This window comes from Sarcophilus harrisii, chromosome 1, assembly GCF_902635505.1.
Source record: "Sarcophilus harrisii chromosome 1, mSarHar1.11, whole genome shotgun sequence".
In the NCBI taxonomy this organism is placed as follows: domain Eukaryota; kingdom Metazoa; phylum Chordata; class Mammalia; order Dasyuromorphia; family Dasyuridae; genus Sarcophilus; species Sarcophilus harrisii.
Genome location: NC_045426.1, coordinates 210,809,589 through 211,097,946, shown reverse-complemented (window position 1 = coordinate 211,097,946; position 288,358 = coordinate 210,809,589). Strand labels below are relative to the sequence as shown.

Below are 288,358 nucleotides of genomic sequence, written 5' to 3'. Positions count from 1 at the left end.
TTCTTAAAAGGTAAAAAAAAAAAATAGAGGTTTTACAATTAAGAATAATTTACTCTGAAAATTTATCATCTGACAAGAGACCAGAGAAATCAAGAAAAGTATTTTTATTTATTTTAAAATTTTAAATATATACACATACATATACACGTGTGTACATGTGCATATATATGTAAATATATGGATATACATACAGGTGTAATTTCTTTTTTTTTTTCTTTGCAAATTAGTCAGGTTTACATGACTTGCCCAGGGTCACACAGCTAATAAGTTATCAAACATTTGAGGGAAGATTGAACTGAAATACTCCTAACTCGAAAGCTGGTCCACTATTCACTGTGCCACATGAAGTCCCAATATATTTGTAATTTCAATTACAAATTTGCTAATTTCAATTAGCAAAATTCTGATTTTTCTTCTTCCAACAAAAGAAAAACAATCCCTGATCAAATTATGTATACTCAAACAAAATAAAATTTTGCATTAGCCATTTAAAAAAAAAAAATGTCTCATTCTGCACTCTGGGGCCTTTTCCTATTAGGGTGTAGCAAGTTTCATCCTTAGTCCTCCAAAATAGTGATTTGATGATTGCATTGACTGGAGTTACTAATGTGTTCAAAGTTGTTTCTTTTTACCATAATGTCATGACTATATTTATGAATTGTTCTCTTGGTTCTGTTCACTTCACTCCAAATGAGTTTATATAAATCTTTCCAACTTTCTCAGAAAGTATCAATAGAATATTCTATATAATATTATTCTATCACATTTATATATCATATCTTGTTCAGCCATTTCCCTTCTTCAGATTTCCACTTTTTGCCTCCTAAAAAGAACAATATTTTTGTGTATCTCCAAAAGTCTATTTTGTTTAGGATTAATCTTTCCCTTAATCTATCTTCCATATTTAAGAAACCTGGTGATTTATATGGCTTTAACTTATATACTGCAACTTTTCTTAAGTTATCATGTCAATTAATTTTAATATGATCCCCCAAGGTTCTCCAACACCATCATCATAATATTTGCAAAGAGAAATAATTTTGTTTGCTTATTCTCAATTTCTTTCTCTTGTCATATTGCTATAAGCTACTATAATCACTATTAAACAGTAATAGTGATAATATTCAAAGAAAAGAGGGCCTAATAAAAAGTTCTGCTATAAAGTACACAAAGAAGATGGGAAATTGATAAAAATGATTCTGCAAAGGATAGAGAGATGATCAGAGACATAAGAAACAGGGAAACTTACAGAATGAAAAAACAGAGAGGAAATAATCTTCAGGCAATGGGGAGATTCATTTTAAGTGAAGAGCAGGTGTCCAGAGTATCAAAGGTTTGTTGGATATCTATTAATTCATGGATGTATTGATGTCATCTGAAATTCCCTTTATTTTTCTGGCCCAAAGTTGTAATTTCATTGGTATAGGGCAGAAGTATTAAACTTATAGCCCCTACATAGTAGCAAAACTTTCAATTTAGGGCTTATCTCCATATGCATAAAGTCAACCCTCTTCTATATAATTTAGTCTGATTGCATTAGATTAAATGAAATTGGGGAAATTTTTTAAACAAAGATATAATATAACATAGATGTAAGTAAATGATATTAGATGATAGATGATGTTAATTTGTGGTTTTCTAAATCAACATGTAGCCAGAAGATTCATTTCTATGTAACTTTGACATCATTGGTGCAGACAACTCCCAGTGGATAGATTTCCTGTTTCAATGCAGGTCAGCAATGCTTTACAATTTATAGTCTTAGAAAATTAATAGAGATATTGTGAGATTAAAACATTTGATTATTAGCAGCAATACTTGAATTCAGGCCAGTTCTTAATCATGTCGTGCTGTCTCTCTCTATCCTGATAAAGCCACAGATCCTTTGCATAGCTATATAATCTGTCTGATATGTAGAGAAAATAGAACAAATTTAATCTTTCCTTAATAACTTACTCAGTGAGTTGTGCTCTGTGTGAATCCCTTGTATAACAGATGTTCTGAGTATCAATTCAGCACCAGAACCTATCTTGACCAACTGTTAAAAAATTCAGACAAAAACAGAAAAAATAATTTTTTGAGGATGATTTTGTTTCACAGACAAATATTTTTATAAAAGCCTGTTTTTAATAATGCTTATTTCTATTTTTACATTTCTATATCAGAATATCAAAATTAAAAGGTATTTAGAATAATCTGAACAGAAATACCTCTACATCTTTAAAAAGTGGCTTTTCAGCTTCTACTTAAAGACTCTCAAGAAAGAGGATACCATAATATTTTGAGGAAACACATTCCACTAATGAGATGCTTCAACAGGCAAGTATTTCCTTCCATCAAACTTAAATCTGCCTTTTTGTAACTTTTACCTCTCGTCTGTCAACTGGACAAGAGCTGGCCTCCAAACCAGAATGAGTGCAGAATAAAGCAGGCTAAAAACAGGAGAGTCAGGAAATCAAGCAGTTTACTTTCAAAGTGAAGAAGACACTTGCAAGCAGAAGTCCATCTTTTTGAAAAGGCAGGCTTATGGCTTACTGCATGGATAGGGTGTTTATTCCTGAAAACCACAAAAAGGAGGAACCCAATACATTAATTTTTAGAGCTTAAGTTAAACAGTTCTTATAGCGACAATTTTTGGCTTTGGTCCTGTGGTAACAGTCTCCAAGTTGATTATCTCAAATATTAAGAGTTGCTGAGCCTTGTGATCATTCAGCAGGATGCAGAACCAGAGTTTGTGTGTTCAGGACAGGAGTATAACCTCTAGTTTAGGTTTATTTAGTGGTTATACAACTATTGCTGTCAAGAATGAGGACTGGTGACTTTCGACTGCAGCAGGTTGGCTGCTTCTGGATCTCAGGTTACTTGAAAATAGGGGAGCTCCAACAAATCTAAATAGTTATTAATATAAAAATCACAAATCCCTTAGAGAACACCTGGTCTGGTTAAAGCAATACATTTTGCCAGAGGATGAGATCATCCAGAAAGTTGAATACTATGTGCCAAGTACTGTGTTAAGCAATAGGAATGCAAAAAGAAACAAAACAAAGTTCTTGCCATCAAGGAGTTCATATTGTAATGAAGGAGAAAACAAGCAAATGAATATGTACAAACAAGCTGTATATCAGATAAATAGAAAATAACTAAGAAAGAAAGGCACTAGAAAATGAAACAGTTGGGATTTTTAAAAAGTCAGAGAAGGTATAGTCCCCTCTTGGATAAGCTTCTTGACAATTTGCTGTGTATTTCCTAAAATGTGGTGCCCAGAACTGAACACAGTGGTCCAGATGGGATCTGATAGAAGTGGAATATAATTCAACAGCTCAGATAACATAATTATCACTTTTCTTGCTCAGGAAAATAATTCTCTAAATGTAGTCAAGGAGAGGATTGGTTTTTTTGAATGCCATATTACATTGTTAAATTACACACAGCTAACAGTCCACCAAAGAAATCTTTTTTTCAGATTAACTGCTCCCTTCTCTATCTTTGCTCTATCTCACGGCAGATAAGTTTATTTATTTTGAACTCAGTGTAGAACTTTTTCTTTGTCCCACTAAATTTTATCTTATTTGGCCCATAATTTTGTCCTGTCCAGATTCTTTTAGGTCTCAATTTTGTTATCTATGATGTTAGTTCTTCCATTCAAGTTAAAGTCAATTGCAGATTTAACAAGCATGCCATAAAAGCTTTTATGGCATGTCACTGGTTAAATATACCAAGTCTTTGGTTAAAATAACGAATGATATAGGGCCAAGAGCAGATTGTTCAACAATCCACTAGGGCCATCCTCACACCCCCTCTCCCCCAAGATGATATTGGCTTATGACTAGTCTTTGATTCCAGACATTGTCACTTCTAAATCTATCTGTGTTATCTATCAGCAATATGGAACTATGCTCAAAAAGTTATCAAACTGGCCATACCCTTTGATCCAGCAGTGTTTCTACTGGGCCTATATCCCAAAGAGATCTTAAAGGAAGGAGAGACCCACATATGCAAAAATGTTTGTGGCAGACCTCTTTGTAGTGGCAAGAAACTGGAAACTGAGTAGATGCCCAAGACTTGGGGGAATGGCTAAATAAATTGTGGTATATGAATGTTATAGAATATTATTGTTCTATAAGAAATGATCAGGAAGATGATTTTAGAGAAGCCTGGTGAGACTTACATGAACTGATGCTGAGTGAAGTGAGTAGAACCAGGAGATCATTGTACATGGCAACAGCAAGATTATATGATGAACAATTCTGATGGATGTGGCTCTCTTCAACAATAAGATGATTCAGGCCAATTCCAATGGTCTTGTGATGGAGAGAGCCATCTACACCCAGAGAGAGGCCTGTGCTACTGAATATGGATCATAACAGAATATTTTCACTTTTTGCTGTTTGCTTAGTTTTTGTTTTCTTTCTCACTTTTTTCCTTTTTGATCTGATTTTCTTGTGCAGAATGATAATTGTGGCATTCAGTTCTGATGGACCTGGCCATCCTCAGCAACAAGATCAACCAAATCATTTCCAATGGAGCAGTAATGAACTGAACCAGCTACGCCCAGAGAAAGAACTCTGGGTGATGACTAAAAACCATTACATTGAATTCCTAATCCCTATATTTATGCCCACATGCATTTTTGATTTCCTTCACAAGCTAATTGTACAGTATTTCAGAGTCTGATTCTTTTTGTACAGCAAAATAATGTTTTGGTCATGTATACTTATTGTGTATCTAATTTATATTTTAATGTACTTAACATCTACTGGTCATCCTGCCATCTGGGGGAGGGGGTGGGGGGGTAAGAGGTGAAAAATTGGACAAAAGGTTTGGCAATTGTTAATGCTGTAAAGTTACCCATGCATATATCCTGTAAATAAAAGGCTATTAAATTAAAAAAAAATTTTTAATTAAAAAAAAAAAGATAATTGTGGTATTATGTGGAAGAACTGCACGTGTTTAAAATGTACTGGATTACTTGCTTCTAGGGGAAAGGAGAAAGAAGGGAGGGAGAAAAAAATTTGGAACACAAGGTTTTGCAAGGGTGAATGTTGAAAACTATCTGTGCATATGTTTTGAAAATAAAAAGCTTTAATAAAAAAAAAAAAAAACACAACTCTTTTCTTACCCACAAAGATATGAGAAATTTTTATGACTTAGTAAAATCCAGATGTACTTAATTCATTTTACCTTCCTAATTTACTAATCTGATAACATTAGTTGGTTATTCTGATATGACCCATTCTTTTTTAATTGCTGCCTTTTGTTTTTATATCACATTCATTTCTGATAGTCCTTTCTTTTCCTTTCCCCATAAGCCTTCCATTGTGCCAAAGATTTTAAAAAGAAAAAAAAATCAACCGTAAATCAATATACCAACTATTTCTAACATTCTAGAATACTTCTCCTATAAAGGTAGAAATTGCATTTTTTAAAATCTCTTTTCTAGGATCAAGTTTGGCCATTTCGTTTAGTCTTACACTATTTTATTGTTTCCATTTGCATTGTTGCAGTTATGTATATCGTTTTTTTGCAGTTACTTCATTCAGTATTGGTTCATATAAATTATATGTAATATATATGAACTTTTTATATAGACACATGTATACATGTCATATACATGTGTGCATATATGTGTATATCATACTGTTAACTCATATAGAGCTAACAGTCAATCAAAACACCCAGAGATCTTTTCCATATTAACAGCTCTCTATCTATTCTTACCCTGAGTATGAGTATTTTAGTCACTTTTTTTAGCATAAATGCAAACTGCTTTTCAGAATGGCTGGAATAATATAAAGTTCTACCAACAGTGTAATAGTGTGCCTATCTTTCTGTTCTCCTATAACACTATTTTCTCTTTTGTTATCTTTGCTATTTTACTGGATAGGAAACAAAACCAGTTATTGTTTTGCATTTCTCTTAGAATTCAAATTTGTTAAAAGGATTATTTATTTTTTGAAATTTACATTTCTAAGTGCTTAGCACAGTGTGGCAATAGTAGATGTTTAATAATTATTTTTTTATTTGGAGTGATTCAGAGACATATGTTAACAGCATGAAATTTTTCTTTCAAGAAACTTGTTTATATCTTTTGAGCTCTTATCAAGGAATGGCTCTTGGTAATACACTCTTAGTTAATTCATTGATTATCTCCTTTGACAGACCCTTATCAAAGAGATTTGATGGCATGAGATTCATCTTCATCAGCTCTTAATTCATTGCTTCTAAATGTTCACAAACTATTCCAAATATTATGCAGTGTTCTGACCTGCATGCAAACTTAATTACATTAATGTAGATTAGAAACAATTGTTATTTTCCCCTCTTAAAGTTTGTGCTTCTAACTTTTTAAGAATCTTTTAAAATATGTCCTTCTTTTTATTTTTTTGGGGGGGCGCATTTTGGGCAAGTCAGTGGAAATAGCACTGGAGTAAGAAGCAGAGATTCAAAAAAGCTTTGTCATCGAAATAGTTGTGATATCTTAATCAAATAATTTTAATTTTTTATGCCTCAGTTTGATGACCTGGAAAATAACCAGGTACTACTAGATTCAGTGTCCACTTTTATTTTGAAAATTATGTTACTCTACACAATTCTGTACTGTCTCTTCAACTTGACACTGTGCCTAGTGAAAACATGAATATTGACTACTTATAGAAAGAAGAAACTGGCATGGAATCTTAAGAGTTGGAAGAGACCTTGGAGGCCATCTGGTTTAACAGGAATAAGAATCATTTTGCAAGCTCTGAGAAGTGGATCGCTTAGGCTTTGCTTATAACAAACCCACTAAAACTCCAGTCAGACCATTCCACTTCAGGACAACTCCAATAGTTAAAAATTTATTTTTTTACATTAAGCTTAAATTCTCAGTAACCAAAAATTTGTTTTTCACATTAAGCGTAAATTCTCAGTAATGTCTACCCAGTGTCTTGAGCTCTGCTTTCTGGGGCCAAACAGAAAAAATGAAACAAAATAAAAAACAAAACAAAACAAAAAACTTTATCTTTCTTCCATGTGACAGACCTTCACATACTGATGGTTGTAATAGTTCCTTCAAGTAATTCAACTATCTTTAGCTGATAGAAACTAGAGATGCCTCACCATTTTTATTACTCTTCTCTGGACACTCTCCAGCTTATTAATGTTCTTTCTAAAATGTGGTTCACTTAACTGAACACAATACTATAATAAATCAAGACAGGGCACAGCATTGCATAACCTCCTTAATTCTGGGTACTGGTTCTCTCAATTCTAAGAGATTAGCTTTTTAGGCTACCACTGTTAACTCTATTTAGCTCCACTGAAAGCTCTACTCATAATTAGTCCATTAAAAACATCAGACTTTTTCAAATGAATTGTGTCTAGCTATGCTTCCCCATCTTATATTTAATAAATGGCTAGCATTTAGATACATTTTAAGATTTGCAAGGCACTCTACAAATATTTCATTTTATTATGCTTGTAAAATCGATTTTTAACCCAAGTGTGAGGCTTTATTTAGCTCTAGTTCTATTAAATTTAGTTTTATTCTATTTGTCCCCATTTGCTAACTTGTCTAGATCTTTTTTGGATCTTGACCCTATCATCCATTATGTCAGTAAACATTGTCAAGCACTGTGCCTATTACATACAAATATGAATGTACATAGATAATGTGTGTGTGTTCTGGAAAGAAATTATAGTTAAACTCATGGAACCTGCTATTGTTGTTCATCCTTTGTTCTTGAAGAGGACCAACGACATCATGAAGGTGATATTTTGACTTGCAAGTCAACTGGATTTACAGGAAGCAGGGCTGTGCAAAGTTATCTGCTTTATTCTCTCCTCCAGAGTCACTGGCATCCAGTGGCAAGACACAGGTCAGGACAACTGGCAATGACCTCCAACCCATATGGATGATGAGTCAGCAAAAGAGATGAGGAAGGATCAATCAGATGAAAACTCAAGAGAATAGTGTCATGAAAACCCAGAAAGGGAAAATATTCAGGAGGGCAGTCCACAGTGTTAAATGTAACAAAGAATGATTAGGATGGGGGTAAGGGGAGAGATGGGAGGAGAATCAAACATCAAATTTTACAATTAAGAATACACTGATGACATTGGAAAAAGCAGTTTCAGTTAAATTATAAAGCTGACAGACTGAAAAGAATTAAGGAGTGATTGAGAGGTGAGGAAGTGGAAGCAACAAATGAACTAACACACTTTATATACAGAGTAGATGTTCATTAAATGTTTGTTAGAATGAACAAGTTTGCACATCCCTCCTATCCAACTGTTCAAGCTATCACTACTACAAATAACTTTCATTTTTTTCTGGAAGTTTTCTGTGTTCTTCTCTTTGATTAAATTTAGATGATAAACAACTTGGCAAAAGAAATTAAAAAGAGTGATAGTGGTAATATACTGGCATTAGAGGATACAAGTAATGCAATTGACAGTTGGAGTTAGTAACCGAAACTGAAGAGACATAAAGATTAATATTCAGAGTCCATTTGTTTGTCCATATTCCTAAAATTTAAATGATACTGCTCATCCCTGTCTATAGCCCTAATCTCTCTTCTCCACTCCTGACTATTCTCTTCTTTACTTAGTTACATGTCTTTCTGAAGACTGTCCTTTTGAGAAAGATTCTCTGATCTCTCCTTGGCCACTTAATCTATATCTTGGGTAAGCCAGTTCATTTCTAAGAACCGATGATCTCACTTATAGAATTAGGTACCTGGACTAGATGCTCTAAGGTTTCTTCCAGCTTTATGAACTTTATATTGCTGATCCTGTGTTTGAACATGGCAGCATCTATGCTCTTACTGTAACAGTCTTCTGGGGATAGATGCAACCTCACAGAAGTCGTCAAGTGGTTGCTTGGTAAGGTGTTAAATTTATTTTACTTTTCTCCTCTATTTGCAATATTTGCCTATTTCAAAGAAAAGTATGATATGAGTTTTTAATTGTATTTCAAAACTTCAATTGTAGTTACCTTTACCATTTTCCTGGTGAAGTCTCACTTTATTTTTTAATTCTTCACTTACCCATTACTCTTGCTACTGAAGAGAAGATATAGTTACTGTTTTTTTTCTCTCCTTACTACTGCTTGTTATTCCTGTTCTAATTTCTTTAAAAAAAAAAAAAAAAAAAAACTAGATCTGTTTTTGGTGAAGAGGATACAACTTTGTCCCATTTCAGTCAACACTTTTATAGCAAATGTTTTATTAAAGCATCAGAAATCGCCTGAGATGTTTTTAAAATGATTTATTCATGATTTATAATAGAAATGGATTTTTTTCCTGAATTTATTTTCTTCAAGTATGATTTTTTCTCTCTTAAAAATAATGGATTAAGTTATCAAGCCATTCTCCAGTTGATAAATAGTTAAAGGATATGAACAATTTTCAGATGAAGAAATTAAAACTATTTCTAGCCATATGAAAAGATGCTCCAAATCACTATTGATTAGAGAGATGCAAATTAAGACAACTCTGAGATACCACTACACACCTCTCAGATTGGCTAGGATGACAGGAAAAGATAATGATGAATGTTGGAGGAGATGTGGGAAAACTGGGACACTGATACATTGTTGATGGAATTGTGAATGCATTCAACCATTCTGAAGAGCAATTTGGAATTATGCTCAAAAAGTTATCAAACTATGCATACCTTTTGATCCAGCAGTGTTTCTACTGGGCTTATATCCCAAAGAGATATGGGACTCATATGTGCAAAAATGTTTGTGGCAGTCCTTTTTGCAGTGGCAAGAAATTGGAAATTGAATGGATGCCCATCAATTGGAGAATGGCTGAATAAATTGTGGTATATGAATATTATGGAATATTATTGTTTTGTAAGAAATGACCAGCAGGATGATTTCAGAAAGGCCTGGAGAGACTTACATGAACTGATGCTGAGTGAAATGAGCAGAATCAGGAGATCATTTTACACTTCAACAACAATATTATATGATGATCAATTCTGATGGATGTGGCTCTCTTTAACAATGAGATGAACCAAATCAGTTCTACTTGTTCAGTAATTAAGAGAACCAGCTACACCCAGCAAAAGAACTATGGGAAATGAATGTGTTCACAACAGAGCATTTTTACCCCTTCTGTTATTGTCCACTAGAATTTTTGTTTTCCTTCTTAGGTTATTTTTACCTTATTTCTAAAAACGATTTTTCTTGTGCAGCAAGGTAACTGTATAAATACATATACACATATTGCATTTAGCAATATATATATATATAAATATAACGTATTTAACATGTATTGGTCTACCTGCCATCTGGGGGGGGGGGAGGGGAGGAGGGGAAAAGTTGGAACAGAAGGTTTGCAAGGGTCAGTGCTGAAAAATTACCCATGCATGTGTCTTATAAATAAAAAGCTATAATAAAAAATAAATAATGGATTAAAAGTGACATGACATCCTGTGAACATAGGAATATTACTTGACTAACAATATCAGAAATTCTTTTGCATAGACAATGGAATATGAAAGGCAGGGAGCCTTCAAATATTTTGCATTGTAGAGGCTGAAACTAGAAGACAAATTCTTATCTAAAATACACCATCTTATAAAATTAAAATTAGAAAAATGATATGATGTCAATTACTTATACTTAAAACATCATCTTTGTGCCATAAAATCTAATGTAATTTGGGCTGTATCAAAAACAATAACTTCCAAGAATAAAGAGGTCAAAGTCCCTCTATATTCTGGTCAAGCAACAATTAGATTGTTGCATTCAATTCTGGTCACTAGAATAGTTTAGGATGGACATCGTTAAAGTGGAGAGCATCCAAAAGAGGACGGTGAATAGCCACAAGTCCAAATCAGATGATAATCAGTTGAAGGAACTGGGAACATTTAGCTTAAAGAAGATTGGGGTAAGGATGGGGGGGAGAGGGGTGATGACAACATAAAAATATTCAAATATGTAAAGGGCTTCATGTAAAAGAAGACTCAAGACTTGATATCTTTAATCTAAGGAACAGAATTAGGAATACTGAATAGAAGTTGCAGAGGCACATTGTGCCTCTAATGACATAGAGATCAATAGATTGATTGAAAGACTGATAGATATAAATATAGACACATATATACACTCACTAATAAGTTATCCAAAGTATAATGGGTTGCCTAAAGAAGAAGCAGGTTACTTCTCACTGGAGGACTTAAAAGACTGAATGGTTACTTTTTAGGTACTTTTCAGATAAGGAATGGGATAGATGATAGCATATTATTATTATATTTAGATTCTGTTACAGAATTAAAGATTGTCAGATTGTCAGATAGCTAAAACAGGTCACGTAGTTGGCTACAACTAGTGTTTCAGTACTACTAAGCATTTGGGTACCTACCCTTAGAGGGAAATTCTAAATGAAAGAATCAGAAGCATATTTCTAACTGCTATTCTGGTTGCTACTCTTTAATACTGAGTCACAAGGAACAACTTGGAAATATGTAGAAAGAGTAAGATGTGTCAAAAAAAAAAAGCGACTTAGAGTTGAGTAATAGTCAGCACATGTGTAACATTGTCTCTAAATCAAAAATTGTCTCTAAAACAAAAATACCTGGAGTTTATAAAGGAATGTTTTATATCCTGAAAACCATTGGCTTAATTGCAGCACCCAGATATAGTGATTCACTGAATATGGCAACTCTACATTATAAAATTCTGGATAAAATTATGATCTAGTAGGATAAAAAGTGATATGGTATATTAATACCATATTTGGAAACCACAGTTTGGATATCAACCTCTGAGGCATGTCATTTCATTTTATGGCAAGTTAGCAAAACAAATTCTTCTTCAGTCATTCCAGCCATGCCCAACTTCTTGTGCTTTGCCATTTCCTTTTGCAGCTCATTTCACAGATGAGGAAAATGATGCAAACAGGACTAAAGACTTGCCTAGGGTCACATAGCTAATAAATGTCTGAGGCCACATTTGAATTCAGAAAGATGAGTCCTGGCTCCACGGCTGATACTGCGCCAGCTAGGTGTTCCAATATACTACTATATGGAAATGACATTCATTCCATTAATTCTGGCTCTACTTCAAAACTGTTCAGCAATTTAAAAAAATACCTTAATGCTGACTCCAAGGTGTTTTCTATGGATTGGCATATTTTGGCTTAAAAAAATTCAAGGGCCAACATGCTTTCTTAGTTAAATCTCACCTAAAATCCTATCACCTATCCTATTTTTAAAGGAAGACAAATTATGACAAATTTGTGGAAAATGTTTATAAATCTTATGTACATGTGCCTGCTATTTCATCTATTACAAAAAAAATTGTTTTTATGGGGCATTTATTAGGTATTTATTATGTGCCAGCCTCTGTGCTAAGTACTTTACAAATATCATCTCTTGATCTTCAGAATCCTGGGAGGTATGTGCTATCATTGTCCTCATTTTACAGTTGAGAAAACCAAGGCACACAGATATAAAGTGACTTGCCAAGGGTTGTAAATATCAAGTATCAGAGCTTGGATTTTAACCCAAGTCTTTCTGACTTCAGGTTCTATGAGCCACTTAGTTGCCTAAATATGGCATTTGGATAACAGATATTATATTTAGGTTCCTTTTAAAGCCAAGTCTAAAAATGTTTGGAAGAAATGACATTTCATTCGAGTATCAACAATGTTTTGTAGCTATAAGCCTACCAAACAAAACAGAAATTGCGACTATTAGTTAATCAACTTTTTTTTTTTTTTTACATTGGATTTGTGATTTTGTCAGTACAGGGAGCTCCTGATGAGGAATTTTCTCAATTGATGCAGCCTGGCACCTGAAGAGCAAGTTAACTAATATTTATAAAGCACTATAATAACTAGAAAATCAGTTAAAGTTAGATTTAAATTCTAGATTTATTGCAGGGGAAAAAGGGTATCACAACACAGATATTCTAGGACATAATGTTGTGAAAATGATGGACTAAAGGTTCTTTGCCAACCAAGGATATCAAACAAGGCCCTACACCCCAAGGAGGTGAAAATAAGTTTATCTCTGAATGCATTGGTATCATTTTAAAAAATGTGCTGTGTGGTTTTGTTCAATGTATTGAAAAGCTGTAACACTTGTTAATAAAAGTTCAGAATTTTAGAAAAGCTATGTTAATTATTTTACAAAATTTTAAAAAATTATCATTTTCTCACATGATTTTTTAAAAATTCAATCATATGCATATGTAGACAATACACATGACCCTCCCCCACATACAATGGTGCTGACATTAGTGTCCCATTTAATGTGAGAATGAAATGAAGCACTGAAAAATTAACAAAATGTTTACATAGCCCTTATAGAGCAAGGATGTAATATTTAGCTTTAGTATACATACTCATCTCAGTTAATCTCCATATGGGAACAATGGTAGCTCCCATCGTCTTGGGTCATCCACAAGTCTAAGGTATTGAACTCTAGAACTGAATTGAAGATTGAACTCTAGATTGAACTGCCTGTTCATATCCTTTGTAGATTCAATACTTTAAAAGGAAAAAAAACAACCTAATCTGCATGAGGTGGGATAAAGAAGAGGCTAGAATAGCCATTTCATTTGTATAGGAAACATCCAAGTGAGGTAATTATTTTTTTTACCAATGTAGGTCTGTACCTTTTTTCCGTGCCAAGAAAACTGAAAGCATAACTTGTCCAGAGTCATATATGCAGTATATATCAGAAACTGGATTTGAACCAGGATTTCCTGCTGGCTCTTTAGTATAGCAAGATCTTAGAATAATGTTCCAAGACACCTGGGTTCAAACCTTGCCTTGGACACATTTTGTATCATTGACAAAGTCATACAACCTTCCTGAGTCTTAGTTTACTAATCAAGCAGCTTAACAATCTAAATGAAGGGCAAAACAGACAGGATGAAAAATATTTATCATTCAGACTATGATATGCAATTGGAACAGCAAGTCCTTAAGTCAGTGCATCAACACATATGTTCAGAATAGGGACTACAGATGGACAACTAGACGGATTCAAAATTGATCAAGAATGTGACAGTGGATTAGAATGCATATGGTAAAATGGCTTTTAACCATTCCAAAATGACACCTGACATAAAATCCCACAAAACAACAACTCTCTCCTCATAAAGTATAACTGTAAACTGTAGAATTTCAGTCTCCAAAGAATTAATGGTGTGAGGGCCCTAATGGACAATAGATATAGCCAGGTAGGTAGAAATGCACACACACAGAAATATACATATTTCTAGTCATGATCTATGCTGAAGAGCTTGTATATGGATGGTTATCCCCTAAAATTAGGTAGCTCAAGTATGTAGAAAGAATCAGGTATAAATATGAGCTATCTGAACATACAATGGTACTATAGACAAGAAGGCTTGTTTATAGAACCTTGGATAGATCATCTATTATTGAGGGTTTGAGAACACATAAAAAATCTCATAAGACAAGGAGGGATAGGTTGTGATTAGCAATAGCAGAAGTACTTATATCAAGATAATTGTGATCATAGTAATGTAATAAAGTAAACATTCACTGAATAATAAGGGATATAACTTCCACTGGAATTTATGAGCTAGTTCCTTTTCTAATAAAGAATATAACAAGTTGAGTAGCTGAATGGTAATATATATATATATATATCTTTTTACATACTAAATATTAATATAGACAAATAACAAAATAAATGACAAATAACAAAAGGCTCACAATTATGAACGTAGTTTTCATACCATATAAATAAAAAGAGGTATTTAGTAGATTTTTTTTTTAAATCCCATGCCAATCAAGATAATGTAGGAATTAACAAATATGTAAAGTTTCTACTAAATAATCACTTCAAGAAATAGTTTGAATAGAAGGAGGTTTTTCTATATTTTTAGTGTTTTTCTGAGTATTAATACTTTAAGGAAAGATCCGTTTCTCAACATTAGTTTTACTCCAAAAGTATGATAAAGAATTTGTCTTCTAAGGATACTGTTAAGTCATACAATCATCATCTTTTCATTATTTAAAAAATATAAATACATACCTTAGAAATAAAATTATCATGTCATAACAGTGATACTACAGTTTTAGAAAACAGAATCTAAAAAATTAAGGGATAGAAATCATTATTTCATTAGTATTAGGAACGCATAGATGATGACATTCCTTCTCCCAATACAAACTGACATCTTTCCTGTAATAGTTTTAGAGAGTTGCCTGTGGCAATGACAGATGAAAGGATTTGTCCGCAGTTAAACAGAACCGGCAAATGTGAAAGGCAGGTTTTCCAGGCTTGAGGTTAGCTCTCAAACAATCAACCAATAAACATTTATTAAACTGGTCCTGGAATAAAGAACAATGAATGAAACAATATCTATTTGGAATAAGCTTACATAATAATAGGGGAAAGAACAAATATAAACAGAAATATATATACATTGAATAATAGAAATATGTGCTAAATAATTCAATTATCAAGCAGTTTGAGAAAGAGGTCACTAGCATTTTGCCGAGAGGAAATTAGAAAAGGATTTATGCAGAAAATAGTATCTGACTCAAATTTCGGGTGGGAGTTGGGGGGGGGGGGGTTTGAAATGGTGGTGGAAGGGAGTAAGTATTTTATATTGTGCCAAGCACTGCTAAATGCTTTTTTTTTTTTGGTCAAGTAAGTCATTGGGAATCTTTATTTTGGACAGAAAATTTCTTTTCTTCATATTACCTAGCTAATCCAAATATCATGATATTTAAAACACTGGGGGAGGGAGGAGGTCTAGGAGAGAAATGAAGACTGGTTGTTCTTTTTGTTTTAGTAATGATGTGGCTGATGTAGAAATGATGTGGCGCCAGGTGATATGCTTTAGGAGAAACATTATTTAGAAGATGTTACATGTATCTAATTTACATTTTAATATATTTAACATCTACTGGTCCTCCTGCCATCTAAGGGAGGGGGTGGGGGGTAAGAGGTGAAAAATTGAAACAAGAGGTTTGGCAATTGTTAACGCTGTAAAGTTACCCATGCATATATCTTGTAAATAAAAGGCTATTAAATTAAAAAAAAAGATGTTACAGACAAAATGAAAGGATACAATAAACACTAGGAATGGCAAATATGAAATAAAGTGGAGAGCACATTGTGTTAAGGGCTTTAAAAAAAACAAACAAACAAAAAAAAAAAAAACAAATGCTGTCTCATTTTACCCTTATAATACAAAGCAAGTGATATTGGTTGAGGAGACAGAAGCAAACAGTTTTTTTAGTGACTTGCCCAGGATTACGGTGTCTGCCGCTGGATTTGAATGCCTTGCTTAATTTGTCTTTCTTAACTCTATCTACTGTCGCCTGATTTAAGAACAGAACTCTTTGAAGGGAGCTAAGCAGAGGCAAGTAGCTAAGAGGTGGAAGCCTCGTGTGTGAGGAACGAAAAAGCCAATGTCGCTGGATCACAAAGTACTGAAGGGCATATCCAGTAAGCCTGGGAAGATGGGCTAGGGCCGGGCTGCATCAGACAACAGCGAAGTCCACGTTGGACCTGGAAGGTGACGCACAGCCACTGCAGCTGTGTTCCACACAGCGGAGAAGTTCCACAGTCACGGGCACCTTAAGAAAGTTAGTGGATGGAAAGTGATGGAGCAGAGAATTGAGGCAGAGAGCCTAACCAAGAGGTAAAGTCCTGCAGGGAGCTGGAAGATATGGGACTAGAAGGAAGGCGTTGCATTTGAGAGGGGTTGGGAAGGAACAAAGGCAAGCTCTTTTACTCCAACGCCTTTCATTACCCGCGGTCCCCAGCGCGCACAGAACGCACTGATGCTAAGCCGACCATCACTCGAAGTAACGGTAGCCTGCATCCGGCTTCTCTCCAACACGACTCGCCCTACCTGTTTCTTCAGAGAGAAGTTCGCATAATTTTCTCACTTGTGATAGGGTCTAAACATTAAAAAAAAAAAAAAAAAAAAAAAAAGCTTTCGTAGCCTGATTCAAAACAGGACGGACTCCAACAGTCACGCGCAGTAGAGGTACTTTTGCTCCCGCAAAGAGAAGCACCGCCCTGCTCCTCCAATGCACCAATCACCTCCGCCGTCGCAACCATTTCCGCAATCGCACTCGTTTCCGGGGGTTATATATATATATATATATATATATATATATATATATCAGCTTCCGACTGGGGACCGGGGGTTATATATATATATATATCAGCTTCCGACTGGGGAGAGCCAATCAACACCTCGCTCGCGCCTGCCCTTAACTCCGCTTAGCCAAAAACCGAAGACTTGGTCGGGGCGTGCTTTTTCCCTGATCTCATATTTGCTCCGTCTCCTTCCTTAGACGACTAAAGAGAACAATAAAGAAAAGGAAGTAAACTGAAGAGGCGGGATATAAGAGAAGCGGCCCAATCGCGAGAAAGAAGAAGCGGAAATGACCTCATCGCTGCTCGGCTTTGGGGGGCGGGGTCTGCCGGTACCTGGAGGCGTTACCTGCTGAGGACGGCTAGCCGGGGGCTTTTCTCAGGGCTGCGTCTTGTTAGGGGGCGGCTAGTATTGGTAAGGAATTTAGTTCTGACTCTTGAAGTGTCAGTCTTCGCCTGTATTTCTTTAAAGTCATGTGGAAGCACTATCTTGGCGAGGAGATATTTAGATTCTCTTCCCGCGTTGGTGTGGGCGCTTAGAGAAGTAGGAGTAATTCTCTCTGGAAGGGACCGTGCTCCGTGGGATTGCAATTTATATGGTTCAGGCCTGGAAACGGGAAGGTTAAGTGTGACGCCTACCTTAGACAACTGAATAGCGATGGGCAAGTCATTTTAACTTGTGTCAGCCTCGGGTTTTTTATCTGTTAACATAAGGATAATATCACCTACCTATGCATAGGGTGGTTGTAAGTTCTGATGAAATAGTATATAAACGATTAGAAAACCTCAAAGCGCTACGGAAATGCCGCCTTTTATCTACCCCACCTTTTCATAATATATTTATCTCTATCTGTAGAAATATATCTATACTTAGAGCTCTTTTTCTCCCGACCTTAATGATATGCCCAGAAAAAAGAAGGGCTTGCTTAAATTCACTTGGCTACTAATAGCTAGATATTAATTTTCCTTGCTGTCTCCCAGATCGTGACTTGGTCGCTTCCTTAGAGATAAACCTGTTATCACGTGCTTTGTTGCCACTCGAGCTTTCAGAGACTGATACTGCTACTCTAAATGTCACTCCCTCTAGCTTGCCATTCATAGTAATAGGATTCGTAGTGAGAAACTTTGTACCACAAAAAGTGCAAGTTTTTGTAATGGTGGGGATGCCTGAGAAGTTGGGCTCCTGGAGGACAGTAATTTGGTTTTTGTTTTTTTTTTTGGGGGGGGGGTATCCCTTTACAGTAGATCGATGAGCTTTTTGGCTAGCTGATTGGTTGGTTGTTTTTTTTTTTTTTTTTTAAATTTAATAGCCTTTTATTTACAGGATATATGCATGGGTAACTTTACAGCATTAACAATTGCCAAACCTCTTGTTCCAATTTTTTACCTCTTACCCCCCCCCACCCCCTCCCCTAGATGGCAGGATGATCAGTAGATGTTAAATATATTAAAATATAAATTAGATACACAATAAGTATACATGACCAAAACGTGATTTTGCTGTACAAAAAGAATCAGACTCTGAAATATTGTACAATTAGCTTGTGAAGGAAATCAAAAATGCAGGTGGGCATAAATATAGGGACTGGGAATTCAATGTAATGGTTTTTTGTCATCTCCCAGAGTTCTTTTTCTGGGCATAGCTGGTTCAGTTCATTACTGCTCCATTAGAACTGATTTGGTTCATCTCATTGCAGAGGATGGCCAGGTCCATCAGAACCAGTCATCATATAGTATTGTTGTTGAAGTATATAATGATCTCCTGGTTCTGCTCATTTCACTCAGCATCAGTTCGTGTAAGTCTCTCCGGGCCTTTCTGAAATCATCCTGTTGGTCATTTCTTACAGAACAGTAATATTCCATAATATTCATATACCACAATTTATTCAGCCATTCTCCAACTGATGGACATCCATTCAGTTTCCAGTTTTTATCCACTACAAAAAGGGCTGCCACAAACATTCGTGCACATACAGGTCCCTTTCCCTTCTTTATAATTTCTTTGGGATATAATCCCAGTAGTAACACTGCTGGATCAAAGGGTATGCACAGTTTGATAACTTTTTGTAGCTGATTGGTTGTTAAGGGAAGCTCGAGTCCATCTATTCATTTATGCCTTAAAGACACAGTACCAGCCATAAAAGAGGTCACAATTTGGTGGGGAAGATGAACATGTCACACAATAAGCAGAAGATCTGTATTTTAATCTAGGACTTCTGTCACCAAATTTGGTCATTATTTTTCCCTCTTAACAATTTTAAGGGGGCGGCTAGGTGGCGCCGTGGAGAGAACACCAGCCCTGAAGTCAGGAGGATCTGGGAGTTCAAATTCGACACTTCCTAGCCGTGTGACCCAGGGCAAGTCACTTAACCCCAAAAGCCTCGGCAAAAAGCAAAAAAAAAAAAAAAAAAAAAAATTAAGAGGTAGATGATACAGATAGCATTTGAAAAATTAAAAAAAAAATTAAGTCAAATTACTTGTCCAAAATGTTAGTGCTTTTTCCACTTTACTGGACTGTCAGTCCTAGCTTGTTGGAAACAGCCATCTAAAACGTTTCTTAACAAATTTTGAAGCCATGTTAATATATTACTGAAGAGGCGCGATATAAGAGAAGCGGCCCAGTAGACAGATCTCCAGCTGCGTGACTAATTTTAGTAGCATTTAAAACTAAAATATCACCATTAATATCTTTGCTTCCTCTTGTGAATGAAAGATTCTATGCTAAGTATTTTATAGCAGCATCAAATTAAAAACTATGGAAGCAAGTTATCATTCGTTAAGTATCTAACATAAAAGAGGAGTTACAATTATTTTTTATAATTACATCCTTTCTACAGTCACTGGACATGGAAAGAGGAAAATTAAATTATGTTTAGCATAGTTTTATGTTTGGAATTGAAAGAAATTTGCTAGGGTGGAAAACACTGGGTTTGGCCTGGTTTAGCATCCCCACTACTTGCATTTACTCACCTCTGACTTTGGTCAGTCATTTATCCCCACCTCTAAAATGAGTTTTTATTTAGACTAGATGATGTCTGAAGTCTTAACTCTAAATCTGTGATCTTAGGTATTTATTGTTAAGTATTTTACTGTAGCCTATCTAATTCTCTTAAAATTGGTAATCCACATATATTCCTAAACTCTGAGAACTAGAAGCAGCCTCATTCAGTTCAACATACATGAACATGGATTCCCTCATAACATCAACAAATTGGTCATCTATTTTTTGCTTAAAGAAAAAGGAAACTTACTTTTTATCAAGACTTCTTTATAGCTCTCTAGAAAGTTTTTCTTTTTATTGGGCTAAAATTTGTCTCTGCAATTTCTAGCTATGATTTTTTCTTCTTAAAGAGCCAAGCAAAACAGGTCTAATCCTTAATCTAATAAGGGTAGAATTTGGAAGGACACAAGGCGACCATGTCCCACCTCAGAAGAGGAACAGGCAAGGTCCCAGATGTAGGCTCCAAAACCAGCACTTTTGACTGCTACCCAATACCTTCTTTGCAACACCATTCCTGGAGACTGAGCATTACACTTGATCTGTCACTGATTATTTAATAGCTTTGCTGCTGCTACTCTCTCACCTACTATATCTCTTGTATTCACATATTATTCAATAACCAGCTCTGGAATAGTAAACCAACTCCTATCCTCACCTTCAAATCTCATCTTTAATCTCTTTTTAATCTCAACATGTCCATGTCCCATTGACTGGAATTCCTGATCCTTAGTGAATAACTAAGTGAACTCCCTTAGTTTTGGATTTCTTACTTTCCTTTCTTCTACTTGTCCTCCTTGAGATCTGTTTTCCCCACATCACACCACTCTCCTGAGCATCTTTTCTAACAATAGCTTTACCTTCTCTCTTTTTCTGTTGCTAGAAGGAGTATCAGAAAATAAATGCCTTCCTCCCCCTCACTACTATCAGATTTTCCATTTTCCAGCATCACTGCTACTTCTCCTCTTTAAGGTCCAAGCAATTAAAATTTTTCACCCACTCTATATTAGAGTGCCCTGAGATCATTCTTTTTTTCTCTAGTTCAAACCTGGTTTATCTTGTTCTTTCCTACTCCTGTCTTTATACTAGAGGAACACAGTATTCACATGTGAATTCCTTTAAACTCTATAGACTTCCAATACCATAGCCTTAAATCTTAAAAGCCACATGCTTTTTCCATGTCAGTCATATATGGGTATGATCACACACTGGATCTCAGCATAAAACATAAGTGTTCTACTTTCATTATTAAGAAATCTGATACTTTGCAATATTATCATAAACTCTTATTTCTTGTTCAACATAAAACTAGTTTTTGCTTTCATTAAAAATACTAGTCCTTCCATCCTCAGACTATTAATTTTGTTCTAACTTTACTTTTGCTCCCTTTCCAAGAAACCATTGCACTTTTACTGTCTTTGCCTTCTTGGCTACTTGCCTTCATCCATTCCTTGTCAAACTTTAGTCTTGGGCTACTCCAAAACTTCTACTTTTTTGTTCTTCTCATGGGCTACTGAATAAAGCTGGAGAAAGTCACTGATTGGATACATTATAAATTAATATTATCCAATTTTGGTTTTGGCCCTCCTTGATTCACTTTCTTACTTCTCACAAAAACTATTCCAAATCATCTCTTGTCTCCTTAAATTTCTTATCTCCTTTTTACACTCTTTAGATGAGGACTTTTGTAAGAGTCGGAGGAGGAGTCACTTACAGTGCAAACAGAAAGTAAAACTCCTCCTCCAACCCTTACCGACTTTGCCTTTTATTTTCCTGAGACACAACCATTTAATATAAGCCGGATTTCCCCTCCCCCCCCCCCATTCTCTTCCATCTCATACACTCTCCTTTCTCCCAGTTTCTGACATTGAGATAGCCCTTCTTGCCAAGATGAACGCTTCTACACAGTCCTTGTGGTGGAGAGCTTATATTCAAATAGGGAGAAAACATGTAAACACTATGTACATAAAAGATATATACAGGATAAATTGGAAATAATCAAAAGGGGAAAGGCACTATCTTTGAGGAGGATCAGAAAAAAACTTGCAGAATGTGGTACCTTAATTTTTTTGAAGGTGGGCAGAGCAGCTAGAAGGTGATGAGGAGGAACTGTGTCCCATACATAGCAGTTGGCCAATGAAAATGCCTAGAGTCAGGACGTGAAGTTTCATGTGTAAGAAACAGGAAGGAGACCAGGGTCTCTAAAGGCTGTGTGGCAGGACAGAAGATAGAAGAAGACTGAAAAGATAGAGAGACTTTGTAGTTCAAACAAAGGATTTTATATTTGATCTCAGGGGTCTGTTGTCTCCTCCATTATAATCAAACTTCTTGACCATAAGGACTGTCATTTTATCTTTGTAATTGCAGGACCTAACAATGCTTAATGACTGCCTATTGATTAATTACCCTTTTTTCCTCACATGATGGCACTTCAAATTCCAAGACAGCTTATTCTGCATCCCTTTCATCTTCTCTGGGTTAGATATTCCATTTTCTTCAACCATTTTCTCACAACCATAAATTGTGACTTACAATTTAGTATAATTTGCCAAGCATTTAAAAAATTCCTTTTCTTTTTGAAGCAACTGTACATGTGCATTACAGATACAAAGAGAAGAATGAAACATCATTCTCACCATGCTTGTTATCCTCCAGCTTATCAAGGTCCTGGAAATTTAATATCCAGCATTAAATACATAATAGTACTTTCTTGGAATATGGGACTTAACAAATGTAATAGGAAATTGAACATTTTGGTAAGGGGAAAATAATGAAAGTGTTTATGAGTATGCAAAAAGTAGGGGGAATAGTATAAAGGCTGTAAAATCTATTGTGAAGTTGAAATTTTTTTAGGCTAGTGACCAAAGTTAGTTTGTGTTGCTGTTTTTAGGTTTGACTCAAGCAAAAATTTGAAATCTGCAAACAGATGAGATCTATAACTCCATGATACATAGAGAGTATTTATGACCAAAGTATTTATGATTCTTTTAGGATTTTTTCAATTTTAATTTGTTACTTCTCATGGCTGCCTTAGCATACCAGATAGAAAATCTCCAGACCCTGAATCCTCTACCCTGTATCACAAAGAATTCAGAATCCTCTCTCTGCCCTGACCTCGGCCCTTTCCAATGGTAGTGGGCTGTTCTTGTGGCATGGACCTCTTGATAAATTCCAAATATTCCTAGACTTCCTGAAGAACTAACCTGTAGCACAGTGCTTGATTAAAAATCATTTAAGAAACAATTTTCATTCATTCTATTTGATGTTACAATTTCAGTCTTCTGAAGTTTTTATGCATGAGTGTTAGGATGCTTGATCTACCTTTTAGTTTAAGAAGCTTAGATTTCTCATTTCCTAATTATTCGTAATGACTCTTTATTGAATTTTAAAATAAAGTGGAATTACTTTCAAATGTTAGTGCCCAGGAATACTTTGAGACTTTTTTTTTTTAAAAATCTGCTACCTGGGCAAGTGTGGGCCTTAAGCTTCTGCTTGTCTCTTCTGCTTCTTTCCCTGAATACATGTGACCAAAGATTGATTTTGGAATGTATCTTTCCAATTGTGGAGACTGTTTAAAATGTCTGAAGTTAATTGATCCTTTATTTAGAGCCAGCTGGTAGTAGAATTAGGTTTTTGCATCTACATCTTTCTCAGAGAAGACATCCATAAAGAGGTAATAAATCTGGTCTAACTTATCAGAAGATAGAAACTTTATGGGATTGTTTAAGACATTGTAGAGCTAATGAGGTGATGAATGTCTATTTAACAGTCCAAGTAAATGATTCATGTTTTAATGTCTTGACTCCTGGGAGAATATAGGAATTATTGATTATTGTGTTTTAAATATTTGTCCATGTTTATTTTTGTGTGTTTTTAAGCATTTTTGTGTGTGATGAAAATAAATAGCTGTTCTACACCTGACTTGCTTTGTATTAACCTTTTTATTCCTTTACAAGGAGAGATGAGCCAGACCAAAGCTTTTAAGTGATGTTTCTGTGGTGGAATCATAAAGAATTAGAAATAGTGAGAAAAGAGCCTGACTGCTTTATTCAGAAGATAGATTTCCCTAGATCTGAAATCAGTTTGCATTGATTCTTAAAGAGAGAGAACACTTCAGCCTCCTCTGGTGGGGAGCCTATTACATGTGGCAGGAGGTGGTGTAGTTGAGTCTTGAAGTAAACAAGGTATTCCAAGAAGCAGAAATGAGGAGGGATTGCATTCAAAGCAGAGGAGAAAGCCAGAATAAAGACACAGATCTTGTACAAGATGGGAGATGAAATATTGTGCATATGTAATAGTAAGAAGCATAGTTTGGCTAGCCTATAAGGAGTAAGTCCATAATATTTAACTACCTCTTAAGATAGATATTCAAATTGAATGTTTCAGAGATACCTTAAATTCAACATGTCTAAAGCACAATTCATCTTTCCCCCTAAATTAATCCCTCTATCTTTCCTGTTCATATCAAAGGTACCATTAGTGTGTGTAATTTCAGTAATAAAGATTTTGCAACAGTAATTGGTTTCAACAAACTAATTTCTCTACTTCCAAGCTTTCTATTCCAACACATTTTACACAGTGCTGCCAAAGTAATTTTTAAGGGCAGATTTAGCCTTGTAGTTCTCCTACTTAGACAACTTCAATAGTATTGCCTCTCTGATAAAAAGCAAACTTTTTTTTTTTTAGTTTTTAAAGCTATACATTATGATCTGACCATAACCTAACTTCTCAGTCCCAATCCCTATTATTCTCCTTTATAGCACTCTTGTGATCCAATCAAAATGGACTTTCTATTTCTTATCGTACATTTTCTATCTTCTGTCTCCAATGGACTCCCTTTTTATCTCTTCATGTTATCCTATTTTTTTAAACACAGTTTAGACACTATTTTCTGTACAAAGCTTTTCCTGATTTCCCCTCTTTCCCAAATAACCTTGTTTTTAACAACTTTGTATGTGTTTACACACACACAAGCTATATTTGTTCTGTATATAGTTTTATATGTATATGTAGTCTCCTTTAAATGGGACATAAACTCATTGTGAGTAGGATTGTTTCATCTTATTGTACTTGTATCTCTAGCATCCAGCACATAGCCTGGTGATAAATAAATACTTACTGATTGATTGAAAGGTAGATTGGGACCAGATTGTGAAAACATTTAAGTGTCAAAGAGAGAAGTTTATGTTTTATCCTAGAAGAAATAGTCACTGAAGTAACTCTTTAAATAGGATTCTAAGTGACATGATCAGACGGGTTTAAGGAATATTACTTTGGCAGCTAGGAAGAGGTTGGATTAGAGAAGGGAGCAATCTGGTTCAGGTGATACATGTCAGAAGTGAGAAGGGATGGGATGTAAGAGATGCGGAAGTAGAAAAAACAATTTGGTGACTGATTGTATCTATATGGGGAAGAAAATGAGGAGTCAAGAATGATGCTGAGATTGTGAACCTGGGAGAATAAGAAGTGAGAGTATTCTTGCCAGGACACAGCAAGTTCTATTTTAGACAGGTTGTTATTGCAAACATCTGCCACAGTTTGAAATGTCTGCTAGGTAGTTCAATGCATTACCAGAGCTCCAAATAGAGAGACCAGATCTTGGAATCATCTGTATAGAAATGATAATGAAACCCATGAGAACTGATTAGACTTTCTTGTGAGAGTATAGAAAGAAGAGGGCTCAGGTTAGAGTCTTGCTCTTTGTTTGGTCATATTACACCAACCAAGAAGATTGAGAAAGAGTAGTCAAGTAGAACCAAGAGTCATTAAACACCATGTATGTGCCAAGTACAGTGCTCAATAATTTGCAAGTATCTCAAGATCCTAAGGACAATCTTTTTTTTTTTTTTTTTTCATGACCAAACCGTTATTTTGCTGTATAAATAGAATCAGACACTGAAATATTGTACAATTAGCTTGTGAAGGAAATAAAAAATGCAGGTGGGCATAAATATAGGGATTGGGAATTCAATGTAATGGTTTTTAGTCATCTCCCAGAGTTCTTTCGCTGGGCGTAGCTGGTTCAGTTCATTACTGTTCCATTGGGAATGATTTGGTTGATCTCATTGCTGAGGATGGCCAGGTCCATCAGAACTGGTCATCATCTAGTATTATTGTTGAAGTATATAATGATCTCTTGGCCCTGCTCGTTTCACTCAGCATCAGTTCATGTAAGTCTCTCCAGGCCTTTCTGAAATCATCCTGTTGGTCATTTCTAACAGAACAATAATATTCCATAATATTCATATACCACAATTTATTCAGCCATTCTCCAACTGATGGGCATCCATTCAGTTTCCAGTTTCTAGCCACTACAAAAAGGGCTGCCACAAACATTCGTGCACATACAGGTCCCTTTCCCTTCTTTATGATCTCTTTGGGATATAAGCCCAGTAGTAACACTGCTGGATCAAAGGGTATGCACAGTTTGATAACTTTTTGAGCATAGTTACAAATTGCTCTCCAGAATGGTTGGATATATATTCACAATTCCACCAACAATGTATTAGTGTCCCTGTTTTCCCACATCCCCTCCAACATTCTGCATTATCTTTCTCTGTCATTCTAGCCAGTCTGACAGGTGTGTAGTGGTATTTCAGAGTTGCCTTAATTTGCATTTCTCTGATTAATAATGACTTGGAACATCTTTTCATATGGCTAGAAATAGTTTCAGTTTCTTCATCTGAGAATCGTCTGTTCATATCCTAAGGACAATCCTGATGACTGTTATTCCCTTTTTATGTTTGGGGAAAGGGAGGAACACAAATGACTTGTCTCCGGTTACAGAATATCTAACGTCAGATTTTAATTTCCTGACCCAGAATATTTCAGAGGAATGGCCTGTGGTGGAAATTACTGCAGAAAGGTTAAGAATGAAACATGTAGTCATGCTGGGGCAATGATTGCTCTAACTATGTTTTCAAGTAATAGACTCCAGGACAGTCACAACTCATTAGTTATGAAACCTAATAACTAGTTATGATAACTGTTAATAAGAAAATCAGCATGTTCTTGATTCTTTAGTGCTTATTCATGCTTCTATCATAAATGAAAACAATCCTTGCATTGCATATGTGCATTGCAAAATGGACTTTTTCCTTGAATATTGCTTCTTAAAAAATCTGACAGGTTGACACTTAAGGAAAAAAAAACAGCCTATCAAGAGAGAGGCAGCATTGGTGTAGAGTGGAATGCATAACTCGAGTCAGATCATTTTCATCCTGTATTTTCCACTAGCCCTTCTGAACTTGTTTGCTTTTCTATAAAATGGGGGGTGGGAGGGAGACTGATCTTTCCCGGTTATAACATCCTATGCCTAGGATCAACCCTGAGAGGCCATACTGTCATTGGGCTAAACAGGGCCAGCTCTCTTTCCCGCACTGTATCTTTGCACACAGTGCCTAGAGCTAGAGGTCAGTTATAGAGCATGCTCAATATTACAAGTTTCAATGTAAACAGCAAACGCGGATTTCTAGCCGGACCGAGGAGTAGATGGGCAAAGAGTGAACTGTGAGGCATAAATAGAATAATTTTTAGCCCTAATAGGTTTCCTCTAGTGCGGTTTTTCTTGGCCGTCACCTAATTTCCAGGTTTAGTGAGTTTTTACCCGCCTTTTGTTACGCTAACCTAACGAGAGCATCTGCAAGTTAAAACTCCCACGTGGCTCTAGCTCCCGAGAGTGGGCATGCTCAGTAGCCGGGGCGCGCTGCGCTCACAGGGAAGTGCTTTCTAGAAGCCGCCTGGGCGGAGTACCGTTGCGGCTGCGGGACTCTGCGGTGGCGGCGCGCCGGGGCTGGCAGAGGCGCCGCTATGGCAGATGAGATCAGCAAAGCTCAGACTGCCCAGCCCGGGGGAGACACCATCTTCGGGAAAATAATTCGCAAGGAAATCCCTGCCAAAATCATTTTTGAGGATGATCGGGTAGGAATGGGAAAGAAGAGGGTGAAGAAGCGGGGAGTGGGCGCGCGCCGAGAATTTGCTGAAGCATCTCGGCCAAGGCGGGCAGGACGATCCTCGGGGGCGCGGGAGCCCAAGGAGGGAGAGCGGTGGGGTCTGGTGAGGGACGAGGATTGGAAGAGGGGTAGTAGTGCCCGCATTTATTTCTAAATCATACTGGTTTTTAATCAGCTTCTCAAAGGAAAAGCTCCCTAGAAACCCCACCCATGCCGATCCAGAATTTCCTTCTGTGACCTTGTGAACGTGTCTTCACTTCGCGGGGCGACGTGTTTTTGTTCTAAATTAGGAAATGAAAGGGTTGGACTGGAAGGTTTATCAGGTTTCTTGAGTTCTCACTCAATGATCCTGGTTCCCGCAGCCGACTCTGTAGCCAATTATTTGACCTTGTTATAAGCTTTTCCCCGCTAAGCTGGGAATAAAAGGCCTTGATGCCTAGAGGTCCGTTTCTTCCCTTTGCCAGGTGGCAGTGACCTCTCGCCCCGTCTGCTCAGGAGAATTGCTACCTAGCCCGCCCCTAGGGCTCCCTCTGACCTCTCAAGGAAAAGGCTGCCTTCTAACATGGACGCCTCTGTTCAGAGACTTTTTGCCATCAGAAAGAAAGATCTGTTGGGAAAAGAGTAAGGAAGCCGTTGTATCGGAGAGATTGCGCGTTGTTGTTCCTCCGAAATTCTTGGAGCCTTTCTCCACTGTCGCCATACTGCTTACTCCAGGCAGGCTTTGCTAGGAATGTCGCAATCTTGCCAGCTCTCTTCCTGAGAGGTCAGAAATCTGATCAGTGTCATAGCAGTCCTCCTAGCTTTCTAGTGGTAGTCTGCCAGGGGGGAAGCCCATGGATTTCTGAAAGAGAAAGCTCATCTTCAAGATATGGAAAGAGAAAAAAGAAACCTCTTTAATCAGCGACGACTTAATATCTCTTGAAACCTGATGATTTGCCAAATCAGACACGCTGACCCCACAGGAATAAAAAAACTACCGTGAGGCCATGTGAAATTCTTAACTTTTTACCTTAGTCTTATAAACATTTTTACTTTGAAGTGAGATTCCGTTAAAGTTCTAATGTTAAAAATCCTTCCAGTAGAATAGCAACACATGTCTTTATCTGGGGTGAAATGGACCTTTGCGATCATCTAGCTCAGTGCTTCTTAAACTTTTTTCATACATTACACCGGGTATGTAGGTATTTAAATTGTTATACAAATCAAAATATTTACAGACAATAAATCATAAAGAAATCTAATTTAAAACAACTCTTTTACATATATATATATATATACACAAATGTATACATATAATTTTACCATTTATTAAAGAGGAAAGCAGATTTGCATACTGAGTTGGATGTGCTTGTTTATTACATAAGGAACTAAATCTTGCCGAATTTTTCAGGATTACACACACACACACTTTCAGTTACAGGACTCACAATTAAGAAGCTTAATCTAGCCCATTTTTCTTATTTGTAAATGGAGAAGTTGAGTCCTTGTGGTGAAGTGATTTGCATAGATCTCTAACTATATCCCATCTACCACATCTGTCTCCCAACCCTCACCAGTGCAATATAAATTGAAGTCAGAAATAATTTTATTTGTGTTCTTTCCAGTTTCTATCATTTCTCAAAGTAGGAATTTAAAAAATTGTAAGCGAACTATTTAAAAGAAGGATCAAGTGACCTGGACTTGCCCTCCTTTTTCTTAAGATTTTACTTAAGGTAGCTAGCTTTACTAGAGTTTGTAGTTAGTAAAAGAAAATGGTATTCCATTTCATTAAAAAAAAGTGTGTGGCATACTATCTGTTTGATCCTGGGGAAGTCATTTAACTCTTAATTGTCTCCCTTAAAAAGTACAAATTAAAAAGTGTGGTAAACACCCTTGGCATTATAGGCCTTAATGCATTTAATTTCACCTTATATAGGTTTTACTTTTAGAATTACTATATATTTTGAAGCAAAAAAATATGATACTCTGACCTCTGCTCTGTTTAAGCCCTTCTGTGAAATTACCTGGGAGGGAGTGTGGAAGAAAAGAAATACTGTGTCATAAAAATAATGTTAAGTAATATTTATCAGTTGCCCCCTGGTCATCTTACCAACTGTTGCATTTTTTTCCTGATCAATAGAATAACTTGATATAAAGTACATGCATTGTGGTGCTATTAAATAATCATAACATTTTGGTAAGGTTGACTGGAATTCCCTGTTTTAAATATGTATGTCTTTCTATAGCTATATACAGAATAAAGAAACAGCTGATATCAAAATGTCAGAATCTAACTCTTTAATTTTTTTGTTTTATTATTTTTTTTTTCTCTTTGCAGCCTATTATTCTAGTAAGTTTTATATGGATTATGTATAATATTTAGAATTTGAAGGGTTTTTTGACCACAGAAATTTTGATGTTTCTCTTTTTTACCTAGTGTCTTGCTTTTCACGACGTTTGCCCACAAGCCCCAACTCATTTCCTGGTGATACCCAAGAAACCAATTACCCAAATTTCTGTAGCAGAAGATGATGATGAAAATGTAAGTAAATTTAACCTTTTATTTTTGCCTACCTTGGCTTTTTATAGTTGAAAAAATAACTTATTTTTGCAAACTATATTTTAGAACAGAATTTATAAAACTTTCCTTCCCCCTCTCCCACCCCCCTCTTTCAAGGCTTGTATTTGTATTGAGGAGTACCTCTCAGTACTGGTCTTTTGTCTTCCTCTTATCTTTTCTTTTACTTTGGCTGCTTAAGTTTATTTTAGGAGAAGGCTTAAATTTTATTGTCATTTTCTCTTGGCATCAATCAATTTTTATTGAGGACTGAATGCAAGTTGATTTTAACACTGAGTAGGGTCTTGCAAGCCATCTGAAAGAATCAAAAAAAGTTGAAAAATCAGTTCTTTTTATTCTAAATTAAGTATCATCTGTCCCTTCAACTAATTCTTGTATGCCATTATTTTTAATCTCCTTAGTTTCTTTGTCATTCCCTGCCTGGTTGTAATAGAACTTGTGAGTTTCCTTCATAGAATGCAGCTGCAAGTACCCAGAAGTGGATTTAGTACTCCAAATATGTTCTGATCATGGCTCCCTACAGATATCTACCTCCCTCACAGTGGACACCTGCTGTTATGTTACTTAATTCACATTCTTCCTTTTTGGAATCATTTTGATTCGTGTAATGATATTTTTGTTCTTTAATCAGTTTTTCTTTTAGAATTTCAGACCTTGGGAATCCTGCCTTTTCTCTTAGTTCTTTGAAATTTTTCTCTTAAAGTCTTAGGGTATATATCAGATTATTTTATTAGACAGTTAAATTTTTCTCTGTGTTTGATTATTTGGAACAAACAAGGTATGGTTTTTTTTAAGTACTTTTCCTCAAGCTTTCAAAGGGGTTTGTTTTTTAAATAATGGCTATGTCAGCCCAGATAATGTTATCCGTAGAGAAAACTTTAAATAAAGTGTACTTGATTTGTGTTAACATTGACATATGTAATTAGAAATTTATTATTATTTTTTTAATTACAGCTTTTAATTGACAGAATATAGGCATGGGTAATTTTTCAACATTATCCCTTGGAATCACTTCTGTTGGAATTCTGTAGGAATTTTTAAAAAAGAGTCAGATAGCAAAATCTTTCAGATGTTCAGGTAGTGAAACATATTCAGAAATAAAATTCAGATCATGTAATCATTTCATAGTCATTGAATCAGCTTAAGATAGAGATGGTTAGAGCCAGAAGGACAGAGGGAAATAGAAAAATGTTTAGGTCTATGTTAATGTATAATAAAACACTAAAAGTTACATGACATTGATGTTGGATTTTTCAACCATTTGTTGTCTTATATGTTTAATGTCTTAATGTTCATTACATATAAGTTGTTGTTTTTTAATCTGGACTTGTGATTTTTATCTGTCTAAGGAATTTCACAATGTGTGAACCCTTTTCTATAGTTTTTCTAAAGTTTATAATCTGAGAGTTCCTCAGGAACTACTCTAAGATTAAGTGACTTAGTTAATAGCAGTACTTGAATTCAGTATTTTCTGACTCCAATTCCAGTCTTCTACCCAATGTACTTCTTTGGTCATTGGTATGTTTCCATTTTGTTGAAATATCTCATATTTCCTACTCAAAAATTAATTGGGTAGGTCATGGTAGTTATATTCTATTTCTAATCTCATGTTGTACAATTTAAAATACTGATTGTGCCTTTCCCAAAATTTAATGACAGTATTGATTTATTTTTAAATATAATAAAAATAGGTGTGTTTTATTTATTAATGATTTAGTTGAATGTCCTAGAGAAGCACAGCTAGTACCATTTCTCATCAGTAATATTTCCCCTTTACCCTGAAAATCTAAACAGATGTTATATGGGATAAAATTTTATAAGAAGTTGAAGGAAAATAGTGAGAAAATTGTTTTAAGAAGATCATCTATAAGTTGGTTTATGATCAGAAAATATAATTTATCAAAGTTCATTTTTGTATTTCTGCCTCTTGCCCAAAACTATAAGTTATTTTATTCATCACCTGTTATCATCTACACAATTTTTCTAATATGCTTTATTATGGCATAGAGAGTTCTCAAGTATTGTTTTAGAAAAATGGAAATTTAATCAGTTTCTACCATGCTGAAAAGAGTTTGACTTTAGTCCTGGTCAGGCCTAATCACAGGCTAAATTTATCCACAATTTGAAAATCAGTCTAGCTAAGCAAGGAGAAACTCATCACTAGTAGATTTGCCTATAAGTGATCCACAAGGATAAGTGTTGCAAGTTCTTTCTATGTGCCAAACAGAGTCTAGTGCTGAGGATACAAGACAACAATAGAATATCCCTTCTTTCAAAGAGCTTACAGTCTATTGGATGATGGATTTTTTTTGGTCATAGCAACCAAGCAAGAAAGAAAATTTAAAACTATAACATCCTTTGATTTTTTTTTTTTTTTTTTTTTTTTCTGGGCTGAGGCAAAATTGCCTCAGGGGAAAAAAAAGAAAGAAAAGTATCTCAGCATGAGGAGTGTTTCATCCATAAGTTAAAATGATGTTTACTGAAAAACCAGCACAGTAATTCTTTTTAGTCTCGCTGGTTGTCAAATAACCATGATTGATGTTTGTATATTTATGACTCAACATATAAAAATATGTTTCTTTCTATGTTGAAAAATGTACCTCAAAAGTTCCAAGTGGAAGAGGGATTTTCTTTGAATGTTGAAGTCTTCTAAATTTTGGGTGATTGCATTGAACCTCACAAAGTTACAGGCTTTCCTCATTGGGGAAAAAGAATCAACCTAACAATTGCATGGTATGGTGGAAAAGGGGATGGATTTGAAGTTAAATGACCCTGGATTCAGATCTCATTCCTGCTACTTAGTAATTGTTTAACATTGGACAAGTCATTTCATCTTTCTAGGCCTCAGCCTCCACTTATAAAAACAAGAAGGAATTGAGCTGTGCTTTCTAAGGTCCCTTCCAGCTGTAAATATAAAATGTCACTAAATTATTGGTATAGTTTTAAGCTAAATTTTTTTCTTAATTTGGATTCATGACTTCACCAAGATGGGAGCTTCAAGATGAAAAAATCTTCCACCAGTGTGGAAATGTTTGCAAGTTTGAAAACTTTTGTAAATTAAAAAAAAAAAAAATGATTGCTAACTTTCAAATAATACTTTCTACGGGAAAGCACTTCTAAATATTATACAGTTATTTCATTTGAACCTCAACATCTCTGGGAAATAGTTATTATTCCCTCATTTTACAGGTGAGGAAACAGCAGGGTAAAAAGACTTGCCCAGGTGGGTTCTCAATACCCAACTCCATCTAGTTTACCATTCAGCTCTCCTATGATGTATATATTACAATGCATTACATCTCATAGGAAATATATGAAATTAATGAAAAATGCTCATTGCTTAGACTGACATGAAGATGAATAACTAGTTTTTTGAGTTAGCAAATCTGTGTTTGACAGGCACTGCTTATGTATAGTATACTAGATTAAGAATTGAATTTGGAGGAAGACACTAAGCTGAAAAATACTTGAAAAATTGCAGAGTAGTTTTAATGATCTCCAGATTCTACCCATTAAAAAAAAAAAAAAACTAATGTTTTCCTTATGATAGGTAGTTAAACTTGGAGCAACAAAGCTTTGGAAAAAATATATTAAAAATCTACAGGGTTGGACACATATCTTGCAGCATGTTTTCATTGAAGATCTGCATGTAAGAAATAGCATCAAGAAAATGTATGATTGAAAAAAAGGTAGATCAGATTGGTTATGGTGTGAAGGATAGCAGAGCACTCAGTGGTGCTCAAAACTACACATAATTAGAGAAGGAGGTGTCTGACATATTCAGTGGATTCTTTATTCAGAGCATCTATGAAATTGTAATGGATTTAAAAGTATATTTGCCAAAAGACTTTCTAGGGATAAATTTAACTTGATAAATGACTTTTTTTTTTTTTTTTAAGCTTCTTGGACACTTAATGATTGTTGGCAAGAAATGTGCAGCTGACCTGGGGCTGAAAAAAGGATACCGAATGGTGATCAACGAAGGCGCAGATGGGGGGCAATCTGTCTATCATATCCATCTGCATGTCCTTGGAGGACGTCAGATGAAATGGCCCCCTGGATAAATTGTTGGAATGAATTATTTAGGGAGCAAGGCAAATTTACAACATATATGTTAAACTAAATATACTTAATGTTTTCTGTGAAACAAGAAATTGGGAAATCACTTCAAAATGTATGCAATAAAAGACAGTTACCTGTTTTCCATGTTTCTGCATTTGACTAAAATTTTATATTTTTCTAATATATGGACTTTCATTTTCCAGAGAACCTTAGAATTGGTGACAATTTTATAGAGTGGTTCAATAGTTTACTTTGTATTTAGTCATGCTTCTGTTTAGGGAGCAAGTATTGGAGTAAAAAATACAAATAATTTTTAAAATCTTGTGTTTGGCAGTGAGTATATTATCAGTGCTATTTAACAACAGCATATTGAAGATTTAATGACTACCTGCCATAGAAGCCAAGTGTCAGTTTTTACTGCAGGGACCTATTGCAGCTGGTCAATTTCAGAGATCATCATTGGAGCACAGATGAAGAAAACTGGAACATGATTTTGCTACTGTAAATAAAAGTAATTTCTTGTGCTCACTTCAGCAGCAGTACACCAAAATTGGAACAATATAGACAAGATTACCATGGTCCCTGTGCAAGGATGACAAACAAATTCATGAAAAGTAATCTTTTTAGAAGACTTTTCTGTAATCAATTAGATAATAGCATATATATATGCTATTACCTTATATGTACTATTATCTAATATGCTCATACAGATAAAATTAATTTGTAATCTCATCAATTTGGTTGTTTTTTTCCTTTAGCATTATCTGTCCATTTTTGCTCATCTGAAATATTTATCTTTGTCCTCCCATAAGTTGAGTACAATTTCTTTTGGCATTGTAGGACCATCAGTGTAATTATCAGGCTATCTAGTGTAATCCTTATCATCAGCCTTTTTTTCCTATTATAAACTTCATCCATGACATTTTTACTCATGTTTTTCACTTTTTATATGTTGCAGCCTGTTCTATTTGATACTCATTTCTTTTTTTTTTTTTTAATAGCCTTTTATTTATAGGTTATATATATGGGTAACTTTACAGCATTGACAATTGCCAAACCTCTTGTTCCAATTTTTCCCCTCTTACCCTCCACCCCCTCCCCCAGATGGCAGGATGACCAGTAGATGTTAAATATATTAAAATATAAATTAGATACACAATAAGTATACATGATCAAACCATTATTTTGCTGTACAAAAAGAATCAGACTGAAATATTGTACAATTAACTTGTGAAGGAAATCAAAAATGCAGGTGGGCATAAATATAGGGATTGGGAATTCAATGTAATGGTTTTTAGTCATCTCCCAGAGTTCTTTTTCTGGGCGTAGCTGGTTCAGTTCATTACTGCTCCATTGGAAATGATTTGGTTGATCTCATTGCTGAGGATGGCCAGGTCCATCAGAACTGGTCATCATATAGTACTGTTGTTGAAGTATATAATGATCTCTTGGCTCTGCTCATTTCACTCAGCATCAGTTCGTGTAAGTCTCTCTAGGCCTTTCTGAAATCATCCTGTTGGTCACTTCTTACAGAACAATAATATTTTATAATATTCCTATACCACAATTTATTCAGCCATTCTCCAACTGATGGGCATCCACTCAGTTTCCAGTTTCTAGCCACTACAAACAGGGCTGCCACAAACATTCGTGCACATACAGGTCCCTTTCCCTTCTTTAGTATATCTTTGGGGTATAAGCCCAGTAGTAACACTGCTGGATCAAAGGGTATGCACAGTTTGATAACTTTTTGAGCATAGTTCCAAATTGCTGTCCAGAATAGCTGGATGTATTCACAATTCCACCAACAATGTATCAGTGTCCCTGTTTTCCCACATTCCGCATTATCTTTCCCTGTCATTCTAGCCAATCTGACAGGTGTGTAGTGGTTGATACTCATTTCTTTATAGACACTTCTGTTTCCTGTTCCAGTTCACATAGCACAGGCAAAACATTACATTTCAATTTACTATTAATATAAATATCAATTTACAGTTGTATTACAGGTAATAAGTTACATTACAATATTGCACGTATATTAAAAAGATGTAACTTCTTCAGATGGAAGTTGGGGTCATTGAAGGATCTTTTTTAAAGGCAGTCCAGGCTGCACTCTTCTCTTATTAATTCTGGATGCATTTTGCCCATTTCCTATATACCTAGTGATTGACAAGCTGTTCGTTTTCTTTTTTTAATAAAAGGTATTAGTGTAAGCACTTTTTTTTTCTTTTTGTTTTGTATGTTGAGGCAATTGGGGTTAAGTGACTTGTCCAGGACCACACAGCTAGGAAGTGTTAAGTGTCTGAGGTCCTGTCTTCAGGACTGTTGCTCTAACCAATGTGCCAACTAGCTCCCCTAGCTTAAAGCACCTTTAATTGTAGGGTGGGATGATGTTGGCTCAAGTTTCCCTTCATTTCTCCCCTCTGACCATTAACTCCAAACCAAGAGCCCCCTACTCTAGCAAGTGCCCACAGCCTGCAGCATCCTGCCCCACTACTTCTACCCTTAAAGGCAGCTAGTTCCTTCTAGCCAAGGGGTCTCAGCAGCACAGCTGGGCCTGATGTTCCCAATCAGTCTAGGTTCATTTAGTCCTCTGGGACCCAAATCCACAAGTAGTGTGGGAAGTGAAAGTTTTGATGGTGCCTGCTGAGACTTCAGTCAAACCCAGCAGCTCCAAAGTTCTAGGGAGTTAGCCTGTAAGGGTTTGCGCTTTAGACAGGTTAATCCTCAGCTCTGGTCTGTCTTTAGATCTTTTAGGGTTGTCTGGAGGACTTCTGTTCTGCCCCAACTCTTGTTTGTTTTTCACCAGTATGTTTGCTCTGAGGTGCAAATTTGTTCTATTTGTAGGGGAAATCTGGAGGGCCTGAAATTTACCAACATACTTCACCATCTTCTCAAAACCCTGAGCCCCAACAAGTTGTATAGGCAAAATACTTTTTTTTTTTTTAAGAAAAAAAGCATCATTTCTAACATTTTCTATTTTTATGAGAAATTTTTATTTTTTCCCATATATAATTTTAAACATAAACCATAAAATGGTCCACATTTTCTTTCTCCTTCCCCACTCCCTTTGTTGAGAAAGCAATTTGATGTAAACATGCAGTCATAACATTGAAAAAAAATTGATTTACAGATTCTAACCTTTTCTCACCCCATTTCCCACCCACTAAGGAGGTAAACAATACATCATACATGTGAAACCATGCAAACATTTCTACATTAGCCATGTCGCAAGAAAAAATGAAAAAAACTGTGCTTCAATCTTACCCTCAAAATTTATTAGTTCTCTTGAGGTGGGTAGTATTTTTTATCATGAGTCCTTTGGAACTGTCTTAGGTCATTCATTAAAGTAGCTAACTCTTTCATAGTTGGTGGTCATTACAACACTGCTATTATCTACATTCTGCTCAACTCTGTATTAATATCAGGTTTTTTTGAAGTCATCTCCCACATCATTTTGATGGGCATATACCACAAACTTGTTCAGCCTTTTCCTCGTTGATGGGTATTCCCTCAATTTCCAGTTTTTTTTTGCCACCAAAAAAACAAAACAAAACAAAACAAAAAAAAAAACCCTGCTGTAAATATTTTTGTGAACGTGGGTGCTTTTCCTCTTTTTTTTTTTTAAATCTGGGGTATAGACTTGGTAGTAGTATTTCTGGGTAAAAGGTTTACAGGCAGTTTTATAGCCCTTTGGGGATAGTTCCAAATTGTTCTCCAGAATGTGTGGACCTATCAACAGTGCATTAGTGTACCTATTTTTCCATAGTCTCTCCAAGATTTATCATTTTCCTTTCCTGTTATGTTAGCCAATCTGATAGGTGTAAGGAGAGTTTAGTGCCTTTATTTGGAGTTTATCTAATCAGTAGTGATTAAGTGTTTTTTCATGTAACTTGATAGTTTGGGATTTCTTCTGAAAATTTCAGATCATTGAACTGTTGGTTGACAAAGGGCCCTTATTTTTATAAATTTGGCTATCTCCTTATATATTTAAGAAATTAGCCTATATAAGAAATGAGGACTTTATCAGAGAAATTTGCTTTAAACCCTGTCTCCCCTCACTTTTCTTCTTTGTTATTAGTTTTGGTAATAGACATTCTTTGTCCACTTTATTTTTTCTCTATGGGTAAAGAGTAAATGATTCAACACATATATTTGCCTATACATGTATGAATATGTTTCATAGCATACATGAAAAGTATATCCTGCCCTTGAATTTAGGTTCTACTCAAAGAGAGACATATATGGAAAAAAAAAAGTTTTCAGTAAATACAGGAGGTGTCATAGAAAGCAGTATACCAGAGTAATAGCACAAGTCCTTCCCAACTGGATTCCAACCTATCTTTAATTATATTCTACCTTCTTTATGGTAGCTCAGTGGTACCAAATGAATCAAATCCCTAACCGTTTTTCAAATTCAACATTCTGTTTCTGTATATGTATAAACTACTTATGTTTGAAATGTACTCCGTCCTCAGTTCTACTTCCTGACCTTTGTCTTCAAGGTTTTGTTTTGGTGCAACCTATAAAACCTGCTAATCTGCTTTCCTCACCCCTTTATTAATGTTATTCCTCAAATTACCTTGTTATTTATATTATGTAATTAGCCTGAAGGTATGGACATTTCTCCCTTCCCTAGCCTCTACTTTATACCTTAGTTGTGTGTGTGTGTGTGTGTGTGTGTGTGTGTGTGTGTGTGTGTAAGATTTGGTGTGTTTTTTTAAGATGTTCAAATTTTTTTTTTAACAGTACAGATGTTCTTAAGCATTGCAAATCAATTCATCGGTGGTTTATTTTTAGAGACTTGCTTGTGGCATTAAGAAGTTAAATGCTTATATACAAGTAACTAAGTCAGGCTTGCCTGCAACCCAAGTCTTTCCAGTTTCAAGTGTTTCATTTAATGTCTTACATTATGTTGACTCTAATGCTTCTGTAGTTAATTGGATATATGTAGGGACCATAAAATCATTTGGGAACACATAGATTGAAACAGGCAGAATAATTTTACTTATAAGCTATATAGTTCAGTCCATAAGAAATTAAAGAAATTTAATAAGAAATGATAATGATTTGCTAAAAATCACACAGTTAGCAAGTGATTTAGAATATACATTTCTTGTCTCCTATTTCCATACTGCCATTGTGTTCCCAGTGGGTTGAGAAGGTTGAATTTGAATTTGGCTTTTAAGGAAAACCCACTTCTATGCTTCAGGCTTATGCCTCCTAAAATTGTAGCATTAGTCAAATGTTTATAACAATGCAGAACTGAGATGCAGGAAGCCTAAATTGATAAGTGAACTGTTCTTGAGGTCAAGAAAACTTATTTAAGTGCCTCCAGTGGTATGCTATAAGTCATGTAACCTTTAGGCACCTCTCTAAGGCTATAAATGACAGAGACACTTCACTCTTGAATTAAGAGGGAATTTCTCACCTATTCTAATCTATCCTAACAGAACTAAATAATAGCCTTTGTAGGATTTCACCTAAGATCCTATCTGCTTGGAAACTACTTAACATTAGGCATGTTATACCTATAATAGGGGAGTATGGTTGAAAGGAAAGAGCATTTCAGATAGATTATAATTGAACAATGCTGTGTCAATAAGAAATGAGTACAGTGTGGAAGCAGGTAGGGAGTAAGTCTGGCTAGAGTAGATAGCATTATGGGGGATAAGATTACTGGTATTACCACATTCTGAATTATTTCACTGAAGAACCACATACTTGGAGATACTTTTAAGGAAATAGTTTTCAGTAGATAACCTTTAGATTGAATAATTATTTCAAAGAAGACTGCAAGCTATTTTAGTGACAGAAGCTATTCTCAATGAATACACATAGTCAGTCTTAATGTAGTTCTTGAATACTAACAAAAAAAAAATTTTAATGAACAATTCTCATTTATATCAGTTTTATTTTAAAATTTTTAAAAATTTTATTATAAAATGGCTACTTTATAATAAATCTGAAAGCTTTTTCTCATAGAACCAAAACCTGGTAGAGGAATGGCCAATACACTCATGTGTGATGAATTTGAGATGTTTTCTAAACTTTTGGCTTCATACTATATTAAAGTTTTCAGTAAAATAATTTTGTAGGTCATAGTTTAGAAGCTAATTATATGAGGAAAACTTTGGTCAAAATTTAGGGTAGCATAAAGAAACTAGAGGAGAATCAGTTCAGAGACCTTTCACAGCCAAAGCTTGGGGGAATATTCACAACCAAATGAGATAGGAAATTTCTTTCTTTTTTTTTTTTAATAGCTTTTTATTTACAAGATATATGCATGGGTAATTTTTCAGCATTGACCCTTGCAAAACCTTTTGTTAAAAATTTTCCCCTTCCTTCCCCCCATCCCCTCCCCCAGATGGCAGGTTGACCAATACATGTTATATATGTTAAAGTATATGTTAAATACAATATATGTATACATGTCCATACAGTTATTTTGCTGTATAAAAATAGTTGGACTTTGAAATAGTGTACAATTAACCTGTGAAGGAAATCAAAAATGCAGGCGGATAAAAATAATGGTATTGGGAATTCTATGTAGTGGTTCATACTCATTTCCCAGAAAAAACACGGAGAAGGAGCTCTAAGACAGGGCCCCCCTCCAGTGAAGTGGGCCTCAGATCTTCCTCACAATTTGAGATGCCTCCTATGCCAAAGGTTTTACTTCTTCAGGGCTTGATACCCAGACATGACAAATTAAAATGCAAATCCTAATGGATAGACTTTGATTTTGATCCCCCCCTTGCCTTCCCTTCCCCTCCTCACCCTCCCCCCCCTTACAAAGGCTGGGAATGATTAATCAGCATAATTGGTCATAGAATGAGTAAGGCAAGACTCATCTCTGCTGACAAAGTGGTTTTAATCATGTCAAAGCATCGCTAGGTTTAGTCCTCAGCATTCTAGTGGTTAGGAAAGTGAATGTTATAGGTGATAGCTTCCAACTCTTGAGATCTAATATACAGAACTTATAATTAGTATCCCTATGGAATCAAATTAATACTGAATAGAATAATATAGGGGTCTATTTAATCATCTGTCACTGAAGTGATTCCAGAGAGGTGAATTGATTTACATAAAGATACACAGGTCAAAGTGAGAGAATTGAAATTTGAACTCTCAATGGGCTCTTTCTAGTACCGAGTTGTTCTCCATCCAGACAATAAATGATATAGGATATGAAGAAGTAGTTTTCAGAAGAAATGAAAACTACCAAAAGGACAGTTCCAGATCACTAATAATAGAACTGAAACTCAAAAGAATGATGTTCAGCAAATAAGCAAAATGACAAAAGTTAGAATATTAATACATTTCTCAGAGCTTTGAATAGCAACCAGTAGATCTGAAAAGCTATGCAAGGATTAACATACTCTGTCTAGCTGTGGATTGATTTGCAGCAGGCTCACCACTCTTCAGCAAACAGGGTTGAGAATAGGACATGTTGACTTATTAGATTGAACAAGTGCTGCTAGGGCAAGGATATAATAAATCTGGAAGTTTCCTGTAGGAACATGTAAGCATCAGGAAAACAGGTTTGATAAAAATAACCTTGGTGATGAATGCATGAAACGAGAACAAGGCATCACAAACTAGACAATTTATGATTATGTTGCAGTAAAATTTTGTTATTTAGTTATTGTTTAATGTTAATATCCAGTTAAAATATAACAATGGAAAGTACGCTAAGAAACTTGAGACATCTGCTGTTATTGCAACACTAGCATAAAGACTATATAAACTGGGACTCTTAGATCAATAAATGAACTTCATAAATAGACATACCCATCTGTCCTGGTCATACCTCCTTCTCGTCAAGGCCCTTGAGCTGGTCTCAGTTCAACTGTTCTGTAAAACAATTTGACTTGGTTTTTTCTTTTTTTTAAGTGACTAAAATGTCCATACTCTTTGACCCAGAAATCACACTGGTAGGCATATCCCCTAAAGAAAGAGTGATCAATTTTTTTTTTTTTTTAAAGAAAAAGCCTACCATATAAGCCAATATTCCTAGCACTTTTGTGGTAGTGCAGAATTGGAATAAAATACTCAAGAACTTGGGAATGGAAAAAAAAATTGTGGTACATGAAGTATTAGGCACTGTAAGAAATAATGGATATGAAAAATTCAGAGAACCATGTTAAGATGTGAACTGATATAGAGTAAAAGAAGAACTAGGAAAATTATATAGAACAACAAATTTATAAAGAATTTTTAAAAATGAAGCTAAATGTTAAGATACATTCTTCATGGAATCATTGAGGCACCCATTCTGTGTTCTCCCTCCTTAAGTGCTTTCTTGCACTGTTTTATGAAGTTTGTTCACCTGACTCCATCCCCCTTTTTGATCATGCTTCACCCCTGCATGGAGGAGGACTGTCCTATGGCCAACATTTATCAGCGTCCCCCTTCCCCCCCATCTCTGATTATGCTGCCCATCACTCATCTGTGCCCTCTTCCTGGCTACTTTCTTTCCCCACTTCTTTCAATATGTCTTTCCTTTATCTCATTCTCTCAAGTGTCACTTGCCTATAGGAATTTCAGATTTAGATCATAATTCCACTGGCCACACCTCTTCACCTCAGCCTGAATTCTACCATCAGTCCTATCATTTAGAAAGAAATCCCTTACTGGTCTCTGCTCTCACTGTTGTCATTCACTGCTTCCTGACTTTAACTATTTTGTTTAGTCTACATGTTGAATACCCTACTCAACTCTATTCTTTTGAAGTGTTACGCCAGTTTCCTTTAATTGTTCTGCCTCAGTTTCCTTAAATTGTTCTACTTCAGTTCATTGAATTGTTCTGCCTCAGTCCCCCTAGTTGCAAACCCCTTTCCTGACCACTAGAACTAATATAAATTAGGGCTGAGACCCCTAACCACTAGGATTCCATAGAGCCATAAAACGCAGATGGTTTATTTAGAGATAGGTAGGCATATTTTAGACGTCCTGGCTCCTAGATCCTTCCAATTTATCAGAATTTATGATCCTTCCTTACCTATAACTGAATTTATGGTTCGTTCCTGAAAGTTCCTGCTCACCAGTGGTCTCCCCCACCCCTGTCTTTATGTCCCTTATCACTGAAACCCTATAAGATTCCCTGAAATTTCACATTCGAATATGAATACTTTGAGACATAAATCCTTTTCAGCCAATTAATCCAAAAGCTCTCCAATAAAATATTAAAAAAACCTCTCTAATGTCTATCTTGCCTTAATTTTTCCAGCATTAAAGAAGGAATGATCAGATCTTACCTTTTCCCTAAGTTCTCAAGTTTCTTTTGTCATTTAAATTTAGTTTAATTTGTTTATATTGGGGTGTCAGCTGATCTCATTTGCTCTCCAAAATGCTATTTTCCCATTTTTCCTCTAATTTCTTGTAATAATGGAGTTATCCTATACTATTCTGATTCATTTTTCTTGGTAACTAAAGATTGTGTTTGCTTGTTTTCTCATCTTACCTACCAAATTTGTTCTTTGATGTAGTACTAAAGTTTCGCTATCTTATTTCTTAGTTAATTCAACTTCAGATTTGTTTCTATTGGCATTGTATGAATTCTATAGATTCAGATCCAGGAATATTCTCCTAATATTGCAATTTTTTGCATTTTTCCTTGAAATGTTTTCACTTTTACTTTTTCATGACCCCTTCATGGAATATAATTCTTATTTAGTTGAATCATATCTTTGATTTCAACATTCTTGTTTAGTAGCACTCTCATATGTTCCTCCATTATTTTTGTACCTTTATTATACTTTTGCATCTGAATTTTTGCAATTTGGTTCTGTGATTATCATACTTAAAGAATCTACTATAATGGAGTTTCCATCATTTATTGTTAATCTCTAGTTTCCTGTGGATTTTTAAACTCCAATTGATTTTACTTAACTCTTTTTACTGCTTTTCCAAGTTAATCTTGAGATGCTTAGATTTGCCTTATTGTCATAATTGACATTGTCATTGGTTTTATTATGAATTTATCATGATATCTTCATCTTCCTCGGGAGGTTTTTTTTTTTTTTTTTTTTGCAATATATTTGTCCTCCCAATCATTTTGCATGAGTTTTTCCTTTTATGATGACTTTGTTGGAAATATTCTTATGGGGGCAACTAGATGGTACAGTGAATAGAACACTGGCCCTGGAGTCAGGATGAAATATTTTTATTACCAATCTTCTCCCTTCTGAAGCCCAGATTTCTATTCCCTTCCCCTACCCAGATTGGTGTGATCTTGGTAATGGTATGTGTATTTGTTGAGGGAGTGGAAGGACTGGGATAATCTAGAGAATTAAGTACCAGGGAGTAACAGAAATGAGTGTTTGGTGAATTCATTTAAATTACTTCTTTCCAAGATAATTACTTTGTAATGAGTTCTTTCTTTCTCCTTCCTGTCATTACCAAATGTTCTGCATTTTGGGGTTCTTTATTTTGTTTTTGTTTTAAGTAGGGAAGGGGGAATATATCTAGGTTACCTTTCACTTCACCAGCATTCCAGGGTTTCCCAGTGGTATTATTTTAATTGCTCTATCAATTGGGGATAGGGAAGAGTTTTTGAGATGATTACCCTTAAAAAAAGAATTATCTCTACTTTAGAAGATTCAGATGCTGCAATGTAATACAATGGAAAGAACACTAGTGAAAAGAAAAAGTCATTTTAGAGTGAAAGAAAATGGGAGAGGAAGAGAAGAAGGAAGAAGAGAAGGAAGAAGAAAATTGAAGAGAAAGTAATTTGTGTACTGGATAAAATTCTGAACCTGTTTGCCTTAGTTTTCTCAGCTGTAAAATGGGCATAATAACATCCTCTATCTCACAGACTCATTGTGAGTTTCAAATGATTTAATATTTGTAAAGCACTTAGCAAAGTGCTTAGCACATAATAGGCTTGATATAAATTCTTATTCCTTTCCCCTAATCAGAAGAGGACATTTTAATATTTTGGATGACAACTCTAAAGTGAAATAAACTATCCCATATGTTCAGGCATAGTAGAATGGAGACATAGATTATGGACCATGAGGAAGTTAATGAAACTGGAAGCCAGATGATTGAGGAGGCATGAAGATGAGTAAAATAGTTTACCTCAGAAAACATGAACAGATTGGATTTATTTTCAAGTATCAAGAATATGGAATGGGCATTATAGTGCTATGATATAAACCTCAAAATAGAAAAAGTTGCTGAGGAATGACAGCAGATGGAGAGTCTGGAAGTGGTATTGATAAGATCTAGATTTAGGGAACCAAAATGAGATTAGGGTTTCTGGTGTTCAGGGAGTTAAATGATAAGGTCTAGTGGCAGGTTCAAGGTTTGGGGAACCAAAGGGAGAGGGGTTTGGCTCCCCTGCAACCCCTTGGGATTCGATGCAAGGGTAGGGAGTCTTGGGGACTCCCTTCTGGCAGCATAGAGGTTCTCTGTAAAGGAATTTACAGACCTGAAAACCCTGATAAAAGAGGTTAATTATAGGGATTGGGAATTAAGGTTAGAAATCCTGACAGAGAGGCATAAAATCTGGTTAGGGAAATAGGTGAGGATAAAGAGAGGGTGGCACTAGAGGAGAATATTCCAGTGGACAGAGGCCCTTGGCATAGCAAGCATGGTATAGCTGTCATGTTCTTGTTTCCTACATAGAAATAACTCCTAAGAACTTTCTCATTATTAGAGCAGCTGGAATATATAGGAAAAGGGCACAGGTGTGAATTGAATGTTAGGATGGATGATACCTCAAAAATGAAATTAGTTGTGAGAAAAGAGGAATGCCCTGGGAGAAGGGGAAAGAGAAAGGTAAAATGAAAAGAGCATTTGCAATGGAGGAGGCTATTGGAATGTTAGAGGGAAAATATCTATCTTAATCTTAACAAAAATGGCTCAAAGAAGGAACAATAAATTCTGTTGGGTGTAGCACAGTCCGTTTCCTACAGGAAAATAGGAGAGAAAGGGGTTAAGAGAAGGAAAAGGACTGATAGAGGGGAGAGCAAATTTGGGGCAGTGGTAAGTCACAGCACTTTTGGGGATGGACAGGGTAAAAGGAAAGAGAGTAGGGTAAAAACAAAGGAAGAAAAGATGGAAACACACATAAGTGAAAAATTTTAATTCAAGTTTCTCTGATAAAGGCCATACTTCTCAAATACATAAAGAACGAAGTCAAATTTATTAAAATGAGTAATTCCCTAATATTATATATATATATATATATATATACACATGTGTGTGTGTATATACACACATATACATACATGCATCTGCATACATATAAACATACATATACACACACATTTATACATACATAGAAGTATATCTAAAACTAAAGATTTCTCTATTTATTTGTTTGACTTTGTCTGAGATCAATGATTAGCCCTACTTTTTTTTTTTCTAATTCTACTCCAGATCCTTATTATGTGTGTATACATCTCATTTTCTGTCCGTTAACTTTTCCACTTTGATTCTACTTCTTAACTTGCCTTGCTATTACTTAACCTCTCCCTGCCCTTCTCCTCCCACCTTTTCCCTCTCTCTCTCCTTCCTATTAATCTATATACTTTATCTACTACTGTTAATCTAAATATCCTTCTGTATCCCATTTTATCCCATTCCCTTCCCACTTCATTTCTTTATAAATTTTGAGGGTGCTATATCTTTACAACATATATATGTATGATGTGGTGTTCCCTATTTAATCCATTCCAAATGTGAGATTTTCAGAACTACCTCCTCCCCCATCTCATGTTTCTATGTTTCTGTACCTCACTAGTATAGCTTAATTACTATTTTTATCTTTTCTTGCACGTGTTGCTTTTTAGAATCGGATCATGCTCAACTCTGCTCCAATATTTCTTTTGGACTACCCAACTATTAATGTCAGTATAAGACATATGGATTACATTTCACGTTGAAAACATAAAAGAGTTTGTCCTTATTGCCTTGAAATAAGTCTTCGATGATGGTTTTATATGTTAAATTGTCTATTGAATATAGGTTTGATTGAGACAAAATCCTGAAAATCTGAGAATTCACTGAATGTTCATTTTTTTTTCTCCCATTCTATTGAATTTATGCTTAATTTTGCTGGATATAATATTTTTGGCCACAGGTCTAGTTTTCTTCATCATCAACAAATAATATTCTAGGACTTGCAGTCTTTTATTGTAGCTGCTGATACATTCTGTACAATTCTAATTGCAGATGCAGAATATTTGAATTGGTTTCTTTTGTTTGTTCCTTGTAAAATTTTTTCTTTGATCTGGGGGTTTCAAAATGTAGCAATAATGTTCCTATGCGTTCTCCTTACAGGATCTTTTTGAAGAGATGATTGGTGAATTTTTTCTATTTCTATTTTCCTTTTATTTTATCACTTTAAGACAATTTTCTTTGATTATTTCTTGTATTATTATGTCAAGGTTCTTTTTCTGATCACAGCTTTTTTCATTCCTTATATTTTATTTTGTTATTTCTTGGTCTCTTATAGCTTCACTGGCTTCCTCTGGCCCAGTTCTTATTTTCAAAAATTTATTTTAAGACTCTGGATCTCCTTTTTTAGTTGGTTGACTTTCTTTTCATAATCTTCTTGTTTGGTTCTTTTAAGTTTTTCCTCAATCTCTCTCATTTGATTTTTAAAGTCTTTTTTGAGTTCTATAAATTTTTTCTGGGAAGGTAAACTATTTAACATTACTCTTTGAGTAGAAGAGGTCTGTTTTTTTTTTTTCTTCCTTCAATATCCTCTGAAGATGAACCCTAATTTTCCCTATTTCCATAATAAGTTTCTATAGTTGGGTTCTTTCTCTTTTGCCCGCTCATTTTTTTTTTTTTAAAGAAAATTTATTAGTGTAAACTCTTCTAATCCTGGGGCAGGGGAATTGTGCCTCTGGCTTCACTGCCCATCTTTCCTGTAGCCAGAACCCCCACCAAATTTACTCTCTTGCAAGTCCTAGCAGCCAGCAGCAACCATGCTTCTGCACTCACTGGGTGGTCTGGTTCCTTTGCCAGGATCCGATCCCATCTCTGCTACACAGCTGGGCCTGGTAATCCTAATCAACTGATGTTCCCTCATTCTTCCCATACTCCTGACTCTCCAAGCTGTCTGCTAGGTGAAGATTCCTGTGGTACAACCCAGCTGGCCCCAGGGCTCCCAGCTTGCTGTTTCTGAAGAGCTAGCATGAAGGTATTTATACTTTACATAAGTTAAACCTCCATACTTGGGTCTATCTTTGGGTCTCTTCAAGATCCCAGTTCTTCCCAAGTTTTATTTGTTTTTCACCAACATATGTTTACCCTGAGGTGAAATTTTGTTTTTTTTGTAGGGGAAATATAGAGAGCTTGGAATTTTCTGACCTAATCTGCCATCTTCCCCAAGAATCCTCTTCCCATTTTACCTGTTTTGAATCTATCTAATCAAAGTATTTTTTAGCTCACATAGTTCCATATTTTCCATCCAAATATGAGATTTAAATGGTTTACTAAAATTTAGATAAACTGTGTTTACAACATTCTTCTGATCAAAGAATTTAGTAATACAGCCAAAAAAAAAGAAAAAAGGAAATCTAATATGACCTATTTTTATTTTTTATGATCAGAGATTTATAAACCTTCACTTTGTATACTTGTATATTCTATAATTTAACCAGTTAAGCCAACTGGTATATGAGTCTACACACATACTCTCTTCCTTTTTTTCAGAAATCAGGACATTTGACAATCTTCAATTCTTCATTCTCTTTTTAATTTTCCCTAGTCTTTTAAAAACTAATGACAATAGGTCCATTAGTGTACCTACCAGTTGTTTCTGTTCTTGATGATGGCATTAATTTGGACTAAATGACTTGAAGTTATTGATGTAAACTAGAAACAGCAAGGTGATTTCTTAACTATGGTATCCCAATTAGCATTCTTTTGTCTTGTTCTTTCAGTTCAAAAAAAATCATTCTTCTTGTCAGATAAAACAGAAACAAAATAAGACTTCCACTTTTCTCCTTGTTCTGTTATTTAATTCAAGCAGGAATTATTTAATCCTTTCTTGGATCTTCCTTTTGCTCCAATATAACTACAACAAAACAAAAACAAATTTTTTTGTTGTTAGCTTTCCTTGCCAGCCTCAATTCATTGTGAACTTTAGCAATCTTGATGCTTTCCTTAGATAATTGTGCTATACTTTTGTTACTTGTTCTTAGATCTCTCTTTGTCCATGTTTTTAAAATCTAAGTTAGATTAGCTCTGCATCCACATCACGCTTTCTAGTTAATTGCCTTCTTTCCCACTCTTCAGAATTGTTTTTCTTTGTGCCTTCAACATTTCCTTTTCAAGGTTATTATCCCTTTTGGTTGACTCTAAGGTGGTTCAAAAGAACTAGCACCCAATCCCCAAAGAATAAGGGAACAGCTTCTTAACTGAGCTAGCAACTAAGTGGTGCAGTGAATAGAACACTGGGCCTGAAGTCAGGAAGACTCATATTTATGAGTTCAAATCAATCTGGGTATGCTAGCTGTGTGACCCTAGGCAAGCCACAAGCCCTGTTTGCCTCAGTTTTCTCATCTGTAAATTGAACTGGAGATGGCAAATAACTGCAGCATCTTAACCAAGAAAATCCCAAGTGAAATCGCAAAAATCGGATACAACTGAAAAATAACTCAACCACCACCATTAGCAGACGCTACTTAGGGCAAGAAGTTTGATATCATCTTTTCCCTCTTTCCCACCTTGGATCCCCAGGAGAGGGATGCTGTAGTTGGTGGTCCGGGAACACTAAAGGGTGATATAGGGCAAGTTTGTAACAACCTGGCACTGATACACAAGAGCACAGTGACTGTTCAGCTACTTTAAAACAGACATATCCTGTGTACAGTTCTTCACACATACTGGGGACTCCAAAATCTTGATTGGACTTACTGAATTTAGTTATCGTGGAAATCACAAAGGGTACAATGCTTCTACAGAGTAAAGAGTATAATATTTAGTCAAGTGTTTTCTTTCGGAAAAATATCTTGTATTTTGCTTAAGTTTCTTACTAGAAATCTCAATCCATTATTGATTTATGACTTGTCTGATTTTTCAGTTCATCCCCATTTATTTCTCAAATCTTTGTGTTAGTGTTGCAGAAGTATGTTTGATAGTCCATGACTACAAAAACATGGCATTGTGTATGGCATGGAATCAGAAATTATGGATTTAAATTCCACTTTTTTCTAGTTACTACCTGTGTAAAGTTGGACAAATCCCTTATTTTGGGGGGCTCAGTATCCTCATCTGCAAAGTGAGAGGGTTTAGCTTCATAACTTCTAGTGTATTTTCCCCTTTCTATATCTGTGATATTATGATTGTGTACAGTATTATTTTCTGTTTGGAAGAAGGGAGGGAAAAGGAAATGACTAACAAGTCTGATATAAAATAGCCTTAAAATCAAACTAATTCTCAAATATAGAATCCTGTTAAAATATTTTTGAAATGTATTTTTATTTCTAAAAATATATTCAAGTGACTCTCTTATCAATGTGACTTTGAGCAAGTCAAAATCTTTCTGAGACTATCAGTTAAAGAACACTTGCTGATATATATTGGCAAGGAGAGGTTCCTTACTAGGAATTCCTTAACACAATAAAATCATATATGAGGACAAAAAAAGTCAGTATCAATTTTAAACATTTATTTCAAATTAATCAAGGGCAAACTTTTACCATTTTGGAAAAATTAAAAAGTCCAAATCAATATATTTTATTATATAATATTGGTAGCTCAAATTATCTGAAAATGTTCCTTTTAAAGAATATTTTTAGAGTAGAATCAAATTTTATTATTTTCTCATATTTCACAGTAATAAAAAAATCCATACAATTGTTAATTATCTGAATTTTTAAAGATTCATTTATATTTTCTAAAAGAATCAATGTCTAGTTAATACTTCTCTGGATACCTAAACATTAATAAGCATACAAATTACACAAAAATTATTATATTTGAATTTCTAAAGCTCATTATATATGACAGGCTGAATTTAATTATGAAAATTTATTTAACAAGTATAAAATTATACCAATTTGCATACAAGAACAAGTCATATACAACTTTGAAAGAAGCAAGATTCTCTACTTTGCAGTTTGTTCTGCGGTTAACTTGGTCCTAGTCAAGAAGATCCAAGCAAAAGGAAATGCTTGTTTTATATAATATCACCAAGTACAGACTCACTTCACCTTAGCCATGGCCTTGAATAGGCTATACATAAGGAACATTGTGTAGCAGTTCACCAGCAAAAAAAATTTTAAGTTTCCCTCATTAAATTATGATGGATCTTTTTTTAGGTTACATTCTATATGAATGATATTATTTCCAAAGAATGAAAAACTGGAGTGATCCTAAAATATGATTTTAATTTATGTACCCTATTGAATAAACTTTTATTATTTCTTTCATAAAAATGCTTTAAAAACTTTTTTTGGAGTAATAAGTTTTAAATTTAGGAGCCTTTTCACATTTGGAAAATAGACAGTCTTTGTCCACTGAAATATTTGATTTTACTCATGAAGTTTTAAGTTTGATGTGTTAATTTTTAAGAGAATGCCAAAAAATTTTGTAAATCAGGGATAGCAATGAGTTATTTTTAAAAAATACCTTTAAGTCAAAGTACTTAATTTTTTTCATATTCCATTTCATGACTGAAAGGATAAAAGCAAGTTAAAGTGAACCAACAACACACAGAAAGCTTCTGAAAGTAGGCCAGTCCAGAGCAAAAGGAGAAAAAATATGAAATTATATTCTGAAATTATTTTAATTGGAAATTGTATAAAAGGTTGCATTCCTTTGTTATTTCAAAGATAAACTTTTTGGGGGAGAAAATTTAATGTAAATTCTAAGGATATGCAATTGGACTATAGAACAGTTATTAAGTAAACAAATTTTACAAAAGGGAATAGTCTTTTTGATGGTACTTAAAATTTTTTGTAATCAGATCCCCTATTTAGCTCCTATAGTTTTCCTTTCCTTGCTCTGATAGGTTTATGATTCTCTTTTACTCACCATAATGTACATGTGTATGTTTATCTTTTAGAATTGCTCATAGTTTTGAGGGTAATTAATAGACACAAAATCTACTTTATTACATTTGAATTCAAAATAAAAATTACATACCTGAAATTGATAAATATATGAAATAAATTATACAAAAATAATAATGCAAATTTTTATTTAATATTCCAAAATTGCAGCTGTGTCATGCAACTATACCCATCAGTTCTGAAATGTTTTTGAAATGTTCTCTTCAGGTATTTTTTTTAAGCTCATGCTTTCAAGATTTATTCCTTGATCACCTCCTTGATTTGATTCACTTTTGTCTGGTGAAGGAGGTTTGTATAATAGTAGTGCAAAAACATTGAAGGAGATAGTGATTATTTTACAAATGATACCTGAATTTAAAAAACAAGAAGAAATGCAATGATCAGTTTAAGTTTCTAAGTATAGTAAAAAATATTCCTATAAATGGTTTTTATGATTTGATCCCATTTAAGTAATAAAATAAATAACAAAATAAGGTGTACATAGTTTAATAGTAAAGATTTATGTTCCTCTGTACCTACTGAATTTATCTTAAAGAAAATGATACACATTTATGTAAAAAATACACAGCTCCTACATTGCTTAGAGAGTTCAACACAAAATAAGAAGTGGTGCTATTTCCTAAAATATTAATTATAAATTCTGAGGAAAATTATTTACAATTTTAAAACATTAAACAAGATTTATTTAACTCAATTCACAAAGCTTTACTCTTTCAGAAATGGACTTAAGGTTTTGAAATAATATAGTTCTTCATATTCAAAAAAATTGGAAATAATAGTTTTTTTTCCTGTTTTTAATCTCTTTTTTTAAAATTTTATTTATTTTATTTTATTATAGTAACTTTTTATTGACAGAATCCATGCCAGGGTAATTTTTTTTTTTACAACATTATCCCTTGCACTCACTTCTGTTCCGATTTTTCCCTCCCACCCTCCACCCCCTCCCCTAGATGGCAAGCAGTCCTATATATGTTGAATATGTCCTAGTATATCCTATATACAATGTATGTGTGCAGATCCAAACAGTTTTCTTGTTGCACAGGGAGAATTGGATTCAGAAGGTAGAAATAACCCGGGAAGAAAAACAAAAATGCAAACAGTTTACATTCAGGAAATAAGAATAGTTGACATTTATTTTCTTCCTTTTTTTTCTCCTGAGGCAATTGTTCAGACAACACTTATACATTAGGATCATTACTTGACAAACCTTTGGTAAAATGATATGAATATCTTTCAGAAGAAATGTAAATGATCAACAACTATATAAATTCTAAATCATCCTGAAATATCATCACAATGGAGGGCAAACAAGTGAGGATTACAGCTCGAATTACTACCCAGCAAAACTTGATTCTTCGGGGGAAAAATGTACATTCAATAAAATAGAGTTCTTTCAAGCATTCCTAGATAATAATAATAAAAAAAAGACTTTCAAATGCAAGATTCAAAAAAAGTATAAAAAGGTAAATAGGAAGGAGAAATCCTTTGCATTCTGCCTGCAATATTTTCTTTTTGACCTGAGAATTTTCATTTTGGATTCTCTTTTCTGTTTTTTTTATTGGTTCTGTTGTTCTAAAATTTGTTTTAAGGCATGATTTAAAGGTACTTAGAGGAGTGTGGGGGAGAGCTCAGTTGAATCTCTGCCTTTTTTTCATCCATCTTGGCTCCATTCCCTCTCCATTAAAATCTTGCAATAATCCTAGAAATAGGTACTATTATCCTCACATTACAGATGATAAAACTAAAGTTGAAACTGGTTAAACCACTTGCCCCAAGGTCACACAACTAGTGAGTGGCAGAATCTGAGCTCTTGATTTCAAATCCAACATTCTATCCACTGTGCTACAAAAGTGCCGAATGATACACATTTGCTTATAATTATATTTACTGTTACTTAAATCTATGTCGGTAGAGAAGGTGATGAGTATGTGATTATCACATGATTCTTAAACGGGGAGGCATGAAGTAGAATTATAAATCTTGATATTTTGATTCTTTTAAATAAATTTTAAAACTTTAAAAAAATAATTTTCTCAAAACCAGTCATGGTATTTATTGAACTTACAAACTTCAAGATAGAGCTGCTTCCATTCACTAACACACATACACACACACACATACACACACACACACAAAACCCCATGAAGTTCAACTGGAATAAATATTTTGTCTTTCAGCAGGGAATATGATAATAATCCATAAATGTTGAAAGTTTTGAGGAGTTGTAATGCTTTTTTGTAGAATGTAGTTCTTGAAATTTCAGCAGAAAACTTTTTTTCTCCCCCTGAGGCAATTGGATTAAGTGACTTGCCCAGGGTCACACAGCTAGAAAGTGTCTGAGACCACATTTGAACTCAGGTTCTCCTGACTTTAGGGCTGGTACTCTATCTACTGCTCTACCTAGCTGCCCCAGTAGAATACTTCTTTTAAAAACTCCCATAGCACATATATTGTTATCTCCCCCGAAGTCATATTGAGAAATATAGTAGAAATAAAAAGCTTTCAAAGATCATGAAAAAGTGCATGAAATTAAATGGTAACCAAAAAAAGAGAGGACTCTGTCTTTTAAACTCTTTTGAGGCTGACTAAAAGTTTCTATGGTGTGTGTGTGTGTGTGTCTGATCACTCACACCTGTGCATGTGCATGTGATTAATGACTTTTTTCTCCACTTGTATTGTTTGATTGTATTTTCTTGAAATGTCAAAAAAGTCAAGTCTTTTTCATGTCAGCTGCTACCATCTGCTTTAGAAATACATTTTTAAAATATAAAAGTAATTTGTTGAATATTCAAACTTAATTAAGGCATTGTAATATGGCAATTTTATTGTAATTTTTACATTCTCGTTTATGACTGCTTGATGAAACTTAAGACACAGAGTCCTATCCAAACTTGGTACTAATTAAGTAATTTATTGGATAATACAATACAAAACAAAATGCTTTAAAATTATTCCTTTTTTAAAAATTGTCTATTTGAAAAGCCTATTCTATTCAATCTATTACTTACACAATAAAAGCTACCTATACTTATTTGACATAATTGGTTCCTTTCATATAACACAAATCTTTATTCCACAAACACATTATTAAATAGAAAATACCTAATATAACTATTTCTACTTTTTTCTAATACATTTCTAATATTTTCCATTTTTTCTAACAGTCTGCTGATAATATAGAAATTTTTTACACACAACCCTAACAGTCTAACTCTTAAGGGAGGAAACACCAAAAGCTCTTTCCCTCACAGGAGCTCATAACTATTTGTTTTACTATTTAAAATCTACATTTTTGATCAATTGTGAGCATTGAGACAAAATTCATTATTTCTAAAGAATCACAATGAATTCATAATGCAAATCATCTATTTAGCAGCAGCATTCAAAGACATCTCCAGGATTAAATATTAGATAATCTTGGCATCTTCTCCACTGTATTACTGAAAACTCTCAATGTTACAAAGAATGTTGTTGTCTTACTCACAAAGTTTGTTGTCACACTTTTCTTCCAAAAATGACTACTATTGCCAATTCTGTGAATATGATTTTTATGATCGATTATATTTTATAACCAAAGACATTTAATACAGATCAATCTCATAAGCCAACAAGTCTGTAGTAATCAGAATCCAGACTGACTCTTATCTCACAGTGTCTCACTCTAGATTGATATGTCACCACGTAGAGCAGAAACTGTAAAATCTCTGACAATTTATTTTTTCAATCTACATTTTAAACAAATGACTATGTGATAACCTATGTATGATACAAGTAATAAAGAATATCTAGCTTCCATTTTTCTCTTTCAACATTAATATAGAATTATTTGATTCCCTGGAATCCTATTCTTTGCCCACATTGTGACCTACAGTCCCCTTACCCCTCAACTCTCTCTCAGACCATCTCTCCTATACTAGCCATTTTTTTCTTTTTCTCCTCTTGCTTCTTTGCTGACATTTTCCTCTCTTGAATCCCTCATCATTTTGGTGATTATTTCCTGACAAGCCTTAGATTTGGATTGCTTCCGCCATTGTTTTTGTTTCCCAACTTGTGCTGTGAATAAAGATGGGAGAAACTCACATCAACTGGATATTCATTACTACTAGACAATCTTTCTATATCTGCCTTATCAGTTCATTATTCCACTCTCCTCAGAGGTTCTTCTGTACCTTTTTATCTTTCCTCAAACATTCATGGCTCCCTGTCCCTCCCCTTCCTCTTAGCTGAAAACTCTATCTCATATTTTACAGAAAAAATTGAGTTCTTTCACTGTGAATTCCTTTTCTCCCCACTGTTCCGTCTCCAGTCACTTAAATAAATACCTTCTGCCACTATTTTCTCTCTTCACCCATCTCACAGGATAAGGAGGCTTTTCTCCTTTTTGAGGCTAACCACTCTGCTTGCTCAAGTGACCCTATTTCATCCCTTTTTCCTCTAACAAATTACCCTTTACCACTATCACTGCCACTGTACTATGTATTTTCTTTTTTTTTAATTTAAGCTTTTTATTTTCAAACATATGCAAAGATATTTTGTCACCATTGACCTTGCAAGACTTTGTGTTCCAATTTCATCCCCTCCCCGAGATGGCAAGTAATCTAATATGTGTTAAACATGGTAAAAATATATATTAAATCCAATAACATGCATACATTTTTATACAATTATCATGCTGCACACACAAAAAAATAAGATCAAAAAGGAAAAAATGAGAAAGAAAATAAAATTCAAGGAAACAACAAAAGAAGTGAGAATGCTATGTTGTGATCCATATTCAGTTCCTACATTCTTATCTCTGGGTACAGATGGCTTTCTTCATCACAAGGTCATTGGAACTTGTTTGAATTATCTCACTGAAGAGAGTCACATCCATCAGAAATGATCATCATATAATCTTCTTGTTTAAGTGTACAATGATCTCTTGGTTCTGCTCATTTCACTTAAGCATCAGTTCACGTAAGTCTCTCCAGATCTCTCTGAAATCCTCCTCCTTATCGTTTCTTACAAAACAATGATATTCCATAACATTCATATACCATAACTTATTCAGCCATTCTTCCACTGATAACCATCTACTCAGTTTCCAGTTTCTTGCCATTACAAAAAGCTATTGCAAACATTTTTTTGTACATTTGGGTCCTTTCCCTCCTTTAAGATCTCTTTGGGATGCAAGCCCATCTGCTATATATTTTCATAGACAGTATTCATAGTCTCTCCCTCTCTACTGAATCATTCCCTAATGACTACAAACATGCCTATGTCCCCCACATCCTGAAAAACTACTTACACGAACCCTCCATTGTGCTATTAGATTCTACGTTTCTTGAGGGCAGGAACAGCCTTTAGCCTATACATAGTAGGCATTTAATAACTGCTTATTGACTAATTGATTCCATATCTCTTCTGCCCTTTGCAGCAAAATGCCTTGAAAGGCAATCTAGAATAGGCGCCTCTCCATTCTCCCCTCTTCTGTTCTTATACCACTGAAACTATTTCCTCTAAAGTTACCAGTGATTTCTTAGCTGCCAAATCCAGTAGCTTTTTCTCAGACCTCATTCTTGACTTTTCTATAGCCTTTGACACTGTTGATCACCTTCTCTAGGAACACCTTTCTATCTTAGTTTTCTTCCCATTTGAGCGGCTCTTTCTCCTTCTCCTTATCCCAATTATGTCCTCTAACCCTAAGTGTCCCTCAGGCTTCTGTCCTGGACACTCTTTTCCCTCTATATTGCCTCACTTGGTCAATTACCAGCTCCTATTGATTTAATTATCTTTATGCTGATAATTCAAATCTTCCTCTCTTGCCCCGATCTCTTTGCTTACCTTGAATCTTGCATCTCCAACTGTCAGACATCTCAAACTGAATGTCTGCTAGACAGCTTAAACTAATAGAACTCCAAACAGATTTTTATCTTTCCCCCAATCCCTCTTCATTCCTGTCTACCCTATTAAAGCATTATCCCAGATTCCCAGGCTTGCAATCAAGGATTCATTCTCAACTCTTCACCACCTCTTTCACTTCAATATATATAACTTGTTGTCAAGGTCTATCAATTTCCCCTTTGTATTATCTCCCCATATAACACTTCCATTCAGGACCTCAGCATCTCACACTTAATTCTATTGCAATAGCAAACTGATGGATCTTCCTATCTCAAGTTTCTCCCCTAATTCTAATTCATCCTTCATTCAGCCACCAAAGTGATTTTCCTAAATCACAAGTCTGACCATACAATCCTCACATTTCTCCCTTACCTCCTGACCTTCTCCCACCCAATAAAAATAGGTGGATCACAACTGCCTTTTAGACCATATGCAAATGTAAATGCAAATGCAAAGCTCTCTGTATGGTTAGCCTCCTCTTACATTTCTAGTTTTTCCTATACTACATTTGATCCTGTGACTCTAAATTTCTGGCTATTCCATCTAGCAGTCCCACATGCCTAAAACTGTCTTCAACTGTACTTACTGACTTCTCTGGCTTCCTTTAAGTATCAACTTATACAGGAAGTCTTTCCCAACTCCTTAATTCTAGTGTCTTTACTCTGTTAATTATTTCTTATATATGCAGTTTGTTTGAATAGTTTTATTTGCATGCTGTTTCTTCCATTTGAGCTCCTCAAGGGCAGCATCTCTCTTTTGCTTCTTTTTGTATCCCCAATGCTTAGCTCATAATAGTAACTTAATTTTTAATGATTGAAATTTTGTAGATCTTTATCATATTTTTTCTTGTTACCTTTAATAAATTGTTCCATTTTTTAAAAAATCCTGATTCTGTCATTTCTTTTTTATCTAGGCTTACTAGCTTCATGTCACCTGTAAATTCCACTTATGTTATCATCTAAGTAAAAATATATAAAAATTAAGGTAAAATAAAACAAAAAGCATTTGATGAAAAAAAAAAAAGCATTTGACCAATAAAGACCTGTAGCACTCCACTAGATATTTTATCAATAGTGATCCATTTATTAATCAATAGTTTCTAGATTTGATTATGGTATGAACTCATTTATCATTCAGCCTATCTTTTTCAGTCTTGCTAACAAAGGCTTGTGGGAGCCTTTATCAAAATATGTCCATGATATTCAATCGATAATATAAAAAAAAATGGAAATCAAACTAATCTGGATTTTTTCTTGTTCTTCATGGTTATAATTAATAATTGCAACTAATTTTACTCTCACTGAAAAAAAAAAAAAACACCCAGAGAAGATTACAGTCCCCTTTCATAAGTACTCTTATATGCTTAAACCATTCTTCATTCTATCTGGTCACCCACCTATGAACTCATTTGAATTTATCAAAAGGCTCCTTTGAAGCATGGAATACAGGACTGAACAAAATGCTTCAAAGATGTTATTATCTGCACAGATTACAGTATAATTATTATTCCTATTAAATTAAATACTAAGTGTCCATCAATGCAAGATATTATTTTTATTCAAAATTAAAGTCCACTATTATCTCATATTAACAACATTAAATCTTCACATGGACCGCTCTTAAACCATACCTTCTATAGTGCCTTGATTTCTATTCTATACTTGATTTAAACAAAATATCTATGTGTAAGGCTTTACATTTTAAAGTATTTAATGATATTGTGAAACTGAGCTCACTATTTTATTCCTGCAGAGATGTCTTTGGATCCTGATTCTGTCATCTATTATATCCATTATCTTTTTCAGCTTGAAAAATTTGACAAATATTTTCCTAAAGATCCATTCAAGCTACTAATAACCAGGTAGGTCAACGACAGAGCCCAGAGACCATCCCTGGAGACTATTCCCTTGTCAAAAATAACCTTATTAGGAAGCTTGTGTTGGTAGTACAATTGGATAGCAATAGCAATTATTAGAGTTCTTTGGTATGAAGGGAGGAAGTAAATCATTTTAATATGCATTATAATGATCACAAAGATGATAATGTGATAGGAAATGGTAATGAAATTATATTAACCTAAATTATTATTATTATTATTATGGGTATTGCTTAAGTACTGAAAGCTCTTTCCCATTCAGGCACACAAGACCTATATATATTCTTCTGAAGCTATGGTCACCAAAATTCCTGGGTCACAGAGGGAAACTTAGAAAGTTTAAAATAACTCTATATCATAGCATAGCATGTAGCACATATGCAGGATATTGTGCTAGCAATACCAACTAGGACATGAAATTTTGATAGTATATCTTTCTTGGATGACAGTGACTTAATATATGTAAAATAGAACGTAGACATTAGATTTCAAGAAATTACAAACTAAAACTATCCTGATATTTTAGAACCAGAATGAAAGTGAAAATTGAAAGAACCTACAAGTTATATCCTAAAAGACATTAAAAAATGAAAATACCCAACAATATTATATAGCTAAAATGCAGTGTTTTCAGGTCAAGGAGAAAACATTGCATCCAGTCAGAAAAAATAATAAAAATATCATGGAATCCCAAATAGGAACACAAAAGAATTAGCAGCTACCAGGATTTTAGCACTTGAAATATGATACATTAGATGGCAAAGGAACTAAGACAAAAACCTAGAATAACACACCAAGGAAAAGTGAGTATAATCATACAAGGAAAAAAATGGATATTTAATGAAAAAGAGGACTTTGAAGTATTCCTGATGAAAAAACCAGAGCTGAATAAAAATATGATTTCCAAACATAAGATACAAAAGAAATATAAAAAAGGTAAACATGAATGAGAAATCATAAAGGACTCAAATTAGTTTAAACTGTTTGCATTCCTATAGAGGAAGATGATACATATAATTCCAAGAACTTTATCATTATAGGAAAGTTAGGAGGAGTTTAACTTAAAGAGCATGGGCTTGAATCTATTATGCTGGGACATTGACAAAAGAAAAATAGAAAAATAGGGGAGAAAATGTGTACTTGGAGAAGGGCGAAGGGAAATGAATGGGGAAAATATCTCACAGAAAATAAGTACTTAAGGAACGTATGGGGAAGCTGGTAACAACTGAACTTCAGTCTCATCTAACCTGGGTCAAGGAGGGAAGAATACACACACACACACACACACACACACACACATACATATACATGTATATACACATATGCATAAGCACATACACCCACAGACAGTGTGAGGTACAAAAATTCATCTTATCCAACAAGGAAATTACAAGAGAAAGGGGCTAAGAGAAAATGGGGGAGAAGAGGAATAAGAGAGAGTAAGCAGAAGCAAAACAGACTCCTGAAGAGAGGGCAAGGATTAAAAAAAAAAAAAAAAAAAAAAAAAAAAAAAAAAAGACAAATGTAAGAGAATAGGATGGAGGGGAAACACAGAGTTTGCAATTATAACTCTTAATGTGAATGGGATGAATTCACCCATGGATGGAAGAGAATGGCAAAATGGATTAGTATATTATGTGGGGGGGAGAGAAAGAAGAGTGTCTTTCTGCAGTTCTGTATCTACATTTGTTGATTTTATGCCACAATCTGAAAATAAAAATGCCAATCTCAGAAATCTTCTTAACCAAATCTGTCTTTCTCTTTTGAAGCAGCAATGACAAAAGTAGTAGTTATGCTCATAAGAGCTTCTTCTTCCTTTTGACTCCATAAACCTTTCTAAAATTTGCTAATATCTTCTAAAAGTATCATTAGCTCCAGATGAATCCTCCAAAGTAGGCAGTGCTTCATCAGTTTTGATAGGTCTTAGGAATTTTTTCATCAAATTCCAGATATAGGCTATTAAAAGATAGTAGACCTTTCTATCATTAATATTAGGTTGATATGTGTGTCAATATTTCTTAAGAATTCTTTCCTCTTATATTCCTTTTAAGTTTTTTATTCATTTTGAACATAAACGCAAAAAAGAAAAAAAGCATTTCCATGTGCATAGCACAACATAAAAAGAAGATTCAATATGAAACCATGAATTTCCATTTCATAGTTTACTTTTTTTTGGAAAAATTATGTCATGAATACCATACATCATTTTCAAAATTACCCTGCTTTTCATGCTTTCTTCCGAGTTGTTTTTTCTGTCCTGTGAACTTTTAAGTTTTTTTGTCCTTTCTTCTTCACCTTGCACTAGAGAAAGCCATCAGTTGACAAAGATATATTTATATATGTAAAAGCATACTATATATACTTCCATCTATCAGCTATTTCTCTGAAAGTGGACAACATCACCCTTCATAGGTCCCTCATAGTTGATCTGAATATTTATAATATTCAAAATAACTTAGTCATTCACAGTTGTTCTTTGAACACTATTAGTGATACTGTACAAAATGTTCTGCTGGTTCTACTCATTTCACTCTTCATTATTTCATTCCAGTCTTTTCACATTCTTCCAAAATCAGCTAGCTTATAATTCTTATAGTTATAATCAATCACAACCACCATACTACAACTTATTCAGCCATTCCTCAACTGATGGACATCTTCTTAATTTGTGGTTCCCTGCCACTACAAAGGAAGTTGCTATAAATATTCTAGAGTATATATGTTCTCCTTCTTCCCTGATCACCTTGGGAAACATACTTAAGGACACATAATTTGACAACTCCTTGGGCACAATTTTGAAATTGTGGCTGGATCAGCCCATATTTCCATTGGCTTTATTAAAAAAAAACACAAAAAACAAAAAAACAAAAAACCCTTTTTAATTTGGTATAATTAAAACCATCCAATTCACACCTCACAATGCTATTTCTTGCCCATTCAAAAATCTTCTCCTATCCATAGCCCACTTGTTTTGCTGTCTTACCTTTCTATTTCTTAATAAGTAGCAGATAGTTTTTTATAATATTGTCTTATAATAAAGTTTAAGATCTAGTACTGCAAAACTTCCTTTCTTTACATTTTTTCATTAAACATTTTGATACTGAACTTTTGCTCTTCGAATTTTGCTATTGTTTTTCCTATTTCACTAAAACAACTTTTTTTTGATAATTTTTTTTACCTTTGTTGTATGATTTCTCAACTTTATACTACTACCAGTGGATCCACCTTAACATACCTTGGAACACAAATTGATACTTTCTTCTCCAATTTGCTGGAGAAGTAGACATTTCCTCTTTTGAAGCAATAACTTACTTGTAATGGGCTGAAAACTCTGAGCAGATGCACTGACGTCAGAGCACTTAAGGCCAATTACCAATTGGACAATACTCTATTAGTATATGCTTGGAGAAAAAATGGCCCTGCCCACAACGCTGTGCAAGCTTGATCTGTTGTATAGGAGATTGGGTAGAGTAAGACGAGCGAGGGGGTGGAGTGAGAAAGCCAGAGTCACTCCTGGCAGATTTGTGTCGAGATTCTACTCACTTCCTCAGCACCATTCCGTTCACATCCACAAAGAATAAAGATCAAGGACTTTTGCTGATCCTGATTCTAAAGTATCCAGGGTGCTAACACGGTCTTCCCACTTATTACCCAATATTTTTAGTATTCAGTGGTCTTATTATTTTGCTTCTCTTTCACATTCTTATATCCCCCAACTTCCTAGTGCTATTTTGTTTGTTGTTTATTTTTTTAACAACATAAGTCATTTGAGTGTATACTATCAAATCAAACATCATTACTTCTAAATTGCAACAAAGAAAAAAAGTTAGCAAAACTAAAATAGTGATTACATCTACCAATGTATGCAACATTTAATATTCACAGACCCCCTATCTTGCCACTGAAAAAAAAGTGAGAGGCATTTCATCATATGTTCTTCAGGAGCAAATATTTGGCACAAAATCTTGGTGTTTTAAGTTATCTGTGTTTATGATATTTGGATTTAATCAGAGTAGCTCTCTGTTTTCAATGATTTTGGAAATTTTTCTTATATTTTGCAGAATGATTTTATTTTATTTTTTATCATAAAATTTTTTTGAGTTCCAATTTACCTGAAGAGGACTGAAACTCTGAAAAGGTGTGCTTGAATCAGACAACCAAGCACTTGAGGCTAATTACCTATTCGATGTGAGATATTGGCTCTATGTACATATGTAGATGAGATGGTCATGTGATAACTCTCCTCACTGTTGGTGCTTGCTGAATGTTTGGGGATGAGATAATCGTAGGCAAGGATTGGAGGGCTGGGGGAGAGAAGTCAGAGTCACTTGACTGCAGGATGAGGAGGGAAGCTGGAGACTCTGGACTCCAGAATCCAGGATACATCTTTGGCAAGCCATGTGGTAGCTTGCCTGCCTCCTTCACTTCTCCCCATAAAGACCATGGACTTTGATTAATCCTGACTCTGACTGATCCTGAGGCCCTCCAGGGAGCTAGTGTGGACACTGCATTTACCTTCTTCCATCTAGTCCCTCCTCCATCCATTAGAAAGGTAAGCAAAATGATACCCTTTATACATGTGAAGTCATGCAAAATATATTTCCTTATTATCAATGTTGCCTCCCCCTCCCAAAAAGCAAGAAAAACAAATAGAAAAAAAATCCTTCAATCTGCACTAAGTTTGTCAGTTCTCTCTCTGGAGGTAAAGAGCATTTTAAATCATAAATACTTTGGGATTTTTATGGACCATTATATTAATCTGAGTCTTTCATAGTTAATTATCTTTACAATATTGCTATTTTACTGTGTAAATTGTTCTCTGGGTTTGATTCACTTCACATTGCTTCAGTTTATATAAATAAAACATATCCTGAGTTTTTCTGAAATCATTACCCTTATCATTTTTTATAGCACAATCATTTCCCATCACAATCTTATACCACAACTCTTAAGTCATTTCCTGATAGTCATTCCCTCAATTTCCAATTCTTTGCCAACCACAAAAAGAGCTACTATAAATAGTTCATAATATGTAAGTTCTTTTCCTTTTTCTTTGATCTTTTTGGGAAAGCAAAGTGGTACTGCTGAATCAAAGGGTATATACATTTTTATAGTTTTTTTGGCATGATTCCAAAATATTATCCAAAATAGTTCACAACTCTACCAACAAGGTAGCAGTATACCATTTTTTCACATTCTCTCCAATAACTGTCATTTTTCCTTTCTATTATGTTAAACAGCCTCCTTTTTCATGAGAAATGGTACACCAGAGTTGTTTTAATTTGCTTTTCTCTATTCAGTAATGATTTAGAGCATTTTTTATATATAACTCTGAGTTCTCCTGGAAACTGCTTTCACCTCCCTTTTACCCTTTATCAATTGTAGAATGGCTCTCTCTCTTTTTCCCCATCTCTCTGTGTCTCTGTTTCTCCTTCTCTCCCTCTCTCTCTTTCCCTTCTTCTTTCTCATCCTCTCCCTCTCTTCCCTCTTTCCTATATATTTGAGAAGTGAGACCTTTGTCAGAAAAAAAATTGTGTAAATTTCCCCCCAGTTTCCTGATTTCCTTCTAATTATAGTTACTTCAGTTTTGTTTGTGCAAACCCTTTTTAATTTCTTGTAATTAAATTAGCCATTTTATCCCCCATGATCTTCTTAACCTTTTGTTTGGTCATAATTTTTTTATAGCCTTTTATTTACAGATTATATGTATGGGTAACTTTACAGCATTGAGAATTGCCAAACCTCTTGTTCCGATTTTTCCCCTCCTTCCTCCCACCCCCTCCCCCAGATGGCAGGATGACCAGTAGATGTTAATATATTAAAATATAAATTAGATACACAATAGTATACATGGTCATAATTTTTTATGTCTGGTTTCTGTCAGATTATTTTGAAGTTTTTCTAGCACTTTTTGTAGAATAGTGAGTTGATGTCCCAAAGGCTTTAGGTTTATCGAAAACTAGATTACCATGGCCATTTACTTCTGAATATCATACACCTAAATCCATTCCACTAATCAACTAAACGTTCTATTTCTTATTCGGTGCCATGTTGTGTATTTGTGTTTTAATAATTACTGCTTTGTAGTATGGTTTGGAACTGCTAGGCCAAGTTTTCTTCACCTTTTCTCCCATTGATTCCCTTGATATTCTTGATTTTTTGTTCTCCCAGCTGAATTCTTCATTGTTTCTTTTTAGTTTTATAAAATAATTCTTTGGTAGTCTGATTGAAATGGCTCTGAATAATAAGTGGATGTAGGTATGATTGTCATTTTATTTTGAGTCAGCCTATATATCAGCAATGAACATTTCTCTGTTTTAATATTTATCTGTATGAAAAGTATTTTGTAATTGTGTTCATTTAGTTCCTGTGTGTCTTGGTTATAGTGTGATTTTAGGTTAATTTTAGATTGCTAGGGAATCTAAAATTATTAAATTATCTCTGGGCATCCTGGGTATCCATAGTCACTTTGGGTTGGTAGAATTCATATTTTTTACTTATTATCTTTAATTTGTCTTATTTTAAAATTATCTTTATTTTCTCATTTGAATGGAAATTTGGATGCATTTTCTTCCATTTATGTATACATTCAAGGTCTTTTACAGTATTTTTGTGATTTTGGAGAAATTTTGCAATGTCCTATGAATATGCAATGGCCTATTCAGTTTTATTTTATTAAATTATTTTTGAAGACTTTTTTGATTTATTGAATAATTTTTATCCTACTTTCTTCTTTTAGTAGTTATATTTCTTTTCTAAGATTAACTGTTGCAGAGCTTCTTGACAATCTTCTTTTACTTTTTAGGATCCTGAAGAATTTATTGTTCAAATTTTATTAGGAATTTGAGATTTCCTTCATTTGATGACACATAATTGTTTCATTTTGTTGTTGTATAATGTTATGAATTGCTTGAAATAACAATATATGAAATACAGGGTCTAGTGTAGCTAAATTCTATAAAACTTTTCTGCAAGTTCTACTGTGGGATACAGCAATTAGTGCAGACCATAACTAGATATCTGGCTTTCTTTTGGTCATTCTGCTAGGTCAGACAGACCTTGATTATCAAGACCTTTTTTTTTTTCTTTAGCAGAGTTTTGCTAAAACAGAGAGTGAAAGATCACAAATGAGTTCTGCTCTCTTAAATGTACCCAACAAATACCTAAAAAGAACACTAAACGTAATAATAGTTAAGATATTCAAAGAGAAACGAAAATAAGCACATTCACTAAGTACAGATTTCACAAAAAGATATCCAAAAGACTGAATGCACTGGAAAAGTTAATTCTGCCAGGAAAGATAATTTGGTAATAGGTAAACAAACTGTAAGCCTTTCAGTCTTTAGACCAGAGATGATGCAGTGGTACATAAACAAAGCCCATTGCACTGTGTATTTCCATGTCAGAAAGAGTAGAATTCACAAAGGAAGCTCAAAGAGGGATGGATGTGGTAGATGGATCGAGTACAATCCTGATTGAAATATATAAGGCACAGGGGGCAAAATAACCAGCACAAAAACGTGTGGTATTCTAGAGGGCCCTAAGAGTTGTAACACTTTGGACCCTGGGATCAAGAGAAGAAGCCCAAAATCATCATAAAGCACTAAAGGAAAAGTCGAGGCACTTTCACCCAAGAAATTTTAGAAGGCCCTGAAAATGTTGAAGATTACAGCATTCTGACCCACAATAATCCTGGAGTCCTAAAACCTGCCAGAGATATGAGTGCAAATATACTAGTGGAAGTGGACGTTAGATAAAGGAGCCTAGAAAACAGAGGTCAGGTAAAACAGGGCAATATTATCCACCCAAAAGTTGGGAAAGTGGCAGAGCCTGTCTGTTGCATATTTTTATTTGGAAATAGAGGTGACACATATGAGTAAAGAGATTATGTCATTGAACATTATGAGTTAAAAGATATCCGTGAAGTAAACATATAAAGAAAAAATAACTTCACAACAACCAAAGAAGTCTCTCTTTCTTTCTCTTTCTCATAATTGAAAATGGCTAAATGATGAGTGATTGCTTACTTTACAAGAGAAAAGAAACAATTATTCCTACACAATATTAAATGTCTTTAAGGTTCACAGTGGAGAGTTAAATAAGATAGAAAGTTAACAGCAAATTTTGATGGTACTAAGGAGGAAAAAAAAAACTAGGAAAAAAGAAAGCAATTCAACTTCAGAGAGTTGATTGTAAGGAAGGATTAAAAGGGAAAAAAGTTAAGGAAAAACTGATCAAAATCTGAACAAGAAACAGAAAGGGGAAGGACTAGTAACTGAATGCTCCAATTATAGATCACCATTGTAAATCAAATTTTCTTTCAGCACCTCTTTGTTCTGTGTAAATAGAAAAATGGGTTGGCAAGAAGGAAAATGTATAAGACAGAATACAAGAAAGAATGAGAAGGGAGGGAAGAAAATGACCAGACTGAATTATAAGTGAATTGTAATCAACATTCAAAGAACATTTAATTGTAACACAACAAAAAAACTTTGCAAAAATCTGAAAATAGGTCTTACCAAATTTCTTCTATGATACAAATATTGTCTTGTTATTAAAAGTAGGCTGAGACAAATCAGAGAAAGAAATGATCAATATTCCCATGAATATCAATATAAAAATATTAAATAAAATATTAACAAAGAGATTACAGTAATACTTAAAAATTATTATGTACTATGGCTATCTTGGATTTATGCCAAGAATATCGGGTTGGTTAAATATTACGAAAATTTCAAACTTAACAGATCATATTAAAAACGTCATATGATTATGTTAACAGATATAGAGAAAGCTTATGACAAAAACAATCTCCACCTTTTTCTATTAAACACATTAAAAAGCAAAGAAATAAGTGCATTTTTTCTTTTTATGGTATATCATATTTATCTAAAACCAAAAGACAGTATTATATAAGTGAGAAAGTCCAATAAGATGAGGAATAAAGCAAGGATGTTTCTGTCATACTCTCTTTGTTACAGCAACAGCATAAGTAAAAGAAATTATGGGAATAATCATGGTCAAGTAAAAAACAAAATCATTACTTTTCGAAGACAATATTATAGTTCATTTAAGAAGGCCAGAGAGGTAACTTAGAAATTAATTAATAGAATCAAAACTTTAATATGTTAGCAGGTTATAAAATAAATCCATGTAAATCTTTACTGTTTTTAATATTACCACCAATAGCCCAGAAGAAGAGATAGAAGAAATTCTATTAAAATAATAAAATAATTACAGAATGCACAAAATATTTTGGACACTTACCAAGATATATACAAGAACTATATAAGCAAAACTAAAAACATTCTTCATGGAAAAAAGACAGACCTAAGTAATTTGAGAGATACTAGCTGCTCAGGCTGTGCCAATATAATAAAAAAGACAATACTGTGTAAATTAACTGACTTATTCATTGCTATGCCAAATAATCTGTTTTACAGCTGTCAAAAAAGAAATAATAACAAAATTCATACTAGAGAAAAAAGGGTAAAGAATGTCAAGGGAAATAATGAAATTGAGTAATCAATCAATAAACATTTATTAAACATCTACAATGTGATAGGCATCCTCAAAAATGGAAAGAGAGGGAACCTATCACTACTAGATAACATACATATCACAAAGAAGTAATCATCAGAATTATTTGGTATTAATTAAAAATAGAAAAATTTATCAGGAAAACAAATGAGACATGCAAAATGTAAAAGTAAAATGGCAGTATAAGTATCTTAGTTATTAAAAAATATATTTCCATTGTACGTGATTGTATTGATGTTTTAATTTACAAATTTCTTGTTAACTTTTGTTGAACTGATAAAATAAGAGTTCCTGAGCCTATAGAATCAATGACAAAATCTAACTTAAATTGATTCTATCAGGATGCTACCAACACCAGGGACCCACTGCTCTAACAGATTTGCATGATTATTCTCCATACACTGCTCTCATGAATATGTTTTCTATTGCAGTTGTCCTAATGCAGCTGTTCTATGACACAGTCTCTTTCATTTAATATCTTTTCTTAGTTGAAAATCCTCTCTCTAGTCTGAAAATTATAACCTACTCAATCTGATTTCACAGATCTCTTTACTAACACTGAAGAAAAACTCTGATGCTTTAGCACAGTGTAGCGGGGATCCTCCTTAAAGTTCCAGGGCAGAAAAGAGTGCTTGTAGTCAGGTCCTAGAAGGATCTCAGAAAGCAGCTGCACAAAACCCCTGAAGCTTGGGACAGTGCGCCCTCCACTCTGGAAACAAGAGTCCAACTTTAACAAGAGTTAAAAGTCAAGTAATAGATTGGGAAAGTGAATAAACAATAGAAAAAGATTCTGACCATAGAAAGTCACTATGGTAACAAGGAAGATGAAAACACATACTCAGAAGAAGATAATGAAGTCAAAGCTCCTACATCCAAAGCCTCTAAGAGTAATAACAATTGGGCTCATGCTATTAAAGAGCTCAAAAAGGATTTTGGAAATAAGTAAGAGAGATAGAAAAAAATCGGGAAGAGAACTGAGAGTGGTGCAAAAGGAAATATGAAAAGCTAGTAAGAAGAAGAATGCCTTAAAAGGAAAAATTAGGGGGGTGGAGCCAAGATGGCGGAGAAGACACACGCGACTTTCTAAGCTCTTCTCTTACCCTCTTTATCAATATTATATCGAGCCTCAAAAATAGTCTTGACTGCTACAATTCGTAAAGATAAGAAGTAGAACAACTCACCGGCCGAAGAAAATCTGCAGTCTCGCCAAAAAAGGTTGGTTCCGGAGCCAGGGGGGAGATCGGCGCAGACTGGGAGAGAAATTAGGTTCTGAGGAGAGTTTCAAACCGAGGGTGAAGGCACAGATCTCAGCACAAGCTCGCAGCCCCAACCCGCAGTAAGGGCTTTTCCTTGGGGCAGTTGTGATCCTGCACAGCAGGAGGACGCAGCCCGGGTTAGCCTCCAATCTGCGCAGTGGGGAGCTCGGCTTGGGGCCATAGAGCTTTTCCAGGGCCTATTTGCATCAGGCAGAGACGCTGGGCAGAGTTTGTGGCTGTCTGCTTTCTGCGGTCAGCTGCTAATACTCACAGTCCCACAAGAGGCTCCGGCCTGGGGCTGTGCACACCTCACCACTTAGTCCTGGCCGAGGGCAATCGATAATCCACTCAGCCCTACTAAGCAGTTTGATAGCTCGCCAGTGCTGAATCCACTTCCTGTTGGGGAAGGAAAACTCTCACCCAGAGCACTCCCATACCTCGGAGCCGGAAATCGGGTTACATCTTTCCCTGCTCTGCAGAGGAAGCTGGTAACCCCCTTGCCTAGGAGACCTACCCTAAAGGCTTTAAAACATGAATAAAAAGATGAAAGAACAATCGACAGCTTCTATGCAGAAAAGAGCAGGTCAGAAAACCTGAAGAGACCTCAAACAGCAAAATGCATCAGACTGTCCTCCTTACATAATGTTCTCATAGAAGAGACCATTAAAAGTCTCAAAAGAGAGTTAGAAGATAAATGGGAAAGGAAAGAGAAGCCTTACAAGAGAGCAACAACTTCCTGAAATACGAATTGGAAAAGTTAAAAAATTCCCAGGAAGTGAGGAAACAAAATTGGTGAATTGGAAAAAATAAAAAATCTCAGAAAGTAAGAATTGTGAATTGGAAAAATAAAGAATTCACTAGAAAGTAGGATTTGTGAATTGGAAAAGACAAAGAATTCTAAGAAAGTAGGATCCGTGAATTGGAAAAGACAAAGAACACGCTAAGAAAGTAGGATCTGAATTGGAAAAGAAAATAATTCTACTAAAAAAAAAATTAGTGAAATGGAAAAAATTCCACAGACCAAAACAATACATTCAAAAACTCAATTGGACATATACAGAAAGAAGTAAAAAAGCTATTGAAGAAAATAATTCTTTAAAATTAGAACTGAACAAATTGAAACTAATGATTCATTGAGACAGCAAGAATCAGTCAAGCAAAAACAAAAATGACAAACTGGAAAAACCACGAATTTTCTACTTGCAAAACGACAGACTTGGAAAATAGATCTAGGAAGATAATCTGAGGATTATTGGACTTTCTGAAAACTATGATGAAAAAAAGAGCCTAGATACTATTTTACAAGAAATCATCAAAGAGAACTGCCCAGATGTAATAGAATCAGAAGGTAAACTAGGCATTGAAAGAATTCATCGAACACCTTCTGAAAGAAACCCTAAAATAAAAACCCCAAGGAATATTGTGGCAAAATTTCAGAACGATCAGATTAAGGAAAAAATTTTACAAGCAGCCAAAAAAAACATTTAAATACCGAGGTGCCACAATAAGGATCACCCAAGATCTGGCTGCCTCTACATTAAAGGAAAGAAGGGCCTGGAATATGATATTCTCGAAAGGCACAAGAACTTGAGATGCAGCCAAGAATAAACTACCCAGCTAAGCTGAGCATTTTCTTCCAGGGAAGAAGATGGACATTTAATGAAACAAATGAATTCCATTTGTTTCTGAAGAAAAACCAGAACTAAACAAAAATTTGATCTCCAAGAATAGAACTCAAGAGATGCAGAAAAGGTAAAAATAACTCTTGAGAATTGTATTTCTGTTGTGGATATACAAAAAGAATACATGTATAATTTGATTGTACTGATATAACATAAAAGGAAGTAGATATGGAAAAGGGATGATGGCAGAACAAGGTGGGAAGGAGGGATAAAAGAGGGAAACCACATCCCACAAAGAGGCTAAGGAAACTTATCATATCTGAGGGAATTTAGAGAGGGGAGGAACATTGTGTGAATCTTACTCTCATCAGAGTTGCTCAAAGAAAAATAATTGACATTTGTTTTAGAGAAAATTCTCTCTCGCCTCATTAAAACGGGGAGAGGAAAAGGGAAAAGAAAAAGAGTAATAAGGGAAGGAAGGGGAAAGACTCAAAGGGGAGGAGGGATTATAAAGAGGTAAGTATCGTGATACAAGAGGGGTACATAAGTTTAAAAGGGGAAAGAGGGTTGGGGAGGCAAGAATAAGTAAAGCACAATCTGGGGTTATTAGGATGGCAGGAAATACAGATTTAGTAATTCTAACCGTAAATGTAAATGGGATGAACTCCCCATAAAGAGGAGGCAGATAGCAGACTGGATCAAAAGTCAGAACCCTACAATATGTTGTTTACAAGAAACACATTTAAAGCAGGGGATACATATAGAGTAAAAAGTAAAAGGCTGGAGCAAAATCTATTATGCTTCAAGTGAAGTCAAAAAAGCAGGGGTAGCCATCCTTATCTCAGATCAAGCAAAAGTAAAAATTGATCTAATTAAAAGAGATAAGGAAGGTAACTACATCCTGCTAAAGGGTAGCATAAACAACGAAGCAATATCAATATTAAACATATATGCACCAAGTGGTATGGCACTCAACTTCCTAAAGGAGAAGTTAAGAGAGTTGCAAGAAGAAAGACAACAAAACTGTAATAGTAGGAGATCTCAACCTTGCACTCTCAGAATTAGACAAATCAAACCACAAAACAAATAAGAAAGAAATTAAAGAAGTAAATAGAATATTAGAAAAATTAGGTATGTTGGATCTTTGGAGAAAATTGAATGGAGATAGAAGGAATATACTTTCTTCTCAGCAGTTCATGGAACCTATTCAAAATTGACCATATATTAGGACATAAAGACCTCAAAATTAAATGCAAGAAAGCAGAAATAGTAAATGCTTTCTTTTCAGATCATGATGCAATAAAACTACATTCAACAAAAACTTAGGGGGAAATAGACCAAAAAGTAATTGGAAACTAAACAATCTCATCTTAAAAAATGATTGGGTGAAGCAGCAAATTATAGATACAATTAATAATTTCACTCAAGATAATGACAATGATGAGACATCATACCAAAATTTGTGGGATGCAGCCAAAGCGGTAATAAGGGGGAATTTATATCCTAGAGGCTTACTTGAATAAAACAGAGAAAGAAAAGATTAATGAATTGGGCTTGCAACTAAAAAACTAAAAAAGACCAAATTAAAACCCCAATCAAATACTAAATTGGAAATTCTAAAATTAAAAGGAGAAATTAAAAATATTGAAAGTAAAAAACTATTGAACTAATTAATAAAACTAAGAGTTGGTTCTATGAAAAGCCAATAAAATAGATAAGCCTTTGGTAAATCTGATTAGAAAAGGAGGGAGGAAAATGAAATTAGTAGTCTTAAAAATGAAAAGGGAGAACTTTCCACCAACGAAGAGGAAATTAGAGAAATAATAAGGAGTTATTTTGCTCAACTTTATGCCAATAAATTTGATAACCTAAGTGAAATGGATGACTACCTCCAAAAATACAGACTTCCCAGACTAACAGAGGAAGAAGTAAATTGCTTGAATAGTCCCATTTCAGAAAAGAAATAGAACAGGCAATTAAACAACTCCCTAAGAAAAAATCCCCAGGACCAGATGGATTTACATGTGAATTTTACCAAACATTTAAAGAACAATTGGCCCCAATGCTATATAAATTATTTGATAAAATAGGGAATGAAGGAGTCCTACCAAATTCCTTCTATGACACAGACATGGTACTGATACCTAAACCAGGTAGGCTGAAAACAGAAAGAAAATTATAGACCAATCTCCCTAATGAATATTGATGCTAAAATCTTAAATAAGATATTAGCAAAAAGACTACAGAAAATCATCTCCAAGATAATACACTATGATCAAGTAGGATTTATACCAGGAATGCAGGGCTGGTTCAATATTAGGAAAACTATCAATATAATTGGCCATGTTAATAACCAAATTAACAAAACCATATGATCATCTCAATAGATGCAGAAAAGCATTTGATAAAATCCAACATCCATTCCTATTAAAAACACTTGAAGTATAGGAATAAATGGACTTTTCCTTAAAATAATCAGCAGCATCTATTTAAAACCATCAGTAAGCATCATATGTAATGGAGACAAACTGCAACCATTCCCAATAAGATCTGGAGTGAAACAAGGTTGCCCACTATCCCCGTTACTATTTAATATTGTATTAGAAACGCTAGCTATAGCAATAAGAGCTGAGAAAGAGATTAAAGGAATAAGAATAGGCAATGAGGAAGCCAAATTATCACTCTTTGCCGATGACATGATGGTATACTTAGAGAATCCCAGAGATTCTGCTAAAAGTTATTAAAAATAATCCACAACTTTAGCAAAGTTGCTGGTTATAAAATAAACCCAATAAGTCATCAGCATTCTTATATATCACTAACAAAATCCAACAGTCAGAGTTACAAAGAGAAATTCCATTTAAAGTAACTACTGATAATATAAAATATTTAGGAATCTATCTGCCAAGGGAAAATCAGAAACTTTATGAGCAAAATTACAGACCACTTTTCACACAAATTAAGTCTGATCTAACCAATTGGAAAAATATTAAATGCTCTTGGATAGGGCGAGCAAATATAATAAAGATGACAATATTACCTAAACTAATCTATTTATTTAGGCTATACCAATCAGACTCCCAAAAACTATTTTAATGACCTAGAAAAATAACAACAAAGTTCATATGGAAAAACAAAAGGTCAAGAATTTCAAGGGAATTAATGAAAAAAAAATCAAATGATGGTGGCTTAGCTGTACCAGATCTAAAATTATATTATAGAGCAGCAGTTACCAAAACTATTTGGTATTGGCTAAGGAATAGATTAGTTGATCAGTGGAATAGATTGGGTTCAAGGGATAAAACAGTCAACAAATATAGCAACCTAGTCTTTGACAAACCCAAAGATCCCAGCTTTTGGGATAAGAACTTACTGTTTGATAAAATTGCTGGGAAAATTGGAAACTAATATGGCAGAAACTAGGCATTGATCCATACTTAACGCACGTACACCAAGATAAGGTCAAAATGGGTTCATGACCTAGGCATAAAGAATGAAATTATTAATAAATTAGAGGAACATAGGATAGTTTACCTCTCAGACCTGTGGAAGGGAAGGTCTTTATGACCAAAGCAGAACTAGAGATCATTACTGATCACAAAATAGAAAATTTCGATTATACCAAACTGAAAAGTTTTGTACAAACAAAACTAATGCAGACAAGATTAGAAGGGAAGCAATAAACTGGGAAAATATTTTACAGTCAAAGGTTCTGATAAAGGCCTCATTTCCAAAATATATAGAGAATTAACTCTAATTTATAAAAAATCAAGCCATTCTCCAATTGAAAAATGGTCAAAGGATATGAACAGACAATTCTCAGATGAAGAAATTGAAACTATTTCTAGTCATATGAAAAGATGCTCCAAGTCATTATTAATCAGAGAAATGCAAATTAAGACAACTCTAAGATACCACTACACACCTGTCAGATTGGCTAAGATGACAGGAAAAAATAATGATGATTGTTGGAGGGGATGTGGGAAAACTGGGACATTGATTCATTGTTGGTGGAGTTGTGAACGAATCCAACCATTTTGGAGAGTAGTTTGGAACTATGCTCAAAAAGTTATCAAACTGTGCATACCCTTTGATCCAGCAGTGTTACTCCTGGGATTATATCCCAAAGAGATTATAAAGAAGGAAAGGGACCTGTATGTGCACTGAATGTTTGTGGCAGCCCTTTTGTAGTGGCTTAGAAACTGGAAACTGAATGGATGTCCATCAGTTGGAGAATGGCTGAATAAATTGTGGTATATGAAAATTATGGAATATTACTGTTCTGTAAGAAATGACCAACAGGATGATTTCAGAAAGGCCTGGAGAGACTTACACGAACTTATGCTGAGTGAAATGAGCAGGACCAGGAGATCATTATATACTTCAACAACAATACTAGATGATGACCAGTTCTGATGGATCAGGCCATCCTCAGCAACGAGATCAACCAAATCATTTCTAATGGAGCAGTAATGAACTGAACTTGCTATACCCAGAAAAGAACTCTGGGAGATGACTAAAACCATTACATTGAATTCCCAATCCCTATATTTATGCACACCTGCATTTTTGATTTCCTTCACAAGCTAATTGTACAATAATTCAGAGTCTGATTCTTTTTATACAGCAAAATAATGTTTTGGTCATGTATACTTATTATGTATCTAAGTTATATTTTAATATATTTAACATCTACTGGTCATCCTGCCATTTAGGGGAGGGGGTGGGGGGGGGTAAGAGGTGAAAAATTGGAACAAGAGGTTTGGTAATTGTTAATGCTGTAAAGTTACCCATGTATATATCCTGTAAATAAAAGGCTATTAAATTAAAAAAAAAAAAAAGGAAAAATTAGCTAATTGGGAGGTACAAAAGCTCAGTGAAGAAAATAATTCCTTTAAAAATAGAATTGAACAAATGGAAGTTAATGACTTTATTTAAAATCTAAATACAAAAAAGCAAAACCAAAAAAAAAAGAAAAAAAGAAAAAGAAAAAGAAAAAATTATGAAATAGCTTATTAGAAAAATAACTGACCTGGAAGGTTGATCCAGGAGAGAGAATTTAAAAATTATTGGTCTACTTGAAAGTCATGATCAAAAGAAGTGCCTGGACATCAACTTTCAAGAAATTATCAAGAAAAACTATCCTGATATTCTAGAACCAGAGTATAAAATAGAAATTGAAAGAATCCACTGATCACCTCCTAAAAGAGATCTTAAAATGAAAACTCGCAGTAATATCACAGCTAAATTCTCGAACTCCTAAGTCAAGGAGAAAATATTGCTAGCAGCCAGAAACAAACAATTCCAGTACAGTCAGGATAACACAAGAAGTTACATTAAAGGTACCACATTAAAGGACCAGAAGTCTTGGAATACAATATTTTGGAGAGCAATGGAACTAGGATTACAACCAAGAATCACTTAATGAGTATAATTTTTCAAAGAAAAAGATGATCATTCAATGAAATAGAGGAATTTCAAGCATTCATGATGAAAAGAGCAGAGCTGAATAGAAGATCCGATTTTTAAACATAGGACTCAGGAGAAACACAAGGAAGTAAGCAGGAAAAGGATATCATAAGAAACTTTATTAGGTTTATCTGTTTACATTCCTACAAGGGAAGATGATACTTGTAATTCATGAGAACATTTTCATTATTATGGCAGTTGGAAAGAGTATATATAGACAGAGGGTACAGATGTGAGGTGAATATGAAGGGATAATATCCAAAAATATATAATTAAAGAATTAGAGAGTAATGTACCAGGATAATGGGAAAGACATGGACACAAATTATTTGCTATAAAAAGAGGCAATAAAACGTTTTTACAATGAAGGGGAAGAGAGGAGAAGAAAGGAAGTGAACTTTACTTTCATCAGAATGGGCTCAAAGGGTAAATTACATAAACACTCAATGTGGTTACAGAAATCTATCCTACCTTGAAGCAAAGTAGGAGAGGAATGAGATAAGAGAGTGATAGAAGAGAGGGCATGTTGGGGGAAAGGTGGTCAGTAGCAAAACACTTTTGAGGAGGGTCAGGATGAAAGAAAAAAAGAGAAAAAAATCATGTGCCTTCTTAATAGAGGTGGCAGTGGGTAGGAAGGGAGAGAATCTGGAACTCAGAGTTTTAAAAAACAAATGTAAAAAAGTATTTTACATGGGGAAAATAAAAATATTAAATAAAAATGCACTAAAAAATGTCAAATAGGATGAGTTCAGAAAAATCTGGAAAGACTTACATGAATTGATACAAAGGGAAGTAAACAGAACCAAGAGAACATTGTACAGAGTAACAGCAATATTGTACAATAAATTGTGAATGACTTATCTATTCTTGCCAATTCAATGATCTAAGACAATCCCAAAGGGTTTATGATGAAGTGTGTTACCTGCCTCCAGAGGAAGAACTGATACTGTCTGAATACAGATTAAAACATTCTATTTTCCTTTCTTTTCTTCCTTCCTTCCTTTCCTCCCTCCTTTCCCTTCTTCTCCTTCCTTTCTTCCTCCTTCCCTTTTCTTCTTTCCTCTCTCTCTCTCTCTTCCTTCTTCCCTTCGTTTCCTCCCTCCCTCTCTTCCTTCCTCCCCCTTCCTCTCTTCTTTCCTCCCACCCTCCTTTCCTTCCTTGCTTCCCTCCTTCCTTCCCTTCTTTCTTTCCTTCCTTCTTCTCCCTCCCTTTTTTCTTCTCATATAAAATGATCAAATGATCAATACAGAAATATTTTATATGATCTCACATGTATAAACTACATCAGATTGCTTAATGTCTCAGGGAGAATGAGAAAGGGAATTTTGAATTTTTTTAAATGTCTAAAAATTGTTTTAAAATATTATATTTTTAAAAAGGCAGGAATGGGAGGGGTACCTTGCTGTTCCTTATTCCATATCTCAAATCTGTATTTTTTCCATGGTTGTTGCCCATGATCAGAAATCTTTCCTTCCTCATCTCTTTCTCCTTACTTCCTTGGCTTCCTTCAAGTCTCAGCTAAAATGCTACCTATAGCAAGCAAGAATCTTTTTTGGTCCCCAACAATGCTAGTGCCAAGCATAAAGAATGAGATTATAAATAAATTAGAAGAACATAGGATAGTTTATCTCTCAGACCTGTGGAAGAATAAGGAATTTATGACCTAAGAAGAAATAGAGATTATTACTGGTCACAAAATAGAAAATTTTGATTATATCAAATTGAAAAGTTTTTGTACAAACAAAACTAATACAAACAAGATTAGAAGGGAAGCAATAAATTGGGGAAACATTTTTATAGTCAAAGGTTCTGATAAAGGCCTCATTTCCAAAATATAATTGGTTATAAATTAGAGCCAATTTATAAGAAATCAAGCCATTCTCCAATTGATAAATGATCAAAGGATATAAACAGACAATTCTCAGACAAAGAAATTGAAACTATTTCTAGCCATATGAAAAGATGCTCCCAGTCATTATTAATCAGAGAAATGCAAATTAAGACAACTTTGAGATACCTCTACACACCTCTCAGATTGACTAGAATGACAGAGAAAGATAATGCGGAATGTTGGAGGGATTTGAGAAAACTGGGACACTGATACATTGTTGGTGGAATTGTGAATACATCCAGCCATTCTGGAGAGCAATTTGGAACTATGCTCAAAAAGTTATCAAACTGTGCATATCCTTTGATCCAGCAGTGTTTCTACTGGGCTTATATCCCAAAGAGATCTTAAAGAAGGGAAAGGTACCTTTATGTGCAAAAATGTTTGTGGCAGCCCTGTTTGTAGTGGCCAGAAACTGGAAACTGAGTGGCTGCCCATCAACTGGAGAATGGCTGAATAAATTGTGGTATATGAATATTATGGAATATTATTGTTTGGTGAGAAATGACCAACAGGATGATTTCAAAAAGGCCTGGAGAGACTTACATGAACTGATGCTGAGTGAAATGAGCAGGACCAGGAGATCATTATATATTGCAACAACAATACTATATGATGATCAATTCTATGGACGTGGCTCTCTTCAACAATGAGATGAACCAAATCAGTTCCAATAGAGCAGTAATGAATTGAACCAGCTAGACCCAGCGAAAGAACTCTGGGAAATGAGTATGAACCACTACATAGAATTCCCAATCCTTCTATTTTTGTCCACCTGCATTTTTGATTTCCTTCACAGGTTAATTGTACACTATTTCTTTTTGTACAGCAAAATAACTGTATGGACATATATACATATACTGTATTTAATATATACTTTAATATATTTAACATGTATTGGTCAACCTGCCATTTGGGGGAAAGGGGGGAGGGGAAGGAGAGAAAAAATTGGAACAAAAGGTTTTGCAATTGTCAATGCTGAAAAATTACCCATGCATATATCTTGTAAATAAAAAGCTATTAAAAAAAACAAAAAACAATGCTAGTGCCTTTCCTGAGTTTCTTTCCAGTTTTCTCTCATATATATATATGGATTGATGCATGGATGGATTGTTTATGGTTGTATTTTGTCTTCCCTGTTACACTGTAGGCTCCTTGAAGGTAAGAGGTACTTCTGCCTTTTGTTTTAGACTAAGCATATAGCTTATCACCTGCTACTTAACAAATGCATTGTTGTTGTTGTTGACAGAAGTGAGGAACTATAATAATGTTTGTTGATATTTTTCTCAAAGATAAGTACAAGGACCCCATGTTTATGGAGATGAAGAAAGGGCTAGATAAAACTCTGGCATGAATTGGAATCTAAAAAATCCTGGGTGTTTTCCATATTTAGTTCTAAAAGTATATATTCTCCATTGATATTTGAGACCCAATTATAAATACAATTGCAGTAGTAGTTATGATGTAATGATTAGATAATGAGCACCTATGGAACTAAATATATCAGGAAAATGAAGATGATATACTTCCACAGAAAATGCAAGCCTTCAGAGAGGCTTTTCTGTCAGAGGGAGATAATAGACAGTTTAGAGGAGTCATATATGGTAAAACCCAAATTGAAAGTTGAACTTCAGGACATACATATAAGGAGTAAATTGTGTCAGCTTAGCCACTGGACCCTTAGAAATGCAGAGAAGATAAGCCACTAAGTAGTGCATTTGCCTCTTAATGGATCCTAAAAGTAATTTGAAAGTCTTACCTTCAATTCTAGAGGCCTTTGACCTTTGAAAGCTATTATTGGCTTCAATACCTATAAGGGCTAGCTTGATCCAGAATATGTTCTACACATGATTTAGTATATTTGAGCAACAAAGTCCACTTAAGCTATTATTCCTCTTGTAACCAGGATGCTATGAGTATGACAATAATGTGGTAGAAATCAAAGTTAATAGTTTTGACATAAGCTTGGAGTTAGAAGGGATCTCAGAAGTCTTATAATCCAATTCTTATCTCAACAAGATTGCCTTTATAATCATATACATAAATGGTCATCAAATTTCCTCTTGGAATACTCCAGTATGAGAAAAATCACTACTTTCTTAGTCCATTCTATTTGTTGGTGGCTCTAATTGTTATTAAGTTTGCTCATATATTCTATGAGTCCATGAAAATACTCATTAATTGGAGACATTAATTCTTTGGAGTATTATTTCTAAATGATGGTACTTTAAGATGAGTTTTCATATATTAATATGTATCAAAATGTCATCACTTACTTATTCCTACCAGCATGTAGGCCATTTTGAAGTTGTCATAAATCCGGCAAGCTCCTCTAACTCCACAATCGTTAAGGTCCCACAGTACACAAGAGCTGTCTATTGCAATTCCAAATATCATTGGTCCAGGAATGGTGCCTATGAGGAATGTGGTTATATACAAACAATCTATGAGAAAACACTACATATTAGGTTCATGTTCTATTTACCATATTTAAATATATACATATATTTCAAGCATCTAATAACCATTATTTTACATTTTCATGCTGAGTCAGGGTAGCAAGAAGTATTATACATTGAAATATATTAACTCTTTGAGGTAGAAATTATTAGATTTTTATCTTTGTCATCCAGCACCTAGCAGACTTCCTAGTTAATTAAAAGATTAATGAATTGAGTTTTAAAAGAAGCTGGAAAAATTCTCCTCTTTGTAGGCATTCTCATTTAATTAAAAAAAAAAAAAGCCTTTTCATTTCAAGATAGTTTAAATGTAGTCTTGAAAATGGTAGACATATTGGAAGATGAACTCTCAAAATCTATTTCATATTTATGAATCTATAAATTCAATTTGAGATTACTTTGAGCAGACTACAAATAAACATGAAATATTTAGACAATAAAAATTTCAAAGTTCTATGATACTACTAAGATGAGTCTACTAAATCTCAAATGATTATGTAGGTAAGTTAACAGTGACAGAGCATCAGTATCTATTGAACATTATGTCAGTTTTGGGACTGGTGTTATGATGTGACTATTTTATTAAGTCCATTTTATAACCTTTATTGGATTTTCTAATAAGAATAATGGTTATCATTTCCATGGTGCCTAAGACTTTTCAAAGTACTTTACACATATTATCTCACTTGGTCCTCATAACAAATTCATGAAGTGGATACTACATTGTACTTATTTTGCAGATAAGGAAATAGGTTGAGAGACAGATGAAATGTTTCGAGCAGAGTCACACAGCAAATAAGTATCTGGGAGTAATATCCAAACTCAGGTTTTCCTGGTTCCCCATCCAACATTCTGTTTATTGTACCACCTCCCTACTTCAGTAGTCTTTGAGAACAATCTCTAAGAAATATATAATTTAAGATAAAATTATTTGCTACATAGAAAATCATCAGTCACTGTGTGTGATTTGCTAGAGAAGAATTGTGACTACATTATATAATCTTCATTTGCTGTTTAAGGGCAGAAAAGCACATTGACTTCTTATTAGCTAATGCTATTTTTCTTTAAATGTTAATAAAATCCCAAATGTTATATATCTGATATTTAATTATAGAAAAAGTCTTAATTTTTGTATAAGACTTATTACCATAAAATGAGTCAGCTCTCCAAATGGGGCAACAACTTTAAAACTACCATACAAATTAATAATCTCATGTCATTTAGAAACCATGCTAATTAATAACATTTGGTATTCCTGGCCTAAATCTCTGTGATAGAGACTCCAGAATACTGGTTTGTCTCAGGGTTCATTTAAATCTAATCACACAAGTCAAGATATCAACCCATGATGTCAATGGTCCTTTTTGAATATGATGAACAATGGTAACAAGAAGAAACTCTCTAGTCTTAAGCTCATCCCCTATGATTCAGGGGACTTGCAAGAAGGTTTTATAATTTTGAATACTCTGAGAATTCCACTCAATTTAGTGAGAGGCTCTGGGCTGGGAGATCTTATCACAATACCAAACTCTTAGGTAATCTCAGAACTTATTAGCTATCATAAGAGTAGAAATGTAACTATAGGTTTTTACTCAGTACTATTGAAACATTTTTGATCCCCAGCTTCTCTGTTGACAGAGAATATATAGAAATAAGATTTTCTGTATCTGTGTGTGTGTGTGCATGCACACATACACACAAATGTAAATACACGTGAAGATCTAGGAAGAAAGCTCAATGGTTCTCTTCTTGTTTACCAGGACAGAGGTGGGAAAAGATAAGACAGATTCTATCCAATTATCCAATCAACCACCTGTTGAGCATGTATTGATATTGGGGACTTATTATATAATGAGTTCAAAACTATTTTGTTAAAAGATATTCCTGGGAGTACAGTTGCCTAACACTCTCTTGAGAGAGTTCTTTTAAAAATATTTTTATTTACTTCATTAAATATTTCTCAATTACATTAATTTTTTAACATTTAAAAAAAATTTTGAGTTTTAAATTTCCTCACTCTCTCCCACCTATCTCCTTAAGAAGGCAAACAATTTGACAGTAAGTTACCTGTGAAGTCACACAAAAATATTTCCATATTAGCAATGTTGCAAAAGAAAACACAAATAAAATAAAAATAAAGCAATAAAAAAGTATGCTTCAATTTCGATTCATAGTTAATCAGTTCTGAGAGATTTCTAAAATGAAAATTATTAGCTGTCTAGATAAAACATCATTTGCTGTGAGACTGTTATTTTACAAAGTTATGAATGCTACCTGAAAACCATTAGCTACAAAGTTAATTTGACAACATTAGCAGTAAATGGCATTAAATCTTTAGTCTCTGTCTTTAATGAGAAAGTTATGATTTCATAAAAAGAACCAGGAGAAATGTCTTGTTTTAATCATTTTCCAAATCTAGGAAGAATTAGACATAAAAGTTTACACATTTAAAATTGTGCTGTTTAAGTGTTCAACAAAGGGGTTAGGCTGCTTTCTTAAAGTCTGGAAATATTTTTTCTTAGAAATAACATGATGGTTAGATTCCTAAATAAGCACATGCACAAAACCCTTTTTATTTTGTTATATAACTGAAGTACTTTAATAATGGTATTAATAATGAATAATAACAATAGTAGCAACAGCAATATTAAATATAATGATCAAATGAGATAATATTTGTAAAGTTCTTAGCACAGTGTCTGGCACATAGTAAGTACCACATAAATGCTTCTTCCTTTCCTTTTCCTTTTCTCCTTCCCTCCTTCTCTCTCATGGCCCATGACGACTAATAATTACAAAATGTATAACATTGTTGTTGTTCTATCTACTACTGGAGATGTATGGAAGATGTTTTCTGTAAGTTACAGTGGATGAAATTTTACTTTTACTCAACTAAACAGTTACTTTATTCATCTGTAAAATAATTTATAGAACTTTAAATATAAAAGAATAATATTAAGAGAGTGGCTTGGCCCAAGACTGATTCTATTTGAATTCTATCAAAAAATATGAGAATAACATAATACTTTGAAACAATATATGTAAAGTGCTTTGCAAGTCTTGAAGCATTATGTGAATGTTATTATTATGGATGATTTAATTGTATCTTTCCTTTTCTGCCATTCTTTTTCTCCTATACTGATTCTTAGCCAAATCCTCCCTCTTATGTGACCTTTTTCTACTTCTCTCATCTTCTTCCTTGTTAAAATTATTTCCATTTTAATGAAAAATTCATTCGAGCTTTAAAACACATTCTCTTAATGCCCACAGAAGTGGCAATAGAGGTTCTGGCTTGAAGGTACATGAGTGTGTCCTCAATATTTATATTATAAAACATATCCTTTTATACATGTACACAAGGAAAAAAAATAACTTTCTGGGTAAATGTCAGGAATGCTGACTTTGAGTTAGAGATAAAATATTTTTATATTGTACTCTGTGTGTGTGATGGTGATAGATAAACAGACTCTAATCCCATTGATTCATATGTATAAATTCCTCATAAATAAGAAACTGTTAATTTTTTTCTTTTTCAAATATATAACAATATCATTAATATCCTTTGATAATTTTTGAAGACCTCTAATTTAGTGACAAAACCTTATTTATTTTCTTCTGTGACCGATTCCTATTTTGTCATTATTTTTATTTAATGTGAGACATATAAACTCAACAAAACCAAGTAAGTCAAAAAAATTAATAGTACACAATAGTACAAATTAATAGTACATAAAGAACTATGTATCTATGCCATACCCAATAATCGGATAAGCATGAATTGTACGCCCAGGGCAAGAGAATGCTGTCTGTCAAATACACACCTGTAAGCAAATAATAATTACCCAATCAATAATAGTTACGGTGAATACACATAGGTCCAAGGCTACATTATTAATTATTCACACTACTTTTGCTACTGAATAATCAATTTAGGTACCCTACGAACTATAGTAGAACAAAAATGCTTCCAATGCTTTTTTGGTTCACTTTAGCAAGTTTAGTAGCCTAGTTGGTCCTTATCCATCCCTAAATCTGCATCCCTTTCCCCTCCAGAATATCAATCCTCATGGACAAGAATGCATAATTTTTAGATGACTGAATTTGTCTCCAGGTTCTATGATTTACAATTATAGAAGAGTGGGAAAATATTCTATATTGCATTAAACTTGTTTGTTTGTTTGTTTTTGGCAGGGGAGATAAGTATACCTAAATCTATAATTGAATACCTCCATATCAAATCAGCTCAATTCTGCTGACTTGTACAACATTCTTAGTAACCAAGTCCCTGTCTTGTTCTTTTTATGATTAAAATTCTGCCTAAGTTCACTATCAAATAAACTAATTCCTTGAGTTGGTCTGAAGTCCTGTTCCCCTCTCTGGGTCTCTACTTTCTTCTGCCTGATTGCTTCCTTGGTAAGTGTGGTCAACATGCACACTGTTGCTGCCATGCCATTGGAGCTGAACATAAAAGCTACAGCAAAAACAATAGATCTAGTCTCTGTCACTGGAAAAAGAACAAAATACTTTTTTTTTTTTAAACCTATGGATGGAGAGGAGTAGGAGTGGGTAGCCGCTGAATAGCACTATATATTAAGATAAATGCAACAGGAAATCTAGTCATTAAATAATTTGGGCAAAAAAACTAAGTAAAAAACAAATGTTCTATAAATTAAATCTTATATAACATGTTCTCTAGCCTTTTCACCATCCTGGTCATTTTTTTTTTAACACATCGCCAATTTTGATTCTTAAATGTGAATCTAGACCCTGATACAGTATTATACTCAGAGACCAGGCAGGGTATAAAAGGATCATCAGCACCTAAATTCCCAAATTCTCTACATGCACCTTTCCCCTCTTTGTCTCTGTCTCTTTCTCACTCCCCACCTCTCTCATGAAATATCTACTGATATCTGTAAATAGATATCCAGCTCACCTACTATATTCACCTATATACACCCAGTTCAAAATCCACCCAGCTTACTATTGAACATTTCTACTTGAATGTCCCATAGATAGGTCAATTTTAACATTTCTTTAGTTTTGTCTCAAGATTTCTTTTTTTTTTTTTTTTGAAATTTTAAAACTTTCTTTTGAATTTTCTTTATATTTCTAAAGTTTAGTTAAAGGACTACCCCCTTTCCTGAACCCCACTGCTGCTAGTGCTTATTCCCCTATCCCCAAGTTCCCACAAATTATTTTATATTTACTTTCTACATATTTAAAAATATTTATTGTTAATACAAATGTTAGTTGTTTTCCCTAGAAAAATTTAAGCTCCTTAAAGTCAGAATTTATTCATTTTTGTCTTTTTGCTATGTGCTGCCAGTGACTGGCACATAACATAAAGGTATATTTATCAGGTAAGGTTCTTGAAGGTGGTTTTTCTTTTTTTTTTTCTCTTCCTGTTATTTAGCACACCTGGCACACAGTATGCACCAAATGTGTGTTGATTGAATGATTAACTTCCATATCACAATGCTGACTTATAGTAGACTAGAAGTATACTAAATCCTATAGCTTCTCCTCAGGGGAAAAAAAGTCTTTCTTGCCACATTTAACCCATCTTGCACCTGTGAACTTGTTTTTCTAAGTCCAGGTAAAATGTTTTACATATATAACTAAAGATTTAATTTTAGGCCAATTGTCAAGGTCTTTTTGGATTTTGATTCTGTTATTCTCCCATGTTATCTATCCTACCTAACTTTGTGGCATCTGAAAATCTGATAAATATGCCATCTCTGACTTTAACCAAATAACTGATATTTTTCACAGAAGAGAACAAAATACAAATCTGTGGTGAATACTTCTAAACTTATAACAAACTATTACTGAACTGAAATTCTTGGCAAGGACATTTTTTATTATATAAATACATTAGAAGGCTAAAGAGGTATAGATTTGAGATAGCTATTTGCTCATCTTCCTGCTTCTATTCTTTCAACACACTAGCAGACATCTTTCATATTCAGATACAGTTGAGAGGGCTATTTCAGAAGACTAAGATATCCTAAGAGTTTTTGGTTCCTCCATGATTCTTATTTAGAGTGAAAGTTATGGTATTTGTAAACATTGCAAATAGTTAGAACAATTCTTTTCTTCAGTCTGGTAAATCAACTGATATGTATAATAATCTAGTTCTTCTAGGCCATTGTTTTTTTGTTTCTACACAACAGGAACTATTCCAAATTTAAGTCTCTCCCCTCAATCCCAAGTATACATACAGAACAGATAACAAAAAGCATCAAAAGCAGTGTCATAAACAAAGTATTAGTAAATAACCACAAGGCAGTCTGCCAGATGAGACTATAGAGCTACTACTACTGTGAACCACTCCCTGGAAAGCTTCATGAGAAAGCTTCCAAAGTTCCTTGCCTTCTGCACCCACCAACTTACTGTCATGAAGCATACCCATTGTTAAAAATTTAAGATTGCACAGGTAAAAATTCCCTTTAGCCTGACTCTTCCAAAATTCCCTTTAGCCTGACTCTTCCCATGTCCCTATCCTGCTCTAGCATTTTTATTGATAACAAATTATCCTTCACATTAGATCTCTTCTTCTCATAATTCTTTGTTCCTCTTACAATTATGAAAACCTCACTCTCCTCTGAAGAAAGCACAGCTCCATACATCCAGTACTTAGATGTATTATTTTTCAAAGACAAACTGATTCAGGAGTAGAAATACTTTTTGCTCCTTGCTACAACTTTCAGACCTTCCCTCATCATTTACCAGTTAGCAGGTATTTTCCAGTCCCCAGGGCATTCATCTCCTCTTTCAAGGAGTTTGGTTAGATGGCTCACAGGCTCTTCCTCTTCACTCTAGATCCTGTTTTTGTACTTGGAGACTTCAATATGCATTTTGATGTTCCCTCAAAAATCAACTTTTGTATTCTGATAATCTATACTTAAAAAAAAAACATAACAAAACAATTCAGCTACTAAAAGGATAGTCAAAGCCTTGATCTCATCTTCAACATCCTCTTCACAATTGTTCCATCCATCTCCATAATCTAAAACAATGAAATTCATCTATCTTTCCCTAATCACAAATACTGATTTCTCTTACTCAGAATTTTAAGAGTTGGAAATACTTAAGAATTTTGAGGTGATCTCAAAGGTCATCCAAATCCCCATTTTAAAGATAATGAATCTGAGGCCAGATTTGCCTAAGGTTACAGATATAACAGGTAGAAGAGGCAGGAGTCAGTTCCTCTGACTCCAAATACAGCCTTTAAAAAAAAATGTATAACTATACCAGCTCTCACTCATTATTTCCATAAAGGCAGCTAGTTGGAACAGTGAATAGAACACAGGGCCTGCAATCAGGAAGATCTGATATCAAATATAAGCTCAGACCCTTACTATGTATGTGATCCAAAGCAATTCACTTAATATCTATTTACCTTTGTTTCCTTATTGGTGAAATGGAGATAATAATAGCATCTTAACTCCCAGAGTTGTTGTGCTATGTCCAAAGTTGGAAATATTTTCCTCAGTTCTGACCATTATGTGATCTCTGTCAATTTTAATTCTTCCCATTCTTTAAGATTCAGCTTGGGTGGCACTTTCTGCATGAAAACTTCAATGAATAGCCTCAAATAGAAATTCTCTTTCCCTTATCAGAGCCTTTCCCCCCTCCCCCCAATACTTCTCCAATGTCTTTATCATACTCTAATTTGCATTATTATTATTTATATCCCTATATTATTTTCTTTACAATGTTACATGGACATTTTTAGTATATAAATACATAAAAAGGCTAATGAGGTGTAGATTTGAGATAGCTATTTGTTCAATTTATTATTGCCTCTATTCTTCCAACACACTAGCAGAGATCTTTCATATTGAAATAGAGTTGAAAGGGCTATTTCAGATAGGGATTGCATTTTACTAATCTTGTACAAAGTAATGCTTAGTAAGTTTTTGGTAAATGTAATCATATGCATTGTTTTTGCAGTAATACTTCACTGACTCTGTTATGTAATGTGATCAAGTTGCCTTAAATTTGTTTTTCGTTTCAAATTAAATTGTTATCTCCATGAAAGAGAGAACTGTACTTTTTGTAGGCCATTTTAGCTCATTTCTGATCAATCTAAAATTCGGGTACAAATGTTACTCTTCAAATTTAACCTCCTTAAAGCAAGCAAAAAGAAAAAAATCATTTTAAAGCATATTTAATACTATAATTTAAAGTATTAGTAAAGAAATTTTTGCCAAAAAATGGATGAAAAATACAAACAAGGTATTAAAGTATTAAAATATTAAAAACATGTATCCTTTTGATCCTAGCTTCTTTCCAGTTGGACAACACTGCAGTGATTCTCGGGAAATGCCTATAAGAAAATCATTCCTCACCCAATCTGTGAAATAATTAGCTATGTTTATAGTGATGAAATCTCTATTATTCTAGTCATCTAGCATCAAAATATTAGAATCATCTTTTTTTTTCTCCCTTCCTCAACTCCATTTTCTCTTCTCTATTTCCCTCCCTCTTTTCTAGCTTCCTCCATTCAATCAATAAATCAAGCATTTCAACTCTTTATTGGAAATGGCTTTTCTATTTGTACTCATCTGCCCATGAAAAGGCAGCATTGTGAAGTGAATATGATGTGAATATTGGCTTTAACACATTCTACCTTTGTGATCAGGACAAATCATTTAATCTTTCTAAATGTTAAGTTTCCTCATATGTAAGACGGGCTATGATTGAGAAAGTGATTTAAAACCACAAATATCTACATAAATTTAGGTTGTTGTTGTTATTATTAATTGCTCACACTGTGACCAGTCTATTTCAAGCCATCAATACACGGTAGCTGGACTATATAATAAGCTTTCTAATTGGTCTGTTGGTAATAAAGGTATACAGCCTTTATTAACTTTCATTCATACATTGTGTAGCTGCCAAAATAATTTTCCTACACATAGGTCTCGCCAGGTCACTCTCCAATGCTTATGTAATAAAACACAAACTTCTATAGTAGAATTTAAGATATTCAACTATGGCTCCAACCTACCCTCTCAAATGCATTTCACTATACTCCCTTATACATACTATATTTCAGCTAAAATGTACTTCTAGTAATTGTCTTGTCTCAACTTGATCCCTTTGGCCTCAATTTATTTTTACCCGCTAGCCCCTTTCCACAGCTTCCCTCCCTCCCCTGACCCACACTGCCACTCTTTCAATTTCTGTTTATACAAAGTCTTTCCTTCAAGGTCCAGTTCAAATGCTACTTAATCCAAGATATATTCCCTTATAACCTCCCTCCTTTCCAACATCAACTGAAAACAACCACCACCACCACCAATAGCAATACTTAATGATTAAATAGTGCCCACTATGTGCCAATCACTATGCCAAGGATTTTACAAATATTATTTCCTTTGATACAAAATATTGATGCTATTATTTTCTCAATTTTACCTATGAGAAAACTGAAATAGAAGTTAAATGATACAGTCACATAGCTACTAAGTATTCCAGGCCATATTTGAAGTCTGATCTTCTTGTCTCCTTGCCTCCTTGCTCAATGCTCTTATCCATTGTATCACCTAGTTGTGGAAGCTTTCTTTTTTTTCCCCCAACTTTCTTAAATTATTTTATCTAGACCTCTGCTTTGTTTGTATATTTTTTAACACATTTCTCTTTGTATCCTATTTTTTAAAATGAATTTTATTATCCCTTTTGAATAGGAAGATCCTTTAGGGTAAAGATTGTCATTTTTCTTCCTATTTATATACTCATTCCTGTATTTGCTAATTTGTGATTTGCTTTCAACCAATATGAATAAGAAACAATTAAAATATGCTTTTGTATATTTCATGATTACTTATATATGAGCAATTATAAGATAGTTTTTGGATTTTGTATAATACTTGTTCTAAAATAAAGAACTGATTATTAAATTCTTAAGTTTACTTAAAATATAATGAATATTTCTTACAAATGAATTTAAGCTACAATATATAAAAATTACAAAGGAAATGCATACCTGAGAATGGCCACAGTAACAGGTGTACCAGCCATAAAAGTAAACATAACCGTGGCAAAGAAAAAGGCAAAGAATATGGGTAAATTCTTGCATCGTGATTCACATTTCCCAGCTTGAGCATCTATGACATCACCCTCCACAGTTGATAGTACTCGTTTCTTCTGTCCCACACAGGAACAGTTATAATACACCTATGAACATTGCAAATGTAACAGTTTTTGTGAACATGGCTGTTGTACAAAATTATTCATGAAAATAAAGTCAAATATATAACTACACAGGGATAAACTATTTTTATTTGTAAGAAATACCTTCAAATTTAGTCCATCAAAATTCAGAAAAGTAGGGTGGAGCCAAGATGGCAGAGTGTAGACAGAACATTGCCTGAGCTCTCCATAACTTTCCTCAGATTCAATACTAGATCAAACCTCTGAAAGGATTTTGGAGTGACAAAACCCATAAATATTTGAAATGTAATAATTTTCCAGCATAAGATATCTTGGAAAAACTTCAGGAAAGTTCTGTCTTAATTGAGCAGGGGGGAATGCAATCAAATGCAGGTGCAGCATGAGGAGGCCCAGTGCTGGGAGGCGTGGACAGGGAATCTAGCGTGGGGCTCTTAGCCAAAATACAGTAGCGTTGGTTACTGTGTCCTGGTTCAGAAGGCAGATCAGCAGACCAGTTGTGAGACCTCCAAAATCACCAAAGAAGGCAAATTGTGAGTCCATGAAACCCAGTATAACAGCAGGACTTGGTCAGCCACTCAGTGCAATGGGGAGGCCTGCAGCACCAGACTTAGTATAGTCAGTGAGAAGAGATTGCAGAAGGCAATCTCTCCTGTGCCCTCAGAGTAGATCTTGACCTTTAAAGATGAGCAAAAAAGCAAAAAGAGCACTGACCATAGGAAGCTACTATGGAGATAGGGAAGAGGACAGCAAAGGCAAAATACGTTCAGGTGAAGCCTCAAAGAGGGATATGAACTAGTTTCCAGTTCAAAAGGCTCTCGGAAGAATTCAAAAAGGAGCGTAAGACAGAGATAGAAAAAAAATGGGGAAAAGAAATAAAAATTATGCAGGAAAGTTATGAAGGTTTTTGGGGAAAGGATAACACCATGGAAAAGGAAGCACAGAAAGTGATTGAAGAAAACAACTCATCAAGAAATAAATTTTATGAAGTGGAAAAAAAATATACTGAAGAAAACAACTCCTAAAAAAATAGAATTGGTGAAATGGGAAAAAAAAATCCCTGAATAAAACAGCTTCTTCAAAAGTACAATTAACCAAATTCAAAAGGAGGTTAAAAAGCCAACTGAAGAAAATAATTCAGGACAAATGGAAATAAATAACTCATTGAGAAATCAAGAATCAGTCAAATAAAAAATTTTTTTAAATGAAAAAAAATAGAAGAAAATGTAAAATACCTCATTGGGAAAATAACTGACCTGGAAAATAGATTCAGGAGAGAGAATCTGAGAATCATAGGACTACTGAAAGCCATGATGGAAAAAAAAAACCTAGACAACATTTTTCCAAGAAATCATCAAAGAAAACTGCTCAAGGAATATTGTATTCAAATTTCAAAATTACCAGATCAAGCAGAAAATACAGAAACCAACCAGAAAGAAACAATTCAAATATTGAGGAACCACACTCAGGATTATCCAAGACCTAACAGCTTCCACATTAAAACATTAGATCTTTGGAGAAAATTGAATGAGGATAGAAAGGAATATACTTTTTTCCCATATATAAAACTTACCCCAAAATTGACCATGTATTAGGGAATAAAACCCTCACAATGAAATGCAGAAAGGTAGAAATTATAATGCATCCTTTTCAGATCATGATGCAATAAAAATTATGTGCAATAAAGGACTATGGAAAAATAGGTCAAAATTAGTTGGAAACTGAATAATCTAATCATAAAGAATGAACAGGTGAAACAACAAACCCTAGAAACAAGAGAATCACAATAATGAGACAACAACATGCAAAACTTAAGGGATGTAGCCAAAGTAATTCTTAAGAAAAAATTTTTATCACCAGATGCTTATGTGAATAAAATAGAAAGAGAGAAGATCAATGAATTATCACCAGATGCTTTTGTGAATAAAATAGAAAGAGAGAAGATCAATGAATTGGCCATGCAACTGAAAAAGCTAGGAAAAGAACAAATTAAAACCTCCAATTAAATACCAAATTTGAAATTCTGAAAATAAAAGGGGAGATTAATAAAATTGAAAGTAAGAAAACTACTGAACTAATAAACAAAACTAAGAGTTGATTTTATGAAAAAAAAATACAACAAAATGGATATTCCTTTGGTTAATTTGTTAAGGAGGAGGAAAGAAGAAAACAAATTACCACTATCAAAATGAAAAAGGGTGAACTTACCACCAATGAAGAGGAAATTAAAGCAATAATTAGAAATTATTTTGCCCATATGTATACCAATAAATCTGATAATCTAAATGAAATGAAGGAATATTTACAAAAATATAAATTGCTCAGATTAACAGATGAGAAAAATAAACTAATAGTCACATTTTAGAAAAAAACAATTGAACAAGACATTAATGAAATTCCTAAGAAAAAATCTCCAGGGCCAGATGGATTCACAAGTGAATTGACATTTAAAGAACAATTAATTCCAATGCTATATAAACTATTCAGAAAAATAGGGGAAGAAGGAGTCCTACCAAATTCCTTTCAGGACCAAAATAGAGAAACTAATGTCCCTAAATGAATATTGATACAAAAATCTTAAAGGAAATACTAACAAAAAGATTATTGCAATTTATCTCCAAGATAATGTACTATGACCAAACAGGATTAATGCCAGGAATGCAGGGCTGGTTTAATATCAGGAAAACTATTAATGATTGATTGTATTAATAACCAAAGTAACAGAAATCATACACTTATCTCAATTGATGCAGAAAAAGCATTTGACAAAATACAACACCTATTCCTATTAAAACACTAGAGAGCATAGAAATAAATGGAGTTTTCCTTAAAATGATAAGTAGCATCTATCTAAAACCATCAGCAGAAATTATATGTAATAGGAATAAATCAGAAGCATTTCTAATAAGATCTGAGGTGAAACAATTTTTCTCACTGTCACCGCTGCTATTCAATATTGTACTAGAAATGTTAGCTTTAAAAATTGGAGAAGAAAAAGAAATTGAAGGAATTAGAATAGATAATAAGGAAACAAAATTACCACTCTTTGCAGATGATATGGTGGACTACTTATAGAATCCTAAAGTATCAACTAAAAAACTAATAGAAACAATTAAACAATTGTAGCAAAGGTGCAGAACATAAAGTAAATCTTCATAAATCACTGGCATTTCTAAATGTTACCAGCAAAATTTGTAGCAGCAAAAGATAGAAAAGAAATACCATTTAAAATAACTGTAGATAATATGGATGTATATACATATGGGAAATATAAAATGTCTGCCAAGACAAAGCCAAGAATATATGAACACAATTACAAAACATTTTTCACGCAAATAAAGTTAGATCTTAACAACTTAAAAAATATCAAGTGCTCATGGGTAAGCTGAGCTAATAAAAATGACAATTCTATCTAAATCTATTTATTCAATGTCACACCAATTAAACTGCTAAGACATTACTTTATAAACCTAGAAAAAATAACAAAATTCACCTGGAAGAATAAAGAATTAATAATGAAAAAATACAAAGGAAGATGGTTTAATTGTAGCAGACCTAAAATTATATTATAAAGTGGCAGTCATCAAAACCATTTGGTACTGGCTAAGAAATAAAGTAGTGGATCAGTGGAGTAGGTTAGGTTCAGAAGACACAATAGTCAATGACTATGGTAATCTAGTGATGATAAACCCCAAAACTCAGCTTCTGGGATAAGAACTCATTAACTGCTAGGAAAAATAGAAAACTATATTGCAGAAACTAGGCACTGACCAACATCTAGCCCTTTATATGAAGATAAAGTCAAAATGAGTTCATGATTTAGACATAAAGGGTGATACTCTAAGCAAATTAGGATAACAAGGGATGTCTACCTTTTAGATCTATGAAGGAAGGAAGGAATTTATGGCCAAAGAAGAAGTAGAGAACATTATGAAATGTAAAATGGATAATTTTGATTACATTAAATTAAAAACTTGGGAAGCAGAAAGCTGGGTAAAATTTTTTACTTTTAGCCTTTATGATAAAGGCCTCTTTTCTAAAATACATAAGAGAATTTAAGCCATTCCCTAACAGATAAATAGTAATGAACAGAAAATTTTCAGATGATGAAATTAAAGACATTTCGAGACATGAAAAAATGTTCTAAATTATTGATTAGAGAAACAGAAATTAAGACTACTCTGAGGCACCACTTCACCTCTCTCAGATTGGCTAAAAAAATATAATGATACTATTGGAGAGGATGTGGAAAAGCTGGAATATTACTGTGTCTGTATCTCAAACAGATCAAAAAAAAGAGGGAAAAGGACCTACATGTGCAAAAATGTTCATAGCAGATCTTTCTGTGGTAGCAAAGAACTAGAAAATGAGTAGATACCCATCCAATGGAGAATAGCTGAATAATTTGTGGCATCTGAATGTAATGGAGTTCTATAAGAAAGGATGAGCAGGTTGATTTTAGAAAAACCTGGACAAATTTACATGAACTGATACTAAGTGAAGTGAGCAGAACCAGAAGAACCTTGTACACAGTAACAGCAAGATTATGTGATGATTGACTATGAGAAACTCAGCTCTTTTTAGTAGTATAGTTATCAAAGACAATTCAAATATACTTGGACTGGCAAATGCCATCCATCTAGAGAAAGAACTGTGGAAACTGAAGCAGATTGAAGCATACTACTTTCACCTTTTTGTTGTTGTTGTTTTTTCTTTCTTATGGTTTTTTCTTTTAGCTTCCAATTTTTTTCACAACATGACTATTATGGAAATATGTATAATATGATTGTATATGTAAAACCCATATCTGATTGTTTGCTGTTTTGGGGAGGGGAAGGGAAAGAAGGGAGGAAGAAAAAAATTGGAACTCAAAATCTTACAAAAGTGAATGTTTAAAACTATCTTTATATGCTATTGGAAAAAATTAACTAAGTGAAAAAATTAAAAAATAAAAGTTCATACTATCTTGAAAGAACTAAATAATTACTCTGAAAACTTCTGCACAAAACCCCTGTAAATTGGGACAGTGTAACATCTACGCTGGAAGCAAAGCTGACTTTTAAATTCAAATAAAAGGCTGAGAAAATGAGTAAGCAATAGAAAAACATTCTGACCACAGAGTTACTATGGTCACAATGAAAATTAAAACACATGCTCAGAAGGTAAAAACGTCAAAATTCCCACATGCAAAACATTAAAGAAAATAAAAAATTGGTTTCAGGCCATGGAAGAGTTCAAAAACCATTTTGAAAATCAAGAGGTAAAGGAAAAATTGAGAAGAGAAATGGAAGTGATGCAAGGTAATTATTAAAAAAAAAAAAGCCAATGGACTGGTAAAGGGGACACAAAAAATACTAAACAAACAAACAAACAAACAAATAAACCAAAAAAAACTTAAAGAACAGACTAGGCCAAATAGTGAAGAAATGTCAAAAAGCCAATGAGGAGAAGAATGCCTCAAAAAACAGGATTGACCAAATGGAAAGAGAGACATAAAAATTCACAGAAGAAAAAAACCTCTAAAAAGTAGAACTGGTCAAATGGAAAAGGAAGTACAAAAACTTATTGAAGAAAATAATTCATTAAAAATTAGAATTGAGCAAATAGAAGCTAATGACTTTGAGAAATCAAGAAAAAATAAAACAAAATCAACAGAATGAAGAAATAGAAGATGGTGTGAAAGAAGCATTTCATTGGAAAAACAGCTGACCTGGAAAATAAATTCAGAAGAAATAATTTAAATATTATTCAACTACTTGAAAGCCATGATCAAAAGAGAGACTAGACATTATCTCAAGTTAAATTGCTTTGATATCCTAGAACCAAAGGGTAAAATAGAAATTGAAAGAATATACTGAACATCTCCTGAGATCCCTAAATGAGACCTCCCAAGAACATTATAGTCAAATTCCGAAATACCCAGGCCAAGGAGAAAATACTGCAAGCAGCCAGAAAGAAACAATTCAAATCTAGGGATAACACAAGATTTAGCAGCTTCTACATTAAAAGACCAGAGGGCTTGAAATATGACATTTTGGAGAGAAATGGATCTAGGATTACAAACAAGAATCTCCTACTCAGCAAAACAGAGTATAACCCTTCAGGGGAAAAAATGGGTATTCAATGAAATAAAGGACTTTTAAGCAGTCTTGATGAAAAGACTGAATAGAAAATTTGCCTTTCAAATTCAAGATTCTAGAGAAGCATAATAAGTTATATGAGAAAGGGAAATTATAAGGGACTTAATAAAGTTAAACTTTTACATTTCCACTTGGGAAGATGAGACCTGTAATTCATAAGTACTTTCTCATCATTTGGGCAGTTACAAGGAGTATATCTAGACAAAGGGTACAGGTACCAGGATCAGTTGAATGAGAAGGGATCATATCTAAAAAAAATAAAGCTAAAGATTGAGAGAAAAATGTTCTAGGAGAAAGGGAGAGGGAGAGATAGAATGAAATAAATTATTATACATAAAGGAGGCAAGAAAAAGCTTTTAGGCTGCAGGGGAAGAAGATGAAGAGAGGGAGAGTAAGTGAATTTTACTCTCATCAGAATCAACTTAAAAAGGGAATAACATACATATTCTATTGGTTACAGAACTCTTATCTTTTCCTTCAGGATATTAGAAAGAGTAGGGAATAACAAAGTGAGTGATAAAAGGTAGGTCAGATTAGGGGAGGAGAGTCACAAGCAAAACACTTTTGAGGATGGACAGGATAAAAAGAAATAGAAAATAAATAAGGAGGGATAAAGTTATCAAGATTAATTGTGAAAAACAATTTGAGGCAAGTTTCTCAGATAAAGGCCGTATTCCTCATATATATATATATATAGAAAATTAAGCCAGATTTATAAAAGTAAAAGACATTCCCCAATTGAGAAATGATCAAAAGATATGAGTTTTTAGATGAAAAAAATCATAGCCAATCTATAGCCAAATTAAAAAATGCTCTAACTCACTATTGATTGGAGAAATGCAAATGAAAACAATTCTCAAGTATTATCACATACCTATTAGATTGGCTAATAAGACAGAAAAGAAATATTAAATGTTGGAGAAGATGTAGGAAAAATGAGACATTTATGCACTGATGGTGGAATTGTGAATTGATTCAAACATTCTGTAGAGCAATTTGGAATTATGCCCAAAGGGCAATAAAACAATGCATACCCTCTCATCTGCAATGCTACTACTAAGTCTGTATCCCAAAAGAGATTTTACAAATGGAAAAGGATATAATACAAAAATATTTACAACAGTTCTTTTCTGGTGGTAGAGAATTGGAAATTGAGGCAATGTCCCATAAAATAGGGATTGGCTAAATAAATTGTATATGATTATGATGGAATCCTATTGAGCTCTAAGAAATGAAGAGCAGGATGCTCTCAGAAAAATGGGGAAAGACTTCCATAAGCTGATACAAAATGAAATGTACTGCATACAAAGTAACAGCAACATTGAAAGAAGATCAGCTGTGAATGACCTAATTATTCTCAGCCATATAATGATCAAAACAACTATGAAGGAGTTATAATGAAAAGTGCTTTCTATACCCAGATAAAGAATTAATGACTTCTGAATGAATGCAGATCAAAGCATACCTTTTTAAACTTTATTTTTCTTGAGCTTTTTTTTTGTTGTTGTCGGGTTTTTGTTTTGTTTTGTTTTTGGTGTGTGTTTTCTCTTACAATATGACTATTATGGTAATGTTTTGCATGATTACAAGTGTATAACCTCAATTTACTTGCTTGCTTTTTCATTGGGAACAGACTAGGAAGAGAAAGAGGAAGAAAATCTGGAACTCAAAGTTTTAAAAGTGAATGTTAAAAATTGTCTTTACATAAAGAACGAGATTATAAACAAATTGGAGGAACACAGGATAGTTTATCTCTTAGACTTGTGGAGGAGGAAGAAATTTGTGACTAAAGATGAACTAGAGACCATTATTGATCACAAAATAGAAAATTTTGATTACATCAAATTAAAAAGCTTCTGTACAAACAAAACTAAAGCAAACAAGATTAGAAGGGAAGCAACAAACTGGGAAAACATCTTCACAGTTAAAGGTTCTGATAAAGGCCTCATTTCCAAAATATATAGAGAACTGACTCTAATTTATAAGAAACCAAGCCATTCTCCAATTGACAAATGGTCAAAGGATATGAACAGACAATTTTCAGATGATGAAATTGAAATTATTACCACTCATATGAAAGAATGTTCCAAATCACTATTGATCACAGAAATACAAATTAAGACAACTCTGAGATACCACTACACACCTGTCAGATTGGCTAAGATGACAGGAAAAAATAATGATGATTGTTGGAGGGGATGCAGGAAAACTGGGACACTGATACATTGTTGGTGGAGTTGTGAATGAATCCAACCATTCTGGAGAGCAATCTGGAATTAAACCCAAAAAGTTATCAAACTATGCATACCCTTTGATCCCAGTTTCTACTGGGCTTATACCCCAAGGAGATGCTAAAGAAGGGAAAGGGACCAGTATATGCAAAAATGTTTGTGGCAGCCCTGTTTGTAGTGGCTAGAAACTGGAAAATGAATGGATGCCCATCAGTTGGAGAATGGTTGGGTAAATTGTGGTATATGAATGTTATGGAATATTATTGTTCTGTAAGAAATGACCAGCCGAATAAATACAGAGAGGCTTGGAGAGAATTACATGAACTGATGCTGAGTGAAATGAGCAGAACCAGGAGAGTATATAATGATCTCAGTATCAACAATGATACTGTATGAAGATGTAGTCTGATGGAAGTGGATTTCTTTGACAAAGAGAAGATCTAATTCAATTCCAATTGATCAATGATGGACAGGAGCAGCTATACCCAAAGAAAAAAAAACACTGGGAAATGAATGTAAATTGTTTGCTTTTTTGTTTTTCTTCCCGGGTTATTTTTACCTTCTGAATCCAATTCTCCCTGTACAACAAGAAAACTGTTTGGTTCTGAACACATACATGGTATCTAGGATATACTAGGACATATTCAACATATATAGGACTGCTTGCCATCTAGGGGAGGGGGTGGAGGATGGGAGGGAAAAATCGGAACAGAAGTGAGTGCAAGGGATAATGTTTTAAAAAAATTACCCTGGCATAGGTTTTGTCAATAAAAAGTTACTATAATAAAAATAAATAAATAAACAAAAAAGTTAAAAAAATAAAATAAAAATTGTCTTTACATGTAACTAGGGGAAAATACTAAATAATAATAGAAACCATATAAACTATTTTATACCTACAGTCTTTATTTTCTGCAGAGAAGAGAAAAATTAATTTTCTCACCTCTTTTGAATAGTTGTGAATCACAGTGTGGCCAGTTTCAAATTTTTGTACTTTCCGATTAGATTCTTGTCATTATGCATACTGGTCTCCTGGTTGTGTTTACCTTCTCTCTCCAGAATAAGAATTCTTCATATGGGGCAGCTAGGTGGCGCAGTGGTGTTATTAAAACAGAAGATGACTAATATATAGGAGTCTTAAGTTATGAGATATTCTCAAGAGAAGAATGGAATAGTGAGAAAAATGGATTTACTTGGAGGGGGGGAGTGAAAGACCGAATAAAGGAAATTATCTTATATAAAATAGGTGTGTCAGTAAGAGTTTTTAAAATGGAAAGAAAACTTAACTGGTTCAAAGTGGGAAAAGTGTGTGTGTGTGTGTGTACCCACAGTTGGATAAGTGAGAGGGGAAGAAACTAAGAGAAAGAGGACATAAGAAGTAGTGTACTATATTCAGGAAAGTTAAAATCAATAATCAGAAACAAAACAGAGTTTTTGAAGAGAGGATAGGGTGAGAAATAGAAGAGAATAAGATGGAGGCAAGTACAAAGTTAGTGATTACAATTGAATATATAATGAATTTACTCATAAAATAGAAGATGATGGTGGGATGGATGAGAAACTAGAATCCAATTTTATATTGTTTATAGGATAGATTTCAAATAGAAAGATACTCAAGTCAAAATAATCAAAATAGTGACTGGAACAGAATTTATTATGCTTCAGCTAAGATGAAAAAAGGCAGGGTAGCAATCATGATCTTAGGCAAAGCAAAAACAAAAGTAGACTTAATCAAAAAGATAGTGATGGGAAGTACATTTTGCTGAAAGATAGCATAGAAAATGAATTCATATCACTACTGACCATACATGTACCAAATGGGAAAGTTTCCAAATTCTTAAAGGAAAAGTTTAAAGAGTTACAGGAGGAAATAAACAGTAAAACTATACTAGTGAGGGTGTCATTTTATTCCTTTCAGATCTGAATAAATATTACTATAAATTAAATACAAAGGAATACAAAATGAATTTTAGAAAAATAAAACATAGCCTGGGGAAATATGAATAAGAATAGGATGAAATATATCAATTTCTCAGTTATACATGGCATCTTCACAAAAACTGATCATGTATTAGGGTATTAAAAACTCATAACAAATGCAAACAAGCAAAAGTAAAAAAATAAAAAACAAAATTATATTACGTATTGAATATATATATATATAAATATATATATATATATTCAATAAAAGGCTTTAGAAACCTAAAAAAAACAATTCTTCATATGCATTATTTCTGATGGCACTTTTTATTGCCTTCCTTAGCTGTAATTTATTTAGCTGTTCCTAATAAATGGATGCTTATTTTGTATCTCAGTCTTTGCTACCATAAACAAACTGCTACAGGTAATCTTTGGAACTGATATATTTTTTCTTTTCTTTGCTCTCAATGACTAGTATTTCTGGATCAAAATGTAACATAAATAAACATTTAGATTAAATAAACATTTTAGTTTTTTAAAAACCATAATTCTAAACTGCATTCAAGAATAATTGGATTAATTTATAGTTTCACCAAAACTGTATTAATGTGGCTGTATTCTCCAGTCTCTCTAACATTGATTATTTCCTTGTTTTGCCAGCTTTGATACTTTCCTGCATGTGGGATAAAATCATTTCTTAGAAAACAATAATATTCCATTACATTCATATACTATAACTTATTTAGCCATTACCCAACTAAAGGGCATCCATTTAATTTCTAGCTCCTTGTCACTACAAAAAGGGTTACTACAAACCTTTTTGCACAAAAAGGGTTCTTTCCCTCTTTTATGATCTATTTGGGATACAAACCCAGTAGAGATACTGCTGGATCAAAGGGTATGTATTATAGCACTTTGGGCATAAAAACTTGATAATTTTAAATGGATATATGCTCATTATCCAGGCAAACGTCCTGATCTAAAAGATACAATATGTGAAGGCAACCTATGGATCATAGGTCTCAGAAAAACGTGACAAGACAAAAGCCTGTGTACACCATAATGCAGGAAATATTAGAAGAGAATAGCCCAGAATTTTAGAACTTAAAAAATATAATGCCAATTGAAAAAATTCACAGACCACCTCCAGAAAAAAAACTCAACCAAACAAATAAGACTGTCAACCACGAGCCACATTGTAGTTGTCAATTCAGAAACAAGTTCTGCAAGAGGTGAAGGGAAAGGCCTTCAAGAACAAATGAAAAGAAATTGAAATAAAGCAAATAAAGGAAATTCTGTAACTGGAATATATGGAAGGGAATAGCCGTATCCTGCACATCTGAACTTAACTGTACTAATAAATGAAATCCCAAAGGGAAAGGAATAACAAACAAGGGAAGGATATCAGAAGTGGCAGGGGGAAGAGATCAGAAATGACAAGAAAAGAACCAATGGAAATAAGTCTATCTTAAAAAAAAGATGAAGGTAAAGTGACTGAAGAGACATTGTTCTATGTACATAGCAAAAGATGGGGGGAAAACTATATCTCGGAAAAAAATATTAGAGACTGAAGAAAAAAATATAACTTTAAATGTGGATAAACAATCCAATAAAAATCCAATAAGTTGAAACAGAGTAACAGATTAGATCAGAAAACAATTATCTAAATTATCTAAACAAGAAACATTTAAAAAATAGACATACACAAAATAAAATTGAGGATGGGATTTTTTTTTTTACTATGCATCAAATGAATCCAAAAAAGTAGGATTTGCAATCATCCTATCTGATAAAGCAAAACAAAACAAAACAAAACAAAAACCAAGCCAAAGCAAACCAAAAACGAAAATCCAATAACCTATTTAAAATTTACAAAGAGATAACAGACAAGGAAATTATTATGTTGAAAGGAATAATAAACAACAAACCAACATTTGTAATAAATATATATTCCAAATGCCTTAGCATATAAATTTGTAAAGAAAACATCATCTGAGCTACAAGAAGGCATAGAGTGTAGTATATAGTGACAGGAGATTTATATGTATATATTTATATATGTATACATATATAAATGTGTATATATGTATATACATAGATATACATAGATATGTTTGTGTACATGAACCACATAGAACTTTTACAAAAATTGACTATGAATTAGGATATTAAGTTGATGCAAATAAATGTAAAAGGGCAGAAAGAGGTAATATATTCTTTATTTTTATTGAGTAATTGGTTCAGAGACCACAAATAAAAGATACAAACCTAAATTTAGCCTTAACAATGAAATCCTAAATAATGACTGGATCAAAGAACAAAGAGACAAAGAATAAAGATCTGGGCCTGGAGTCAGGAAGACATCTTCCTGAGTTCAAATCTGGGTACTTATTACCTGTGTGACCCTAAGCAAGTCACTTAGCCCTGTTCGCCTCATTTTCCTCAGCTGTAAAAGAGCTGGAGAAGGAAATGGCAAATCACTCCAGTGTCTTTGTCAATAAAAGCACAAATGGAGTCACAAAGTGTTGGACATGACTGAAAAGTGAACAACAATAACCTGTTGTGCTTTATTAGGGACAGGTAGGGCTCAGTGGATAGAGGGCTGGGCCAGGAATCAGCAAGATTCATCTTCAGGAATTCAAATCTGGTATCATGTACTTAGTAGCTGTGTGAGCCTGGGCAAATAATTTAACCCTTTTGCCTCAGTTTCTTCATCTATAAAATGAGCCAAAGAAAAAAATGGAAAACCACTTTAGTATCTTTGCCAAGAAAATTCCAAATGGGGTCATGAAGAGCTGGGAATGACTGAAACCACTGAACAACAACAAAGATCACAGAATCACAGAAACAATTAATAACTATATAAAAGAAAATGACAATGATGAAACAACATACCAAAACTTCTTGGATGCAGTTAAAGCAGTCCTCAGGGGAAAAATCATATCCTTACAAACACACATTAACAAAATAGAAAAAAATATGTATTAATGATCTAAATATGCATTTAAAAATTTGAAAGCCAACAAATAAGTAAACCCAAAATAAGCACAAAAGAGGAGATATTAAAAAATAGAAGAGGAATCAATAAATTAGAAACCAAAAAGCCCCCACAGAAATGAACAAAACTAAAAGCTGGTTTTTTGAAAAGATTAATAAATTGATTAAAAAGAAGAGAGCAGGAAATCAAACCAATAAAATAACAAGTGAACAAAGGAAATCACAACAAATCTAGAAGAAATATAAAGAATAATCTGACGATATTATGTAGTTATAAAAACATTATACAAAAGAAATAGAAGAATACCTTTAAAAACATGAAATATTCAGACTCTCAGAAGATCAGATAGGAATCGTAAATAACCCAATTTCAGAAAAGAAATAGATTTGGTTATAAAGGAACAACCAAAAGGGAGAGAAATCTTTCTGTTTCTGATTGGTTTGCAGGAAAATTCTATTGCACTTTTAAAGGACAGTTAGTACTTATCTCTCACAAATTATTCTAAAACATTAAGAAAAATGCTAACAAAATCCTTTTATGAAGAAAATATAGCCCTATTACTTAAACTAGATAAAGATAAAATACAGGAAGAAAACTACTGGTCAATAACAATCATGAACATTGGTTCAAAAATTTTAAACTAAATCTAGGAATAGAAATTACAGCAATTTATCCAAAAAGTCATTCATTAAGATTAAGTCAGATTTATACCAAGAATGCAAGAACAGTTCAACAGCAGAAATATAATCAACATAATGAGTCATATTAAAAAACCAATATATCTGAAAGCACACGATCTCCTCAAGAGATAGAAAAATGTCTTTGACAAAGAAATCTACTCTTTTATGATAAAACCCCTACAAAATATAGGCATGAGGAGATCTCTTTGAATACTAAAAAGCATCTATCTAAAATCAAAACCAAATATCATGTGCAATGGGGAAACAGTAGAATATTTTCCAATAAATACAGGAGTAAAACAAAAATGCTCTCTTTACCGGTTATTATTTTATATACTTTGGGAACTAGAAGTTGCTGTAAAGCCAGAGGAAAAAAAAATTAGAGAGATAAATACAGGAAAAGAGGAGATAAAGCTATCCCTATTTGCTAATGGTTTATTTGGAAAATTCTGTGAATCAACAATGATACTGAGATAATTAATAGCTTCAGCAAAGCTACATGCTACAAAATAAATCCTGAAAAATCAACAACATGTTCTGGTTTCTACTCACTTCACTTAGCATCAGTTCACATAAGTCTCTCCAGATCTCTCGGAAATCATCCTGCTGATCATTTCTTATAGGACAATAATATTATATAACATTTATATACCATAACTTATTCAGCCATTCTCCAACTGATGGGCATCCACTCAGTTTCCAGTTCCTTGTCACTACAAAAAAGGAATGCTACAAACATTTTTGCACATGTGAGTCCTTTCCCCTTTTTATGATCTCTCTGGGATACAGAGACACTGCTGAATCAAAAGGTATGCAGAGTTTGATAGCCCTTTGGTCATATTTCCAAATTGCTCCAGGAGACATATTTTTATAACCAAACAAGAGATAAAAAGCAAGTGCAAAAAAAAAAAAATAGATCACAATGTTTACTTTAAACTGAAAAGCTTCTGCACAGAAAAAATTTGATGCATCTGGGATAAGAAGTAAAGTGATTAAACAGGAAAGAAAATCTTTTAAATCATCTTTCTCTAGCTAAAGCTATAACTAAAGTATATCCAAGATATAAAAATAGCTTATATAGATGCATGTATATACATGTTAAATGTATGTATATATATATATCCAAATATATATCATAAATAAATATTAAAATGGATACAACTAGTAGCCATTCCTCAATAGGTAAATGGTCAAAGAATTTGAACAAACGATTCTCAAAAGAATTGCAAAGTATTCACAACTACATGAATGCTCCAAATCATCAATAATAAGACAAATGGAAATCAAAACAACTCAGGTTTTATCTCATATTCTTTAAATCGACAAAAATCGCAATAGTTATTGTTGGAGTTGTTGTGAAATAATAGACATACTAATATTATTGCTGATGTAGCTATAAAATGATATAACCATTCTGGAAAACAATTTGGAATTATGCAAATAAAGCAACCAAAATGACTTTGAACCAAAGACTCCATTACTGGGAAAAGAAACCCTATAAGGAAAATATCCCCATATATTCCAAATATTTATAACAGCACTTTTCGTGATAACTAAAAACTGAAACAAAAGAGCTGAAGAGTTCTCATAGATTCCATATGTTCACTTACTTTATTTTCTTTCTTTTTGTAAAATTATATTTATTTTATATATCATATAAATATATATTATATATATTATATATATAAATAATTACTCCAAAATCTCAGCCACCTGGTAAAAATTGCAAACGTTTATTTCTCCTTCCAAATTTAGCCCGGTTGGTTGAGGCCTATCTCTCTGCCTGGCTCCAAGAGATCTTGCAGCTTTGTCCTTGGCTTCTGCCTCTGCTTTCTTCAGCCTCCAGCCAGGTCCGACTCGTGGCTTTTCAATCTCCAGTCTGTGGCGAGTAGTCTTTTCTTCCAGAGTGTTCTGTCTCAGAGCCTTGTTGATGTTCTGGAGAACTTCCCGATGAGGGGGAAATGCTGCTTCACTGTCTCAAAGCTGTTTGTGTGTTAATTTATTTTTAATTTTTGGACTTTTTAAAGTTTTGAACTGGGCCTTCCCCTACCGACCATGATTACTTTTATCATTTTAATGTGAATGAGATCTCGGCTCTGCATCAGTGATGTATATTCTCTTTCCTGGCCTTACTGTCCCATTTGGTCGGCTTTTGGGTCGAATCCACACAGTGAGCCCGTTTTCCTGAAGGGAACAAGTGTGATTTTTCATAGCATATTAGTAGAGTGGACATGAAGAGATCGGTCTCGGATCACTAGAAAGGCTTCACATCTTTTCTGCCTTTTGGGTTCTAATTTTATTTTAAATTCTCCTTGTTTGGGGAATCCGGAGTATGGGCAGTAACACACTTGGCCGACCCTACTTCAAGAGAGAAATCCAGTTGTTTGTTGCTGGTGCTGCCACAGGCTTCGGCCTCTCCAGAGTGTGGATATATAAAATATATTATATATATTTTGTTATAACTTTTTATTGACAGAACCCATGCCTGGGTAATTTTTTTACAACATTATTCCTTGCACTCACTTCTATTCCAATGTTTCCCCTCCCTCCCCCCACCCCCTCCCCCGGATGGCAAGCAGTCCTATACATTTTAAATATGGCACAGTATATCCTAGATACAATATATGTGTGTAGAACCGAACAGTTCTCTTGTTGCATTGGAAGAATTCGATTCAGAAGGTAAAAATAACCTGGGAAGAAAAACAAAAATGCAAACAGTTTACATTTATTTCCCAGTGTTCTTTCTTTAGGGAAATTCCCGGCTGCTTCTGTCCATCATTGATCAATTGGAACTGAGTTAGAACTTCTCTTTGTCAAAGAAATCCACTTCCATTTAGAATACATCCTCATACAGTATCATTGTTGAGGTTTATAATGATCTCCTGGTTCTGCTCATTTCACTTAGCATCAGTTCATATAAATCTCTCCAAGCCTCTCTGTATTCATCCTGCTAGTCATTTCTTACAGAACAATAATATTCCATAATATTCATATACCACAATTTATCCAACCATTCTCCAATTGATGGGCATCCATTCATTTTCCTCACTTACTTTTCTTAAATCAGTCAACATCCTCCATTTTCCAGATTTCTTTCTCACAACACATACTGGGGAATTCCAAGGACTTAGAGAAGGTTGTAAGTGTCCTTGGTCAAGTTGCTCCTGTACTATATCTAATAAAGCCTGAATTTTACCACTAGCTAAGGGCCACTGTTCTGTCCACACTGGTGTATCAGTTTTCCATTGAATAGAAACAGGTGAGAGTGCTGGTAGGCCTTCAACAGCAACCCTGCCTAAAAAGCCAAAGTACTCATTTGTAATCCTAATTGTTGTAAAATGTCTCTTCCCCACAGATTGATGGGGATTTTTTCAACTACAAAAGGAGTAAAAACTCCTGTTTCACTTTCAATGTCCATCTCATGGGAGCTGTACTGTAAACAACATGTTGTAGGGTTCTGACTTTTGATCCAGTCTGCTGTCCACCTCCGCTTTATGGGAGAGGTTCATCCCATTCACATTTACGGTTAAAATGACTAATTCTGTATCATAGGAGCAGTACTAACTTCAGCTGCTAATGATCCTCCTACGCCAGACATATAGGTGTCTGCCTTAATCTTTGGCCAGTGACTGGGCCAGCTGGCACCTCTAATGACTGTACAATCTGCACCTGTGTCTACCAACCCTTCCAATGGTATGCCATTTATATAGATAGTGAGCATAGGTGGATCAGCTGTCACAGCTGTTGTCTAGAATATTCCTGGATTCTGCTGCTTGGAGTCAGAATCTGGGCAACTATCACCAGATTACTGTTATCAGTAAACCTGATGCTACTATTTCTCCTCATTGATAAATCAAACATTGTCTACCTGTATTAGTGACTGGAATATTATCTACACATTCCCCAGTTTCCCACATCAGTATATGGAGAATACTGTTTTGTAAGTACTCTCAGAAGGTGAAATAGTCGAGCCTACTGTGCCTGGAGGCAAAAGATACATAGGCTGGAAAGGAACAGATTTCACCTCTCCAGGGGGTATCTCAGTAGTCCCTGCTGCAGACAACTCTATTTTACCTAATTGCAATCCCTTTCTTCCATCTGATTGCTTTTTGGCTGATTGACCATATCAGAGTATTGAGATTCTAAAGACTCTCTGGGTGTAACCTCGGCTGCCATCATGTTCCACTTAGGACCCTGGAGCTGAGTCCCACTCATTTCCCTGGGTCAATCTACATTCTGAGGCCTAGTGGAAACCCTTGTTGAATTTTGTATGTGGGGTTTTGGGTCTTGTTCTCACATCCTATCTTCTCACTCTATCTCTATGCTTACATTGAGCTTTCAGATGCCCTACTTTACCACACTGAAAGTATTGACAACTCTTTCTGGAAAACCCTTACCAAGAGGGATCCTGTCTTCCCATGTTCTGCATCATAGTCTGGGTATAAAAGGCATTTGTGCCCACGTAGCACAGCAGCTTATGATCTCCTCTAAAGGAGCATCCTATGTAGTCCCAGAATAATTATTCTACAAACCTGATTAGCATTTTCTCTAGCAAGTTGTCTTATCATTATTCCTGTAGCTGCATTTTTTCCAGTGGTTCTTGTGATAGCTGTTTGTAGACATCCCACAAAATCAGCAAAAAGTTCATTTGGACCTTGCTCTATTTTCATGAAGGCTTCCCCTCTATTTTTTCCTGGAAGGGAGCCCCATGCTTTGATAGCAGCAGCAGCAGCAATTTGCTCATATGCTATCAAAGGAGAATTAATCTGTACTGAAGTGTTTGCATACTGACCTTTACCTGCTAGTTGGTCAAAGGTGATTTATAAATAACTCCAATTTGCTTATTTTGTTGGGCTTGTATCCTACATAGTTCACTATACTCTGAAAGCCACAACCAGTTTTGTCCAGGTTCTAAGCATGTCCTTGCTATAGATTTCCAGGTACTAGGGGTTAAATTTTCATAAGTCAAATTCCCTAATAACATCTTAACATAAGATGATGTTGCCCCATAAAGCATGCAACCCTTTTTATAATCTTTGATAATTTGAAGATCAAAAAGAATGCATCTTCTCCTGGTTTGACCTGAAGAATCAAACTTTTCAATACCAGGGTATACATTTATTTTTAAATCAGATATATCCTGTCCTCCTTCTTTAGCTTTAATTAGTACCTTTTATAATCTTGTCATAGGCTGCTTCATAGCTGGTGCTGATTGTGTTACTGCCCCTCCCCCTCCTCCTTCTTCCTTCACTCACGAAAGGTTAATTGAGGGGAGTAGGTCAGGAGATGGGCTCCTGCTATGAAGCACTACACTCCTTAATTCCATCAGAATTGTAGTTAACTTCTTTCTAGTCTAATTCTTCATGCTTTTCACTTAGTATCCTCCCCCTCCTGTACTTTCTTTTTTTCCCTTATTCTAATACTTATATAATTCTTTAAAGCTAACTGTATTAAGTTATATGTATAAAATGTTTCTTTAGGGATCAAATTAGGACCATTATCATTGTAATATTCCTATAGCTGCTCTCCTACTAATTTCCACTCGCGTGGATCTAATTCTTTTTCCTTAGAGAACCAAGGAGATAAGTATTTTAATATTTTGAAGAGTTCAATGATCTGCATCCAAGTTGGGCACCAAAATGTAATGTTCTTGGTTGGTTTTCTGGAGGTCTTGGAGCAGCCTTCCTTTCAGCAGATTAATCACCACAAGAATAGCCAGGTGTTAAAGTCCAAATCCTTTATTATCTCCTTCACAATGTTAAAGTCCAAATCCTTTATTATCATCTCCTTCACAATCTAGTTTCCTTGCCTGGGGCCCGAGCTAGCTTTCTTAGAGGCCTTCCAGAGTCTTGATTTCAGTGGAGAAGTGCAGGAGGCCAGGCCAGCCACCACGAGGCTGATGAAGATGGAACTGAAACTCTCTGAGTCCAAGGCCTTATGCTTCAGGCTCCAGCCACCACAAAGGTGGACAATGGAATGAATGTGTCTCTGGGTCCCTTCCAAGTCTGTGTCTGACCCTTCTGAGTCTGCCTCTGGCTCTGAGTCCCAGCTTATATGCTCTACACTGACTATAAACTAATCATTATATCACTAGGAAACCATTATTTGTTGTAAGATTAGATCAATCATACTGAACTTAGAGAACTATTAATCACCATGCTAAACTAGATAACCATTGTATCATCAATTCTACTGACTTAACACCTTGTAAGAGAATCCTTGTTTCAGAGTTCTGGCCCATAACAGATCAGTGATATTGATTTTTTTTAATACTTAAAAAATACAGTTTGTTATGTAGTATGTCTCTCAGGGAGGGGAAGGGACACTTGGGATAAAAACAGTGATATAAAAAATAAAAATATCAATAAAAACTTATTTTAAAAATGTTTCTACTCACCCTTTAATTGTGATCTCTTCCTTTCTCTCTGTTTCTCTTTTTATTTTCTCTCTCTACCCATCCCCCCATCTCTCTCCTTCCTCATAAGCCAAAGTACTCAACCTTGAAGATCAACACTGTGACATAATTGCAGAATTACTGTTCTTTCAGGAAACATGAGAAAAAGACTAAATTTGGAAAATAATATAGAAAACTTCTCAGACATTGGACAAATGAATAGAATCAACTGAATGCTGGCAGTGAGGAAGCTCAAGTTTAATAAATCCAGGAATGTAGCTACTGAGTTCCAGAACTGTTCTGTTTTTCACTATGTTATCTATATCACCATTTTCCTTTCCCTTTTTTTCTTCCCTCCAAACAGACATATATTGGAACCCAGGACTCTATTCTTGAGACATAGGCTTCTGATAGGTAAACGCTCACATTATTTTATTGGAACCAGGTCTCCCACTATTTCCCAGCAATTATACTAACACTATATCACTTAAGTCCTTTTTTTAAAAAAAAAATTATTTAGCAAAAACAGAAGAAAAACAGAAAAGAAATACAAAACAAAATAAAATAAAACAAGAATACACCGTCACATGACCTAAGTAGATAAGGAAGGATTCAAAATATATTAAAAAGAATTACCAGTTTAATAAATTATATAGATTAGAAAAAATTGTATTCATGAATGTCCATCTCCTTATTAATTGTTCTTTTGTTCTTTGCGGCACATCATTTTTTAGTTTCTTTTTTTCCCCCTTTCATCCCCCTCCCCACTTCCCACCAATGGGCTATAGTTAATTAAGGATATATTTATATATACATATATAGATATATACATACACATAAACATACACACTCACAGAACCCACTCTGCTCCCCTATTTTTTCTATCTTTGCTCTTTCCTTTAATTCGGCTCCTAACTTGCCTTGCTATTACTTCCTTCTACTCATGGATCCCTTCCTTGTCTTCTTTGAATATCCTTTACTTCCCCTTCTGCCCATCTTTCCCCCCTTATTTCTTTATGGATTTTGGATGGTGCTATATCTTTTATGGTATATGTGTAGTGTTGTCTATTTAACCCATTCCGAAATGTGAACAGGCTTTTTGCAGAACTCTTAAGCTCTCCTACCCCCTCTAAGCCTCTTCACTCTGCCCCAATCTTTCTTTTGAGTTACCCTATTGCTGATGTCTAAGCATATAGCATACATTTCCCATGTAAAAAAAAATAAGCAATTGTCCATGTTCTTTGAAATTAATCTTTGACACTCACATATATATATATATATATATATATATATATATATATATTTTTTTTTTTTTTTTTTTGCTGAGGCAATTGAGGTTAAGTGACTTGCCCAGGGTCACACAGCCAGGACATGTTAAGTGTCTGAGGCCAAATTTGAACTCAGGTCCTCCTAACTCCAGAATTGATACTTTATCCAATGCACCACCTAGCTGCCCCTGGCTCTTATATGTTATATTTTCTATTGAATCCAGATTTAGTTTGATAAAAAGTCCTGAAAATCTGCAAGTTTGTTGAATGTCCATTTTTGGATAATTATGGATAATTTTGCAGGATATGATATTTTTGGCCACAGGCCTAGTTCTTTTGATTGTTAGTAGAAATGATTCCAGGACCTGAGGTCTTTTATTGTGGCTGCTGCTAAATCCTGTACAATTAATTCTAATTGCAGCTCTAGCACATTAAAAAAAATTTTTTTCTTTTTTCTTGTAAAAATTTCTCTTTGATCTGGGGTTTTTGAAATTTGGTAATAATATTCCTGTGTGTTTTCCACAAATAATCTACTTATGGTGGTGATTGGTGGTTTTTTCCTATTTCTATTTTTCTCTCATATTCTAACAATCCAGGAAAATTTTCTTGGATAATTTCTTGCATTATTGTGTCAAGGTTCTTTTTTTGGTCACAATTGTCAGATAGTCCAATTATTTTTATATTTTCTCTTCTTGATTTGTTCTCTAGATATGTTGTTTTTAAAAATAAGATGTTTCACATTCTGTTCTATTTTTTTCATTCTTTATAATTTTTTTTAGTTCTTCATCTCTCATAGCTTCATTGGCTTCCCCTTGCCCAGTGCTAATTTTCAAAGAATTATTTTCATCTTTGAGAATCTGTATCTCCTTTTCTAGTTATTTTTTTTTCATAATCTTCTTGGTGTTTTATGGGATGCTATTTATTTATTTTTAGTTTTTCCTCAATATATATCATTTAAAAATTCTTTTCCAATTTTTCTATAAATTCTCTCTGGGCAGGGAACCCATAACCATTATTCTTTGGGGTAGAAGCAGCTTTTTTTTTACTTCAGTTTTCTTCTCTGAAAATGAACCCCGGTCTTCTTTGTTCCCATAGTAAGTTTCACCATGGTTGGGGTCTTCTTTGCCAATTTAATATTATTATTGTTATTTTAATAAGGGCTATTACTGTAAGCTCCTCTAATCATGGAATGGGGAAATAGTGTCTCTAGCTTCACTTCAGCTCTCCCCTCTGACCTGTAACTCCAAACCAAGAGCTTCCCCTCACCCCCCTTGCAAGTGTCTCCATAGTCAGCAGCTTCCCTGTTCCACTGCTTTTGCCCTTACAGGTATGCTGGCTCCTTCCTCACCAGGGCCACATCTCTGCAGCACAGATGGGCCTGTTATTCCTAATCATCCAAGATCCACTCAAGTCTTCCCAGACTCAGACCCTAAAATTCATACACAGTCCAAGAAGTGAAAGTTTCTGTGGTTCTTGCTGAGGCTTCAGTCACACCCAGTTCCCCACTTGGGTTTCTGCAGAGTTAGGCCAGAGGTGTCTGTACTTCACACTGGCTAATGCCTGGTTTGGAGTCTTTCTTTGGATCTTCTTGGGTTGTCCCAGGAAGACCCCTGTTCTGCCCCAAGTCTAGATTTTTCATTGCTCTATATTTGCCCCGAGGCACAAATTGGTTCTGTTTGTGGGGAAAATTTGGAGAGTTTGGAATTTACTCACCTATTCCATCTTCTTTCTGGAATCTTTTCTTCTCATTTCTCTTTTACCATCCCCAGGTAACACACAGTCTTCCTCATTAAAGTGAAAACTCCTGAAGGCAAATACTGTTTTATTTGCTTGCATTTATATCTTAAGCACTTAGCATTGCCTTTACTAAGTGCTCAAGAAAAGTTCTTTCTAAGAGTGGCAGAGAATTAACAACATTTATGAGATGTTCAAGTAGTTCTTTATCCATACAACTTTGGCACTTGATACAATTGAAGAAGAGAAGAGGTAAGAGATCTGACTAAAGCCAAAGTCAAAGTCTGATTTTTCTTTTAGAGAATATCTTCTCATAAAGTTCAGCTAGAATTTCACACTCCAATTTCTGGAATTAATTCTTTCTCAATAAGATTGATTATCTTAGAGACAATCCTTAGGGATGTAGCCTAATTTTCTTACTTTGCCTGAATATGATTTTTACATTTCATCACTATAATTCAAAGGTCCATTAGCATTTAGTTCAAGGCCTATAAGTGATTGAGTGAGGTATGTTCTCTTGTAGTTAAGGTATCTAGGCTGAAATGGGGTATGATAATTTAGCCCAATTCTTATATATTAACATAAATGCTTTTTATATAAATGAAGGATGACAAATAATTCAAGAGATATTGTTTGTTTGTGGTTATTATTTAAATTAATTTTATAGTAATCACATAATAAAATTTTATAACTAGAAAAAATAGTAACAATTCATTTGGAGGCACAAAAAGCCTAGACATAATGAAAAAAAAATGTACAAAAGAAGGTAGCCTATTTCAAAGAATATTACAAAACAGTAATAATATCCTTTTTGGTACTGGTTTTATCAATAGAAACATAAATAAAACAGATTAGATAACCAAAGCCCAAAAGAAATCAAACACAGTAGTTTACTAAACCTAAGAATACAAAACCATTGTGAGAAGGATTCCCTATCAATAAGAAGTCCTGGGGAAAGTTGGAATTAGCTTAATAGAAAATAGTATTAAGTCTAGCATCTATACCAAATAATGAACTCCAAATGGATAAGCTACCTAAATGAAAAAGTAATAGGTGAATGAAAGGTCCCTTTCAGGTATATAGTAGAAGAGAACCAGTAATGAAACAAAGACATCATAAAAGACAAAATAAACTATTTTGATTATTTATAAGAGGCACTCTGATATAAGTGGATAAAGAGCTGTTATCAGAGTCAGGGAGATCTGGGTTCAAGTTCCAAGCTCTGACACATACTGATTCTGTCTCTATGCAAATCACTTAATTCCTAAGGGCTTCAGGAGATTCTTGAAATATATTTATAAACTGCATGATAACAAAGAGATATAATTATCAACTCATCAATAAGTATTTATTTAATATATATTATTTGTTATGCACTACATATGTGCTAGGTGCTAGCCATATAAAGATAAAATGAAAATAAGTCTTTGTCCTCCAGAAACTTATATTATAATGGGGAAGGAATCATCTACATATTTATAGATATATACAACATACATACAAAGCAGAAGTAAGAAAAACTAAGGTGGGAATTTTGAGGGACAAAAGTATTATTAGTTGGGGGATAAAGAAATATCTCAAAGAAAAGAAAATGCTTGAGGCTAAATATTTAAGGAGACCAGAGCTACCAACTGGTGAGGTAAGAAGGGAGAACACTGTAGGAATGAAGAAAAGCAGATGCATTTATATCTTGTATGTCTTGTATGAGGAACTGCAAGAAATCCAGTATGGATGGAAGAGAGTGTGGAGGGAAATAATATGAAATCTGAAAATGATATGAATGAAGTCTGATGTGATAACTGGGTTAGCAGAAAAAAGTTGGATAGTAAGAGCCATAAAGATGAAAATGAAAGAAATTGGTAAATTTTTCACTTCCCTCCTTGAGACTGCACCTTTATGTCTCTAGGAACTTGATCATAATGAACCTCACCATCCTGAGAAATGGCACCAGATGTAGTACTCTCACCATTTCTGTATCCTCGATAGTGGAGGGATGAGCTGCACTCGAACTTTATGTAAGGAGACTGCCAGTCATCTCTTCATTTCCTTTAGAGCTGCATTCTTCTGGATGTCATCATGCTCTTTTCATCTTCCTTTTATGTGCTGCCTTCTTTCAACAGATTGTGAGCTCATTAAGAATGGTGAAAATCTTTCTTTTTTCTTATTTATATCCTCAGTGTTCAACACACATCTGGCATACACCAGATACTTAACAAATATCTAATGACTGAATACTTGAATATGTGGTATAAGTGAGATGAAATTAAGGATGGCACTAAGATTTTGAACCTGCGTGAATGGCAAGATTGTGACATTCTTGACAAAGGAAAGTTTGGAAGATGGGTAGATTTAGGAGGAAAGATACCAAGTTTCAAATTTAGACATATTTCAATTGTCCATTAGTCAGTTAGTGAGGTAGGACTAAAAGTCACAAGTATTCCACAAGGAATACTAAATAATGCTAGAAATAAAAGGAATAAAGAGAAGGTAGGTGGCGCAGTGGATAGAGCACCAGCCCTGAAGTCAGGAGGACCTGAGTTCAAATCTGATCTCAGACACTTAACTGCCTGTATGACCCTGGGCAAGTCATTAACCCCAATTGCCTCAGCAAAAGAGAAAAAAAATGAAATAAAATAAATCAACTATAGCAATATAATAATAAGATCCATGGGAGATGATGAGATATCATATAAGAATGTATTTAAAAACATTCTCAGTATGGATCCATTAGCTTTAGCAGGTCTGACTCATCACTCTACCCAAGGGTTCCTGATACAAAAAAAGAGAACTTCTGATCTAGAATGACAGTGTGGTCAACAGTATCAAATGATATAGAGAGTTGAGGAAGAATAAGACTGAAAAAAAGCCATTAGATTGGAAATTAGAAATTATACTTAACAGTAGAGAAACAATTTCAGTTGAATAATAAGGCCAGAAATCAGATACCTGAAGATTTAGAAAAAAAACAAGGAGTAAAGAGCACGAATACACTGAGTATGATGAGTTTGCCTGAGAAAGGGAGGATGCATATAGGATAATACCTAATGAGGATGGGATCTATGAACCTGTGAGGGTTTTTAAAAAATTTAGAAAACAAGGCTGTATTTGCAGAGACATTAAGACATCAATGGGTAGGGAGGTTCTTAAAATTAGAGAGATGTGATGAAAGTAGTAGCAATATGATGGGGGGGAAACATATTCAAAGGTGTTAGTAGAAAGGTTACCTCTAATGAAGACAGGAACTACCTCTTCATTGGAGAAAATAATAAAGGAAGAGATAATGATGAAATCAAAGAGAATGATATTGAGGAAAAGAGGAGTTCAGAGTAAATGGTATCAATTTTCTCAGTAAAGTATAAAGTCCTCTCATGAGTGAGTAAGGATGTTTATAAGGAGTTTGAGAAAATGAAACAGCCAAAGTAGAAAATGGGATAGAAAAATCCATTTGAGAGGAAGAAAGGGATTGCTTTGAAATACTTCTACAATCCAGTTGAGAATGGATCACATAACTTTAGTGGACCAACTCAGAAAGATGGTGTGACTATTTAGTAGGACATGAAAAGGAGCAAATGCAGATGGTGGGTATAATCCACCACTGGGGTTTGTCAAAAGGTGACTATTAACAGAATGAAAAGCAACAGTACAAGATAGTATAGAGTTACCATAATTAACAGGTGATCGAAGCAGGGAGGAAGTTCAGCATGGGGGATATTCAAGAGGTAACCAGGAAATAAAATAAGGCCTTATTGGAGCAGATCTACTTAATAATAATGATTATCAATATAGTGAGGCCCCAGGGTGGCAGTTAGAAATGAGAGTTAAAACTTCCAGGGCATGGTCTCTGGTCTGGGCAACAAGGTATGTAGAGAGGAGATGAACAGGGAGTAAAGTAAATGATCTGAGAATTTAAGAAAAAAATAAAAGGCAGTAAAATTTAAAATTGCATTAAGAGGGGTAACAGTGTCAGAGTGACAGATGAGACAGTCATTGTGTCTCATCAGACAACATATGAAGTTATGTTTTTAACTGTTTTCTAGGGAGAGCACTGTGTTATAAACATCAAAATATTTATAATACAGAATACTTATTTGACTCTAGAGAAAAGAACTAAGAGCAATGGATAGAAATTGCAGAAAGGCAAATTGAAGCTATTCAAAACTACAAGAGGCTATCTTGGTAGTAATGGAGGTCTTTAAGCAATGGCTAGATAACTAGTTAAGTGTGTTTAGAGGGGATTCTATTTCATATAAGGGTTAAACAAAAGAGATATTGAGATCCTATGATCCAAAACTCTTTGCAATCTGGCTTGTAACTTCAGTACTACACTAAAATTGTTCCTTCTGAGATAACCAAAGATTTCTTAACTGCCTTTCTCAGTCATCTCATATATATATATATATATATATATATAGTCATACAAACCACTCTTTCTTGGTAGATATACTTTTAGAGAGAGAAGAATAAAAAGATTCCCTTGCAATAAGGGCTGAATTAAAGTTAGATCACACCAATGTATGCATTAGTTTTGTTTGTACAAAAACTTTTCAGTTTGGTATAATCGAAATTTTCTATTTTGTGATCAGTAATGATCTCTAGTTCTTCTTTGGTCATAAATTCCTTCCCCTTCCACAGGTCTGAGAGGTAAACTATCCTGTGTTCCTCTAATTTATTAATAATTTCATTCTTTATGCCTAGGTCATGAACCCATTTTGACCTTATCTTGGTGTACAGTGTTAAGTGTGGATCAATGCCTAGTTTCTGCCATATTAGGTTCCAATTTTCCCAGCAATTTTTGTCAAACAGTAAGTTCTTATCCCAAAAGTTGGGGTCTTTGGGTTTGTCAAAGACTAGGTTGCTATAGTTGTCGACTGTTTTGTCCCTTGAACTAAACCTATTCCACTGATCAACTAATCTATTCCTTAGCCAATACCAAATGGTTTTGAGTTGGAGAAGGCAGATGGTAGGAGAAATGCAGAATTGAGGTATTTGAGAGCACAGAACAATGTAGTGTAGAACTGACTAACTAGAGGATCAGGATTAGAGGGACAAACAAAGTTGGACTAGGGGTAATAACCTTAGAATGTACCAAGGAATGGAGGTAATTGGAAGTATCAGTGAATTGGAAGTATAAATGAATAATTATCCATTTTGTGCACCATAACCTGGTTCTTCCCCCAGTCTCTATCCTGGACCCTCTTTTGTCCTCTCCTATCCCTTAATTTCTTTCCTTTTTCATTTATTTTCTCTTCCTTATAATCTCAAAATGATTTCATAAGTTTTTATGAGTTCGATCATTTCAGTTCATATGACTCCAAATCTTATATATGCATTCTCTATTTCTCCCCTAGCTTTAGACCCATATTAAACATTTACCTGCTTGGATGGATAATTCTACTTGGATGCACTGTAGATATTTCAAACTCAAAAATTCCCAAATGGAATTAATTTCCATGCCCCATCCACACATTCTTCTTAACTAACATCTCCTCCAAACTTCTTGATTTCTATTTAGAGCACTCCTAAAGTCACCCAACTTTATCAACCTTAGAATTATGCTTGACATTTTGCTCTGCTTTACTACCTACATAAAATCACTTATCTGGATTTGTCAGAAATTCCACAAAATTCCTCACAACTATTCCTTTTTTTTTCTAGTCAGAGAGCCAATACTAACATTCAAACAATGGAATCCTTCCTTCAATCTCTCTTATCTCCAAATCATTCTCCATCAGCTGTCAAAAAATCTCTGAGAGAGAACTGATAATGACACTTCCTGCTTAAAATTTTTCAGTGGTTCTAGAAAAATTTTACCTGGGGAGTTATGAAGATTGTATTAGATCTTAGAGACATAAGGAATCAAATCAAATTTTGTTATCTCTTTCTTTATATCTCTCATTTTCCCTTATCTTAACTTACTACCTAGTTGCAAGCCATCATTATCTTTTAATTAGGTGATCTCCCTGCCTCAGATTTGTCCCTAATCCAATTTTTCCTACTCTCTCTCTCTCTCTCTCTTTCTCTCTATCCACAAGATCAAACATAAACTTCTCTACCATGCCTCTAAATCTCTCTCTAATAATTGACACTTTTTAGTTTTCTTCAATTCTCAGCTAAAATTCTACTTTCCACAGGAAGCTTTTCCTGATTCCACTTCATGCTAGTATCAAGTCTCCCTCTATTGATTATCTCCAATTTATCTTACATACATCTTGTAGTTGGTTTGCATGCAGTCTCCCCCATTAGACTATAAAATACTTCAGAAGAGGAGCTGTCTTTTAGCTTTCTTTATATTCCCATTGCCTGGTACATAAAAAAATGCTTGTAGACTGATTGCTATTAATTTTCCTGGGCTAAAATGTTGAAAACCTGATGACAAGAAAATCACCACATCTTAAAAAAACTAATCAAAATAGATGTCCACATAAATTTGGTAGATTCCAAGTACTAGAAATATCCCGAAAAGACAGGTTCCTCATTGATGCTGAAGAAATATTTTAAAAATGAATTACCTTTTGATGATCTATTGTATTTGAAGACGTACAACCTGCAATGCAGGGAGAGAAATACTGGAGACTGTCTCTTCCACAGACAGGATAATAATATGAGCGAGAACAATAACACCTCAAATTACAAGAGGCTGTGATGTTTCCTATGCTTTCTGCTCTGTAAGAAACAAATTGAATCTCTGTTTTATAAGTTAATGGTCACTTTAAAATGTAGGTGTCCATCTAAAAATGAGATCACTACAGAACAGTCATGCTTACAGGACATATAGTTTACTGTAAGAAGTTCTACTAATAAGCTTGACATTACTCTAAAGAAAAAAAAATATTTGTTTACATTTTACTTACTAGATATATATATGTAATATATATATATATATTTATTAATAAAAAGAGTTGCATAATTAGGCTGTAATATGGTATAGTAGAAAAGGCACTGGCTCTGAAGTTAAAAAGACAAATTCAAATTTCATCTCTATGATTATAACCTATATAACTTTGGCAAAGCTATTTAACTTCTCTGTACTTCAGTTTTTAGTTATAAAATAAGAGGTTGGATTAGATGGCCTCTTAGGTAACTTCTGATTTTAGATCTATCATCCTCTGATTGAATTTATAATCAATCAATCAATCAATGAAGAAGAATTAATAAAGCATCTACTATGTGCCAGGCACTATGGTAAGTTATAGGGATAGAAAAACAAAAGGGAAATAACCCTTGAATTGAAGGGACTTATATTCTAATAGAGTGATAATGTTATGTTGTTTGGGAATATATAAAATAGATAAAAGGGAACCTTGAGGGACAGTTATTACAAATGGTTTATCATGTGTAGGGGGAGGGAACCAAGAAGCGTTTTATGTTGAAATTTGGCTTGAACTGAGTCTTGAAAAACAGAGAAAGATATCCTAGGCATAGTGTAAAAAGACACAGGAATGGGAGGTCAAACAAAAGAACACTTTGTCTAAACTACTGAGCATGAGTAGGACTCATTTTGAGTGTCTGTGGAGAAGAGAAGAGGAAGAGAAGAGAAGAGGAAGAGAAGAGAAGAGGAAGAAAAGAGAAGAGGAAGTGAAGAGAAAGAGACAGAGAGAGAGAGAGAGAGAGAGAGAGAGAGAGAGAGAGAGAGAGAAGGGGAGGGAAAAAGAGAGAGGGAGGGGGGAGGGGGGAAAAGGGAGGGAATAGTGAGGGAGGGAAGTAAAATAAGGCTTCAAAGGTAGTTAAGAGTCATATTGTGGAGAGTTTTAAATAGCAAAGAATAGATTTTATATTTTATTCTAAAGATAATAAGGAAACATAAAATTTTATTGAGTATGGGGGTGACAATAATCATTTTGTACTTTCAGAAAATCACTTTGGCAACTATATGGAAAGAGACTACATCAATACTCCAGATGAGACTTGATTATGTTACTGGAGAGAAGTATATGACAACCTGTAGAGGTAGAAATAAGATCTGGTAACTGATTGGATTGTGAGTTGATTGTAAGTGAGGAGTGAAAAAGGATAATCACAAGGTTGCTAATCTGAGTGAATGAAACAATGGTATTATCCTTAATAGAATAATCAAATTTAAATGAGATGTGGATTTTGGGAATAAGTTCTGTTTTAAACATTTTTAGTTTGATATATAGTTTGAGTTCAGCCAGTTCAAAATTTCCACCAGCTATTCTGGATGTATAACTAGAGCTTACGTCAAAGAATAAGTTTGAATATATAGATCTGGGAATCATCAGCATAGAGTGGACAGTTAAGATCTTATGAGGGAGAGGACAGTTAAGATCTTATGAGGCTGTCAAGTAAGAAAATATCAATAAAGGAGAGATAATGGTAGAGCCTTGGGATAGAGCCATAGTAAGGAAATATATGTACATATCATGATCTAGGAAAAAAGACTGAAAAATTGTGATCAGATAAGTAGGAGAAGAACCAAGAATATACAATGTCATAAGAATCTAGAGAGCAGATACATATCATATTGTCTGAAGCCTCACAAATTAACATTTCTATAGAAAAAGAGGGAAGGGAAAATATAGGATGAAATCTATTAATTAACAATATAGAAACTAGGCAAGAAGTTTTATCCCCTGAAGAATTCAAGAATGAAGAAGGAAAAGTATGTGAAAGAAGAGGTCAAAGTAAAAGAAAAAATCCTGGAAAACTACATTGCAAAATGAAAGTTATTGAAAATAAGAAATTAGTAAGTAGTAGGGAAAGGGAAATCTGAATTATACATTTAAATGGGTAGGAAAATAGAAAAATCAAAAAAGAGGGAGAAAAAGATAAAAAATAGAAAGAAAAAACAAACAACTTAGGAAAATTCAAAGAATTTGGGAAAAGGAGACAAAACTGAGCAGGGATGTATATACAAAGAACAACTAGTCCCAAACTAGTTTAATCAAAACTAATCTTAGGTACAAAGTACAGACTTAAAAGAAAACAAGGATAAAAAAGAAACAAACAGAATAAAATGCAAGCCTAACATTCATAACTTAATTAATAGATTTAACAATCCAATAAAATGAAAGAGTGGCAAATATATTAGGAAACAAAACCTAAAAATATTCTTTGTATGAGAAATACATCTAAAAACTTAGATAAAGAAAATTAGAGACTAGAACAAAGTCAGTAAGCATTAGTTGATTTCAGAATCACAGTTGTCAGTTGCAAGGAAATGTTATCTTACAAAGAAAAATGCTCAGTATGAAGAGATTTAAATTGGAAAAATAGAACAACTGGTTTCATTTAAGAGAACGACATCTAAATTCATAAAGGAAAAGTTAACTACAGTGCACAAAAAAGGAATAATTAAAAATGTAAATATTAATATTACTCTTTAGTGCTAGATGAAGCTAACAAAGATGAACAGAAAGGAAAAAAATAAAACATTTAAATAAACTGAGAACTTATGGAAAGTTGAAAGACTTGTGGAATTTTCTGAATATGAACTTTAAAGAAAATAGATCATTTTTAGCCCAATTTATATTTCATAGTACCATATGTTATTATCGCAAAAAGAGACTATATGGCAGGCACTAGAGAAAAATTATATATAAATGTAGAAAAACACAATCTTTTACAGATCAATAATGTAATAAAACAAGGAATATGAATTATATAAACTATAGACCTAAATGGCAAATTAATAAAAACATCCTAAAATATAGTCAAAGGTTAAATAATAATGTTAACTATATGAAAGAGATAAGACAACATAAAAAATTGGGTACACATAAATTAGTCTTCAGAGAAAAAAATCTCTCTGAATAAATATGTTAACTAAATGGAAAAAAGATTAGTAAAATGAATAACCAATAGAAGATTAGTAAAATGAATAAGCAATAGGAAACCAACAGAAAAACAAACCTAAAATAAGAACAAAAGAGGAACTAGATAAAAGAGAAAACAAAATTAATACAGAACTGAAAAATAAAACTAAAATCTGATTTTTTAAAAAAGATAACAAAATCATTAATCCTTTATGTAATATGATAAAAAAAGGAAAGGAAGGAAAATTACATTATCAGAATTAAAAAACAAACAAACATACAATCAGACTAGAGAAAAATAAAAATGAGCTTTCTGAACTTACAAATTTGAGTACCCAAATTAACTATGCAAAGGACAAAGCAAAAATTATACTTGAAGGATAAAGCAAAGACATTGGAATACAGATAAACGACACTAAATGAATAATTAAAAAGTTAAATAAAATTCTAGAAAAAGACCACAGCAACATTGACCATATTAAACTTAAATCATGGATTTGAGAATGGTTCAACATAGGAGAGACAATTAAAGTAATTAATCATGTGAAAAACAACAACAAAAACCCCACCACATCATAGATACTGATACGGAAAAAGTCCATGACATACATTCTTAATGCCTTAAACCCTATAAAACATAGGTTAAAAAGGGTCATTTTTAATATGATAAAAAGCATATAAAGCCAAAAGATAGGATTATCTGCAATATCTGCAATACTAGAAAATTTTCCAAAAATATAATATAGACAAATAATTTGATTCTTCACTATCAGTTGACAGAATTCTAGAAATGCTAATTATAGCATTAAGAAAAGTAAAATCATTAGGAAAAAATCAAAATTACTTCTATGTGCTAATGAAACGGTGGTTTATTTATAAAGTCCTAGAGAATCAGCAAAGAAATTTCCTAAATAAATATTTTCTGCAATGTTTCTAGTTATAAAATAAATCAACAACAACATAAAATCAATGCATATAATAATAACAAAATTCAGGAAGAAAATAAAATAGAATGCGAAATTTTTTCAAAATAACTACAAGAAGTACACCTATTTAATCCACCTAAACACACCTAAAGCAATCATTAAATAATCATTAAAGAAATAAAAAATTGACTCTAAGATGTTTGTGGTTAGGTACTCCAACATAATGATGATGACGTCTAGTTTACAGATTTGGTATAATGCAAATTTAAAGCAGAACAAAATAACTATTCATTTTGAAGGAAAAAAGGACTAGAATGTCAAGAGAAATTTTTAAAAAGTAGAATGAAGGATAATAGTATTTCCAAACCTTAAATTATATTATAAAGTTTCAATCATCAGAACAATTTCATATTGGTAAATAATAGAAAGCAAATCTACGTAAGAGATTGGTTAAGAAAGAATCAGAAAAAAATCAAACTCAATAACTGAGTTTTTGATAAGCTGAGAGCATAGGAGGGGTTTTATTTGACAAAAACTGCTGAGAAAACTGGACATTAGATTTAAATAAAAAACTTAAAGCAATAAGCCGTGTGTGTGTGTGTGTGTATGTGTGTTATATTATATATAAAACACACATTTATATGTATATACATGCATACACACACATATATAGATAAGGAAGATCTAAATAAAGCCAGGGTTGTGTATAATCCAAAATGAAATAGATAATTTAATCATTACTAATTATATATTCCATTTATAACAGTACTTTTTGTGATAGCAAAGCACTGGGAACAAGGTAGATGCACATCATTTGGGGAACAGGTAAAAATTGTGGCAAAGAATTATATTTTTCTTTTATTAATAATAGCTTTTTATTTTTCAAAATACATGCAAAGATAATTTTCAACATTCACCCTTGCAAAATCTTGTATACTATGTTTTTCTCCCTCCCTTCCCATCTGCCCCCTTTCCTAGATAGTAAATAATCCAATACAGGGTAAACATGTACATTCTTCTAAACATATGCTACACACACACACACACACACACACAAATCAGATCAGAAAAAAGAGAGAAAAAAACAAGCAAGCAAACAAAAAGTCCTCCCAAAGGTAAAAATACTATGTTGTGACCCATACTCAGTCTCCACAGTCCTCTCTCTGGATGCAGATGGCTCTCTCCACAAGTCTACTGGAATTGGTCTAAATCATTTCACTGTTGAAAAGAGCCATGTCCATCAGAATTGATCATCACATATTCTTGTTGCTGTGTACAATGGCCTCTTGGTTCTGCTCATTTCACTAAGCATCAGTTCATGCAAATCTCTCCAATCCTTTTTGAAATAATCCTGCTGATTTTTTCTTATAGAACAAGAATATTCTATAACATTCATATACTATAACTTATTCAGCTATTCACCAATTGATGGCATCCATTCAGTTTCCAGTTTCTTTCCGCTATAAAAAGGGCTGCTACAAAATTTTTGTACATGTAGGTCCCTTTCCCTCCTTTATGATCCCTTTGTGATACAGACCCAGTAGAGAGACTGCTAGATTAAAGGTCTGATAGCCCTTTAGGCATAATTCCAAATTGCTCTCCAGAATGACTGGATCAGTTCACAATTTCACCAACAATGTATTTGTGTCTCAGTCTTCCCACATCTCTTCCAGCATTTGTCATTATCTTTTCCTGTCATCTTAGTGGCAAAGAGTTATAATGGAATATCACTGTATGTAAGAAAAAAAATACGGAAAATTCAAAGAAATGGAAAAATTTACATGAACTGATAGAAAGTGAAATAAGCTTAGATCTAAGTAAGTATAATTAGTGACTTTAACAATGTTAATTAAAAGAAAAAAATTAAATAAGTACTATATAATTACAACCACCAAGCTTTGCACTATAAAAGAACATGTGTTATAAAAACCAAGGTTGGTATCAAAAAAATTTAAGAGTGTACCTTTCCCCTACCTTTGTATAGGCAAGAACTACTGATTCTGAATGATTAATGTACTGTTGAATTTTGTGAAGTTTTTAGTTTTGATGAACTGGTTTTAAAAAAAACCTAAAAGATATTAATATTACAAAAAAGAAGATGAACTTTCTTCTTTGAAAATCTGGGGACTATGAATATGGAAATATAACATAGCTTTCAAATTGGTTTAATTTATTGGTTATTCTTATTGCACCACTTTTTCTTCTGGATTTCAATTTTTGTTCTTTATTACAAAATAGAGCTTAATGGACAGGGTGGGGAGAACAGGAAATAAAGATGATGTAAAAATAGAATACAGTAATAAAACGTTAAGAAATAAATATTGGATAGACACAGAAAACTGATGAAACACTTAATTTAACCATGTACATGCATTATATTTAATAAATACTGCATATGTTTCTAGATATGGTTGCTGAGATAGTTTTTTTTTCTTTTTTACAAGGTAATGTTTTATGAGCATTGGTGTTATTGAAAAATGACTGTAGTATAAAAAATGCAAAAGGAGGTTTTTTTTTATGAAGATGGGCAAATGGTATGATCATTTATCCCTAATTATGTAAAATGAAGTCTCTGCATTATCTTCAGTAACTAGATGAGCTTAATGTTAAAATATTAGATTTTGATTTTTTTTCTATATAATTTCCTTTAATTTCCTTGAATATGAAATATAAACTCCTTCAGTGGAACGTGCAGTAAATTTATAAAGTTTTGGTTTATGTGAGGGTTAGAGCTTTGGTGCTTACATGTTTCTTTCCCTTCCCCAGCAAGAATATGAAATAGCCCCCTATCAAAAATCATATTTCTAATAATATATGAATAATCTTTGTTGTAAAAATGTACTGTTTTGGTATACCAAGATTGTACAGCTATACTACAATATGCTCAAAATAGATATATAACCTAAATATTAAGAATTTTATCATTTTAAAAAAGAGAACAAGATTAGATACTTTTCATAGCTATGGCTAAGAATCATTTGATTTTTTAAATAAAACAAAGTTAGGTGATAAAACAGGTCCTTTTAATCATATGAAATTTGCACATGGAAAATTAACACAATTAGAAAACTACCTGCACCCTTTTTGTAGTGGCTAAAAACTGGAAACTGAATGGATGTCCATCAGTTGGAGAATGGTTGAATAAATTGTGGTATATGAAAATTATGGAATATTACTGTTCTGTAAGAAATGACCAACAGGATAATTTCAGAAAGGCCTGGAGAGACTTACACGAACTGATGCTGAGTGAAATGAGCAGGACCAGGAGATCATTATATACTTCAACAACAATACTATATGATGACCAGTTCTGATGGATCAGGCCATCCTCAGCAACGAGATCAACCAAATCATTTCTAATGGAGCAGTAATGAACTGAACTAGCTATGCCCAGAAAAAGAACTCTGGGAGATGACTAAAAACCATTACATTGAATTCCAAATCCCTATATTTATGCACACCTGCATTTTTGATTTCCTTCACAAGCTAATTTTACAATATTTCAGAGTCTGATTCTTTTTCTACAGCAAAATAACGTTTTGGTCAGGTATACTTATTGTGTATCTAATTTATATTTTAATATATTTAACATCTACTGGTCATCCTGCCATCTAGGGGAGGGGGTGGGGGGGTAAGAGGTGAAAAATTGGAATAAGAGGTTCGGCAATTGTTAATGCTGTAAAGTTACCCATGTATATATCCTGTAAATAAAAGGCTATTAAATAAAAAAAAAAAAATTAAAAAAAAAAAAGAAAAAGAAAACTACCTGCAGAACAAAAAAAAAGTCTTTGTTCCAAAAAACTTTGATAAATGTCTAATATACAAATACAAATGCATTTTGCAAGATACAGCACCATACAAGACCAAAAGCTGTCCCACAATAGTTAAATAATCAAAAGATATGAAAAGATCTTAAAAGAATTGAAAACTATTAAGAATATGAAATACTATTCTAACTCATTATTAAGAGAAATGAAAATTAATGACATAGAATAAAATATTAATTATCCATGCTTTTTCCCAGTTATAATTATTCCATTTCATCATGCCCTATAGAACCCCTGCTCTCTTCTCAAAAAACTCTCATACATTCTGAAATTATTTACCAACATTCAATCTGTTTCTTTACTCTGTTTGAAATCTGGCTCTACTCTGAGAACACATCTTTTGCAAACTTCCATTATAGTATATTCTTCCAATTAGATTTCCTGATTTACAAAACTAATGTGAAGGATAAGTATACTCTTTGAGGGATGAATTAAGTCATTTCCTCTATTACCATTACCTTAATGACTTTATTCCCTTGAGGAAATGAGGTATAAATCATGATCTTTTAAAATTTTTTCTTTATCCTTGTTGCTCTGTCAACATAGCCTAGCCATTTTCCAAAAATTTAAAAGAAGTTCATACTTTATTTTACACTTAGATAATTCAATATTCATTAATAACCTTTAAAATACCTTGAATTCTCAATTCTAGGGATTACTTCTTTAACTCAAAGAACTCTCTTCTTCATACCACTTCAGAATAATAATATGGTCACTTCTTGAACTTCAGTATCTCTAAGACCGGAATTTTAAAATCTCATTTTCCAACTGATATCTCCTAGTTTTCCATAATTCACATTCAAGGACAATCAATCTACTTTTAAACTTTACTGTAACTTTCAGTCTCCTGACTTGTTCCTATTTTAGCTGTCTATTTCTTCCACTGTGGCTTTCCATACCTTCAAACTTTGAGCTCTAAAATTGTATTATTTGTTAACTATCCCTACACCTCCCAGGCCCCCATTACATTTTCCATTCTGGCTTTATGGCTACTGATTACTAATGAAGGAAGAAAAAAAATAAAAGCAAAACTGAGCCAATTTTACATTGTAAAATTAATAGGAGAGAGGCACAATGTACTGAATACCACTCTCATCTGAAATGATTAATGAGGGAAGAATACATGCATATTTAACACAAGAAAGTAGGCCATAAAATATTTAAATGATGGGGACTTAGATGGGGGTAGATTAAGGGAGACAGTAGTTAAAAACAAAACAGACTTTTAAAGAGAGAATAGAGGGAAGAGAAGGAAAAGCAAGAGAATAGAATGGAGGGAAATTCATATGTAATAATAAAAATTATGAATGTGAAGAACTCATCCATGAAACAGAAGGGGATAGAAGAATGGATCAGAAATCAGAATCCAGCATGTTGTTTACAAAAAATACAAGAAGAAAGATTCACACAAAGTTAAAGAGGCTGGGGCAGAAATCTGTTATTCTTCAATTGAAACAAAAGAGTATGAGGTAGCAAATAAAATCTCAGACAAAACAAAAGTTAAAAATAGACCTAATTATCAGATAAATAAGAAAATTGCATTTTGCTAAATGGTACATAGAAAAAGAAGATCAATACCAAAATACATGTGCCACATAGCATAGCAAGTAAAATTTTAAAGGAAAAGTTAAATAAGTCACTCATTTAGGAGAAAAATAGTAAAAGCTATAATAGTAAGGGACCTCAACTGAGGCTTCTCATACCTAAATTAAAAAAAAAAAAAAAAGATTTGGCTATGTGGTATAATGAACCTGAGCAAAAACCTACTTCTGATACATACTGGTTTTGTAACCTTGGGTAAATCACTTAACTTTTCAGCCCCCTAGGCAACTCTCATAGACTTTTAAAATTTGGATCAGGTACTGATCTGCAATGATAGAAAAATTTTCCTCTCTGGGAATTCTCTATAATGATGAAAATCCAGTTCAAAGTCCAAAAATTAATGCATCAAGACTTAGCTGAGACTTCGCTGTTGTTTTACATTCCTATTCTGTCTTGATTGTTGCATATTCCATAGTGAACATTTCAAACTTTTGCAGTTCTCTCAATGCCAACTATGCGACTGGTCCACATAGCAATAATATTTTAGCACATGATCCTACCTTCCCACTTCACTGAGAATTTTCAATATGGATTCCCTCAACTTCCTGCCTCCTCTATTAATCAAACCTTATCATAAAATTACAACTTATCCTCATTCCCTCCAATAACATAAGAGATATTCTATCAATAATGCAAGCTACTCTAATTGTACTCTTGACATTCTTTCCTACATCTCTTAATGCTTTGTAGTTAATCCTGTTTTTCATAATTTTCAATTTTTCCTCACCAGTTACCATCTTCTCATCTATAAACATGCTGAGATCTTTCTAATCCTAAGTTTTTTTTAACTCTTCAATCCCCTCCAGAAAACATTCCATACCTTTTCCTCTCCTTTACTGATATACTGAAAAGCTGTCAATCACTTTTTCACAATCCTTTTTCCTCAACACTATATGATTTGACTTCCACCACATTATTTACTAAATTTGTTTTAATGACCTCCTAATTACCAAATCTCATGACCGTTTTTTAGTTTTCATTCTTAACTTTTTCACTTTTCAACACTCTTGAACACTCACCCTTAGATATTCTCTCTACCTGGGGGGCAGAGCCAAGATGGCAGAGAGAAGACCTGGATCCATGTTATCTCCAAGCTTCCCTCAAACCAATAGTAAATAAAGCCTCTGAACTGGTTTTGGAGTGACAGAACCCACAAATATTTGGAATACAACAAATTTCCAGATAAAGAAACTCTGGAAGAACTTCAGAAAAGGTCTGCTTCAATCAGGCAGGGGGAGAGCCTGCCAAGACAAGATAGCAGTGTAGGGAGTCCAGGGCCCAGAGCTGGAACAGGAAGCCAGGGTGGTGTGGTGTATGTGTACTGGAGGAAGTTCTTAGGCTACTCTCTCCTGATTAGAAGGCAGTGAATCAGCTGATTTGCTGGGAATCACTCAAAGCAAATACAAAAGGCAAACTGTGAGCCCCTAAATCCCAGAAGAATGTGGGACCTGGCTGAGCCTACCCAGTACCATAAGTCAGTCAGCAGCACTGGCCCCAGGGCGAAGTAAAGTAGCTCTCACCTCTTTGCTTTTTAAGAGAGATCTCAACCATTTAAAAAAATGAGCAAAAAAGGAAAAAGAATTCTGACATGTGATCTCACAGGTAATCTCACTTACCTTGGTGATATAATCACACCTTCCTAACCTGTGTATAGCTTGCTATTTCCAAGCTATACTTTCTCAGGCATTCTGGCGTGCTCAATCTGCACTCAATTTACAGTAATTCATGTCATTCTGACCTGACACAAACCCCCACTTAAGTATGCTCATTGGCCGGCAGAGGCTGGGAAGCTTCAGGAGCAAAAAATGTTATGGGAATGTATCTGCAGGAATGATAAGCCACCTGGTCAGATAGGAGGAAAGACAGTTTGTCTGAGAATGTTAAAGTTTCTCCTTGAACACAACTTTCACATAGTCCCTTCATATACTGACTGATTTATCTACTTTTTGTTTACATTTTGTGTTTCCTTAGCAACACTGTGGTTAGCAAGCATTTAAGGGCACAGTTAATGATAATAAAGGACTCTAAGGACTTATTTTTGTTATTACTTCACTTTGGAAGAACACCAGTGTCTTTTTGTCTTTCTTTCTCTCGATTTTCATGTTCTCTGTGAGAGCCAGAACAGCTGGTCTGATTTCTGGCATTTCACACCAACCATAGACAGTTTTTATGAAAAAAGAGAAGAACAGACTTCAAACCCTGAGGATCCTAAAGGCAAATCAACTCCAGATGAAGCCCCAAAGGATGATATGAGTTGGTCCCTATCTCACAAGGCTCTCTTGGAGTAATTCAAAAAGGATCTTAAAAGAGAATTAGAAGAAAAATGGGGAAAGGAAATGAGAGCTTTGCAAAAGAGTATGGAAAAGGAAAAACAGAAATCATCTGAAGAAAACTCCTTAAAAATAGCCAAAATAGAAAATTTGATCTTCAAATACAGAACTTATGAGAAATATAAAAAGGAAAGAAAAAACAAGTTTCTCTTATCCCTATGTGGGAAGATGATATGTTTAACTCTTGAGATCTGTATCTCTGTTACGGGTATACTTAGAGGGCACAGGTATAATTTGATTTTATTGTGGTTTTAAAAAGAAATTAGAGGAAGAAATGTGATTATATTAGAAGAAGAGAAAAATTGAATTAAAATGAAATAAATCACATCTCATGAGGCAAAAAAGACCTATTGCAATTGAGGGAAAGAAGTGGGGGAGATAAGCGTTGTACAAATCTTACTCATCAGATTTGGTTCAAAGAGAGACTATCAGACAGATTTAGCTTTACAAAGAAGCTTGTTTCACCCCATAGGGAAGTAAAAGGGGAAGAGAGATAGAGGAGGGAGATAGGAAGGAGGGGAGGTTAATAGAAGGGAGAACAGAAGTAGAAGGGGAAAGGTATAAGAAAGAGGGAGGGGCTGTAAAAGGGGAGGGCTGTTTGAGGGAGGAGGTGATCAGTTAACAAAATACTGAAGAGGAAGGAAAGGGGGGAAAGGAAGAGAAAAATATAACTGAGGATAAACAAGATGGCAGGAAATACAGAATTAGTAATTTTATCTGTGAATATAAATGGAATGATCTCTCCCATAAAATGGAATCAGCAGACTGGATTAAAAGCCAGAATCCTACAATTTGTTGTTTACAAGAAACTCATTTGAAGCAGAGTGATACATTTAGAGTAAAGGTAAAAAGGCTGGAGCAGAATCTATTATGCTTCAGCTGAGATTTAAAAAAAAGAAAAAAGCACAGGTAGAAATCCTGATCTCAAATCAAGCAAAAGCAAAAATAGATCTAATTAAAAGAAATAAGGTAGGAACTACATCTTGCTAAAGGATACTATAAATAATGAAGTAATATCAACACTAAACATATATGCACCAAGTGGTATAGCATCCAAGTTCCTAGAGAAGTTAAGAGACGTGCAAGAAATAGACAGCAAAACTACTAATGGGAGATCGCAACTTTGCTCTCTCAGAACTAGATAAATTGAACCCCAAAATAAATTAAGAAAGAAGTTAAGGAGGTAGATATTTTCTCTTCCTGTGATTTTAGAGACACTTTTTTTTTAACCAATTAATTCACCTTTTATTTCTCTAATCACTTCTTCACTATCTCTTTTCTAGAATCATTTTTTCTCTCATCTTCACTGGCTACTCTTTTTTACAGTTTCTCAAAGGATATATCCTTGGCCTTCTTTAAAAACAATCATCCAGATTGTTGGAGGGGATGCAGGAAAACTGGAACACTAATACATTGTTGGTGGAGTTGTGAACGAATCCAACCATTCTGGAGAGTAGTTTGGGACTATGCTCAAAAAGTTATCAAACTGTGCATACCCTTTGATCCAGCAGTGTTTCTACTGGGCTTATATCCCAAAGAGATCATAAAGAAGGGAAAGGGACCTGTATGTGCACGAATGTTTGTGGCAGCCCTCTTTGTAGTGGCTAGAAACTAGAAATTGAATGGATGCCCATCAGTTGGAGAATGGCTGAATAAATTGTGGTATATGAATATTATGGAATATTATTGTTCTGTAAGAAATGACCAACAGGGTGATTTCAGAAAGGCCTGGAGAGACTTACATGAACTGATGCTGAGTGAAATGAGCAGGACCAGGAGATCATTATATACTTCAACAACAATACTATATGATGACCAGTTCTGATGGACCTGGTCATCCTCAGCAACGAGATCAACCAAATCATTTCCAATGGAGCAGTAATGAACTGAACCAGCTACGCCCAGAGAAAGAACTCTGGGTGATGACTAAAACCATTACATTGAATTCTAATCCCTATATTTATGCCCACCTGCATTTTTATTTCCTTCACAAGCTAATTTTACAATATTTCAGAGTCTGATTCTTTTTGTACAGCAAAATAACGGTTTGGTCATGTATACTTATTGTATATCTAATTTATATTTTAATATATTTAACATCTACTGGTCATCCTGCCATCTGGGGGAGGAGGTGGGGGGTAAGAGGTGAAAAATTGGAACAAGAGGTTTGGCAATTATTAATGCTGTAAAGTTACCCATGCATATAACCTGTAAATAAAAGGCTATTAAAAAAAAAAAACAATCATCCATGGCAATCTCATTCATTCCAATGGTTTCAACTACTACCTCTAAATCAACATTTTTACTGTTGCAATTCCAATAGTTTCCTAATGAGCCCACTCAAATCCATTTTCCACCTTTCAATCTATTCTTTATGAAACTATACAAATCCTTCTTATCCATAAATCCAATTCTTTCAAGTTTAATTCAAATGACTTTCATCTAGGAAGCTAAATATAAAGGAGAAAGAGTATTTTAGTAGCTTCCCAAAATCTGGGAATCCTGAGCCTAAGACAATAAAACAGCAAAACCAAACCAAAACAAAACAAAACAAACTAGGTAACAGGAATACTCTGCAATATTATCTATAAAAAGATCTTTATTACAGCAGGTATAGTAGTACAGAAAAAAAAATTTAGTGATGTGCAAGCACTCAAAGAACAAAAATAGGCAATATCATGATTGAAGACTTACAGGTATCAGGTAAATAAAATGATTTCGCATATATATATATATACACATAATAAATTGTTTATATATTATATAATTACATATATACACATATATGTACACATATACATATAATTACATTATATATATTATATAATTACAATTATATAAACTGAAAAAAATTCTTCATTTATACATCACGTAGATCTCTAATTCTTTTAAAGCATCATACTTGCTACTTTATGTAGGAGAGCTTTACTAACACCTTCAGTTGTTACTGCTCTCCTGACTCTCAAAATTATTTGACATTCATTCTGAATATTATTTTATATACATAGGTCTATCTTTTTCCTCTTATAATATAAGCTACTTAAGAATAAGGACTATTTCTTTTTTTGTCACTGACAAGGATAATGCTTAATATATAACAAATGCTCAGATCAATGAACTGATGATATGGACATGTATGCTCCTCCCTGAAGTCTTTCTCCTTACTTTTGCTCCTCCATCAACATATTTAAGCAAATCAGAGCTAGCCAACAACATGGGCTTCACTGGTTTTGGAAAGAAAAAAGTCTGACTTGAAACCAATGTATGAGCAAAGTGAAGAAATGCTGTGGGAGCAAAAGAAAAAGGGAAGGACTGCTGAGAGAATCAAGAAACTACATGAGTTTCCTCATTTTTTCAGAATTCAAAGTTGTCTAAGTCTTTAATAAATTTACAATATAAAAATATTGTTTAGTCATTCAAAATTCAGATATCAACTTTTTTTCGGATGAGAAGCATACATATTTCTCATTTTATAGTCAATTTTAACATCTGTATTTCAAAGGTTCTGAGAAATTTACATTGTAAACTAATTTTTCAAAGTTAGTAAAATCTAATATTACATTTATTAATATATTTTTGCTACTTTATTACTACAAATTTGGCAAGAAGTTTAGTGACTTGTATTTTCTTTTTTGGTCATGTATGTTTTCCTTGATAGTTACATTCTGTTGTGTCTTTTCCAGAAAAGTTTGTATTTATTTAACTTTTTGGTAGGCTTTTTTTTTTTTTAAGAAATGAGCAATAGAAAATACTTCAAAAAGAAATTTAACCCTGCTTCTGCCCAGGCTAGGGTAGTTTTGTAAAAGAACAACCTATGCTAATTTCTGCATGTATGGAGGGAGGAATCCCTGACTCCTGGTTTGATAAGAATACTGAATATGATACCTAGCTATGTAAGGGATTTTGTTGTGCTGAAGACATTAGAGAAACTTCAGAGACACATGAGGGGAGATGGTAAAAACTTGAATGTAGCCAGGAGTTATCAGTCATAAATGTATATGTGAACTGGCCATAACGTGTTCCTTGCAATGCTAAAGACTGCTAAGATTCACCTCTGAATGAGATCATTCACCTTCTTCTGATTTGAGCCAAAATTTATCTTGCTTCAAAATATTCAGAGAAAGTTCAGGAGAGGAGGAAGGGGTTAGGATCTAGACTTGTGATGCATGGTTGTTCAAGTCCACAGCTGTCACTATGTAATCGTTTGTAGCCAATCCAACATCACCACAAGACAAAGCAGCCAGTTGGCTTTGTGAGGGCCCTTTGCTCTTGAACTTTGACCACATTTTCCTTCTGAAACCATTGAATCTATTTTCTCTTGGCTTTTTTGGGGGGATGATAACAACCAATAAATATTTCTTATGTGCAATGCATGGAAAAAAGAAAAGAAAGAAGAAAGGAAAGAAGGAAGGAAAGAAGAAAGGAAGGGAGGAAAGGAGGGAAGGAGGGAAGGAGAAAGAAGAAAGGGAAGAAGGAAAGGAAGGAGGGAAGAAAAGAGAGATGGAAGAAGAAAAGAAAAAAGAGAGAGAAAGCAAGAAAGGAGCTATCTTCAAGGAGCTCACAATTTAATGGGGGGAATAAGGTGTAAATAAATATATACAAATATTTATGGGATAAATAGGAAATAATTAACAAAGAAAAGGCACTAGAACTAAAGAGGTGTTGCAAAAGGCTTTCTGTAGAAGACTGGACTTTAGTTGGAATTTGCAGGAAGCCAAAGAAGTAAAGAAGGAAAACAATTATACAGATGGGGAAAAGCCAGAGAAAATAACAAATTAGAATAAAAGTATGAAAGAAAAAAAAGCAAGAATATCCGCCCTATTTTGTTTGTTTTCTCTGAAGCTCTGGAAGGATAATGGTTTATAAGAAAAAATGGTTTATAAGAAATTAAAAGAAAGTAAGTAGGAAATGATAAAGTGTTTACCACAGTGTCTGACATAGTAAGTACTTAATCAGTACTAATAGATTGATTCCTCAGGTGTCTTAGTTATTTTTTGTTTACTCTATAAATTGATATAAATATGAAAAAATAGTACTTTTTATACTACATATTAAAATTATTTCAAGTGAAAAACAAATTTCTTGACTATTCATGATGTGTAGCATGGTACAAAGCTGTCCTGTATATCATCTCCATTTGAGAATTTCTGAAATCCAGAACAATTTTTCTCAGTATAAATTTATTTTTATGAGAGTTCCCTCAATGAGGACTGCACTTATAAGCCCATTGGAAATAAATTTAAAAAAAACATTCTGAAAACACTATTTGAGGGTGAGTTTTAAAGTCTAATGAAAGCGCTGAGATCTTATGTGCTCACTTGAATTTCTTCTAACAATGGTTTTCGTCTAATTTGATTTATAAGTGAGTTTCATCAAGGGAAATTTTCTAGTCTTGATATTCTCAACTGATGATCTATACACTGTCTATACACTGAACTTTACTGGAATCCAATACAAAAGGTACTTCTAAAGGTCCTTTTTTTATTTCTGAGGAACTAATAAAATTTCTGAAGCAACAATTTGTTAGTTCTTGACTTTGGTTTTCATTTTTGACAGCACTTTCCTTTTCACTTCAGTAAAACTTCAATTTTATTGTGAACAACAAATGATGCTCAAAACACTTTCTTTACTTCCCTACACCAATAGCCATATTACCCTATTTTTAAGCTTCTGAAGTAATTTTCAAGACCTATGACTTTTTATGTTCCATTAAGCAATTAATATCCATTCCTTAAAACTACAGAAAATAAATCAGTCAACCATAAATATTTATGAAGAGTCCACTATACGACAGGCACTGGGCTATGTGCTAGGGATACAAAACGAGGTAAAAGAAGTCCTTGCCCTCAAGGAACTCACAATCTAATGAGGGGAGACAACATGCAAACAAATATATACAAAACAAGCTAAATACAGGATAACTAGGAAATAATTAACAGAGAGAAGCCACTAAAATTAGAGGGGTTTGGAAAATTTTCTTATATAAGACAGGATTTTAGATGGGACTTAAAAAAAAAAAAAACATGGCAGTAGGCAAATTTGAGGAGAGCATTCCAGAAATGGCCAACAGCCAAAGAAAATGCCTGGAATTGAGACACGGAGTCTCTTGTTTGTGTAGCAGCAGGAGGCATGTGTCACTAGATTCAGAGAGGAGAGAGAGATTCATTTGTGAAAAACAGTAAAGCAGAGGCTTGAAGTGAAAAGAGCCATCAGAGGCTGCCTACTCTATCTAGTCTAGTTCTTCATTTTACAGATTAGGAACTGAGACCCAAAGAAGTTGCAGCTTACCCAATGTCATTAGTGTAGTCAATGAGAGCACCAAGGTGGGAGAATTTAGAGAGAAAAGAGTGTGCAGGACAGAGGCAGAGGCAAGGTAAGAGGAAAGGAATTTAAGGCAAAAGGACAATATTAGAGTTGAACTGGTTTACCAAAGTGTTGAGACAACTATCAGTTGTCTCAGTTTTCCATTGGATAGGAACAGGTGAAAGTGTTGGCAGGTCTTCAACAGCAGCCCTGCTTAAAAAACCGAAGTACTCATTTTTAACCCTAATTGCTGTAAAACGTCTCTTCCCCACAGATTGATGGGGATTTTTTTCAACTATAAAAGGAGTAAAAACTCCTGTTTTGCCTTCAAAAGTCCATCTCATAGGGGCAGCACTAACTTCAGCTGCTATTGATCCTCCTACACCAGACATGTAGGTGTCTGCTTTAATCTTTGGCCAGTGACTGGAGATAGTTGAGATAACTATCCTATGGGCAGCTAAGTGGGGGAAATTGTCATATATGGGTTGAGGACAATGAGTGAATGGTGATTTGTTTTTCATTATGGATAGGAACAATTTAATTTTCATCAGTTTTTGAAAATCAGTTTTTGAAAATATGGCTTATTCAGTTTCAAACTTAGTAATACTTGAACTAATCCTGCATTACTAGTATAACTTCACTCTGGTCAGACTACATAATCTTTCACAACCAAACAAGAGAAAAATAGGGTTTACAGGAGATCAAATATAGAGTTTTGACTACATAAAATTGAAACATTTTTCCAAAATCAATGAGAACAATTGAAAGGAACAAGTTTAAGGGCTGAGGGGTTTACTTTTACTAGGAAATCCTCCCAAATGAATTGGGATTTTTAATATAAAAGAGGAAAAAATGGTCCCTCCCTCTCCATGCAGCCCTGGTTTTGTTAAAAATGACGTTTTTTGGTGGGTGGAGGAGGAGAAACAGGAAGAAGGGGGAAATTGGGCCTGGGTTTAACTGAGTGTGTTTGTTTTCTTTGAGTACCCTTTACTCAGTTAAACATTTTAATGGTTTCTTTCCACCTTGATCCTTCCACTGGAAATAAGAAACTTTTCCCCTAACCTAATTTACCCCGATTTAAAAAAATAAGATTTCACATTTGGCGGTTTTGGGAACCAATTAAGAAGTTGGGGAAGGGCGGGGTTTAGCAAATGGACTTATTTTCAAAACTAAACCAGTAATTTTTGGCTAAAATAAAAATGAATAAAACCCCAATCCCCCCCCACCAGATGGTCTATTGTTGTATAAAAATACGGGTTACGGGAACAAAAAGGGGAGATTTGTGGGTTTTAAAACTCACCCCGTTCGTGGGAGGGCAGTCTCCAAAGGATAACTGGTCCCGGGTTTTCAAGAGATTCCAGATTTCAAGAATTGTCCCATTTTTTCCATCAACATTTATTTAACAATATAAATTCAGTTAGATAAGAAATATCCCTAAAGAAAGAAAAAACCAGTCCTCCTTCTGCCCCCAACCCAACAAAGGGGGCAATGAAAGATTGCCATACCCCACAGGGACAAACTTAATGAAAAGGGTTTGTGGGATTCCCCCCTCGGAGGAGAGGGCAAGGATTCTCTCCTTAAACCCCCCTCCGGTGGAAGGAGCCATTGGGGGAGAAAAGGCCCTCCCCCAATCCCCAGGCAATTTTATATCAAAGGGTTTAAGGGCCAAGAAAACATCTAGGAAAGCCAGCCCTTTCTTCCTTTTTCCCAGTTTTAAATGGGGAAAAAATAAAAATTTTAAATGAAATCAAAAGACCTGAAAAAGGTTTGACTCTTTAGGGGGCTACACAAGCATGTTGATCTATTACAGAATTTGGGCTTTTGAAATTTGACTCCCTGTGACGAAATTATAGCAAGGGTATGCCAAAGGAAAAATCATGTGGTTTTGAAATAAACTCTTAATACAAGCCCAACAAAAAGTCAAAATCTTTTGCCATCCAAAGACCAAAAGGGTTGGCCCTAGGTTCACAGCCAAGTTAGTTTATACAGATTGGCAAATTGCCTAATCTATAAAGGTGGGTTTGACCAACAAAAATGGGCAAATGAGGCCTTAAAAAAAACAAAAACCAAAATTTCTGTTTTAGGCGGCAATTTACCACAGAACAATGGGGAAAATCCAAAAATTTTTAATAAGGCAACCTAAGGAAAATTTAATGAGGTTGGCAAAGAGGTTTTACAATGCAAGGATGCCCTTTGGATTTGGGCGCTGTCACAGTAAGGGAAAATCCTTTTATACCAACTTGTGAATTCCCAAGATCAACATTTAGACAGGGTCCCTTCCCAAGGGATTCTAAGAGGCCGTCACTGCTTTAGTGTGGTAAGAGTAGGGCATTAAAGCTAATGTTGGTATAGAGGCAGAGTAGAAAACAGGGTGGGAGAACAAGACCCGATCCCATGTCCAAATGCAACAGACTTATTGGCCTCAGAATGGAAAGGTTCAGGGAAACGGATGAGGCCCACCCCCAGGGCCCCACAAAAACCGGGCATGATGGCATGGTGCCCCAGAGACCTAGCCCAATACCCCAATAACCAATCAGACAGGAAACCATATGATGGAGAAAGGGTTACACAATCAATCACCAGGAAGCAACCTGATGGGAGAAAGGGATTACAATTAGGGAGAATAAGGTTGTTGCAGCTGAACAACTGGATACCCCGGAGGGTGAATTGTTCCTCCAGCCCTCAGGTCCCCTTTGCGTCCAGGCACAGTAGGGCCATTTTCCTCCTAGGTACGACAAAACAGTGTCCATCCACATACTGATGTGGAAATTGGGAATTGTAGATAATATCCCAGTCCCAACACGGCAGACAATGTGTGACTTATCACCCAGGAGAAATAAATGGCATCAGGTTTACCATACAGAATCCTAAAACAGCCGGGAAGTCACCCAATTTGATTCCAGATCACAAAATCCAGCAATTTACTGGACAGCACAACAACGACCGACCCTACTCACAATCTATAAAAGGCCTTCCATTGGAAGGTTTTGGAAACTGGGCAGATTGACGGTCTTAAGGGTCCACTGGCCCATCATACAAAATTAAAGCAGAACCCACAGTCTTGTAGGAGGATCAATGATGAAGTTAGTTCCCCATGAGATGGTTTTGAAGGCAAAACAGGAGTTTTTCCCTTTATAGTTAAAAAAAATCCCCATCAATCTGTGGGAAGGGCGTTTACAGCAATTAGGGTTAAAAATAGTACTTGGTTTTTTAAGCAGGGCTGCTTTGAAGACCTTAAACTTTCACCTGTTCTATCCAATGGAAAACTGATACACCAGGTGGAAAACATCCCTTGAAAGATAAAAATTCAGGCCTTATTAGATATAGTACAGGAGCAGCTTGACCAAGGACATTAAAACCTTCTCTAAGCCCTTGGAATTCCCCAGTGTTTGTTGTGAAAAAAGAAATCAAAATGGGGATTTAAGATTTAAGAAAAAGTAATGAACAATGAAACTATGGGGAACTCTTACCTAACTTCCATTCCTACTCAGTTGCCTAGAGAATGGCCTCTTTGGGTCATAGATATTAAGGATTGTTTCTATTCTATCCCTCGGATAAGAAGGATATGAAAAGATTTCCTTTCATTTAAATTCTTAGCGAGTTATAAAAAGATAGAATGGACAGTTTTCCAGGGAATGAAAAACAGCCCCTATGTGTCAAATGTATGTTTCTGCTCTTTCCTCCAGTAAGAAAAAGCATTCCCAAAATTATCACATTACATGGATGACATTTGGGTTACCCTGAGGAACAAATTTGAGGATGTCTACAAAAGACCATAGAAAACTAAGAATTACAAATTATACATAGCACCAAAAAATTCAAAGACATGTCCTTTTCAATATTTAGGATATGAAGAATAAGGTGCTTACAGTTCAAAAACCTTCTTAAGAACAGAAAAGCTAAACACATTTGAATGATTTTCAGAAATTGATAAGAATTCCAATGGATCACCAGTGTTAAAGTTTGACTACCTATCGTTATAACTGATGCATTTTAAGGGGAGACAGTGCTTTAAATTACCACGCCACGGCCAAAAAATAAAGGTTTGAGAAAAGTTGAACGGCTTTATTCAATTGGTTGAAAAGTCACCAAAAACCCTTGGAATCGTTTTGCCAAAAAACACCCCCGGTCCCTTCACAAGAAGACAGTGTGATGAGGGGTGAACCTCTCGGGCACAACCAGAACAAAGCCTTACTCCCTACCCAGTGCTTGTTTAAAAATTTTAAAAGGCCACTAGAGGCAATACAATTATCTGGGACAAGATACAAAAATATACACCATACAAATACACAAATTAATTGGTTGTGGAATCCCAAGGGAAATTTTATTAACATGGCTCCAAATTTTACATGGGTTCCATTAAAAATAACTAGACTATTACATAATTATGATGGACTCTTGAAAAAGTTTCTAAAGTTCCTTCAAGGAAACTATCTTCAGAGCATCCAAACATAATATTTGTGTGTTACCCATATCTAACTATAAAGGAAGTGGAAAGTCCCTCAGCAGAATGGTATAAATCATTCAAACTTCTTATTATCCAGGAGACATAAATATAATATCTGATTTGGCCTATTAGTGGTGTGGTCGTCCACACCAAATAAAATTGCAAACCTCTAATATATCCCACTCTTTAAAAAACTTCAAAAAGAAGTGGGCATCCAGGTAAATCTATATATTACATTCCATTCTGTGGACTTCAGTCCCATATTTACAATTCAAAAGGAATAACCTTCTAACATTTGTCAAACCCCTTTTTCCAAAAGCTCAGGCATCTCATTCTAAATATCATCATCTCACTTTACTTTCAATTTGGAATAAAAGGAAGTAGACATATAAAAATTCAGCTTCCTTCCTTTCCACCCTACACTGCCTAGGAAGAACCCCGTGGTTTGAACCCAAATCGGCAAATGGATGTAATTATAAATCTTTTTGTCTGTCTTTCATCCTTGTGGTAGCCCTTTGGGATTCACTTTTTCAATCCGAAAAGAGACAGCCAGTGGTCATAATTCCCTCATACGATTTGCCATTATGGGGAAAAGCAATAAAAAACAGACAATGGTCCCTTATACTTAAAACATTTTGCACACTTTTGTGCCAGTATAAATTTACCCCACGGCCCTTTTAATCCTCAAGGACGGCAATAGTAGAGGAGAAACAGAGATATTAAGCCTCCCAAAAACAAAAGAAAGGAGAGCCACAGGAACCCTAGAGAACTTCTAAACTAGCTCTTTTTATTAACTTTTGATTTTTTGACAAAGATGACTGGCTCAGCAAAGGGGTTTTATAACCCACTGGAAGGTCAGTGTCCAGTGTGGCACTCCATATCTTTAGATAATGCCAGGTTGTGGAGAACCCAGAAAGGGTGTGGAAAGGACCAGATATAACTGCTTTGGGGAGAGGGGTTTGCTTGAATCTCTACAGGTGGAGAAGGAATCAGATGGGGCCAACGAGCCATATTGCCTTGTCCATTAAGAGAGCGACCCTTGAAACAAAGGAAGACCCAAGAAATATTGTTCTGTTTGATTGTCTCACCATTGAAAGGCGTGGATTATGGGTTTGACTCATGGACATCAAAGACTGTTGGATTCAAACCCTCAAGAATCATTGGATTCTCTGAGACATAGGACTTGAAAACTCTCAGGAACTTGGATTCTCTGGAAATGATAAGACTTTACAAGGACTTCAAAATCTGCTGGAATCATTGGATTCCCTAACACATAAAAATACTTTTAGGACTTCAAAAACTCAGGGGGATCATTATTCCTGACATGGGCAATGGAAAAATTGGTTTTGGACTATCTTTTGGCTGCTCAAGAAGGTGTAATTGTGACGTTGTTTACATACCCTCCTTCTAGGACTTCTGGGTCTTTTTCAACACCATTTATTTATATTGTTTTATTCCGCTACTTGGGTACAATTTGTTTGTCCACCCATCAATGCACTGACTGAGGGAGGATCATCCTTAATAACCTCTGCGTTATTTATGTCTTTTAATACCTCCCATTTGTGGGTTTGTGCATAATAAACCCTTAAAGAAATCAACCCCCATTTCCTTTGTTTTCATCTCCCCTGGGATGTCTGGTAGGGTGTGATATCCCTTTAGTGCTTTCCCCTTCCTGGAAGTCAGGAGGCTGGGTTCACTCCCCTTCGGGGCCTGACCTCCCTGAGGAGTCAGGGATGGCAGACCCCCGTGTTCTAAAATAAAAAAAGCGGGAGGTAATGGGAGGTTTGATTGATGCATGAGGTCCCAAATACGTGGGTAAAAGTAATTGGCTATACTCATTAATATACATGATTGGATAAAGAATTCCTCCCATTCTCCATCAAATCCTGATGTTTGTATAAAATGACGATTTTGGTGGGTGGAGGGAGAGAGAGACAGGAAGAGAAGCTGGGAGGGTGGGCCTGGGTTAGACTCCAGCTCTGGTTGTGTGGCTTGGTCGACTAGCTTTTGACTCAGCTGCATACATTCCATCGCCATTCTCTTCCACCTCTTCCCTTCTTCACTGAAATAAAGACGCGATTTTCCCCAACCAATCCTGACTCCTGCTGATTTAAAAATACACGATCTTCACAACAAGTAATTGGGGAAAAATCTTCATGGTATGTTTCTCCATAATGGTGTTATATGCAAGATATATAAGAAATGATTCAAATATATAAACATGATTATCATTCCTCAATTAATAAATGGTCAAAGCATATGACCAGTCTTCAAATGAAGAACTAAAAGCTATCAGTAACTATATTAAAATATTTCAAATAACCAATAATTAGAGAATTGCAAATTTAAACAATTATGAGATTTTACCTCACCATTACCTTACCATACCATTACCATATTGGCAAAGTTAATAAAGGAAAATTACAAATGTGGTGCTAGTGGAGTTGCAATATGGAACTATGTTTCCAAAATTACTACTAAGTAGATCTTATATCACTATGTCCCAAGAGATTAAAGATATAAGTAAGGGACCCACAGGTACTTAAGTATTTATAGAAGCTTTTCTTGTGGTGGCAAAGTATTATAAACTAAAGGTGTAACTATCTAATGAGGAATAACTAAATAAATTATGGTGTATGAATGTAATAGAATATTACTGTGCCCTAAGAAACTGCAAAATGAACAGTTTTAGAAAAAACTGCACATATCACTATGGACTGATGCATAATGAAGTCAGAAGAATTAGGATAACAATGTATATAAGGGCAATTATAAAGAAAAATGAAATTTGAAAGGTTTAGACTCAGATTAGTGCAATTCAAACTATGATTTCAAAGGATTAAAGATGAAGCATTCTATCTACTTTCTGTTAAAAGAGGTGATGGATTCAAAAATGAAGAATGATGGCCAAGATGGGAATTTGTTTTGCTAGACTACACATTATTCATGCGAGTTTTCTTTTTACTGTTCAGTTGAAAAGGGAGAATTGTGAAGAAAAGAACATTAATGTTTAATTGGGAAAAAACTAATTTCTTTTTTCAGCAATTAGAACATTCAATTCTCTTTTGCTCTGTGTGTGTGTGTGTGTCTGCAGATTTCTGTATGCCAATACCATCTTTGTCATAGAAACTACTTTTTGGGGCATTACTGTATTGTATGAATGATACTCAGAGAAGTTCTTAGAATTAATTTCTGAATATACATTAAATAACTGATTGAGCAAATTTTCCAGTATTAATGATCATTTTGCTAATGTTTCTTAAAGTTAATATTTTTCCAAACTACCACAGAAACACAGAATTTCAGAGTTAAGAAATTTTCAGAGTTAAGAAACTTTTTTTTTTTTTTTTTTTTTTTTGGCTGAGGCAACTGGAATTAAGTGACTTGCCTGGGGTTATACAGCTAGGAAGTGTTAAGTGTCTGAGGCCAGATTTGAACTCCGGTCCTCCTGACTTCAGGGCTGATGCTCTATCCACTGCACCACCTAAATGACCCAGTCAAAACTTCTAATTCATTCTAAACCTAAAAACCAACCAAAGAAAGTAGCCACCTAGTCTGACCTGTACCTGAAGAATAAAATCCTTTATTACATATCTAAACAAGTAGATGTTACCTCCCTATCCAGTCCATCCACTTTGGGGTAGTCTAATTGTTGAGAATTTTTTTCTTAAAATCAAGCCTAAATTTATTTTTATAACTTCCACTTAACATTCCTATGAAACAGAAATCTGGCCTTCTGATGCCAAAAATCAATCTAATTTCTTTTCTTTCAAATACTTGGAGATAATTATCATATGCCACACAATATTTTATCTTCTCCAGATTACACATCAACAATTTTTTTTCAATAATCATCATAACTATGGAAGCCTGATACCATTTACCTGGACCAAGAGACTTCAGGAGGTCCCCTGGGAAAAAAAATCACATTTTTATTTTCACTCACTTTTAACTGTAATTCAGCATTTCCTTTCATTATAAATTTTAAAAAATTATTCTGAGGTGACTATAGGCTTCACCCAATTGTCAAAGAGTCCATGACAAACAAAAAAGACTAAGGATCTTTGCTTAAATCTAATGACTGTTTTTCCATCCTTATCTTTATTTTTATTTATTTAAGTTTTTTAATTTTGAAACATGCATGGATAAACATTTCAACATTAACCATTGCAAAACGTTATGTTCTAATTTTCCCCTCACTTCACCCGACTCCCTCCCCAGATGATAAATAATCCAATATATGTTAAACATGGTAAAAATATGTTAAATTCAAAATATGCATACATATTTATATAGTTATCTTGATGCACAAGAAAAATAGGATCAAGAAGGAAAAAAACTGGAGAAAAAACAAAATACAAACAAACAACAACAGAAAGAGTAAAAATGCTATGTTGTGATCCACACTCAGTTCCCACAGTCCTCTCCCTGGGTGCAGATGGCTCTCTCTCCATCCCAAGATCACTGGAAGTGGCATCAATCATGTCGTTGTTGAAAAGAGCCATGTCCATCAGAATTGATCATCATATAATCTTGCTCTTGCTGTGTACAGAGATCTCCTAGTTCTGCTCTCAATTCTTATTTTACCTTGTTTTGCAGCTGTTAACATTATTGACTACCCTCTAATCTTTGAAGCCCTCTTATCTCCAGTATTAAATAACACTATTATTTCCTGGTTCTCTTCCTACCTATTTCCTTAGTCTTCTAAAGAAAGGCTGAATTGTGTTCCTCCTAGGAATAATGGATATTTTCTACTGGGGGCTCTGTCCTGAGACTTCTTTTCTTCTTTCTTTATATCACTTTGTGATCTCATCAGCTTCCACAGTTTTAGTGATAATTTCTAAACTGATGATTTTCAGCTCTACTCAGCCAGCTCTAATTTCTCTCCTAACCTGCAGCTTTATATCTTCAGTCACCTATCAGAAATCTTAAACTGGCTGTCTTTTTGACATCTTAAACTCAGCATGCCTAAAACTGAACTCACTATCTTTCCTCTTAAACTCTTTCTTTTCCTCAATTTTCCTATTACTATCAATGATTCCACCATCTTCCCAGTCATTTAAATTCAGAATGGAGGTATTATCTTCTACTTTTAACTCCTTCATCACCACCCACCTACCTCATATCTAATCTTTTGCCATGTTCTGTCAATTGTATCTTCACCTGTATACTCCACTTCTCTCCTGTGACCTGGCCACCATCCTGGTATAGGCCTTCATCACTCATGATGGAACTATTGCACTAATCATGGCTAATCTTCCTGTTTCAAGTCTCTTCCCCACTTCACTCCATCTCTTCATACTTGAGCTCATTTCCAAAGAACTTTGGAAAAGTTCTGGTTTGCCTTCTTACTTCAAGTTTTCCCACTCAAATTTATCCTCTACTTGGCTGTCAAATTAATCTTTCTAAAGTGCAGGTAAAATCATATTACCTACCCCATTCAATAAATATCTGTGGCTCCCTATCACTTTTAAAAAGCAGATATAAAGACTCTGGAATTAAAACTCTTTCATAACCTCACCCTCTGACTTAGTCTTTTTATATCTTTACTTTCTGCTTTGCTATGCTCTATGATCCAGTAACACTGGCCTCCTTGCCATTTCTCACACAACACACTCTATCTCTAGACTCTGGGCATTTCCATTGATAGTTCCCCATGTCTGGAATATTCTCCCTTCTCATATCTACCTCCTAGTTGCTCAGGCTTCCTTCAAGTTCAAGCTAAAATTCCATCTTCTATGAGATCCCTTTCCTGATTTTTTCCTTAATAACCTTCCCTTTGTAGTCTCCATTTTATTCTGTATATATTTTACTTGCACATGGTTGTTTGCATGTTGTCTCCCCCTTTATTCAGTAGAGTCCCTGTTCCTTGAGAGTAAAAACTGTCTTTGGTCTTTCTTCGTATGACCATCACTTAGCACTTAACATGTGCTTCATAAATGCATATTGATTGACTGATCTACAGGCTCTCCGGCTTTATCACTGTCCTTTTAAAACACAGCTCTCTGAACAAATACAATATCCTACATTTACAGGTCTCTCACAACAGATCTTTGGTCTCTATGCTTTTTTAAATGTAGGCAATGATCATACTGACTTTCCTCACTGCCATGATTATTTGGATAAAACCCACAGATTTTTTTTTCAAACATACTATTATCTAGTAAGACCTTCCCCATCTAGTATTTGTAAGATTATTTGAACCAAAATATATAAGGTTTTACATTTATCCCTATATTTGAAGCAATCCTCTATAATAATATATAAATAAGTTTTATCTTATTATCTTTGACCTTTTTTTTACTACTTTTTTCTTTCTAGCATAGTTTTAAACTATCAAGAATTCAGAACAGTGGGAAGGAGAATATTCTAGTAGGTGAATATTCTATGGAAAGTGTCTATACTATACCCTTTGAAGAAGGCAGTAAATGCATACCTCTGAAGAAATTTCTTGTTGGTGGCTTTAGGAAATCCAAATTTTATATTACATTCCATTATTGGATAATTGATTAATGATAAAGTATCAGCTTGCTATACAGTAGTCAGCTTCAAGATGTCTGCCATCTGTAAATTTAATAAGCATTCTATATATGACTTTGTTACTGAGGGGACAGTCTCCTGGAGGAGATAAGAAGGTTTGAGTTCAAGGTAATAAGTAAAAACACTAGCTTTGGATAAAAGAGTCACATCTTCCTCAGATAATGAAGTGAAGGAAGGTATAAAAGGGTTTTGAGGTATATACTAAAGGGAAAAGAAGGAACTCAAGATAAATGTCCTCTATTTTCATACTTAAATATAAGGCAAGGCTCTCTGCTAAGGGGAATAAGATAGGATAATGTAAGACACTTGGGAGAAGTTTCTAAACAGGTGCTAAAGGAACTACAAAAGAAAAGTCAATTAGGGAAGAATTAAAGGACTGCTATGCAGTAATGATACTAGAGAACATCCACATGAAGTATACCTACTTGGCACAATTGGATGAACAACACAGATAAACAGAGGAGAGACAGGGAATGGTAGTCATCATCAAGGAATTTTTAGCAAGGCAAGACCAATAAAAGATAAGGAATCCAAAAATTGAGGAGAAGATATAACTGTGAAACCAAGCTAAAATTTAGAGCCAAGTTTGAGAAGAAAAGAAAGGAATAAGGTCATGGTGTGGAAGAGTATTGAATCATGAGGAGACTAGTAGTTATGATAAGAATAATGAATTAGTTTAGAAAGAATGAGATATAATAAGTACAAATAGGAAATTCTGATGAGTAATGAATTTAACATTTTTTTGATTATTGAAATAGAATATTTATAGGTGATGGTGTGATCAAAAATATTGTACTTCTTGTGCACAGATAAAATGGAATTAAAGTGCAGATTATGAGAGTTGAGGCAAGTGGATAGTACAATGAACAGACACCAAACCTGAAGTCAGGCTTGAAGCCTTGAGTGCAAATATGGCCTCAGATACTTAAATTTCAGTTACTCAGTCTTCCCTCTCTATGAAATGGGGATAATAATAGCACAATCTCCCATAGTTGCTGTGAGGATAAAATGAGATATTTGTAAATCACTTTACAATTCTTAAAGTTTAAACTATTATTACTAAAGGAGTTGATGGACTGGGAGGATGGGATATCACTGATCAAGTATCAAAGGCAGGGAAGACAACACTAATACAAATCTTTTTTCTCTAAATTTTTATTGTACAATTAATAAGTACAAAATTTAAACTGTTATGCTTGCTATTATTACTATCATTATTATTTTTAATATCCTCCAAATTTTTACAAATACAAAATTTGTCTTCACATGATTTTAAGCTCCTTGATAGTAGAAACCATGTCTTATGACTTATAAACTCATACAGGGTGTTTCATATAGCATTAAATACATATGGTACCTATTTGGTAAATACTTTGTAATGACTAATAAATATCTTTTTGGACTGTGATATTAAAATATCAAAAAAAATTAAGATATACTTACCCTTTATATGGTTGAAAAACTCCAGCAAATGCCTCATTTGGACATTTCATGAAAATTAAAGTCATAGTCAGCAAAAATGATGCTGCAGATGAAAGTGCTGCAAATTTCATAGCTTCTTTACAAGACATTCTGAACCTGGAAACAATGACACCACCCAAAATCTGCCCAAGAGCTGCTCCTGGTATTAAAACAATACCTAGAAAGAAATAAAAAAAGGTTAAAATATGCATGAGACACAGTCACAGAACAATTCATAATAATATTCAGCAAAAAAGTAAGTTCTGTTCAATTAGTTAACAGAGGCAGATCTTTCCCTACCCCAAAAAGACAAGTCACAAAGTTGGGAAAATAGAAGGAAAAAAAGGGGGGGGGGAGAGAAGAGGCAAAAAGAAAATGAAATGTGAGTAGAAGGAAAGCAAAAGCCAAGAAAGAAATTATAAAAGTCATAGGAAGGGAAGTAAATTTAAAAAAAGAAAAGGTAATGGAGAGAAGAGGATTCTGGAGATCCCTTTTTACTAAAATATATCCCTTACAGGATGATTTATCAAAAGCCCCAATACACAGAAATATCCAATAACCTGCCATGGCTCAGAAGAAGTTATGAAAACAAAGCTTTTGTTTCAGGAATAGTAAAACTTAATAAAATGATTCTTTTGGATATCAGTTACCTTATCTATAAACATAAGAAGTTTAAACTATATGAATTCTAGGGTTTGCTCTTACTCCAAGGTTTTATTATTCAACTTCTGAGTTTCACCAATTTAACTCTGACTCTAACTTTCCAATGAAGATCTGTAATTTCATTCATACCAAGAACTCTTAACTGGAGAAATTCTTTCTACCAAAGCAAATCAGCCATTTGGCTGCCACTTAATGCCATTTAATAATCTAAAAGAACTCTCTGAGAATTACGTGACTTGCCAAAGGTCACACAATCAACATATCAGAAGTTGGTCTTGAACCCAGATCTTCCCTAATCAAAGGCCTAAGTTGGACCATGCTGACTCTCCACTTCTGTTTTATAGAATCTTTTCTTTTATACATTTAGGAGTTTTGAAAAGAGCCATATTAAAATCTGTAAACTAAAAATTTAAACAATAAAGTTATTTAAGAATAGCTTATGTCTAAAATAAATGAAAATCTAATGATGTTAATATAATGGGGAGGACACTCTACCTCCAAGAGTAGCTGCATAGCTGGATGATTTTCCAAATTGATTTTCAATATATTTAGGTAAAAAGGTAGCAAATCCAGTAGTAATCAAAGCTTCTGTAGTAGTTGATAGAACTAAACACATAAAGGCAGGATTCTTCAATAAAATCTATAAGTAAAATGTTTCAAATTAGTGACTGCATTGTAAATGATTTTATTTCATTAAAAGGATAATTTAACAACCAGAAAAGATACTTTTTAGCCATCACATGTTAAAATTGCAGTTCCCCAACTTAATTCATACACAGTAAATTTAAAAAGAAAGCACTGATAAATAATATAAATAAGTTTATAGTACTTTTACAATTTTATAATACAGTGCCCTACTAGAAGTTAGGAAGTCTTGGATTTGAATATTTCCTCAGACATTTGCTACTTATATGATCCTGGGCAAGTCATTGAACCTTTCTAGATCTCAATATCCTCCTTGATAAAATGAAGAGGATAGATTTAATGACTTCCAAGGTTCCTTCTAGCATAAAATCTATAATTTTATTAATATGAAAAAAGGTACTAGCACATGCTTAAAATGCATTTTTTATTGTTCATAACACCATCACTGTTGTTTGATTTTAGGTGTCAGGTAGATGAGATTAAAAAAAAAAGTGGGCACGGGCAAAATACTAAACAGAACTCAAAATACATACTGACAAAATATTACAAAGAAATAGTCCATTGAATCTAGTGGACTACATAAGGAATTGAGACATATTTTAAGTGTTATATTAACTGCTCATAGGCAAATATATACAATATCTGAAAAGTGTGTTCCTTTATGTGGATTAATTTTCCCAGTGATGACATTATTAATTGCCTTAACAATTACTTACTTTTTTCTTCCAATAAAAAATATGGCCTCCTTTCACAAGTTTGACTCAATTCAACTACATATTCTTTTTAACTTTTCAATCTTTCCTATTATTAATAGGCATAGCCAATTTTGAATCATGACCATCCACTTACTTTTTTGCTACATCAACTCTGGTAAACTTAGCAAAAAATTATCATGCTGATTGTATCCATCTAAATCCATAATCTCTTATTTCAACTCAATAATGTACAGAAATTCTTTTATGCCACCTTTATTGACACTTTGGTAATATTTCCGCTATTTTACACCTTTTATTTTCTCAAGTCAGTCATATTCTCCTATCATTTGCAAAATTTAGCAAATAACATTACCTCTAATTTACTGATAAAAGCAAGGTCATTGTGAGGTTATTCATTCCTTCATCTTCTATTGTGTCTCAAAACCTTTATAATATTCATCTATCCTTTCAAAGTTTGCTATGAACTTTGCTTCTTGCCAAAAAAACTTCTTTTTGTATCCTTGATCCCCTCTTCTTCCATCTTCTTTAGGACGTTACTCTAGTCATTATTATTACTCCCTTCCATATCATTTCTCTCTCATTTAAAAGTTTTAGTGTTTTGTTTTTATATTATATTTGTAGATTACTTATTCCATGACGGTCCCTCTTCTGACAATGTAAAACTATTAAGTAAAACTAACAATGTAGTGACCTGATCTGAAAGTGCATGCAACATTTTACATCTATAGCACCATCTCCTCTATTTTAATTGTTTTTTTTTAGTTAAGAGAAATTTCTTTTCTCTCCTTCCCATGTTTCACCCTACTGAATAAAAGACACCCCCTCAAATTCTTTCATTAAGTTGTATACAAAATTTTATTTTATTCTGCACCACAAATCAATTACCTGGCTTTCAAGATATGGATAGTATGCTTCATCATCAATAATCTATAATTATGGGGATTTACTTAGGTACTGCATTGATCATAGTTCACTATGAATTCCTTTGTATTCTATTCTTTACATTTCAAAACCTTAGATAAGTTCATCTATTCTTTCAGACTTTTCTTCACATTTCACTTCTAATGATTAACTCCTCTACTTATGTTCTTAAATTTTCTTCTTTCCCTTCTTCCCTGGAAGTTTTTCCCATCTATCATCATTCCCCTTCTCTGTCATCTCTCAATTCTCCCCTTATACTTGCTGACACCTACAAATTTGCCTACATTTTCCTATTCTTAAAAAAAAAAAAAAAACCGACAAAAAAGTATTCAAATGATGCTGCCATCTCTTTAAATTTCCTTTCATTGCCAAGCTTCTAGGCAGTATTTTCTACTCTTATTACATCCATTTTGTCAACATAAACCACTCACAATAATGTGGTTTCCAAATTCAATACTCAGCCAAAATTTCTCAAAACCTCCAATTTGTTTTGTTTCTATTTTATTGGTAGCTTTTCATTTTACATCATTTTCAAATGTTTTCTTCCCCCTCCCACTTTCTCTAACAAAGTATATATTATTCCACACTCATAGTGCTCCAATTCAAAGAAGGTAAGATTAATTTTCTCAGTTCATGATTGCCTAACTGCTAAATCTCACAAACTTTTCCTTAATCTTTACTAGAACTTCTGTAAAGTTTCTTCTAGATACTCTCTCCTTCCTTGGCTTTTATGATACTCTTCTTTTCATGTTTCTACTACTTTACTCTTTTTTTCTGACTAATTAGCATTTTCCACATGCTGGACATGAAAAGGCTGTCTCAAGATACAACTTTGTCCTCTTTCTCCTCTCCACAAAGGATATCCCTCTATCTTCAGCCACTTCTATGGGTTCAATAATCATTTCTAAGAAAGTGACTCTCAAATATGTATATTCAGCCATAATATCTCTTTTGAACTCTAATACTGAATTATAAATGGCTTTCTGGACATCACTATTTGAATATTAGCATCTCAAATTCAGCACTTCAAAACTATAACTTAACGTCTTCCATCCTGCATCTGAACCTTGTCAATTTGACATAAAACTATCTATGTGTAATTCCAATGTAACATACAATCTTTATTTGATTTTATTCTATGCATACATACAACATCCCAAGAAAAATGGACTATTAGCTGTTGGAATTTAGGATTCCAGTTTCCATATCTATATACTTAATGAAAAATAAGTTGTTTCTACAGAAGAGGCTATTTTTGTTAGAAGGTGAATAGGAAATCTCTATATTATAAGTAAGTTCATTTCAAATCATTGTAAGAACGTGACTTTCCCCATGTGAACCTAATCTCCATCCGAACCATGTGAACCCAATCTCCATGTGAATGACTTTCCCCATGTGAACCTAATCGCCATGCAAACCATGTGAACCTAATCAAGGTATGATGTGACTTGTGTGAGAACTTGACCGTTCTCTCACCCATAAGAACAGGTGTTTTAGCTCCTTCTCCTGTGGGAACTTGACCATTTTTTAACCTATAAGCTGGGAATGTACCACATGTGTTTTAGCTCCAACTACATGATTCTGGGAACTCGCCACTCCTTGGAACAGTTGTTGTCGATAAGGACTGCCCTCCTTGTCGATGCAACACTTGATCACAACCACCTGGAGCCCTTGTCGGTACTTCCCTGTCTTATATGATGTCTTTACTTGGCTCAAAGCCTTCTTTGTCCTGATTCCTATAAAAGGCAGGTAAAACATTTTCTATTTGAAACCTCACCTATGGAGATGACGATCTGCCTAGGATTTTCCCGTTCGGGACTCAAAGGCTGAACTACCGGGGTTTCCCAGCCAATATGAGTCAATTAAGAGTCGGAGCTCCCCCGATCGGTGAAGTATTCTCTCTATCTGCTATCTTAATCATAATTCTCATTATTCTTTGTCTTTTATGTATTATTTGCTATATTAGTTGTTATTGTAAGCATTCTATTCCATGTATTGTGTAATTGATATTGTAAGCACTCTACTCCGTGCACTGTGTAATTAAATTTTACTTTCACTTTGATTGGGTCTGAGAGTGTCATTGATAGAAGCGAATCCGAACTTTTCCCTAAAATCACACAACAGAAGGATTCAGGCATTTTTCTGAAAAAAGATAGATTACTGCTAAATGGTTTTGCTTCTCCTGATTAGCATTTTCTTGCATTCTTTTCCAAATTATTCACTACAGTTTTCAAATGGGCATTCCTAAAATACATATCACAACCTAATTCAAAATTATTTAGTAGTTCTTTGTTATTTCTAGGAGAAAAAAATTTAATCTCCTCAGCCTGGTATTTAAAATCCTTCACACTACATCTTATTTCTAGTCTTATTTCATGTTATCTTCTTCACAAATTTTTTTTTTTTTGTAGACAAGTTGAGCTGCTATCTATTAATGTGAGATTCCATCTCCCACACTGGGACTTTGCACAAATTAATCCCTTCCACATATGCTCTTTCGGCACCTCTATTCTCCCAACCATCTCCCTCTTAAAACTACTTTGTATTTCTCTTTATTATTTTTGGATGCTTTATTCCTGAACTTTTTTATTTATGCAAAAAATTTCTTTCTTTTTCCTTTCCTTCAAACTTATCCTTTTATAAGATTGACTTAAGTTTAAGACAGGCAGAGAAAAAGGATCAAACGAGGTAATTGATTTAAAGTGCTCTGAAATTTTAAAAATCTGATAGTCATTTTGAAGAGATTATATTTATCTAGGTCTTCCTGTAGTTTAAGGTTTTCATTTTATTTATTTAGCTCCTATGGTTTTAGATAAAAATGTAGGTAGAGATGCAAACATCTAAGAAATACAGAAAGAAATATTATTCCATTATCCATTATCCATGAGTGGTGGTTGTCCTTTCTTGAACAGACAACTGTGACTGATCAGAGCAATATGAGCTTGGAAAGCTCTATCACAGGTTGGGAAAAATAATTCAGAGATACATTTGTAATAGAGATGTCTCTAATTTGTACAACTCACATTTCTTTTGAGCTACTTGCAATTATGCTTTGCTCATAGAGTACAATGTTTTCTTTGATGCACCAACACCATGCTGACCTATTTATTATTCTATATCAATGTGTTCCATGTCTCTCAACTGATTCCAAAGTTCTTCAGAGAAATCTTGGGATTGTCTATGCGTGTCTTTGAGTGCTTACCTTGTATGAATTCTCCATAAAAGATTTTTTAGGCAAACATAATATTTGGCATCCAAATAATGTGGCTAGCACACTGGAGTATAATTGTTTTCTCCTTTTAAGATTTTACCTAGAATTCTTTTACTTCTTAGTACTTATGAGTTTTTCTTTATGTACTTGTTTTTGGACTTCTCTAATTCTAATTCTGTTTTTCTAATCTTTCTTTTTTTCCCCTGTTCATGAACTTCTACCTGCACTGGAAGACTCTAATTCAATTTTTGCTTTGAAAATATGTGAAGTAATTCTAATATCGAGGTGATTTCAGATGGTCTTAGTAGTGGTTACTGTATCTTCTGATAGTCCAAATAAACTTCTGTCCTTAAGGCACAGTTATGTGTAGCCCAAACTACAAAATTTAGATCAGGAAGCAGAATAAAATTAGTGTTGATGAAAAGTGTGGACTTAAAGAGAGGTACCTGGTTTTACCTCCACCTGCACATACCCACTATGGAGAGTAACTTATGGAGGTTAAGACATGGATAAATTGGAAGGCTTTCAGGGAAGGGTAACTAGGACAGGTCTTCTGATCATTTTATGTGAATATCAGTTGAAGGAATTAATGATATTTGGGGGGAAATGGAAAAAAATGGAACTCAAAAAAAGTTAGTGTTATGTAGAAATTGAAATATTAAAGAAAAGATAAAGAAAAGATTACATAGGGAAAGATATGAAAACTATCTTAACGTAATTTAAGAGCTTTCTTATGGAAGATTGTAGATAGGTTCTGATTGACACTAAAGGGCAGAACTAGGGCAATGAGCAGAAGTTCCAAAGATACATAATAGATTGGATGTAATTTTTTAAAAAACAGAATTGACGGTAGTTTTGAATGGGCTTCCCTTCAGGAAAAGTCTAGGGAATCACTTATCAAATATGATAAATATAGTTTTCACAAAATGGTTGGAAGGCTCTCCCTCCTTGCGTTCTCTCAAAATGCTCATCTTTTTCACCTAAGGTTCAATTAAGATAACTTTTCTATGAAACCTTCCTTGATTGTCATTGTTAATTCTCCCTTTTAAAAATCTCTTTTTACTAATCTACAATATGTTATTCTCCCAAAGAATTTGTGCCACCTGAACTTAGCATAGTTATTAATTGGTAGAAGTAAAAATTCTCTTATTAAGTGGTACAGCTGGTAACCCATCCATGAATAATTTTTGTCCATATCCTCCTATGAATCTTCCACAAAAGATTTATCTCATGCACAGTCAATCTTCTTGTAAGTTGTGTGTGTGTGTGTGTGTCTGTGTGTGTGTGTCTGTGTGTGTGTGTCTGTGTGTGTGTGTCTGTGTGTGTGTGTCTGTGTGTGTGTGTCTGTGTGTGTGTGTGTGTATGTGTGTGTGTGTATGTGTGTGTATTCCAAAATTTCTAATATAGCACATGGACTGTATATCACTCTCATTACATAAATTCAATCCCTTTTCCAATCATACATTTATAGGACAAAATGTTATTCCTCTTCTTGCACACACACCACATTTGGTAATATACTTCAATCTTTTTATACCACTATGTAGCCACTGACTTCAAGTTATTCACAATTTCGATTCTTCAAACATGTATTGTACAATGATTCAAATCCATTTAACATCTTCAGCAAAAGAGCACTGTTTAAAAGGATGGGTTTTTGATGTTAAGGAATTTTAATAGATATTTTGATAGATGTTAATAGATATTTTTAATAGCTTTTATTTTTCAAAACACATACAAAGATGGTTTTCAACATTTACCCTTGCAATACCTTGTGTTCCAAATGGTTAAATATATACAATACTCCTAAATATATTTCCACATTTATCATGCCACACAAGAAAAATCAAGTCAATAAAAAGAAAAAGAAAAAAAAAGCAAGAAAACAACAAAAAAGGTGAAAATACTATGTTGTGATCCAAAATTCAGTCCCTGTAATCCTATTTCTGGATACAAATGGCTCTTTCCATCACAAGTCTATTGGAATTGGTCTGAATTACCTCATTGAATAGAGCCAAATCCATCCCAGTTGATCATCACATAAGCTTGTGATAGCTATAAAACAATGTTTTGCTATATTCTTCCCCCCTTTTTTTTGGGGGGGGGTGAAGCAATTAGGGTTAAGTGACTTGCCCAGGGTCACACAGATAGGGAATGTTAAGTATTTGAGACCAGATTTGAACTCAGGTCCTCCTGACTTCAGGGCTGGTGCTCTATCCACTGCACCACCTAGCTGTCCCATATTCTTATATTCCTAAAGTGTTAATTAGAACAAAGTGATTTACCCAGAGTCACATAGTATGTGTTAGTGACAAGATTTGAATCCAGATCTTCCTAGTTCTAAGGACAGCTCTATATGCATCATGCTATGCTATCTTACTTTTTAGAAGAGGAATTGCTTTACTAGATGTGTGCAAATTTAATTTCTGTAAAATGCTTAATCTTTGCTTTCAGATAAACTTTGGGATTTTGATCCCATATCCAAAGGAAAAGGCAGGCAGAGAAAATGGCAGTATTATATAGCTATTTATCATAATTAATACTATAAATAATTGTTCCTATATTTCCGCACAGAGTATACAAAGTAGAACTGCCATATCAGGGAAGAACTATCAATACTTATTTAATGTTGTTATCTCTTAGAATAGGAAAATCTGAACAGAAACTATGTAAATGATGCCATTCATTTGTCTTCTCAGAGCATATACCAAATTAATTTTCTACTCTTCTACTTTCTATTATATAGTTGTTACATGAATTGTCTTATAAAAGGATACAGCTACATTCTAATTCTTTTATTCAACTCAATGTGGAACAAATATTCTCTCACTATTTCTTAATCTCATCTACATTAACATTATGATAGTTTAATAATTTTCCACATCACCCAAATATTTTGGAAGTGATTTAATGAAAGATAATGTCAAACTGGAAAGCTCCACATTTTCTTTTCTTTCAGACTTCTTATTAATTTAGGATTATCAACATACATCTATAAAAAGAAACTTTTCATTTTTGCTTCTTTGTGTTGCATAAAATTACTTCATTACCCATTTAGATGCTTTATCCTGGGCATTCCCAAACCCAAAGTTATTTCTGTAATCTTAAGATATGGATATTAAGTGATTAATAAATACTTTTCCATTTATTTAATTTATTGGTTGAATGATTATTTGTGATTGCCGAAGTTTCTATGTAAAGGGCTGAAACTTTGAATATGTACACTTGAATCAGACAACAGAGCACTTAAGGCTAATTACCTATTTGAAATAAGACAATGACTCTATTAACGTATGTTCCAATAAATGGCCCTTTTCATCATTGATGCTGATTTGGTGTAAGGATAATTGTAGGCAAGGATTAGAGGGTGGGGTGACAGAAGCCAGTCTCTCTTGGCCACAGAAGGAGGAAAAAGGTGTGGAGATTTTGGACTTGAAAATTGTGAAGAGATCTTTGGCAAAACTCCAGGGAGTTTGTCTCCTTCACTTCTCCACCTAAAGACCAAGGACTTTTACTTATCCTGACTCTGGCTATCCTGAGGCTTCCAAGGAGCTAGACTGGATTTTCCATTTCTAAGTATAAAATTCTATAATTTTTTAATGAAGATTTACATTTTTTTTGTCTTAGACCATGCCCTTATGAATCACTCTTTTAATGCTTACATCTTAAACTGACAATCTTTATAGAATCAAGCATATAAACAAAGTAATATTATTAAGTAAAGATACTGAATTTTAGGAAAAGATATGAATCAAAGTTATGTGGGGTCTTTCCAAATGTTTGACACCTTTAGATACTAAAATATGTTCCAATCTGAATTCTACCTTTATTCATAATATCATTAGACCTGCTTTCAGAATTCAATGACATTCTTTCAAACATCCTTTGGTATAACAAATCTTCATCATTTAATAATATATTTCATTTTTTCTACTAGTCAATGGTCATTTGGAATCATTTGGAAATAAAGTGAATAGTCAAGGTGAACAATACAATTTGGGGTCTGAAACTAAGTGAGAAATTGTAACCTAAATGGGAAATTATGAAGATATCATCTTAGATAAGGAAGCAACTAAACTGAAGAAAAAGTATGCTCATCAGCACTGCTGCAAAGAATGAAATAATTGAACGAGATTTCACTATTTTTGCATTGCAAAAAATTTCTTACAGCACCTCAGAATTCTTTTATAACTTCTGGAATTCAATCAAGGTATAGCAAAAAGGGAGCAATTAGGCGTTAATAGATGCAGTGGGTCAAACAAAATGACATAGTTAGTTCTATATATTCTGTTTTAATGTAAACAACATCTTACATTAAGGTCAACACCAGGTCAGTAAGGTAAAAAAAAGGAACCAAGGAACTGGAAAGTGTTGAATTGTCAGATCCAAGAAAGAAAAAACTATGAATTAAATTGATCTGAGTAGAATCCAAAAAGAGAACTGAAATGAACAGAACAAAGAAGGAAAACTAAAATATATGTCAGAAATAATACCTTAAAAGCTAGGCAGAAGCCATTAACAAAAAAACAAACAAGAATTGCCAGTCTGTAGGAAAAAATGTGCAAGAATCACATAGCATTTAGAGTAGAATTATTTTCTTTATCAAAACCTAGCACTGAGCACAGAATTGCTGTGAAGATAAGACAAGATAACATACATAAAGCTTTTTGCAAACTTTGAAGTGCTATGTAAAGGTTAGCAATTACAATTGCTACTACAATGGTTTTTCATTTATTTCTAAATGAAATTCAAGTTCTCACCATTAAATGTAAATCTATGGAACTTGCATCCTGGTTACATGGATACCTTTACTTATAAGAGATAACAAATAATGTTCCAGATAAGAGTTCTTAAATTTCCCCTTGAAAGAACTGTAAACTGCATTTACATTTAAAAACATTATTGTGGGTATCTTTATTAAAAATTTCCTTGGGAATTTTCAATCTGTAGTTTTTTGTTTTTTTTAAATAACTTTTTGTTGCCAGAACCCATGCCAGGGTAATTTTTTACAACATTATCCCTTGCACTCACTTATGTTCTGATTTTTCACCTCCCTCTCTTCTTCCCCTCCCCCAGATGGCAAGCAGTCCTATACATGTTAAAAAGGTTACAGTATATCTTAGATACAATATATGTGTGCAGAACTGAACAGTTCTCTTGTTTTACAGGAAGAATTGGATTCAGAAGGTATAAATAACCCGGGAGGAAAAACAAAAATGCAAGCAGTTTACATTCATTCCTAGTATTCTTTCTTTGGGTGTAGCTGCTTCTGTCCATCCTTGATCAACTGAAACTAAATTAGAACTTCTCTTTGTCGAAGAAATCCACTTCCATCAGTATACATCCTTATACACTATCGTTGTTGAGGTATATAATGATCTCCTGGTCCTGCTCATTTCACTCAGCCTCAGTTCATGTAAGTCTCTCCAAGCCTCTCTGTATTCATCCTGCTTGTCATTTCTTATAGAACAATAATATTCCATAACATTCATATACCACAGTTTACCCAACCATTCTCCAATTGATGGGCATTCATTCATTTTCCAGCTTCTAGACACTACAAACAGGGCTGCCACAAACATTTTGGTACATACAGGTCCCTTTCCCTTCTTTAGTATCTCTTTGGGGTAGAAGCCCAGTAGAAACACTGCTGGATCAAAGGGTATGAACTTTTTGGGCATAGTTCCAAATTGCTCTCCAGAATGGCTGGATGTGTTCACAATTCCACCAACAATGTATCAATGTCCCTGTTTTCCCACATCCCCTCCAGCATTCCGCGTTATCTTTCCCTGTCATTCTAGCCAATCTGAGAGGTGTGTAGTGGTATCTCAGAGTTGTCTTAATTTGCATTTTTCTGATTAATAATGATTTGGAGCATATTTTCATATGGCTGGAAATAGTTTCAATTTCTTCATCTGAGAATTGTCTGTTCATATCCTTTGACCATTTATCAATTGGAGAATGGCTTGATTTCTTATAAATTAGAGTCAATTCTCTATATATTTTGGAAATGAGTCCTTTATCAGAACCTTTGACTGTAAAAATGTTTCCCCAGTTTATTGTTTCCCTTCTAATCTTGCCTGCATTAGTTTTGTTTGTATAAAAACTTTTCAATTGGCCATAATCAAAATTTTCTATTTTTTATTTGATCTCTATTCTTTTTGGTCATAAATTCCTTTCTTCCACTGGTTGGAGGGTAAATATCTATCTTTCCAATTTTTTCTCATTCTTTACTAGATTGAACCCATTTTAATTTATCTTGGTTTTTTGTTTAAGTGTTCAATACCTAGTTTCTATACTACTTTCCAATTTTCCCAGAATTTTTTGTCAATGGTTCTTATCCCAAAACTGGGTCTTGGGTTTGTCAAACACTAGATAATTACAGTTATTGGCTGTTTTGTCCTTTGAACCTAACCTTTCCATTGATCCTGTCATTTCTTGAATACCAGATGGTTTAGTAACTTTCTGCTTTATAATATAATTTAATCTTTAAACCTGGCCCTTTCATTTATTTTTTTTTTATTAATTCCCTTGAAATCTTAACCTTTGTTTTCCATTGAACTTTTTTTTTCTAGGTCATAAAATAGTTTTGAGTCTGATTGGCATAGCTAAATAATTTCATCTTTTTTTTTCTCACCCAATCCAAGAGCATTTAATATTTTTCAATTGGAGATCGTTTAATTTTTTGGGAAGTGTTTTGTTTTCTCAAAGTTTCTGATTTTCCCTTAAAATAGATTCTAAATATTTTATACAATATAGTTACTTTAAATGGAAGTTTTCTTTGTAACTCTGACTGTTGGATTTTGTTAGTGATATATAAGAATGCTGATGACTCATGTGGGTTTATTTTATAAGCATCAACTTTGCTAAAGTTGTGGATTATTTCTAATAACCTTTTAGTAGAATCTCTGCAGTTCTCTAAGTATACCATCATATCATCAGCAAAGAGTGATAATTTGGTTTCCTCATTGCCTATTCTTATTCCTTAATCTCTTTCTCACTCTTATTAAAAAGCATTTCTAATACAATATTAAATAGTAAACAGTGATGTGGGCAACATTGTTTCCTCAGATCTTTTAAATGGTTGGTTTGTCCCCATTACATTGATGCTTACTCGGTTTTAAATAGATACTACGTTATTTTAAGGAAAGTCCATTTATTCCTATACTCTGTTTTTTAATGGAATGGATGTTGGTTTTATCAAATCTTTTTCTGCATCTATTAGGATGATCTATGGTTTTTTTACTCTGGTTATTAATTTTATACTGATAATTTTCCTAATTTGAACCATCCCTCATTCCTGGTATAAATCCTTGGAGATGATTTTTTATCTTTTGCTAATATTTTGAAGATTTTGCCTCAATATTCAAATTGGTTATAATTTTCTTTCTTTTTCAACCTACCTGGTTTGGTATCAGAACCATGTTCTGTGTCATAGAAGAATTTGGTGACTCCTTCTTCCCTATTTTTCAAATAGTTTATAAAGCTTGGGACTAATTGTTCTTTGAATGTTTGGTAAATTCACATGTAAATCCATCTTTGGGGTTTTTTTTAGGGAATTGATTAATAACTTTTCTATTTCTTTTCTGAAATGGGACTATTTAACAATTTTCTTCCTCCTCTGATAATCTGGGAAGCCTATTTTTTGGTATCATCCATTTCATTAGGTTTAAATTTATTGGCATAAAGTTGGGCAAAGTAACCCCTTATTGTTTCCTTAATTTCCTCTTCATTGGTGGAAAGTTCTCTCTTTTCATTTTTAAGACTACTAATTGGATTTTCCTCTTTCCTTTTTCTAATCAGATTTGCAAAGGTGTATCTATTTTATTGGTTTTTTCATAAAACCAACCCTTAGTTTTATTTATTAGTTCAATGGTTTTCTTTAATTTATTAATTTCTCCTTTAATTTTAAATTTAAGTTTAGTTTGATTGGGGGTTTTTTAATTTGGTCTTTTTCTGTTTTTAGTTCAAGCCCAATTCATTATTTTCTTTCTCTATTCTATTCAAGTAAGCCTCTAAGGATATAAAATTTCCCCTTATTACTGCTTTGGTTGCATCCCACAAATTTTGGTATGATGTCTCACCATTGTCATAATCTTGAGTAAAATTATTAATTGTGTCTATAATTTGCTGTTTCACCCAATCATTCTTTAAGATGAGATTATTTAGTTTCCAATTACTTTTTGGCTTATTTACACCTTTTTTGTTGAATGTAGTTTATATTGTATTGTGATCTGAAAAGGCATTTATTATTTCTGCCTTCCTGCATTTAATTTTGGGTCTTTATGTCCCTAATATATGGTCAATTTTGTTGGGGTTCCATGAACTGCTAGGAAGAAAGTATCTCCTTTCTGTCACCATTTTTCTCAGGAACTATCATACCTAATTTTTCTAATATTCTTTTTTTAATTTTTTCTTTCTTTTTGTTTTGTGTTTGATTTATCTAAATCTGAGGAGTCAAATTGAGATCTCCCTATTATGTTTGCTATCTATTTCTTCTCTCAACTCTTCTTCTCCTTTGGAATTAGATGCTATACCACTTGGTGTAATATTTTAATACTGATTTGCTTCATTTTTAGCGTACCCTTTGAAATATAGTTTCCTTCCCTTATCTCTTTTAATTAGATCAATTTTGCTTTTGCGTCTGAGATAAGGATGGTTTTCTCTTTTGACTTCACCTGAAGCAAATAGATTCTGTAGCCTTTTTCCTTTACTCTTTGTATTCCCTGTTTTAAATGTGTTTCCTGTAAACAACATTTGTAGGGTTCGACTTTTGATATCTGCTATCTGCCTCCTCTTTATGGGAGATTCATCCATTCCATTTTGGTTAAAATGACTAATTCATATTTTCCTGATCCCTAATATCCCAGATTAGCTTTCTTTTTCTTGCCCCCTTTCCTCCCTTCCTTAGTATTAAACTTATTGGTCCCCTTGTGTCACCAGCTCTCCCTCTTTGTATCCTTCCTCCTCCCTTTGAATCCTTTCCCTTTCTTGTCCCTTCCTTATTACTCTTTTTTTCCCTTTTTCTCCCACTTTTTTAATAAAAGGTGAGGAGGTTCTCTTAAAACAAATATGTCAATTATTTCCTCTTTGAGCCAACTCTGATGAGAGTAAGATTCACAATGTTCCTCCCCCCTCTAATTCCCTCAGATATGATAGGTTCCTTTTCCCAATTTGGCATGCAGTTTCCTTCTTTTTTATCCCCTTTTCCCTTTTCTGACACTATCCCTTTCCATTTCTCCCTTTTTTTCCATATCAGTAAAATCAAATTATACATTGGTTTTATTATATCCCAAACAAAATACATTCTCAAAGAGTTCCTTTTACCTTTTCTACTTTTCCTGAGTCCTGTTGTTTGGAATCAAATTTTTTTTTAAGTCGGTTTTTCCTGAAACAGATGGAATTCCTCTGTTTCATTAAATCCATCTTCCATGGAAAAAAAATGCTCCAAAAGCAGCTTAGTTTATTCTTGGCTGCATTCAAGTTCTTTTGCCCAGAATATCAAATTCTAGGCCCTTGATCCTTTAATGTGGGGTAGTCTTTGTGACCCTATTGTGGCACCTTGATATTTGAAATGTTTTTTTCCTGGCTGTTTGTAAAATCTTTCTTTGTCGAAAATTCTAAAGTTTGGACAATATTCCTAGTCTTTATTTTAGGGTCTTTTAAAGGTGTTCAATGGATTCTTTCCCCTATTTTATCTTGGTTCTTTATTCGGGCAGTTCTCTTTGATGATTTCCTGTAAAATAGTTTGGCTCTTTTCACATAATTTTGGGATCCGATGATCCTCAGGGTTATTCTCCTAGATCTATTTTTAAGTTTTTGTTTTTCCAAGTAAATTTTGTTTTGTAACCTTTCATTTTTGGTTTTGTTGGTTGATTCTTCCTTTCTCAATGAATCAGTCATTTTCTATTTTTCATTCTGATTTTATAATTATTTTCTTCATTAGCTTTTAACTTCTTTTTGTATTGTCAATTAGTTTTAAATGAGTTGTTTTGCTCTATGGAATTTTTTTCCATTTCCTTTTTTTAGTAAGTTATTTTCTTTTCAATTCCAAAATTTGTTTCCCCTCACTTCTTGGGGTTTTACCTTTTCAATTCAATTTCAGGAAGTTGTTTTCTTTTTCCACTTTATAAATTTTCTTTTATGATTATGTCTTTTCTGTCTTTCTTGTAGCTTCTCTTTCCTTTCCCCCATTTTCTTCTAGTTCTCTTTTAAGGTTTTTAATAGTCTCTTCTAGGAGAGCCTTTTGTATTAGGGACCAACAATTGTCGGAGCTGTCTGCTATTAGTCTTTTCAGGGTTGAAAAAAGCTGTTTCTTTCTGTAAAACTATCAATTGTCCTTTTGATTTTTTTACTCATTTTTTTAAAGCCTTTAAGGTTTGCCTTCAAGGCCAGGAGGTTAAACTGCAGAGCAGTGAAAGGTGTATGGACAGGTAGCTGTCCTGGCAGGCTGCAAAAAGCAGGGAGGTACTGGAGTGCTCTGGGAAGAGTTCCCCCACCGGGAATAATTCAGGCCTCAGGGCCATGGGAAATGCCCTGCAAGCTCCCATTGTGAGATAACATGCCCTAGGGTTAGTCACTGAGCAGTGAGAGTTTCACTACCCCAAGCCAAATCCCACCCTGGGGCTGTGGGTATTAGCAGTTAAGCAGTGAATGGATTTGCAGGGATGGGAAGTGTCTCTGCCCTGGGAAGCACAGTCTGCTGGGGAAGTTCTATTGCCCCAGGCTGAGCCCCCACTGTGCTGATTAGAGGCTTCCCAGGTTGTGCCCCAATGCCTGGCGGGTTTGTAAGTGCCCTTGCAAAAGCCCCCAACTGCAGGATGTGGCTGCAGGGCTGCGTTTCAGTCTGCCTGAGTCACTTCCGGGTTTGAGTAGCTACAGCCAGATCTTGTTAGGTTCTGGCATTTTTTAGAGTATCCTCTGTTTTAGGGTTCAATTTCTCTGCCAGTTTACTGCTTTGTAATCAAGGGAGAGCAGTAAGCCTATAGCAGAGTCGTCCCTATAACTTCTCTTGCCACAGAGATTACCCCCGCCCCTAGTCTGCTCAGGATGTTAGTCTCTACCTGTGCTAGTCTGTTCCTGGCCCCTCAGGACAAACCTTTCCTGGCAATCTTCCAGATGGACTTCTGATGGTAAGTTGTATGCTTCTGATCTTCATGAATTTAAGCAGTGAAGAGCTATTTCTGAGGCTGAATAAAATAATTGGTTATGAGGGGAATGAGAGGAGCTTAGAAAGTCGCATGTGCCTTCTCCCCCATCTTGGATCCCCTTTATATAATTCTAAAACTTCCTTGGCCTGTCAAGTTTATTCTTGGACCACGGTCACTATTGTCAATGGAAATCCAAATCTTCCAACCCTTTGAAGTTCACTCCTCTCTCTGACCTTCACCCAAGTAATTCTCACTTAAGGTCTTGACTGGACTGTTCTACCACTAGACTGATCTGGAACTGAAATTCTGACTTTGAAACTGACTTGTTCTTTTATCCAAGTCCCCTGGGACCCAATCTGTAGTTCCTTATAGTACAATAAGAAATATCTTTTAAAATTGCTTTTTATTTATTTAATAAACAAGTCATTTCAACTCATTTTATTTCTTAGTTTGCATTTTTTCATAAAAGTATAACATTCATGAATGATAAGATAATGACACTAACATCAAATAATTAAAAGTTAAAGCAGTAAATATACTAATTAGGATGTTAAGGCTATGCCTCTGGCTTCATCACTTTTCATTTTAAATTAGCAAACATTTTTTAAGTCCCTCAATTTTTAAGTGAGAGGCAGTCTCACATAGGAGATGGAAAGTTAGACTTGGACAGGAGTTAGTTCTTGCCTCTGACAACTCTATGATTCCCACAGATTACTTATCCTCTATTTGCCTCAAACAACTCTCTAAAATTATAAATTACAAAAGAGTGGCTGTTTTGCATTGATGAAGGGAGTTTCTCTACTATAATTTTCCTATACTGATATATTCTAAACATTTAAAAATTTATGCACAATACTATGGTAAACATTAGAGATATAAAAATGATAATCCCTGCCTGCAAGGGGCTTAGGCATCTCCTTTTCCTTATTTCATCACTAATTAACCTATGATCCATGCATTATTCAATCCCTTGCTCTCACTAGGTAATTCACCTTTTCACATCACTATATATATAGATAGAACCTATATATAGAACACTATATATAGATAGAACCCACATAGAACCCACAGACATTTGGAATGAAACAGGTTTCCAATTTAATATGTCCTGGAAGGACTTCAGGAAAGCTCTGTCCCATTTGGGCATGAGGAACTCAGCGCAGGAAACATCCCAGTTCAGATACAGCTCAGGAAATCTAGCTGGAAGCTCTTAGACAAAATACAGCAGCATTAGCCATTCTGTCCTTGTTCAGGCAGGCCAGTGGTTCAAGCAGGCCAGCTGTAAAACCTCCAAGGCAAATTGTGGGCCTCTAAACCCTGGCCTAAGAGGGTGGGAATAGGCCAAGCCAACACAGCACAATGGGAAAGCCTGCTGCACCTCCATTCAGCCTCAGCATGGAAAGTCAGTGAGAGGCCCTGGTCCCTTTGGGGGAGTGGGGGAACTTGAGACAATCTTCACTGTGCCATAACAGAACAGCTTAACTTTCAAAAATAAACAAAAAAGCATAAAGAAGCCCTCACCAAAGAAAGAACTATGAAGACAGGGAAGATCAGAACACAAATCCAGAAGAGGACAACAATGGCAAAATGCATACATATGAAAATATAAGGGGATATAAAATGCTTTCAAGCTGAAATTCTCTTGGAAAAGCTAAAAAAGGATCTTAAAAGAGAGATAAAAGAAAAATGGGGAAAAGATATGAGAGCTATACAGAAGAATTATGAAAGTTTGGGATTTTTAAAAAGCCAACAGCTTAGAAAAGAAAGCACAGAAATTTTTGGAAGAAAACAACTTCTTAAAAAATAAATTTGGTGAATGGAAATATATATATATACAGAAGAATAAGTATAGTTAACCACATGTAAAAGAAGGTAAAAAAAAGTTAACCAAAGAATATAATTAATTAAAAATTAGAACAGGAAAAATAGTGAATGACTAATTGAGACAACAAGAATCAAATAAAATTTTCAAAAATGAAAAAAATATAAGAAAATGTAAAATATCTCATTGGCAAAACAACTGCCCTAGAAAGTGGATCCAGGAGAGACAATCTAAGAATTATTGGTCTACTTAAAATCCATTATCCAAAAAATGTGTCTGAACAACATCTTTCAAGAAATTATCAAGGAAAACTCCCCTGACATCCTAAAATCAGAGGGTAAAACAGTCATTGAAAGAATCCACTGAACACTTCTTGAAAATGACCCAAGATGAAAACTCTAAGGAATATTCTAGCTAAATTTCAGAATTATCAGATTAAGGAGAAAATACTGGAAGCAGCCAGAAAGAAACAATTCAAATATCATAGAGCCATAATAACGATTATCTAGGACCTAGAAGCTTCCATATTAAAGAATCAGAGGGCCTGGAATATGATATTTCAGAAGGCAAAGGAGTTTGTAATGCAACCAAAAATCAACTACCCAGCAAAACTAAGCATGATCTTTCAGGGTGAAAAGATGGACATTGAATGAAATAGGGGATTTTCAATCATTTCTGATGAAAAGACCAGAGCTGAATAGAAAATATGATCTTCAAACACAAGACTTAAGAGAAGCATAAAAAGGTAAACAAGAAAGAAAAAAAATTAAATGTTAAACTCTTTACATCCCCATATGAGAAAATTATGCTTATAACTCTTGAGAACTGTATCTTTGTCAGGACAATTAGAAGGTGGGTATAAGTTGACTTAAATGTGATGATATAAAAAAGAAATTAAAGAGTAGCAAAAGGATTGTACTTGGAAAAGAAAAAAAAAGCAAGGTAAAGGATAAATTGCATCACATGAAGAAGCACATAAGACCTTTTACAGTAAAGGGAAAGAAATGGAGGGGGATGAGCATTGTTTGAACCTTAATCTCATCAGATTTAGCTCAAAGAAGAAATTATATAGATAGATAGATAGATATAGATATAGATATAGATATAGATATAGATATAGATATAGATATGGATATGGATATATATATTCAGTTTAGGATAGAAATGTATCTCATCATACATACAGTGAAGTAGGAGGGAAAAAGAGAAAGAAAAAGGGAAGGCTGAAAGAAGAAGGGGCAGAATGAAGGAGGTGGGAATCAGAAGCAAACACTGGTGAGGAGGGAAAAGGGTGAGAGGAGAAGGAAAATTATAAAATAGAAACAAATAGAGAGGAGGGAAATAGAATTAGTAATCTTAATTGTGAATGTGAATGGGATGAATTCTCCCCAAAAATGCAAGTGGATACCAGAGTGGAATAAAAGACAGAATCCTAAAATATGTTGTTTACAAGAAACACAACTGAAGAAGGGAGATACAGAGTAAAGGTAAAAGACTGGAGCACAATATATTTATTATGCTTCAGCTGAAGTTAAAAAAAAAAAAAGGAGGGGTAGCAATCCTGATTGCATACCAAGTAAAAAAAGCAAAGATAGATCTAATTAAAAGACATAAAGAAGCAAACTATATCTTGCTAAAGGGTACCATGAATAATAAAGTAATATCAATACTAAGCATATATGCATCAAATAGTATACCATCCACATTCTTAGAAGAGAAGTTAAGTGAGTTGAAGGAAGAAATAGACAGCAAAACAGACAGTGGGCGGAAGAAATAGACAGTGGAGGATTCCCAACTTCCTTCTCTCAAAGCTAGATAAATCTAACAACAAAATAAAAAAAAAGTTAAAGAAGTGAATTTTCTTTTTAAACAAAACTCAGATATGATAGCACTTTGGAAAAAAACTGAATGAGGAAAGAAAGTAATATACCTTTTTTTCAATGGTATATGGCACTTACACAAAATTTAACCATATAATTAGCATGGGTATTAAAAACCTTACTATCAAATGTAGAAAGGCAGAAATAACAAATGCATCCCTTTTTAGACCAAGATGCAATAAAAAAAAAATTACATGTAATAAAGGGTCATGGGAAAACAGACCAAAAATTGTAAACTAAATCATTTAACGCTAAAGAATAGGTAGTCAACAAATCATAGAAACCATCACAAATTTCATACAAAAGAATGACAATTATAAGACAACATAACAAAACTTATGGGATGCAGTTCTTAAAGGCAATTTTTTATCTCTAGATGTTTACATGAATAAGAGAGAAATAAAGGGAATCAATGAACTGGGTAACTAAAAAAGCCAGAAAAAGAACAAATTAAAAACTCCTAATTAAATAACAAATTAGAAATTCTGAAAATCAGAAAATTGAAAGAAAACTAAGAGATGGCTTTATTAAAAAAACAACAACAAAAGATAAATCCTTGGTTAATTTAATTAGAAAAAGGAAAAAAAGAAATGCAAATCACCAGTATTAAAAAGGAAAAGGGTGAACTCAGTGAAGAGAAAATTAAAGTAATAATTAGAAACTATTTTGCTCGATTATATTCCAATAAATCTGACAATCTCATTGAAATGAATGAATATTTACAAAAATATAGATTGCCCAGATTAACAGGACAGGAAATAAAATACTTAAAACAGTCCCATTTTTGAAAAAAAAAAAATTGAACAAGCCATCAATGAACTCTCTAAGAAAAAATATCTAAGGCCAGATGGATTTAAAAATAAATTCTACCAAACATTTAAAGAACAATTAGTTTTAATACGATATAAACTATTTAGGAAAATAGGTAATGAAGTAGTTCTACCAAATTCCTTTTATGACACAAATATAGTCCTGATACCTAAATCAAGAAGATACAAAATAAACAAAGAAAATTACAGGTCAATTTCCCTAAAGAATATTGATGCAAAAATCTTAAATAAAATTTTAGCAAAGAGATTATGGCAATTTATCACTAGGGTAAAATACTATGATAAAGTGGGATTTATACCAGGAGCACAGGGCTGATTTAGTATCAAGAAACTATCAACATAATTGACAATATCACTATCAAACTAACAGAAATGATATGATTATCTCTATGCAGAAAAAATCTGACAAAATACAACACCCATTTCTAATAAAAACAACAGAGCTCATAGGAATAAATGGCAGTTTTCCTTAAAATGATAAGTAGCATCTATCTAAAATTATCAGTAAGCCTATGTTATGGGGGTGATCCAGAAGCCATCCCAGTAAGGTCGGGAGCAAAACAAGGTTATCCATTATTACTATTATTCAATATTGTACTAAAATTTTTTGCTTTCACAACAAGAAAAAGAAATTGAAGGAATTGGAATAGGAAATGAGGAAACAAAACTATCACTCATTGCAGATGATATGATAGTATATTTAGAGAATCCTAGAGAATCAACTTAAAATCTACTAGAAACAATTAACAACTTTAGTAAAATTGCAGGATATAAGATGAATGCACATAAGTCATCACCATTTCTATATTACCAACAAAGTTCACCAGAAAGAGAAAGGAAGAGAAATCCCATTTAAAATAACAGTATACAATATAAAATATCTGGGAGTCTACCTGCCAAGACAAAATAAGGAACTGTATGAAAATATTTACAAAACATTTTTCACACACAAATAAAGTTAGATCTAAATAATGGAAAAATACCAATTGCTCATGAGTAGACTGAGCTAATATATTAAAAATGACAATTCTATTTAAATTAATCTACTTATTCTGTGCCATACCGGTCAAAAATGCCAAAAAATTACTTTATAGAGCCTGAAAAAATAATAACATTCATCTGAAAGAACAAAAGCTCAAGAGTTTTATGAGACTTAAATAAAAAAAAAAAAATGCAAAGGAAGGTGGCTTAGTTATCCCAGACCTAAAACTATTATAAAGTGGCAGTCATCAAAATCATTTAGTACTGGCTAAGAAATATAGTAGTGGATCAGTGGAATAGGTTAGATATACAAGGCACAATAATCAATGACTATAGAAATCCACTGTTTGATAAACCTATTAGAAACAATTCTTTTAACCCCAATAAGGATGCAGTAAATGAACAAACTCAGGATGAGTGAAGCAGCACAATTTTTTTTTTTCCTGAGGCAATTGGAATTAAGTGGCTTGCTTAAAATCACTTGGGATTAAGTCACATAGCTAGGAAGCTAAGTGTTGGAGGCCACATTTGAATTTAGATCTGCCTGACCTCAGGGCTGGTGCCCTATCCACTACGCCACCTAGCTACCCCAATAAACTTTTAATATGTTCCTGCAGGAAGTAGGTTAAAATGTCAAGATGAGCTCACATACTTTACAGAAGGAAGAGCATAATCTTTATCTCTTTTCCCAGCTGCAAAAGTCCCTCCCCCATTTCTCCAATGGCTGGGGTGATTTGGTTAACACCCAATCTTCTTATATATACCCTTAATATATCACCCAGCTCCCATACCCATCCTCCCCACCCCGCTACATAGATTGTATTACCATAAAAGTGAGCCTTAGCAGCTCCTGGGGAAGAAAACTTAATGTTTATGAAGTAATTAAGCATGCATACTCAAGCTATGATCTTTGTCCTACTTTCAGCTTTGCTTTTTTTTTTTTTTTTTAATATTTAACTAGTTTTGTTCAGTTTTACCTAGTTTCAAAAGATTTCAGGAGTTCCACTGATCCTTTTCTCTGGATTACCTTTGGTCACAAACTTCTGGTTTTCCTCCATTGTGGGAACATAATTGCTAATTTTTCCCCCAAACTCAAAGACTCCAGCTTTTGGAATAAGAATTCACTATTTGACAAAAAGTGCTGGGAAAACTGGAAAACAGAAAGCCAGAATCTAGGCATTGACCAACATCTTACACTCTGTACCAAGATGAGGTCAAAATGGGTTCATGATTTAGACATGAAGAGTAATACTAGAAGCAAATTAGGAAATCAAGGGAAACTCTACCTGTCAAATCTATGGAGAAGAGAGGAATTTGTAACCAAAGAAAAACTAGAGAACATTATGAAATGCAAAATGGATCATTTTGATTATGTTAAATTAAAAAAGGTTTTGCACAAACCAAACCAATGCACCTAAGATTAGAAGGGAAGCAAAAAGCTGGGAAACAATTTTTATAGCTAGTGTTTCAGATGAAGGTCTCAATTCTAAAATATATAAGGAATTGAGTCAATTTTATAATAATAAAAGTTACTTCAAGATTGAGAAATGGTCAAAGGATATAAACAGACAATTTCCAGATAAAGAAATTAAATCCATTTATACTCATATTAAAAAATGCTCTAAATTACTATTGATTAAAGAAATATGAATGAAGAAAACTCTGAAGTACTCCTCTCTCTCAGATTGGCTAAAATAATAGGTAAAGATGATAAATATCAGAAAAGATATAGGAAAACTGGGACACTAATGCATTGTTGGAGGAGTTGTGAACTGATCCAACCATTCTGGAGAGTAATTTAGAACTATGCCCAAAGGACTATCCAACTGTGCATACTTTTCGAACCAGTGGTGTCATTATTGGATATGTATCCCAAAGAAATTGTAAAAGAGGGTAAAGGACACACATGTACAAAAATGTTTGTAGCAACTCTTTTTGTAGTGGCAAGGAATTGGAAATTGAGAGGATGCCCATCAGTTGGGGAATGGAAAACTAAGCTATGGTATATGAATATAATGGGATTTTTTCAATAAGAAATGATAAGCAGGATGATTTCAGAAAATCATGGAAAGACTTATATAAACAGATGCTAAATGAAGTCAACAGAACCAAGAGAACACTGTAAACAGTAACCATAAGATTATGTGATGAACAGTGATAGATTTGGCTCTTATCAGTAATTTGGTGATTCAAAACAACTCTCTACTCTAAGTCTCTTCTAATATTAACATTTTATATTGTCTGAAAACTTAAATGCCTCACAATCCAAGACATACGATTAAAAAATAAAATAATCTCGTTGAATTTATTACAAATGGTGTTACATTACCAGAAGAGATGCTGGAAAATCTTTAAAGGTCTTTCCAAATTCCTCATCCTGAAATCTTGATATATTTTCATCCTGATGGGCTTGAGAAACTTTTCCAGCTCGTACTAAAGCAGTGCCTACAAATGAACAAATATGACATAATAGGCAAGTTAGACAACCTTATTGATTTCTACCATTAACATATTTTAGTAGAGGATCTAATTTTTCTGCACTGACATGTCGATAATATGGAAACCTAAATTACAAAAACTACTAATAATAACATTTAATATAACATTGTTTTCTTTTTTATTACAATATTTTAAAAATATTACATATTTATTTGATTCTCACAAAAACCCAAGATAAATGATTATTAATAACCAATGATTTGGAGAGATGCAGAGTTCCCCAATTTTTTTAAGTTGCTGATTTCAAAAGTTAATTTTTTTGAAGTATATTAAAATGATGAAATTAAATAAACTTTCTTGTTCAGATCCAATGCAGGTGGGGAAGCCTTTGTGCTCTACTCAAGTTTGGGTGGAGATAAATTATTTGAATACATTGTTCAAAGCTGGGGAGACTTTTGAAGTAAATAACATAATCAAAATTCATTTGAGTACAGTCTACCTCTCATTGTAATATTTAATCATTAATTGTTAACCAGTCAGATTTGATTGCCCTATCTTTGGGACCAGCCCTCTTCCAATGGGCATATATAGTCTTTAGTCTAAGAGACCAACCAAATAACTATCCTTTTATTAATAAAAATGCTGGCATTAACAATAAATGATTAAATTATGTCTCTCAAGCTTTTTAAACTTTACAAACTTTGTAAAAAGTCTTATTTTACAGATGAAGAAACTGAGGCTGAGAGAAGTTAAGTAACTAGAGTTTGAAGAAGGACTGAGACTCAAATCTTCCTCATTCATTAAGACACATTTGTGCCTCAAAGTAGGGCAAGTTCATGTTTAAGAGGTTTAAGGACATGTAGTCCCAAGAAGTCCCCCTTCTTTCCTTTAAATGTTTTTATGTAAGTAGAATCAGAGCAAGAGCTAGAAGGGAAAGGGACTTGTATGTGCCAAAATGTTTGTGGCAGCCCTGTTTGTAGTGGCTAGAAACTGGAAAATGAATGGATGCCCATCAATTGGAGAATGGTTGAATAAATTGTGGTGTATGAATGTTATGGAATATTATTGTTCTGTAAGAAATGACTACCAGGATGAATATAGAGAGGCTTGGAGAGACTCACATGAACTGATGCTAAGTGAAATGAGTAGAACCAGAAGATCATTATATACTTCGACAACGATACTGTATGAGGATGTATTCTGATGGAAGTGGATTTCTTCGACAAAGAGATCTAACTCAGTTTCAATTGATCAATGATGGACAGAAGCAGCTACACCCAAAGAAAGAACACTGGGAAATGAATGTAAACTGTTTGCATTTTTGTTTTTCTTCCCGGGTTATTTTTACCTTCTGAATCCAATTCTTCCTGTGCAACAAGAGAACTGTTCAGTTCTGCACACATATATTGTATCTAGGATATACTGTGCCATATTTAACATGTATAGGACTGCTTGCCATCTGGGGGAGGGGGTGGAGGGAGGGATGGTGCAAAGGATAATGTAAAAAATTACCCAGGCATGGATTCTGTCAATAAAAAGTTATAATTATGAAAATAATAATAATAAGAAGAAGAAATGATCCTTAAAAAAAAAAAGTAAGAGCTAGATTTAGACAGGTTAGAATTTATTAAATCCAATCCATTCATTTTACAAGTAAAAAAAAAAATGAGGTCCTGAGAGTTTAAATGATTTGCCAAGGAAATAAACTCCATCTCAGCTGTCTCAACACAAAAATTTTTAATGAGTTTTGATGAAAATAAAGTCAATAAAAGAAGTCCTTAGCAATGTATGGGTTTGCAGTTAAAATGTTTCTGTCCATGTAAAGCCTAAGAAACTTTTAAACTCTGTAAATATTCAAAAGTATAAGATTCATCTATCATTCAAAAATTTTCTTAGCAGCTTTATATATTATTGAAAAAACTAAAAGTTACCTTGATGAATAACAACAGAGAGAAAATCAAATAAATTGTGGTACATTAGTGTAATAATGGGATACTATAATGACAACAATATAATTTCCAAAGAAAATTGGAAAAGGCTTTATGAAAATACAAAAGAGAAAGAGTAGAAACCAAATGAATGAGGTAGACATTATGAATAAAAAACAATGGAAATAAAAAATTATTCATGGAAAGTGAGAAGAAAAATGGATGAAATATTCAAAAGGAACAAGCAAAATCACATTAACATGCATTGCACAGTAAAAAAAAAAATCCTTGTGTAAAAAACTCAGAGAAAAAAAGAGAGGGAAAGAAAAATAGAATACATTTGAGTTATAAATCAATGAATGGAGAAAATTAAGTGAAATTGTTGTATTAATTCTAACTTCAAAAGATGTAGGGAGGGCCAAAGTAAATGCTATTCTGGATTTATTCTTTCTTCATTATTATAGATTTTTATTTACAAGATATATGCAATGGGTAATTTTTCAGCATTGACAATTAGAGAACCTTGTGTTTCAACTTTTCCCCTCCTTCCCCCCAACCTCTCCCCCAGGTGGCAGGTTGACCAATACATGTTAATTATGTTAAAGTATGTGTTAAATACAATATATGTATACATGTCCATACAGTTATTTTGCTGTACAAAGAGTCAGACTTTGAAATATTATACAATTGTAATGGGCCGAGGCTTGAGTTGATGCACTGAGGTCCCAAGCACATGAGGCTAAATAGTAATTGGACTATACTCTATTAATATACATGCTTGGATAAAGAATGGTCCCCGCCCACTCGCTGTGCAAGTCCTGATGTGTTGTATAGGAAATGACAATTTTGGTGGGTGGAGGCAGAGAGACAGGAAGCGAGGTTGGGAGAGATTGGGCCTGGGTTCTACTTTGGTGGTGCTGGTCTCGTGGCTTTTAGTCTAGCTAGCTTCTTGACACAGCTGCACACATTGCTATTGCCCATTCTCTTCCACCTCTGATCTTTCTTCACTGAGAATAAAGATTGATGATTTTCCCCTAACCTGAATTCCTGACTCCAGCTGATTTTAAAAAACGCAGTTATCACATATAATTAACCTGTGAAGGGAATAAAAAGTGCAGGCAGACAAAAATAGAGGGTTTGGGAATTCTATTTAGTGGTTCATACTCATTTCCCAGAGTTCTTTCGCTGGGTGTAGCTGGTTCAATTCATTACTGCTCTATTGGAACTGATTGGTTCATCACATTGTTGAAGAGGGCTATATTATTCTGGATTTATTCTGATGAAGAAGGATATTTCTGCTTTCAAGGAACTTACCTTCTATAAGGGAAGACTATACATACACGTGTGTGTTAGTATATATGTGTATACATTTATGTATGTATGTATAGATATGTAAATGTAGAATATATACAAAGAAATAAAAGGCAAAGTGGTAGAAATACAAAATGATTAGCAGAAACAGGAAAGATTTTATATAGAAGGTAGCACTTGACCAGAATTTTGAAGGAAGTTATGGATTACAAGAGCCAGAATTAACAAAGGAGAACATTCTAGGTCTAGTGAACAGACAGGACAAAAACAAATAGTTGGCAGAAAGAATATCACAATGAGCAACAACAAAGCTAGTTTGGTTAGATTACAATCCAGCTGCAAGAGACCAAATAATGGGAAAGTTAAAAGTGTCTCAGCTTTAATAAAGCCCAGAATAAATTGGGACTAATTAGGAAAATTAGTAAAAAAAATGTTTTTCATTTATCTCATAGTCAATGAACAGATAGTAATGGATGATAAGGGAGAAAACAAAATTATTCAACTCTTGTTTTATTTGTTGCCTCTGTCAAGGAAAATGATTTTAGAACAGAAGAAAATTAGCTAATAATTAGAGTTGAAATCAAAGATCAAGTATAGTATTGATTTTAAATCCTGGCAGAATTCTAGAATGTAAGAAATAGTTAACAAAACTCCTAAAAAGAAGGTAATGAGCACAGAGAACCAGCATGGCTTCATCAAGAATATATCATGTCCAGCAGTATTTCTACTGGGCTTATATCCCAAAGAAATCTTAAAGAAGGGAAGGGATCTGTATGTGCACGAATGTTTGTGGCAGGTCTCTTTGTAGTGGCCAGAAACTGGAAACTGAGTAGATGCCCATCAATTGGAGAATGGCTGAATAAATTGTGGTATATGAATGTTATGGAATATTATTGTTCTGTAAGAAATGACCAGCAGGATGATTTCAGAAAGGCCTGGAGAGACTTACATGAACTGATGCTGAGTGAAATGAGCAGGACCAGGAGATCATTATATACTTTCAACAACAATACTATATGATGATCAATTCTGATGGATGTGGCCATCTCCAGCAATGAGATGAACCAAATCAGTTCCAATGGAGCAGTAATGAACTGACCCAGCTATACCCAGCGAAAGAACTCTGGGATGTGACTAAGAACCATTACATTGAATTCCCAATCCCTATATTTTTGTCCGCCTGCATTTTTTAGTCTTCTTTTCTCCTAGGAAATTTGCAGTAATATTCATGACAGATTTAGTTAGCTATATTTATTGCATTTCCTTAATGTACCAGTGTTGTTTCCTGTCAAGAAAGAAAAAGAGATCAAATTGTCATATTCTTTTTTTTTTTTTTATTATAGCTTTTTATTTCCATCCTCCCTGATGTTCTCTGTTAGGCACATAACAATGTTCTGTTTTGTTTTGTTTTTTAATTTTCCTTCTCCATCTTTCTTTTTCTATTTTGTTTTTCTTAATAAGACTTTTATTTGTTCAATAAAATAAAAAATTTTAAAAAACCAGAAATGCATGAAAAGATTGATTGCAATAAAACTTTGAAAAGTTTTGAATGCCAGCTTGAGAAGTTGCATTTTAATCTAAATGAAATAAGGAACTCACAGAAAACTTTGAGGTAGAAGAGTGACATATATTATTTTGATAATTGTGTGAGAATGTATTAGAGAAAGGAAAGTTTAGAAGTTGAAAACCCAGTGAAAAGAACTCTCCCAATAGTATATGTAAAAGACAATGAAGGCCTTAATTTGGAAAAATGGGGATAGATGCCAGTAATGTTATAGAGAGATTTGGAAGTTCAGTAGTTCTCAGGAGTTAGAGTCAGGGAAAAGACTAAAACATGACTGATTATAGCTGTAACACACCTGTAACTAACCTCAGGTAACCTCAGAAAGAATGAAGCAGGTTTTTAAAAAGGCACATTTCAGGAAAAGATAAGTTGCTTTGGATTTATTGAGTTTGAGGTATAGATGGATAATAGGTAGAAAAAAATTTAAAAATCCATTGCTGTGGCAGAGGAATTAAACAAACTAGGAAAATTTAGGAACATTAATATAAAGCCAGATATCACCCCCCAAAAATTGATGATTTTACTACTCAGTCCCTTTAAAGAATTATAGATTAATCATGCAAAAAAAAAAATACTTCCAGATATCTGCTATATGAACATTTCCCCCAAAACGTATTATTATTATGTTTTAGGCCAATAGGACTTATTTTGTTCTAAAAGAAGTAAAGTCAAATTATTGGGATTAATTAATTAATCTAAATTATAGATTTAGTTATTAATCTTTAAATATTAATTAATATTTCAATTATTCTAAATTAATTAATTACATTAATCTAATCACATTCTACATTGATTTTAGATTTATTAATCTAAATATTATTCATTATTAATCAAAAATATGATGGAAATGATAACTATTATTTTACTGAACATATGTACTATGCAATGAGATTGTTTATTTGAATTACAAAATGATAATATATTGCAATTTAGCACACTTAAATCACTTGCACATTTTATTTTATCTTATCTACAGAGCCATCCTATGAATGCAAAATAAATTATTTTTTAATAATCCAAAGTATTTTTCTTTTTTTGCAGAGGCAAGTGGGGTTAAGTGACTTGCCCAGGTCACACAGCTAGGAAGTGTTAAGTGTCTTTTAAACTCAGGTCCCTCTCCTCTAACTTCAGCGCTGGTGTTCTATCCATCACACCACCTAGCTGCCCCATTCAAAGTATTTTTATATTAATTGCTAATTGAAATGGATTATTATTATATTAATACTTCTACCCTCTAGGAAAAAAAAGCAACAAGTCTAATGAAAAATAAATATACTAATCAAGCAAATCCTAGATTTCATTGCCTACTCTAAGGATGAGGTTTATTTTTTAAAATTATCTTTTTAATATTTACCTGGTAAATGCTTTGGAAAGCAAGAAAAAGGTATAATCAGAGACCATCCTAGAAAGCAAGAAATAAGAAACCCCATCCACCATGCACCCAGCCAGCGTGGATCATCTTCAGTGATGTCAATGCTAAAATGAGAAAACAAAAAGATTCAAATCTAGTTTCTTATTACAAACACATAGAGAAATACTTTGCTACTTTGATACTGAGTGGCAGATACCATATTCTCTATTATCTTTTTATCTCCCTAGTATCTAGGGAATTCTTCATAGGCTGTAGTAACTGCTTAATAAATAACTACTGAATGGATGATTCAATAGATAGAAATTCCTTCTGAGGCAGAATAGCACCAATTAATCAATCAATAAACATATATTGAGGACCTACTGGGTACTACTGAAACAACAAACTGAAACAATCTCAGCCCTTGAGAAACTTATCCTTGTTTTATAAAGTAGATACATTCATAGTTTATGTAACATTTTGTTATAGAAATCACTAGTTTGTATTCTAACCACCAAAATAAAGGTCTGTCTTTTTTTGTCCCTAATGCAGCCACTTCTTTAAAACACAGAACAGTACTGGAAATTAAATGGACGCCCATCAGTTGGGAAATGGCTGAATAAGTTATGATATGAATGTAATGGAATATTACTGTTCTATAAGAAAGGACAAGTAAGTCGATTTCAGAAAAGTCTGGAAAGACTTATATTAACTAATGCTAAGTGAAGTGAGCAGAACCAAGAAAATATTGTACACAGTAAGTACAAGATTATATGATGATCAACTGTGATAGACTTGGCTCTTTTCAACAATGAGGTGATTCAAGGCAATTCTAATAGACTTGTGATAGAAAGTGCTATTTGAATCCAGAACTATGGAGACTGAATGTGGATCAAAATAGTATTTTCACCTTTTTTGGTTGTTGTTGGCTGCTTGGTTTTTTCTTTCTCGTGTTTTTTTTTTTTCTCTTTTGATATGATTTTTTTCTTGTGCAGCATGATGAATATGGAAATATGTTTAGAAGAATTGCATATGTTTAACTTGTATCATATTGCTTGCTATCTAGGACAGCAGAGAGGGAGGAAGAGAGAAAAAAAAAACTTTGGAATACAAGGTTTTACAAAGGTGAAAGTTGAAAATTATCTTTGCATGTATTTGTAAAAATAAAATACTATTAAAAAGAAAGAAGAGTGTGTCTGTTTGTGTTTGTGTTTGTGTGTGTGTGTGTGTTGTGTGTGTGTGTGTGTTGTGTGTGTGTGTGTGTGTGTGTGTATCATTAGACCAAATAAAACCAAATCACACCAGTATTCAAACTGTGGTAGCTTTCATAGAAAGCCGTATGACCACAAAAATATTAAAATATCTAAATATATAATCAGTTCATGGAACCTGGAGATTATTTTGTTAAGGAACTCTTATAATGTGTATATTCAATTACTAAATCATTCTTCTCAACATCTGAACATGATACAGAGTTAAGATCTTTATCTTTCTAGCAAAACGACTGCAAAAAATGCCCTAAAAAAAGAAATGTGGCATATAAATCATCCTGCATCCCTTTCCAGTACTGAGTACTTTTATGTTTTGATGAGCACTTTTGGAATTCAAATGGGTTTCTATGGGTTTGTATGAAGGAGTTGGAATATTTTATATGGGAAGCAATGCAGAGAGGATTTACAAGGAAAGAGGAAATACTCATCAAAATCTGTCCAAATTAATATAAAGGGCCTAAACATAACATTCTCTTTAGGTCTTTTAAATCTAAAAATGAACAAAAGACATATTGTTCTCCCATAATTTGGGTTAAAAAAATAAATGCATTGGATATTGGTCCCAAGCAACAGATGTGAAACACACTTCCTTCATCTCAGAAGAGAGAGTACTATATAACATCAAATGACATCAAAATGTTAGTTGTTTTAGCTTAAATCTTTTTCTTTGTTATAATAGAGGGTTCAACTGGGAATAATCCTAACATCAGGATTATGAATGTGATATAAAAATAAATTTTAAAAAGTTAAGGCTGTTAGTGGATAAAAATTCATTATGAATCAGTATCTCAGACCTCAAAAAGTTAATGCTATGCAGAAGTATCTGTATAAAAATAAAGTTGACAATTTCTCTGAACACAACACTGCCCTGCTCAGACCACATCTGGAACAGTCTCTATTCAGGCCTGAAGATCAAACTTTTAGGAAAATGACTAGATGAAATTTTTCCAAAGGAAATTTACCAATACAGTGAAAAAAGTCTGGAGAACATTCCACAGATAGACTGATGGAAGACTTTGAGGGACCTAATAGCTAGAAAATGGCTTAAGTTTGTTCTGCTTGTTATTATTACCATTTAGAATTAGAATTAGAAGCAATGGATGGAGGCTATAGGGAAGATGAAAGGGAAAACTTCCTTTAAATTTCAATATGGAATTTACTCATGCAGGAGCAAAAGAGGAGGACTTTGTCCTGGGAAATGCCCATGTAAGCCACTCTAGAGGAGTTAGTTTAAAGGCAACAAAGGGATACTGTTGATGTTTTTGTCCTTAAAACTGATCAATGTTCTATAGATTCAAAGGAATCAAGTTGGAGGAGAGAGGGAATAAAATAGTACTGCTTTTGTGATAGTGAGGCAGAATCGCTGCAATGGTGTTAGGTTGCTGGGTGTTTTCATTTTTTCATGTGTTTCTGTGTATAACACACATTTCAAAGCCTATCCCAGCAAAGTATCAAAAACATATATATCCCATGTTGTTCATGTCTGGGGCCCTAGTGACAAGCTTCCTGAGGTTTAGGAATTGATACCTATCATATGATTTCAAGATCCACCTATGATAATTATATGTCTTGAGCTCAGCATAACATAAGTACTTCCTAAAGTTAAATTGCTTTTTCTTTTCACCCAGTAAAAGTATAAACCACATATTTTTGAGTAAATTCATGAAGGTATGACCTAAGTAGAGATTAAATTTCCATAAGTAATAGTGATATTACTGCCCATCCAAAAATGGTTGATCCAGTGGTACAGCAATCTAGAGAAAGTTTCAGAAAAAGTTTTTTTTAAAAGTAGGAAGAGATAAAACTAAGAGAAAATGGGACAAAGGGTGGAGGGAATTTCTCATATAACTGCAGTCTACAAGTATAAGTATATACAAATGTAGATGTAGTAAGTAGAATGGACATCATATACATATCATTCATTTAAACTGCTCAAAGGGAAAAAGAATACACATTCACAAATATGTACAGAGGTATCTAAACAGTGTTCTAGAAAAAGTGCTGGATTTGCAATCACTTAACTTTTAGTCAGTCAATAAAAATTTATTAGACATTTACTGTGTAGAATTCATTAGAAACAAAAGTAGTAGTAATCATTGATTTCAGAAAGTCAAAGAAAAAAGATTCAAGAGAAATCTTTATTCTTTGTATGTACACTTAACTGTAGCCTGCTTGGGAACAGAAGGGAGGAGGAAAGGGGGAAAGGGGGAAAAGGAACAAAGTAAAAATGTACAGCAGAAAACAAAAGAAAACCTACTGGGAAGTAAAGAAAAGATGGACAGTTCTGAATATAATGTTTTCTATATGTTATTATTATGTATGTTTTCTTGAAATAGAAATTGTCTTACATATTTGAATCCTCTCTTATATTCTTCTATGCATATGGCAATTTTTCCCCCTAATTTATACTGAAGTTTTAATTAAGTAAATACATTTTTAAAAAGTGGACTATGCATCAGGCACTATGACTTGTTGGAGATACAAAGAGCAAAAGAGAGATCCTGCTCTCAAGAAACTCATAATCTAATGGGAGAATCAGCATGTAAATAAGCAATGTACCTCCAAAAAAAGCTTTATGCAGGGGGACAAATTGGAACTAATCATAGGAATAGAGGGTGGAGCTAAGATGGCAGAGAATAGACAGAACATTGTCTGAGCTCTTCCTGCCTTCCCTTAAAATCAACACTTGATCAAGCCTGAATGATTGTGGAATGACTGAACCCACCAACATTCAAAGTGTAATAAAGTTTCCACTTTAAGATATCCTGGCAGAACTTCAGAAAAGGTCTGTTTTAATTGGGCATGGGGGAATGCAGCCCAGGTAGCACATAGGAGGACCAACAGGAAGGCTCAGTGCACCGAGGCCTGGCACAGAGAGCTTAGCAGGAGGATTTCAGCCAAAAGACAACAGTGGTGGTTACTTCTGGTTCAGAAGGCCAGGTCAGCAGTGAGACCTCCAGAGCGACCAGAGAAGACAACCTGTGAGTCCCTAAACTCCAGTATAACAGGAAGGGCTCGACTAAGATACTCAGCATATTGGGGAAGCCTGCAGCACTGGAATTAAGACAATCAATGAAAAGTTCCTAACCCCTTGCATAGGAAACTTGAGAAAATTTCCCTTATTCCCTAAAAATAGACCACAACCTTTAAAAATGAGCAAAAAAAAGCAAAAAAAAAGCTCTGACCATAGCGCTCTATGGAGACAGAGAAGACCAGAACACAAACCATGAAGACAGCAAAGGCAGAGCGTCTACAAATGAAGCTTCAAAGAGGAATATGAACTGGTCCGCAGTTCAAAAAGTTCTCTTGGAAGAGCTCAAAAAGGAGTATAAGAGAGAGACAGAAGAAAAATGGGCAAAAGAAATGAGAATTATGTGGGAGAGCTATTAAAATTTGAGGGAAATGCCAACACCTTGGAAAAGGAAATACAGAAATTGAAGAAAATATACTTAAAAAAAATTGATGAAATGGAAAAAATATATCCTGAAGAAAAATACTTCCTTACAAACAGAACTGGTAAAATGGGGGGGGGGGGGAATGCACTGAACAAAACTACTCCTGTAAAAGTACAATTGGCCAAATGTAAAAGGAAGTTAAAAAAAAAAAAGCTAACTGAAGAAAATATTTCACTACAAATTATCATAATACTAATAGAAGTGAATGATTGAATGAAAAACCAAGGATCAGTCAAACAAAATAAAAAAAAAAAAAAAGAAGAAAATGTAAAATACCTTATTTAAAAAACAATTGATGGACATTTAATGAAATAGGGAATTTTCAATCATTTCTGATGAAAAGCTCAGAGCTGAACAGAAAATCTGATCTCCAAATACAAGACTCAAGAGACGCATAAAAAGCTAAGTGGAAGGTAAAAAATGTTTTTAAAGATTAATATGTTTATATTCCTATATGGAAAGAAGATATGTGTACTTCTTGAGAACTGTATTTTTGTTAGAGAAGTTAGAAGGGGTATACTTAGAAGGTGTAGTTTTAAGATGTGATGATATAAAAAAGAAGTTAATGTGGGAAAGAGGATTGACTGGAAGAAGAGGAAAGGGAAAGTAAAATGGGGTATAAATTACACCACATGAAGAGGCATAAATGACCTATTATATAGTTGAGGGAAAGAAGAAAGGGGCATTGTTTGAATCTTAATCTCATAAAACTTGACTCAAAGAGGGAATAACATATATACACGGTTTGGTATAGAAACTTGTCTGATCCTATAGGATAGTAGAAGGGGAAAGGAAAAGGGAGGTCTAATGGAAGGAACAGAAGTAAAAGAGGAAATAAATAAGAAAGGGGAGAGCTGAAAAAAGGAGGGCAAAATTGAAGAAGGTGGTGGTCATAAGCAAGACACTGGCGATGAAGGAAAGGGTGAAAAGAAAGAAAAAAGTATGACTTGGGAAAAACAGAATGGTGGAAAATACAGAATTGGTAATCTTAACTGTAAATGTGATTAAGATGAACTCTCCCATAAATCGAAGTGGATATCAGAGTGGATTAAAAGCCAGAATTCTACAATATGTTGTTTACAAGAAACACATTTGAAGCAGAGAAATACATACAGAGTAAAGGTAAAAGACTGGAGCACCATCTATTATGCTTCAGCTGAAGTTAAAAAAAAAAAAAAAAAAAAAAAAAAAAAAAGGTTGCGATCCTGATCTTAATCAAGCAAAAACAAAAATAGATTTAATTAAAAGAGATAAAGAAGGAAACTATATCTTACTAAAGGGTATCATGGATAATGAAGAAATATAAATATTAAACATATATGCACCAAGTGGTAGAGCATCCAAATTCTTATAGGAGAAGTTAACTAAGGTTAAAAGGAAATAGACAGCAAAACTATACTAGTGGAAGATCTCAATTTCCCTCTTTCAGAACTAGATAAATCTAACCACAAAATAAACAAGAAGTAAATAAAGGAGATGAATAGAATTTTAGAAAAGTTAGGTATGATAGAGCTTTAAAGAAAACTAAATGGGGATAGAAAGGAATATACCTCTTTCTCAGAAGCATCTACATACATCTATATAAAAATTTTATATCACTAGATGCTTACATGAATAATATAGAAAGAGAAGATCAATGAATTGGGCATCCAACTAAAAAAACTAGAAAAAGAACAAATTAAAAAATTCCCAATTTAATGCCAAATTAGAAATTCTGAAGATCAAAAGAGAGATTAATAAAACTGAGTAAGAGAACTTGAGTTAATAAACAAAACTAAGAGTTGATTTTATAAAAAATCCAACAAAATAGGTAAACCCTTTCTTAATTTAATTAGAAAAAGGAAAGAAAACCAAATTATTACTATCAAAAATTAAAAGGGTGAACTTACCACCAATGAAGAGGAATTTAAAGCAATAATTAGAAGCTACTTTGCACAACTATATGGCAATAAGTCTGATAAGCTAAGTGAAATAGATTAATACTTATAAAGTAAAGATTGCCCAGATTAACACTTTGATTGAAGACTGAAGCAGACAACTTCATCTTTATTTTCTATTTGTTTGTATTTTCTTTTGCAATATGACTAATACTGAAATATATTTTACATAATTTCCTATGTGTAATTCATATCAAGTTGCTTGCCTTCCCAAGGAGTAGGATGGGGCTGGAGAGTGGGAAAGAATTTAGAACTCAAAATATTAAAAATGTCTAATTTGATAGGTTAATTATATTAGTATTATCCTTATCTCCTCACTATCCCTCACGCTACATATCTGAAAAGTTATCAGTTTGCTATTTCTACTCCAGTAATATTCTAGAATCTGATTCCCTTTTTCTCAATTCTCACAAATACCACCTTAATTCATCTTCTCACTTGCTGAGATTATTGCAGTATCCTCTTAATTTCTCTCCCTGCTTTAGATCGGACTGCAGAACAGTTACTGTGATTCCCTTACTCAATCAACTCTACTGATTTAGTTTTGTTATTATTCTGACTCCTCTTGTATTGTGACCCCATTTGGAGTTTTCTTGTCAGAGATAATGAAATGGTTTGCCTTTTTTTTTCCCCAGCTCATTTTATAGATGATACTACATAGGTAGTGAGTGCCTGGGGCCAGATTTTAATTTAATTCCAATTCAAAAAGATGAGTTTTCCCAACTTCAGGGAGGACACTCTACTCTCTGCATCACCCAGCTGCTTCTAGGGATTTAGGGTTGCTTCTAGCCTGAAATATGAAAGCTCTTTTTAGTTTTAAAAATATTATACAGCCTAGCCTCAATTTAAGTTTTAAGCCTCACTGGACATTGCTTTGTCTTTTTTATACCTAGAACCTTGTTTGTACTTCACCCAGTGAGTGGATCATCTCCTCCTAACTGTCTTTGTATTAAACATCCAAAATGGCATATCTGGAATGTACTTCCTCTTCTATGTGGAATCCTTCTATTGCTTTGAGATACAGTTTAGGAACCATCTTCTGTGTAAAACTTTTATTGATTGCTCTAATTTCTAGTGCTATCTCTCCTAAACTGTCCTATATTTAATGGTTTTATACATATTTTTTAGGTTTATGTTTATATTGTAGATGTTTTTATATGTCTGACTCTACCATTAGAATGCAAATTATATGCATGGGTAATTTTACAGCATTGACAATTGCCAAATTTTTTGTTCCTATTTTTCCTCTCCTTCCCCCCATCCCCTCCCCCAGATGGCAGATTGACCAATACAAGCATCATCTTTCAATAAAAGGGAAAGTGAATATCATTAGGGGATAAGTAACATTCTGTCAGAACCAAGAGATAAAGGAAGTATTTATAGAAAAGTTAAAGAATGTAAGCAAAATTGCTTATAATAGAATAAGTATTAAAGAACAAATAATAAAAGGAACTAGCAGAAGAATGATCACCAGCAAAACAGACATGGGAAAGGCAGGCCAGAGTGAAAGCTAATGAAATATTTTTGCTATTAGACTATCTAATGTTCTAGCAATGAATCTATACTACTCATGTTGTGGTTGGCTAACAAGATTATGGGATCCAAAGAATACAGTCTGAAGATATGGAAAATCTAACCTCTTAATGTTTCATTTATAAGAATGTGCCATCCTAGGGATTGAGGCATTGTTCAGTGGCTTAGGGCAGGGTTAACTTGTTTATATCTGTTGGAGAATAGTTTCTATTTTAGGTCATACTAGCATTTATCAGGAGTATTATATACATATATATGTATATGTGTGTGTATATATATATATATTTATATATATTTAAACTACAACACTACCAATGAAAATGAGTCACAGATATCAGATTTTTTTTTTTTTGTCTATGGCAAAGCAATCAGAAAATCTATCTTATAATAAATGATGAAAGAATAAGAATATCAATCATCCTGGACATTTATTCAAGGTACTGTATTAATGATTTTATTGACTTCTGGGTTATAAATTGGAAAAGTAAAGTAAGTATATAGAAACTCTATCTGTAGATGATGCTTTTCCATAAAAAATGAATTTTAAAAAAATCTTCAAATTGCTATGGTACTTATCTCACTTAAAAAGACATTGTATACCTTTTATAACATAGCACTGATAAAATGAATGACAGCATTAAATTCTTATTTTGTAGTATATTAAAAATACTTTACAATTTTCACCACATATAATTACATTAATATAATTACATACAATGAGAACATACAACTTCATTTGTACAAATATTCTTTCTACATAATTATAAATCTTAAAAATAGAACATCCATTTTAAGAAATACAAATAAAGTGCAGCATGTTTAAGCAACATTTCACCTAATTAAAGGTGAAAGAAAATACAGAAAAAAATAATGACTTACTTTCCATTCATATCGGAATCAATATAGATGGTTAGAAGTTGTCCTCCTAATACATAGCCAATAGCAGGGCCAAGGACAGACATAGCATAGCCAATTCCTAGAAAATATATTTTAAACATCAATACATACTATAATCTTAAAATGTTAAGCTTAGTACTGATTAATAACTGCCTAATGTGACTTTTAGAAAAAAATGATACAAATAAACATGGGGGTCATTTAAATACTCCTGAGATTAAGAATAGAAAGTAATATAATTTTTCTTACATGTAGATATTATATGATAGAAAATACTTAACTTGTGTTAAGGGTTTCCCTAAACTTGTGATTTTGAGTTGCCATATTTTCTAGAAACAATGGACCCAGATTATGGAAGAGGTCCTGAAACATGTGAAGGATGAAGCTCCCCTGAACCACGGGGCTCCTTAATATAGGGAGTTCCCACAGCACGCACCTTTCTCTTATAATAAATTCAGTGGCAAATAATTGTTTCATGGACTTGTGGTTTTGGTTTTAAAGCATATAAAAAATTCATTATCCAATCTATAAAAATTAGCATGATTTAACATATAAAATTAAATATTACTGATTTCATTAAAAAGGTAAATATTTTTACCTTTTGTGAAGATGTTATTTTTACTATCTTCATATGTAAAACTATTTTCTTTAAATTTAAGCTACAATTGAAATCAAAACCTGTACTTGTTTCTGAAGAGTATAATTTATTTAAATTGATTTTGTTTTAAAAATATTAGCTTTTTAATATCATCTCCATTTCCAATATTTCCTCCACTCCTTCTCAGTAATTATTTTTAATAAAGAATTGAAAATTCTTTAAAAGAATTTAAAAAGAATAAAAACTTTAGTAAAATCAATCAATATAATTAAATGAATATGAAATGAAATTGACAGTACCATGCAGTTATTACATATCAGCTATCACTCACGTCTATAAATAAAGGATTACTTTCTCAATTCTTCCCTATAGCAAAGGTTGATGTTTATAGTTTCACACTATCTAATTTTGCTATTAATTAAAGCTAATATAATTAGAAAAAGAGTATTGTAATAATTCTTTGTATTATAATAAATAATTATTAATAAACAATGATTTGGGAGATCCAGAGTTCTCCCTTTTTCTAAAATTGTCGTTTCCAAGCTCTGCCTCTGAGGGGCAGGAGGGATGATGGATTAACATTCTCCTCTATCTGAATATTGTTAACCCATTCAATCTTACTAGGAATTTAATCTAAGGTAAATCTCTCACCCTACTCTCTTCTACTTAGGCTTGGGCAGACAATTCTTTCTCTAGATTTTCCCTAAATTAGGGATGATTTGGAAGTAAATGACAGGTTCGAAATTACATACTCTAACCCTTCATTGGAACAGGTCCAACTACCACTGTAACATTCATTCTCTATTATTATTTCTTTACCAATTAGATTGGACTGCTATCCACTCTTCCAAGGGTATATAAACTGTGAGCCTACCACCATGGCTTGTCTTTCGCATTTCAAAGTGTCACTGATCCCTTTATTAATAAGAAATTATTATTGTCTCTGAAACTGTTTAAAATCTCAATAAACCTTATAAAATGAATTTTGACTTATCTGCTACTTGACTAATTCACATCACAATTTGATTAGTGGCATCAATAGTAAAGACTTTATTTTTGTAACAGAACTAAATAATTTAAATAAAGAAAATTATACTTCAAATGCTCTCCTTAAAATAATAATAAATTTGCAACAACTTTACATAGCCAAATCTATTGGGATCAGATTTAATCTGGATAGAAAAGAATATCAAGGAAATCAATCTTGGGTTAGAAAAAATAACATTACTTCGGCTTATACAAGTACAATGTGTTCTTACATGTTCTCACTGAGGCTTACCAATTTTAAAGCCTGATGTTATTTTACCTCTCTGTTCTCCTTCTGATCAATATAAGGTAAACAGTAATTAATTGAAAGAGACGTTTTGTACAACTAATCCAAACAATACAACACAAGAGTCTGATTAGATCTTTAAAGATCCTGTTATTAAAATTAAGAAAAAAATTAGAAAAAAAAGGATACACACAAAACAACTTGAGGAAACCTTTTGTTTACCGTATATTTTAGCAGCCTTTAGAAGTTCTGCTCGGGACAGCTAGGTGATGCAGTGGATAGAGCACAGGCCTGAAGTCAAGAGAACCTGAGTTCAAATTTGGCCTCAGATGCTCAACATTTCCTAGCTTTGTGACCCTGGGCAAGTCACTTAACCCCAATTGCCTCAGGGGGAAAAAAAGTTCTACTCAGGGGCCACACCTCATATAGCTTCCAAAATGTTAGTAGCCCAAAGTCTTCAAATACAACTGAATTCATATCAGCATAGCTACAACCACTTACCACAATCAAATCCAAGATTTGCAAAGCTCAGGTCCTAAAAGTGACCATAAGAATTAATTTTTCAAGTCGGAAACAAATAGGCAAATCAATACATCAAAATAATTTGTTCATTCCATAGAGAATGTCTTCAACATTAGGATAGGTAAATATTAATTTAAATTGATTTAAATGATTATTTTCAAGTATAGAAAATTTCAATAAGAAGTCAATATAGCTAAAGTATAATAGTAAAAGAACTCACCTATATAAAGAGATGACAAATGTGTGGGAACACTGTCATCAATAAAGGCTGTTCCCAAAGTATAGAGAGGTGTTCCTCCAACTCCTAACATCATCTGTCCAAGTATGAAGACATATAGGTAGATTGAAAGTGAAGATGTTATGTTGCGTTGGCAAAAGTTAGGGATTCTTGTTTGTGGGCAGGTATCTTTAAAAAAATACAAAACCAATTATTTTTGCTAGTCATTTAAAAATTAAATGTACTACATATGTTTTTTTTTATCAAACATTAAAATATTATTTAATTATTTCTTAATTATCATTTCTGGCATCATAATTTAGGTAGTTTGAACTTAAAGTATTTACTCTACAATGTTTAAACAAAATGCCATAATTTTTTAAAATTAACTTCTGCTACTATAAAATATCTTGAGTCTTAGTATGACCTCAGTTTTTTTAAAATTTTGATTTTATTTTAAAAAATAGAATAGAAAAAAGAAAAACAGAAAAGGAAAACAAAACAGAACACTGTAATGTGCCCAGCAGAACACCAGGGAAGATTCAAAATATATAACAATAAATTACCAGTTCAAGAAAGGCTACATAATAGTTGAAGAAATTATGAGTGTCCATTTTTTCTTTGCTTCTTTGTAAGTTGTTCTTTTATTCTCTGCTGTGCAGCTTTTTTTACTTTATAACTTCCCCCCCCCTTTCATCTCCCCTTCCCAGTTCCCTCAGATTATAATTAAAGAATATATTTAGATACACACAAACCCACCCCGCCATATGCACACACACATACGTATACATTCACACCCACCCACAGACCTATTCTCTCTCTCTCTCTCTCTTTCCCTCTCTCTCTCTCTCTCTCACACCCACACACACACACGAGCAACAATGCATACCTATTTACATAAACTCAGACAGACATATATACATATAGGCATTTATCCACATGTAAACATGCATCTAAGACAATATTAGTGTGGCTGACATATAGGGTAGATTTCTCTCTTGATTGAACTTCTAAGTTTGACTTTGTCTAAGATCAATGATTACTAGTCATTCTTTTTGTTTTTCTAATAATTCTACTAGTGATCTTTGTAATGTGTAGAATTACATGTTTGTGTAGAAATATCTTTTCTTTCTTATCCTACTAACTCTTCTGCTTTAAATTAAATTAATTAAAACTTGCCTTGCTATTACTTAACCTCCCCCTTCCCTACACGGATCCCTCCATTGTCTTTCCCTCAACTTTGCTTCTCTCATCCCTCTTGTGTTTTTTATACATTTTGGAAGATGCTATACCTTTCATGATGTGTATGTAATGTTGCCAATGTAACCCATTCATGATATGAGTAGTTTTTCAGAACCACTAGCCCTCCCTCCACCCTAATGCCTTTATGTATAGTTTTCCTCTTCTTCTTCCATGTAAAAAACATAAACTATTTGTCTATATTAAGTTTTTTAAAATTGATTTTTGGGGGGCAACTAGGTGGTGCAGTGGATAGAGCACAAGTCCTAAAGTCAAGAGGACCTGAATTCAAATCTTGCTTCAGATACTTAACACTTCCTACCCTGTGACCCTGGGCAAGTCACAATCCCAATTGCCTCAGCCCCCCCCCCCCCAAAAAAAAAGATCTTTGATATTGGCTCTTATAGCTTAAATTTTCTATTAAGTTTGACTTGGTTTGAAACAAAGTCCTGAAAATCTGCAATTACATTAAATGTCCATTTTTTAAATTGAATATTATGGATAAATTTTGCTGGATGTGATATTTTTGGCCACAGGCCTAATTCTTTTGATTGCTGCTATATATCCTAAGACCTACAGTCTTTTACTATGGCTGCTAAGTCCTGTATAATTGTAGCTCCAGAATATTTAAATTTTTTTTCTTGCTTCTGGCAAAATTTTCTATTTGATCTGTAGGGGTTCAAATTTTGGCAAGAATTCCTACATGTTTTCCACAAAATCTCTTTAAAGTGGTGATTGGTGGATTTTTTTTTTCTATTTTTCCTTTTCTCACATGTTATATCAATTCAGGACAATTTTCTTAGATTATTTCTTGCATTGTGTCAAAGTTCTTTTTTTGTCTCAGTTTTCAGGTAATTCAATTATTCTTATATTTTCTCTTCTTGATCTATTCTATCTGATCTACTATTTTTCTTATGTTTCACATTCTGTTCTAGTTTTTTTCTTTATATTGTTTTCCTATATTGATTTCTTAATAGTTTCACTGGCTTCCCCTTGCCCAATTCTAATCTTCAGAGTTATTTTCATCTTTAAGACTCTGTATGTCCTTTTCTAGTTAACTTTTTTTAAAATATTGTTTTTCTTGGATGATTTCTATTTTTATTTTTTCCTCAATATCTCTCATTTGATTTTTAAATTATTCTTTTGAGTTCTTCAATAAATTCTCTCTGGCCAGGGAAGCATTTAACATTTACTCTTTAGAGTAAAAGAAACTTCTTTTTACTTCAGTGTCCTTCTCTGAAGATGAACTCCAGTCTTCCCTATTCCCATAGTAAATTTCTATGATTGGGTTTTTTCTTATTTTTCAGGTCATTTTTTTTTTTTAAATGAGAACTATTAGTATAAGCACCTCTAATCATGGTGAGGGGAAGATGGTACCTCTAGCTTCACTTCAGCTCTCCTCTCTGATCCCAAACCAAAAATTTCTTCTTCCAGCAAGTGCTGGGTCCAAGGGCTTCTGCACTCACTGGGTATGCTTGCTCCTTCTCATCCAGGGTTGCATCCCTGAAGCACTGGGTCTAGTGTTCCTAACCATCTGAGGTTCACTCACTCTTCCAGGACTCAAACTCCTGACTCCATATGCAGTCCATAAAGTGAAAGTTTCTGAGGTTCCTGCTGAGGTTCCAGCCAAATCCAGATAGCCTTCGAGTTCCCCACTTGGTGTTTCTGTGGAACTAGTCCAGAGGTATTTGCACTTCACACTGTTCATTCCCTAGCCTGGGGTCTTTCTTCAGGTCTTCTTGGATTATATCTGAAGGACTCCTGTTCTGTTCCAGGTCTTCTTTATTTTTCACCTTTCTATGTTTGCCTTAAGGTGCAAATTTGTTTTGTTTGTGGGAGAAATCTGGAGAACTTGAAATTTACTGATCTACTCCACCATCTTCCCAAAATCTTCCTCCTCCTCAATTTATTTTTTTTTGAGGAAAGGTAATGAAGTAGTTTGCCATTTTCTTCTCCAGCTTTTTTGACAGATGAGGAAACTGAGGCAAAGAGGATTAAGTGACTTTCCTAGGGACATACAAGTAATAAATAGCCTAGATCTGAACTCAGGATGATGAGTTTTTCTGAATTCAGGCTTGGCACTTTATTCACTAGTGCCACCTAGCTGCCTCTAAATTGTTATTACTAATTACCTATGTAAATTCTTTGAGCTTGGTATTAGGGACTCTTATACACAAAAATCTTTAAAAGGCTAAATTTTGCCAAGAAAGAAAGGTATTCCACCATAATTTTGATAATAGTTCTCTTTTCACTTCTTGATTCGTGTCAGTGAATATTTATTAAATCTACTATGTGCCAGATACTATACTAAGCATTAGGGATGAAGTGACCAAAAAAAAAAAAAAAAAAAAAAAAGAAAGAAAATAGTCTTTTTCCTAAGAAAATTTATATAATGCTATAATTTGTATATGTAACTGACTACCCAAATTCGTACAAATTAATCTTAAAGAAAGGAAGTGTTAATAATTGGGAGAATCAAAAAAAAAAGTCTTGTATAGGGGTTAGAACTTAAGATTAAATGTAACTAGAAAGGAAAAGAGAATATATTCCAGATTTAAAGGATAATTTACACAAAGACATACATGTAGAATATATTCTGTAAGGAACAGCCAGTAGGGGAGTTTGTCTAGAAATTATCTCAAGATCAATGGAGAAGAGATGTTGGAACCAGAGTGTGAAGAACTTTAAATGTTAATCAAAAGAATTTATATTTTACTGTAGAAGCAATAGAAAAACACTGATACATCTGGGCCAGAGTAATAACAAAGTCAGACCTATTGTTTAGAAATATTTTTTGCAAACTTTTGTGGACGATGAATTGAAGAAAATAAAGGCTAGGCAGAAGGATAGTATTACAGCAGTTCAGGCAATTGGTGGTGGAGAGATGAACCAGCAAAGAGATCATTTAGATAGAAAGAAGGGATCAGATATGACAAATGACAAGGAGACAGAAGTGACAAGCCTTGGAAATTTAGATATGATGTAGAAAGGAGTTGAAGAGAGGCAGAGTGAATAGTGGAGGTTGACTTCAAAGTTATAAACTTGGGTGAATGGAAGGATGGTGGTAGCCTTTACAGATAAAGGAAATTTGGGAAAAGGGGCAGGTTTAGAATATAATATGTTCTGTTTTAAGCATGTTAAGTTACTTCTCTATCCATTTACTAAGAATCATGATATTTTTTCACCATAATTTTTAATTTCTTGCAAAAAGAAATTAGGACCAGTATATAAAAGACAAGAGATTTGAGGTATACATAATGTAATGTCCTTGAGACTGAGAATTCTCTATCATTCCAAATATCCAAACAAAGTCTGGATGACCAATTATCAAGGACATTATCAAAAATGCATTCAATATTAAGGTTGTCTTAATATAAGCAGATGAGGGAGTAAGCTTTCTTAGGTCAGTAAATGGGTAGACATGATCCAAATGCACATTCCACAGAGTGCTGAGAAACAGGAGGAAATAACTGCACATGGATGAATGTCAAGGAGATTTAGAGGAAACCATAGATAAGCAAAATCTATTAGTACCACAGAAAAACAGATGAGACAGAGAAGCAGCAAGATGATCAAGTATATTAGCCTACCAGAAGGCTGAGAAAGAAGGCAGGCTGAAGTGGAGATCTAGTACCAGCAATCTAATCTAGAAAGGTAAGTGGAGCAGAATTTGTATTATAGAGCAGACAAGAAGTAATTCAGCTAAACCAATTCAAGAGTTTCAAAGGGGGCAGAGCTCAGCATTAGAACAACATTTCAAAGTAATATTAAAATAGATTAAAATTAATTAATTTTATTAAAAGGAGGAAAACCAAATTACTTAAATAAAAAAGAATGTAACATGCCATGATGGAATGATCGATGAAAAAAAAAATAATGCAAGACCACATAGATTTCCAAATGCAATCTTTCTAATGAACCTAACCCTAAATTCTAATATTGCATAAATTGTTTGAAAAGCAGTACTCCTACCTAATTCTTTGAGGTAAATATGGTCCTCTTACCTACTACATGGAGAGAGAAAAGAGAGAGAACTAGAGCCCAATATCCATAATGAACTATGATAAAATATATGTGTGAGTATGTGTGTATATATTTAGAACAATGCATGAAAAGGATTTAGATTTAAATCAGGTACGCCAGGTTGATTCAACATTGAGAAAAACTATAAACATAATAGACCATATTAATAGCAAAAAAAGGCAAATTATTATATGATCCTATCAAAAGATTCAGAAAAAGCTTTTGACAAAATATAATACTCATCTCTATTTAAAAACAACATTGGAATCAATGGACTTTAAAACCATAGGATCAATGGTCAGTAGTATCTATCAAAAGCTTTAAATGAGAAACCATGGAAGCTTTTCTAAAAAGAACAGATTGGGTTGTAAAAGCAAAGTTGTCCAAAATGATAGCTACAGCAAGAAGATGATAAAAATAAATTTAGGGAATATATACAAAAAACCCAAATTATCAATATTTGCATATTTTACCCATATTACAGAAACCTAGAGTCAACAAAAATTAACTCAATTGGCACTAAGGTAAACTAGGGGAAAAATTCTTGGATTAGCAAAGGCTACAGATGAAGTGGACAATCTTGATTACAGATAAACATTTTAAACAAAAAGAAAATCACAGCTCCTGTATTTGAAAGATAAATAGCAAACTAGAGGAAAATTGTTTGCCGTAAATTTCTCTCAATAAAGTCTTGCCATATTGACCCACACTTAACACCATTCACCAAGGTCAAAATGGGTTCATGACCTAAGCATAAAGAATGAGACTATAAATAAATTAGAAGAACATAGGATAGTTTGCTTCTCAGACCTGTGGAATAGGAAGGAATTTATGATCAAAGAACAACTAGAGATCATTATTGATCACAAAAAAGAAAATTTTGATTACATCAAATTGAAAAGTTTTTGTACAAACAAAACTAATGCAGACAAGATTAGAAGGGAAACAATAAACTGGGAAAACATTTTTATAGTCAAAGGTTCTGATAAAGGCCTCATTTCCAAAATATATAGAGAATTGACTCTATAAGAAATCAAGCCATTCTCTAACTGATAAATGGTCAAAGGATATGAATAGAGAATTCTCAAGATGAAGAAATTGAAACTATTTCTAGCCATATGAAAAGATGCTCCCAGTCATTATTAATCAGAGAAATGCAAATTAAGACAACTCTGAGATACCTCTACACACCTCTCAGATTGACTAGAATGACAGAGAAAGATAATGCAGAATGTTGGAGGGATGTGAGAAAACTGGGACACTGATACATTGTTGGTGGAATTGTGAATACATCCAGCCATTCTGGAGAGCAATTTGGAACTATGCTCAAAAAGTTATCAAACTGCATACCCTTTGATCCAGCAGTGTTACTACTGGGCTTATATCCCAAAGAGATCATAAAGAAGGGAAAGGGACCTTTATGTGCAAGGATGTTTGTGGCAGCCCTCTTTGTAGTGGCCAGAAACTGGAAACTGAGTAGATGCCCATCAATTGGAGAATGGCTGAATAAATTATGGTATATGAATATTATGGAATATTATTGTTCTGTAAGAAATGACCAACAGGATGATTTCAGAAAGACCTGGAGAGACTTACATGAACTGATGCTGAGTGAAATGAGTAGGACCAGGAGATCATTATATACTTCAACAACAATATTATATGATAATCAATTCTGATAGACCTGGCCAGCCTCAGCAATGACATGAACCAAATCAGTTCCAATAGAGCAGTTAATGAAATGAACCAGCTACACCCAGTGAAAGAACTCTGGGAGATGACAATGAACCACTACCTAGAATTTCCAATCCCTCTATTTTTGTCTGCCTACATTTTCGATGTCCTTCACAGGTTAATTGTGTACTATTTTCAAAGTCCAATTCTTTTTGTATAGCAAAATAACTGTATGGATATGTATACATATATTGTATTTAACATATACTTTAACATATTTCACATGTATTGGTCAACCTGCCATCTGGGGGGAGTAGGTGAAGGGAAGGAGGGGAAAAATTGGGACAAAACGTTTTGCAATTGTCAATGTGGAAAAATTACCCATGCATATACCTTTTTAAATAAAAAGCTATTTTAAAAAAAGATATAATGTAATTAAAAAAAAAGTCTTGCCACTCAGAATATATTAGAAATTGATACAAATGTATTAAAAAAAAAGCCATTTCCCCAATAAAGATATAGTCAAAAGATATGTATAGACATCTCTAAGACTAAAAATTAAAAAAAAAAGCAAGCTGAAATGTTCCAAGTCAATTACAAGAAACTAAACAACTCTTAGTTTCTATTTTACACCCATAAAATTGTCAAGGAAGGCAAAAAGAGAAATGACAGTTGTTAGAAAGGTATGAAGGATGTGGTATTCTTTACTTTTCTAAAATATGATGGTTCTCCGGGAGCAGGTTTCTTTGGGGAGGCTTCTGGAGGCAGCCTTAGTTTCATTTCCAAGTAATAATCACTTCAAATGCAGCCAGGTGTTAAAAGTTTAAATCTTTTATTGTCTCCTTCAAAATAACTCTTTAAGTTTTCTTAGAGGCCTATCTCCCTCCTTGGTTCCAAGAGCTCTTGAAGCTTGTCTGCCAGCTTCAGCCTCCAGCTCTCTCTGAATCTTGGTTCTACTCCTCTCAACTGATTCCAGGAGCTCCTTATATATGATCTCTTAAAGGTGTGAACCCAAAGGTTGACGACTCCTCTGAGAGAGTGGGATTGTGGTTTTCTGACTTGTGAATCTCCCGAACTTGTAAACTCTAATGGGTGAGCTAATGTGTGAACTCTCAAAGGTATAAACTTAAGCATTGTTTCTATTAATTCTCGTGACAACACCTTGTAAGAAGTCTAACAGAAGGACAAGCAAAATTTAGAACTACACCCCAAAGATAAATAAATCATGCATACTCTTTGACCTGGTTAAGAGCTAATTGTTTTAACAAGAGTAATACAAGTTAAAGAGGGAAAAGGCACATACACACATTTATAGTAGCACTTTTTATTGTAGTAAGGAACTGAAAACAAAGTAAGCGCCGTCCATCAACTGGGAGGGGGCTAAACAAGTACTGTATATAAATATGATAGAATATTATTATACTGTAAGAAGTGACAAATTCAAAGAAATCTGGGGAAACATATGCAGAGTAAAATGAGTACTATTCAAGAGAACAGTATAAACTACTATACTATATACAAAACTGAAAGGGAAAACAAGTTTGAAGCACTTACGAGGTATAGTCAATGAAATGAAGCAACACAACTCCAAAAGACTAATGAGGAAGCATACATTTCATATTGTAGCATTTTAGCAATGAACCAGAGGTGCAAAATGAGACATACATTTTCAGACACAGCCAAGGTGTGAATTTATTTTACTTTACTATAAATTTTTTATATATACCAAAAAGCTTTCACTGGGGAAGTAATGAGTTATAATGGAAAATATTGAAACATTTTTTGGGGGGGAATGCTTCATATCTGGAAAATAGAGCAACTCAAGAAACCCGTGATGTCACTGGGTCCTCTTTGAAAATGAAGGACAAACAACTGCATGCTAAGCACCAGGCTAGGCACCAAAGATACAAAAACAAAGATAAAACAGTCCTTGATGTCTTCAAGCTTAGGTTCTATTGAGTTAAACAATAGTACAGATATATAGATACAAATAAATACAAACCAAACTCAAAATAATGTTTCAGGGTAAGAGCGCTAACAATTTGCTGAGATTGGTTAAGACTGCATACAGAATGTGAGATCTAATCTATACTTTGAAGGAAGGAGCCTGCAGGTTGAGGGAAGGAGGGAGTATGACCCAGGCAATGTGGTGTGCTAGGCAAGGATAGAATATGAATTAAGTGTTCCTCACAAGTCATGGACTCCACAAGACATGAGGAGTAACCTGATCTTGTAAAAGAAAGGCACATGCATATGGGAACTTCTCCTACCAAGCAATGCCAAGACAGATAAAGCCTTGGATCCTGACAGGATACTGCAAGAAGGGGTTAGTCTCATGGGAGGAACAGAAGATAATCCTCTCTCAAATGGGAGTGGCACAGGAGAAGAAACTGCACAGTAGGGGAAGGTGAGCAAGAGGGATAGGAGGACTTTTGAGACTTGTAGATAATTCGGACCCACGGGCATTGAAAGTTTAATAAGAGTTCAGTTGTAAAAGATCACTTTTATATCGGGTTTTGGATTTTTGGGGGGAGAATGCTTCATATCTGGAAAATAGGGCAACTCAAACAAACAAATTCAGGGGTCCTTGCTATAATATTTATGGGGATTTGCAAGAAGGACATTTATGCTGGGATAAATACATGACTTGTAACTTAAAAGTAATTTGAAACCAGTATGGGAAAAATAGGTTGGCAAACAGATGATACTGTACTTGACCTAAGACGCACTGAAGTTCCTAAACAGGGTAAAGACATGGTTAGATCTACATTTTAGTAATATCAATTAGCAGCTGTATGGAGGAAAAATTGAAGAAAAAGACTAGGGAGACCAGCTAGGAGACTATTGCAATATTTCAGGTGAAAGGAACAGAATCAAGTAGATGTTTTTGTGTGAAATGTTCTGGTTAGTTTTCTGGAGGTCTCTGGAGCAGCCTTTGTTTCAGTAATCACCACAAGAATAGCCAGGTGTTAAAGTCCAAATTCTTTATTATCTCCTTCAAAGTCTAGTTTCCTTGCCTGGGGGCCGGGTCAGCTTGGTCTCAGTGGAGGAAATGCAGGAGGACAGGCCAGCAACCATGATGGTGTGAGATGGAACACATGTGTCTCTGAGTCCCAGGGCTTGTGCTCCAGTCTCCAGCCATCACAAAGGTGGGAAATGGAATGAATGTGTCTCTGAGTCTGCCCTGGCTGAGTTTGTCCCAGTTTATATGCTCTATTATAATTAGATTATTTACAATACACTGAGTATAAACCAATCATTATATCACTAGGGAATCATTATTTGTTGTAAGATTAAGTCAATCATACTGAACTAGAAAACTATTAATCACCATGTTAAACTAGATAACCATTGTTTTATCAATTGCACTTAGTTAGCACCTTGTAAGAATCCTTGTTTCAAGTACAGAGTTCTGGCCCATAACATTTTTGTGTGAGTGAAGAGAAGGGGGATAAACACTGAAGATGTTACCAGAATAGAATTAATAGGATTTGGCAGCTGACTGTATATGTGAAGTGTGGAAGTAGAATCAAGGGTGTCTTATAGGTAGTAAACTGAGTGTATAATAGTAATGCATTTCACAAAATATTGAGAAGTTAGGGAAAATAGGGAATGGTGGCAGGTTCAGGGAGTGGAGTGAGTCTGGGAAAGGAACATCACAAATTCTATTTTGACTTTAAATTGCCTTTAGTAATCCAAATAAAGATAATTGAAAAACATAACATAGAATTGGAAGACAGGACAGAGATGAGAGCTAGAGAGATTTTAAAGCCATAAATATGACAATGTTGTATGTGATGTTTTTCTTCTTTATAATATAATGGTTCTTTCTGGGAGAGAGTTTCTTGGGGAGGTTTTCTGGAGGCAGCCTTAGTTTCAGTTACAAGTAAATAATCACCCAAAATGCAGCCAGCTGATAAAATGCAAACATTTATTTTCTCCTTCCAAGTCTTGTCTCTTTCCTTGGGCCCAGTTAGCTCAGAGGCCTATCTCTCTGCTTGGTTCCAAGAGCTCTTGCAGATTGTCCCTTGCTTCTACCTCTGCTCTCTCTCCTTGGTTCTAAGAGCTCTTGCAGCTTTGTCCTTTGCCTCTGCTTTGTTTAGCCTCCAGATGGAATGAATCTCTCTTGCCTCCGAGAGAGGGCTTCTGGCTCGCAATCTCCCAGAATGCTGAATCTGGTTGTGCCTCCGAGAGAGTGCTTCTCCTCAACTGAACTGATGCTCCCTTCTCCAATCTAATTCAGCTGAACTCCCTCTCAATGTTTTTCAGCTCAACTCCCTAAGAGAGCCTCTGTCTGTTTCTTCTATAGGATCTCTTCTGAGAGAGAGGGATTATGGGTTTCTCCCAGAGTGCTCTCTGGCTCTGAGAGCTTCAAGGGAGGTGTGAATTCAGATATCTCATACTAAATCCTGAAATCTCCCAAACATGTGAACTCCAGTGAGTACAGGTGTGAACACAAGCGTTGTTTCTCAGTTCCACTTAATACCTTGTTTCAAGTTGAGTTAACACTAGGATTCCAACAGTTGTAAGTATTCAGATGAGATCACTAAGCAAAAGTACATAAGAGTATATATGTAGTACAGCCCTCAGGAAGGATGGGATTATTGCTATAACCCAACGCCACCTGGCCTTCAGAGTGATGTATTAGAAATAATATATTTCTTCCCTTAGGTTATCCTGCTCCAGTTTACTCTAGCTGACTAGGATGTTGAGCCCACAAATATTGCTGGCTACCAGATAACAGCCTGTTGGTCAGTAATAACAGGGCATTTAAAACTAATGAGCAACAATAACGAGGTGCTTAAAATTAATACAAGAGCAGAACAAAATTGGGTGTCCTCCACTTTACTTAATGACATTTCAGGCCAAAACCACATCTTTAGAAGCCTCCTCCCCACCCCTAGTTCTGCCCAAGGAACTATGGGTACTACATCTGTGCACAATCAGAACCAAACTACTCCTCAACTCCACCTCCACCTCAAAACCATAAAATTAGCATATCAGTAATATGAAGCACCTGGTCTCTCACCTTTCCCTATAAATTTACCTTCTTTTTCCTGGTTTTTGGGTAACTTCTTTTGGAATTTAGCCCACTTTAATTGTTTTTACAATTATAATAAACTTTGGCTTGGAGATGGGTCCAAGCCTACAAATTCTTTTGAGACAGAGACACTGATCTGAAACCCCAACATTTTGGGGTCCTCCTTGAACCGCAACAGAGAGCAATGAATATGTTGAGACAGAGCCCCAGAGTATACCATATAGAGAAAACAAAATGTAGATAACAATACAGTGAAGAATAATTATAAGAATAGTTTGAAAGGAAGAAGAAAAATCATGGGAATAGAAAAATTAAAAAAAATCTAGAGAGAAGAGAGGACTTAGGACAAAAGAGAAGTAACAGTATCAAAAATGATAGAAGTGAAGAAGAATAAGGACTTTAAAAAGGCAAGATTCAGAAATTAGATTGTTAGTAACTTGGACAGAATAGTTAAGGTTTTTTAAGATGGGAAGATTTGGATAGGTTTGTAGGCAGCAAGGAAGGAAGGCAGAAGGAAACAGGAAGAGAATGAGGGAACAAATAAGGTAAGGGAGGGTGGGAAGAAGAGAAAAATGTGATTTAAATGACAAGCTTATGGAAGGGACAGGGTCATGGACACAAGTAAGGAGAATAGTTAGCTTTAGTAAAGGGAGGAGCTATCTCTTTCTGGACACTAGAACAAAGGAGAATGAAGTGATAGATACTGAGGGTAATTGAGATGTACAAGGAGAAAGCGCCTAATGAAATGTCTTAATTTCTGAGACTCAGTAATATCATGTGACATAATGGGAAGATGAAAGAACAAATACTGAAAACAAAAATAATTGTAATAAAGAAAATCTTAACAATGAGACAACATATCAGTGATTGTGAGATGCAGCAAAAACAATGAGGGAAAACACTTCTGAACATCTATATTAACAAAAAAGTTGAGCATGTGATTAAAAACTAGAAATCATCAAATCAGCAATCTCAGAATATATATAAAACTAAAATTTTGAAAAATTAAATTGAAAATAAGATGGTTTAAAATGAAAATAATAAAGAACTTTTTAGAAAAGCCAAATGTGACTGACCATCTTTTAATCCAATCATACATCCTTAAGCATGCTACTTAGTACATAATAAACATTTAATAAATAATTTTTCTTTCATTTACTCATTCTTAAGGATGCATAATTAGGTTAAAAGGTATGATTAGTTACATTTCCATAGGCTAAGTCCTTGATCCAATAATAATTTTCTACAAATAATAAACCTTTTCTAAAAAAGCACAAGAGGTTGTTTAGTAAACATCTTACCTTTATATTCAGATGCCAATTCATATTTTCCACTAATAAAGTGAGGCAAAGTGAATACAAGTGATCCCAATCCCATCATAAAGGATGCAAATGCAAGCCATCTTGGCTTGTGTCCTCTTTCTCCATAAAATGATATAAACAATGATAACAAACAAAATGAAATATCATAACTTGATGACACCAGACCAGTCATGAAACTGCTTAGTTGATAGCGCTTTTCAATAGTGGAGATGCTGATATTTACTAAACCATTTACCACAATACCTACAATGAAACAAAAAGAGATCATGAGACTTATACATTCAAAAACTTATTAACAACCATAATCAATATATTGAAAGAGAATTCTTGGAAAAACTTAACTGATTACATTTTATCCCCTATAATATTTTGCTGTGTCTGACCCTTATATGCATTTCATGACTAGCAACAGTAACTGGTTTCCTTCAGTATTTTTCTTTATATTCTCTTAACTTATATAAAAAGACTAATTGCCAAAAAAATCAATCAGTAAAATGTTATCCTCTTTTATCTAGTCTGGAAGGTAGTTCTTTTTCATTTAGTAAAATTAACTATATTAACCAGAAAATAGTCCTTATCTGTAGCTGCTAACATATTTTTTTTCTTAAAAAGCATACTTTATTTCTTTTGCTTAACCAGCTGCAATTTAATCAACAGACACCTTTTTCTTTGTTTCATGTAATATTTATGCATTACTTAACTGTGAATAATATACATTTCCATCAACTGCCAGTGATGAGTTGTGTGTCACACTCTTAGTGTAATTATACACACACACACACACACACACACACACACATATATATATATATAATTATATATATATGTATATATTTTATTCTTGTAGGCTTACTGGAAATAGCTGGTTAAACTGACAAGATATTTTATATGATCAAAGTTCATGCAACACACACATTTCATGCAAAGAATCCTTATTATTATTCATTGTTATCTATGGATTGGCAGGTTATTCTCCCAATTTTCTGAATGATTTTTAACACTTTTTTCATGGTATTCCTCACTATTTTATGTTTTACAAGTTGATGCTGATGTAATGCAATCCTTAGGGATAACCCCAAGCTATTGGGCCTTAGGAATGATATATTTCTTTTTTTTAAATTTTAATAGCTTTTTATTTACTAGTTATGTGCATGGGTAATTTTACAGCTTTGACAATTGCCAAACCTTTTGTTCCAATTTTTCCCCTCTTTCCCCCCATCCCCTCCCCTAGATGGCAGGATGACCAATACATGTTAAATATATTAAAGTATAAATTAAATACAAAATAAATATACATGTCCAAACCGTTATTTTGCTGTACAAGAAGAATCAGACTCTGAAATATTGTACCATTAGCCTGTGAAGAAAATCAAAAATGCAGGGGAGCAAAAATATAGGGATTGGGAATTCAATGTAATGGTTCTTAGTCATCTCCCAGAGTTCTTTCGCTGGGTATAGCTGGTTCAGTTCATTACTGCTCCATTAGAACTGATTTGGTTCATCTCATTGCTGAAGATGGCCAAGTCCATCAGAATTGATCAGCATATAATATTGTTGTTGAAGTGTATAATGATCTCCTGGTCCTGCTCATTTCACTCAGCATCAGTTCGTGTAAGTCTCTCCAGGCCTTTCTGAAATCATCCTGTTGGTCATTTCTTACAGAACAATAATATTCCATAATATTCATATACCACAATTTATTCAGCCATTCTCCAATTGATGGGCATCCACTCAGTTTCCAGTTTCTGGCCACTACAAAGAGGGCTGCCACAAACATTCTTGCACATACAGGTCCCTTTCCCTTCTTTATGATCTCTTTGGGATATAAGCCCAGTAGTAGCACTGCTGCATCAAAGGATATGCACAGTTTGATAACTTTTTGAGCATAGTTCCCAATTGCTCTCCAGAATGGTTGGATGTATTCACAATTCCACCAAGAATGGATGTGCCCCAGTTTTCCCACATCCCCTCCAACATTTCGCGTTATCTTTTCCTGTCATCCTAACCAATCTGAGAAGTGTGTAGTGGTATCTCAGAGTTGTCTTAATTTGCATTTCTCTGATTAATAATAAGTTGGAGCATCTTTTCATATGGCTAGAAATAGTTTCAATTTCTTTGAGAATTGTCTGATCATATCCTTTGACCATTTATCAATTGGAGAATGGTTTGATTTATAAAGTAGAGTCAATTCTCTATATATTTTGGAAATAAGGCCTTTATAAAACCTTTGACTATAAAAATGTTTTCCCAGTTTATTGTTTCCCTTCTAATCTTGTCTGCATTAGTTTTGTTTGTACAAAAACTTTTCAATTTGATATAATCAAAATTTTCTATTTTGTGATCAGTAATGATCTCTAGTTCTTCTATGGTCATAAATTCCTTCCTCTTCCATAGGTCTGAGAGGTAAACTATCCTATGCTCTTCTAATTTATTTATAATCTCATTCTTTATGCCTAGGTCATGAACCCATTTTGACCTTATCTTGGTGTACAGTGTTGAGTGTGGTTGATGCCTAGTTTCTGCCAAACTAGTTTCCAATTTTCCCAGCAATTTTTGCCAAACAGTAAGTTCTTATCCCAAAAGCTGGGGTCTATGGGTTTGTCAAACACTAGATTGCTACAGTTATTGACTGTTTTGTCCTTTGAACCTAACCTATTCCACTGATCAACTAATGTATTCCTTAGCCAATACCAAATGGTCTTGGTAACCGCTGCTTTATAATATAATTTTAGATCTGGTACTGCTAGGCCACCTTCATTTGATTTTTTTTTTCATTACTTCTCTTGAAATTCTTGACCTTTTGTTTTTCCATATGAACTATGTTGTTATTTTTTTCTAGGTGATTAAAATAGTTTTTTGGGAGTCTGATTGGTACAGGGCTAAACATATAGATTAGTTTAGGTAATATTGTCATCTTTATTATATTTGCTAGCCTTATCCAAGAGCATTTAATATTTTTTCAATTGGTTAGATCAGACTTAATTTGTGTGGAAAGTGTTTTGTAGTTTTGCTCATAAAATTTCTGATTTTCCTTGGCAGCTAGATTCCTAAGTATTTTATACTATCAGTAGTTACTTTAAATGGAATTTCTCTTTGTAATTCTGACTGTTGGATTTTGTTAGTGACATATAAGAATGTTGATGACTTATGTGGATTTATTTTGTATCCTGCAACTTTGCTAAAGTTGTGGATTATTTCTAATAACTTTTTAGTAGAATCTCTGGGCTTCTCTAAGTATACCATCATATCATCAGCAAAGAGTGATAATTTGGTTTCCTCATTGCCTACTCTAATTCCTTTAATCTCTTTCTCAACTCTTATTGCCAAAGCTAGCATTTCTAATACAATACTGAATAGTAATAGTGATAGTGAGGAACAGAAATGATATATTTCTTCCCTTAGGCTATATTGTCTTAGTTTTCTTTATATGGCTGGGATGCTCAACCCAGAAGATTGATTGCTGGCTGTCAGATAACAGTAATAATGGGTTTACAAGACTAATGAGAAACAAGAATGAGGTACAGAACAAAACTGGATGCCTACCACTTGATCTAGTGACTCTTCATGTCTAAAAACACATTTTCAGAAAGACTATCCCTTCACCCAGCACTGCCCAGAGAACTATTGATACTATAGCTATGCATAAAATCAGAACCAGACCATTCCTCAACTCTACCTCTAAGCTATTAAGTTAGTATATCAGTGACATGAAGCACCTGATTTCTCTTACTTTTCCCTATTAATTTTTAGTCTCCCCTTTAACCCCAATAAAGCTAGACATGTTCCCAACTGGGTTCTCATTGTAATAAGGCAAGCCTCTACACTACCCCAAATGACTCTCTCCCACTTAGCCGAACAGTTATTCCAAACTTTTTAATCCTTCTGAAGCCTCTCATGGCATTACTTCCCTCCCCCCCACACTCTAAATGAGGAGTTCACCTCATAATTCCTTGAAAAAAAATTGAGGCCATTCATTGAGATACCCTTCTCTACTCCTCAGATCACAATGATCAGACATCTTCCATTACTATGGCTTCTTTCACACCTGATTCACAAAGGAGGTCCCTATTTCTTGCCAAGGAAAACATTCAATATGAAACACTGATCCAATTTCATCTTAACTACTTTAACATATCTCTTTTTCTATCATTCCCACTCTGTAAAGTATCTAATGGTATCTTTCCTGTTCACTATAAATTCACAAATCATTTTCTCCAATTCCATCTTAACTACTTTAACATATCTCTTTTTCTATCATTCCCACTCTGTAAGGTATCTATCTAATGGCACCTTTCCTATTCACTACAAATGCATAAATTATTTTCCCTTTTCCCCCATTAGAAATGTTTATTAGATCTTGCTAGCTTTTAGCTTATCTCTCATTCTCCTTTTGGCCAAATTAAAAAAGTCATCTAAAATTGTCTATACTTCCTCATCTTTGTTTTCCTTTTTTCCTCATTCAATTAAAACTACTCTCCAAAACTCACCAAAGACCTTTTAATTACCAAATCTTAATTAGTAAAAGGCCTTTTCTTAGTTATTCTTCTTGATCTTTCTATAATCTCTGGCACTGTTACTGATCATTTCCTTTTTCTGGAAACTATCTTTTAAGTTTTCAGAACACCATTTTCTGTGTTCTGTTACATGTTCTATTAATACCTGACTGATCTTCAGTCTCCTTTGGTAAAACTTAATACAGATCATACTCACTAACTGTGGACACTCTCACCAATTTCAATAAATGGAATTTCTAGCATACTTTGAAAAGCAAAGGAAGAATTAGTTGTGGTGAAGGGATATGCTTAAAAGATTCAGAGCCTTTGCAAGAATGTTGAAGCTGAGAACCTAGATTGAGAGAAGTTCCAAGAAAAAGGTAAGTTTTTCCCTATCTTTCCACAGATACTATTATAATATGCTGTTTCATTACCCAGATGTTTCTAATAAAGAGAATTTTGCCTCAATCACAAAGAAGCCAGAAATTAACTAGAGACAATTATAAATGTGAGATTAGGAAGAGATCTAACTTTTGCCTTTTTGTTCAATCTGACTCTTTCTGACCCCATGGACCATAAAACATTAGGTGCTTCTAGCTTTTACTATCTCTTGAAGTCTATCCAAATTCATGTTTATTGTTTTCCATTTCATCCTCTGCTATAGCCTTTTCCTCTTGACTTGAATCCTTCCCAACATCAGCGTCTTTTCCATCTTCTCTTTACATGGTCAAAATATTTAAGCTTCAGCCTCAGTATTTGATCTTCCAATGACTAGCCTGAATTAATTTCTTTAATTTTTAATTGATATGAGGAGTGATCCAAGAGGGAAACTTCTGTCTAGGTATTAAAAATTTTTGGAACTCTGAACCTCTTATCTAAAACTTCCTGAAGCAAATAAGAAAGGAAATACTGAACCTCAGGGTAATTTCCCCTTCTGATTAAAATGAGTGAATTATTTTAAGAGTATTACAGTTACAATTTGTATTCCCCCATAAATAAATTAACTCCTTTATACAAAGAGCTATTTTTGCCTTTCTATATAACCCTAGTATTCTAGGGTTATAAGTGCTAGTGTCATCACAGTACCAGACATATAGTAAGCATTTATAAATGTGTGCTGTTATTTACTTAGGTGGTTGTTTGTCCTTCATTCTCAAAGAGGAACATGACATCAGGAAGGGGATGCCATGATATGCAAGTGAATTGGATTTAAGTAAGGAAGGGCTAATGCAAGGTCAACTGCCTTACTTTCTTCTCCAGAACCATCTGCGTCCAGTGGCAAGACATAGATCAAAATGACTGAAGATGGTCCTGGATGAAATGGGAGATCTTGGTCTTTTTAGGTACCAAACAAAACTCAAAAGTAAATACTTCCTGACAGCTGCCAAGAAGATCAGGAAAGACTTTATGGAGAAAATGGGTCTTGTAGGAAGCTGAGATTCTAGGAATCAGTAGTAAGGAAAGGGTACATTTTCAGCAAGGGGATAGTCTGTGGAAAGTCTTGAAGAGAGCAGATGGAATGTTAGGTAGGTTAAGCAGGAAATAGGCTAGTTTACCTAAAATGTATTAACTGGTTTACCTAAAATGTATTATGTGTAAATGGGAATAGTATGCAATAAATCTAGAAAAACTGAAGATATGTTATAAAGGACTTTAACTATCAAACCAGAGGTGTATGTATTTTACCTTTTAGTTTAAACTTCTAGTCTTCCAAGTTTTTGAGTATGGAAATGATACTGTCAGACCTGAGCCCTTTGCTTTAGGAATATAACTTTTAGCTGTCAGCTGTGTAGAAGATGGGGAGAGACTGGAGATAAGAAGACCGATAAGGAGGCCACTGCAATGTCTCAGGTGAGAGATGATGAGGCACTGAAATAGAGCTCTGTGAATGAAGAAAAGGTAAAAGATGTATGAAACTTGTGGAAGTTGAATTAAGACTAAGAAAAATTTGACAGCTGATTAGATATGGAGGATGAGATAAGAAAAAGATACAAACCCTAAATGGAGACTTTAATAATAATATTTTGAATAATGTGTAGATCACAGAAACAATAATAATGTGAAATGTGGGAATCAAATGACAATTATGAGTCAACTTAACAAAACTTCTGGAATACAACTAAAGAAATCTTCAAAGGAAAACTCTCTGATGATATAAATATATTAACAAAACAAAAAAAGAAAGGATTAATAAACTGAATATCCAATGGTAAAACCTGCAAAATTAACAACTGTGAAATAAGCATTAAAAAAAAGAACATTTTAGGAATCTGAGGAAAACTTAAAAATAGAAAATAAAAGATATGGAACTGATAGGTAAAATTAAAAACTGGTTTTCTAAAAAGAATAACAGAACTGGAACAGCTAGTTGGTGCAGCAAATAGAGCACCAGCCCTGAAGTCAGGAGGACCTAAGTTCAAATCGTAACCTCAGACACTTAACACTTCCTAGCTATGTGACCCTAGCTAAGTGATCCAAGTCACTTCACCCCAATTACCTAAGCAAAAAAGAAAGAAAGAATAACAGAACTAAAAAACTTTTAACCCAATGAAAAAGATGGAAGCAATTTAATTAGCAATAAAAAAATAAAAAAAAACCAATAACATAAAAAAGTTTTATTTGTTTTTTAAATTCCTATAGCATTTAGGGTTAGGCTAGCAAAATTGAGAATTTAAGAAAGATGAAAGGTTACATACAAAAACATAAAATACCTGAAATTAATAGAAAATTCTAGAGATTTTAAACAGTCTAAGAAAATAAAAATAAAGTAGCTATTAAGGGAATTATCTTTTTTTATTAAAGTTTTTTTTTATTTTCAAAACATATACATGGATAATTTTTCAACATTGATCACTGCAAAATCTTGTGTTTCAAATTTTCTCCTCCTTCCCCTCATCCCCTCCTCTAGATGTCAAGTAATCCAATATGTGTTAAACATGTTAAAATATATGTTAAATCCAATATATATGTACATATTTATACAATTATCTTGCTGCACAAGAAAAATTAGCTCAAAAAAAAGAAAAATATGAGAAAGAAAATGAAAGCAAATAACAACAAAAAGAGTAAAAATGCTATGTTATGATCCCTACTCAGTTCCCACAGTCCTCTGGGTGTGGATGGCTCTCTTCATCACAAGATTATTGGAACTGGCCTCAATCATCTCACTGTTGGAAAGTCACATCAGGGAATTATCGAGAGAAAGGGGAACCCTGAGTTAAGATAGATGAACAGATTGTCCATCTAAAATTTAAAGAATAATAAGTATGCTACACAAGTCATTCTCAAAAAATAAGAAAATACTATATCCAACTCTTTTCATGAGATGAATAAGAAAAGAGAACTCTAGACTAGCATCACTAATGACTATCAATGCAAGATTTTAAAATAAAACTCTTGTAAAAAATACAACATATAATTTTCCCTTACTATATCAAATGAGATTTTAGAAAAGCTATGCAAGAATGGTCCAATATTAGGAAGAAATTATTGTAAAAAATGAAAACAAAAACCCACTAAAAACATAATGTTATGAATACATAAAGCAAAATCTTTTACAAAGTGTACTCATTTATAACAGAAACCCTATAATCTATAGGCAGAGGAGAATAATTTTAATGTCATTTAAAAGGATATGTATGTAGATAAACAAAAATAAAAATATATAACCATGCCTAAAATCAAAAGCTAGCATTATTTATAATTGGGAAATACTAGAATTTTCCCCTAAGATATAAGAAGAATAAATGAAAAAAATGCCTCTTTTATTCATTATTATTTGAAATACATATAAAAAAGATACTGATAGCAATATGACACTTTAAACTTTAAAAGCACAAGTATTAGGCAAAAGGAGACAAAAGAATATCTATTTGCTTATGGCATGATGATTTACTTAGAAAACTCCAGGGAATCATCAAAGAAACTAGATGAGACAATCAATTCTATAAAGTAGCAGAAAACAAAATAAATCCACAAAATCATCAACATCTCTTTTATAGCAAAAAACAAAATGCAAAAGGAAATAAAATGAGTAATTCTTTTCAAAATCCTCTAAGATCTATAAGAATAATTTACCAAGCTAGTTCAAAAATCTACATAATTAAACAAATATAACTATACTAACAAAGCACTCTATAAAGAAAAAAGATTTGACAATTTAATAATAGTCTATATAAAGCTAAATAAAATTCATAAAGCTAGATAAAATAGCAAATCACAAAGGGCCTAGAATCTCAAGGGATGTAAGTTGTGTTGTGGACTTTTTGAAAGAAAGTAACCATCAAAACTGTTTGGTATTAGTTTAAAAACAGAAAAATATTAGTTGATAAGACTAGAAAAGCAAGATTCAAAAAGCATTTGAACTCTGTAGGCCATTTTATAAATATAACACAAAAGACTAATAGAAAGGACTCAATAAATTATTCAATAAAAATTAGTGGAAAACAATTCAGTTGAAATTATATATCATATACCACCATAAATTCCAAATGAATATATTACCTAAATATAAAAACCCACAGATTTTTTTTAAAGGAGGCACATTGCTGTTCTATGAAGATTAAGGGAGGGAAGAGAGAGAGTTCTTAATGAAACATAGAATAACAATAAAAGATAAAATTAATAAAAGATAAAGCATAATTGACTACATAAAATCAAAAAGCCTTTGCACAAACAAAATCAATGTAGTAAGGATAAGAAACCGTAAAATTAAAAAAATTTACTTTCATTATCATTGACAAATGTTATATCTAAGATATTAAGAGGACTGACATATATATATATACATATAAATAGACAAGAGTATAAACAGCATTGATAAAAAATGCTTTAATAAGCATAAGAACAATTCTTCCAATACTAATAACCAAGACAGTGAAAACAATTGGGGGTCGCCCTCAATTGGCATTGTCAGTGGAATAGTAAATAAATAAAACTTTTCTGAAAAACAATTTAGAATTTCATAAGAAAAGTCACTCAACCTATGTATACACTTTTAACTGAGTGACTCCATTATTAGGCATATGACCTACTGAAATAATGACAGAAAATATCACAAAAAAAATTCACTGAAGCACTATTTATTTTACCAAAATTTAAAAATTGATGACAACAAATTATAAATGGATGAATTTTTATATATAAATGTAATGAAATGTCACTGTGCCATGTGAAATTATGATTATAAGGAATTCATAAATATATGGGGTGATTTGTAATAAATATGGGATGGATATACAATGTCAATAAAAATATGTCTAAAAGACTCAGGACAGAGTTATTTGACAAAAATCTTGCATCTTAGCAGGGGGAAGATAGGGCTCCAGATGTGAAACATTATTTATAAGACTTTTTCAATGTTGACTAGTTTTATTGAAATTATCTTCCTTTTAAAATGAAATTGGGGAAAGAAATACATTTGGAAATATGGTGGTGTTGTTCAGCCATTTTTCAGTCATGTAAAACTCTTTGTGACCCCACTTGGGGTTTTCATGGTAAAGATACCAGAATAATTTGCCATTTCCTTCTCCAGCTCATTTTATAGATGAGGAAAGTAAGGCAAACAGGGTTAAGTGACTTGTCCAGAGTGATGTGAAAAACAAAAGATAGCAATAAAAATCAATTAGGGGAATGGTTGAATAAATAGTGGTATGTGAAATTAAATTAAATTAAATTAATTATATATATAAATTAAATTGAAATAAAAAATTTAAATAAAAATATTAGGATTTACTAGAATTTAATCTAGTAATCTAGAATTACTAGAGGAAAGTGTACATAATAAGAGAAGATGGGCTAGGTCCATGGGAAGGGCTCAAGTTGAGAAAGTGAGAAAAGCTCCTATATCACATATACTCTATTATTCTATCAGTAAGCATTTATTAAAAGAGCTTTATGTGCTGGGCACTAATCTAAGCACCAGGTATACAAAAAGAAGCAAAGACAGTTCTTACCCTCAGGATGACAGCATACTTAAAATCTAATGGAGCAAATTTATGGGAGGACATATATAAGAGTCCCCCACAATAACCAGTCATGGATTATCTGCATTGTTGGAAGGCACTTCCAAAATGATCAAAGATCCAATCATGTAATCATTTAAAGGAGTTTACCCTAACCATTTATACCAAAAAAAATCAGGTAAAGAAAAATTTCAATGAACCACTATATGGGCAAATAATCATATAAAGCTTTGCCATCAGTATGCATATCTAGGACAGCTAATACAGCTAGATAATGAGTAAGATTAGAGTGTAAAAGGAAGAGAAGAACCAATTAGATTGCTTGGGAAAAATTGCAAAGCTTCTTTATTGTCTCCAAGTTTCCTATTAAGTTAAAGTTGATATATTTTTTAAATCAATCTTCACTGGTGTTACCATGTGGCAGCAAAACAAAGAGTACACTTTTCTCTAAAGTATAAAAATTTATATTCTATAAAGAACATGAAGAAGTGCGTGTGAAAAGGTTATTATGTTGTTTTGAGATTTAAAAAGTCCTCAGAAACAATCTAGTCTGACCCACAATTGAAAAAAAATATCTAACATAATATTATCTAGTTTTCAAGTGGTTCTCTACTCCAGAGGTGTAAAACTCAAGACCTACAAAACTTCTCTGTGTGACCTGAATCAGATAAAAATGTAACTGTCAAATGTTAAACAAAACAAATGAAAATCCAGCATAATGTTAATTTGTGGTTATCTATGGCAATATGTAGCCTATAGGGAATGTTATATTTGAATTTACCATTGATCTAGCTTCTGCTCCAAGATTTTCAAGAGGGAGAATCTGCTAACTTTCTATTTCAATCAATAAATATTATTTTTATTTATTTATTTATTTTTTATTTAATAGCCTTTTATTTACAGGATATATGCATGGGTAACTTTACAGCATTAACAATTGCCAAACCTCTTGTTCCAATTTTTCACCTCTTACCCCCCCACCCCCTCCCCTAGATGGCAGGATGACCAGTAGATGTTAAATATATTAAAATATAAATTAGATACACAATAAGTATACATGATCAAAACGTTATTTTGCTGTACAAAAAGAATCAGACTCTGAAATTCAATCAATAAATATTAAGTACCATATATGTACCAAGCATTGTGCTAAGTACTTGGAATACAAAAAAAAAGATAGTCTGACCACAAAGAGCTTAAAATCTAATGGGGGAAGACAACAAATATATACAAACAAGTTATATACAGCATAAATAGGAAACAGTTAAGAGAAGGCAGGCCCTAGAATTAAACTAGGTTAAGAATTTGTTACAAAAATGAGATTTTAGTTGGGACTTAAAGGAAATGATAGAGTTCAGTCAGAGGAATTTAAGGAGGGAGGGAAGGAGAAAAGGAGGGAGAAAACTCTAGACATGTGGGACAGCCAGAGAGAATGACCTCTGCCACTAGATAACGTATCCTATGTGTAGAAAAGCCAAAATCTTTAGATGCCAGGATATATTATAAGAAGGCTGGAAAAATAGGAAGGGGCTAGGTTAGGAAACATTCTGAATACCAAACAGAAGATTTTGAATTTGATAATAGAGGCAATAGAGAACCATTGATATTTATTGACAAAAGGAGGTGACATAGTTGGACCTGGGTTTAGGAAAATCATTTTAGTAACATTCAGTCATGGATGATGAATTGAAGTGGGGAGACTTTAGGCAGGGAGATTAGAAGGAAGCTATTGAAGTAATTCAAATATTAGTTAATGTGGATTTTCACTAGGGTAGTGACAGTCAGTATTAGAGGAGAGAAAAGGATATATTTGAGAGATGTTGTTCATGTTGTTGCTTAGTTTCCAATTGTGTCCTATTTTTCATGACCTCATTTTTGAAAGATGCTGTTGTTATTTAATTGTTTTTCAATCCTGTTCAGCTCTTCTTGACTCACATGAGGTTTTCTTGGCAAAGATACTAGAGTAGTAGTTTCTTCACTTATTTTACTTATGAGGAAACTGAGGTAAACTGGGTTAAAGTGACTTGCCCAGAGTCACAGTAAGCCAGGTTTGAACTCAGGAAGAGGCCTCCTCCTAACTTAGAGATCTGGCATTTTATCAACTCAGACACCTACCTGTCTCTGACTTGAGTGATGATTGTAAAGGTGAAATCAAAAGGCCTTGGCAAGGTTAGATATGGGAGATGAAGTAATTTGCCATTTCTTTGCTCATTTTACTGAGGCAAACAAGGTTAAAGTGATTTGCTCAGAATCACAATAAGTATCTGAAACTAGATTTGAATTCAGTAAGAGGCCTCCTCCTGACTAGAGATGTGGCATTTTATCAACTCTGACATCTACCTGCCTCTGACTTGAGAGATGATTGTAAAGGTGAAATCAAAAGGCCTTGGCAAGATTGGATATGGGAGATGAAAGATAGTGAGGAGCCCAAGATGACTCCTATGTTGCCAGCCTAGGCCCTGGAAGGATAGAGCTGCTCTCTACAGCAATAGGAAAAGGTAAGAGGGAGGAAGATTGAAAAGTGATAATGAGAGGAGCTGTTGGTTTAAGATGGCCACTAAACATTATCAAGACACTCTTAGGAGGTACCATTTTCCAGAGCTAAAGCTGGGAAAGCAAGTTGTTCCCCGAATCTAGCACAACAACAAGCTTTTGCTTTCACCCTCTGGATGAATACTGATACAACTAAAGCACAGAACTGATGATCTCTGAGCTTGGGTAAGCACCAACAGGTCCGGATATGAAGCCCCGCCACGAATGAACTTTTTATCACTAGACAACCTTTTTTTCACTATTGCTGATACACCTTTCTTTGTCTAGCCACAAATATATGAATCAAGGTTTAGTTCCACTGCCTTGGGTCTCCAGATGCAGGGAAGAGGGACGAAGACATAGTTTCCCTCCTTGATTGGAAGCAGATTCCCTCACTATAAAAAATAAACATCCACACAGTTCTTGCTCTGTCTGTTTGGCTCTGCCTCTGGAGGCCAAAAGGTTTAGAACAGTTGACAACATCCAGTAGAGATGTCCAAAAGGCTCTTGAAGATTTGAGACTGAAGGTCATAGAGAGATTGGCAAGGGATAGGTATTAAATATGTGAAGAGACAAAGTATGTGATCCTTTGTAACTTCTAATTCCTGCTACTGATTTTGCCCTTTGGGGATCAAATAGAACAAATTTAGTCCTTCCACGACAGCCCTTCAAATAACTGAACATAGACATCTTGTGTGTTAAAATAGTTCAATATGGCTATCATTTTTTTTTTTTACTAGTCCTCATTGAAAGCATTTCATTCCTATCCAACATAGCTAAATTTTAAATCTTAATCCTTTAGAGACAATACTTCTCATCAAGTTTATTGTTCAATTGTGACCAACTCTTCATGACCTCATTTCTTAACAAAGGTTGCTATTTCCTTCTCCACCTCACTTTTACAGATGAGGAACTATGGCACCAATAATGAAATACCTATTTTCCTATGGTCTAAAATTTCTTGCCCAAGTCCAAATGACCCCAGCAATGGCTCCTAGTTTCTTTGTAGCATTATCAGTCATCCCACATGAATTAACAAATGGTTCTCCACAATATTCAGCCAGCCTCATCCAATACTCAATTCAAGTGTGTATTAAACATTTAAATCACTTCCCTACACAAGCAGTAAATTCCAGCCCTAACTAGAATACTCATTTCTTAAAGACATTGTGCACTTTTTTATTTCTGAGCCTTCCCCAGGCTACAACATGCATGATATTTCCTACTTTTTCAATCTCTAGCTTTGTTGAAATTTCTTCTGAAGTTTTCTTGATCACCTCAACCACCACAAGTGAATTCATCTTTCTCTTAATTTTTTTCTAACACTTCCATGGCAAATCTATTACTTTCTTTCTTGCTCTACAGTGATATTTTATTAACCTCATTAGATTGCAGGGTCCCTTAGGGAAGAACCATTTTTAAGATAGTTTTATATCCGAACACTGTACCTTATACAGAAAGTAGACTTGCAATAAATAGTTGTTGGTAAATTGGATAAATAAACTGGTGCTTTTCCAGATAAAAAGAAAACTCCATCAGTAAAGATAAAAACCATTTACTCTTATACTATTATTGCACAGATACAAAAGAGGCACTAAAAAACTTGATGACAAGCTATATTCAAATATATATTCAAATGCTTAGAGAATCAGAAAAAAAATAAAAATTATGAAATTTAAGATAAAAAGGCAATTAACTTTAAGGGGGGACTTTGATCTCCAAATACAAGTATCAATAGCTTTAGGATCACCCATTTCCATTCACTTCTTGTAATTTTCTCAGATTGTCTCACTCTCCTTCATCTTTTCCCTTCCCAACTAGATCCACCCTTTATCAATCTTTCAGATTAGAGAGAGGAGCCATGTTTCTCATCTGACTATACTTCCACGGGGATTGCTCTTGACACCCATCCTTATCCCCCAATACACACACACTTTCTAATTTCTTGTGTATTGTCTTCGTCCATTAGATGTAACCTCCTTGAGGATGAGTGAGAGACACAGACAGACACAGAGACAAAGAGACAGAGACAGAGAAACAGAGCCTCAGAAAGAAAAAGGGAGAGAGAGACGGAGAGAAAGGGGAGAGAGAGAGAGAGAGAGAGAGAGAGAGAGAGAGAGAGAGAAAGAGAGAGATCAGAGAAAGAAAAAGAGAGAGAGATCAGAGAAGGAGAAAGAGAGAGAGAGAAGAAGAGGAAAAAGAAAGAGAAGAAGAAGAGAGAGAGGAGAGGAGAAAGAGAGAAAAGAAGAAAGAGAGAGAGAAGAAGAAAGAGAGCGAGAGAAGGAGAGAGACAGAGAGAGAAGGAGAAAGAGAGAGAGAGGAGAAAGAGAGAGAAGAAAGAGAGAAGAAAGAGAGTGAGAGAAGGGGAGAGACAGAGAGAAGGAGAAAGAGAGAGAGAGAAGGAGAAAGAGAGAGAGAGGAGAGAGAGAGAGAAGGAGAAAGAGAGGAGAGAGAGAGAAGGAGAAAGAGAGAGGAGAAGGGAGAGATAGGAGAGAGAGAAGAAGAAGAAAGAGAGCGAGAAAAGGAGAGACAGAGAGAGAGAAGGAGAAAGAGAGAGAGGAGAAAGAGAGAGAGAAGAGAAAGAGAGAGAGAAGAAGAAGAAGAAGAAGAAGAAGAAGAAGAAGAAGAAGAAGAAGAAGAAGAAGAAGAAGAAGAAGAAGAAGAAGAAGAAGAAGAAGAAGAAGAAGAAGAAGAAGAAGAGAGAAAGAAAGAAGGAGAAAGAGGGAATAAGGAAGAGAGGGAAAAGGGCAGGGAGAGGGACAGAGAAAAGAGACGGGGGACAGGAAGAGAGACTATAGAAATCTATGTATAAACATACAGAGAGTAGATTTCTCTACCTATACCAGATGTATCTATTTCAGAAATTAGCACAGTAGCTAGAACGACAGTATTAAATGCAACAGTATCAGAGGATTTGGACAGACCCTTTGCTGTTTCCTGCCTCCGAACACGTCACAGGGGCTCTCTAACAATCTCTCCCGCTCGCGTTCCTCCCCCCGCTCTCGGCAGTGCCCGCTCTCGGCTGCCCCCTTCCCCGCTCCTCCCCCAGGGACGGGCTACCTTGAGTGAGGGCCAGGAGGCAGTAGTGAAAGAGGAAGCCCTTGGGGTTGTTCCAACGTTGCAGGTAGCTGGGCGTGAAGTTGCCCCAGCCGCACAAGCCTTCCTCCAGCTCCGGGGACTGGGTCTGCTCTTGTTGTCGGGGGGGCGGCGGCGCCGACGCCCCTTCTTCCTCAGAGGGGATGGGCGGGGAGAGCAGTTTGGAGGCCTCCCCCTCGGCCGGAGGGTCTGGCGAATGATGCTGGAGGTTGGGGCTGGATGGGATGAAAGCCGGGTTGTCAATACCTTTGGTTTCTTCCATGGCGGGACGAGCTCAAAGTCGTCAAAAGTCGCCTCCCGGTCCGAGGGCGGCCCCCTCAGCCCGGGGGGGACGCGGGCGAAGCTATGTTCAGATCTCCCGGTGCGCTCCGGCCCCGGCCCGGAGGGGAGGCCGTGACGTGGCCGCTGCCCAACCGCGGACCCCCGCCCCCAGCCCCGAAGCGGGGCGAGACTGGCGCTCCCCACGAGATCCCGCGTGACCCTCGGGGGGCTGCTCTACCTTCGGGGGGGGAGGGGTCCCTCTAGGGCTTGCACAAAGTAAGAGCCGTGGGATTTTTTTCCCCCCATCATTGTTTACTTGTTCATGGGGCTTTCTCGAGTTCTTGGGAACCATGTGTTCCCCCCAAATAGCCGATGGGTCCCCACGAGAGCACGATCTTACGTTCAACCAATTATTTCAGCTCTGACAACAGAACAATCCATTTTGAATATGCCTTTAAAGGGGGAGGGGGACGCGCTAAAAGAAAAAAAAAATCACAGTAAATAAAACTGCCTTTTTCACAGCTGACGCGAAAACCAGCAGTTTGTTTTCTACACACGACACTCCCTGTTCTCGGAATAAAATCCCCATCTTAAGGAGAAAACGGACCATTTACTGGGGGGAGCTTTTCTCCCACAACAATCCCTGAGCATCATCATTGCTTCTTTTACTAACTGGCTCTGAAGCCATTCTCCCACATAAAAAAGGGGGAGTACTCCAGAACTCTCTCTTCAGTACTTTCTCTCTACATTCTTTCTGTGATCTTATTAGTTCCAGTGGTTCCAATCCCTAAATGTAATGACTAGGATGTATAGTCCCCTCGTCACCAAAAGTCTACTGGACATTCCCAACTGCTTGCCTGTGGGCATCTCACATTCAACAGGTCCAAAACAAACTTATCTTTGTCCTCTCTCCCAACCGCAGCCTTCTTTTCTTTCTAATTTCCCGTTTCTCAGGGACCTGAGGACATCATCTCTTCTACTCAACCAGATTCATAAATTTAGAATCAACCTCATCTACTTCTATTAGCAAGCCCCGTATCTAATTATTTTTCAGCATCTTGTATCTTTCTTCCGTCAATTCACAGGACCAACAACCCAGTCCTGGCCCTCAATACCTCTCATTTGGATTGTTGCAGTAAGCTTCACTTTTCTCAGTCTTTCTCTTCTGTAATATATACTCCACACAGCTGACAAATTGATATTCCTAAAGCACAGATCTGACCATATATTATCATCCTGGGCACAAAGTTCCAGCAACCTCCCTATGCTTCCAGCATAAAATACAAATTTCTTTGACAATCTGGTGCCAGAATTCTGAGTAAATGCTAGCCTCTCAAAGACTCAATTTCTTCATCTGTAATAATAATATTAGCATCTATTTTATAGTTGCATGGATCAAATGAGATAACATAAGCAATGTTTTGTAAACCTTAAAAATGCTGTAAAATATTAACTGTTATGTGATTAAAAAGTCATTACAAAGACTTTTGGAAAGACCATGGAAAATAGAAGTACTATGTAACTGAAGAAATGCAACTTTTGTTTCAATTTTCAAGAAAGGAAAAAGAACAAAAGCTGAAAATGATAGCTAGGGAGTTTGACTTTCATTCCTGGGATAGCATCGTTAATGACATTATTGGTGAACATCTGGAAAGGATGCATGATTTCATTAAACTGCTAGATGAGGGTAATGCTATGAATATGCTACCTAGATTTAAGCTTTTGATAAAATATCTGATACTATTTTTGTTACAGATGAAGAAATTGAGTCTTTGAGAGGCTAGCATTTACTCAGAATTCTGGCACCAGATTCAGCATGAGTTAGAATAATTGATGATTTATTATTGATGGCTCATTGTCAATATAGTAGGAGGTTTTAATATTTGTGTGTGTGTGTGTGTGTGTGTGTGTGTATGTGTGTGTGTGTGAAAGATCCTTTTGGAAATCTAGGTAAGCCTCTGGCTCCCTTCTCAGAATCATGCTTTTAAATGCATGAATAAAATATATATAATTACAAAGGAAAACAATTTTGTTAAAATACAATTATCAAAATATTTTAAAAAGCAAGTTCATGGACTCCAAGTTGCGAACACTTGGCAGAGCACTGAACTAATCTAAGGCAATAAAATTCAAAAGAGATAAATATATGGTTTTGCACAGGAGAACAAAAAACTCAACCTTACAAATATAAAAATGCAGAAGCATGATGAAATATTATTCTGAAAAAAAATTGGAAATTTTAGTGATCTACAATTTCAGTGTAGATCAGCAATGTGATGTGGTAGCCAAATAAACTAATAAGATCTTGAGCTACTTAAGATCTTGAGCATAGCTTCCAAGGACAGAGAAGTAATAGTTTCTCTATACTGTGCCCTTGTTAGCCCTCATCTGTATAGCTTGATTCAGTTCTGGGTATCACAGTTCAAGAAAGACATAAGCTAGAGATTGTCCATAGTAGGGCAGTCACAACAGTAAAGGCCTTTAAAACTATTTATTTTGAGAATTAATAGAAGGAACTGGGAATAGCTTGAGAAGATTCAAATTAAGGTTTAGAGGATGGTACATGACAATTTGTCTTCTAATATTCAAAGAACTTTCACCTGAAGGAGGGACTAGGCTTTTTTTCATTTGGTCCTAGAAAATAGAACAAGAAACAACATATAGAGGCAAATTTTGAAATACTTGCTAACAATCTGAGTTGTCCAGAAATTGAATAGGCTATTTAGAAAGGTGGTAAGTTCCCCTGTCCTTGAAAGTCTTCAAGAGAAGCTTATATGATCACTTGTCAGATATATTACAGTGGGGATTCCTATTGTGTATGAATTGAATTAGATGGTCATTGAGGCCCTTCTAAACCTGATACCCAATAGATAATAAATATTACGGAATGAATGAATATCAATACAAAGCCAATGAAATGGTTTATGATAGTATTCAAAATCAAATTTGACTACCGTTACAGAACCAGAAGTTTAAAATGGAAAACGGGTAAGTATAAATGTAAACTTTATAAAATAAATTTCTAGCTAAGAAAAATTCCCCAAACCAATAAGCAAGAATTGAGTTTTTTATGTACTGAGTACTGTGCTAAGAAGCTGTATTTGAAAAAAAAAAAAAAAGGACACAGTATCTGCTTCTTTGAGGACCTTACATTCTAGCAAAGGCCTTGACCCCTTTTATAAGCCAATGGAATGTTTGAGATTAAGGATTCTATGTTAGTTTTAACAGTTGATCAGGAAAACACACATGTCAAAACTTAGTGTCATAAAATGAGATCAATAAATAAAGTGAATGAGATCTTTACCTAAACTTAATTAAAAAATCAACCATTCAGTTAAACTTAGCATTTTTCATTTCAAGCAAAGCACCATAGTAAGCATTACCTACTTTATAAGGTTGTTAGGAAGATCAAATGCAATATGTTAAAAAGCTTAAAGTATTAAGTAGATATTAACTGTCAGTATTATTTTTCTTTTGTATAATGTACAGTCCTTTCCCTCTAAAGATATGAGGTATAAACCTATAAATAAAAAGATCATACAAGCAAGTGGAGTCTTTGCTTTGGTTTTCTGAACCATTCCAATTATAGCTGTCTTTTATTTCCTTTAGGTACCCTTAACAAGATTTGTGAAGATGCAAGCTGTTCCCTTCCCCCCAAAAATATCTTTTTAATCACAGATTTTCTCCCCATAATTATGGCTGTATGATTTAAAATTTTGGGGCATCATGTTCTCTAAAGAATCAGAGGTGCTAGTGATTCAAAAGACAATTGAAATGTAAGGTGAACTCAAGCAGGCTTGCTGAACATTTCCAGTAAGGACTGATGCTCAAGAAGTGGGTCAAAGGACATCACTGAAGAGAAGAATGATTAAAAAAAAAAAAAAAAAGAGGTAGTACAATCACAGAGTGATGTTAGGGAATTTGCTGTCCCAAGTGCTCATAAAATGTAAAAAGATCTAGAAAGGAATTCTTAACTTTAGATTTCATGGATCCCATCGATTTGGATGGGGGGAAATTCCATCTTTACTTAAAGCAACATTTGGTTCCCTCTCAGTCTTTCTCTCCCTTGATATACAGTCTTCTATGCTAAATAATTATTTTAATTCTGTATCCTTTAAATTTATTTCAATCTATTATTATGTAAAATTTTAATTACATTTTATGATCCTCTCCCTATTTCTCCCCAAGCAGGCTACAGTTAAGCACAGATATATTTATGTATACACACACATACACATATATGCACATACATACATACCTGCACACATACATTTATATATATATATATAGACATACATCTAAAACTATTAATATGGATAACATATAATGTAGATTTCTCTTTTGATTGAATCTTTAAATATTATTTTGTCTGAAATAATGATTATTAGTCCTACCTTTTTTTTTCCAAATAAATTCAGCTCCAGATCGTTGTTACTGTGTTTTTGTGTATCTCTTATTTTCTAATCCCTGCTAACTTTTCTACTTTAGTTCTACTCCTTAATTTGCTTTGCCATCACATAACCTCCCCCCATCCCTTCTTTATCTTCTTTTTGCCTCCATTTTTTCCCATTTCCATTAATCTAGACACTTTATCCTACTCCTGCTAATCTAAACACCTTTCTTTACCTCACCTTTTCCTATATTACCCTTTTCCTCCCTCTTTATCCCATTCCAATTAATCTACATAACCTTCTATACCCCACCTTATATTCTATTCCCTTTCCTTTTATTTCTTTATAGATTTTGGAGGGTACTATACCCTTCTTGGTGTATGTATATGTTTATACATATACATGTATGTATGTATATATATATGTCTATGTATGCATACTGTTCCCTAATTAGCTCATTTCTGATGAAAGTAAGTTTTCAGAACCACCAACCCTCCTTCTCCATCTAATTCCTCTATGTCAGTTCTTCCTTTGCACCTCATTCATATAGCATAATTGTTTTTTACCTTTCCCAGACAGTTTTGCTTTTTAGAGTCAAATCATACTCGGCTCTGCCCTAATCTTTCTTTTGGACTACTCGATTACTGATGTCAATCTTAGACATATGGTTTAAATTTCAATGTATAAAACTTAAACAGTTTGTCCTTGTTGAGTCTCTTGAAATTAGTCTTGGATATTGGCTCTTATATGTTAAATTTCCTATTGAGTTCAGGTTTGTTTGAGACAAAATCCTGAAAATTTGAGAGTTCATTGAATGTTCATTCTTTTCCATCCAATATTATATTTAGTTTTGCTGGATATAAAATTTTTGGCCACAGACCTCCTTCTTTTGATTATTGATACATGATATTCTAGAACCTGTGGTCTTTCATTGTAGTTTCTGATAAATCCTGTACAATTCTAATTATAGTTCTAGCATATTTGAATTGGGTTTTGTTAGTTTCTTGTAAAATCTTTTCGATCTGAGGATTTCAAAATTTAGTAATAATGTTCCTGTATGTTTTCCTTGTAGGATCTCTTTTAGATGTGTTCAGTGGATTTTTTTCCCATTTCTACATTCCCCTCTTGTTCTATGATTTCACAACAATGGTCTTTGATTATTGCTTGTATTATTGTGTCAATGTGTTTTTTTGTTTTGTTTTGTTTTTGGTCACCAGACTAGTCCATTCCAGATTCTAGTCCAGTTATTCTTATGTTTTCTCTTCTTCATCTACTTAGTCTTCCAAGTCTTTGTGTCCATATTACAGGAACTATTAGAATGGTCCACCCCTCCCCTCAAGAATGAGAGCCAATTTCATTGTAAAAACCTGGGCTATTTTAACAGCAGCATAAAAATAATTCTTTGCATTCACCCTTTAGATGAATTCTTCCGCAGCTATATCACAGTATTAGTTCCAACCAGCTCCAGGGAATCTCTGAGCTAGCAAGCACCTTCATGAACCACATTCTGTTTACAGAGCCTTACTATGAATATACTTTCAATCACATGGCAAATTTGCCTATTTGTTGCTGTTACACTTCACTCCTTGGTTCTTTGTCTAGGCACAACTATATGCACGAAGGCTTAGCCTCCTTGGTCTTAGAGGAGACCTAACACATGGATCTAGTTTCATCTTCCAATAGAATAAAGAAGACTGTTTGACTGTAGCTTTGTTATTTAGAAGCAAAAACTCATAATTCCTAAGATAAGAATTCTCTCAGTGTAAAGATTTATATGATTGTTTTTCATAAACAATTTTCCTTGATAAGGACAAATCATCTCTCTTCAGTATTCACACTTCCTAAAATCTTTTAATCTAACCCATTTAAACAGCTGACTCAAGAAACTAGTGTTAATCATGCAAAAGTAATAATTCACTGTGGCCTTTCAAAGTTCTGCCTCACTAAACATTAACTTAAATGAGAAGCAAAGCAGAAACTGCTTCAGCAGCATTGTCAGAAACTCTTGCTTTTGAAATTTCAAAAGACAGATACTTAGTGATTTTTTTTATGGGCATCCTTGTCATTTTCATTAGAATCACAATGAAAAATAAATCTGAACTAGCCATTCTGAACTACCCTTTCCAAATCCCCAACACAGGGAAACACAGCAAGGAAAAAGAGAACAAGAATAAAAAGAGTGCATCATGTTAGGAGGAAATGATACTATCTCCCCACCATGTCACAACTTCTTTTGTATCAGGAAGAATAATAACAATTTTTTTGGCAGAGTTTCAGGATATATTACCTCAGGAGATAGGGGCAGGGTATTCGTTGAAAAGACTGGGAATCTCTTAGTGATCAGAATTACCTAGGATAAGGGGTACACAGTCCTTAGTTCAGGAAAGGGACCAGTGCAGATGGTTCATGCCTGGGCTAGATGTTATTCCTTCAAAGTATGTAGGTTTCTATTTTCCTGTCTCTTTATCCCTTCTCTGTAAGAAAGAATAAGTGGGTGAGCTTCATAAAAGATTTCTGTTCATTCCCCACAATGGTCCCTTCTGTCATTTCTGGCACTACCCCGCCTTTGGTGATATTTTTGGAAAGTAACTATATTTAAGTCATTTGCAGTTTAACTTTTAAAAGAAAATGTAAAATGGCTTTTTGGTTTTAAATGAGCTCATTACCAGAAAGCAGTGTGGTGCAGTGGAAAGATGTTGGTTTTGGAGTCAGACCTTGGAAAGAAATTTTGGTTAGAGTCGTTGACATCTAATATCACTGCCAGTTCTTAATCTGGGATCTCAGTGTAGTTGTGGCTGGGGCTTGGAGGGGCCTGGCATAGCAGGAAAATTATCTGCTCCTCAGGTGGCCCCCATCTCTGTGGGATACAGCCGTACTGTTTCTTGCTTTTCCCTTCAGATGGAACTTTCCCTCTATCTGTCTCACTCAGCTCCCTCTTGGGAAAACCTATTTCCCTAAACACGTGCCTGAAGAGAATCAAGCTTCTGAGACACATAAGGTGACTGTCCCCGCTCCGTGCTCACCTAGTCTCTTAGTTGCAAAGGTTCTTTTCAGCACTCTTTGTCTATAGCAGGTTTGATCCAGTAACATTCATGCCACTGAAGAATAGGTGGTTTGTCTCTGTCACTTATAAACACAGATAAGCAAATATTAAGGAGATAATCTCTTCATTATGATAACATTTCCTCTCTTTCCCCTCCTCCCCCTTAGATGGGTAAAGACAACATGGGGGATGTGGGAGGAAAGGAAGGATTTTTTTCTGGACACATTGAAATTTTGTGTAGGCAGCCACTTATTATTCCACCTCTACAGTAAATAAAACTGAGTGCATAAAATAGTCTTAAAATAATTTCAGATATGCATTATGACATTCATATTTAGTTGACATTTGTATAAAGCTTTTTTTTTTTTTAAAGCTTTTTTGTATAAAGCTTAGTGGGAAGAGTAGTGAGAAGAGCAATTTATAAAAGAAAAATGAATAAGAAGTTGAAAAACTATTATGATTAATCATTAAACATGCAGCTAACCCATTGATTTTTACTTAAATGGTTTTTTAGAACTTATATAGCTTTGTGGTATTAATTGTATTTAATGTACCATTTGTTTATATGTTAACAACACATTATTTTTCATCAAAAATAAATATAGGAGAAAAATCTGGCAATATAATTAATATTATATGGTCCATAGCTTCTTCAAAGAAGTAGGGAGAAATATCCTCTCATAGCTGTTTCTTTCTTAGAGCTTTGGCTAAGTCCATCATTATAATTTACAGAATTCAATTGTGATTATTTTGTATTTATTATTTTTCCTATTTATATTGTTATAGTTATCGGGTATGTTGTTTTCTTATTCTGCTTATTAAAATAAGCAGATGTAAACATTATCAATTTGTATGTTTTCCCATATTCTTAGTATTCTTCAATTTTTTTGTAGCAAATGAATATTCTATTATATGCACATATCACAACTGATAAATGGCTCAATAGTGTTGGGTCTCTGATTTCACAGATTCATGAGCTGTGTAACTTTAGGCAAGTTACTTGACCATTTACTGTTTCTATTTCTTCCATTTGTAAAAGAAATATAATAATTGCGTTGAGATTCTAGTTTGGCATTCTGAGGTATCTCAAAATAATTTGTAGGCTCAAACCCATCTTCAAGTAAAGGGGCAAAGTTTATTATGATTGTCACGTCAATTAGAGTGGACTAACTTCCAAAAGAAGTCAGCAAAGAAACAGAAGCAAAATAAATTCACAAGGAAAAGTGAGAGAGACTAGGTGCTTCATGTCACTGATATGCTAATTTTATGGTTTAGAGGTAGAGTTAAGGAATGGTCTTGTTCTGACTTTATGCACAGGTGTAATACCCATAGTTCTCTGGGCAGAGCTTATGGGGAACCTTGTGGAAGTGTGTTTTTAGGTCTGAAATGTCACTGGGTCAAATTGCAGACATGCAACTTTGTTCTGCACCTGGGTCAACTTTAAGCACCTCATTATTGTTGCTCATTAGTCTCAGAAACTCTGTTATCTCTGACCAACAGATTGTTATCTGACAACCAGCAATATCTGTGGGCTCAGAATCCTAGTCAGATAAAATAAAATGAGACAGGATAGCCTAAGGGAAGAAACATATCATTTCCAACTATTGTCATTCCCAAAGCCAGGTAGCCTTGGTGTTATTACTACATACTCCCTAAGAGCTGCATAGCATCAATAGCACCTAGTTCCCAGTGTTGTTGTGAAATCAAATGAGATAATATTTGTGAAGTGCTTAGCACAGTGCCTGGCACACAGTAGATACTCTATAAATGTTAACTATTATTTTTTATTAGTTTTTCCGTTCTTCAATTGATAGGCATATATTTTGTTGCTAATTTTTTCCTACTAAAATAGTTCTGTTTTTAAATTTTTAAAAATTTTAAAATATGTTGCTTTATGAATCATGTTAGGAGAGAAAGATCAGAGCAAAAAGGGAAAAACCATCAGAGAGACAAAAAAATGGAAAAAAGAAATGAACATAGCATACATTTATTACATTGATTGCATTTCTGGATGCAGATGGCATTTTCTGTCCAAATCTATTAGGATTGTTGTGAATCACTGAACCATTGAGAAGAACCAAGTGTTTCATCTGAGCATTGCTGTTTATTGTATACAATATAATCTTGGTTCTACTTGTTTCTCTCAGCATGAGTCCATGTAAATCTTTCCAGGTCTTTCTAAAATCAGCTTGTTCATCATTTTTTATAGAACAATAACATTCCATTATCTTCATGTACCATGTACAATTTGTTCAGCCATTCCCCAATTGATGATCATCTACTCATTTTCAATTCTTTGCTACCACAAAAAATGCTGCTACAAACATTTTTGCACATGTAGATGCTTTTCTCTTCTTTATGATTTCCTTGGGATCTAGACCCAGTAATGACACTGCTGAGTCAAAGGATATGTAGTTTTATAGCCCTTTGAACATAGTTCCAGATTGCTCTCCAAAATGGTTGGATTATTTCACAATTCCACCAACAAGATATTCGTGTCCCAGTTTTCCCACTTCCCTCCAACATTTGTCATTATCTTTTCCTGTCATGTTAGCTAATCTCAGAGATGTGAGGTGGTATCTCAGAGCTGTTTTAATTTGCATTTATCTAATCAATAGTGAGTTAAAACATTTTTATATAATTATACATGGTTTTAATTTTGTCATTTAAAAATTGTTCATATCCATTTATCAATTGGGGAATTGATGCTGTTAGTGGCAATGCAGAGAGTTGTTGAGAATTGATGTGAGAGTCACCTCTGGTCTCAGTGCAGGTTCCACATGAAAGAATTCATGAACCTGAAATCTTAGTGGCAAAAAAGGAAGTTTTATTTTTCACTAAGAAGCTCTCTCTTACCAGACAAATCTCTTAATGAGATTTGCAAAGAATGTGTTAACAGAAACCTATTTTATGAGCAAATCTTGGGGCTGGGAGCAATTTGAACTGATTATCAAACCAAGATCTCCTAATTGAACGAAATCACTTTGAAGGCTTTTTTCAGAATCTGAAGTTTCCTGAATGGGGATCCGGCTACCCAAAAGATCAATGGGGGTTCATTTGTCCGAGATTTCCAATTGAATGATGCTGCTTATCTTAGAAAAAGGTTTGTCTGGATAGTATCCTTCTATCTCTAGGCTTGTTGGAGTTGGAGATCCCAAATTTCCCTTCTTTTACAGATTAAAATGGACAGTTTCAGAGTGATTATTTTGCAGATTAAAGGGGACACAGTTTCACCCCCATCAGAATGACTTATATTCTTATAAATTTGACAGAGTTCTTTATATATTTTAGAAATGAGACCTTTATCAAAAATACTGGCTGTAAAGATTTTTTTCCCTCAGCTTTGTGCTTCCCCTTTAATTTTGATTCTCTTGGTTTTGTTTGTGTAAAACCTTGTTATTTTAATATAATCAAAGTTGTCAATTTTATCTTTTATAATGTTCTCTTAATTCTTTAGTCATAAATTCCTACCTTCTCCAAAGATCTGATAGATAAATAGAGATGTATAAAATGCTGATGATTTGTATGGGTTTATTTTATATCCTACAACTTTGTTAAAGCTGTGAATTGTTTCCATTAGGTTTTGGATGATTTTCTAGGATTCTCTAAGTAGGATTCTTTTTCTACTAGTAGGATTTATTTCCTCATTGTTTATTCTAATTTTTAAAATTCATTTTTCTTTTTTAAGAAAAATTGCTAAAGCCAACATTTCTAGTACAATGTTGAATAGTGATGATAATGGGCATCCTTGTTTCACATCTGATCTTGGTTTTTTTTTGTTGTTGTTGTTGTTTTTTGCTGAGGCAATTGGGGTTAAGTGACTTGCTCAGGGTCACACAGCTAGGAAGTATTAAGTGTCTGAGACAGATTTGAACTCAGGTCCTCCTGACTTAAGGGCTGGTACTCTATCCACTGTATTACCTAAGTGTCCCCCCTCCCCTTTTTTTGTAGGACACAATGTCTTACCTACTAGGTTGACTTGCTGCTGGACTAGGTCAAGCAAGTTACTCCTTAGGGCTTGTTCTGTATCAGACTTGGATACTGCTACTATCAGCTTTAGTTGCTAATGGGACCTTTGTTGGCTTTTTCAAACTTTATAATCTCACAAATTTGTAACTTGATCTGTTTTGTCCAGGTTTCAGTGACTAAAATCCAGGAAAAAGAAACATTATAAGGAAAGAAGGAACAGAAGCATTAGCATTAGTGTCCATGTCATCATATTTTTTGCTAAACTATTCCCCATTTTTCTCTTAGTTGTTTCCAGTTCTTGCTTACCCTTTTTCAATGATTAATACAATAAGATAAAATTTGCCAAATCTTGAACTTATCTTACAAAATACAAAGCCTAATCCAATAAATCTCCTTTGCTTCAGTTTCTTCACCTGTAAAATGAAAACTTTTGAAGAACCTTTGATGTCTATATCTATTTATGATGCTATAACTTTTTTGGTCTCATATTTCATTTATAGGAATAATATCAAGATGCATAGGATTCAATTTTCCCAATATTGTCTACCTGTTATTTAGTGAACAATGATTTCACATTTAGAATACTAATTGCTAAATTGCTATTTATAATCAAATTTAAAAGTGTTATTCTTGGTACCCAATATGTCCTTTCCTATCATTATTCTAAATGGAACCACACAGGATTGAAGACTAGCTTGCCTCTGCAAAGTCCTATTCTAAAGCCTCATTTAACATGGAGATAACCCTGGGTATCTGAAGGTCATCTCAATGGAACATATTACAAAAACATATTGGAAATTGGAGTCTTGGCATTTGAGAGCTTACTTAGCAAGAGGGGATGAGGAAGGAGTATGTCTCTTTCTATCAGTACCAAGAAGTAATGCTGACTTAAGGCAGAAGTCGACTATATATGGTTATTCAGGGTATAAAAAGGGAACTTAGAAAACACTTTCTAAATTCCAATCTCCTGTATAAAGAAAGGGATTATTTGAATTCTTGAATTTCTGCAAACTGCAGCAAGGAGTGGCAAAGGGATTTATCTGCCTTCCACCCCACCCCAGAATCATGCAGTCTATAATACCAATGTTGTCTGCTTCTATTATCAGTTACCATTACTATTCCTGATAATAGTGGGAGAAACAAGGATTGCCTTCCTCCTTGCTGTCCTTTAGAAGAAGGTTAAGTGAAAAATTAAGAAGAAAAATGAAGAAAAAAAAAATAAAAATTAAGATCTGAGAGATCCAGAGACTGTGGTCATGATCAGCCAATCATTATGAATTTTTTGTGTCCCTATCTCTTCAGACAATGACTCAAAGTTTCCTGCCCTGTGATCTTATCAGTGTGACTGATGGTTTTATCACATTCTTGAGGGGTTCTCCTATCACCTCTATTATGTTAACAATCAGGAAGTTTGCTCCCTCCATTGAACTGATTAGCTCATTGACTAAACAGCTCAATTTGCTAGCAAAATTTGTAGGTCATCTTAGTTTAAAAAAAAAAAAGTTAATTAAGTAATATACATTTGGAGTTGATCGGAGTATCAGACCAGGAATTAGAAGAATCAGTTAAAATCAGGCTCTTGCCTCTAAATGCATGATCTTAGGGAATTCCTTTATAGACTTCAGCTGGGATACAATCCACCCTTTTGATTCCCCTCTGGTTTCTCCCTTGTTTTCTTTTTCCAAATCATCAAAACCAAAGCACTGATCACCTTTACGTAGTAGATATAGGAAAAGCTCTCAGATATAGTCACATGGAGTACATATATAGAAATACTGAAAATGTCCCCTTTTTCTCTTTAATATGTCAAATATACTATAAAGAAACAAAATGTTGAAAATTTCTATCCCAATCAGAAAGGATTTCCTTCTTGCCCAACCTTTTGAAGCCAAACAGCTAAGTTGTTTAAGAGCGGGAATGAAGTACATTAGAGAAATTATCTAGAGTGAAATTGGACGGACACCTTGAGTATAGTGCCATCAGGTGGCCTAATTTTGTATTATTCTCCTTTATAATATACTGAAATTATATATATGTACATATGTATGTAACTGTATATAAATATATATAATATATAGCAATTATATATTATGTATATTTGTAATTGCATATATATGTATATGCGCATAATATTATACTTCTTACTATAAGATAAAATCCTATGTTTAACATGAGTTTATGGGAGGCATTTGATGAGCTGGTATGTGCTACTAGCACTAATATAGCATTCTAACTTCTTTGTCTGATTACAAAGTTCATACACAGAGGCATGGTCATTTTCAAAGTTGCAATGACCCATTTATTCATTATAACTTTGTTTCTGATTTTGTTTTTGCTTTATATAATTGAGAAATATGAATTAATCCAGAGAAATATCAGTATCCAGGGAAGGAATTCATTGAAAACTGAACACATTGAATGTTCGGTCCTTGAAGGAAGATTTTATTTATTCCTTTTCTTCAACACAAAAGTGTTGTTCACCTTTTTTTGAGATTTGTTTAATTTCAAAATTTTATTAATATCTGCTATTTGAGCAAACAAGCAAATAAAAAGAAAAAGGAAGCAATCACATTCTTCTTTATCTGAGAAGAACCCTTGACCTGGTATTTATAGAAATCGTTCTTGTTTTTGTTCCCTCCCCACACTAAAAAAAAAAAAAAAAGACTTGACTTTACATTTTTCTCATAATGTGAAGTTCTTGTGATTCTTTGTCTCCTTTGTAAGAAATTTGATTTCTTTCTTGGAAAAAAAGATAAAGCAGTTCTACAGTGGTCCCTATTAAAGGAAAATAGTCTATAGACAAACTCTCATCTAGCTGCAGTTTAATTCTTAGTTTCCTACCTTCTTAAGAACCTGGTTATTAGGAAGAAGCCTTTAGGTAATAATGATAACAATTTATACTTCTAAAACACCTTCAATTACAAAGGTCTCACACTGAAATATAGGGCAAGTAATTTTTTTTTTTCTTATTCATGTGTGCTACTACAAAGAGTGCTTTTGTGAAATATATACATATATATTTATGTTCAGACATATGGATATGATATAATTCCTTATTTCTTTGACTTCTTTGACATGTATACTTATGTAATTTCCACTCCCAGGTGCCAGGATATCCTTTGTCACAAAGAAAACTCTGGTGGGTATGTTCTTTTTCAAGAGGCCCATTGTAAATAACCAGGGAGCATATGGGTACAGAGTGTTATGAGATTCAAATGAGATAATAGGTATAAAGTACTTGGTAAACTTTAATTTAAAACTACATAAATGTTTACTGCTACCATTGTTGAACCTACACCACTAGTTGACTTCATTCCTTGAGTCTTCAGTTGCACTTTTATTAAGTTCAAGTAAAGTTTATAGAGTAATTCAGGGATGTGCTGGTAGATGTTTTAAGAACCTTGTTCTCAAAAAAAAAAAAATGAAAAAAAAAAGTCACATATGTATTCCGTGATGTTAACATAACATCAAAGTTAGACATCAACAAAACAACAAATAAAGCCCTGATTTGTAGGATGCTGATTTTTGAACGGTAAATGCTCATACCAAAAATTTAACAATAGATTTTCCCAAGCTTACTTAGAGCTGGCCCCAGCATATATCTGGAATGCTGCACAGGGAAAACCATTGTTACATCTAGTAGTGATGTCACTGAACTAAAGGGACTACAGAGTTTGGTAACTTTAAAAAATAGTTTCTCTCTCTCTTCAGAACTTAACAATAATTAATATTTTAATTTTCCAAGTTTGTAAACATGTAAAACAATTTTTACATTTATTTTAAAAACTTCATCCTTCATCACTTCATCCCCATCCCACCTCCCATCAAGAAGACACATGAGACACATTTTCATAAAAGCCATGGTGTGAAAGAAAACACAGATCTCTCCCCACTCCCCAAAACAAACTCTCAAGAAAAAAAAAGTAAAAAAAAAAAATGCTTCAATCTGTATTCAGACACAATTAGTTCGTTCTCTGGGTATGGATAACATTTTTCATCATAAGTCCTCCAGAGTAGTCATGGATCATTGTATTTCTGAAAATAACAAAGTCATTCACAACTGATTATCCCACAATAATGCTATTATTTTGAACACAGTACATTTCACTTTGCTTGAGTTTGTGGACAACTTTCCAGGTTTTTCTGAGAGCATCCTGCTTATCCTTTCACACAGAACAATAACATTCCATGATAATCAAATAGCATCATTTATTCAGCCATTCCCCAATTGATGAGCATTCCCTCAATTTCCAATTCTTTGCCCTAAGAAGAGAGCTGCTATAAATATTTTTTGTATATGTAGATCCTTTTACTTTAAAAAAAAAAATTCTTGCATTCATGCCTAGTGGTGGTATTGTTAGGTCAGTACATATGCATGATTTTATAGCCCTTTGGATATAGTTCATATCTTTTGATCCTTTATCAATTGGGGAATGACTTATTATTGTTGTTATTATTATTTTTTAAAATTTGACTCAGCTTCCCATGCATTTGAGAAATGAAGCCTGTTAGGGATTATGAGGCACTGCTCTCTCTTTGAGATGCGCCATGGAGCCTATATACCTGTCAGCTGATAGGATGGGCCCAGGAGGTAAAAAGGGGCTTGGTCTCTGAGGCAGGAGGTTGTGTCTTACAGGAGTTAAAGGAACTAATAGGTTTCTTGAGATGTCGAGGGGCTATCCTCTTGCTAGATCTCCTTCTGCGATGCAACACTAACTTTAGATGTCTCCCTAGGGGCTCCCCTAGGGGCTCTACCTACACAGTTCTGAGTGGGCAATCCTGGATGAGGCAGCATAAATAGACAGTCTGGAGCAGAACTTGCTCTCTTGCACTCCAGTGGTCTTGCTTCCTGCTAATCCCACTGAGGGGATGACTGAATAAAGACAGAATGTTTGCACCTACTGGTTGGTCTGTCTCTGTGTGATCTGGGTTGGAACCTGAAGGCTGGCCTAGTCTCAACCACCGAAGGGTGGGCATATAGATCAGGCAGTGGGCTGGGACAAGTGGTGCCCTTAATAGGGACCATATGACTAGGACATCACCATGTAGCAGGTCAATAGGGTTAGGAGGGAGACAGAACTCTGCTTTAGTGAATGGAATGTTCTGTATGGGACAAACTATAATAAAGGTCTTATACCGGGAGGTGTTAGGGAAAGAAGTTTATAGAATAGTAAAGCAAGCAGGATTGGAAATTGATTTAAATACAGCCCAAGCATTTGTGGACACTATACAACTTTGCTGTTCGAGGATGCAATATAACGGGCTGGATTTAAATAAGTTGGAGGTAGTAGGTAATCAGATGGTTTCTTATGATAAGGAAACTGTGGGAGCCATTCCAGAATGGCATTACCTCATTTATCAAGTGATTCGAAGCACTTTAAGAGGTGCAAGTCACAATCCATTAAAAGTAGATTATGAAGTGCAAACTTAGAGTCATAAAACAAATGAGGGTCATTAAAACAAAGAATCATAAACTGGCATTCACTGGGATCAAAGGAGGTGGATGTGACGAAAAAGGAAGAGGTAGTGAGGAAGAAGCAGGAAGTGGATATGATGGAAGAGGAGGAGGCAGGGATAAGACGAGGAATGAGGAAGTAAACAGAAGACATATGACCTTGAGGAAAAAAAGACAGTGATAAGATGAAGGAGGAGAAAATGAACAGAGGGAAGGTCGCTTCTGTCTCTGAGGCATGGCTTTCTACCCCATCCCCCACCTTTCTTGAGGAGGTACATTTCTCAAACACTCCCTCTGTGCCTCCTTGTGGAGACTTTGGAAAGTCCTAGACAAGGTCAGGACAAGTGATACAGAAAGCACTGGAGAAAGGAGACAAGGAAGCAAAAACTTGGCTGGATGCTTGCCCCGTTTTTGAAGGCCCACAGGGAAGGACTTGGGCTCCTTTAGAGTGGAAGAAATTTAAGGAATTGAAAGAGACAGTGAATACTTTCAGGGTTACTCTCCATATGTTAAAATGCTGTTGGCTCTTAACCTCTAGCAATATATTAACCCTGAATGATTGGAAGACTATTGCTAAAGTCTGCCTTAAACCTGGGGAGTCTCTACAGTGGATGACTCTGTTTGCAGACTTGGCAAAAAACTTTGTGAGGGATATGCAGAGCCATATCCCTCAAGATGATTTCTAAAAGATAATAGGAGCAGGAAGGTATGAAAGAAATGAGGATCAAATCCAATATGATACAGCAGTATATGCAACTGTGTCCCAATGTGCCCAACAAGCATTTAGCAAAATTCAGGCTTCTGGAAAGCAGAGGTCTTCAATGACTAAAATTAAACAAGGCCCAGATGGACCTTTTCCTGATTTTGTGGCCCACCTACAGGTGGCTGTTGAGAGGTCAGTGGGCAGAGGTGAAGCCTCCAGCCTCCTTATACAGAAATTAGCACAGGAGAATGCCAGTACTAACTGCCAGAAGGTCATGATTACTTTAGATGGGGAGGCTGGCCTGCAAGAGATTATAAAGAGATGTGAGAATGTAGGCTTCAGTGCCTTTCAAATGGATGCCCTCGTGGCTGCTATATCTAAAGGGGTTGCAGCAGAAGACCTGCCCTGGCAGTTTGCAGACAAACAGGGGATATTCCGACCCCCTGGTGGTCACAGGCCTCAGGTAAAATCTATGGGACAGGGACATATTGAAGGCTTGTGGGGCCTCAATTTATATACCATCTCCACAAGATTTTTAATTGGGATCATTGGGTATTTGGGCACCACCTTTCATATCATGCTCACACCATTACCATGGAAATCTAACACCCCTATAGGGGCACCAATGGCCCCTTCCTATAGATAAGGCCCAAGCCCTAAGAGATACAGTTCAACAACAGTTAACAGCAGGACATATTAAACCCACCCATAGCCCCTGGAGTAATCCAGTGTTTGTCATAAAGAAGAAATGTGGTAAATTTAGAATGTTAATAGATCTGAGGGCTATCAATCACACTTTAGAACCCATGGGATCTTTACAACTTGGGATGCTTTCCTCAAACATGGTCCCTAAGGGATGGCCTAGAACAATAATAGACATTCAAGACTGTTTTATCTCTATACCCTTGGCAGAAGAATATTGGAGGAGGTTTGTCTTTACAGTACCTGCAGTAAGTAATGCCAATCCTGACTTACGATTTCAATGAAAGGTACTCTCCCAAGGGATATGTTGTAGCCCCACTTTGTGTCAGGCGTATGCAGCACAAGTGCTAGAATAAATTAGGAAGGCATGGCTTCATGCCATGATATTGTATTACATGGATGATATACTGTTATCAATGAGCAGTGGTAAAGATCTCTCTGCTCTGCTTAAAGAGCTCATGAGCGTTCTCACTCATCATGGACTGGTGGTAGCCCCAGAAAAGATCCAACATAACTATCCCATCATTTACCTGGAGCTCCATATAGGGACTTCTGCAGTTACTAATCAGGTACTTAACTTATAATTAGACAAGGAGAATACTCTGAACCTATTTCAGAAACTAAATGGACAAATTCAATAGTTAAGGACTCGTGCCCCTATTTCAGTTTCTTTTATGGAACCTTTATATGACATCTTGAAAAGAGAGTCTGATCTAAACTCCCCTTGTAAATGGACTTCCTCCACAAAGGATGCGATTTAAAAGATCATTGCTCTTGCTTCTAAATCTGGAAAGGCAAGATAGGAACCATGTGTCCCATAAAGGTCTCTAGTAGACAAAAAAAGTCCTTTCGTGGTATTACATCAAGGTAGTAAAATTATGGAATATGTGTACATGAAAAGACCACAGAAAGTATTACCAAACCATACTGAAATGCTGGGAGAACTTGCCCTTGAAGAAGTAAAAAGAGTTTCTCATTTAAGAGGGAAAATACCCTTACTGTATTTACTCTTTGAACTGGGAACTAGAGAAGTCATGATGCAAACTTTTTTGGCCATGGGTGTGTTGTGCCCAGTGGGCTATATACTAAGCCAGCATTCTACATGCTTACTCCTTCCCTTGCTATCCCATATTCTAGTACAGCCCCCTTGTAAGATGACTGTTGATGAGCCTGTGAAAGGCACTAATGTCTTTACTGACGACACTATGAACCACAGGACTTCAATTTATCATGAGCACTCAAAAGTATTGGAGACTCCATATGATTTCACAAGAAAAATGAGCTTTTCACTGTTCTCCAGGCCTGTAAAAGACACCCTGAGCACATTAACATCCTATCAGATTATATGCTGTCCCAGTGTCCAGTGGCACTGAGGAAGCCATCCTACAACCTCAGAATTCTTCAATTGCTAACCTTCTTGCTGAATTGCAGCTGATTTTACAGACTAGGGAACATCCCATTTATGTCCTGCATGTATATTCTCAGCAATGCTATGCAGGAGACATATTTGCTGACAATGAGGTGGTGGACTATGCGTTACAATGCTCCCTTCTCATGGTCACCACACCCCCTGAACATGCCCATGAATTCATTTCTTCACTTATCTGCTTATTCTCTACATTGCCTTTATGGCCTCACCTGGGAACAAGCCCAACAGATAGTGAAGCAGTGTGTTCAGTGTGTTCAGTTTCTCCCTCCTCCACCTAGTAAAGGAGTTAATCCCTCGGGGTTTATTCCCCAATGATTTGTGGCAAATGGATGTGACACATGTAGGCTGTATGACCATCCATAATTGTATTGACAGCTTTTCTAAACTCTTTTGGGCCACAGTGGCCTTTTGTGAGAACACTCCTTCTGTCATTAAACATTTGTATAGTTGCTTCTCCTCTCAGGGAGTTCCTAATACCATAAAGATTAACAATGGGCCAGCTTATAACTCTAAGCAGATGGCTACCTTCTTTGCCACATTCGCCATTAAACATGTTACAGGAATTCCCTATAATCTACAGGGTCAGGCCCTAGTGGAACGGGCCCATCATACTCTGAAGGCCACCCTTGGTTTTTTGTTTTTTTTTTTAATAATTATAACTTTTTATTGACAGAACCCATGCCAGGGTAATTTTTTACAACATTATCCCTTGCACTCACTTCTGTTCCCACTTTTCCCTCTCCCTCCCACCACCCCCTGCCCCAGATGGCAAGCAGTCCTATACATGTTAAATAGGTCACAGTATATCCTAGATACAATCTATGTGTGCAGAACCAAACAGTTCTCTTATTGCACAGGGAGAATTGGATTCAGAAGGTAAAAATAACCCGGGAAGAAAAACAAAAATGCAAATAGTTTACATTCATTTCCCAGTATTCTTTCTTTGGGTGTAGCTGCTTCTGTCCATCATTGATCAATTGGAACTGAATTAGATCTTTTCTTTGTCAAAGAAATCCACTTCCATCAGAATACATCTTCATACAGTGTCGTTGTTGAAGTATATAATGATCTCTTGGTTCTGCTCATTTCACTTAGCATCAGTTCATGTAAGTCTCTCCAAGCCTCTCTGTATTCATCCTGCTGGTCATTTCTTACAGAACAATAATATCCCATAACATTCATATACCAACCATTCTCCAATTGAAGGGCATCTATTCATTTTCCAGTTTCTAGCCACTACAAACAGGGCTGCCACAAACATTTTGGCACATACAGGTCCCTTTCCCTTCTTTAGTATCTCCTTGGGGTATAAGCCCAGTAGAAACACTGTGGGGTCAAAGGGTATGCACAGTTTGATAACTTTTTGGGCATAATTCCACACTCTCCAGAAGGTTTGGATTCGTTCACAACACCACCAACAATGCATCAGTGTCCCAGTTTTCCCACATCTCCTCCAACATTCGTCATTATTTTTTCCTGTCATCTTAGCCAATCTGACAGGTGTGTAGTGGTATCTCAGAATTGTCTTAATTTGCATTTCTCTGATCAATAATGATTTGGAACACTCTTTCATATGAGTGGTAATAGTTTCAATTTCATCATCTGAAAACTGTCTGTTCATATCCTTTGACCATTTATCAATTAGAGAATGGCTTGATTTCTTATAAATTAGAGCCAATTCTCTATATATTTTGGAAATGAGGCCTTTATCAGAACCTTTAACTGTGAAGATGTTTTCCCAGTTTGTTGCTTCCCTTCTAATCTTGTTTGCATTAGTTTTGTTTGTACAAAGGCTTTTTAATTTGATGTAATCAAAATTTTCTATTTTGCGATCAATAATGGTCTCTAGTTCATCTTTGGGCACAAATTTCTTCCTCCTCCACAGGTCTGAGAGATAAACTTCCCTATGTTCCCCTAATTTATTTATAATCTCGTTCTTTATGCCTAAATCATGGACCCATTTTGATCTTATCTTGGTATATACAGTGTTAAGTGTGGGTCCATGGAAGGCCACCCTTGTTAAACAGAAAGGGGGAAGAAGTAGACAGAACCCCCGATGGCCCACAGAGGTGGATGTGGATAAGACCTTATAGACTTGCAATTAGTGTGTCTGGATAGGGATACCTGGAGAGATGGCCTCTCTCAGGAATGATATATTTGGCACAATCTTATAGACAGGACAGAAAACTAGGCCCCATGAAAACAGCACTTCAAGCACCAAAGAATATTCAAAAAGTCCTTTGGAAGGACGTGGAAGGACATTGAAAAGGTCCATTCTTAGTACTTTGGAGAGGGTCAGGGTATTTATGTCTTACAGATCCTGATGGAGAAGGATGCTGGATTCCAGAGAGAAGAACAAGGAAAGTTTCCCCTATTAAAACAAGGGCCGAAGAAGAAGAGGAAATGACCCAAGAAACGCTCAGAACAGTGCCATAATGGAGAGATGACTACCTTTGCGAGGCCAGCTTAGTGACTGGATCCAACATACTTCCTTTCCCATCCCCTTCTATTGTATCCCGTGGGCCATTTTAAAAAATTTTGCCTACTTTGCTAGGATGCTTTATATATATTCTTAAAAAATTCCAGAGAGGTGCTTAAGGAAGAGCTTCTCACTCAGTCAATGATAAAAAAAGGGGGAGTTGTTAGGGGCAATGAGGCACTGCTCTCTCTTTGAGATGTACCACGGAGCCTGCACAGCCACCTCAGCTGGTAGGGTGGGCCCAGGAGGTAAAAGGAGGAGTGGCCTCTGAGGCAGGAGCTTGTGTCTGAGTGGAGTTAAGGAACTGCTACAGGTTTCTTGAGATGGCCACAGGCTAGATCTCCTGGGTGCAGCCCTGACTCTAGAAGCCACCAGTCTGGGGCTCCGCCTGGGCAGGGCAATCCTGGAGAGGGAGCATACATAGTCAGCCCTGAGCAGAGCTCATTCTCTTGCTCTCTTGCTTCCAGCTACCCCTATGAGAGGATGACTGAATAAAGACAGAATAGTTGCACCTCCTGGTCTGTCTGCCTCTGTGTGATCCGGGTTGGTGCCCGAAGGCAGGTGAGCTGACCTAGTTGTGGCCACCGAAGGGGGGGGGGGGGGGCAGATAGATCAGGCAGTGAGCTGGTTCAAAGCCTTCATCAGAGAAACTTGTTTCAAAATTCTTTTCCCAATTACTATCGCTAATTGTATTTCCCCCATGTTTATTCTCTCCTTTCTCTCCTTTCACCCTGTCCCTCCCTCCCCCAATATGTCCTCTCTTTTCTCACCCTTCCACTTTCCTGCAGAGGAAGATCGTTTTCTATACCCATATTGTAAAGCAAAGCACTCGCAAGCAGATTACAGCAATACCTCCAAAGATCTTATACTATGATGAGGTGGATTTATGCTAGGAATGTAGGACTGATTTAATACTGGGAAACTTATAAGCATAATAGACCATACTAATTATAAAAACAAAAGCAAAATCATATGATGATATTAATAGATGCAGAAAACAATAAAATGCAGTGCCCATTTTTATTTAAAAACACTAAAAAGCACAAGAATAAATGGAACTTAAAAAAAAAAGTAATATTTATCTTAAGAGCAAGCATTATCTGTAAGGGAAATAAATGAGATACCTTTCCAATAAGATCAGTGTCGAAGCAAAGACATCTATTAACAACATTATTATTCAATGTTGTACTAGAAATGCTACCTATAGCGAGACTAGAAAAAGAAATCAAAGGAATAAAAATAAACGAAGGAAACAAAACTACTAATATCTGCATATGAAATAATGGCATACTTGGAGCATCCTAGAGAATCAACTAAAAAAAATAGTTTAAACAATTAATTTTAGCAAGGTTTCAGGATGTAAAATAAACTCATTAACCATAAGCATTTTCATATATGCCAACAAAACCTAGCAAGAAGAGATAAAGAAATTCCACGTAGACAATATATAATGCATGGGAAAATACTTGCCAAGACAAACCTGGGAATTATATAAACACAATTATAAACCACTTTCAAACAAATAAGGACAGGTTTAAACACTTGAAGAACTATTAATTGCCTGTGGGTAGGCCAAGTCAATATAATAAAAATAGTAATTCTACCTAAATTAGCTTACTCCATGCCATACCAATCAAACTACTAAAGAATTATTTTATAGAGCTAGAAAAAAATAATTACAAAAGTCATCTGGAAAAACAAAAGGTCAGAATATCAAGGGAATAAATGAGAAAGAGTAAAAACAGCCTAGCAATGCCAGATATCAAACTATATTCCAAACCGATAATTTTTTTAAACAAATATGATTTAATATGTATCCAGATTTCATCAGTTCTTTAAAAAGCATTTTATTTTCAAAACATATGCACAGATAATTTTTCAACATTGATCCTTGCATAGCCTTGTATTTTCGATTTTTCTCTCTTTTTCTCCACCCTCTCCCCTAGATGACAAGCAATCCAATATATATTTATATGTTAAAAATGTATTTAACATATTAAACATATTTATACAATTCTTTTGCTGCACAAGAAAAATCAGATCAAAAAGAAAAGAAAGTGAGAAAGATAAAATGCAAACAAACAACAACAAAAAGAGTGAGAATATTATGTTTTGATCCACATTCAGTTCCCACAGTCATCTCTCTGGGTGCAAATGGCTCTTTTCATTCCAAGATCATTGAAACTGGCCTGAATCATCTCATTGTTGGAAAGAGTCATTTTAATCAGAATTGATCATCCTATAATAGTGATGTTGTCATGTACAATGATCTCCTGGTTCTGCTCATTTCACTCAGCATCAGTTCATGTAGGTCTCTCCAGGCCTCTCTGAAATCATCCTGCTGATTGTTTCTTATAGAACAATAATATTACATAACATTCATATATCATAATTTATCCATTCTCCAATTGATGGGCATCCATTCAATTTCCAGTTTCTTGCCACTACAAAAAGGGCTGCCATGAACATTTTTGCACATGTGGGTCCCTTTTCCTTCTTTAAGATATAGGCCCAATAGAACCACTGTTGGATCAAAGAATATGTATAATTTGATAACTTTTTGAGTATAGTTCCAAACTGCTCTCCAGAATGGCTGGATCTGTTCATAGTTCCACCAACAATGTATTAGTGTCCCAGTTTTCCCACATCCCCTCCAACATTTGTCATTTTTTTCTTATCATTTTAGTCAATCTGAAAGGTGTGTAGTCAAACCAATAATCTTTAAAACAATGTGGTTCTGGCTATAAAATAGAGGGGTGAATCAGTGGAATAGATGAGGTACATAATACATAGTAGAAAATGATCATAGTCATCTTACTCCCAAAGAACTTTGAGAGTAAGAATTAAACATTGGACAAAAATTTCAGGGAACACGGAAAAGCAATTTGGCAGAAAATAGGCATAGGCCAATAACTCACACTATACCAAGATATAGTTAAAGTAGATAAATTATTTAAACATAAGTGATCATATCATAAATAAATTAGGGGAGCATGGAAATTTTACTTGTCAGATATATGGATTAGGGAAGAATTTATGATCAAACATGAGATAGAGAAGATCAAATGAAGCATAATAGATAGTTTTGATTACATGAACTTTAAAAGATTTGACAGAAATAAAACTAATGTAGCCAAAATTAGAAGGAAAGCAGCAAACTGAGGGAAAATATTGTAGTGTTTTTCTGATAAAATACTAACTATATAGGAAATTGAACCAAATTTATATAAAAAAAAAGAGCCAATGCTCAGTTGATAAATAGCCAAAGGTTATGAAGACAATTTTTGAGAAGAAATCAAAAGCTATCAGTAATCATGTGGAAAATACTCTAAATTACTATGGAATAGAGAAATACAAATTAAAACAACTCTGAGATATAACCTCATACCTTTCAAATTGGCTAACATTGCAGAAAAAGAAAATAACAAATGCTAAAGAGGATGTGGGAAAATTGGGACAACACACTGTTGGTGAAGTTGTGAACTGATACACCCATTTTTAAGCTTTATATATTCAAAATATATGCATAATTTTCAACATTCATCCCTGCAAACTCCTGTGTTCCATTTTTTTTATCCTTCCCTTCTCCCTACCCTCTCCCCTAGAAGGCAAACAATATGTTAAACATATGCAATTCTTCTAAACATATTTCCACAATTATCATGTTGCCCAAGAAAAATCAGTTCAAAAAGTAAAAATGATGAGAAAGAAAACAAAATGCAAGCAAAGAACAACAAAAAAGTGAAAATACTATGTTGTGATCCACCCTCAATTCCCACAGGCCTCTCTCCGCATGCAGATGGCTCTCTCCATCACAAGACCATTAGAACTGGCTTGAATCACCTCGCTGTTGAAGAGAGCCAGGTCCATTAGAATTAATCACTGTATAATCTTGCTGTTGCTGAGTACAATGTTCTCCTGGTTCTGCTCATTTCACGCAGCATCAGTTCATGAAAGTCTCTCCAAGCCTCTCTGTATTCATCCTGGTGGTCATTTCTTACAGAACAATAATATTCCGTAACATTCATATACCATAATTTATTCAGCCATTCCTCAACTTATGGGCATCCACTCAGTTTCCGTTTCCTTGCCAAAAAGGACTACTACAAACACTTCTGCACATTTTTCCTTTTTATGATCTCTCTGGGATACAGTCCTTGTAGAGACACTGCTGGATCAAAGGTTAAGTACAGTTTATAGTCCTTTGGGCATAATTCCATATTGCTCTCCAGAATGGTTGTGATCCAATCATTTTGAAGAGCAATTATAACAAATGGGGCTATTAAACTTTGACTCAGCAATACCACTATTAGATCTGTATCCCAAAGAGATCAAAGAAAAGGAAAAAGGACCTACAGGTAAAAAAAAAATATATTTATAGCAGTTCTTTTTGTGGTGTCAAAGAACTGGAAATTAAGAGGATTCCCATCAAGGTGGAGAATGGTTGAACAAGTTTTGGTATATGATTTTGATGAGGAGCAAGATAGTTTCAGAAAAACCTGGAAAGACATATTAATTGATACAAAGGGAAGTGAACAGAACCAAGAGTACATTGTATACAGTAATAGCAATATTGTAAGGATAATTAATTGTAAAAGATTTAGCTATCCTGACCAAGACAATTCTGAAAGACTCATGAAAAATGTTATCCACTTTCACTGAGAGAACTGATGAATTCTGAGCATAAATTGAAATGGTTTTTTCACTGTTTTTGTTTTTTTTTTTGATGACATATTATGTGTGATGTCTTATGTATAATTGATATTATATTATTTGCCTTCTCAATGGATGGGGCAGGGATGGAGGGAGAAAGAATTTAGAAGTCAAAACTTTAAAAAATTAATACTAAATAGCTTTTTTTTTTAAAAAAAAGAATAGGTAAGTGAAAATTTACATTAAAATTAATGTATGATGTATGATAGTGAAAATTTCCCCCCACCATTCTTGGGCAAGTCACTTGATATCTTTGGGTTTGTTAGCCTATCGATTAAAGGAGGAGGTCGAACTAAATGACATTTGTTGTGGGAGCAATATCCTAAGACCCTGTCCATATCTAGGGTTTTTTTTCTTAAAAGATTTCAAAATAATCTTTAAGACTTCATTTGTTCAGGGGACTAAAGACTCAGGTTATTGACATAACTTCTTGATCATCTACATCCAAAGTAATCATAAAGAACTCCAATAGAACTCTGATGGTTGTCTGAGGTACTTTAATCAAGCAACTCAGAAGCAGGGATGATTAACTTAACTGAATCACTTGCGTGTCCTCAGAACATATCCTTGTTGAACATCTTTCCCCTGCTGTGTCTAAATAATTTATTTCCTTTTGTTAATTATTGAATGATCTATGAATGTCTTGTTTCTTTCTACATCAAACATAAATTACTAAGGGATTAGTTCGAGTCAGTCCCAGCTCAGAAGAGTAACTAAGGTCCCTTCTAGATCCAAATTTATGATCTTTAGTCATTTATGAATTTAAGGCAAATTTAGAATTTTAAAACATGTTTTGCAAGAATCCACTAGGTGGAGGCATTCACCTTTGACTGGTTATAATATACTAAGAATTTTCTGAAGTAACTGATCATAGGATCAATAGATTTAGAGTGGTATCTTAGAATTCATCTGGTTCAACCCCTTTATTTTTCAGATCAAGAAGCTGAGACCTAAAGAAGATAAAGCCCCAAGATCACAGAGAATGGGGACTCTGAATATACTTAATAGTGAAAGCAAAAACCAAACAACTCCCCCTAAAAAAATCTTGCTCATTAATGAATTCTCATAAATGAAACCCTTGTTCATTAAAAAACACACAAAAAAACAAAAAACTCCCACAACTTTGGAAACTTGATTTTCTCTTTAAAAAAATAAAATTAATTGATTTTTTTATGAAGTTTTTGTTTTTAACACTATTTTTCTTCCAATGTCAAAACTTTTGTGATTTTTTGGAGGTTATTAATTTATTGATTTTTCTTGTGTTTTTTTAGATTGTATGCTCAGTTCTTTAAGCCTCTCTTTTTTCTGTGTTTTCTTCTGAAGACTACTTTAATTATATTGCACAAATTTTGATATATCATTTCATTGTTCTGTGATTTGTTCTTTGACCTATTTCTATTTATTATTCAAAATGTCTTAGGACTTCATCTTTTGATTCTTACCTGTATTGTTTGATTGCTTTTTATTATTTTATTTTTATTATTTGTTCTATAAAGGATGTTTAACATTTCAATCCTTTACACTTAGACCATGTCTCATAACCAATTTTTGTAAGAGTATTGTTGAACGCAAAACCTCCTATTTTTTAATGTTCCAATTCAAAAGAGAGAATGATATCATAAAAATATCCAACCTTCCAATAGCGCTATACTTTCCTCTTTTGTTTAGCTTTTTCTTAGATTTGTTTAGCTCTGAAAGAGAAACATAAGGCTATTTGGTTAACTCCTGTTTTAAGATCTTAAACATGTTGTAATTGGGTACATATATATTTAACAATGACGATTTTTTAAAGATGCCTTTAAACATAATCTCTTGACATTGTGTTTTTTGTGGTTGCCTTATTTGAAATCATCATAGGATCACAGGTTTAGAGTTGGAAGAGACCTCAGAGGTCAGTTAGTCCAACCCACCACATTTTACAGAAGAGAAAAAATTAGGTTCAATGAAGTTGTGATTTACTTAGATTTCCACTACTAATAAATTTAGAGGCAGGATTTGAAATTAATTCTCCCTAACTCCAAATCCAGTGCTCTATTCAGTAAACCACAATGTCTCATATAAGAGCAACCCTTAATTAGGGGTAATCACCAGAACAATATTTAAGTTTATTTTAGTCTTTCATTTTTATTTAATGTGTTTTATTGTTGAATTATTCCTTATGTAGCAGTTTGTCAGATTTTATTTTCATGTGGAAGAGGCAGAATGGATAGAGCTTGCTTGAAAATAAGAAAGATATAGATCCCTATCTCCAATACATAAAAACCATATGACCTTGGGCAAGGTCTCTACTGCTCTAGACAATTCTCCAAATGAGAAGGTACTGACCAGCATTAATAGAGGATATTCTCTATTAATATATTCTCTGGTCCCTATACCAGAGAAATCACAGGTTCTATATCTATCTATCTTCTGTTGTTTTATTGTCTAGTTTAATTGATTCACATTTAAGGTTTTAACTCTTAGGTGTGTGATGACATTAAATTAATTCTTTCCTATTGATTCTATACCCCTTTCCTTTTTTCCCTGCTTATTAAAGCAATTGGTCACTGAGAATGATTTTGTTTGTACCAAATTAATCCTTTCCCTTCTCTCTATCCTTCCCTCGTCTTTTTTTTCTTCTCCCCTTTCCTCCCCTCTCCTTCCTTCCCTTTCTTCTCCTCCCCATGCCTCCTCTCCTCTTCTCTCTCTTCCTCTCTTCTCTTTTCCTTTCCTTCCATCTTCTTCCTTTTTTTTCTCTATCTTTTTCTGCATTCAGTTTCTTTCTCTCTGGCAACTGAATGTCATATCACTTATGTATTTTTTCATAACCTAATACTATATGTAGATTTAAATTTAATTTCAATCACTTGTTGTTAAGAGACCAGAAATGTCTTTCAATTTAAGAAAAAGAAAGGTTTTTAGGTCAGTCCAAATATAGTATCATGACTTACTACTTCTCCATAGAACCTGAAGAAAAACTGAGGGTTACCAAGGTTAATAATTATTTCTCTATCTTGACATAATTCTTTTCAGTAAAACTGATATGTGAACTTTAAATGGAGAACATGGATTTGCGTTTCTAAGAGATTACTGAGAAAAATCTATACTTTGTTGAGCTCATTCTTATCTTCAGAGTCCATTTTCATATTTTGTTCATGAAATGGAAAATTTCAGTAATTTATTACATTTGCAAGAGATCAAAAGGAACATAATTTTAGAATAAAGGTTTTAACTAAGAGACAATATAAAAACACTAATATTAGAATGGATTTGGCCTCAGCAATTATGATATAATCAGAAGATTAATTTCAAATCTATCAAAAAAGTATAACAAGAGAATAAATGTAGATTTATACCAATAAAGTCCTAATAACTCTATGATTAGTTCTGTGTTCCATTCGGAGTGCATATTCTACTTCCCAGGAAAATGTAAACATACTTCTTAAAGGCAAAGACTATAGCCCCAGAACTGAGAATGCTGCTTTACAGATAATACATACTTAATTAAAAAAAAAAAACAATTACAGTGAAATATATAGATATTTTAAAATAACCTGGGAGACTATGAAAAGAATAACAAAACTTTTCATAAATTTTTATTAGGTGAAACATAAGCTTTTTGAGTGTAAACTATAGAAGCAATTATTAAGCTATATCTTCAAGAAAATGATTCTACAGAAAATTTAAACACGATATATGATACTATACTAATAAATAGATATGTAAAGAAAGGAATATCCTCCCTACCCCACACATATAGTTAATGTAGTCACAGTAGATCCAGAATGTAACCACGAAATATAAAGTATTAAACTGTTAAGATCTAATATCTGATATCTTTATGAGATATGAATATCTCTCTTATTGACTAAAAAAGAAAACAATGCAATTGGCCGAATAAACAAATTAGCTATACCTCTGGGACTTTAAATGGCTAAGAACCAGAAGGAGGTTAAATAGCTTCCTTTAGAAGGAAAATATAACAGTGGTTAAGAGAAAATTTAAACCTCAACTTCTTCATCTCATCTGTGAGATGAGAATCATAATAAAATATACTTCACCAGGTTGTTGGAAAGATCAGATGCGTTAACAAATATAAAACACTTTGCAAATTTTAAAGTGTCATATAAATGTTAGCTATTATTATGCTAGTGAGCTAATTGTCACGCACAGTTACAGCAAATGTTTTAGTAGATATTAAGGCTAGCATAGTTTCTGCTTCCTTGATCTTTGACAGAGAAGCCTCATGTGAAAAAAAAAAAAAAAAGATACACAGAAAGGATAAATGATGGATTTTTCTCATTGTGTACACATTTGAATATAGACTACTTTAGAAAATGATGGAAGACTGTGGCATTTCAAAGTTTCGGAAACATTTTTTTTAAACTGAGATGCCATCATAGATCATCATTCTCTCTGAAATTAAAGTGCCTTTCTCTATGTAGTCTCATTGTCAATGGCAACTGAATGAATGTCTTCTAGCGAAGGCACTCTTTTATCTCATGAGACTCACAGTAATGCTATTTTTTGTGGCATTTTTTTTTTTTTTAGTTATGCCAGGAAGCAATTTTACCAGGTTTTGAAAATGCAATTTCCTGAACAGTAAGAGGACAATGATTAATTGTCCAGAGAGACAAAACAAAAGCATAACTCTTTTTTTTCTGATATATGTTTCAGTCTGTCACAGGTGGAACAAGTAATATCATAATTAAAAGGATCTGGTTATTTGTTTTAGGTATTATCTTTCCCACTTATAGGTTTAAGGGATGGTTTTATCGGAGGTAATTTTACACAGCTCAAATTTATTGATTTCTTGAATCCCGAGACATCCAGCCATAATTCAAAAAAAAAAAAAAGATCACAGAGTATGCATCTGAATATAGCATAATGCAAAATTTATTAAGAGGCCAGGACACTATTCTGGTTACATGGAATGATATGAAACTTAGAAGAAAGCCACTAGGCTTAGAGAAGCTCAAAAGATCACAGAGCTAGATTTCAAAGTGTTGTTAGAATCTATCTGATCTAACCCCTTCATTCTATAAATGGATAATGGAAACTCATCTAGGGTATTATTTGGGGAAGGCCCTATAGATAGAACAAGGCAGCTCTAACACTCAAACTTCAGTCCCATGACTCAATGTTCTTTCCACCATGTCTTGCTGAATTGAAAGAGGATTTAAGATCATTTAGCTCATCCACTTCCATTCTGAATCACGCCTAAAAGATAGTATTTGCAATTGTCCCAAAGTTATAAAAATTTTTTCCTCAGACATCAATAGAACATGAAATAAATTCATTCTTGTGTGGGCAATTTTGACTTTGGAGGTAGTCACAATAATTTTGTCCAGGCTCATATCCTTTCCTTTATTCAGATTAGGCACTCACTTAGAAATTTCTGGGTGAAAGATGATTTTAAACAACAAGTAATTGATCTGCATTTGTAGTTCCAGAATAAAACTACCATCTCTTCTGTTTCTTGAACAATGGGTAAAAAGATCAGCTCAATATGCATATAACCATATATTCCCAATTTTCAGTCAATTTTAAAGAGTTCTATTTTGGACATCTGACAAAGGACATCTTTTCAATTTTAACCATGTCAGTTTGATTCCTATACTAATAAGTGACTTGGAATTGAAAACCTAACTTAATAAGTTTATATATTTCCTTAATGATCATACCTTCTTTCCTTTTCTTCAATCCTTCCCAGTATTTCCTTTCTTAGAATTTCCTGTAGTGTGTTCATCTAACATCTGATTGCTAGATAATTAATAATGGTTATCAAAATTAATCTCCCTGTAAAAAATTGATGGCATTTCTTTCAATGCCCTAAAGCAACTCTATAAGTCACAGAGCAGGTGCTAATCTCATTGGTAGAGGGAATTTCCTCATTGGGAGTTCTCTATATCAATGAAACACACACACAAAAATATGGGAACTAAGAGAATTCTAGATATACCGGAATTTTCAGCTATTTAGACATGCAATAGATGGTTTATTAATTCTATGTGAAGAATGAAATATACAAATATTGACTTAGCAAATATTCTATATTGGTTCTAAAATATTCAAATAGAGTAATGATGCCATTTTACCAAGGTAAATGCCAAAAAGATACTAAGCTTTAAATAAATACTTTTTTATTCACTAATACTTAGTGAAATATAGCAAGGTCATGGGGAAAAAAGGTTCTTCATTAGACTGGGGCTTGGAGCCTATTTTGATAGAGTAAATCCACACTAACTGTACTCCTTAGAAGATAGAACAGTGATCTAAAAAGAGGTGGATCTGCAGAATAGAGGGAGTGTCTGGGAACCTTAGAAAACTTGATATTTCCATAGACTTCCTGCTTTAAATCAAGACAGAAACTGCCAAGGTAAGTGTAGGACTTGTTCAGAATCTGATTGTTCTTATTGAATGGAATTTTGATAGTGACTATTAATAGCACCTCATGGTTAAATAGGCATTTATCTTTGAACAGCAATTTTGAAAAAAAAATTTTTTTAGAGAGTTAATCTTTAATGATGTCCAACAAAATATTGAGCTAGACTATGAAGAACCTCAGGAATGGTTTCATCTAGGATAGTACATTTCCTTTGGAAAATTATAATTTCCCCATTTCTTTGGGACTCCTTGTCATTATTAGAAACTTATCTTTTTCAGTAGCTGAAAGTAAAGGGAACTTGCCCATGATAACTCAAAATAGCTTAGATGGACATACATAGAAGTTTGTTTCTTTGCTCAGAACAATAAAGATTATAAACTACACACAGAAAAATAGAATTTTGCTTTTTGAGATAAAAGGCTACATCTTAACATTTTCATAATTAACTGAAAGATATATAAAATATAGGATCCCATTGTGTTTGTTTGCTGATTGAAAGGAAGGAATTGATTCAGGGCAACAAAATGTTGCCTTACAGACTTCTTAAAAATATAAAACAGCTCCCATCTACACATGAAGATCATTTAAGATTGTGTGAAAGATGTAACAACAGGAACAATACTACTCCACAATTAATATCAGAAGCATGCAACAGGAAAATGAGTGCTCATCAAAGCTATCTGCCCATCCAGATGCTCCTGTTGGTGGGTGACATTGAATGCTGATTGAATCAAGCCTCAGGACATCAAAGAACCTCCTGAAAGAGCTCTATAATCACTTAAAGAAGTTTGACTTATTCACCGTAGGAAAGACCAAGTGGAAGAAAACTCTTGGCAAGACTAATGCTCTATAAAGTCTGTCCAATGGAGTGTATATATATGTGTGTGTCTCTCTATACATAATATCGGAGTCTATATATGTATGTGTACATGTATTTATACATAACATTATATCTATCTATTTATCTATCTCAGATATGCAGAAACACTCAATGAACTGTACCTAAAGTTCAATAGGAGGAAGAAAATAATCCTGAAAACTTTTGGGCAGTTGCAAAACCCTTTTACCAAACCCAAATTTCCCATGAAATAAAAGCCTATCTTTTTACTATTAATATTTTGCTAGTCTTCCTATATGGCAGTAAGACACCATTGTCTCTGAAGAACTAAAAATTAAAATCATTCAGACAATAATGGAGATGCACATGATTGTTGGAGTGTATGTGCTGCCACATATAATTAGTGAGAAAATCTGAAGAACAGGAATAAAGTATCATGAAGGATTTATCATCAAAGAAGAGAAAATGGGCTAATCCCATGGCAAGGTAACTGATGACAAGTGAACAGTGAATATGCTCTATTTGTAATCTTCCTATGTTAGGAGAAAGTGAGGAAAGCCCCTAAGGGATGGGTTCCTGTGGTGAACTTCTGGAAGAAGATAAATGGAAGTTGCATAAGCTAGAAGGGAATGCAAAGGTTGCATTCTGCACTGAAGGAAGGAACTCCTGAATCAGTGAGATCACAGATGCATTTGAATATTTGAGTGATGCTATTTGAATATTCCAGAGCTAATATAAATTCATTTCAAAGACAACGCTATATGCAAGGTTTTGTATCCAAGTGCTGCCAAGTTATCACATGAGACAGTGTGAAAAAAATTCAGGAGCTTGTTGTCTAGTCATTTAATATTTTTTTTCCAAATTATACTACTGATGGAAATGAAGATGATTTTGAGTTCTTCCATTCATACTTTCTTTAGAACTGAAATAATTCTTTAAGTGAAAAAGAATAATTTTCTATAAATATGGAAACAGCTAGAACTGTTTCAAGTTCATTCTGTATTTATAGGATTTAAAAAATTTCTACTTTTCAACATCAATTAATATTTAATAAATGCCATCATTTGTGTTAGAATAGGATAGGGGAAAGATTTCCTCTTCTTCAGGAGCTTATATAAAATTACTCACACGAACTGACAAATTAACACATGTAATATAGACATGTTATTATGTACAAAGTGTAGTAAAAGAGCTACCCAAGTTGTTATAGCCTAAAAAAAATTGGCTAATCATAGAGAACCAGTGTGAGAATTTAATGGCTGTTATAAATGAAGTATATAGCTGTCTAAAATTTACTAGCTTTTGGCAGGTGCAAATGAGTTGAAAAGTGAGCCTGGGAAAGGTCAGCAAATGTATTCATTGAGTTGCTAAGTTCCTAGATCTTCAAAATTGGATGTAGATTAATAGCCCAAGAAAAATGCAGTTATACTAAGAAAATGGTAACCATAAATCACATATGGAACTTCAAGATTTTTAAAGTAACATCATAGAAGGGAACCATTTGCTGAAATTGTACAATTGTCCAAAGAATTGTTGTAGGCAAGATTCTTGTCCATGTACATTATCCTGAAAATCTCTAACTTTAAAAACCATTTAAAAACCTGTATCTTTTCTGTGTTGAGATCAAACCCACAAAGGCAACAGAAATGGCATACTTAGAGTTAAATTACATTTAAAAGATTTAAAAACAAGTAAATATTATTTCATTATTTTCCTATTTAAGGAATAATTCTGTATATAGACATGTGTGCTAATGAATTTGGTATTTTTTTTGTAAATACATAAAGAAAAACTACAATTTAAAAGTAAGTAAATACTGTTATAAATCAGTTATAAATCATGCATTTACAGAATGCTTTGAGGTTTTCATAGTCCTTTATTCATAACAACTTTGTGAGGTAAGGCCTTATCATCTCAATTTTACAAATGAGGAAAATAAAGAGAGATGCTAAATTGTATATGTAAAGATACTAGAACAAAGGAATCTTATGGTCAAAGTATTGAGTTGATCAGGAGATGAAACTTTGGAATTTTGGTTGTTCATATCTCCCATTTCAGGGGTCATGAACAAATCCATTAAAATCTTATTGAAAGGACCAAATAACTCTCAATTTTCAGCATCTGGAGCTGCTTTCAAGAGGTTGAAGTTGGCTAAGTCTCTTGGAAAGATGGATTCCTAATGGAGTCATTTTCCTGTACCAATCTATAAAAGAAAGCCAAAAGGGATAGATAGTTTTCTATTGTGTTGTTGTTTTTAAACCTTTCCCCTATACAAAGGACAAATCAGAACAGAGTAAGTTTAATATCTGGATAGGAAAACCTATACATCTGTACAGCCTATTTTCTTTACCTAGCTACAATAATTATTAATAGCTATCTTGCTACATGGGAATTACAAATACTTCTCTACAATTTTTCCTTACCAATTGATAGCAGCTACTAGAGCAGTTTTCTAGAAAACACATAGAAACAATAAATGTTTTTCCACATGGTCTCAAGAAAGGACCTTGTATGAAACTGAAAAATGTCTTTGGCTGCCTACATTGGAGAAGAATTAGATACATTTTTTTTCCTATTAAAGTACCATTCCATGGATACCCTACTAAGAGGGAAAACAGGGAGAAACTACCAAAAACAGAAAGATTTTGTAGAAATAAAGGAATAAAAATTCAAGACATGAGGGGAGAAAAAATAAAAATAGAAAAAGGGTTTAGGTTAAGGACAGATAAGGTTCTCTAATTTGTGTAGATGCAAAAAATGGAATGGGAAAATTGTCTTTACCATTAAAGGCATTAGTGATTTTGGATCACTAACTCTGAAGTGTACATAATTCAAGTCAGGTTTGTGTCAAGTCAGAAAAGGGGGGATGAAACAGACAACAATATGTTGTAGGCAGTTTGTGCCAAAGCCACATACTTAGGAATTGGATGCACTAATTTTTCTGTTCCTGGCATAAATATAATCCACAGAGAACCAGACGGACCAGATTTTATGTTCTCATATCTAGTTTACTTCCCTTATGTAAATTTTGACTATGTCTGGTTTAAGAAAATTCTTCATTTTCATCACCCTGCAGTGAAAATAAAGAACTCCTGTAATCTGAATATCTTTAAAGCTTCCCTGATACTTAGCAAAGGCTACATTATCTTTTAATAGGTATGCATTATTGATGCAACAAAAGAGAAGAACATTTCTTTTCTGCCTTGCATGTAGATAGTTATTGTATAAAATCTTTACAAATGGGAAATATTTGTTTAGTTATATGCAAGCTCTGAGCTTAATGTGAGCTATCTTTCCAATAATTAGCACATTATATGAATATATTGTTCACTATTCAGCACAACTGTTTCCCCAAGAAATAATATGGCAGTGAGAAAGTATCTTTTTGGTCTATTCCTTTTAAGTTCTTTCTTTTTTCCCCTCTTCTTTCTCTATTCACAGAATAGAGCCACAGAATTTGAGAGCTGAAAGGGACTTCAGCAGTAATCTAGGCAAAGCCATACATGAAAGGACCACCCAATATTTGGATGTCTAGATTCTGCTCCAAGAACGGGATATCCATCCCTTTTCCTGATAGTATATTCCATTTGTAGTTAGCTTTAATTGTTCAGAAATTTCTACTGATATCAAGCCTAATTTGTCTCTTCTACTTATTGCTTCTGGTTCTACTTGCTTGGCCATTCTGAGCATTTTTTTAAGATAAAGTTTTTTATTTTCAAAACATATGCATGGATAATTTGACAATATTGACCCTTGCATAACTTTATGTTTCAGATTTTCTCCTCCTTCCCCCTACCTTATCCCCTAGTTGTCAAGCAACCCAATATATGTTAAACATGTTAAAATATATGTTAAATCCAATATGTACAAACATATTTATACAATTCTCTTGCTACACAAGAAAAATCAGATAAAAAAAAGTAAATGAGCAAGAAAACAAAATGCAAGCACATAACAACAAAAGAAGTAAAAATGCTATGTTGTGATCCACACTCAGTTTCCACAGAACTCTCTCTGGGTGTAGATGGCTCTCTTCATCACCAGATCATTGGAACTAGACTCAATCATGTTATTGTTGGAAAGAGTCACGTCCATCAGAATTGATCACTGTATAATGTTACTGTTGCTATGTACAGTTATCTGGTTCTGCTCATTCACTTCACATCAGTTCATGTAAGTCTCTCCAGGCCTCTCCAAAATCATCCTCCTGATTGTTTCTTATAGAACAATAATATTCCATGATATTCATATACCATAACTTATTCAGCCATTCTTCAACTGATGAGCATCCACTCAGTTTCTAGTTTTTTGCCACTGCAAAAAGGGCTGCCACAAACATTTTTGCACATGTGGGTCCTTTTCCCTCCTTTAAGATCTCTTTGGGATATAAGCCCAATAGAAATACTGCTGGGTCAAAGGGTATGCCCAGTTTGATAACTTTTTGAAATTGCTCTGCAGAATGGCTGGATCCATTCACAATTCTACCAACAATGTATTAGTATCCCAGTTTTCCCACATTCGCTCCAACATTTGTCCTTGTCTTTTCTTATCATCTTAGATAATCTGAGAGGTACACAGTGGTATCTTAGAGTTGTTTTAATTTGCATTCCTCTAATCAATAGTGATTTAGAGCACCTTCTCATATGATTAGAAACAGTTTCAATTTCTTCATCTGAAAATTGTCTGTTCATATTCTTTGACCATTTATCAATTGGAAAATGGCTCGAATTCTTATAAATTTGAGTCAATTCTCTATATATTTTGGAAATGAGGCCTTTATCAGAATCCTTAAATGATTTCCTCATTTATTGCTTCCCTTCTAATCTTGTCTGCATTAGTTTTGTTTGTACAAAAACTTTTAAACTTAATATAATCAAAATTATCTATCTGGTGTTTAATTATAAGTTCTAGCTCTTCTTTGGACATAAATTCCTTCCTTTTCCACAGATCTAAGCGGTAAACTATCCTATGTTCCTCTAATTTGCTTATAATATCACCTTTTACGTCTAAATCATGAACCCATTTAGATCTTATCTTGGTATGTGGTGTTAGTGTGGGTCGAGCCCTAATTTCTTCCATATTAGTTTCCACTCTTCCCAGGAGTTTTTGTCAAATAGTGAGTTCTTATCCCCAAAGCTGGGGTCTTTGGGTTTGTCAAACACTAGATTGCTATAGTTATTGACTATTTTGTCCTGTGATCCTAACCTATTCCATTGATTGACTACTCTATTTCTTAGCCAATACATAATGGTTTTGATGACTGCTGCTTTATAATACAGTTTTAGGCATTCTGACCACTTTGTATGATGAACATAAAGCATATAAATTAAACAATTCAGTTCAACTCAACACATGACATAAGAATGTCCTATATGTCTTGTTTTTACATGTATTTGGAAAAATATAAAAAATAAAATGCCATCTTGTTTTATAGCAATAGGCAATTGTCAATATACATATATTAAGCCCTTATAGTATGTTAGACTCTGTGTTAAGTGTTGGGAATACAAAGAAAGGAAAAAGACAGTTCCTTCCCTCAAGAATCCTATCAAGAGGAGGAACACAAGTAAAAAGAGAAACAAAAAACCTGACAAAAAGAAAGTGATGATGAAGTCCATCTACCAGGTGGGAAATTTTGAGGTATGTGCCATGGTCTCCCTCCTCAAATAGAGGTGAAGTGTCTAAGAAACAGAGAGTGATGAGAAGGTATGGATTTCAGATGATGTGATTTTGCAAGAACATGGTTTCTATATAATATTGTCAGGAATGTTAAAGCTCATTTTTAGTTGAGCTTAGCAAGAAAAATTAAGGACAATCAAAAAAATTTTTTAAAGTTATGTTGGGAGCAAGATTATGTGATGATTAATTGTGATGCACTTGGCTCTTTTCAACAATGAGGTGAGTCAGGTCAGTTCCAATAGACTTATGATAGAGAGAGCCATCTGCTGCCAAGGAAAGGAGTTTGGGGACTGAATGATCTACATTCAGTAGAATTTTCACCTTTTTGGTTGGTGATGTTTGCTTGCTCGTTTTTTTCTCCCTCTCATTTTCCCCTTTTTGATCTGATTTTTCTTGTGCAGCATGATAAATGTGAAAATATATTTAAAAGAATTGTACATATTTACCCATTATTGGTTTACTTGCTGTCTAAGGAAGGGGGGATGGTAGGGAGGAAGGGAAAAATATGGAACACAGGGTTTTGCAGAGGTGAATGTTGAAGACAATCTTTGCATGCATTTTGAAAAATAAAAAGCTATTGTAAAAAATAAAGTTTTAGAAAAAAAGAGTTATGTTGGGAGGAAAAGGAAAACCAAGAAAGGGATATGATATATGTGTGGGGTAGAGTTCTTTGAATTGAATCTAAGATTAAATTTAGTGAAGATGAATGAGAAAAGTCTTTAACAGGTACAAAAATTCAAGTTCATAAATACAAGGAGGAAACATAGATAGGAGTTGTTCTAAAAAATACCTGAAGGTATTAATTGACTGAAAGGTCAATATGAGTCAGTAGTGTGATATAGCAGCCAAAAAACCTGAGATAGCTGCATTAAGAGAGCTATATCTTCCAGGAATAGGTAGATTATCTATCCTTAACCAACTTCATCTGAAATGCTATGTTCAGTTCCCAATACCACAGTTTAATGAGAAACTTTTGCAAAAAGGAGAATATCCTTAAGAGGGTAATTATAATGGCAAGGCAATTGTGTATGACAATGTGTTGCAGGAACGTTTAAACTGGAGAAGAGAAGACAAAATAGGGACATGATAGCTTTTTTCAAGACTGTCATATGGAGAAGGGATTAAATTTGTTCTGTGTGGTATCAGAGGGCAAAACAAGGAACAAATGGAAAAATTCATCAAGGGACAAATTTACTTGGATAACAAAAAAAACTTTATAAGAAATGGAATCACTTAGAAATAGAATATAGAACTAATTAAATTCAAGGGGATATATTAAAGTTGAGGCATTTTTTTAAAAAAAGATATCATTAGAAACTTTGGAGAGAATACTTTCAATTATGATGAGGAAGAAAGTCTGAATATAAGATTCAGAAGCAGGTGATAAATAAATGGAGATAGTAAAATTAAGCTACTTCTTTTCTCTTTCTCACCTCACTTGATAATTTATAGATAACTCTGGTATCCAAGTTTCATCATCCATTCAAATCCTCCATTTGCCCAATTACTTTTTGAAGTCTCAATTACTTTTAGCATTAGCCTAAAGCCTGTATTTAATTGATTGAAACTGAACCCCCTAATTGAGATTGATTATTTTCACATAATTGAACTACTAAGATATCTTATCATTTGTTAAATGAGTGGAGGTGACATGATTGAGTAAATAAATGAACCAGTCTTTAGAGATTATTCACATAAAGTTTATAGAAAGGAAAACAACACATACTATATAATGTCCTTTTAGACAGTTTTAGGGGAAAATAAACCCCTGTGATCTCCATTTTTTCTAGAATCTTTGCCTTATATTAAAAAATGAATCCCTTAGTTTTTTTAAACTCAATAATTTCTAATATGAATCAAACCTAGTAATTTTTTGGCACTTATTTTTGTGGGGGTCTCATTTTCACATATTCTTATAGTACATCAGCTATTCAGATTTTTAGATTTCAGATACAATTGGTTCACTGTTATCAATGATAAAAATAAAGAAACATCAAATCTCTTTCATTTCATTCATCTGTGAACATTAGTATCATGATATAGCTCAATTGATCTCATGCCAAGATGTCTTTCCCCTTACATCCTTTTTTTTAAAGGAGAAAATCCTGTGTATGATCTTCATTTTACTTCTTCATAGCATGATCTTGCCAGGTTTTTCTTTTTCTTTTTCTTTTTTCTACTATCATGTCTCTCTGCTTGGCAAGATTAAGCATTTGCTGGCTGAGGACACTTTGGAGTTCTTTTGAACTTTTTGTTATCCCAAGTGTTTTATAATGGTCAAATTTTCCTCCAACACAATTTAATTTCCACTTAATATGTTGATGTGGAAGATTGTAGAGAAGTCCAGCTATATGCCATAAACCACAGCAAATTCTGATAACCCTGAAAGATCAGTGATAAAGAAATTAAATAAAAAAAGGAAATAGAAACAAGTTTTTCAACCAGTTCAGAACTGCATAAAAAGATTACAGGAAATGGAAAGAAGAGCCATGCTAGGGAAACCAGTGAAATTTCAGATATTCATGGAAACTGCAGGAAGTGAGTAGAGGAACCACAGCAAAGAAGTCAGTATACACCAGTAATAGTGAACCTAAATGAAGCTGGACTCTGTTCCTGACTAAGCATAATAGAGAAACAAAAACTAGCCCCTGAAAATCATTGCAAAGGGAAATACTGTCTGCATGTATATTCTTCAAAGAGCTAGAAGTTACATCAGAAGGCACAAACTACTCAGAGCCTTGCTGCCAAGATTTGAAAGGGTTGGAGGTATAACTCTGAGGGAGGTTTAAAACCACTATGATTTTCAATATCCCACTGAGTCCTTTAACTGTTACAGGGTTGTAACAGGAAAAATAAACATTTTCTGACTGAAGATTATACAAAAGGAGAAGAAGAAGAGGAGGAGGGAGAAGAGGAATAAGAAAAGGAGGAGGAGGGAGGAAGAGGAAGAAGAGGAAGAATGAGAAGAAAAAGAAAAACAAGCAGAAGAAAAAGAAGCACTAGCAGCAGAAGAAAAAGAAAAGAAGAAGATGGAAACTAGCTGAGACCAGAATACTTTGGATTAGAAGGGGATTAAAACAAAAGCAAAGAAGTGAGGCAGAGTTGGGGGCTTAATACAAGTCAATATATAAAGATCAATAGCATCCAGTTCACAAAAGGGGTATTAGAAAACAAAGTTTACCCAATCTGTCCAAGTATTCTATAGAGGACTGACCTGAAATCTTAATCCAAGAACTGAATCTAGAAAGATGAGGAAACATGAAAAAATACCTAATATAATAAAGAAATATTATTAAGAGAAATACAAGAGATAAACTCATGAGAAAAAAGGAAAAAGAAACAAAGGAAGAAGCGAAGAAATGGACAAAAAAGTTATGATTAATAACCATAGTAGTGAATAGGATGGGATGAATTCACCCATAAAATAAAGTAGAGTAGTAGAATGAGATAGAAACAAAATCAAACAAAATGTTTACAAGAAACACAGATTTACACAGAATTAAGATAAGGTCTACAATAAAATTTAACATGCTTCTGGTTGTTTAGAAATTCAGACATGAAAATTATGATCCCAATGAGGTATAGTAAAAAAAAATAGGCATGGCCAAAAAAGTTAAGCAGAAAAATGATATTGTATATTACATATAATGGAGAGGCCATACTAATATTAGGAGTAGAGCAAACAATCTCCACTATTTCCAATATAGTTTTAGAAATCCAAATGATAACAATAAGACAAAAATAAATTGAAAACTTAAATAAGTAAAGGCAAAGAGAAGACAAAATTAATACACTGTGAATGTTAGATTAAAGTAAATAATTAATATCCAACAAAGTAGAAGAGTGTAAAATAAGTCTTCAAACCTTTCCAAATATTACATTTAACATTTGGCAGGAAGAACTAGAAAGGGTAACTTGATTCAAAATTGGTAAAGAATGTATATTATTAGGAGTCTACTTGTCAAGTCACATGGAGGAATTATATGAATACAATTGAACAGAACGAGAGAGAGAGAGAGAGAGAGTAAATCAGCATAAGCTCATGGTTAAATCTAGATATAAGTATCCAAATGTTTCTTTGTTCTTCCCCACAGTGAGGTTCAGTTGTAGCTTGATTGCACAGTAGATAGGACAGTAGACTACAGTCAGAAAAACTCATCTTCTTGAGTTTAAATCTGGCTTCAGGTACTTATTAGCTGTGTGACTTTGGGCAAGTCACTTGACTCCACCTCATCTCTAAAATGAGCTGAAGAAGGAAATGGCAAATCATTCTAGTCTTAGCCAAAGAAACTCTCAAATGGGGTCATAAAGAGTTATCTACAAGGGAACAACAACAACAATGATGGTGAAGTCTACTTATTTTTAGCAAACACTCAAGATATATTTTTTAAAATCAGCTTATCTGTATCTGGAGAGAGAACTAATTTTATTTCTTTTTAAAACTAAAAAAAATTTCAACATTCATTTTTGTAAAATTTTGAGTTCCTATGCCCAAAGGGCATACCCTTTGATCCAGCAGTGTTTCTACTAGCCTTGTTTTCAAAGAGATCATAAAAGAGGGAAAGAGACCCATATGTGCAAAAATGTTTGTGGCAGCTCTTTTTGTAGGAGCAAAGAATTGGAAACTGAGTAGATACCCAATAGTTGGAGAATGGTTGGGTAAATTATGGTATATGAATATTATGGAATATTATTGTTCTACAGGAAACAACCAGCAGGATGATTTTGGAGAAGCTTAGAAAGACTTATAAGAACTGATGTTGAATGAAATGAATAGAATCAGGAGATCATTGTACACAAGCAAAAGCAAGATTATAAGATGATCAATTCTGATGTATGTGATTCTTTTCAACAGTGAGGTGATTCAGATTGGTTCCAATGGTCTTGTGATGGAGAAAGCCATCTGCACCTAGAGACAGGACAGTAGGAACTGAATGTGGACCACAACATAGTATTTTCACTTTTGTTGTTGTTTGTTTCCATTTTGTTTTCTTTCTCATTGTTTTTCCTTTTTGACTTTTCTTGAGCAGCATGATATTTGTGGAAATATATATATAGAAGAAGTGCACATGTTCAACATATATTGGATCACTTGATGATTGGGGAAGTGGGGAAAGTGAAGGCAAAAAATTAAAACACAGGATTTTGTAAGGGTGAATGTCAAAAATTATCCATGTATGTATTTTGAAAATAAACAGCTTTAATTTAAAAAAAATTTGAATTGCAAGTTTTTTCTCCCTCCCTCCTTTATCTACCCCTTCCCTAAGAAGCAAGCAATCTAATATGTTATACGTGTGCAATCATTTTAAACATATTTCCATATTAGTCATTTTGTGAAAGAAAAATCACAACAAAAAGAAAAAAACCATCAGAAAGAAAAAACAAATAACAAAAAGGTAAAAATAATTTGATTCAATCTACATTCAGTCTCCATGAGAGAAGCAATTTTCAAAGTATAGTTAGTGGATAAAGGATATTTGAGGGTAATGATTAAGTTCACTAAAAGTGCTAAGGCAAAAGAAGGAAAGGAATAGAAGGGAAAAATTTACATGGTCTTTTTGAATATTCTAGTAGATCGAATAAAATTTCTCTAGTTCTTATCAGTCTGATGGCCAGTAAGTTCTTAATTAAATGTAATGTCAAATATTAAATATAATTTCTTCTTCAATTTAAAACTTCCAAATACTTGGAGTGAATATAAGAAACACGTCTCTTTTTCAACCTGTTTGCTCAAGGTCCTTAATATTTTCTTCATACACATTTTCTATTTAACTTTCTCTAGATGACTAAAGTATATTTATTATATTTTGTCTTACCAGCTAGCTATCTTTTAGACTTTCAAGAAGCTTTCGAAACCATTCATTCCAATCTTTTCAGTCTAGTGAATTGCCCAAGATCTCACAGGTCTTCAGATTTCTTTCAATTACATCAAAAATAGGATTTATTAGGAATAGTTAGGACAAGGAGGATAGCTAAGTAGAAGTAATTCAGTATTACCTAAGATTATAACACAGCGGTTAGTTAAGATAGGGAGAAGTCCAGATTTAGAACATCAGAGTCAATTTAGACATCATATGTTGCTCTGAGTCAGTGAATGCTTGTTCTAGGAAAGAACTATCTTCTATTACACTGATGGATGCTGGTGTCTTAGAGCCAGAAATGTTGGAGATCACAGATTTTAGAAGGAGGTGTTAAGGCTGGGCATGACTGTTGCCCTTGATTTGCACAGGGACAAATATATTGAATTTACTTTATTTAGCACTTTAAAAAAAAAAAAGAACTATTCTGAAAAATAGGTGGAATTATTTTTTCCTAAAACACACATAAATAAAAGGAACATGCTTATTTAAAATAAAAGAATTATGCATTTTAAAAAGAATTAATAAGAATATGTTTTATAAGTGGCAGAAAGGCAGTTTATCTTATATATTTTCATTCTTTCAGTGATGTTCCTGAATTCACTTGGTTAACTGTTATGTATTAGAAATTGATGTTTCCTCATCATGTTATAATGTTTGAGATATAACATATATAAATATATAATATATATATATATATAAACATATGACATGTTTGGAATGTTTTAATAAATTATAACAAAACTTTCTTCTGCTTGTTTCTTTTTAAGTAATATTTTATTTTTTCCAATTATATGTAAAGACAATTTTTAATATTCATTAAATTTTTTTGAGTTGCAAATTTTCTTTCTCCCTGTCTCATCTTCCCCCTCCTTATTTGATAAAGATTATATATGTAATCTCATTTAAAAAGTATTTCCATATTAATCATGTTGTAAAGGAAGAAACAGATCAAAAGAGAAAAATGTGAAAAAAATAAGATGAAAATAGTATGCTTCTATCTGTATTCAGATTAGTTCTTTCTCTGCAAGTGGATAGCATTTCCCATTATGAATTCTTTGTCTTAGAGCATTGTATTGCTGAGAAGAGCTAAGTCATTCTTCATTGATCTTCATACATTGTTGCTTTGCTCTTACTGGGTACAATGTTCTCCTGTTTTTTTCATTTCATTTGGCATCAGTTTGTGGTAGTCTTTCCAGGTTTTTCTGAAATCTGCTTGCTAATCATTTCTCATTGCCCAATAGTATTCCATTTCATTCATATATCACAAATTGTTCAACTATTCTCCAAATGGATGATCATCCTAACAATTTCCAATTCTTTGCCACCATAAAAAGAGCAGCTATTTTTTATTTTTGTATAAATATATGTCTTTTCCCTTTCTTATATTCTCTTTGTGATATACATCTGCTAGTCATATTGCTGGATCTAAGAACATTCAGTTTAATTCCCCTTTGGGCATAGTTCCAAATTGCATACAAGAATGGTTGGATCAGTTCATAATTCCACCAATAGTGCATAAATGACCAACTTTTCCTATATCCTCTCCAACATTTATCATTTTCCTTTTCTCTAATGTTAGCCAATCTAATAGACATGAGGTTTTTTAGTTGTTTTAATTTACATTTCTCTACTCAATAGTGAATCAGAGCATTTTTTTCATATGACTATAGGTAGCTTTGATTTGTGTATTTGAAAATTGCCTGTTCATTTCCTTTGATTCTTTATCAATGAGGGAATAACTCGTATTCTTGTAAATTGGACTTGATTTTCTCTATATTTGAGAAATGACGGTTTTATCAGAAACAATTACTGTGAAAATTGTTTCCCAGTTTGTTTTCCTTTTAATCTTGTTTGTATTAATTGTATTTGTGCAGAAACTTTTAAATTTAATATAATCAAAATTATCTATATTGTATTTATAATGCTGTCTATCTCTTGTTTGTCATAAACACTTCCCTTTTAGGATCTGACAGATAACCTATATCTTGCTTTCCTAATTTTCTTATATTACCCTTTATATCTGACTCATGTACAAATTTTGATCTTATGCTGCTATATTGTGTAAGATGTTGATCTATACCTAGTTTCTGCCATACTATTTTCCATTTTTCCTAGCAGTTTTTGTTAAATAGTGAGCTCTTTTGCCAAAAGCTGGGGTCTTCAGGTTTATCAAACATTAGATTATTACAGTTATTTTCTATTGTGTATAAAATGTTTTGTAGCCAGCAACAGATTTTTTTTGATGGTTACAACTTTATAATACAGTTTGAGATCTGGTACAGGTAGGCTACCTTCTTTCATATTTGTTTTAATTGATTTCTTTAATATTCTCAAACTTTTGTTCTTCCATATGAATTTGTTATTTTTTTTTCAACTCTACAAAATAATTTTTGGTTGTTTGATTGATATGACACTGGATAAATAGATTAATTTAAGTAGAACTGTTCTTTTTTTTAGTATATTGACTATATCCATACAAGATCTGTTCATGTATAGATGAATCTATACATGAGCAATTCATATATATTTCCAATTATTTAGATCTGACAGTATGTGAAAAATGTTTTATAATTGTGTTCGTGCTTCCTGGGTTTGTCTTGGCAGATAAATACCCAAGTATTTTATGTTGTCCATAGTTAATTTAAATTGCATTTCTCCAACTGATGCTCCTGGGCTTTGTTGGTAATATATAGTAATGCTGATGATTTATGTGGATTTATCCTATGTCTTACAACTTTGCTTAAGTGGCTAATTGTTTAAACTAATATTTCAGCTGATTCCCTAGGATTCTCTTAGTTTATCATGATATCATGCACAAAGAGTGATGGTTTTCTTTAGCTATTGCCTATTTGAATTCCTTAATTTTCTTTTTTTTCTTTTATTGCTGATACAATGTTGAATAATAGTTGTGATAACAGGCATTCTTGCTTCACCCCTAATCTTATTGGGAAGCAGTTTTTGTTAGTGAGTTTGCTGAGTTTTATTTATTTTTTCTCAATAGTATTTTATTTTTCCAATTACATGTAAAGTTAATTTTGAACATTCATTTTTGTAAGATTTTGAGTTCCAAATTTTTCTCCTTTCCTTCCTTATCTCCTCCCTCTCCAAAGACAGAAAGCAATCTGATATAAATTATACATTGATTTTAAACATATGTTCATATTTGTCATGATGTGAAAGAAAAATCAGAATAAAAGAAAAAAAAACATGAGAAAGAAAAAATGAACAAAAACAACAAAAAAGGTGAAAATAGTATGCTTCGATCCTTATTCAGTCTCCATAGTTCTCTTTCTGGATGAGGATGGAATTTTCCATCTCAATTCTATTAAAATTATTCTGTATCACTGAATTGCTGAAAAGACTCTATCATAGTTGATCATATAATCTTGCTTTTACTGTATAGAATGTTCTCCTGGTTCTGCTAATTTCACTCAGCCTTAGTCCATTCATATAAATATTTCAAGGCTTTTCTGAAATCTTTCTGATGGTTTTAGGTAAAACTTATCATTATTCTTGTGTTTTCTAGTCTTTCTGATAGGAGTGGGTGTTGTGTTTTGTCAAAGTTTTTTCTGTGTATGTGAGTTAATCATATGATTTCTATTGGTTTTGTTACTGATATGATCAATTATGCTGATAGTTATCCTAATATTAAACCAGCCCAGAATTACTGATGCAAATACTATCTGGTCTTAGTGTACGATCTTTGTGATATATTGCTGTAATATCCTTGCTAGTGTTTTATTTAAAATGTTGGTATCAATATTCATTAAGGAAATTTGTATATATTTTCTTGCTCTGTTTTACTCTTCTTGGTTTAGATATCAACCCTATTATTTGATTGGGCTCCTTTTTTTGCCTATTTTCTAAATAGTTTATAAAGTATTTCAATTTATTGTTATTTGAATTATTTAAATGTTTGGTAGAATTCACTTGTGAACTCATTTGGCTTTTTAATGACTTTTTCAATTTCTTTTTCTAAGATAATTTTTAAAAATTCTGTTTTTTTCTTCCATTATTCTGGAATATATGTGTATATATTATATGTAGTAAATATCAATAATATTTACATTATAGAATATTTGTATGATATGTAGATATTCATAAATTTCTCTTCAATTGTCTTATTTATTGGTATTTTCTAATACTTACTTTGTTTTATTTCCTCTTCATTGGTGGTGAATTCTCTCTTTTCAGTTTTGATTTTCTTCTTTGATTCACCATTGGTTGGTTGGTTTATTTATTTATTTTCATCTTCTTTTATAAAATTACTATTGAAGCTTTTTATTTTTGAAACATACATGGATAATTTTTTAACATTGATCCTTCCCTTCTATTTCAAAATTTCCCCTCCTCCCCACCCTCTCTCCTAGATGGTAATTAATCCAATATATGTTATACATGTTAAGATATATGTGAAATCCAATATATATAAACATATTTGTACAATTATCTTTCTGCACAAAAGAGATCAGATCAAAAAGGAAACAAAATGAATAAGAAAACAAAATGCAAATGAACAACAACAAAAAGAGTGAGAATGGTATATAATGATCTACTTAGTTCCCACAGCCTTCTTTCTGGGTGTAGATGACTCTCTTCATCATAAGAGGATTGGAATTGGTCTCAATCATTTCACTGTTGGAAAGAGTCACGTTTATTGGAATTGATCATCCTTTAATATGGATGTTGTCTTATACAATAATCTCCTGGTTCTACTCATTTCACTTAGCATCAGTTCATGTAAGTCTCTCCAGGCCTTTCTGAAATTATCCTGCTGATTGTTTCTTATAGAGCAATAACATTCCATAATATTATATGAATGAATGACTACCATAACTTATTCAGCCATTCTCTAATTGCTGGGAATCCACTTAGTTTCCAGTTTCTTGTCACTAAGGAAAGGGCTGCCACAAACATTTTTGCACATGTGGTTCCCTTTCCCTCCTTTAAGATCTCTTTGGGATACAAGCCCAGTAGAAACACTGCTGGATCCAAAGGTATGCACTATTTGATAATTTTTGAGAATAGCTCCAAATTGCTCTCCAGAATGGCTGGATCCATTCAGAGTTCCACCAACAATGTATTAGTGTCCAGAAATCTATCATATCTAACTTTTCTAAAATTCTATTAATCTATTTATGTTCTTTCTTGTTCATTTTATGGTTAGATTTATGCAGTTTATCTAGTTCTGAGAGAGAAAAGTTGACATTCCTTACCAATATAGTTTTACTGTCTATTTCCTTCTGTAACTTACTTAATTTCTTCTTTAAGAATCTGGATACTCTACCACTTGGTGCACATTATTTTTAGTATTGATATTGCTTCATTGTCTATGGTACCTTTTAGGAAGATATAGTTTCTTTCCTTATCTCTTTTAATTAGACATTTTTGCTCTTACTTTCTCAAAGTTCATGACTGCTACTTATGCTTTCTAAAAAATTTTAACTGAAGCAATAATAAGCAATTTAATTGAAGAATAGATTTTATTCTTGCCCCTTACCTTTACTCTGTATGTGTCTCTCTGTTTGAAGTATATAAATTTTTTTTTATAAACAACATATTTTACAATTCTAATTTTTAGTCCATTCTGCTACCCACTTCCATTTTATGGTTGAGCGCTTCCCATTTATGTTCATGGTTAAGATTACTAACTGTGTATTTCCCTCCATCTTATTTTTCCTCCTGTTATCCTTTTTTCTCTTCTTTTTCCCTTTCCCTCCTCACCAGTGTTTGCTTCTTACTACCACTTCCTTCAATTTACACTTATTAAATATATCATTTTATCTTTTCCTTTAATAAGGATTTCAAATTAAAGTGTTTATTTTAAAATGGTTTCTGGGATACAAGTAGATAAAACCTTTTCTAAAGTCCCATGTTGTCTCTTTTGGAAATAACTAATACAAGAGAAAGCTCTTGAAAGCCATCCAAAAACCAGCTAATTTCTATATGTGTCTATTTTTAAATTCTTAAATAAAAAGTACACTATGATTCATACATTCTCTATTCACCTAAAGGTCACAATATAGAGAACTGAATGGGAAAACTGTCCAAAGGGTTTTAGATTCATTGCTTATAGCTAGATACCATATAAAAACATGAGCATTCAATAAGAATCTAAAAATACTGCTTTCATTTTGACACATTTTGACATGCATATAAAGCATAAGGCCTCATTTTCGTACACTGTCAGTTGCCCTTATTTCTCAAAATAAATAAATAAATAAATAAAGCCATATTGGTTATGCATACCTCAGTATTCATGGACCTGTATTGGAATGATAGAAAAATTGCACTGAATTTATTATATTCTCCAGACTCAAGCTTTCATTTATAAGGAAAAGAGCAGTGTTCTTTGTCTGACACCAGAAAAGAGGCAATAATTGTTAAGATTCTAATGATATTTAAAAAAATAACCAAATAGAAAGGACATTTTTTTGGGGGGGAGGGAATGGAACAGGTCTAATTTAAACCATGGTTCACAAAGAGCAATTCTTTATTTGCATACAAGGGAGAAAAAAAAAGATGTCTTGATTCTATTTTTCAAAATGAAACCAGACAAACTTTAGAAATTTTTTAAAAAATTGATTGATCAATAAGCATTTATTAAATACTTACTATGGTGTTAGGCAATGTATTTAATCCTGGAATTATGAAGACTAAAAAAATTAAGTAGTCTTTGCTCTTGAAAAGCTTGGTGGAGTCAATTTGTGTATATTTAAATGGAAAATAAATATATACTAAATAAATACAAATACAAATACAAAATAGTCAGATGTACTTTGGGAAAGAGGGAGTTGAAAGCATCAGAAAAGTCTCTAGATAGAAGTCTGTTCTTCAAGTGAATCTTGAAGGTGAGATGGAAGTAAGGAGGAATTACTTTCCAGGAATGATTTATTGTTAATGGAGAATCAATTGAATCAATCATGAATTAACTAATCCAACCCAGTCAATCAAAGTATAAATTAGGTGGTTACCAAAACCTTACTTGATTTGAGAAGAATGAAATGCCTTGATCATTGAATGAAAACAGATAATCTCTTTGAGAATTCTATCCTCCCTGTCATCAGAAAACAGTGAGTTTGAGAGATTCATATAAACATGAATTATCATTATAGCATTTTAGTTATTTTTAAGAAAAAACTATATTTAGAGGATATGCTATTTTTTTTTTTTTGGTTATGTACACCTTAAGAAAAGCTTTGATGGTTGCTCCTCAGGAATTACTATTTGTTTGCAGCCAACTACTCCAACAATACCCACAGGCATAATAGTTTGGGTTTCTTAGTTTTAGATTTGATCCTTATTATCTGTGTGATTACTAAATTGTTTAACACAATCTCAGCTTCTTTGTCTATTAAAAAAAGGGAAGGGGAACAATTATATTTTTATTACCTACCTCACAGCAATGTTGTTTATGATAAAAACATTTTGTATATCCAGGGGTGATGACAAATTATTCTTAAATGCTAATTATGTGGGGATATGAGTTATCATTATTATTATTAATCCCTAAAACCAGATAATCAATGTCTATAAAGATGACATTGTAAAATCTGATGTCACAGTATTTAGGGGCCTAGCAGTTTAGTAAGGTAAATAAATCCTATGATATTTGTTTTAGGAGACCAGAATGCTAAGAAAGTAAATATCAAGGAAGAGTCTCAAGAAGAAAAATAGTTTCTATTTCATGAGGTTTCTTTTTTTATTCTAGATACAATACTTGGCATTATTGGCACTATTGGTACATTATAGATATTAAGCAGTCAAGGGAAAAATGAGTCTGCAGATTCCTTGTTGCATGAGCTAGCTAAATCAAATTACCCTATGAACTTTTATAGGTGTAACTGGAAGCATAATAGTATGAAGATGTGAAATGAAATAGATATGCTGACATTTCTCTGGCACTTCTCATCAGGGAGGATAGTAGCATTGTCTCAGTTGGTGACCACAGTGCTTAAGAAGATAAATCAGGAAGAGTGTCATGAGCTGACCAGGTTTAAGGATAAATACACACACACACACACACACACACACACACACATATATATATATATATATATATATATATATACACACACACACACACACATAATCCTCACAACAACACTATAAGGTTGGTGCCCTTATTATCTCCATTTTGCAGATGAGGAAACTGAGGCAGGTTAAATGATTTTTTTCAGGGAAATAAACACTAGGAAGTGTCTGAGGTAGACTTGAATTCAGGTCTTGATTCCATATCCAGCACTTAAGGTCCTTCCCTTGTACTTGCCAGAGATGGCAAATCCTGGATGGCAATTTTCATTGTATGGAGTGTCAAAAATCTCCTTGTATTTATAGCACTTAAATATCTTAAGCCCTGTGATCACCAAGTGAGATAATATCACACTGTCTTCCCTGATGAGAAGAAATGGCAGAAAATCTATTTCATTTCACATCTTCATGTCTTAATGCTTTCAGTTTCACCTATAAAAACTCATGGGATGATTTGATTTAGCTAGCTCACGCAACAGGGGATCTGCAGACTGATTTTTCCCTTGAATGCTTAATATTCAGTATTTACAGAGGAAACCTGGAAGCCACATAATTTTAAAGTGTGTTGGACATTGATTTTCAAGAAATCTTAAATAGGGGAAGATCCCACAATATCGGAAAAGTTTACATATGTTAACAAAAAGGCATCAACAAGTATCAGCCCATATGTTTTCTATCTCAACTCATACATACACACAATAACATTTGACTAATAAAGCAAAATGCAAATTTAACAGCTTTCCTCAAAGCGTTTCCAATACATGTTAAAATCTTACAAGTTTTTTGTGATCATCACCAAATGAGACATAAAATAGGGCTTGTGTGTGTTATATAGGATGTGTCATGAGACTGGCCAGGTTCTCTAGATGGTCTTATTCATGAATGACAGTGTGATTACTAAAAACACATTTAGAAACATTAGCTGTATAAGGAGGTTTTAAGGTTATATAGTTTAATTTCCACATTTTACAATGGAATAGACCCATCTCTTAATTCTTCAACCAGTGTTTTTTTTCAGTACTAATATCTCTTGCCTGATGTCATTATTTTAAGGTGAAGGATGCTGGAACCAGTTCTAAGCCTTCCAGTCTAAGCTAAAGCCCTAGCTAAAGAAAAGAAGTCTTTCCTGATCCCCACTAACATTAGTACCTTCCCTCCATTGGTTATGTACCTGGTTTTTCCATTAGATTGTGAGCTCCTTGAGAGTAAAAACTATTTTTTTTTTTATTTTCCAGGACTTAAGGCAGTACCTGAAACATAGAATATGCTTAATAAATGTTGATTTGATGACCTCCCAATTCTACTAGAGCAAAAACAACAATAAGAAGCATTTAAAAATACCTTCTATATTCAAGGTCCTGTGTTAGGTCTGGAAATGCAAAAATAGAAATAAAATAATCCCTGTTTTTAAAGGAACTCACATTCTAGTAGAGAGAGATCTGTGAGTGGAGTATGTACACGTCATTGCATGCAAGGTAATTAGAGAGGTAGAAAACATCTGCAAAAAGGGATCAGAGAAGGTATAACAGAGGTAGTAGCTCCTGAGTTAGTTCTTGAAGGAGGATAAACATTTTGAAAAGTAAAAATAAGGAGGGAAACATTCCAGACATAGAGAAAGGCTTGTGTAGATGCACAGAGGAATGTCAAAACCAGGTACCAGCCACTTGTATGGTTTGTTTTAAACATTGACTACAAGCAGAAGAATAATGTGAAACAAAGCTAGGAAGCAGTTTGGATGCAGGTTGTGAAGGGCCTTACATTTTTAACTGACAAGTTTGCAAAATTGAATAAGGAATCCGATGAATGTTTTAAATCAGGAGGGTAATATGCTTAAGCCTATGCCTAGGAAGCTCATTTTGGCAACTGGCTGAAATAAGCATTCAAAACTGTTAAGCTAAAGACTTGGGAGCCATTTGGAAGGCTATTTATTTTAGCAGTTCATAGGTGATAGAAGTCTGATGGACAGTAAAGGACTGTCTTGGCCATGTCTCCGGCAGGCCTCCCAAAGCAAGCAGGATGTTCTTTGGCTACTTCTTCTGTTCCCTTTCAGGCAAGAATCAAAGTCTTTGCAGTGGGATGGTCAAGATGCCTGAGATATTTATTCAGACCTTTTTCAGAGCAATAGTTAGACACATGCAGGAGAGGATACACATGGGAACACACATACTCTGAAAAAAGACAAGTCAAAGCCTTGTCTGAACAATTCATAATAAGTTCATTGTCCAAGAGAGTTAATGCTTGAGATGAAAGAAGGGTCATAATTAGATTTCTTAAGATTAGGAGAAACCTGATTTTTGTAGGGCAGTTAGGTAGCACAGTGGATAGATCTCTGAGCTTGGTGTCAAGAAGACCTAAATTCAAACCCTGCCTCAGATACTTACTAGTTGTGTGACCCTGGGCAAGGCACTTAATAGTTTGCCTCAGTTTCCTTATCCGTCAAGTGAACTGGAGAAGGAAATGTCAAACTACTTCAGTATCTTTGCCAGGAAAAACCCAAATGAGGTCATGAAGAATTAGACACAACTGCAAACTGAACGACAAAGACCATCTTTGTAGGTACAGAGGAATAAAAAAAACAAGATAGGATTATGAGAGAATAGTTGATGAGGCAAAGTCCTAGAAGAGATGAGGGGATAAGTGGATCAAGGAGCTAGCTAGAGAGGTTATCAAAAGTTATCTGTTATTTTTTAAATGTCATATTAACAAAACTATTTTACTTAAATCAGAAATGTTAAATTTTCTGCAAAAGCAACCAGTTGTTCAATTATCTACCACCAGGTGGCATTATTTAATTTATATTTATTTTTTAAAACCGATATTTGCAAAGAATCTGCAGCAAAATACTCAAAATAGTTTAACAGAAAGGTGAATCAGCTTCTATCAAATTAAAGAATTATTAAAGTGACAAATTTCCCCACCCTACCTAACTGCAAAAGAAAAAATTCTTTCTTTGAAATTAGTGACAATCAACACAAGTTGAAGATATACATTAAAAAGCAGAAATAAGAATAGGACCCGAAGTTCCCATCATTAAAAAACAATTTTTTTGCCAATGAGGAAAATAATTAATAAATATATTATTAATTTGTTTACTATCTCTTTTGAAACTTGAAGAATTTAATCAGTTATCTCATCTAGTAATTACATCTAGTGTTTTTCTCAAGGATAGGAAAACTTAAGTTATGTCCTCCCAATCATATTTTCTGACAGAATAATATTAAATTTGATATCTGCAATGGGAACATATGGGGGAGGTGAATTACAACAGTTATTTCTGCATATTAAATAAATAATATACACATAAATAAGATAATTTGCTTTTTTAAATCAAGCACTCACTTTTTTTTTTATTTGATAGCCTTTTATTTACAGGTTATATATATGGGTAACTTTACAGCATTAACAATTGCCAAACCTCTTGTTCCAATTTTTCACCTCTTACCCCCCACTCCCTCCCCCAGATGGCAGGATGACCAGTAGATGTTAAATATATTAAAATATAAATTAGATACACAATAAGTATACATGACCAAACCGTTATTTTGCTGTACAAAAAGAATTGGACTCTGAAATATTGTACAATTAGCTTGTGAAGGAAGTCAAAAATGCAGGTGGGCATAAATATAGGGATTGGGAATTCAATGTAATGGTTTTTGGTCATCTCCCAGAGTTCTTTCTCTGGGTGTAGCTGGTTCAGTTCATTACTGCTCCATTGGAAATGATTTCGTTGATCTCATTGCTGAGGATGGCCAGGTCCATCAGAACTGGTCATCATATAGTATTGTTGTTGAAGTATATAATGATCTCCTGGTCCTGCTCATTTCACTCAGCATCAGTTCGTGTAAGTCTCTCCAGGCCTTTCTGAAATCATCCTGTTGGTCATTTCTTACCAAACAATAATATTCCATAATATTCATATACCACAATTTATTCAGCCATTCTCCAACTGATGGGCATCCACTCAGTTTCCAGTTTCTAGCCACTACAAAGAGGGCTGCTACAAACATTCAAAGCACTCACTTTTTAAAGAAAAGTAATGCAAAATCAAAAATATTTCTGTAAATCAGATATTGTTTCCATTTGCCAAATATAGAAAGTGCAGTTAACAAACTTCTACATAACATTTAGACAGAGTTTGGACTAAAATTTAAGATTCCTATTTTTTATTCCAGATCCTATTCTTGTCACTTAATTTTAGTCTTGCAGATGTTGACCTAAATAAGCTATCTCTCTAACAGATTTGCTAGATGAAAAAAATTTCAAATGTAGCTGGGTTAGAAAAGGCACTGTGACTGAGCATAGATGCGCTCAGCTGGATAAGAGGAATAAGTATTGGTATGCAGATTGATCCCACTTTCTTTTGGCCTATGTTTTGCTTAGCTTTCTGAGAGCTCTAAATAGTGAAGGTGGAGCTGAACTGATCCTGGTGCGCTGCAATGGCTAAGATGGACAGAGGATGCAAACACTAGGATAAAGAAATATGCCTAGACCAGAGGCTGAGGCAATGTAATTGGACAGGCAATTGAGGTGAAAGCCCAGCCTTGGGTAGGGAGACCAATCCAACCTTCCGTGCTTCCTCTGCTGTTTTTTCCAGTTGTTGCAAACCCAGTCCTGGAGGATTCAAGATGCAATTCCATCTGCATCTCTGTCTTTTTCTCCAGATTGTAGCCCTGAATACATCATGAACTAACTCTTAACAAGTGTCTTATTAATTTTCATTGTTCAAGGTTCTATTCATTAAATCACCTCTTTTCCCTTTTCTTCCATTTTACAGATAAGGCAATTGAGTCTTAGCAGGGTGACTTGCCCAGATTCACATGATTAATAAGTGTCAGAAATGAGATCTCTAGTATCTTGATTCCAGGACTAGATCTCTTCTCATTGTACCAGGTTATTTCAGAAGGCTGAAAGGTAATGTCCTTCTTGCCTTAATGAGAATTTTCTGATCTATATAGAGAGCATTGAGGTTGGAGTCAGAAAGACCTGCATTCAAATCTAGCCTCAGATAATTGCTAGTTGTGTGAGTCTGGGCAGGTCACTTAATGCTGTTTGCCTCAGTTTCCTCCTCTGTAAATCTGGGCAGCTCGGTGACATAGTGAATAAAGTGTCTTACATGGAGTCAGGAAGATTCACCTGAGTTAAAATCTGGTCTTAGACATTTACTAGTTATAAGAACCTAGATAAGTTACTTAAGTGTTTGCCTCAGTTTCTTATCTGTAAATTGAGCTGAAAAAGGAAATTGCAGACCATTCTACTCTTTGCCAAGAAAACCCCAAATGTGTTACAAAGAATCAGATATGAGTGAAAATGACTTAACACAGCAAAATCTGTCACAAAATAATCTATCGTAATCGTCGGTAGCATATTCTCAAAGGGATTTTTTATGCAAGCATTACTTTATTTCTTCTGACAGCAAGATCTAAGTTTAGCAAGATCTAAGTTTTTGCTATTCTTTTTCCATTTTCCTGAAACATGAATGACTATCTCAGTTCACTGCTTAGAAATCAGCAACGATTCTTTTACTTCTAACCTAAAAACCTAGCTTTTATTTTTAAATGGTATTCTATTTTTTCCCCAATTACATGTCAAGACATTCATTTTTCTTCTGTGTGTGTGTGTGTATGTGTGTGTGTGTGTGTGTATGTGTGTGGTAATTGGAGTTAAGTGAGTTGCCCAGGATCACACAGCTAGTAAGTGTTATGTGTCTGAAGTCAGATTTGAACTTGGATCCCTCTGACTTCAGAGCCAGGGCTCTATCCACTGTGCCATCTAGCTGCCCCAGCACTTATTTTTATTAAGATGTTGAGTTCCAATTTTTCTTTCTCCCTCCCTCTCCTTCTCTATTCCAAAATGATAAGCAATTTGATATAGGTTATACATGTGCTATCATATTAAATATATTTCCATATTAGTTATAGTTGTAAAAGAAGAAACAGATCAAAAGAAAAAATATGAAAAGAATAAAGTGAAAAAAGATACTTTAATATTTATTCAGAGTCTATTGATTTTTTATCTGGGTATGGATAACATTTTCCATGCTAAGTCCTTTGCATTTCACTTTGCATCAGTTTGCACAAATCTTTCCAGGATTTCTGAGATCTATTTGTTCATCATTTTGTAGTGCACAATGCATTCATATATTATAGCTTGTTCAGCTATTCCCCAATTGATGGGCATCTCCTCAATTTCTATTATTTTGCCACCATGAAAAAGGCTATTATAAATATGTATATAAAAGTCCCTTTCCCTTTTTCTTATCTTTTTGGGATAGACTTAATAGTGATATTGCTAGATTATAAGATGTGCACAGTTTGGTTGTCCTTTGGATATAGTTCCAAATTGCTTTCCAGAATGGTTGCATCAGATTACAACTTCATCAACAATGTGTTAATGTTCCAGTTTTCCCACATTCTTTCCAATATTTTTTATTTTTCCTTTTCTGTCATAGTAGGCAATTTGATAAATGTGAGGTGGGTGATATCTCAGAATTGTTTTAATATGCATATCTCTAGTTAGAAGTGATTTAGAGAACTTTTTCATAGATCAATATATTGTTTGGAGTTCTTCATTTGAAAATTCCTATTCATCTTCTTTGACCATTTATCAATTAAGAAGTGGTTTATATTCTTGTAAATTTGACTTGGCTTTCCATATAATTGAGAAATGAGGCCTCAGAAACACTTGCTATAAAGATTGTTTTCCTTCTGATTTTGTTTCCATTGATTTTGTTTATACAGCAGTTTTTAAAAATTATAACTAAATTTATCTATTTTACATTTTATAATGCTCTATCTTTTGTTTGGTCATGAATTCTTGCCCTCCCCATAGATCTGACAAGTAGACTAGTTCTTATTTTTCTAATTTGCTTAAGATGTCACCTTTTATGTTTAAATCATGTAAAATGATGGCCTATATCTAGTTTGTGTCTTATTTTTCAGTTTTCTAAGCAGTTTTTGCCAAATAGAGAGTTCTTATCTTAAAAGCTGGGGTCTTAGATTTATCAAGCACTAGCTTATTATGGTCATTGATTATTGTTAACTTGACTTTAAAAATGTGGATGTTGGGGCAGCTAGGTGGTGTGATGGATAGAGCACCAGTCCTGAAATCAGGAGGACCTGAGTTCAAATGTGGTCTCAGACACTTAACTCTTCCTAGCTGTGTGATGCTGGGCAGGTCACTTACCCCAATTGCCTCAGGAAAAAAAAAAAGGAATCTGGATGTTATACCTTTGGATTGTTTAGCATTGGTATTACTTTGTTGTCTATGGTACGTTTTAATTTTATTGTTTTATTAAGGCTTTGTGTTTCAAAATTTTTCCCCTCTTTCCCCTCCCCCTAAACAGCAAGTAATCCAATATATGTTAAACATATGCAATTCTTCTATACATATCTTCACAATTATCAAGCTGCATAAGAAAAATAAGATCAAAAAGAGAAAAAATGCAAACAAACAACAAAACAGTGAAAATACTATGTTGTGATCCACACTCAGTTACCACATTCCTCTCTTTGTGTGCAGATGGTTTTCGTCATCAAAAGACCATTGGAACTGGCCTGAATTATGTGGTACTTTTTTTTTTTTTTTTAAAAGTAATGTGTGGTTTGTTTCCTTAATGCTTTTAATTAGGTCTTTTTTTTTTTGTTTGTTTTTCTTCTGTCTGAGATCAGGATTGCTATCCTTGCTTTTTTTTTTTTTTTTTTTTTTTTTTTTTTTTTTTTTTTTTTTTTTTTTTTTTTTTTTAATTTCAGCTGAAGCATAATAGATTTTGCTCTATCTCCTAACATTTACTCCATGTATGTCTCTTGTAACCAATACATTGTAGGATTTTGGTTTATGATCCCCTTTATTCTCTTCTGTTTTATGGGAGATTTTATCCCATTCACATTCACAGGTATGATTTCTGCCTGTGTATTTCTCCCCCATCTTATTTTTCTTCCAGTTTTTCCTCTTTCCTTTCACCTTTTCCTTTTTCATTCACCTTTTCCTTTTTCATCAGTGTTTTACTTCTGGTTATCATCTCCCCTGCTCTGCTCTTCTTTCTGTCAGTCCCCATCCTTACTCCCCTGTCTTTTTACTTAATCTCCTCTCCTCTTACTTCCCTGTCTGATAAGATAGATTTATGTATGCAATTGATTGGGTGTATATTATTCCCTCTTTGAGGTTATGCCACATTTCTCACTCCTTCCCTTCCACTGTAATAAATCTTTCTCATTGTCTCCTTATGAAAGCTTGAAATTGTCTATTTCCTTGAATGATCTTTTTTTCTCTTTGATGTATGCTTAATTTTGCTTGGTAAAGGATTCTAGCTTGTAGTCCTAGCTCCTTAGCAGCTACTAAGTCCTGTATAATCTTGATTGTGGCTCTCCAAACAAATTTGTTGTTTCTTTCTGGCCACTTGAAGTATTTTTTTCTTGACATAATAGTTCTTAAAGTTGGCTATAATATTTCTTGGAGTTTTTATTTTGAGATTTCTTTCCTGAAGTGATCAGTGG

General features: G+C 34.1%; 2 protein-coding genes and 1 non-coding gene across 13 annotated transcripts; 2 read left to right on the top strand and 1 right to left on the bottom strand.

Moving 5' to 3' along the window:
- Positions 1–27,754: 27,754 nt before the first annotated feature.
- On the top strand, positions 27,755–34,808 carry HINT1 (histidine triad nucleotide binding protein 1). The gene is made up of 3 exons (XM_003762885.4): positions 27,755–28,009; positions 30,458–30,562; positions 34,498–34,808. Exons 1-3 carry the CDS (start codon positions 27,899–27,901, stop codon positions 34,660–34,662), a joined length of 381 nt encoding a protein of 126 aa, XP_003762933.1. The 5' UTR covers positions 27,755–27,898; the 3' UTR covers positions 34,663–34,808.
- Positions 34,809–35,182: 374 nt separating this feature from the next.
- LOC111719532 lies at positions 35,183–35,287 on the top strand. The gene has a single exon (XR_002769645.1). It is a non-coding gene; the product is annotated as a U6 spliceosomal RNA (small nuclear RNA).
- Positions 35,288–49,405: 14,118 nt separating this feature from the next.
- LOC100919846 (solute carrier organic anion transporter family member 4C1-like) lies at positions 49,406–226,369 on the bottom strand. Of its 11 annotated transcripts, none has more exons than XM_031968992.1 (14): positions 225,910–226,064; positions 216,041–216,236; positions 209,841–210,104; positions 196,566–196,751; positions 193,935–194,031; positions 184,863–184,984; positions 178,596–178,711; positions 154,606–154,750; positions 153,430–153,625; positions 122,748–122,901; positions 92,689–92,879; positions 86,448–86,512; positions 82,509–82,646; positions 52,092–53,046 (listed from the first exon to the last, which is right to left on the bottom strand). In XM_031968992.1, the coding sequence occupies exons 3-14, from the start codon at positions 210,031–210,033 to the stop codon at positions 52,871–52,873; spliced, it is 1,779 nt and encodes a 592-aa protein (XP_031824852.1). In that variant the 5' UTR covers positions 210,034–210,104; positions 216,041–216,236; positions 225,910–226,064; the 3' UTR covers positions 52,092–52,870. The 11 variants fall into 11 exon arrangements, 6 of the variants coding, with proteins under 6 accessions (XP_031824816.1, XP_031824852.1, XP_031824797.1 ...); XM_031968948.1 differs by lacking the exon at positions 216,041–216,236 and adding an exon at positions 56,579–56,751 and having other exon boundaries at positions 52,958–53,046; positions 225,910–226,369; XM_031968956.1 differs by lacking the exons at positions 52,092–53,046; positions 216,041–216,236 and adding an exon at positions 49,406–49,697 and having other exon boundaries at positions 225,910–226,369.
- Positions 226,370–288,358: the final 61,989 nt, after the last annotated feature.

Excerpts from the sequence above, each read along its gene's own strand:
- HINT1 (XM_003762885.4), top strand. The coding sequence starts at position 27,899 with ATGGCAGATGAGATCAGCAAAGCTCAGACTGCCCAGCCCGGGGGAGAC. Across the intron at positions 28,010-30,457 it reads TCATTTTTGAGGATGATCGG|TGTCTTGCTTTTCACGACGT; the intron begins GTAGGAATGGGA and ends TTTTTTACCTAG. Across the intron at positions 30,563-34,497 it reads CAGAAGATGATGATGAAAAT|CTTCTTGGACACTTAATGAT; the intron begins GTAAGTAAATTT and ends TTTTTTTTTAAG.
- LOC100919846 (XM_031968937.1), bottom strand. The coding sequence starts at position 226,207 with ATGGAAGAAACCAAAGGTATTGACAACCCGGCTTTCATCCCATCCAGC. Across the intron at positions 178,712-184,862 it reads CTTTCCAAAGCATTTACCAG|GCACTGCTTTAGTACGAGCT; the intron begins GTAAATATTAAA and ends GTTCATTTGTAG. Across the intron at positions 154,751-178,595 it reads ATTTTCCAGCATCTCTTCTG|ATTTTATTGAAGAATCCTGC; the intron begins GTAATGTAACAC and ends TTTTACTTATAG.